Source organism: Chelmon rostratus, chromosome 7 (genome assembly GCF_017976325.1).
Source record: "Chelmon rostratus isolate fCheRos1 chromosome 7, fCheRos1.pri, whole genome shotgun sequence".
NCBI classification, from domain to species: Eukaryota; Metazoa; Chordata; class Actinopteri; order Chaetodontiformes; family Chaetodontidae; genus Chelmon; species Chelmon rostratus.
Genome location: NC_055664.1, coordinates 15576373 through 15855769, shown reverse-complemented (window position 1 = coordinate 15855769; position 279397 = coordinate 15576373). Strand labels below are relative to the sequence as shown.

The window sequence follows — 279397 nt, the reverse complement described above, 5'->3', positions numbered from 1 at the left end:
GCAAGTAGACAGTTTAACTGTCCACGTTCATATAACATACAGCTTACTATAAATTCACAACATTTAATATTCAAACATATATTCTGTTCCACTAAAAGTGTCATGGTTTTATTGGGTTTGGCTTCCTCTACACCCCTGGTTAAAGGTTGTTCCCACTGAGCACTATTTGATAGCAGTTTTTTCTTTCATCATCTGTACTTTTCCCCAATTTTCAGCAAAATAGCCACTCTGAACTTTATTGGCAACTGCGTAATAACCACCTGTTAGTGCTGCGCTGGGGACAGCTGATGCTAGCATTTCTGCAAGATCAAGTACTTTGTGTTTATCCCAAAATGAATAAATGCTGCATCCATAAACACAAACTGCTTTGCTGGCTGTCTCGTTATAAGTCAGATATTTGCTCTACAGAATCAATTTCATGTTCATAAGTTTATCTGCAGCTGGGCAATTCAAGTTCACGCAGCATTTGATGCCAAGTGCTACAGCCGACGCCTCGACAGCTTGACAGCTCAGTAATTGGGAATGATGATAATCTTGAATTGGCTAAATGCAATTATGAACTGGTTGCATATCAACACTTTTGTTCAGTCCAGCAGAGGTTTTGTTCCAAAACAGAGTGAGTTTTGAAAGTACCAGAATGTGGGGATTAGGATGACAAAATTAAGAACAATTCAGTATCACTGGACAAATGTTTACTCAAATTTCTGGTTGTTCTGCCGGATAGGTAAACAAACAAACAAACAAAAAAGTGTTAAAACTAGTTTTGTGAGATGATGATTGAGATGACAACATCATGACAACTGACCAAACTCCCTCCACCGATGAAGACCATGAGATGAGGATAAAAGCTCCATAAAAAGCTAGTAAATTGACCTTAAGCTAAGATAATTTTATCAAACAACCATTTCCATCGGCAGAACCTTTACTCTCCACATGTGTGAGAGTCCACTTTGTCTATTTATGTATCAGCTAATATGGAGCAAGTAAAGGCAGTTTCATCCATTCTGAAATGAATCAAGATCACTTCAGTGAATCATGTTATTGAACTGCTAAGGCTGATAATGAATATAAAATGTACAATCACCAAGGCTTGTGATTTAATTCTCTCTTCAATTTACTCCCTGTTTGTTATCTGAACTGACATAGATACAGGGGGTACTGTTTTGATAAGTGTAACCGTTTTTTCCGAGGTTCATGAACACGTCATTGTATTCTCCAGTTCAAGGGGAAAAAAGGCAACATTAAGGTATGTTAGCCTACTTCAGTTTCCCACTTGTGTTTATGTAAAAGAAGCTAATTGTGGATAGTGTACCTGCCAGTCACCTTCAGGCTGAAGGTAACCTACAGTTAATTTAGATAGTGGGTCTAGTGAACGTAGTTACATTTGTTATTTGACTCCAGAAATTTCTAAATATCGGTTCAAACATACACAAACAACACAGCGTCTATTTTATCTCAGTTAGCTTATACACGTTACAAGACAAACTAACACGCTCAGGTCGTTTGAGCTATTTATTGAAGATTTGACTTTCAGAGTTAATGTTATGTTAGCTAGCTAGCTAGCTAAAAAACGTTTAGTGTTGAATAATAGTGTTGTCATGAGCTGCTAGCTAGGTTGGACTTTGCCATAACAACGGTAGCTAAGATACTTGATATTCCAGTCAGAGCTATCAGTAGCTAAGTTCAGCACATAGCAACTATTTTTCTCGAAGGTAAGAAAGCAACAGGACAAATTAAAAAAACAACTTAATTTCTTTTTGTCCTGTTGAAACAAAAATGTTTATTGGGCTGAATGTAAAAGTTAATACTTGCTAAGGTTACCTTTTATTATGTAACAGCAGTCACTGTGGAACAAGACAGGGATGACATAAGCCAATACCAAACTAGACATTAACGTGGATAAATTAGAATGAATAAACCTACTTTAATAACTTAACGTAAATAAATTGTTATTTGAATGCAATTAACTATGTTATGCATTACATTATAAGTCTTATATGCCAAACAAAGTCTTTGTTTTCAATTACAGTTTGCTTGGAATCATTCATTTGAGCAACAGAAATTTCTAAAATTACCTCATATAACTATATGATTATGATAACTGAAAGGCAATAAACAATGATGTTTAGTTACTGCCAAGCCCTAAATAGACCTAACAAATAACACCATGTATTCCTACTGCTTTCTCATGAAAGCCCTTTGAGAATTATGATTTCTGATTTTGAGCTGTATAAATAAAATTGACTTGACTTTCTGCACATAGTGCCTACAATTGCCTTTAAATCAATTCTGTTGATGTTACTTTTAACAAATCATCCATCTATGACGGATGTTCCAAAATGTTTCATTTGCTTTTAATACAGTACTGTAAAAGAGTGGAAGGTGCAGCAGCTCAGCGCAGCTTGATGCGAGCCACTTCAGCATCAGGACAGCAGAGACAGGGCTAGTCCAAGTCCCAGACCAGCAGCAGACCTGTTCTCATCCAAGAAGGGGGGTTCAGTTAACAGGAGGGGCCTGCAGGTAAAGTCTGCCACAGATGTTTAAGCCATTTTCAGGCAAAATACCAGATTTCCATTTCTAAGGGCACCAGAAAGTCTTTATGTTTCTGTTTTTGTGCTCCACTTGGTGGAGGTGCAAATTCGGGTAGATTACCCAATGCCATTTTGTGCAAATGTAATTTTTTCTGTTCTCCTCTACCTGTTTGTGAATTTCATGGCTCAGTTTCATGGCTCCATTTCTGAAATGGGTGGAGTGATGGTGCTCACTCACTAGCTGATATTTTTTTGTGGGTGTGCTCCAGAGTTCACTCGTTTGCAGCGCTGTGAGTTACGAAACAGTTCCACTGTTTCAACAGAGCACAATGTGGCCTTGTTGACAGCTGGTGTACCTGGAGCAGTAGTTGGCAATTGGGTTCAACCAAAGGCCAGTTTTTCAGCACATTCGGGGAGAGTGCAGGTATATTGTGGCAACAGAGACACAGACCTTTATGTTTTTAATAATTTCTCTTTATTTTTAATTAATGTGTGGGCTATTTCCAGTCCAACTTAGATGTTTAGTCCCTGTTATATGCATAGATTGACAGCTAGGACAGGGGCCAGATTTGGCCCACAGGCTGCTATTTGCTGACTTCTCGAGTACCATAAATAAGAAACTGAAGGCAGATCAGGCTTTATACTTTATTATTTTATATTAAACTGAATATATAAACCAGTCATTCAAAAAAAAAACAAAAAAACAAAAACAAAAACAAAGCCTCAATTAGCCCCATCACTGATATTGCTGATTGGCTCTGAAAATCCAGAATTAATGATAAACAGAATTTTAATAATGATGATTATGCATGATTATGGTAATTCAAATGCCTTCGACCACGACTGTTTGTAAAGGTTTCGTGTTTACTATTTCAACAAATAATGATAATTAAGGTAATGGCACTTTAAAAGCAAGGGTGAACACCTCGATTGCAGAAACCCAAGCCCACTATTTATTCAACTGCTAACTGCTAACTAAACACATCCACATATATCTGAACCACAGCTCTATGGGAAATTATACTGATTGGATGGAGGAAAGGTCAGAAAGATGAAGCAAGTATTATATCTGATGAGAGATTTGAAATTCTCATAGAAATGTCATACACGGTGTATATTGTCTTGTGGTGTCCTCCAGCATTTCAGCTCTGACACTCTGGTCAGTCAGTCAATATGCATGGTTCACTGAACTTGTAATGGCAGTGTGGCAAAGTCTGACACTTGCTGAAATATTTTTCTCTTTTGTGACATTATTGGTTTGATTTAAGCATTTTGCTGTTTCTTTGGCATGAATACCAGAGAAACATTTCCTTTAATTTACAGGTGTGTTGCATGAGTAGATACATGACCCGGCTCTCAGGGTTTGTGTGACATTGCTTTCCGAGGTCTTGGCTGATTGTGTTGAAGGTTAATTATCATCAGCTGCTCTCTGCCTCACAGTGAGGGACAGAGTGACAATCACTAGTCCTTAACGAAGTCTCTTCTCCTGTGAGTGGGAAGGAACGGCGCTGCCGTGCTCTGCATCTGTCCTACTTCATTTAGCCAGCCGTCACTGCAGAATGCTCACACTCATGACTGAATGCTCACACACTCACTCACACACACACACACACACACACACACACACACACACACACACACACACACACACACTCAGCATACATTAGATATGGATTTTTTCAAAAAGTGGGGCTATTTTGTCCTTCTGCTCTAAGCTGGCTTCTTGTTTTCATCCTTGCTTGCATGTTTAACATATTCATTGTGCTTATATAGCTGGTGGAGTCGTTTGCTCAAGGTTACACTAACAATGTCCTTCACATGATAAACACAGCCTCCTAATGGGACTCAGGTATACCTCTCCAACCTCCTCATTCACGCTCATTCAAAACATTCTTTTACCTGTAGGTACTTTTTCTTGAATTCTTCTTAATGGGAGCTTTATCCTAGCCTGATAATTAAATTAAATTGATCTGTTGAACTTGGTCATTCAGGCTGACATTGTGTTCATGTTATATAAAGTATATCAGTATATACACACACACACACACTTATAGATGCCACATCGTGTTTTGGTCAGTGATACTGATCGCCAATTGTCTTTCAGCCATATCAGCTAATACACAGCCTGTAGCGATCAGTTTGACTGCTTTATTGGGATCTCCACCAGGCGGCAGTGTAACCCAGACAAGAAATGCTGCACAACTGTCGAGTGTGAAATGAAGAACCACAAAAAGTCAATCTTGTTCAGAGGTGTAGTGCTGTTAGTTTAAGTAGCAGAGTGTACCTGTGATGTATCCCTTCATACAAGCAAATTAAGACGCATTTGAAACATCCAGTCTGCGGAAAAGTTGCAAACTTTAGTTAATAGGCTTTGAAAACATAGCAAAGCAAGCTTTCATTTCCTCCAGGCATCTTGGGTGCTACACAAACTAGTCAAGTTTAACAGGTTGGCTTTGTACCATTTCTTTGCAAATGAGTCACAAATAAAGAGACCGTCAGAAGAGTGAATGATGAATGAAAGGATGTTTTGCTGCATTTCCATCTTCACTTGTTAACGTTAGCTAGCTAGAGATTGGAGAATAAAACGTTTATTTCACTGTGCCACTCAAAGGCTACCAGCAGCTTTTGAGGTTAATGTATTCTTGCATGTTACTCAATGTGTGGGTTGACATTGTGAATCAATCAATACACCTTAAATGTCAGTATGACCAGATTATGTGAGCTGCGAATAATAATTTTCCTCACTTGGAGTGGCGAAGTGCTGTACTGGTTCACTCCGGCAGCACCACAGCTCTGTTCTTGTTGGTTTCTTATTCTGTCTACAACATACTTTTACTTACTTTCCATTCAATCAACAGGGCAGTATAAAGAACTCCCAAGGAGCAATGCGACAAGTAACCCACGGTAAGTCCAGAAGGACAATTGAAATACGCAATGTACCATAATCTCTCTCCCCCTCCTCTTGTGCCATATGCAGGCAAGTCAGTGTGTGGATGTGTGCCGTGTGGAGGACAGAACGCCAGAGGAGGACGCCCCTTGCTGCAGGAGTGGCAGTTCAGTTGTAGTGAGGTATTAGCAAAACAGATTACCTAAAAACACATGAGAAAGCTGAGTAGTCACTGATTGGCTAGTTGCTAATGGCCAGGGCCTCCAATTACCTTTTAAATGCACTGTTAAGTTATAAATGCATGTTTTGCTTTGCCTGTTTAGTGGGCCAACTTAAGAAGAAAAGGTCACGTTAGAGGTGGCTAATTGATGATGTCATTGATCTCTGTCAGTTAACCAGTTGAACAAAGACAGCTTTCCAATCCAAATCATGCATCCAAAGTTGACCTGAATATACAATTACACGGTGGACCAAGAGGTCTAGTTATTCGTAAATCCAACTAAGGCTGAAGCCTTTCAAACTTTAACTTTAACTTTGTAATGTAGTTATCTGTTGTAGTTTGCCCACCCGTGGGATTGCCACAAGCAGTGGCATTAGTCTGCAAGAAGCTTTCCAAATATTTTTAAACTGAGCCTCAGACCTTCAGATTCACTTTTCACTGTGGAGCATATTGTTAGAGATGTTGTCTCTCACTGCCTCTGGCATTTTGCCTGCACAATATTTTGACTGAGGAGAATGAAAAGATATTACTTTGTCATCCAAGCTCCCATAGGTCAGCACTGATATAGTTACAGTAAAAGAAAATCCAGAAAGTCAGCATTGATTCACAATCAGCCAAACGGATTCACATTCAAACAGATTTGTGTGCAGACGAAACTGAATCCAGTTCACTGTTGGAATAGCAATGTGAGCTGTGTTTTGCAAAAATAAACTACAGTTGAGGAAAAATCTTGCTGCGAAGACGCTGTAGGAAAGCCCAATTTGTAGGTACCTCTGCAGGGATCAAAGTCGGTTCATACTGGGTGACATTCTGCAAGCATGTAATGTAGTATTCCTCTCTATTTGATTTCGAACTAAAGAAGTAGGAAAAAGCAATGAAACTTTTAATTGTGTGTCCGACAACATGCCGTGAATGGCCATGTCGGGGGATTTTACAGTGAAACAAGAATGACCACGTTAAAAGACATAAAAAAGAAGTAACAGTTTGTGAGTATGAATAAGCAAGCTCCTGTAATATCGTGGAATTTTACATTTCTCATCCAATACTTGAAATATATTATTCTTTATTCATTTTTACTCTGTAGAACTGTGTGGACTTGTAAAGAGTCCTAACTTTGTTGTTTTCTGTGCAGGCAGTAATGGTCTAGTTTTCTCTCATATCCTATCAAGATTTCTTCGTACAAATTTTCAAAGAATGTACAGTATACACTCTAAACACTTTTTTCGATGCACCCGTGGAATTGAATGCAATCCAACACAATCCAATACAACGCCTTAGTCATTAAGTCTACCTTCACAAAGATAATAATGTTCTGTTTATTATTGAGATTATAGTTTGCAGTGGTGTCGGAACTGGACTGCTTTATATTGAGACATGTTTCGAATTATTTGCCCACACGAAACACGAGGGGGAAGCATATAAGACATTTTGATATAATGCAGTCCAGTACAACACCAACAATAACTACAACCTCAGTAATGAACATATTTTGAATGAGCACCTCTCGGAAAGTTTAAATAATAGAAGTGTCCATTGTAAGTGTTGTAAAGGTAGAATAGGTGGCAGGGCTGTTGTACTGAACTGTGTGAAATTGTGTAGGTGTACCTAGTGAAGTAAAGTTTTCTGAACAAAATTTTAGGCACACATATATGCAAAAGTATCAAGTAAATAGTCATCAAGAATGAGCCAGTCTCTCTGTTGGTCTGGTTGTCTGCACCCATCCAATGGCAAGATTACTAGAAAGTTATAGAAGCGTAAAGCTAAAGGGAGTTTGACTCTATTTTGAATAAGTGCCTGCCTGAGCAAACATGATATTATGTCTGCAAGGGCCATTTGCAATGTGCTGACAAGAAAAGTGAAGTAAGATTCATGGTCTCATTGCACTCCTGATCAATTGATGGATTGGACATGGGAGCCCAACTCCCTAAAGTTGTGAAGGTTAACCAGCTACTGCATATCCATCCTTTGAAGCCTGCACACAGCAACCAACAACAATGCTAAGGAAAGACATGTCATTTGCCTGGATGCTGGTGTTCTTTAGGGAGCACTTGCTCAAAAATTTGACAACCATGAGTACACACAAGACAAATCCTCTTTCAGATACATGCAAGCAGTTTTCAAAATGTAACGGACGGAAAGAGAGTGACTACAGGGGCTCCAGTCTATAATCATATGAGATCCTTGGAGATAAGAGCTGAACAGCCCGCACAGAGTTGTCATTTTCACAGTAGTCGTCTGCTTTTGTCACATAACATCTTTGCAGCCCAGTTGCAAGCACAGCACAGACTAGTGCCAGGTCAAAGCCTGGTCGCGGAAAATCACTGACCTGCAGTATCTATGTGATTTGTCTTGGGTTTATTTCTTTGCTCATATTTCTTATGACAGTAAGCCTGTGTATGTGTGCACCGTGTGGTGTTGGCAATGCTTCATCTGACTGTCTCAGATGATCCATATCCACTGCACAACTTGTCAACTGTTTAGACAGTGATAAACGAGAGGGAGAATATGTGCAAGGCAGGCTGCCATAGATAAAGCACCTGCAGGGATTCTGACCTACCTGTGGTCAAGAGAAAAGAGAAAACCTAGATGGACACACCAATATGTGTTTCTTCCCTACAAGGCCAGTGAAGTAGCACCAGAGTCTCTGTTGGTATAAAGATACTTACAGGCCCATAGCAAGGTAACTATGCTCAGCTATATGGATGAGATTTGTACTTTTGAATTAAAATGTAGATTTAAAAGAGCCAGGATTTTAATTAGGCTATAGCTCTCAATGTCTTATGTTGAATGAGCTGAAATAATTATTCAGCGACCACTGATGACATACAGTAATCTATAGTTAATGACGACAGTTGGTGATAGTTGTGGCTATCAAATAAATGTGTCTGTGAGTTTTGCCAAACTGCAGAGTGAAAATCTTGGCTCTCTGGTTCGTTTGCTCTCAGCACGTCTGAGTCAGCATTTGTTACACTTGGCCACAGGTTGCATGGTTGAGAGACAAACACTGCTGTATATTTTTGATGTTTTTCAAAGGATAGGTTTCCTGATTGCGTGACGTTTTTTTTCAGATGAGTAGCTTTCTACTGGGTTGGTAGTTGTTGAGTGTAATATACTGACTGCCGGCTAATAGTGACCAGTATTTGAAAACTTATTGCATATTGGATGTTTTGAAGTTTGTCACCTCATGAGCTCCTTATTGGGATCTTTTTGAAGCTGTAACACAGCTTGTGCTGTTTGTTTGGCAAACAAACTTTGACATTGTAATGCATGACTTGACCAGAGTTGTTCATGTTTACCATTTGAGGACAACTATGCTATTATATATAAACATAATGTTACCTTTGAATGCTATTGTTGAATTAATTTAAGCTAAATTGGTCAATTTTTCCATAGAAAGGTCACTAAAATGTAGATCACCAATAACCTGGCCTGGAACCAACATATAGACAGTAATTCACAATAAATTACAATATTGGACAGAAAAACCTCAATAATAAATGCATTTTAAGTCACTCGACCTTGCTTCAGTGTCACTTTTGGACACGTGTTTTGAAGTGATCATTACATTACCAATGCTTTCTTCCTCTTAAGACAACATTTTTGTATATACAGTTACTTTGCCTACAAATAATAAATATTATGTAATACTATTAATCAGTGAAACCAGGTTCAATCTAAACCATGTCACTGATACACATAAAACACGTACAGTAATTTTTTTAACGGACATAACTTAAAATTAGGTTGAAGTAAAATTTAGTTTTGTGCACTCTGTCCTCAGTCTCCTACTTGTTTGCCACTTAGTGGCAAATAAGAGCGCATATTGATTGTTTTCTTCAAAGGTAAACTGAAGCTGGTACCTTGAGTCAGGCAGTTGGCAGCCGTTCATTCACGCAGACTCACAAAGCCCAGTGTAGTCAGTGTACATCAGAGTGAATTTCAAAGCTGGCCTTTATAATGGACTCTGAAATGGCCTGAGTCTCAGGATAAAGCGTAAGGAAGGGAGAGATGTGTAATTTCCCTTTGCACTATGTTGACACAGATAAATGGTCTGCTTGCTGTAGCCCTGCCCTCATTATTATGCGACGAGGGAGGTTACAGTTTCAATACTGCAAACAAATAACACATTAAAGTTGTAAACTAATGAAGGATATACAAGTGGACTGGACAGATCTTGGCCACTTTTTTCGATGTTATCATCCATGATTAACCTATGATTTCACAGATGTCTTGAGCTGCCAGGGATTTGCTTTTGAAATCGATACAGTGCAGTATTGCATGATGGAACTCTGCTTTTTGATATTCTGTCTCCCAAGTGTGCGTTTGGAGCGCACTTTGTAGTGTCGAAGGGGAGTGTAATTTAGTGTGCACAGGAAGGAACTTTCCATAGCTTTTATCTAGCTCTGTCATGTTGCCAGACTGTAGCCATTATTTAGTTAAATCAGGAAATAGTGCAAAAGGGTGGAAATATACTGTCATGATGTCCCAAAAACAAAGTACATCTTCTGCTATATGATTGTTTTTCCTCTAGGAAGAGTGAGTTATTTAAATGAGTTCATAGTCCCTTGTTAAACACAGTCTTTCTTCCAGCAGCATTATGCCAGGGCAGGATTCCCTTTAACATATAGAGGCGTGAATTTAGTCAGTTGGAGATAGACTGCAGAACTTTTATAATGAGACTCCGGTGGCTTCAAGATAATATGAGCTAACTCAGCAGCAGTCGTACAGGCTGTGTACGTTCAGCTGCTGTGAAATCAGACGCTTTTTAAAGAACATGCAGCAAGTAGCAGCATACAGAGATTTCCATCTTTCAGGCCTGGTGACTGAAAAAGTATTCAAAAATTTAAGATGGTGACAAATTATAGGAAAACCCAAATAAACAAGTAAAACATAACAAATGCAGATGCTTCCAAACAGGGCACTAGGGACCACTGAATACAGAGTATAGATGATGTGAATGATTGTTGCTATGGCCTTGGCAGTCACCAGATCCTTATCTCAACAGAAAAAATCATCTTCCAGGTCCCTCGAAACAAGCAAAAATATTCAGTTCAAGACTCAATATAACAGTTGGCCATTGAAAATACACCCAAGTGACATCTCTTGCATCTAATTGACAAGCTTAGTGATTCTCCAACAACCAGCCAGTGTGCTGCTGTCGGATCCAGGGAGTGGCCAGGAGACAAGCAGTTTGATGGTGGGTACATGAAGTAGAGACGATGCAGTTGGAAAATAGTTTTTTTCTGTAGAATGGGTGAACTGTGAATTACAGACTTTTTGCCTTGTTGTTGGCACTGTAATAGATGATTACTCTCAGGATGAACTTAGCCTCTTCTGCTCATGGGTGATGCTAGATAGACACATTTTCTGAATGAATTCATATTGCAGGAAGGATGTGGCCACAGACCAAGTCCAAGGAGATGTAAAGCTGTTTTGAACACTTGTTTAGGCCCAACACCTTACTGATACACTTTATGTTGATTTTTCCTTTTGTCACCCATAAGTATGTTAGCATGTGTGTATCCACACCTGATTAAGCAAATACATCAATTTTCTTCTCTGTTACATATTTGATAACATCATTGACTGGATAACAAACTCACTAACCAGATGTGATGTGAGAGACATGCTGTATTGTCAGTAAATGGTGAAATTCTGTATTACATGAATATTTATTCAACCCAGGCATCCTGCTCCAGCTATCAGCCCTGAAGACTATCATATTAATTTATCTGTGGTTGGCTACTTCTCCCATTGGTGCTTGCAAAAAAATGAACATTGTTAGACTTGATCCTGGTACATCACTCCTAAAGCCCCCCTTCTTGTGAACCTGCCCTCCGTGCCTTCCCAATTCCCCCTTGTTGGCCTGTATGCCAGCCAGCTCGGCTGGCAGCACTGCACGTCACTGTGATTTGTGAATGTGAATTTTATCAAGCATCAATATTCTCTTTTGAATCATATCCAAATGGGCATTTTATAGTGCTGCAGGCAAGAAACAAGCTCTCTGCTCAATATTGTGCCTTTCCTAGTATTGCCACATCTTATTTCATCTCCGGTTCTTTAAGATAAAACTTTGCTGCTCGTCAAGTCTGGGACTAGTAAACTGTGTATTTCTATAGATTAGAATTAGTTAGACAGCTTGTAAATACAACCTTGATGCCTAAGATCAGAACCCTCTCTCATTCAAGTCTTGAGAGCACTTCACAACAGAGTAAGATGCTTCATGCTGACTGAAGGAAACTTGTGATACACAATACGTTTTTCAGCCTCCAGGGTGTAATCCATAGCAGAAAAAATGCACTTATTTCTCATTTAGGTTTTAACAAATGCTGTGATTCATGTTATGTTGACAAAAGACACCAGTTGGTCAGGTCCCAAGGTACTGGAGCTAAGTGGTTGTCAGTGCACAGTGTCTTCCTTTACTTTCTCTTTCTTTGCAATACCTTTTTGTCCAGCAATTCTTCCTCTCTCCATTTTCTTCAAGCTCACATTCCCTTTTACCATTTTCCTTGCATGCTCATTCCTTGCCATGCTTCCCTTCCTGTCTCATTTTGCTTCCTCATTCTGATTCGCCACGGGAACGAACCAGTATCAATCCATTTTCACTCTGGGGTAGTTTCAGTGTCTATAGTCCTGCTTGTCTTGGTCCCACTTGGAGAAACACTCACTCCCTAGGCCTAGATGGCTTGCATGGCAGAGTCCACTGTACCTGGCTTTCTACTTTTGTAGCCAGCTTTCAAGTCCTTCCACCCTGCTTCTTCCATGTATTTTTTTTCTTCCTCCAGCTTCCTTCTTTCCGATCTCCTCTGCCTAATCTGTCTCTCTTTGTGAGAGATTTAAGTTTCAGTGATTTGCCCCAGAGGTCAGTTGTCACTGACTCTTCCGTTCTCCTTATCATCACTCAGTATTGAAGAGCTGCAGATCTGTCTCTTAGGATAGTCCTCATCAACATGCACTTGCAGCCGTATGAGACCCCAGTATTTATGCTATATATGCTATGTGGCTTTCCATTTATTCTAATTGGTTAGTGCAGGTCTGGAGTCAGTGCACATCTGCACCTCTCAGCTTGATTGACATGCGGCAGCAGGGGACTAGGCAAATCCCAGGTGCAGAGGCGGTATGTCCTGGCTACTTTTTAATCATGTTCTGCAGGCTGGGGCCGATAAGAGATGTAAGGGTGATTATGGTTCAAGGAGGACGTCCTTGTGCAGGGGCCTTGGGATTATGGCTCTTTGCTGTGTTCTGACTGGGAGAATGAATACATCAGTATTCAGATGGTAGCTTCCTCAGGGGTTAGAGTTACTGGAGAGATTTGGAATGGAGAAGAGAGACTTGAACTTGAATCGAACGCCCTAGGATTGTGTGTAATCTGTGAACTCATTCCATTCTGATGAGCGCAGCAGATGGACAGTATGGGTGTTAATAGCATTTTAGATATGATGAGCTCAGTTGACCTCAAAACTCTGTTCTCACTTCATTTTCAATATGTGAATTGCATAGATATGATCTGGGGCAATGCTCCTCTGTAAAAGGTGTGAAGAGAAGTCACTGTATGACCTTCTCTGATAGTTGCTAGGCTATCAGATTTCCAGAAAAAAATAGAATTAAATAGAGTGAGATCAAAAAGGCCCAAAAATAGCACAGGGCCATTTTTGCGTGGCAAGCCATGCACAAATTTACTGGCTGGAAAGGCAGAACTAGGGGGCGAAAGACCGAATTTAAGAGGACCTTGCACTTATACAAAATTCACAAACTAATCTATTTGAAAACATTTTGCACTGGTCATGCTACAGCTTGAAACATTTCAAGTACGTAACTTTATTGGTCATATGTAGACATAGATGGTAACGGTGCAATTAAACGTCTTCGCATTAAAGTCTTTATATTTTAGAACTCTGAAACACCAAGCTGGGCTGATACTTTTGCTCAGGCCACCTCATGTCTTCGGCTAGTAGTTCCACGTGAACACACTGCCATCAGGTTACTTGCACAAATGTTCTGTGCCGCTTGTGATGGCAAAGAAACTGTCTGTATTTGTACTTAATGTGAAGGGATGAACAAAACCAACTAGCCAGCCATTCTCATGCCACTGTGAATCTGATTGAACGGTCTGACTGTATACTTGGAATACAAATGAAAAAAGACTAGACTCTGTGTGTTTTGCTTGTGGAAGAAGACTGCAAGAGGCATGGGTGAAAATCAAGAAGAAAGAACACTTGGTTGAAATTACTGATTCATTACTTTGAAGGGCCAGTAAATCAAGCAGTAGTCAGACACACTTGACTTAACGGTGGCCAATGGCTGACTGACCCTTTTATGTGTGGGTGTAGGGGTCTCTTCTTTGTTTCTATAAATATGCTACCAGGGAGGTTATATTTCTGCTCTAGATTATTAGGAGATTTAATTACTTTGCATACATTTTCTAGTTGATGTATGTTTTGTATAGTGTATCATGAAATAAAACTGTGAATTAAGTAAGAATGAATGTATTCATGTCTTATGTAGTAGCTGCTATGCCTGCCATTGTATATCTGACTGATGTATGCACTCCAGAATGGGATGCTGCATGCTTTTGAAATTGCTTGTGTTTCAAAAACACGATGACAGGAAGAAGCAGCTTCTCCAGCTGCTGTGACAGTCATCTATTTGTGGTCAGTGAGTTTATAACGAGAAAACAAAAGGATTGGAGGTGGGTCAGGGGTAGGGTTGGAAATGACCACCTGCCAACCGCCAGATGATGGTATTTTTGTATAGTGTTGGATGAATTTGCTTGACCTATGAGCCATGGTGGCAAGTAAGTAAAAGTAGAGAGTAGATCAGAGCAGTTTGTGACATTCCACAATGCAGATTGAATCATGGTTGTGATTGTTTCACTCAGACACTTTGATGAGGAGACACAGGAAAAAAATATGCTGTTGCATCAAGAGAGTTAAGAGGTATGCAGTAAAAACCTCCCAGGAGGAGACACAGGCCAAAGAGGTGAAGTTCATAAAACATTTTTTTATTTTTTTTATGAGAAGTAGAGAAAAACAGACACTGAAGAGTCCCATGATTGGTTAGTTTGCGAGGAGATGAGACAGACAATGGCCTGTTCGGTATGTCTTCAACATGCTTCGGATGCCAATAAGAGAACTAATAGTTTCATTATTGGGACTAAAAACCTAAGATTGTGGCAGTGGCAGGTGGACAGAAGAGTTAATTTCCAACCCTGGTGAGGAGTGCATATGATTATCTCCAAAGACCCAGAAGCTTTCTGCTGGACATTTGACCCCTTTTCCTGCACAAGGACATGGGGATTGTGCTTTCATTAAGATCAGACAAATCTTGGTCTTAATATATCAACTTGCAAATGCTGTATAGTCATACAACTGAAAGGACCAGAGTCTCTCCCCTTTTATGGCATCAATAACTTATTAAAATAATCAGAAAAAATAATATTTTAACATACTGTTCTGTGATAAGAACTACCTAAAATGACAGAAACCATCTTTGGAAGAAATTTATTTGACATGTACTTTGATTCCTTGGTTTGGCCCATGTCTTTTACAAGCAGAGATGTGTCTAGAGATAAAATGGTGCAGAGCAGATTGCTAAAATTACCTGTATTCACATGCTGTTCACAGTATGTGACCTACAAGGGGAGGAGACTGGAAAATTGGAGTCTTGCTGCCTGAAGCTTCTCATTCAGCCTACAGTATGCAAGCCCAGTCCACACCTCCAGCCCACACCCTTAAACTCAGACACATGCACATTCTTTTTTCCTCCTCTGCTGCACAAGATCCTTCATCATTACAGAACCATCTTTTCTGACCTTTTCAAGCATGATATTCATGAATGCATGGATAATTTTTCTCTATAGCCCACATTAAGTCATCTCTCTTACATTAAGAATAGTTTCTTCTACACTGTGTACTTATCAGCTCAACTAATTGGACTCTCATTCATTTGTAAAATTACCTGAAGACAACATATTCACTGTATGATATGTGATTTACACAGTAAAGTTAAGCTTTACACATGGACATGATATATGTAGATGAGATATATGCGTATATCTATCGATCTATCGATCTGTACCACACACACACACACACACACACCTATCTATAGATATAGATATATATATAGATTGTAGATGTTGAATGTAGATATTGTGGAGACACCCCTTTATTTTATGGTTGTAGCCACTGGCTGTTGGTGGTTTGGTGGAGGGGCTGGCCCAGCTACGAGTGACAGAGAGCCACTACATTGAAAAGAAATACAGCAGTAAACAGGTGGATTGCTCACATAAAAGCAGCAGAGGACTGACGTTTTCAACTCCCTGTTGGTTATAAGTTCTGTTGAGTTTTGTGCGCGTCCTTTTGGTCTGTACGATTAATCCAAACACGATCACAGTCATGATTCTGGCCTCTATGCCATCTCATTTTTACTGTATGTATGTATGTGAAAGCGATTCTGCTGTGTTTGTATTAGCAATGCGTCAGTACAATCACACCCGATTTCTGCTGTGAAAGAAAAAGCTTTTCAGAGACAACAAAATACATCAGAGTCGCAGAATGGTGCGGAAGAACAAATTAATTTATCCACCCCCAGCTGTGACGAAAACGCTGTACTTCCAATGCAAAAGTTGTGCAGTTTGCTGTGCGGAACCAAATTCCAAGAAAATGATGGCAGTCAGAAGCCCCTACATTACCCTTCAAGCAAAAGCATCTGAAAGATCACAAAAGGGCCAGGAAAAACTTCTGTGGAAAGTACACGTCTGCCAATGTTATGAAAAGATTGTAGAGGCTACGACTTGTGAGCCAAAGATACAGCAGTGGTCACTGTGGCGAACAAATGCTACTCAATACCTTCTTGCAACTGGTCTTTATCTTGTGCTACCTGCTGCAATGCTATCTTCTGTGTCCAGAAATGAACCACTAACAGCAGACAGCTAGCCCTGGCCAGAAAATAACTCTGCTTCACTGTCAAAAGTGTGATCAGTTGTGTTCGCTGGTAGGCTTTTACTGTAAAAATGATTCCTCCCGACTCCTGTCCAATGCTGTGGGTTGGTTTTCTTGTCTTATACAAATCCTGATGACACAGCGTTGTAGTTCTCTCATCTCTTTTTAAATCCAGTGGACCCATCCCCTTTTCTAGCAAGACATAATAACTTGTAAGTGGGGCGGTCTGTGATAGAAGACTTGCACTGGTGGCCACAACTAAATTACACAAGTCGATAGTGATTTGGTATCGAAAAAAAATCCTCATGATGTCCCTCATATCAATGATGTCTGCCACATGTTGTTGGTTAATGCATTTTGATTTAATTTTGATGAAAACATCACAACGTTGGGTGGAATGATTTAAAGGAGATTAAAATGTAAAAGCTCAGGAGGCCCCACAAGATCAGGTATCAACCTGAAGAGTATTTAAACTGAACTCATTCATTTTAAGAATTGAATTCTTAATATGCAAGTTGGAAATTACTTGCTTAATTTCACCTCATCATGTTTCTCTGTTACACTGTGATAAATTAGTAAAAAACAACAACAACAGTTTAACAAACGTTTCACATATTTTCTTGTATCACGTTCCTCAGGGAATTTTAAAGCTACTGACTGATGGCTGATCTTTAGGTTAGTCTCGAAGCCACGGCATCCTGCCGTGCAGGACTTGAAAGGAAGTGTAGAGGAGAGAAAGATAGTCTTATAAAAAATTCAGGCGAATTATCATACCAAGACACAACATCCTTATCAGAGTAGACAGTTGGCAGGAGTTGTTGGAGCAGTGACTGAGTAAAAGGTTTTGGTTTTTTTTTTTTTAATTCCTAAGTTGAACAATCTAAAAGACGAGTGGATGGGATGAATTGACAGCTACAGTTCCAGGCCTGATCTTTTCCCAAACCACTAATTTCACCAAAGAACTTTCACAACTCTACTCACTGCTCACTGGGCTTCACACCTTGTTGACCGTGTACCACATTTCCATTGTCGGCACATAATTGTCCTAAGACCCAGTGACAGGAATTCCAGCCTCATCCATATATAGACTACTGTAAGTACTTCACAATTGAATGTGTGAGACACTTCACGAGATGCCTGCAGTGGTTTTCCAGTGGACAGTTAGCATTGCAGCCACATAACCTCTGGCCACGGATACAGAATCTGATACCTCTCTGCATTCTATGCCCCATGAGTCCAGTTCTGAGTTCTCTTCTGAGACAAGTTTACATAATGTTTTCCTCGTCAAAGTGTAGGTCTTTGTCACCATTTTCTGTAAACATGACATGTGTTCATGACGACATATCCAGGCAAAATAGAAAGTAATATACAGCTGGGCGTCATGAGAATGACTCAAGGGAGGCCAACTTTTTACAATGGTCAACTAGTTAAGATTATGCTTTGCTTATACAATACATCACATCATACGTCATTTTATCCCTCCAGTTTGTCTTGCCAGCAAAAATGTCAGTAATTATGTAATCACACCAATCTGCTGGTAGCGCTGCTGATATTTACCTAGATAACATAGCTGACCATCCAACACTTTAAAAGTAAATCCCTTCCAAAACTTGAGATGCCAATCTGATATGGTGACTCATTTGTAAAAAGCAGACAGGTGCAAGGTGGCAAGTGCAGAATTATATCTTGTTTTAGCTTCATTATACAGGTGCAGCTCCTTACTCTTGCTGATGGACAAATTATATCACTTTTCCTATGACTTGCTATCACAGCCTGGCCTTGGCTATATTCACATCTGCTTTGAGAAATACTCAGGTTTGATATCTGCCCTGTGTACAAGTTACAAGGCTACGTCTTTTACTGTCTTTATCACCCACAGAACACACCTGCTTCTTCTCCTTCAGAAATGCAAGTTGCTGCGACATTTTCTAATTCTAATTTTTCTCATTTTCACTGAGCGCTGGTTTGCCATCTGAAACACCTGTGGTAAATAAGCAGAGCCTGGGGGAGGCCTGAGTAACAGAGGGGAAACATAGGTAGCTGAGAGGAAAAGACATCTACAAACAGAGAGTGGCATATTGGAGGCTGAAGGGTGTGTGTGACAGAGAAAGATACTAACAAATGGTGTCCAGCGGCATTTTATCTGGACTTTCATGGGCACAGAGTAGCTGCTAGGTCTAGTTTCACTAGTCTTAGCAGGTTTCCTCAGATCTTCTCTTCTCCTTATTACCATCTTAATTAGTGTAATGAGTTTAGCCGGGAGAAAAACGTGTTAAAAGCTGACGAGTTTGTTGCAGGCAATTATGGTACTGTCCTTCCTGTATCAGCCTTATCTGCTGAAGGGCGTAGATTGGGATCAGTGGACTGGCAGCCTCTTCGAAGCCCGGTGTGTGCTGTGGACTCTGGTATTGATTAGAAGAGCAGAGGAAGAAGATGAGGAAGAGGCGGACAACTTAGTGAACCCCGATGTTTTTTTTGCTTGTGGGATGGTTGCAGCCACTGTTGTTGTTGTTGCTATACCAGGTGACTGCTTACATACAAGCAGTGGACTGGACTGGATATATTAAAGGCCTCATCACTGTTAGCCTGTTTTTGAGAGAATTTTGAGTGAATGTTTCTTTGTAAATGCATGCATTAAATGGCCTTAGTGTAGTAGTAGTCATGCTGTTTTATCTTTGCAAATTACCATGGTTACATCAAAGGCAAAAGCTGTACCAGTTTAATGTCAGTGCATGCACAACACCAAAGCTTTAGCTTGTTCTTCTGGAATTTTTGTATCTTAATTGATGTGTGGCAGTTGATTTAATGCCCGTCCTGGCACATGCTTCGCACTTAGATTAACTCAATGTTTCGTTCTCACACCCACCACCTACCCCCAGGCTCTAACCCATCCCCCAGACTATATTGCAATTTTTAATTCTAATAGAAATTCAATTCATAAATTGCCAATCCCATTCATGGCAGCAGTTCTCCTTCAGTGTCAGAAATGAATGAAACAAACATGAAATCAAAAAAACAGTAGAGGCTTTCATGATATTCTTGTTTGGTGCAACTTTGTCAAATAGGTGTCTGTGTCATGTGTCATGCCTCATGACGACCACTGAATGTAACAGCATCAATAAGCAGATACTGGCTCAGAGCTAACACTACCTACACAAATGTAATTCCACTGCATCTGCCTGCATATATACATATATTTTCCACAGTATAGCTAATAAGACACATGACAAGTGCAAATACTTTCACACCCACCAGTGGCAAGTTAACCATGCTGCTGAAAACCTGAACTTTGTATCCCACTTGCCAACTGTTGGAAGACTTGTTTGCCTCTAAAATGAGATTTCACTGGTGATCTTCCCAGTGAACCGTCCATGCCTGAAACACATATTTGTTCAATGGCAGACATGATTAAGGCTACTGTGAGTCCTGTAGTTTGTCTGCTGATGTGAGGTTCCAGTATCTAGGGCTTGAGAATTGAATGCTAACCAGAACTGCATTCAGGAGTGTCTTGTTCTTGCCGCATGTTGACTGTTTATAGTTACAAATACTTTCCTGACTTTTCCATCAATTTCCATTTGATGCTCTCTTGTAACTTGTCCACTGGAGGACCTGGTGTGAAATGTAGACTACACATATTTTATTTTTCAAGTCAATGATACACTGATATGATACCTCTGACTGGTGTCAGTGGCAATACTAACTTTTTTAAGCAGATAGGGTACTGAAAAATCCATAATAAATGCATTTCTTTGTCAATGCCATTATAAAATAATGGAAAGCTAGTTGACAATCACTCAGTTCCATTAAGCGTCCCAGTGAGCCAGCACGCAAAGTACCAGGACCCCGGACCTAGCTTATTTAAATGGAGGACAGTTGTTTTTAATGTTATCACTTATACTGACCAGTCAGAATGTCTCCTGTGAAAGGAGTCTGTATCTGTTTTTGTGAATACTGTGCCTGAAGCAGTCCTACTTTAACTAATTTATTATTCAGTCAAGGTTGAGAGTGCTCCGAATAATGAACTTTGTTTTCAGGACTATTGACCATTGTGTTTGCCAAACAACTGTGAGTGTCTTTTATTAGACAATGTTTGTCTAATTATTGACAAGTCAATAAACTTATCAGCCACACACACAGCCACGAGAAGGAGGAAGACAGTGAGGTAATTGATCAGAGACGGCAGTGTTTTAGAAGACAACAGCTAATAGAATTACACATTGGCAAATATCAAAGAAGCGCATGAGGCACGGTAAAACATGGAAACAAAAGGCTTGATGTGATCTGTGCAGGCAGGACAACAAACACGTGGCCAGATTAATCTCCTGCTTTAATGAACAAGAGGCAACACAATCCAAATAGCATTAGAATATGGTGAAATAATTAACACGCACACATAAGAATATAAACACTTCAACAGTTCATATTATCATGTTATCAATTCATAGTCATATTTTGAGGTCAGAAATCACTGTACTTGTCATGTGGCAAGTACATATGGACCTAGAACATGTGGGACATGAGGGTTTATTGTTAAGTCCACAGTTGTGAACTGCATGAAATCAAAATACACAACTTGTGTAGTTTAAGTTTCATTTTGTAAATAATAAAACACTGTTCTAAAAGTTCAAACAACTGCCAGTTGCCTGTTGCTCTTGCTCTACATGAAACATAATAGAAACAGTGGTTGTAGCGATTCAGCCTGCTTACAAAAATTGTTTTTTTTTATAATGACATTAACAAAGTTGTAATTAGTGCTCTGAACATCACTTCTTTTATTAGCAGTTAACAGAATGTATCCCAGTGTTTCATCTCTCCTAGCAACAGTAAAACTATCCAAATAATTTATAGTATCAAAGGGTATCCATAGCAACAAATGTCATTTGCTTCCTTAGTGAAATTGATTGATTTGGTGTATAGGACCATCCATACAAATGTTTAATCTGGCTCTTTGTGTCCTGTGAGGATAACCTCCTTTTACACTTAAAACTAAAACTCTACACTTTCTGTTTTTTTGTTTTTTTAAATCTGAGATTGATGTTTGCTGGTTATCTTTGCTGGCATTTGAATATAATCAAACGTCTATATCAGTAGATCTCAGATTTATATTGTCATGTGTTGCCTGAAGACTCTTTACACTCTGCTACTGATGTTTCTGAAGGGGTCCTGCCTCTGTTTTTCATTGCTGGCTTTTCATCACAGTACAGAGGTTTATTAGTAATGCCATAATGAATCACTTTTGAGTGTGATTACCTGAGGGCCTTCTGGGGAAGGTAGTGTGTTGTTAAGAGGGCATCTGGTCAAATTGTGCTCAAACAGAAAGCACAAAGCCAGAGTGCATTGGACAACTGCTCACCAGAGACACAGACCCATCACCAATAGACTTTTTAAGATTGCCCTTTGAGTCTCACATATGCACACACCAACACATAAATTCACATAAACATGTAGGTGTTCACACACTTACAAACATTTAACCTCTGCTCACATTTACAGCATTAAAAGTTCAGTACTTACTGATAAAAGTTCAGTACTTACTGATAAATACATTGAACATCTTGACATAATTAAGAGGGTTGATGATGAGGTTTGTCCATATGAAGTTTGACTTTTTATCAGCATAGCGCTTCGTTCGGTACTGGTATTGAGGCAAGTGTACACCCAGCGTCTTTGTCTGCTTCCTTTTGCTGACATCTCATTAGAGGCATGTCAAGTCTCCCTGCACAATGTTGCAATGATTATACTGCAGGGATGGCATTGTTTACCATGATTGAAGGAAAAGGGAGAGAAGCTCCTAGCTGCCCTCTGCTCTCATCATGAACAGCGATATGGCTGTGGGGTTAATTGTGGTGCCTGTGCAAGAAGTATCAAAAGGTTTATGAAGCCTGGAAAATAGCAATTGTCAAATGTAGTTCTCTACCAGTAAAGTCTTTTCAGCGTTAACAAAGGGCCTTATTTTGGTGTAGTTAGAGATGAATATCCCTATGCAATGAGGCGACACATTAAAACACTTCACTTTTTTTTTTTTTTTTGGGTACAATGTAGACGTATGCCCCCCTCATGTTACAATAGCTGAATGTTGACACACCTCTGTGGGATCAGTGCTACTTTCAAAGACCCCCCAGTAGTACTGGCCTTTAACATACCAATGAAAGCAGCACCCGTCTCACAGCCAGACCTTCTATTCCAGCTATCCTGTGAATACCCAGCAGCGAGGTAAAAATTCCTTTGCATCTCTTGGCCAGTGGACGACTTTGAGCAGTGGAGAACCAACTTTGATCTACCACCCCCCTGCAGTGAACCACCAGCACCTCAAACAATCCAAATCACCCCTTTTTATTCTGAGCTGTTCAGCTCACCATTACCTGATAAGCATCTGTTTACCATTTGTCGCCGAAGCCCTTCTAATTACAAGGGCGCCAGGGTATCATTTATGAAAACTGACTTGATCAATTTTGACTTAGGAGTATACGAGTATGAATTAAGCAGAAAACCACATATGTAATTATTTATTAAACCTAACTTTGATGTGGAAAATGATCTTGTGCAAAGCTTAGCCTTGATGTAAGTGATTTTCCTGCTCATTATGGAGGGATGTTGCTAGACTGATACTGAGGCATATGCATATGCGTCCAAGCCTTTAGGAGTCGCCTTTTTGGAGTCGCTGTATCAATTGATTTTTTTCATGCTGAATTCTCTACCAACTTTATCTCCCCTCCTTTGCGTGTTTTGTTCGTTCTTTTTTTTTTTTGTCCTTTTCACTCTTGTTTGTAAAACAGAAAAATGTTGTCTGCATTGAACCTCTGTAAAACTGAAAACCAATAAACACAATTATTGGCTTTTTGAAAACATTCACTGTTGGAGGTCGTGCCATTGTATGCGCTCTCTCCAATGATTGCCACGATGTATTTGTCCATTTGGGAGAGCACAGGTGCCAGCCCTCTCTTGTTGCCTTAAAGCAACAAAGTGCAACAGCTTGTCGAATGATGTTAAGATTCAGTTAAGTATAAATCATTATATTTAGACATTTTTTATAAATTATACCCCTGGTCAGCTGGCACCAGTATTGCAGGCAAAGAGAGGGAAAGACCCACATGCAAACTTGAGGCAGAGCTGTTGCAGTTCAATGATTTATTTACAAAAGTTGAAAATAAATATGGCTTACTGGATAGTGAGGAAGGCAAGGGTCAGGCAGCAGTCCAACATAGGCAAACAAATCCAGAAGGCGCAGGCAAGAATCCAAAGGCCAATAACCACACAAAATGTCAAAACAGGCAGGTAGAAACGGGTTTCAGAGAGCAGGTGAGCAGATACACAGAGGCTAGAGAGCTAGAATACGAAGCACATGTTAACAACCTCGCAGGAAACATAGGAAATTAACTAATATATGTACTGTAGTATGACTGATTGGGGAATGAGGTGCAGATGTGGAGATGGGAAGGACAGCTCAGGTAACTCTAGGACTGATGAGAAGTAGGAGCAGCTGTCTGGATGGGTGGGGCAGTCCGGTGATAGGGAAAGGAGGGAAAGCCCGAGGACATCTGGTGGACAGAAGGAAAAAAGGCAATGAAGGGGCCTGGGGAAAACAGAAATGTCACTGGAGAGGAGAGAAAGAAGACAGACTGTGACAATCCCTCACAAACCTTTCATGCAAGGACATGACCAATTTTGTTCGTTGGAACGTATAATCAAGGTTGTACTTTGTGTCACCATCCCCAGAAATGGTCAAACTTCAGATTGTCAAAGTGCATGTTATAATTATGTATGTACACTGAATGTATAATTTAGTGTATTCTATAACCCAACTGATTTGCGCTGTGGCTCAGGAGGTAGAGTGGGTCCTTCACTGGCAGAAGGTTGGTGGTTCAATCCACGGCTCCTCCAGTTCACGTTCAAGCGTCCTTGGGCAAGATTGTGAACCCCAAATTGCTCCCGATGCTGTGCCATCGCTGTGTGCATGAACGGGTGAATGTGGTGTGCACACCCAGCACTTAGAGCAGTCGGTAGACGAAAAGCAGTGTATAAATGCAGTCCATGTATGATGATACTGCATTTTAGATCCTGATGTTTGCTCATGATAGTGATATTTGAGAATTTTTATATTAAGGTTTTACTGTTTAAAACAACATTTTCATAGATAAACTCAGTGCTCTCTGAGGACAGACTATGTACACATGTGTGCGCCAGTGTAATACATCTGCAATAAGATTATATTGGCTATATCTGGGCCAGGCTACTATATGCTCTGTACTTGTAATGCATATGGTTAAGGTTTGACAAGGGTGTTATGTTGCTACCTCTTTCTTACTGCTGCACTGTAACACCCCAGACGGCAATTCAGATATAACTGGCTTAGGTACATTTATCTGCTGATGAATGTGCCGGTTCTAAAAGCTCAGGCTTTAAGGCCAAGTGTTTATGTTTCATAGCTTTCTTTGCACTGCTGTTTCTTAAAGCTGCTCTTTACTCGTTTACACTTCTGGAGGCTTCCAGCCAAATATAACAGAATGCCTTTAATTAGCAAGAGTCTCTGCGTGCAAAGATAATTGTGAATAGTGCAGTTGCAGTACCCAAGGGTGATTGAACACAGCATTTGGCTCATGCCTTGTCTTCCACATGGGGCGTTTTAGACCATTTTTTTTCTGAATTGAAGGTTAAATGTTATAAGGACGCTACACAGAGGTGAGAGAAGGCTGCCCGCTCATATTGACCCAATGATTCATCTTCCCTTCCCCTGATGTTTTGTGAATTGGGTTGGGTGTGCTGTAGCTTTGTTGTAAGTGGGTGGACAAGGTGACCTGTGCTGTAGATCAAACTGCTGAACAACTGCTTGGGGACAGGGTCCTGCCCGCCTGACTGGACATCATTTTTCTCCATTTAGCCCCATCTCACACCTGTAATAGGGTGGTCGTCCACATGAATGCTCACGGCTCCGCAGGGATAGAGCCATGTTTTCGCTGCCATTGCTCTGTCATTAACAACAGGACTCAACAGATTTACACCACTCCTCTGCTGGCTTGAAAGCACATTAACACTGTTCCATGTTAATAATCAGTTCCATGTTTTAGATTTTTTTGAGGACCCTGTTGGTTTTTGGGGATTTTTTGTTAGCTGAGACATTTAGCTTGATATTTAAATGCTTCAAGTTAAAAGAAGACCTATGTTCTGTTATTGCTCATTAGGTCTTGAATGCAGTGCTCCTGCTGTCATTTTAGACAGATGGTCCCCTGGTATTTCTGTCTCTTAGACACATTGATATCCTCTGAAGACCAGCACACACAAAAACACACAGACAGTAACGGACACACTGTACTGCAGGAAGGGAGTCGTGTTGATGGGGTTATGCTTACAGTTACTTGAAACATTCATGAGTCTGTCATCTTTTTATAGTAGACAACAAAAGGTACAAAGAAAATAAGTATATTAACTAATAAAGCAAAGTGAAGAACAATGAATGTATCTAAACATGAAATTACAAATATAATAATTTGTGTTAACAATGATAGACATTTGTGCAATTATTAATATTAGATGGAATGATTTGACAATATATACTGAAAGTGTGATACATTTAAAAGGATGTAAGAAACAGTGTGGGCTTGGGTGCTCCCTCCTCCCTTTTCTGACTTGGAGAATTTGAGACTAATTACTGTGTTGGGATTTGAAACAGATGAAACTGCAGACTACAAACAAACTACATGGTAGTTGGTAGATGAAACATGATAAAGTGCCTCCTATGGAGCACTTCATCACCTGTACAAGGAAACGTGTAGAAGTGTCCTCAAAGGTGTTCTTCCAGTGGAGAGAATATGATGTATGGCCCTGTAGAGTGCCCTTCCAGTGGAGAAATCGTGATGTATGGCCCTGTAGAGTGCCCTTCCAGTGGAGAAATCGTGATGTATGGTCCTGTAGAGTGCCCTTCCAGTGGAGAAAACGTGATGTATGGCCCTGTAGAGTGCCCTTCCATTGGAGAAATCGTGATGTATGGCCCTGTAGAGTGAGCTTCCAGTGGAGAAAACGTGATGTATGGCCCTGTAGAGTGAGCTTCCAGTGGAGAAAACGTGATGTATGGCCCTGTAGAGTGCCCTTCCAGTGGAGAAATCGTGATGTATGGCCCTGTAGAGTGAGCTTCCAGTGGAGAAAACGTGATGTATGGCCCTGTAGAGTGCCCTTCCAGTGGAGAAAACGTGATGTATGGCCCTGTAGAGAACCCTTCCAGTGGAGAACACACGATGTATAGCCTTGTACGGTACCTTTCCAGTGGAGAAAATGTGACGCATGGCTGTCTAGGGTGCCGTTCCAGGGGCAGAAACATATTGCAGCGCCGTATAGGATGACCTTCGTGTTCGGAAAGAATAAAGTTTGCTTTGTATTGAGTATTGAGTCACTTAGTGCATCACTTCTGTGTTACAGTATGATTGGTCTGGACTGGTTAGTCGATACTTACCATAACCACAACCACCACTTGTCTAACCCTTACCCTAACCTTGAAGTAAACCTATATAGGTCTGTCAAAATTGACTAAAAATTACATCTGATTGTTCTTTTGTACATTATGCCCATAAGAGGGCAAACAATACAATGGCAGACTAACTGCTATATTAGGTGTATTTATTTCAAAATGTCTTAAAACATGTATTCTAAAAAAATTTACATGCCTACAGATTACAAAATAAACAAATAAAAGAACGTTCTATACCGCATTGTTGAATTATTTGCTCACTTTCATCTTCAATCAGTAAAAGTGACGTGTGCAGAGTTTCCAGTTGGTGCCGTTCCTCATGTCCTGGAAGATTTCAATGTCCTGGACAAATGGGAGAAGTTCTGGGCAAATATTACCTGTGTTTATGGACCCTATTATCCCATGTTTTTGTGTCTAAGTGACTGATGGAGACAACAATTTTTGAAACTGGTCCAATATTGAGTGAGTATTGCAGCTGGCAGCCATGAAGTGGGCTGTAATGTAATCTCTGTGGATCTTCGCGCAAAGTCAATTACGTCCATTAAAAGTGTCTGCTTTTGGCACTGACAGGCTTAGATTGTTATTGTAAGTGATGACATTATGGAAAGCATCCCTACAGAGACAGACCTTATTGTTAATGAGTAAGATGCTTTTTGTTTAACCAGAAATAGCTGCTGCATCGCTCTCGCCAAAGCCACCAAACTCCATTTACAGAAACAGTAATTTAATCACTGTAAAATACACTTCATTCAAACTCAACAGAAGCAAAATAAAACTCACCAAAACCTTCTTGGTTGATCTTTTTCACTGTTGCATTCCCTAATTCATGGAATAGGGAGAGGAGCGAGACATCAGAGAATCAGTGGGGGAAACAGCGTGTGGAGCCAGATCACAATCGAATATTTATTTTCACAACAGACTTAGGGTCTGTTTTTTTGTGTTTTTTTTACTGGTCGATTTTTTATTTAAATTGATAATACTCTTGGCAGCCCTAAACCTAACCTTTCCCTAAACTTAACCCAAGTCCTCACCCTAAATATTAATGTTTTACTTTATGGGGACTTGCGTTTTGTCCCTGTAAGGAAGAGAAGTCCCCACAATGTGACACAAAATCACCACAACATGAGTAATACACGTCCAATGCTATGAGGACTGAATCATACCAGTTAATGTGTGGATAAGCAACATTAGGTTGTCCAAGTTCAAGAGCTGCAGGGCTTTTTAAAATGCTATTGAAGAGCATTTCACAATTGTCTAAGGAACCACTAATTAAAAAGATGAAAGCCAGATCCTGACAATGAAAGCTTTCATGACATGTCACTAAGGACCATGTAACCTGTGTTGACTCACATCCAACTATTTTTCTCTTGCTAATTGTTACTGTGATCAGCATCAATAAGTCATGAAAGCACTTTTGATCTAATCTACTGGTCTCTGATGAGACAAAATATGAGCTGACAAATATTACAGCTGGCAAGCTTATGTCTTTTTTTTCTCCTCACGTTGGTCATTTTTCTCGACTTACGGGTTTACTTAAAGGTGCCTCAAGAACAACAGCCCAGCTCCATTTTCTCCCTCATTTTTTTCTGTATATTTCTTCTATATATTCTATATATCATTACCTTTCAAAGTAACAATGAAAAATCACTTTATTCCACTCTGATCTACTTAAACTAAAAAAAATATCTTTGTTCTGAACTTCATACAAATAGAGAGTGTAGTTGAAACAAAGTGATAACATCAGTTTGATTAAGGTTTTTATGCTTGCACCAGTATCACTACCTGGCAGCATCTACAGCCTGGGGAGTTGGCAAATAGGATCCTCACAAGAAAGATAGCCCGTTCATTTCCCTGATAAAATTAAGTTCTGAATTAATTGCATTAGTTGCAGTGATTGTTCTTTTTGACAGAGCTCAGCAACAGCAATCTCTGACTGATGGTCAGAGACTTGTGTCGACCATGGGTGGAGATAAATTGATGGATGCTGATATTTCTTGCAGTTGAGGTCTTTTATCCAACTTAAAAAAATACAATGAATGTTTTGTCACCTTGTAACACTCCCAAAAATACCCTAAGGACATGTTACCAGGCGGAGGGGTTTTACTCGTTACTTTGTGATCCTGATGTGTAAACCAATATTTTTTCCCCCTTAATTCCATACAATAATGCAAGCGAACATGAACCAGCACCTCTGTGTGTGTGTACCAGACACAAAGAGCCCCGTTGTTAGGTCTTGATGCTTAGCAGTCCAGGGCATGTGCCTGGCCACGTGGGAGTATTGATTGAATTGACAATGAAGCCAGAGTTCCACTGAAACATATTGTGCACTCTCTCCTGAAACCATTTTTAAAAATGGCTTGCGTGTGCAGTGTCTGTGTGTGGGAGGGGGTGGGAGTGAGGTGGGGTGCTTACAGGTTTGTGTACATGTTCATTTGTACAGATTGCGACTTAAAAGGACATAGATGACAACAGACACAGCCTAATGGCGGCGGAAAATGCTACAGTGCCGCTGCCCTCCGCTTGAGTGACGTTTCTGAGTGATTGCGATGTATGCTCTATCAAAGGATCAAAGAGAGCTGTGGTTGCTCTGCCATTCAAGTCAAACAGTGACTTTGGTACATACTTGGTGTGATGTGATAGCTGATGATGATTGAAATTGCTTCTCTCTTCAGTGCCTGTTCTCTCTTCTTCTTTTTTTCCATCTATTACCCCTTCTGTGCTCCCTGCAGCTAGTCCCCTCCCTCTGTCACTCCCTCCACCACCACCTCCTCCCTCTCCCCACCCTTCTCCTCGCCCTCCCATGCCCTTCTCCCCGACTGAGTTGCTCTTCATTCACCACTTCCTTCTTCTCCCCTATCATTTCCCCGTGTTTTGGCTCCTGACTTGGAGCAGAATGTCAACGGTGCTCGGAAACTGTGTTTCAGACTCACACAGTGCGCCTTGTTTGAGCTCATAAGAGTAATTAGATGTTCCCTCACTGCTGTTCTTCCCTTAAAATGGAGGCTATCGTTTTTGTCTCTACTCCTCCCCTATCATTTGACATTCTGACGTCTGCATGGGCACAAAGAGTAGCAACAGGAGAGAGAGGCAGAGAGAGAGAGGATTACAGAAAAAGAGAGAAACATAGAGAGAGGGAAAGAGACCTGAAGGGAAGAGGCCACAGAACTTGGCTAGAGGGAAAGAAAATGGAAGCCTGATTGCTTCTGATATACAGTACACGTAATGATTTATTAAAGGACTCAGACAATAAACAGGCCCGCTGGTATATACAAGTAAATAGATATGTAGGAGCACAGCATGCTAGAGTGGCATATGTGTATACGCGTGTGTCTTTGTGCACACACAAACTGTCTGTCCCTCTTCTCAAGCAACATGTGAGCCTTTCTCAGACAAACACACACAGAGTGCATACATATGCATGTACAAATAAAAATGACAAATCCTTTATTCAGCGATCAAATATATCCTGATGTCTGTGTCATGTCCTTGTCAGTGTCTTTTCTCGTCAGCAAGACTTTACACCAACTTCAAGCTTTTCTACACTAGAAGAATTCTAATCCTTAAGAGTTGCTGGATCACGTTTGGCAAACAGACAACCAAAGCACAGCTTATGGCTCAAGGGGCTCAGAGTAAATTTGAAATCTGTCTGCTTTTTTCGGCTTTGATAATATAAGCCTTTGATAAAACAACTGCATTTAACTACGCAAACATGAGTGATCAAAATAGCATGTTTTCACTGCACCAAGAATTCTCAATTACGTATGTACTAAACGTAATGTTTTTAATCATATCTTCACTGCGGCACAAGAAGGTAGTAGTCACTGTGTGGTGGTCTTATTTTTCCAGTCAGTTTTAAATACATTTCAGTGCAAAATGTCCAACTGTAGATAAATCTAAACACTAACCAGCTTTCTGTGGCAAATCTCACAACAACAGTCATAATTAATCGTCTTTCCTGTGAGACTTTAATAGTGAATTTATGACACGAAGTCTCGACTTTGCATTTACAGCATCCTAAGCATACCAGAATACAGCATAGTAACATTTAAAAATGTCTTTCTTCTTTCCAGTGGCATTCTTCAGCAGCGCTTTGTCCCTGTAATGTGTCAGATTTGTAAATCAACCTGTTTTTAGTTAACTTTCTGCACTAATGTAAACCCTGAAGCAAGAGAATGGAAGAACAGGTACTCATTGGTATTAATTATCATCAAATCTCAGTTTGTACCGCCTTTGACTTCAAAGGTGGCACGGCGTGCATGTACTGTGTTTTTGTACCTACAATGACTGCTGTCAAAATCTGGACTCTGGGAAGTTTCTTTTTCTTTAACAACCAGATTACTTCAAGGCCGGGCCAAGTTAACCACAGCGGGTTTGGTGAAGTCACAAAGACAAGATAGAAGCTGCATTTTATGAATTTGGTGCTCTGTTGACTGTGTGGCCTCTGAAGGGATTCACCCTCACACCTGTCAGTCATTTATTCCAGCTTAGAGGTGCGCTGGCCTGGAACTGTCAGCCTGTGTATGTTTTATGTGTCTGTCTCCCTGGCTGGCGCGATACAATAGACAGACTTGTTCACCGAATCCTGGGCTATCCGTCAGTTGTTGGTAATGACTCTCAGTTCTAACTAGATATTAGAAATTGCAAAGAGAAGAAGATACCAGGTGGGATTAAAGCAAAGTTTTTGTCCTCTGTCTTTCTGTGCTTTATGTAGATCAGCTGTTGACTGTTTGAGTTTTTGGGCCAAACAGTCACAATTTGTATTCTTAAGTCCAAAACACACTGCCACCACAACACAGCTTGCATCATTTGACATCCCTAGTGCACACTGGAGCAGGACCACCACCATAAAGAATATATTTAGCATATTAAGTACATTTGGAGCACTGCCCTTGATTTAGGAGTTGTTTGTGTGGTATTTCATGTGATTTCTTACCAGAAGAGACATTATTTCCAGCTACTGTTCACCATGAAATGTCTTTTTTAGAATACCAAGACTGTCACAGAGGCCTGGATACTCAAAAATAAATTTCCACTCTTCCACTGTAATAGTTACAAGACCACAGACAAAGACTTGCTGTCTCTTGACAAGAGAAGAAATCAAAGTACACAGGCTAGGATATGCAACGCAAGGGAGAAACTGTGAAAACAATGCTGCTTTTCTGAACTGGTTACTCCATTCAGCACTGGGAAATAGTACGATGGTGTATTCTGTTATTCTGTATGTCTTGTGCTGCCTCTGCACAGCTAGCATTTGGATTTACATAGCAATAACAGGAGTAGCAATATCTATTGCTGTTGTATGTTGCAGGTCTGTTTTTCAAAATATACAACAGGGCCATTTCTTTTTATTTGAAATCCGTCTGGAATGTCTCCAACATGACAACATCATACATTTTTAACAATAGTGCTTGCTTTCCGCCAAACATGGGAACAGAGCTGTCATTTTATGTGAATTAAAGTTTACCCCATAAAACAGACTACGGTTGCAAGGGTTCCAACAACTATTTTCATAGTTGATTGATCTGTCAATTTTACCTTGATTAAGCGGCCATTAATTGGATACAAAGAAATAAGTAAATTGTATTATTTCCAGCAATTCTCTCTCATACAACTTGGCAAGGTGAGGCCACTACAACTAAAAAGAAAAAACAAAGAGTTAGGTAAATGGACATTGGGGAAAACAAAAGGGAAATGTAACCAATATATATTTGATCAGATATTGCTCAAGTTTCTGTTGCAAAGAAATAAAGGATTCACTTTGACACACTCTGACTCATGTAGGGCCCAGTGAAATCTGTTTGCGTTTTCTATTTTATTTGTTCTGAATTCTGTGTTTTCCAGTTAAAGCACATTTTGTCATCAGAGTGTTTAATCATGTGGTGGATGAATCAAACTTCAACAATTCAATAAGAAAATATTCAAAATGTAGTGCACATCAATCAATTTGATGTAACACAACAATGCACTTTTTTTTAATCAAATGCGTCTCTTGCAGGACAGCCTCTGTCTGCAGTATTTAATATTTTTCCCATCATTATTATCAAATTCTGCAATTCATTCATGTTTTCTGCATCCCAGAAGTCACAGGGCCTTTGGGGGAGCCTGGCCAGAGCAGCTGCGGAGGTTTTAGGAGGCACACTTGGAAACTACGTCCAGATTTAACGCAGGTGGTTTATTTACAAAGTGGCACCATGACATGTTTAACTAAGAAAAACAAGAACAAAACAAAAAGGAAATACATGAACAGTTAAACTGGCATAACTGAACAAAAGTCAAGTAGTAGTAGCGCAACTTAATTCAATCAAGTGCACACTGATGTCCAACCACCTGTAACAGCCAAAAACTGCTTCAGTAGCCCCTTCCACAGAAAGGGAACACAGAACTAAGCTTAACAAAACTTTTCCATGTTTTCATTAACCACAAATTATGGTATTTCAACTGTAACCAAACATAATGCAAAACACAAACAAACCCGGGACAGTATGTGTTTGCAAATTACGGATCAATGATGGAACTCTGACAACAATTAACAGGTATGGTTACATTTGTTCCACCATCATTGCCATATTGTTTAGATGGCAATGATGGTGATGATGGGGACACATGGCATGTTCTCACCCACCTTGTCACAGGGCCCCATAGCATAAAATATTCAGAAAACTGACCTAATTTCAGCTAATTAACAAAATCTTGTCTCAGATTTGTGTCTGTTTTGGCAGAGAAACATGATTAAAGGTTAATTTAAAAACAGACGTAACGGACAGGAATGCCTTCCATCAGTTTTATCTTCATTTGTGATGATTCAAGCTTTTATCAGGGGTCCACAATGGATAGAAAACAGAAGGAAGACATTTCTGTGCCTTATTTTGACCTGTAATCATTGTAATAGTTGTTGCAGCCCTAAAACAGACATTGTCTCAAAAGTGTGTGTAGGGTTTAAAAGACAGACAAACAGTTTGTTGCAGCTATAGTAAATTGCAAAACTAGGTTTTGAGGTGATTTAGACAGTGTCACCATCACATATGTATGTCCACCAAACACCACTGACAAGCTGATTTATTTAACAATAGCTACTTTGTAAATAGATATGTAGTGTAAAATTGTTTTATCTAATGCCTGGATTGCAGTATTTCTAGCATATTTGCCTTGATGCAAACTGTGTAGCATTCACAGCAAGTGTTATCTGTCTCAAACACGTGAGACTGAGAGACGTTTAGACCCATAAAACATAGTTCTAAATGTATGTTTCAAATTCTAGTACACCCCAATGGTTCATCACAAAAACACAACAGTAATAATAGACATTAGAGTAAAACAATACATCTTTAAATTACACTTGAGTACTAAATGCATAAGAAGAAAAGAAAATGTAATGATTGACTACACAGCAACAATACCCCTGAAACACAACAATGCAACAGTTTCTCTCATTGAATATGTTATAATTTGTTGTCAATGGTGTGTAAATGAACATGTGCATCTATTGAAAGACTTTTTAATGTATGTTCAGCTGCCACCAGCAGCCTCATGGCACGCTCTGTGGGCCACCAAAGGGTGGCCCACAGTTTATGCCCTAGGAGGCTGAAATTTGGCATCGAGGTCAATGTGTGTGTGTGTGTGTGTGTGTGTGTGTGTGTGTGTGTGTGTGTGTTTGCATTCCCGCAAATTGGTAAAAGGGGGCTGTTAAGAGCTCTTAAACTGCTGTCAACATGTTTCCTCTCAAAGTTAGATCATCTACAAATCCCAGATTTTCATTATAGATAAACAGCACATGTGAAAATAGTGTAAATACAGGCCTGTGAATATTCTCATTCATCCAGGTCATTGTAAACTTCATGGCATTCAATTGTTCGCAACTGGAGTGTAAAAACAGGGTTCTGCCACACTTGCTCCTTAACAAAGACTGACTTATTCTGGATGAGGCAGATTGATTAAAAACTGAAAGTAAGAGTGTATGATAGAGAGAAAAAGAGAGAGCTGAAACGAGCATTATATCGGGGTTTCAGACTGCCACTTCTAATTCCCCACAGTCAACGCTGCCAATCGGCGTAGCCCAGCTAGTTGCTGCTGATGGGGCTTGATGTGAATGTGGTGGGAGTGACGGTACACTCCCACGGAGAGTAAGAAGCAGCAGCAGCAGCAGCAGCCACTGATTAATCCTCATGCTGGAGCCAATAATGATTTATTTATTTGGAAATTACAGAGCCCTGGGAGAGCTGGGCACGATTGATAACGAAAGTCAAGAGCTGGGTGGGGGGTGGGGGGATTTAATACTTCCTCCCACCTCAGTTTTTGTCTATGTATGTGTATACTTATATGTATGTGTGCATGCCCCTACAGCCAGGGGCTGTATCAAAAGGCTAATTTTCGTATTGACATCAGTCAAAATCTTCTAGTAGAATATTGTCCTGATGTGAAATGCTACACGTTGTTTTTCTGCCGTAGGCAGGTAGTTAACCCGTGGCACAAGTCTCCTACTGTGAAAATGTTGATGTTCGATCACAGGGTGTCCTGCTCTAAACATGGGGATAGATTTTTTTGTTCAAGAAAGGCTGTTAATTCATTTCTTTGTTCATGTTTGGCTCACTTTGAAATTGAAGTCTTAATGCTGAAGTTAAGCAACAGTCTATTTAAGCATCTGCCAGCTGTCTTTGTCTGAAGCAGAATGTGGTTTTGGAGCCTGTGGTGGCAGATTCTGTTGAGACTCATTATTACACAGATTCTTTACATCCATGAAAGTGCAGACAAAAACGTACATCTTGAGTCCACACCAAATGAAATTAGTTATGATCTGCATTCGTGATGGCTTGTTATATAGTGAGCCATTATAGCGCAGTATTTGTCAATATGAACGGGGGAAAAGGCTGATTATAAGCTCTCTCTCCCTCAGTCTGTGTTAATGGCTCGAGTCAGTGAATCACCACCAGTGACTAACGTGATTCATTTTAGCTCATTAACGTTAATTGAAGTAGCTCTCTTCTTCTTACTGAACCTTATGTAACCACTGTTGGGATCATGAGGGCTGTAAGAAGGGCATAAAGATCTCACAGTAGCCTTGATGATGACTGAACCTACTAGCTGGAAGTCATGAACATGTTTCTTACCAGGAAGTACTGGCAGTCTGGCAGTGTAGACTCTAATATAAGTGAGAATCTAGAGATGAATTTTGGCGTTACTGGCTGTGCTCCTGTTTTAACACATTTTCAGTCTTATGGCCTGTCTGCAGAAAGAATTGAAAAGTGATGCTACCAAGTTGCCCCTTTTGTTTTATTATAAGTTATTAAATGTTATTTGTCCTTCAGGTCCTTATCCTGCAGGTGAAACTATGTATATCATCATCTTTAGTTCACTGATTTTATGGCTTTGTTAAAATGTTCAACTTCCAGGAGCAATGCAGCATTTGTCTACAGGTAGTGGCTCCTTTTTTTGAAGTTTTTTGTTTGTGAAGTATCACTAGCCTTTGCTAAAGCACTTTAATTTAGTTTCAACAGTCCAAAGAACGTGGGCATATTGTTACCATCATGCAATGTCTAGCAACCAAATTTACATATAACAGAAAGACACAAATATACCAACGGGGGTCCCAGGGCAGAGCAGTCCTCTATATAACAACAAAGCTAATGCTAGATGAGCTAGCTAGTGTTGTCATTATTTAGTTTAACGTATTTAATTAAGTTTAACGTTCACACAGTTTACAATCCCTCAATATTACGAAGTTGAGTCCTGGACAGCCGATCCATCCAGCCATCAGTTCAGCCTGCGTTGAGAAAAGCAGCTTAGGCTAAAAGGCGACCACAATGTCCAGTCATTGTGTGGACATTTCTGTCAAATTTCCATCAAAAATAAAGTTGATCCACTGGGTCTTGACATCCCCCATGGTAGGAGTACATAAAGACTTCTGAATGTAATAGTTCTTGCAGCCAACAACAGAGAAACGTTACTTTTGGACTTTGCAGACCTTTTACATGCACAAAAAAACCTGTAAAACACAACAGAAAGGGAAACCCCAAACAGCATAATATGACCTAATAAATACTTATTCTTTGCTGTAATTCCCTTAAAACTTAGTCTTTTTGAGTAATAAATGGTACACCTGCTGCGATAGATAATTATACCATAGTTCTGCCAGGAAGACTACTGTGGAGCTAATAAAAACTAATTGTGAAAAATGTACCAGCATCAACCCAGTGGCAATTATTCAGAGTCTCTTCACCACAATGGTTTCACATGTTCACAGTTTTTTTGCCTTTTTTTCTTTTTGCTTTTGTTGTTGTGGTCCCTTTCTGATAAACTTTTAATAATAGACAACCTGCACATGTATACAATACACAGGTATACATTTTTATATACTTATACAGTTTGGCTTTGAGAGCCAGTACCAGCATTGATGACCATCACATGCCGAGAGCACAGTTCAAGGTCTTGTGGTGTAAATCCAGGGCAGTGTTTTAAGAATGCTTTATTGTCAAAGAGGCATTGTGTAGCCTGAAGGAGGTTGTTTACTGTGCGATTGTGGAAGAAACTACAAAAAAGAGAGAGACAGAGAGGAACACTTAATTAGGCTTCTTGCTTCATAAACACAGCTTTAACTGCATGTGGAAGCTGAAGTTTAACATTTATAGCAACATGAATTAAACAAGACCATAAAATTAAAATTAGCATGGTAATTTTCACTTGCGATTATGCAGACCATGGCCAAACCCATGGAAAGTCGGCCTCATTTGTTCACAGTCAAAACATACAATTGTGTACACACCCGTGAGTTATATTACTGCTGTACCTCGTATGCCTTGTTAATGGTGTAAAAGATTTTTTTCTAAGCTGCAAAATGAAGCTACTAATTAATTAACATGAGATGACAAATTAGATGTAAATGAAGGAACCAGCATCCAAGTCCATTTTGTAAGCCTTCTGAGGTAATTGCAAGTTGATGTACTTGATTAGCCAGTATAGCAACACAGCATTGTATAGTACTGTCTTCGAAAATCTTGTCAATTTTGAAATATGCAAGCAGATTGTGCTTCTCATAAGGAGCACATTCTGGTGGAGACATTTTGCAGATTGCAATTAGGCTTTGGGGTGAATGTGAGTGGATCTCTTAGCCTGCTGGCGAGTGCAACAGTCTGAACAGGGCTAAACAGAGCAGATGCCCCCTGTGGCGCCATGACTCAGCCTGATTAATCCAGGGGCTTTGCTTATATTCAAAAACACAGAGAGCAGAATGTCTCTCTTTTCTTGTGCTACCATGTTTCTTTACCAGTGCACCTCCACTTCCCTCTATTTTTGTACTCTCGCTCTGTCTCTTCCTTTCCTCTCTCTGAGAATCTGCATTCCTTCCCTGCCTTACTCCCTCACATCCTGCTCCCACTCATCTGTCTCCCTGCTTCTCTCTCTCTCTTCCCTTTACTCTTTCTCTCCCAACCTTGCTCCTTCCCTCCTTTGCTTTCCTGCTGCTCTGCACAAGAGATAAGTATATATGTCTCAGGATTAAGGTGAATCTTCTCATATGTACTGTTTCTTGGTCCTTGGGAGGCTGACTGGAGGGCTGCAATCTGCTCAATGGGATGTGACAGCTCTTTTAATTAGAAGCAGCATGCCGAGCTGTAGGAGTACATAAGTGTTTGGTTAGGACTCTCTGTCTTAGTCCTGTCTCTGTCCCCACCTGCCTATTTGACTCTGTGCCTCACTCGTCTCTTGTTTTGCGAGATTCCACAGCAGACAGCAATTCCAAAAGCAACTTCAATCAAGTCAGCTTAGCTGTTTGCAATGATTGCCTTTGATCAGCCTGTTTTCTTCAGCAGATTCCTGTCTGAACGGGTATTATTATTAGAAGTAAATTGCTCTGTAGCAGTTTTCAATGTCTACAGAGCAATAATTTGCCATGCCTTTCTCAAGTTGTCTCTTCCTCTATCTCACACAGAATATTATCCTGATAGCCATTGTTCCTAGTCCTGTGTATTAAATGTGATTTGAATTTAAATTGGAATCATTTTCTTGAATTGTTGCCCCATAATCATGTATATCTAGCAAAAAAAACCAAAAAACAAACAGTGCAGACAGAGCCATTTAGCACTGAAGGCTAAAAGTAAACCCGAAAATAAAAGATATATATATTATTTTATCACACAGATTTGTGTGAAGAGAGATTTGGTGTTGTAGCTGATAAATGGTAAAAGATCAGAGTCTGGGTCATTGATAGAAGTAAAGTGAGATCATTAGTCACATCTCTGATATTTTCATTATCTTCTCCATGATAAATTCTTGGCCATGATAATTACTGTGGTGATCATTATGTGGGTGTGTTTTCATCAGACACATTTATATTAAAAAAACACAGGGAGGATGTTGATTGGGTTCAAGTCTCTGTCAGTGTCACATTCAATTGAGCGCTGTAGGGAATGAATAAGGAGAAATAAATTCTCTTCATTGATGGACGCGCGCGGACACACACACACACACACATTCATTACAAACACACCTTTATTACAAAACCTGGCTAGCTAATCACCATAATCTATTTTCAGAACAAAGGACAAATTGCACAAGATATTTAGTGGCAATGGTCCTCAAGGATTGAGACCCCAAAGTTGCACAGACCTGCTGCCACTGAGCCAGAGAGGGATAATGTTCAAGCAGCTGAACAATGAACCTAGAACGCTCATGTTACCAGGAGATAGTGAAATGTAAAGTAGGAAATCATCTGCATATTTATGACAACTGCTCTCGTGTTTGCTTCTGCGCAGCTTGTCAAACCCACCACATTGAAATCACCAAGAGACCAAGTTTTGAAGAGAGGATCAGAACATTTGAGCTTAATGACAGACAGGCGTACTCAGCTCTTGAGCCTATTAATTACACCGTCATAGTCCACAAAAATCAAGCTAAGATCAAATGAAACACGTACATCGAGATATTTGTCATTCATGAGCTGTTTCAATAGCCAGACTAGTATTTATCATATAAATTATTAGTAACACAGTACTGATGCAACTGATGATAAACAACTTTCTTAGTTTACTGAGGCTTGTACGGTTTGAAATTGCTCAATAGTTACTTTTTTGATAGGGGCCGACTAACAGACGTCTTTAATGAGTGAGGAAAAATGCCACTCTGGAGAGAACAGTTTACTTTGCTGAGCACAGTAATAGGTGTGGAAAGGCAAGGGCCACTGTGGAAGGGTGTACTTTGTAATCATATGAATATATAAAGCGTTTATTCGTGTTACTACATGTAACTCATAGCTGTACCACGTGAGCAAATACAGGACGACGTCCACGATTAAGTTCAGTTTGGATCTCATCTTGCTGTTCTGCTTCACCCTAAAAACAGAGCTATCCCTTTTCCAAAAGTTTGTTGAGTCTGCCAGCATATTGCATCTGTGTTGTTGCTGACCCAGAACACAAGTCACGCAGAGCAGACCATTATGGACAGTCAGAAGGTATGGACAGTCTCCTGCACCTAATGACTTAGACCGTGTCAAGTTGAATGCTTTCAAGAGTGTGCTTCATTTGGACTGCATGCAAGTTTTCATGCCTGTCAGATGATCAAATCCATCACTTGTCTGGCCTGTCACCAGACTGTCATGACCAGATATGCTGCTCGGAATCAGACGTGCTTACTGACTCTATTTTGAATCCAGCATGCATGGTGAGTTGGGGACTGAGAGGGTCACTGGGCATCAGACATGTGATCCCTATCTAATCATGCATTGATATGAGTAATGATCCTTAAATGTGAATTGAGCTCGCTTTGAAACAGTGTGCACCAATAAGCCGGTAAGAAGATCAGCCTGTTTTCTGCAGGCCGCTGGTTACCATGCCCTCTGTCTTTCCTGCTTTGACTGGCCCCATACAAGAAAACTAAAGAGAGCCAAGTTCTCATTTAGCTTTTGTGAGAGCCTGTAATCCTTTAGTGTTGTGTCCTTTTTGTCTTGCTTTATACCTTTACACCCCATGTGTCCTCACCCGTCTGGCTCATCCTGTGTGATGTGCTCTGCCGTCTCAGTCTTTGACATGACCTATCAACCCCCCCTACTGCTGTGGTCTCACCTTAATTACTTAAGTCCCATATTCCTCACTCACTCCTGTGTCATTTCAGCCTCAGTACCTCCCTCTGAATGGCACCACGCTGCACCCATGCTGCTGCCCTGCAGAGACACTGATCTTTCCAGCCTCACTGTCACCCTCACCCTATTTGATGCCCATCTTCTCCCTCTGACCTAATTAACAAAAGTTGCTGGGGTGTTGGAGAGGGGTGTAGAGATCAGTGCAGGGTGCAGGCAATGGAGCAAACTCATTAGGGCAGAATAATCATTACATTGATAATAAAACTGAAGAGACAAAGATGGCGCTTCATTTGATTACATCATTGTTATTAATAACAAAGTCTTGAGTGGCTTCCTTGTTCCACAGAGATGCTGCATGGGTGTTTGTGAGAAAAAGAGAAAAACACGGTGAAAAAGAGCAGAGGATGCAAAAAGATTTGTTCCATTTGACAAGAAAGGCTGTGAATAAAGATGACTGCCTCATCTATCTGCCTCCAAATAAAGAGCGCTGTTTTACTGTTTAATGGCCACTCCACTGTGCCTCTATCACCCAAATGAGTCCAGCTGACATTTCCTCCTAAATCCCATTTAACACAGAGGCTCGCCTTATCTCCATATGGGGATTGAAGCTAGTAATTCTTGTTTGCATGTTGTAACTACTCTGCAGAGAGAGGTGTCAAAAGCAGGTTGATCTTAATGAAACACCTGAGATTTACATGTAGAAATGCAATAAAATTTGCAAGCCTTTGCACACTGTTAATATTAGTTTTTTGGAGACCCAACTCATACCTTTTGTGTCTTTGGTAATGTATGGGCATTTCATGCGCAGTAGCATCATATGTGGGATCCTGCAAGGGATCCTGCAAATTCAAGCTTTTGTAGATCTACAAAAGCTTGGTTTTTAAGAATGAATTGGCAGGATCCCTCTAAGTTTACCGTTTTTAACGTCTTTAAGCTCCTGCTCATTGCAATGCTTTTTCTAAGTCTGATGAATGGAGTAATGACTAATACTGCACTGTGCCACTTTGTCTAGGAGTAAAAGTCCCCTCACTGGTTTAATTCTTTGGCCTTGACTTGTGTTGCGTAGACAACATACTACAAATTTATGTCAGAGCCAATAGTTTAGTATGTGGTTTGCAGACAAGGCTCATTTTTCAAAGGCCTTGTTACAATTAATTTTGCATGACTCTAGTTTTATAGTGTCTGTACTCTGGATCTTGGCCCAGGACAAGCAGATAATTTAAACCCACTGAACAACACAGGAATTCTTGTGCATTTTAATGAATACATCTTCTTGGCTTCTGTCTGACAGTGATCTCCATGACCCAAATTTAAAACATGGCTTCAGTGTCCTCTTTTGACGGAGAATGTATTGCCACCATCTCCTCTGGCAGAAATTGTGCTTATTCAGTTAAAAGCAAAAGCTTTTTTTAAATAAATAACCTTATCACACAACACTGTCTTTTTCTTTACATGTTACTACTCGGATCCCCATTTCACCTCTTATTAAGGCTTTGTTGACTTGAGGGAGTTTTCCATCTTTATGATACAAAACCATAAGAAGAACAATGAACAAATAGAACATGTGTTGTGTAGCAATAATTGTATTCAGTCGATGTTGGGGGTTCAAAAGTTGTTTTTTATAATACAAAATCTAAAATTGTTGTTCTAGCCTCATTATTTGACATTTGACATACTTCTAAATATATTCTTAAAAGATCAAAAAGCGAGTAGCTAACAATATCCTTTTTAAAGCAACTCTATTTTGCATTTCATGCGCACCACCATGAACACAACTGAAACGTTTCCATTCATTAGGAGTGGCATAATAAACAGACTGTGCATACGACTCTGAACTTGTGGGTCTGATCATATTCTCAAGTCTGTTGTCAAGAGATCAGGACAAACCATTTTCTCTTTCTACCTGATATTGGCAGCTGTATGGTATAAATGTATATTTTAATAAAAATGTGCAGAATTGTTAAGTTAAAACCAGCAATTTTGAGTGACAATATTACTTTGTTTTACATCTTCATCATTTACGTGGTTATTTCATCATACCCAATTTAATTGAGCTGTAATGTAAAAATAGACCATGTCAATTGTTTGAATTTTGTATTTTCTAAACTTTAAATTTAAATGACCAAGGCCAGTGAAGAAAATTGCTAAAACCTGCTAATGTAATAAATGAGATGTAATGTAGCCTAAACAACTATATTTGTTAAAGGACAAAACAGCTGAGATAAATTATGCATATAAATTCCCAAACTCCTCAAACATCGAGACATTTTATCTTCAATTACCATAATGGAGATAGAGAGTACACAGAGCTCATAGCTGTATAATCAGGCACCATTAAGGTAGCCTTCATCTGGAGATGAAGGGGAGAGGTGAATTTTCACTTTCATCTAAAAGTAGCACAGGGTTCACACACACACGCACACACACACACACACACACACACGTACACAAATGCATTCATACAATTTTATCTTATCCTCATCTGCCACAGTGGCACTATGCCAGCTGTTTATCAGTAAAATTAGTGTTGTAGTAGTGTTCAACGAGAAATTCTGGTGGGAAGAAACACATTTTTCCTGTGTAGATGTGTGAAATCTGGGCCTGTGTGGACATTAAACGTCAGTTTCAGATACTCAGAGAAGTGTTGACCCAAGAGAATGTAGAGTAATCAGATGAATGTGCTTTCTGAAAGGTCAGGCAAGATTTGCCCTGGATAAACAACGACTGAGGATGGTAGAGATTTCTTGTGGCATGTTAATTGAGATGTTGATCTTGTAAAACCCAAGAATAATCCACTAAGTGCTGTCTATGTGGAAAACCCGTATTATAGCAATATCACGCTTGTGTCTCATACAGATACTTTAAATATTCTGTTTGTTTGATTCTAGTATACATTTCACACGGAACTTTGTCATTCATTGAGTCGTTTGCCTTCAACACACATGTGCACTCAATCATACACACAAACACACACAATTAGAGTTTTGTGCTAATTGTTGCTGTAGAGCTTGTTGACATTCACACATTCATGTTAATCCAATTGAGATGTGACTATTCAACCAGGCGGATGTAGCTTCAAGCTTCAGGATATGAGATGTAGATATGGAAAATCGCAGAGCAGGGAAGGTTGTGTGTGTGTGTGTGTGTGTGTGTGTGTGTGTGTGTGTGTGTGTGTGTGTGTTTGTGTGTGTGTGTGTGTGTGTGTGTGACCATGTGTAAAATGGGCATCAGTACATTATCTCTACCCTTGTGTTGGCCTGCATTAATGAGCTAATTGCTCTTAGCATGTAATTGCATGTTGAGTACAGCCTAACAGCGGTGGCACTACATATCGATCGATTAAATGTAATACAGGTCCCCTGTCCTTATTAATGGCTGAAGCGACGCATCACTTCATGCATCTCATCCCATAAAAACAAGGATAACTGCAATGGACGTAGGAAGAACAGATTACAGGTTGTGATACAGTAACACTCTCACCTTACAACCCTGTCCTCTGCCTTAAGGGTTTGATTGCAGAAACCAGTTTTCTCACACTCAATCACAGAGGTAAGATCTGTGTTTTCACCTGCCATATTGGCTCTGCTAGCATTGATTACTGTTTGTGTGGGATAGACAGATTATTTTATAGACCCAGCAAAAATCCTATGTCCCCATCTTAATTGTTGTTTCAACTCTTCATTTATGACAATATTCATGTCAAAAAATCTCTATATTTTTTTATTTATTGGTTTATTTATTGCTATATTCCTCTCTTTAATTTTCCTGTGAACTGTAGAAATTTTTTGGATGACTGAATCTTTTTATATTTATTTTTTTATTGATGCATAAGCAAAACTGTGGTGACCTTACAGATACAGCAATAATAGAAACAGAGGTAAAATCTGCAAGGACACAGAGAAAAACATGGTGATGTACAGAACTTAACCTAATATATACATAAAACAAAGCAAATGTTAATGAAATGTAGTCATAATGATTCTAATAATTCCATCCAGTTACCATAATTTAAATGAGTGTAATGAGCAAATATTTCAGGGGAAATTGTTAATTATGACATATGCGTTTGTGTATGATTGTATGTGTATGGGAGAAAGAGGGAAAGTATAATATTCCAATAATAGTAATAATAATAATAACAATAACAAAATTTACCTGCTACTTTGCTGTATTTATTCTGCATGACCCTTTTTGTTATGTATACCACCATATAATGACCATCCAAAAAATGAAATAGGCAATGAAAGATAGCAATTAATAACAAATAGGCGATAATAAGGGAACAAAGTAATACAGCCTGTGGGGTGCATGCAAGGAGATGTCAGTTATTGTAGTGTAGGGGTCCTGGCAGGGCTTGAGAAATGTCTATTCCACAGTTGAAGTATGTGGGGGTGGATGACTGATGACTGAATCTCAACCTCGGAGGCGTAAACGCATATTTGTCCAAACAAATGTGGTTTGGGGCGACCAGCTAAGCCCTGCCATGAGATAAAACTGCCTTTGACCATTAGCTTGTGGGTCATATCATGGGTCAGGTGTGTTTTCTACAGTGCGTGGGTAGTCCACACAGTGTTATCAGTTTTTGTTTTTGTGTTTTATAGCTCAGTTCCATTCATCCATTTGTTCACCATATTATGTTTCATCTGTATTAATCACTTTACCCTGTTGCAGAAGTCAGATCACACAGATCACACTGTGTGATTTGACTTGTTTATGTGCAATACCTGCAATCCTGTGTCAAAAAAAATAGATCAAGCATATTATCTGTGTAGTCTCCAAAAAAACGGTTGTGGTTATGTTTCTGTGTAAATAGTAATCCTATGAGTTATTGGATGTCCAAATGGTCGGTGTTTGTGGATGAAGTGTGGAGTAATGGTTGGATTTATAAGTTCAGAGTATTAGGAAATGTGATATGATAGACTCCTGGTCCAAAGATTGGATTTGTTCTCACTTTTCCCAGTGGATTTTATCAAGTGCTCACAGACTCTGACAAAAAAATAGTATTTTGTGAGATAATTGTATGTCACTGGGCGGGCATCTAGATGAATGGGATATTATGATCAAGATTACCTAGCATTGTTGTCCAGTGCATGGCAGATACCAAAACAATTGTGCACGCATCATTTGCAGCAGCAGCATCCCTCCCCCAACGCTTACAAGATGGTAGCAGCAGGCCTGTACATGTCCCAGCGGTCCCAATCTCCAACAGTGCTGTAGCTCATTCATAACTCTTCTGCTGCAGTGACACTCTGATTAATGTGCCCAGACATCAGCAAGCTGCCAATGCAAGGCTGAAGCAACGCACAGAGTCTATTTAACAAACAGCAAGAACTGTCATATCACTGTCCATGTCACCCTGTATCAGCTCTCTTCTAGACCACAGGCTGCATTTCGCCAGGGATGGGGTTGCCCAGCAGCATTGTTATTTTTAAGGAAACTGCTCTTTTTGGACTCATTATGGATAGTTTGTACTCAATCTTATCAAGAGTGCTTTCTCACACTCAGAAGCCTCCTTCAGGCTCTTATTCTTACACAAATTTAATGAGAACGCACATTGGAACTGTGGAGCACATTTTCAGTTCGCCTTGATCTCACAGTCTTTTCTGACTGCTAATCATCACCCAAAACTCTCACTAAGCCACATTTGAAATTGAGTTTGTAAGGGCCAATGAAATTTGGTCCCTTTCTAGAATCTCTGAACACCATAATGTAGAACTAATGAGAATCTTTAGTCCCTAATGATATAATTGAATTCATCTCAAAGGTTTGAATGGCGTATTTGCCTGCTTTGAATGACTTTGGATGATCACTTTACTTTGTAGCCCAGTGGAGTGATCACCACTTGTTTTCTTTCTTTTTTTTCCCCAACACATTGCAGAGGCTCATTGAGCAACTGGCACACATGCACACTGCTCTCTTAACCGCCATTAACCACACACCTGGGGTGCTTGGCCACAGTAATGATGCTTGACTCCGGCACCCACAGACTACCTTCCAGTGTCAACCATCAATCTAGCCAACGAGAGTGCAGCTGTAGGCCTTGTAGACACACTGTTGAGCCCTCTACTCATCACCCTGGATCAGATAGCTCTTTTGTTAGATTATACCTTATTTGATGCTGTTTTTGAGACTATGTGCCTGTTATGTTTCTCTGCGTGTGTGAAATGGTTGTTGATTCGGCAAAGGCTTAGCTTACTCACCTCGCTGTTGGTAAACAGAGAGCGAGTGGGTGAGATTTATCACCGAAATGAGTTTGGTAACAAATGCTGATAATGGAAGCCCTTGGCAGTAAATAAGTGGAAAATGAAGAGACCAGCGGGGCTCACAAAGATCATTTATTCATCCCCTTGAAATTCTGCTCGGTTTCTGCTTAGTCATGTCCTCACCTCATTTACTTAGAGTTGATTGGATCACAGTGGTTGCGGTGGCTGTCAGCAGCTAACATGATTGAAAAGTAAAGCGTTGCTGCCATTTATACTGAACAAAGTAAATTGTGTTTAATAACTTCATTCCTTTGACTGCCAAACTTCACACATTCACTTCATCATTGTATTTTCACGGCTCTGTCAGTACCATTGCGTCGCTCCATTTTTTTTTTTTGACAGCAATGATCAATTTTATGTTATGTTTAAAAAGGAAGGGAGTTCTGTGTGAGGTAATAGACCCATTTTATCTTCCATCAATTGCCTCCTCTCTGCCTTCGCCACTCTGTTTCAGGTATATTCCGTAGCTGTGATCAATTTGCAGATCTGTTGTAAAGTGTTATAAAAACTGTGAGATATGATAATAATAATAAAGCCAGTGGCAGGAAATACATAAAACTCATAGTGAAATATTGAACATTACCTGTATTCATGGTGTTTACGTGTGAAATTTCACAGGCCCTGACGCTCTCTGTCCCTGTCAGAGAGTGAAAATTTATTCATCTCCCCAGCAATACAGTTCCAGCATGAATTCTTTTTATAGTGAAAGAGGCAAATGATGTGAATGTCGAGAGCAATGCCTTAGCATGAGATATTACATGTGGCAGGGCAATTTCCATCCTGAGCAGGAGCGGCCCTTCCAGTCCAGCGTTTAATTTTCACATGTGATTGCAAAAGATTTTTTCTGAGAGGCGGCTGGTGCTCAGACTCTGTCAGATTAGCTTCAGTAGAATTGGCACCCCTCCCATAAATAATCTGGTAAATATGGAACAGTCACCACAATCACACTTATGCTACATTTTATGCCTCCCTACATAATTTGAAGCCATCTCCACAACTACCACGTCTGACATGTCCCATGTGGATGGAAGACAAGTAGATAGACGCCTCGTAAGACATAAGTCCTGTCTGTTGTTGACTGCTTCAAGCACTCGTGTCGTGAGCGCTTGATTTTCGAGTGATGAGCGTTCTCTGAGCAGGTGAATGCTGGCGAGTAGATATCCTAACCACCTGTGCACTAACACCAGCAGCAGCCTCCATGCTGCAGCGCAGCTCTATTCTATCCTTTCCCTCCTACCTCCCCCCTTTCTTCTTCTCCGTGCTCTGAAGGAGACGGGAAACAAGTCTCTGGGAAGTGAAGCTGCACAAAACCCACGACAGCATCTCATTATCCACTAAATAGCACCAGATTAATTACAATGACAATGACAGATGGCTTGTTACTGGATCATTGAGATGGGACCCAGGGGAGGGACAGAAACATGCAGGTACAGAACATTGACTCTACAGCAGCCATACATGTAATATTTGCTGCTGTAACCTGTTTGATGGACACTTCATTTTTTATTGTACTCTGACACATATAATCTCTTAGCCTACCAACAAGATCCAATATACGTTTGAGGAGAGAAGCAACATTATTCTAGATGTTTTTTTGCACTGCATATGTGAGGAAGCAGTATCTGAGTCATTCAACATTCTGGATTACTCATAAGAAAATATAAAGTAAGGCTGGATCTCGTTATGTTTATTCAATTCTGTACTTTCACAGTGTTTTCTTTTTAATTACTCGGAGGGACTGTTCTGCAGCATAACCAGCAGCTCTTCAATGTTTCCTCTCAATTTTACTCTACTTTTGTTATTGGAAGCATATTCTGGGCTGTCCTTGCCCACAAGAGGATCCTGTGTACTCTAAACCAGCTGTGTCCTCTTGATGCAGGAAAACAAAACAACTTTTAGTTGCAAGGGGACATAAAATCCTGTCAAGATTTTCTCGCATTTCAGTGTTTGCTGTAAGGCTGTACTGTTTTATCACAGTGCCCTGCAAAGGTCAGCTCACTTGTCATGCTTGTCCTACACAAAGTGATGTTTTTTTTACATTTAATTTGTCACGTCATTCATCTGGAAACTCCTCAGCTCTCTTCATCCACTCTTGACGTGCCACTCCGTCCTGCTGAGCAGTTTACTACGGCAGCGTTAAATTACATGCTCATCAGCGTGCTCTACTACATGCCCCACATTTATTCACCTGCTGCACAGCACTTGATGGAGAGAGTAGTGGCTGATAAGAGAGAGAGAAGAGATTTTTTGTTTCACTTCAAAACATAAGTACACAGTGCTTTATAAAGAAGTGTCAAATTTAACATACCATATCTAATGTGTCCTTCATATATAAGGAAGACATTATCATAATGAACATAAACAACAAACATGTTATTGCTCACAGGTGTCAAGCTGGCATGTTAGTGGTGGGAGATTTTGGCCGCACTTTCTCTGCCATTCTTGTGGAACTAACTCTCAATAGCTTTAGCTATATATGTGCCTGGCTTTTTGAAGATTCCAGTCATGCGCAATGAGTGCTGGAGCAGTTATGAAGGTAGACAGACAGGTAGGCCATCCAATCATTTCATTCGGGCTGAACGAAATGATTGGATGAGCTTATTACCATTGGCCTGCAAAAAACACAGATACTGCATTTTCTTTCTTTGCCAGAGCATTTCATGGGATGTAAAGATAATTTTGACAAATATAACAATAAAAATGCTTCTACAGTACATTACCTAGTCTAGCTTTAATGTTTTACTTCATCAGCTTTATTGATTTTTATAAATATATGCTAATTCTGAATTTGATTCTAACAGCACATTTCATGCAAATTTAGACAGGAGCAACAAAAGACTGGGGGAGTTGAAGAATGCTCCAAAAACACCTGTAAACAAGTAAACAGGATCATTGGTAACTGGTGATAGTATCATAATTGGGTATCAAAGGGGCATCCTTAAAAAGGCTAAGCAAGGATGAAGCAAGGTTCTCCACTTTGTGAACACATGATTGTATGAAGGATGTTACTACATGGACTCAGGAGCACTTTGTAAAACTGTTGTTAGTAAACATGCATCCTGTTTATATTGATGTTTTACACAGCATCCCAACTTTTTTGGAATCAGGGTTGTAGATCCCCAGCTGCTTGCAGGCAGTGTTGGTGAACGATAATCCTGCAGAGGCTTTGACCTGAATGTAACCACGTTCAAAAGGAAGTTCCTTTGTTTACAGCGATAAGTCGAGGCAGTCAAGGCACCGGAAATGTATTTTACTGTTCCCTCATGACATGTTCACAATATCCAGTAATAATGCAGCAATTTGTCACTTTTGTTCATGAAATTACAGTTCTCACATAGCAACAGTTGTTTGACACATAGCAACTAGTTTCCCTTTCAACATGGAGGGAAAATAGACATTGAACAACATTATTTGTTGAAATTGTTTGGCATTTTATTACGACTTGTTTTTTCAGTGTAGTAGGTGTACAGAAACCCAGATGCATAGAAACGGTGCAGGGGAAGAAAGCGTTGCATTGTAAGAACCCTTCAGCATGTACGCAGGCAGGCATTGTGTGAATGTGGCTTTTGTAAGGACCAGACATTTCCACAATACAGACAAACACCACAGAGCAGCAGGCAGGACTGTGTCCAAGCTTAGTGATGAGACCTCGTCTTTGAGCTACATCACTGTACTTGTCCCACTGCTGGGCAGAGTCACACAATAACATTTGTACATGGCTGAAACTTGCACTTGATTTATTGTAATGTGGTTTTGGTGTTGTCGCTGTGAATGACATGGCCGAGGCTTGAATAGATTTCTGGAATCACGCTTTGTCGGAGCCGGTAATGAGCCCTGGGGCCTAAGGTGGAAGATGGATCTGGGGCTGTGGTGGGTGCTGTCATGAGCACAGTGAATGGGTAAAGGGACCTGTTTATGTTGTTGAAGATCCGAACACATGCAGTGATTGGCTGACTGAGAGGAAATCAGAGGTGGAGGAGAAAGGGGAAGCTGGGCAAGAGTGAATGGCAAATGAACCTGATCCAGACTCACCGCTGCGCTTCAGTAAACTTCCATTTGTCTTTTTACCTGAGGCTCTATTTCAGCATTTGTTTTTCTTAATCACAGTTTGTCTCTCCATGGAGTGAAAAGAGCCAGCGGTCAGTCACCTCTTACGCATTTAGTTCATTGACATCAAACTCTTATTGCTAATAATCAATACATTAAGTACTTTAATGAAATCCTGAATGTTCTTGTTTGGTTATGACAACAGTGGCATCCAAGCAAATAGCAAAACATTGGAAAGTACATAAAAAGACCATCAGTCTCTTGAAAAGTTTTATTTCAGTGGAAAAATACACAAAGCTACTGCAGCCTAACATCACATAATGTGTTTTAAACAAAGCAATGTTGCAAAGGATAATGTCGATACACTATGTATATTACCTATGTGCTAATGTTGTACTCGCAGCCAGGCCTTATTGCCTTTCTTCCAGTACCACAACTACACATGACTGCACCACAATGCTTTACTCATTACCAGCCATTATCAGTTCCCTGGGCAGCCACTGTTCTGAGTGCTGTAAATGAACACTTAAAATCGTCATAATACTTATTTTGCTGTGAGCGGTTATTGTGCTAGGGCTGTTGTAAAGTTTCATCTGAGTATGGAAACAAATAAAAGAAGTCACGCTTGAGATTAACTTCTCTCTATCTTCGGGGACTGTATTGTAAATATGTTTATGATGGTTTTGTTTTTTCGTAGTTGTTTTTTTTTAACTAAATCGTTCATTTTGCACAGACTCCATAGTATGTAGTAAACCTATAATGCTACACAAACATGGATAAGGGATTACTTGTTTACCATGATTGACCTGGCATGATTCAGTCATTCATACTTCATTGGTGCTTTTGTTTGGTAAATGAAAAATAAACACAGCATGGTAAACACACAGTGACCAAGATCTTAGTACTTGTTGGATCACTCGTTTATGGGTCTCTCTGTTATGTTTTCATCTCTGCAGCCCCCCCAGCTTGCTCTTTTAGTCTCCCTTTGTCTTTCTTTCTGTTACCTGCTGCTTTAAGATGAAAGCAGAGTTTAGTAGATGAAAGTGTTTATTGACTTTGACCAGTTCTAACAGTGGGAGCTTAGGCCCGTCCATTTAAATACTTCCTTTCTCATGGGATTGAGAGCATTTTCCACACCATAGGCGTTGTAAATCTCCATATACTGTAGATCTGGGGCTCACACTAAATCCAGTTGGATATAGATTCAGATTAGGCTACTGGAGATCCACTTAGCCGTGAAGTCAAGTCCTCAGCTGCCCCACAATATTTCGGAAAGCAGGTAGTAGTCATATTCTAAAGTCCAGACAAGCTTTCGGCATACAGCATGCTACCAAAAGGTCTGTCATCAAATTTAAAATTTGAAACTTTCTGCACATTCTGCAGCCATCTCTGTCAGCAGCAGGTGGTTGAAATGATGTTCAGACCAGATCGAGGAGATGCTAGAATTGCTGTAGAAGGTTGTATGGAAGCAAATAAACAGCTGTTATTTGATAAGGCCGCTGTGATACTACAGAGCGCCTGCTGTCAGTTTCATTGTGTTAAAACACAAACTTGGACTGAAACACATTGCTCCCAGTGTGCTCACTCTGTCTTGAAGAGCTATTCGGCAACGTCAATCCGGACAGGTGCAAATCAATAAGCACATCAACTTTTAGGAGAGTTTGGACAGCATCTCCAGCAGAGGTAACAGTGCTGGCTTTGTGTCGGTCGATAGCCCACTCCACAAATCGATCTATTAAAAATGTGTCAATTGAAAAATACTTGAAATACCACCTTTGACACGGTGAAGCTTAAAGAGAATTCTTCCTGTCCTGTTATTGCCATACTGTGTTGAGGAGGTAGATGCACATTTAGTTCGAATTACCTCTGGAGTTCATTACAACAACTAAAGCAATATGTTAAAGGGTGATGAGATAAAGTCATCTGTAATAGCATTTAAAGACGTTGCCTCAAAATAACATCCCTGAGATGTGTTTATCGTGTTGATTGTACTGTAGTTGTAGCTGAACTTCAGTTCATATTTGTAGATTTCTGTGTATTTAGTATAAGAGCTTCCTTCAAGATATGTCTGAAGCTGTTTGAATCTGACTGAGATTAGTCTGAAAGACTGAGATTAGTTTATTAACTGTCATTATTGCTCATTGGCAAACAAACATAGGCATGAATCAGAAGTGTTGTTCACACTGAAAACATTTTTGTTTATATAATTTTGCTACAACTATACATTGATTATAAAAAAACGTCTCTGTATGTTATGTGCATGTATCCGCCTACAACTAGACTGCTGGTGGTATACATTGGTCCCAAATATATGATGCAGAATGAGTCACAACACCTCTGACAGGAGCTTACAAGTAGATTTCTATTCAGCTCGGTGCGAAGCATCTGCATTAGAACACTCAATTTGGCTCCAAGGTCAGCTTTTACATTTCATGGTGGTAACTTTTGTGATTTCTACTGTACCGTTATCCTTCAGGCATCATCTTCTTTCCTTTCAAAGTCTGCATAATAGTCCTCCTTTCAAATAGTCATAGAAAAACATGCAGGATTGGCAAGGGCATATGAAACTGCAATGGAGGACTCTGGAGTGGAGAGGTTGTCAGGGAACGGCATAATATGAGAGTCAATGGTTTCAGGTGTATTAGAAGGTCATTCTGGTCTCAATAAGTGCATTCACAAATGGCTATAATTATACTGTTATTCACGGAATTAGATTGCAGTTACTGTATGCCTTCAGTTATTTTCTAGTCACTGTAAAGGTTTAGCAAGGCATTATTCATGCTTTATGAAAGGTTTATTGTTCAGAAGTGTATGTTGTTTGTTGTTTAGCATATATTGGCTTTCCCATTCAAATCTGTTTCCCTATTCAGTGTTTTTGTAGTTCTGTTTTTTTCCCCTCTGTAATTCACACAAACCACAGCAGCAGCGTGTAAGAGAATTACTGCTGCTGCAGTTTCACCTGCATTATAAGCCATCTTAGTTTTATTGTGACAGGCTGGACAGCTCCTCTGTTGTTCTCTCCACAGTGACGTCAGGTAATGGCTCTGCAAAGTGTAAGCAGCTCTTTGGGTAAACAAAACAAGACCTGAAATATGTCAAGACGAAATCCTGGAGGCATGTGGTGTTTGCTTCAGCTGCAGTTTGCTATTGAATGTTTTTTTGTTGTTGTATTTAGTCAGGTACACCTCGTGGTGAGGCCATTGCTGTGTTGAAATATTTAGTTTGGAGGCACATAGGGGTATAGGGATTGAGTGTATGGGAACATGTTTGTCCATGTAGGCCAGGGCTGCCCAGAGCGGGGCCCGCAGGCCAAAGTTGGCCTGTCATTAGGTTTAATTTGGCCTGCCAGATGTTCTACTGACAACAACAACAACAAAATCATTTTGAACATGGTGCGCAGAGTGACACTTGGTGCAGGAAGTCAGTCAGGGAACTGAGGATCCTAGTACCATTTTGCATCCTAACAATACAATAACTTTTAGTTTTGAAGCCCTTGCTTAGGTGCATCTGTGTGTATTCACTACATTTTCGACTGTGATGAACACCTGCGACTGTCTGCCTCTTAGTCAATATTACCTTCCTGCAGAATATTCATTACAGCTGGCGTTGGACCTGGAGGCACTTTCATTTACTTTCCCCTTAATCAACTTGTCACTCTGCTTTGCCGTTAACCTCCATTCATTTAGAAACAGGAACAGATCTTGTGTTATCAGTGCTGGTCATCTCCTCATTAACACTGTACAGAGTGTTTAATGCTTGTTTAGCGATGGATAAACTACCACTGCATCTACAGCAAGATAAAGGGAACTCTTTTTATGTTTTCTGTGGTTACACGAGAAAAACAAGATTTCTGCCCAAAGAAATCTAATGCATTATTAATTGTGACTAATTGAAAAGTAAGTCAGAAAGGGCACACAATTTCTCACTACGTGAAATACAGTGCAGTTTATATTGAAATACCACTTTATGTCACCCAGACAAACTCTCAGGGATGTGGTTTGGTATAAGATGATAATCAAGAAATCATTAGTTGGATTGAGTAACACTAAGACATAGCCAAGATATCGCACAAGCCTTGTTTATGATGCCGTAACTTTTAATCTCAAGATGGAAGCCAGGTCCTTTCTCGTAATGGAAAGTATTACTACATGCTCTCTGAATGAGCGCAGTGCTGCTGCAGTCTACAGATCCATCCTCTTCCAGCGACACCAGATTGGAGAGAGTCCAATGTTATAGATATTAATGGGCACTTTAAGTACAGAGAGACTATGAATGACACAATGCAAGTGAAGAGAGTGTAGGAGAGAGCCAAGTGTGTGTGTGTGTGTGTTTGTGTGTGTGAGACAGAAGGTCGTGATGACCGCTTTGAATGTAATTTCTGACCCGTCTCTGAACATTAAAGAGCTTAATGTTCAGACACCATGTAAATAAGGAAGAGAATTATGTCAAATGGCCACTTTTACATGTGACTGTGGATGCACTTCTTCCTCCCGACTTTTAGTTCTATATTTTAAGCTCCGCTAATGGATATTAGCCTTCAAAGGGGATGTACAATATTAATAAAAGGTCAACTAACTGCAGGTTTGTGCTGATGAAGTACAAGGACAAACATGGGGATTAATTTCATCTGCATGCTACTGCAAGTTCTGCTGTTATGAATCATTTATGTACATGTGAAGTGAGAAAAAAAAAAACAGTGATGTTTATACACTTTCTCACACACACACTGTGTCCACAATCTTTCTCATGTCAGATTTTCTCTTGATTCCTGATTATCTTGTATTGAATTGAATTGAGCCTGTAGTAATGCACCCATCAAACACAAATAATGTGTTCGGTGATGTTTTTCTCTGGGAATTAAAACTCAAAGATTGTGAATAGAACAGCTTATCCTATTTAAGATTGATTCGCCACACAGTGGGTCATCTCTGTAAATGAAATTGTGGTCCAATGCAGACATAGCTATTAGTCGAGTACGTTATCCTGCCTTTGTGAGCTCACCAAGAACAAGTGTGTTTGGGCATTGTATAGAGCTTATGGAACACAGTTGTGGCTGATCACAGCAAACTTTGCGAATGTATGCTGAAGAAAGATAAAAGTTAACATCCAATCTCATCCTCTGTTTTGATAGCGACCAGCTGTGATGGACCTATTTCAATAATGGCATCCATCTACTTGAGCTTATGCAAATGCGAGAAAATGAAACATAGGACATTTCAGGCAAAAGAATTATTTGTTCTGGAGAGCGGGACCATTTATCACATATAACGTGATGGAGTGGCTGTGAAAGACTTGGAGAGGTGGAGATTCCAATGAATTTCATTTGTGGGGCAGTCAGCAGAACGCCTCCACATCCGAGGTTGACAAATTTCAGAGATTCTACAGACTGTTTTTAAATTTCAAACAGGATGGAAAAGGCGGAGCGCCATTATCTCGTTCAATGCAATTACTGCGGTGGATTTGCTCAGGGAAGATTTTCTTTTATCATGTTTATTCAAATGTTTATGTTAATACTTTGGTTTAAGCGTGCAGGTTGTTCCCTTTTTATGGTGTGTGTGTGTATTGACGTTTGTCTGTGTGGGTGGATGGTTAAAGTCTGAAGACAAGTTGAAAAGGAAAATGCTATCTAATCAGCGCTGCCTTGAAAGTTGTAGGTTGTGATTGATTTTGAAAGCTTTCACATGAATTCCCATGCTTTTAATCTTCAGAAAAACATACATATAATATGCTTAACGATGACAGAGAGAAGTGAAATGTATTGTATATAAAAAATATGTACATTTAAAAAAGTGCTGTGAATGTGGCATTGGCCATTATGACGATTTCATGGCATTTCAGTGATTTTAATGCACAGCTTTTAACATGCACTCGTACATGCACTGTCACTGTCAATACACTGACATTGTCCTGCACACTGTACAGAGAATATCTAGATGTGTATACAGGGATAAACTATACATAATTATCCACTCCATGTAGCTACATGCATTCAGTAACTCTTTGCACTATTTGTGTGGTTTACATCTACAAAACACTTGACTTGCATATACTATATATTGCTTATATACATAGACTTTTTTTAATTAGTTGTTCGTTTTTTTATTTACGTATATATTTTATTTATTTTTTTATTTTTTATTTTTTTCCTTGTTCTTAGCTGTAAGTCTATTTGTGTGTTAGTACATTGAGAGCAATGAAAAAAACAAGTTTGTTGTATGTACACATACTTGGCCCACAAAGCAGATTGTGATTCATGAGAGGCTGAAGAGTTGAAATGAGACAGAAGGACTGTCTAGTGTTGCAAACACTCCAAAGTAATGAATATGATGGAGACTGATGCATTGATTTTCTTGTGTAAGCTGGGCAGTATGTTGTGTTTCAGCGTGAGATAACAGTCTGTTAAATGGGAGAGATAATAACAGTTCCAGTCACTTGGTTTGATTTCTTCCTTCATCGGCACACTTTGAAGTTAAGATGGACTGGCCTTCACCACACCCGGCTTGACAGTTTCTCCCATTCTCTCTCTCTCTCTCTCTTTCTCTCTGTCTCTCTCTGTCTCTCTCTCTCTCTCTCTCACACACACACACACACACACACACACCCTGCGTGAGGTTGACCATTACAACAATGTTAGCACTGTCTGTCTGGCCTTGCTTTCATAATTAGAAATCGGACCATGCTCCTCATTCACAAATTCCCCACTAAACCACTGTTGCTTTGGGCCACTTCTCTGTTTGGATGAAGGCTGATTAAATTCAAGTCACTGACCAGTTGCAACGGCTGTAACAGAGGAAAGGATGGAAGAGCAGAGGAGACGAGGGAGGGGGGGGTGCTGCTGTGAGAACAGGCTTGGGTGTCATCCCCTTTAATCACTAAAGTAGGGCTCTGAAGAGGCAAACACTGCTGTTTCAGTCAGCAGAGGAAGGACTTGATTCATGTTTTGTGGATTTGATTTTATGCTGTTTGTAAAGCGTATGGGGAAATCATCCCTGTTGGAAGACGTGACAAGTGATGCCCACAGGCTCTGTGCTGGGCATGTGTCCCTTGCTGTGTGTTAGAGTAAGAGCAGGTGCTTTCAGATGTCCTGCTGCAATGGGGACATGCAGTAGACGTCACAGCTTGTTACAGCTGCCATTGAGGTGAGCAGGAAAGACACCGCTGGCATATATACAGTGTTAACTGCTAATGTAGCTAGAATCTTTTGTTAACAAAGAAAATGCTCATGGGCACATGCATAATGAACAATGTGAGATGTACCAACAGTTAAATTTAAATTTCATGATGACCATACTGATGAACCTTAACATGATTTATGGATGTCAGTAGGTAGAAGGAGAGGGAATCTCTGTTTTGGTTGATCCAGCATTTGACATAGAGCACAGTAACCCGTGGTAAAGGTAAATGTCAACAAGGATCGTTAAAGAGATTATTGTAGTGCAGCTTAATGCAAAAGTATGAGGACAAAACTCTTAAACTGATGGGAAAAAAAGATGTTTTTGAATCCATGCAACCCTTTACAAAGTTGATACATAATAGCCATGCTAGTGGGCTGTACTTTAGGCTGAATGGTAACATCAGCATGCTGACATGCTCATAGAGACAATGCTAACATGCTTTTTGGCAAGTATAATATTTACCATGTTCACCCACTTAGTTGAGCATGCTAACATCTGCTTATTAGCACAAAAGAGGAAGTAAGAGGAAGTTTTGTGATTTTTTTATGAAGATCGTGGCAAGAAGATCGGCAAAGAAAACAGCTGGCCCCAATGACCCAGTGCAGACTAGGAGGGAATGTGACCACATTAAAGGCAAGTGGGTGAGAAACCCATGATGGTGAAATCACTGGGTGGCCCAGTATGTGGCTGCTCTGATTAGTCTCTTTCACACAAAGTTCCTGGTAAATTACTATGATAGAATTTCAGGCACCACTGAAGATTTCCGTCTTACGCCTTTTCACACAGGACCCCATGCAGGGAATGTTCCTGAGCATTTCAGGGACTGCATGTGCAGAAGGGCCCATTGAGACCTCAGATAAGCCATACCCTGAAACACAGAGCCAGGTGACTGGCTATTTCAGGGAGAAAGTGTTCAATGGAGACAGCAACTCTCTAACTTGGAAAGCAAATGAAAGTAATTTTCCTCTGATGTCAGAGTCATAGCTGTGCATACAAGCCACAAGCATGGCATCTGATAGTGCCTTGAGCATGGCTGTTTATATTGTTATCTGCTTATTTTTCTCTCTAGAATCCTGTTTTTGAAAAATAGAATAAAATGTAGTGCTGGCACAAGCTGCTATGTGGGCATTATCTAGGCTAGTAGCCAAATTTATTTAAGCAGAAATTTTGTAGGTCAGTTTTTGTTAATCTGCTTTGCTTGCGTCTACTTGGACAAAGAATGGCAAGACTCCCAAACTAATTAGTAAAATTAACCCATGAACAGTGCCTACTGCAGCTATAAACATGTGTTTTTACTTTCTGCATTTTCCTCTAATTTTATCATTTGAAACTATGTTTTTGTGTATGTCCACAAGCTTTAAAATTCAGTCCACATCTGTTATCACTTGTTGATGAAATTTGTCATTCAAGCCTGCTACCATGTTATTGATCTTTTTTTCTGTCAGCCTTTGTCAAAAGTCTGTTTGATTGTGGATATTAAACAGCTACTGCATTCTCGATTGAATCAGTTGTGTGCCTTTAAGAGATGTTAATAAGTTGCTGTTGTGTAAAAGGAAACATTAATCAACTTTGTGTTCTGTTTTATCCATTACTCCAACACTAATTTCCTGGTACATGGTTTGCCCATACAAATTTCCTGGCCCATAGTCCTCATTTGTATTTCTGGTGCGTCAATAAAAGGGTGTAATGAGTTACAAGTTGACAAAACAGGAAATAGGGCTCAGAAAATGTGTCTTTACACTTTCATTTTTGTTTGTGTCGTAGGCTTCAACATGCATTATGCCCAGTCTGAGCTGCACATAACGGGCTTCTCTTGTGAATTCAGACTTCATTTTCCAGGAGGTAAATCAATTACTGCCAGACAATACACAATTGAGATGATCAAATTAGTGGGGAGGCTGAGGGAGGATGGGAGTTAAGGTGTGGGCGGGATAGAAAGAGATCCATGAGACTATGAAACAGGATGCCTGGCCAGGGAGTGGAATTAGGAAGGGATACAGGTATACAGAAGAAAAAAGAAAGCCACAAGATGAGGAGGTCAGTCGCTCCTGCTCCGATTGGACAGAGTCCAAGACAATGGTAACCTGATGATCAGCCTGAACTCACCCTCACCTTCTTCATTAAGCCTGGTATCGTGTTGGTGTAAGTTGATTTCTTGTTTGGTCATCTGCTAATGATTAGTTAGCTTTGCCTTAACTAAGTATCTATTGGCAGAATATGGCAGAAATGGAACATCAGTCCATCATGTTGTACCGACATATTTCTACAGACACCCAGAATGGATAAACCAAACACTGGCTCTGGAGAAGGCCTTTTGCTTAGTTAGGGAGGGGCTAGATGAGAGGTATTCAGTTGGGTTGCAACCTGCAATCTCACTTCTGGATGCCACCAAATCCTACAAACTGATCCTTTAAGCTTCTGCTGGCAGTACAACAGCATGTTGTTAGCAGTGACTTTGATGGGACGGACCACACCAGCATCTACCTAGATTGATGTGACCTTTGCAGGTACGTTAAATGCTGTAAAATGTGCTGCAGCTGAGCAACTAATTAGTAATTTAGCATTGAAATTGACGTTAGCAGTGCATACCTATCCCTGGTGAGTGTTCGCTTTGTCAAAGGAGACTTTAGCAGAAAGCTAATCCGGATTGTTGTTCAAAGTTTGCGACTCTTGTGTTGTACAGCAGGCTGCTGTCTGACTCAGTGTGACTGTCAGCTTCGGCAGTGATAGAAAACTTACGTCACTGCCTTTTCTTCCATCTACGTAGATAGATACGGGCATGGTAGTGCATCCAATGAATGCACAATCATAAAACTGAGAATTATAAATATGTATTTCTCTCTTATTGCTTCTGATTTTTTTTCCCAAAGGAGAATATAGGACAAGTGACTTACAGAGCAGACACACTGTATACTCTGTAACAGACAGAAAAATGCAGTTTAGTGTCAGTGGGCTTTAAAACTAACCTGCTATGGCTGTGATACACAGAGAAAAATATATCTTAAAGAAGTCAAGACCTGATTTGACAATGAGTGAACATAAAAAAAATGAGCATTCCTGATATATACTGTAGTTCATACACGTATGCACCTAATTATACAGTATGCTGAGAGGCAATCAAGATCGAGTCACTGAGTAGTCCAGAAATAACTGGAAATAATAAGGGAAACTGCAGCTAGAGCAAGTGGAAATATCTTACCCCCACTGAGTCCACATGACTAGTTAGAATGGATGGTGTTTTTGCAGTGTTAAGCCTATACAGGAACCATCAGTCTGCCTCAATTTAGTGGGACCCTTCTTTTGAAGGACGTGTTTGATGTCTATTTGGAAAGGAAGCCTTGATCATCATAAGCAGAGCATACACTGACCTGCTTTTATATATTTGAAGGGTTCATTTGTAAAAACAGATATTTCCATCTGTTTGTTTGTTGTTGTTTTTTTTCCTTTGAATCCAGTTTTTTTGTGCACCCCAGTCAAATCAGTCAAAGTAGTGTTGATTTATTCATTTTAAGAATGGTGTTCATTGGTTTTCACAAATGACCTCTTCACGTTTATGCGTAGTATTTTATCATTTCTTACAAAGAGCTGAAGTTTATTATACAACACGGTGCACCACTTGCACATTGTAGATCAATAAGTTTGTGTGCTCCTGTGTGTCTGCTTGTTAAGAACATCATGTAGAGAGAAACAAGCCCTTTTTCTCTACTTTAGACCAAATCAAAATATCTCAAGGTCACGCAGAGAGCAAAACTGTTGACAGCCTGAAGTCTGAATCAGACAGATTCTTAATCTCTTGGGAGCACATGATCATAATGGATCAAAGGCATGGATATAGGATCATCAGTGGAACAAAACAACAGATGCATAATTGCATTTAAAAACACATTTTCATTAACACACTTCATCAACGCCATTGATTTTTAGCTAAGATTAGGCCATAAAATTTAAGCCTGCAGGTTCAAATCATAATTAAGATGATGGTTTGTGGTGGTAAGAAGACAATTTTACCAAAAAGATAAGGTTCATGAAAATTTAATGAAATGAAATGAATAGATGAAATATTGCACCCTAAAGCCTCTATGATATTGTCTTTCTTCACAGTGATCATTGATTTCTCTGCAAAGTTTCAAGAAAATGGAGGAAATATTTGATTTAACACTTCAAATGCCAGCCTGGTCTGAGTTTTTGTTCAAAATACAAATGTTTTCTTCACCATCCATCGCTCTGTTTCATAAGTGTGAAAATGATCATTTTAGACTGTCAAAATAGGCTGAATCTGTTTTTGCCATCATGCAAAAGTGGTTTATCAAGTTGATGAACACCTGTGCACTCAATGAACTCTTCACAACTTGAAAACTTGAACAAATATTTCACTGTTTCATTTGTTCACAAATGTACAAGCAAGCCCCCTTAAATAAAACACTTTTTTAAGTGTGAAGTGATGCATCTCATCTTGGAGCATTCAGACCCAAGCCTGGTCCTGGAGCTACCACATGCCGTGTGTCCATTGTGTGTGTGTACATGTGTGTGCATGTGTGTGCATGTGTGTGCGTGCGTGTGCAGGCAGGCTGCCACGCAGGCAAGCACATTCATGATTGTGTTGATTTGATTTGCAACCTCATGCCCAATAATTTATCTAGCCTTTTGACATTAAAATGTTTTATGTATTCATAAATTAAGCTCTGGCCCACACTCGGCCTGTCCTCAATGTTGGCTCGTCTTCATGGTCAAGCATCATCAAAGAGCCGTTGTGTGTGTGTTCTTGTCCGTGTGTCTGACTGCGGCTGGCTGTAGTAGGAAAACAGGTTGGGAAATAAACACTGCAACACTAAACTGGAAGCACCTGGAGCCTTGAATACGAGACAGGCTTGGATCAATCGAGGGGATGGATACTTTATGAAGCGCTGAGTCCGTGTGGCTCATAATCATCATAGGAGTGTGTAAATTAGCTTATGGCACACAAAGACTTTAATGAATCACTGCGTATGAGGAGAGAGATGAGGTTGGAAGGAAGAGAGGAGGAAGATAATGAAATATGTTCACCATAGGAATTGAAATGAACTCCACTAACAATTGAGCTATTTTTTTATCAATTCATATTTGACTATGAATAAATAATCTCTCAATATTAAAAACAAAATAAATCTAATATTTTCTAATTTCCAGAATGTCCGTGCAAACACTAATCCTTTTAATGTTTCGTGCCATGTTCTAGGTCACAAAATGGCAAATAAGGCACTACTGACTTTGTGAAAGTGTGAAATACTTAAATAGATGATAGAGAGTGAGCTCTATCATATATATATATATATATATATATGATGGATGCTGTGGTGTAGGATCTAGACCACAACATCCATCCGCGTGTCATTCAGCATGTCATCTGTAGCTGCTGAATGACATGCTGAATTCGCAGAGAAAAACTAAAACAACTGTCTGATTTCTCTTACTGGCACCATGAAGCTCGTGTTCGGCAGACATGTTGTCCCAGGGGAGATTCCAGAAATACAGTACATACACAGAGGTACGACACATTTTGTGTATAAAGGACAGTTAAAACTCTGTCAAGCTAAACCTTAAGCTGACATGACATGTTGATAGGAGAAAGATTGTCACTTCACTTCTTAAGGCAGAACCTGTGTGTAGCATACAGCATATAGGCCATTTTATGGTTTGTGAAAACAAGATTCGGTCATACCTTGGCTGTCTGTGTAGATATAAGGAGAGAATTTGAACGTGAAGAATTGTCACGTTGATATTTTTTCTATAAATCACTGAAATGCCTGTTGTCACCAACAGGATTTCCTTGCGATCACATTCCCCCGGAAGAAGTGCTGTCTGACGTCTGCTTCCGTGAAATCTGTGGTAAATTATGCATATTCCTGTGTTCCCTCAGGGAAGAACATTGTACTCTAGGTCATTCATTATAAATGAACGTGAACAACTGTAGGATACATGAACACCTGGCATCCTCAGGTAAGGTTAAAACCCCAGCAGGATTCGGAGTCATGTTGCTTTCGTAATTCTGCCCACCCAGGGGACAGAGGCAAGGACACGCCAGATGTGTGGGTGCCTGTCGTCGCTATTGCTCAATATTGCTCGCAGGCTGCTTCGATTGAACAAACCCTCCCCTTCTGGCAGGACAGTGCACCTCAGGCTCAACTCATCACTTCCTCGAATGTCCATAGCATTGCATCAGTTAGAGCTTTGTGAGAAACTCATCCTCAACGCTGTCATATCTGGATGCCTCTTTAGGGCTCCCCATTGACTGGCGCTTCTTCACGCTGCTCCAATGCCAAACCTGTTTTAGTATTTTTATTTATTTTTCCCTGTCTTGAATGTTGAAGTTCAAGGTCAATATTGTCCTCTTAAATCTCACCCTGGGGTCACAGTGAGCAAATGGGGCATCTCTGTTGGCCAAGAGAAAGAGAGAGAGAGGGAGAAACAGTGGGGGAGAGTGTGTGTGCAGCTGCTCGTTGGTGTGTCTAGTGCAGAACTGATTTAAGGCCCCAGGCCACAGGAAGAAGGCTACTCTACACTCCAGGCACGTCCCTGAAACCAGCAGCGGAGGAAGCACTATTGCCATTCAGACGCCTAAATGAGTCTGTTCTGTCCTGCAATGGCCAACATGGCAGTCCGCCACTTACTCAACTTCTCTAGCCCCTAATATGCCCCCCCCCCCCCCCCCACCCCCCCCCCCCCCCCGATGCTACTTCTCTATTCTCTCTTCCAGTTCACCATTTTCATTCTCTGCCTCTTTCCGTCTCACATCTCCGCCTTCAGACTCGAAGTGTTTCTCTCTCCCGCACTCTGCACGAGTGTCTCGTCACCCTGTGCATTTTATCTTTGTCACCTTTTCTTTACGTTCACAGTCCATCAAAGGCCGATAGAAGTGTAGCTCGTCACCAAAATGCGTAGCTTTCACAATGCCACACAGCTGTGACAGCAACAAGCATTAAACATGTTGGTGAAGTAGCTCTTCAGGTTTCCCTGTTCGCTTTGCACTTCAAGACTTCTTTGCAGTGGTGTAGTGGCGCTTGGAGGAGGGGGAAAACTCTTAAATCATAACCCTAATGGTGCCAATGTAGCATTGCAATTGGTAATTGTGAGATCATTTTTTGTTTGAGTAGTTTGCTTTATCTTTTCTATTAATTTCATGAATTAGATATTTCAAGGACCATGTGTTCTTTCATTATTGCTTGTAATAAGCCAACAGTGTCTGTTGGCAGGTGGTTGGATGAACCATCTCTCCGTCACAGGCTAACGTCAACCAGATCCAGATCCAGAATCAGATCAACAAAGAGTGAAAATCTTGCTGAAGGCAGTCAGGAGAAGAGGGAGAATATCTTTGTCGAAAAGCCGTCAGTGCTGTTCTTTGCTCTTCTTTTGATGGGAAATACTCTCCACTTGATATGAGATAGGTGGTATAGTACCATCTTTAGGAGATGAAACTAAGATCCATGCTGTCGTCACAAAACCACACCTGCCCATAGCTGCCTGCGTAACTTGAAGCCTCGCAAGATGGATGCTCACGTCGTGTAATCTTGTGATCTTTCGAATCCAGCTGCCTCGGAAGGTAAGGGCAGGTCCGCTCTCAGCTCATTAAGAATCTTTACACCATTGCGTGACTGTGACTTGACCCTGCAGTAAGGTCACATATGTCAGTCATAATATCTGCCACTGACGAGTCAAATTACAGAGGGGCATAACCCATAAAATGAAGCATAATGAAGTGCATCTTGCCTAAATGAAAGTATAGTGCTTGCAGTGTGTATGGTAGCTTAGCTAATCATGAAAACGACACAAACTAGTTTCTAGTCTAACCCAGTTTCCTCTAGACCATCTGAAAATGCTTCTATTTTTAGTTTTACTCAGTCTGTCACTCACTTTCCATTTGCAGCATCTGTTGCTGTTTGCTTTTTTTCTTACCTTACCTTTCCGTGATCTCTCTTTCTTTTTTTCTCTGTGCACTTTTTCTGTCTGTTGCAAATGTGGTTGTGACCATTTTTAGCAAAAGGTTTTTCTTATTGAGTGTTGGTTTTCAACAAGAACACTCAGATTTGCCAGTGGAAATGTTACCAAAAATGTTCCTGCAGCTAGAGTAGTACACAATAACAGGATTAGGGCTTTGTTTTGATTAAATCTGTTTTCGTGTATGGGAATCATATTTAATTTTCATTAACTTTTGTGTGGGTTGGTGGAGAAAGTGGTGAGGATTTGTTTTCTCATGCCTGTGTATTAGTGTCACTATACACAACTTTTCACCTAATGTCCCTTTCGCCACCTGGGGGTTGATGGAGGAGGAGCGAGGTGGGTTAGTATCAGGGAAGGTGTGATGACAGCTTGTGAATTCTAAAAGCTTTATCGGTCCCCTGCAGCCTGCCTGGGCAGCTCACTGCTGCCTCTCATCTTTCCTGTGTGTTGCATTGAATATGGCTCTCCAATTGGGGTCAAGGCACAGACTGATAGGAAGCTATATTCCTTCATAACTGGAGGCAAAGAGTTCAGCATTAGAAACAGCAGCATAGCGATGGCAGGTCTAAACACTAGCTGACTGACAGACCAATATGCCCTCACATATAAACATCAGAAAACAAGAAATGCAATGGTGAAATGTATCATTCTCCAAATTTTCTTCTGTAGATTCAGTCCACAGTGTGGTAGCTTCAGAGCGAAGCCCACTTGTGGAAAACGCTCTCGGCCAAATGGGCTGACGCTTTTACTTGAAAGTTATCAAAAAGCAGATTAGTGATCCGCTTCTCTTTTTGGGAATTTACAGCCTCAGTTTTAGTTTAACTCAGTATTTTTAATGCAACTGTGTGAGACGTTTTCTCCCGTTGACAAAACAATCTCATTCACTGAGTAGCTGGTGATCATATCACATCTTTCTAAGAAAAAAATATACAGATCACAAACACATAACATATACGTAACACACACGTGCATGTGTGTGCATGCGCCTCTGCCTCAGCAGCTCTTGTCCTGCTTCCTGAGCGTGATTAGATTGTTTTGTGAGCTTCTGTTCACCACAGTCAAGGATGAAAAATCAGCCCAAAAACAAGTAGAGCTGCATCATTATCGATTAATCTGACGTTTCACTTGTTTGTTCACTTAGTCTTTGTTAATTGTCTTGTCTTCATCTGCTTTGAATCAGTCGAGCGAGATGTAGTAAACACTAGACAATCATGGAACTACTAAATAGCAGTATGTGTGTGTTCTTTGATTCTTCTTTGGTTCTTTGCATTTACTGCAATGCTGGACAGTCCTGTGGCTGACATGAGAGTAACATGGTGATAATGATCTGTAGCTTCAAGGCTAGAATTGGTGGTAATGTGTGCCTGTCAAATGCAATGTATTTTGGTCACCTCGGAGGACACTGGATGAGTGAGTCTTCCAGTTAGATGTTTCACTTGCAGTTGCAAATATATTTCTTACTGAAAATGTATTGGAGTGGTGGCTTGCTGTACTGCGCTATAAAGGGCAAATAAATCAAAACCTTCCTTACGCGTCACCTTAGCTGCAGCAGCTCTTAGCATCTGTCTTGCTCTGTTCTCCCCCGTTTGTCCCTTTTTCCAGATTACCTGTAATGATTGATGGCCGTGCCAAAGCAAAAACAGAAAAATCCATACCACTCTCCTGCCCTTTCCATATCACATTGATTTCATGGTGAAATATCAATCTGCATATGTCATGTACTGTTGTAGTGCTCACAATACTACAACACATGTTTAGAAGTAAATCAACATAAAGCTACTTTCAGACAGCATTTTATCAGGTTGCTTTTAGGAGATGTTTTTTTTCCCCCGCACGCTCGCTTTTGCAGAGGCAAATGAGGAGGAGAGTCAAATGAAAAATCCATCCAATCTAAAAGCAGATGGATTTTATTCATGGAGTAAAAGCAAAATTTATGAGTGGGCTTTAATTTGCATGCACACATGTGCACAAGCACACACAAACTCATAAACTTAGCCCCTTAGTCCCTGCTGTGTTGACACAACACAACAGATGAAAAACAGCTATCATTAGTTCTCCATGTTTTTCACTGATAATCAAGGACTGTTTTTCGTTTTCAATGGAGGCATATTACTAATATACTGCATATAGTGGTTTGTCTTATACTGTTTTTTTTTTTTTCCCCTTCATCACTTTCCTGAATGGTTGGATGGCCTGAGGTGGTATCAGTGTCCTGGAGGGTATAATGTCAGATCAGCTTTAACACTTGTTGTTTGGGTTCTACTTTTTCTTCTTTCTAAATAACCTCTTTACCTAACGTGTTTTGTTCACTTATAACAGACGCTCATGCGTCTGGCCGGTTAGCGTGGTTTGTTTTGGGCTGTTGTGAAAGCTATCAATCGAACCCTGGTGCCGACCAAACAACCGGGCTGAGACCGGTCCCCAGTCATTTCTGGAGTTTGAGCAAAAATGGCTCCCGTTGCAAGGTGTGCTTTGCGTAGTGGGAATTTAACCTGGGCTGCTGCAATTTAGTACGTTGTCTTTGGCCAGTCGACCTCCTTCAGGACCTTCTCCCTGTGTTTACGTTCCTGCTCATGCCCCAGACACATCTGACCAATGAGAGAAGTGGACATTCTCACGTGCATTGCAGTGCTTCGTTTTAGCTTGTTTAGATTTTTCTCTGTATGAAAAGAAACCAATCCGTTCACCAACTCATCAAGTGATTCATACCAGAGCAAATAAATTCAAATATGCATCAGGTCCAGCCCTGCATCAAAATGATAGATAATCATTTTATAGTTTGCCTGATCCTTTAAAAATGGACTTAATGATGAGTGAATTAAAATGCATTGACTTTGGATTTTTCAGACGGAAGCTGGAGGCATTTTCTCTTTACTTTAACACACGCAGTGTCTTTTTTTTAGTTGAACTGCATCCTTTAGATACCCTCCCAGATTTTGATTTGTGAATTTCCACGTCCTTGCAGCTCAGTGACATTTCCATGTTCTTCACTATGAATTGTATTCAGATATCAGCAAGATATTTTTACATCGATCTTCCAATAATGATTAATGATATACACCTCTGAAGACTGAACTGTCAAGGGATAAAATCCATGGTTTTCAGTGCTTCAGTAAACACATTTTTATGCAAATTTATTTTACAAAGATAAAAGCGGTTTTTTTTTAACAAGATATGAGGAAATAATCGTGCTTGATTAGGGGTGAAAAAGGCTGTAATGAGAATGTACTACCATTCACTCAAGCACCATGTCATTAAATCATGGGTTTTCAAAATAGGCTCTGTGAAGGAAAACATCGCCTGTCAGTCAGCTCAGGTACCATCTGTAAGCTGCAGCGCTGCAATATGTGTGTTTCACATTACCATGCTGTGCAGCTTAACAACTCGCTTTGCAACAGCAGTAGCCGTGTGACAAAAATAAAGCCTTTTTTTCACAGCAGACATTTTGACTTGTCATCATGGGAAATGCACAAGCGTTAATAACAGCATCAACAATGACCTGAAACCGAAGCAGCTAAATGAAATTCAGCCATCGTTGATTTTATTAATTGCAAATATTGACTTTGATTGATTTCGTCATTCCTTGCATGAAGAGCTTGACATTTTAAAGCTTGTCTAATGCTGACAGTTATGCTGCTGTTTCAGTCTTGATTCATCACCCACTGAACTTGTTTGTTCTTCCAGTGACTAAAATGATGGGGAAAAATAATTTTGCTGCCTATTGTTATGTACAGTTGTGTCTTACATTGTTTATCATTGAGATTACTTGGATCAGGGAGGACAGAAGGGAGGGAGCAAGGAGGGTGTGTTTTTTTTATTGTGCTCTTTGAAAGTCTTTTCTCTTTCAGCAGCTATTTTGAATAGCATTGACTGATATTTACTTAATGGTTGTCCAGGAAGCTGTTTGCACAGCAGTTTGTATGGCCTTGTCTTAAGATCTGTGTTTATGATGCTCAGTAAAGAGTTAACACTCGCTTCTGAAACATGCATGAATATTATCTCGACACAAAGCTTCGTCTACCCAGTATTTTTACAATTGCTAAAAAAACAAATTGAAAAATTGAAGCCAAAAGGCAATAATTGCTTGGTGCAGATGGTCCAAAATACATGAGAATAATTTCATGAGGCCTTTTTTATAATGTAGCTTCTGCAGTGTGGTGGTTGTGTATACTTTAAAACGTGCCTTGCAGCTAGGCAGGACTGCTTTTTTTCACTTCATCACACGCATAGCGATAGCAAATCCATTATCCAAAACATAAAAGCTTATTTCTCAGCATACATGATTATATGCACATGTTGTGGCGTAGCTATTTGCAAACAGGTTCAGCGCGTAGGATTTTGTCAGTGGATTAATCGCCAGTTTGCTCATTTGTAAACCATCTTGAATGCAATGAACATACTGTTTATACATACAAAATGACGGCCCGAAGTACCATTTCTAGCATTTGTACCTTCATGTGTACAGTATTGAGAATATGATTCTTGTTCATTTTTTAACATCTTAAAGTCCCAGTCACAGCCTACATCAGGCAGGTCCAAACTATTCCATAAAGGGCCGTGTGGCTGCAGGCTTTCATTCCAACCAAGAAAGAGCACACGAGGCTGGACTCATTTAATCAGCTGATCTCAGTCTTTGACAGATAATTAGGTGACCCCTTGACTGGTTGGAACAAAAACGTGCAGCCACACGGGCCTTTATGGAATAGTTTGGACATGCCTGGTCTACATGATGGGAAATAGCTCCGCATGACGACGTTTAAGAGCAACAAACCAATTCTTCGATGTTTGGAACCTATAGTTTACCCTTGCCGTGTAATGACACTGCTCAGAAGATCTAAACGTTAGTTGTTGTTTTTTTAATGGCAAGAGCCGGCAGTACAATAGGGATTTTAGTCCTTTGGGCAGTCGTTGACAGGAAATAGAGTCTGTACCTTTGGTTTGTATACAGCAGCCTAAAGCTGTGAGGCACAGAAAAGAATAGAACGAGAGGGGAGGATGGAGGAAGAGGGAGGGGAAATGCGTTGGAGAGCAGAGCAGGCTGAAGGAACATTTCAGCAACAATATCCGTTCTCCTGAAACTTTACATATGTCAGCACTTCAAAAGTTTCCCCATTATTATTTATTCCACATCCCCTCCACGGTCTTCAAATATTCATTTGATCTAACCTTTTATTCTGTGCCTCCTGTAAATTGTCTCAAGATGGAGACATACATTTTTTAAAACTCATTGCAAGTAATTACAGACAAGTGGATTTCCCAGCTGAATGAAACAGTGCTTTGAATGCAACAGTTGATTCATCCCTGTAAATGTACTTGAGCCACTGGAGGACTTTCCAGACAAATCTGAGTTGGTGAAGTAGCAGCACCAGCAGTACCTCTGTCTTCCTGTCCTGTGTTTTACAAAGCAGCAGTTGTCACCTGTTTTATTTTCTGCAGACAGAGGAGTGAACAAAATGTAAGATCAGAACTGCTAAGATGAACCACCAGAACTAAACTGCAGTTTATTGACAGTGGTTTGCCCAAATGTGGTTTGCCCAAAAGTGGCCAAAAGTGCAACTTGAATAGCGATGAAAATGTGTTTTGTCTGATACAATGATGCTTTGCCTAAGAATTATTTATCAATTATTTTGCAGTCCCAAAGCACATTATTTATGCAGTTTCTTAAAGGACTTAAAGCTGCTGTGTGATTTATGTGATTAGAAAAGCAAATTCAAATGATTCTGACAGAACAAATTTTTGTTTCCATGAAAGTGAATCTTAGTGAAAAGTTTTGCAGTCTATTTGTTGTTTCAATCATTCTTATATGTTTGATTAGCTTCAGACTCATTCGTATGCAGTAACTGTCACAGGTTAATGTCTGGTTGTCGCCATTAGCAGAGACTCCAGTCTACAGTGTAGTTCAATACACTTCACTGCTAAATCAGCGAAAAGTAATCAGTTTCACCTCTTCGCCTTCATTAGTCACACGCATGCCCTCTCTCTCTCTCGCTTGCCCACACATGCATGCTGTCTATTACTCCCTCTCCCCCTTTTCTCTATCTTGTTCTCTTTATTCTTTCTTTCTTTCTTTCTTTCTTTCTTTCTTACTTGTTTTCTTGCTTTTTCTCTCTTTTTGGGGACTTAAATGATGTTTAAACATCAGTACCATTACATTAATTTCCATCCCTGAAATACCGGGTCCCAAGAACTGGGCAGCCAACAACCCACGTACAACCCTGGTTGAGAGTAGATCTGTGAGGAAAGTGCACAAAAAGAGCAAGTAGTGTCAGAAACAGTTTTGTAAAGAATGATGAAAGATAGCCTGAGAGAAAATTAATTCTTGGAAACACCTGTAAAATCGCTGTGTGAAGTGGGCGTGTGTGTTGGATTGTCGCTGTCGGACAATTACAGAAATTGTTCGAAATTGTTCCGACACGTGAGAGTCGTGAGGGGAGGGGGTTCAGAGGTTGCTGACCATCCGAGAATTGTTTTTGTTGGAGGATACCAATGCCGTTAGTGTCCCCAGAGGGGATCAGTGGAGAGCAGGGTACTGGCATGCATCGCTGCCGGTCAAATTGTCTTTTTTGATAAGACCACTGGATGATACTGAAGTCAGAACGTTTTCATAATATTCAATAAAGCCCAACCTGACCATGAAGCTCAGAGTTGTTAACTTTGATGGTGTAACAGTAGTTTAGGAGAACCTGCTTGGCACTGAAAAACTCATCAAGGTCACTTGTGTAAGTGTGTGCAAGTGCTTGCTTGTGTGGTTACGCAGACATACAGTGGGACTGCAATTCATATGTGGCAACAGTTTGCGACATGTCAGACTCTGCATCTGCTGTGACAAAGACAGGCGATTTCACCACGGAGCTAAGTGATTAGGTTGATCTCTGGGGAGAAGTTTAATTCTCCTCTGAGTAAGGGTACCATTAAAATGCAATGGCATGAGATTAATGTTCATCTTGTAAGTGACATTTACTTTCTCATTTACCGTGGAAATTGTCTCGCAATATTGTGTGCGAGGCCTTGTTTTGAATGCTGATGAGTTTCAGAAGAGGTTCAAAGTATTGTGCGGTGACAGTCTGAAAAATGTTGAATGTGCTATATAAAGAGGAAGGGTATCTAGCTGAGTAAGGGACAAACAGTAAAATAAGACCATCAGCAAAACAGGACTGTGAACTATGAAACTCTGGTGTACAGTGCAGATCCCAAACTTACTGTATGTGGAATAAATGGCTGTCCTCAGCATTAGTTATAGGACTGCTGAAGCTGATACCTGACCAGAAATATGATTTATAGTGCCATTGTTCAGAAGTTGCCTTTGAAATTGTGTAGTTTACTCTCAGGATAGGAAACAAGACAAGCCCTGCCTTTATGGATCTTTTGATTTCCTGTAAGCTCCCATAAGGGGATCTGCAACAGTAAAATGTCTTTATATCTCAGAATTACTAAAACCCTGCACAGTGTGAAATTGATTGCACTCCCTGATAATATGTCTGGGCCTCATAAAATCATATTCATCCTCTTTTGTGTTTCTGACTCAGATTTCTTATCTCTTTTTTTCTCTTACAGAGTGTCTGTACACGGCAGAGACCGAACTGTGCACGTGTATGTGTGTGTGTGTGGGTATTGTGCGTGCACATACACGCCTGTGCGAGAGCTGGGGGCAGACACTGTGCGTGTATGTGAGATGAGGAGAAGCTAAGTGGCTACCACAACCACCCAGATCAGACAGCCTCCTGTGCTACAAGATGGACTAGAGCCCCACACCTCAGGAGATCAAAGGTAGGAGAAGATGTCCGGTAATCAGCCACCACTCATCTGCACTACTCAACGACTGCATGAAGGAAGTGACAGAGAGAGGAAATAATGAATCACAAGGAGTTTAGGCCAAGGTCTTTTTGCCATGTGTGTGCTGAATGCTGGGATGTCCATAAACCTCATCATCTGTTGAAATAAGAGGGACGCAGTACTGCCAGTTATCATAGTTGTCAGACTTTCTGAATCCACCTTAAAAAACACTATCAATGTAAAAACCTTTAACCTTAATGCGTGGGCAGTTTCCCGCAGGATATGCACATTTTTTCATTTAATATGCTGCTACATAAATGGATTGCAGATTTGAATATTTCACTCAAAATAAGGAGCATATACATATATATATATTGGTAAAAAAAAATATTTTGCGATTTACTGCAACTGATGAGGAATATCTACCAGTGTCATTTTGTCATCAATTCCAAAAGTTCTGGTGTTGTTCTTGTGATTTGAAGAAACAACTCCAGATGAAATAACATGTTAAGAAACAACTTGTGATCAGTGTGCTGCTTTGCTCGCTCCATCTATAAATTAAAGCCCTGCTGAATGCAACAAGTCCAGGCGAGCGTCGACAGCAATTCTGGAAAATAGAGGAAAACGCCAACTGAATTCAAAGCAGATGAGGCAGGTTAAGGAAAAATAAGGACGTACCAAGAAGGGGAATTATTTTGACATCAGAAAATAACACATGCTGAACATTACTGGCTGATGATAACCTTAACTGTAGCTTTTTAACAGCCTCCAGTTCCAGGGTCAAGTTTTCCTTTAAGCTGCTTGAGAGATGCTTGCTGCTATAGAAATGATTGAAGTCGCAGTAATTAAACAGCTAAAAAGATATTTTTTTTGCAAGACCCTCATTGGGTCCATGTCCCCAGTTTGGAAACATTAATAAATAAAACAAACAGATAGCTTACTGCAAGCTAACGGTGATTCACTCTCCTTTCTGTGGGCACTGCAATGCAAAAAAAGGAAAAATGGACTCATTGCAATCATTGCAGAATGTTTTTACAGCACGTACTCGTGACAACAAAAGCTCCTTATTGGACTATAATTCAGCGATGTTTGCGTGAAAGGGGATTATTTTATTGCGATTTCTTTACCTGAGAGGTTTTTGTCCATCCATGTAAAATGGACCCATGAAAAATGAATTTTCTCTACATTTTACTAGTCTTCCCTCCTGAATGGTCTCAACAAGCCTGGCGGATGAACTTTTACCTTCAGCTATCTTCTCTCTTTTTCTGACCAACACAAGAAGACAAATTCTTTTTTAAAGAAGCACTTTTCCTGGATTTCTTCTCTATTTTTTGAGTGTCATCCCACAGTTTGCATAGTTCCTGTGCAAAATGCTCCTCTTTGACTCCTCCTAAGCACTATAGTTTTGAGAGAAATCTTATTTAATGCTCAAGGTTCTTCTGAACAAAAGAGACGGACTCATCTGTAGTCATAGTATAAAAAAAAGACATGCAGCAACTCTTTACCTTTTTTATCATCATATACCATATACATATACCTAAGGCATCTAATACAGCTGCTGAGTGCTGTTACTGCTTGGATTGGTTAGAACTGATGATATAATATACAGTATTTCCAAGGTTTTAGTATAAAAATGACTTTTTTATATATTGGCAAAGCTTGTTTGTATGAGTGTGTGTGTGTGTGTGTGTGTGTGTGTGTGTGTGTGTGTGTGTGTGTGTGTGTGTGTGCATGTGCATGCATGCATGTATGTGTTGTATAGCTGATCTGAACACAAAGCTATTATTTTAGGGCCATTCTTCCGCCTCCACCGACAGCTTTCATAAGGCCTTCACCACTGCATCTACACATAGCAATCGTCTATGACCAAATGCATCTACACAATGCTAACTTCATCACTTCAACAATACATTTAAAGCTGTACTTGATTCTATAGCACCTGCAAAAATCAGGTGAGTCAAAACAACTGGCAGCACACCTCTGCTAACTAATAACATGAGAGAAATAAAAAAAAGAACATGCACACAAGCAGAATTGCAAAAGCTGTCATAACCCCCGTGTCCTTTTCAAAACCATGGACTCTATAATTAACCATCCTGTTGTGAGCAGTTTCTTTCCTCCTTCACAGACAAAATGAATGAAATCAAGCTTCAGATCTGTCATGTCACCTGTAATCCTTCCATACGCTGCGACCCCTCTGCCTTGCTCAATTATTTTGAAGCCCTTTCACAATAACAGACACAGTTGACAAACTAAAGCCTTCATCATGTCCTTTAGATGTTATGGCTGCGAGATGTCTGAAGGAGTTTTGTAGCAGTGTTGGTCCAACTACTTTATCCTTTTCCAAATCACCATTTTTAATTGAAGAGTGTTATAGGTTGTGCTGTGATGTTGTGCTGACATGAATGTGTTGACTTGATCCTTCACTCCAGCAGAAGAAAACATGCAGAACATTTCAACATGCAATGCTTCCTGTCCTACTCCTCTCACTTTCCCCTTTGACCCTCCCTCACACGTATTTGTTTGTTTCTGACAAAACCAGCTCACAGAAGCTGCAAAAATGTTGTATTTTTGGATGAAAGTGCCAGACTGGACCCTATAGCAAGCGACTGAGTATGTCAGGTTTTTTTGCCGGTGTTGCTTTTTTAGAGGACAGGATATGTTGTCGTCTGGAGGCTTCCCTCCAACTGCTGCTACCTGCTGTGCTCTGTTAAGACAAAAATCAAAAAACGGCACAGGAGGCTTATAGGTGAATACTGAGGAGATCTGGATTTGCCCAAACCATCAACAATCAACTCAGCATGTTTTTTATAGAATCAAACAGGGTGTTAGAAGCACAGGGTAGCACACATATATCTCAGAGTGCAGATGTTCACTGTGAATTTATCTCTTTTCCACATCGGTGCAATATTCTTTAAATTTTTATTAGTTACATTTGAAAGTGTGCAGATTGCGCATGTGAGGGCTGGTTTATAGGTTCAGTATGTACAAAGAATGATGGATACCATAACATGTCACCACCAGAAACTTTTCAATCACTGTAACAAAACAACAAAAACACACACATGCACACTCACACACAATTTTATACACACACTCCTCAGGAAGTAATAGTACTTATTTAGCCTATGTTCCATTACAAACTCTTGAGTGTGCCAGTGACAGAAAAACCCAATTCATATTCATATGCAGGATAACACGTATTTTTTTAAGCCACCACATCCCGCCACAGGCAGCTCCAGTTTGATGTGAATACAAATGCCAGAACACACAGTGTGCTGTAAAGACATTGAATTTCTCTGAGGCACCAGTGCCCTGTGAAAGTTATACTGACAGAATTCGACTTTTTACTGACTTTGGCTCAAGGAAAGTGGTTTGAGTAGAATGTCATTGCCCACATGTGCAACCTTGCAAGAGATGCAAGTATTGAATATCACTTTGGTGCAGATGTTGTTTTATGGCCTCTCAGCATGTGACAGCCGTGTCAATAATGCCTCAGGGTAAATCCTTCTGCTCAGCCTAACAGGAACTCTTGAACTGGTTCTGGTATGACATGCTCTTTGTTTACTGCATCGTTCATGCTCTTGCCACGGCCTGTGGCAAATTCTTCTTTACCTGCTTAGCAGAAACACAGTGCAAGTCAGATGAACTCAGTTCCTTCTTTCCAGAATAGGCTTTAAGTGCTTTGGTGTGTGGGTAGCTTGAGGTTTGTGTGTATGCATGTGTTTAATGAGCTGTTTGCATTTGTGTGTTGACTGAATTCATGAGTCTGCCTCAGTCTGCTCCTGTCTGTATTGCCGCTGGGCCACCTGCCTTTTTCCTGCCTCCTTTCCTGGCTGCTCCTGAGAAGTAGAGATAAGGCCCACTGATGTTTGTCTGCTCCCTGGCAGATTACTGAGGCAGACAGGTACAAGGACTCTGGCAGACAGCTACAGTATACTGGAGGCCAAAGAAGAACTTGTATGGGATGCCTAAGCTGACCACAGCACCAATCCATCTTGCGTGCCGTCTGGCTTCTTTATATGTGTTGTTGTTGCTGAACTAATTACTGTTCAAAGAGAAACACATGAGTCATTGTGGGAAATATCTGGAAACTAGGAAATAGGAACTATTGAGTAGTAGCAAATGATCAAGCATAATGTCAGTGACTCTCCTTTGATTCGTGATGACTGAGATGTAATTGGTAAATCCTAATTATATATATGGAAGCTTTAGGGCATGGGTACGTCCTGGTGTGTCCCCAGGCTCTCAGGATAGAGGTGTAGCAATGCGTGTTCTCCCCAGCTTCCACCCCTTGTCCAAATGTGGTCTCAAGGCTCTAGGCTTCAAAATGCCACTCCACAAACCAATGGGTGAAGTTGGTTGACACGGTGGCTCCATCCACTCTTTATTATACAGCCCATGGAAGGAATAAATAATTGAGTAATGACAGAGATGAGCAAGCATTTCTTACAATGGCATGCTTTATTACGCTGTCAAATCAGTCTAAATAGGGCTTGCAGTTGTCATGTGTCTGTGTTGTGAAAGACTCAGTAGAAGCTATAATTTTGTTGCTAAAAACCACACTTGATGCTCATTTGTCTTGAGAAGTTGATAATGGCACGTTAATGGGGTTTCTCCCTGTGATCTCTTTCATTGCTTGTTATGAGTAGACAATTAGAAAAGTAAAGTATGTATTTTATGTTCATGTGGGTGGGTGATCAATTAGAAAAAGCTTTTGTAAGTGAGGACTTGAGGAAAAATTTTTGTGTGTGCGCGTCCCGCCTGTCATGCATGTGCGAGTATGTGTGTGCTTTTTGTATGTTTATCCCATGAGCACCAGGCTGTGAACACTTATGATTAAAGCACACAGTTAGGGCAGAACTGCTTAATGGGGTCTTTTATGCTTCTGTGAAAACATTTCACAGGCTTCTTGAACATAAAAATACTGAAGCTCTTACTTCATCCACGAGGTCAGGGCAGAGAGGGTAAAGAAGAGAAAGGATCTAAAATGGTGTTAGTGGGAGGTTTAGTCTAAGTGCTGAAGAGATAAGACTCAGCATCTTACCTTTTGGCCTCCTGACAATATAGAGACACATTTTCTTAAACACAAGTTGGAGCTCTCCCGCGTAAAGGTTCTGCTCAGAAAATAGTGGTTGAGAGAGTTGGGAAAGTATAACTTTTATATATCACAGAGAAAGCTATTACCATACTTAGTCCCTTTTATCAGACATTATGAGCTTATGTCACAACAAAGCTCCCTGCTTGTGTTATTTAAAACTCTGGCACTGGTAGATCGTTCTGTCTTGCCTAGCTGCCTGCATCTCTCTCATGCAGACACATTTTCACTCTTTGTGTTCATTGTCTCTATTTGATTGATGCTTGTTTGATCAGAGCTGTTTAAATAGTTGTCTCAATATTTATGTGGCCAATTGTGAAGATGCTGTGCGATTGTGGCCCAACTGGGGCAATATAAATTGTTCATTGCTCTCCACACCATGTGGTAGACGGGTCCTTCCACAAGCCTGACAGCTCTACTGGAAAATGAAATTAGAGGAAAGGAGAGACGTACGAGCAGGAGCAGAGGACAAGGGATAATACATGATTCACACGCAGTAAGCCTTGGCTGTGTAGCCCATCGAATATACATGGGGGAGAAAGCGTAGAAGGGATCTGAGGGTTTAGAAAGAGTTAAGAGGCAGACTTTTACAAGGTGAAGTACAGCTTATGAAGGGAGCTCTGGCTGAATTAGACAGTGTAACTGGAGACTCACTGACTGACAGATTAGCAGAATGACAAATGATTTATTTAAGAATGTGTCTGAAATAGCAGCACCACTCTCTATATTAGCATTTAAAAGTTGTAGCACACACTGTACATGAGAAGCAGCTCATTAACTCAGCCTTTAGACTAAAGCGTTCTCACAATCCAGTTTGCGTAAGCACATGCTGTATCGTCTAGCTGAAATACACGCTAGGTAAAAGTACCTTTTTGATTGTGTGATAAATTTACTGTAATTAACAGTGACCCATCCTAAATAGAAAAGGACAACATATGGAAGATGGCTGCTGTGGCTTGTGGTGCTTTTCAGCTTGCAGTCAGAGCCAGCATCTGGCCAGTGAATAGCGTGGTGAGTGCTTCAATGGATGTATTATGAAAAACTCTACTTCAGTGTATACTCAGATTTTTTTTTAATATAAGAGCAGATGCTGCTGCTGTATTTAAACTTGTGCCAAATTAGGTGAGTTTAATTTGGAATTTCATTTAGTTATTTCTATGTCACTGCAGGAAATGAACCATACGCAGCAGGTTGTTCTCGTTTGACCCTGTGATCAAAGAAGCTTCGCATAGCTTTCATTCACACATTATGCTATGTTAAAACGGACCAGGCAGCATTTCTTCAATGCCTCACCTTTGGCTGTTACACTGTATATCCTGTTGTGCAGCCTGTGAACATGGAGCAATGATTTTTGTCAGCATTATTAACTGCTGTTGGGCTTTATCGGGGCACAGCAGTGCATAATTGGAAAATCCAACCCCATGAAACATAACCATAAGGTGTTCTCCGCCTCTTGCCTCACTGTTATTTATGAACGTGTACTGTAATTTCTGCTATCTAGTCTTGGAAGTACATAAAAGATTCACAGTTTAACTCATGGCACAAATCTGCAGTCATAATTCATTGGTTTTGTTGGTTTTCTCCAGGTCGTATTTCTATAAGTTGAGCAAAAGGCCATGTTAGGGCTGGGCGATAAATCGATTTTATCGATTAATTCGAATTTGTACTTAATCTCGATTTGTTTTCATGAAAATCGATTTTCTTATCAACATCCGCCACCAACGCCTGCCTGCTGGACTCCCGTAGTTCAGAGTGCGCGCGCCCCCGCCCCCCGTGCTTGATACACAAACAACATGGCGGCGAGCGGTGCAGATCTCACCCCGAAGAAAGGAAAGATAACTTCTATGATTTGGAATTGGTTCGGCTTTGTGGCGTCAGACACTGAACAAACAGCACCTCGCTGCAAAGTCTGTTTAAAGGCTGTCGCTACAAAAGGTAGCAGTACGACCACTTTACTGCAGCACCACAAACAGAAGCATGCTGCCGAGTGGGAGAGGTGTTGCTCCATACGAATGGATCAAGACCGCGGCAGCCCAAGCACCGTCACCAAAATAACAAACTACCGTATTGGAAACATTGACAAACTGTATCCCGTATGATAAGAAAGGAGCCCGGTGGAAAGCTGTCACGGATGCAGTCGCGATGTATATTACGAGAGATATGGTGCCCATATACACCGTGGAAAAGCAGCGATTTATTCACCTGCTGAAGGTTTTGGACCCCAGGTACGTGCTACCAGGCCGCAAACATTTTTCTGAAGTTGCCTTGCCTCAGCTGTATAACAGTACATGCCAAAGGATCGCTACAGAGCTGGAAGAAGTTCCTTTCTACTCCGCGACAACCGATCTGCAGTCCAGCAGAGTGATGCAGTTTAACGGTGCACTTCATAAGCTGAGAGTTTTGTTTGCACTTTATTTTATGTTTTATTTTTTCAAGTTGGTTTTAGAGTGCATTGTGTCATTTTGAAACTAGATAAAGCTCACTGAAAAGTTACATTGTCACTGTTTACAATGGTAGGAGGGCTTGCCATCTCTTTATTGTGGCTTGTTTATGTAACTTAAACCCCAGAAGGGAGACTTTAAACAAAATAAAATTGAAACTTGTTTTGAACTATTTCTTTGTCATCTGCAAATTGATTTTAGGTAGGGGGTGAAAAAAAAATCGATTTAAATCGTGAATCGGGATTTTTTGTGAAAAAATCGGAGATTTTTTTTTTAGGCCATATCGCCCAGCCCTAGGCCATGTCTTGCTTTACTGTGAACTACCATACTGCCTGTTGAATGGCGATGAATATCCTCTACAGGTATTCTGTGTGAGATCAGAAACACAGAGAAGGACAGGGAGAGATGGAGGAGTTTCAAGGGGCTGTAAAATAAGAGATAGAGAAGAAAGGAAAGACCAAGTGAGGGGAATTAAAGACAGAGTGAGGCACAGCAGTAGAGAATAAGAGATAATAAGGAGTAGGGAGAAGGGTTCAGAGAGAGAGACAGAAGGAGACTGTCAGAGGATGCAGAGACATGATACCTCAGATACTAGAGACAGCATGAGAGGTAGAGAAGGAGTTTAATGAGTGACTGCACTGGGCAAAGTCACCACAGCATTTCCAGATGTTATCAGTGCAAGAATGGGGGGCAGTGACGGGTAGAGGCTAGACGGGACAGCTGGCTCCAGCGGCGTGCAGTGAGGGGTGGTATTGTTTCAGCCTTTGTAGACGCTCTCCAATCCCATTTACAAATTGGAAGGACGACCAGTCACAGTCGCACAGAAACTGGCTGCTGTCACTGGGTAAGCTGGCTGATGGATGGGACCACTTTGCTTGGTGGGTCTAATGATAATGGGGCAGAAGAGGTCAGAGTTGGATTATGACTGTCTGGTGGCATGAAGGCAGTGGTGCTGACAGTGCTCACTCTAGCTGATAAAACCAATGTCTTTCATTTGATTCTGCTGATTATTGACTGGTTATGGCTGGTTAGAGGTATTGATTGGGCCAAAAATTGGATACGTTTTCGGTCCAGATCTATTCTAAAATATCCAAAAGGTACAAAGAGCATGCTTTTTATGTGTAAAGTAATAATACCTCTTTAACACTGGGTTTAACTTATTCAATTTCTAGGCAGAAAATTGCTGCCTTGGTAAAAATACAGTCAGTTCTTGTCAGCAGCAAAACAAATTACAAGACAGGTGTGGTATTACTTATTGCTGCAAGATAGTTTTATAATAATTTGCCTAAATAACAAATTTGGAAGAAGTGCTTTTTGAAACAGTCTGTTTTATACGATGAGACAACTGTGAATAGGGGATTTCGGTCAGCTGTGCTTGCCTCAAGGGAAACAGAGCACATACGCAGAGTAGCCAGGCACAGCTTAGTGCACACAGAGCAGCGAGAGGATTTGTCTTGCAAATTTGGTTCTGTCACAGTCTGCCTGAGATGCATGCTGTTAAGACGAGAGCTAATCTCGAGCTATACATCTGATTCCTCTGGTATCTAAAGGAATGGGCACTCTACAGATCCTTAGTGTGGTGTAAAATGACAGAAAAAGTATCTGAAATCTGCTATTTTATGATGCAGAAGATGCACAAAAACTCCAACAAAATCACAGTTTGGTATGTATTGTACCTCAGTTTTGGGCTCACAGAAATACATGCAAAATTTGAACATTAAACAATGGCTAATTGGACAGATTTCATCTGTCAGTCATGCGCCAGTTTTCCCAAATGTGAAATGAATCCAACAAATGTCCATTAAGAGTGCAGCGTACTTAGGATCTACAGGCAGTTAGAGTCAGCAGTGCACTTTAAAGCTTTGACATGCAATTCAACAGTTTTGCATAGGTATTAATTTTATTCAACAGGGCGTACTGAACCAAAGAAAGTTGTGTATAGATCCAAACGTCATTTGCAGAACTGTTTGGGACAAATACTCCGACTCCGTTACAGCCTTTTTCAGTGCCTACAGAAAGGTTTATTTCTCTGTAGTTTTATTGTTGCTTTTGCTTTCAGTCGTTCTCTCATAAAGCTGTTTTCTCAAAGGCTCATGTCATTTCAAGACTAAATTAAACGCAATCCTTGCAGTGCCTTTGGAACTGCAAGCTAATGCTGTTACACATTAATTTTGCCCCCAGAAATCTCTCAACTCGTAGTAATCAAAGAGCACATTTGTATTCAACCCTGTCACAGTCCATGTTATAGTGAATGGAGAGTTGGGATGAATGAGCACAGCTCACGCGCCATATTTCCGCTCTCACTGGGCTTTTAGTTTTCACTGAGCCGTGAACAGCTCTCCCATGACACCACAGGTAGAGAGCATCAGCGAATGGCAAAGAGACAATTTGCCGTTGAATAACCCTGGTGTTTGCATGTGAGTGACAGGTCCTTATCAGAGCTCCCGCCAGCTGATCAAAGTTGAAAGGGGGTCAGGCTGAATTAAAGACTAGCTAATTAAAATGTCCAGGGAACATGCCAGCCCTCATTTCATTTATCTCCTCGAGCTCAGTTGGGCAGCGAAAGAGAGAGGCGAGATGTGGGAAAAGCGAGCGGAAAGAATAAAGGTGTGTAATCCCACTAGTTGAACTTCATCTGATACTGAAGGGTAGATTACTACACAGTCTCTGTGTGTGTTTTGCAATAGTTGGAGATGCTTGTTCTGTGATATCCTGGTTCGGAGGTTCCACCTGTGTGTGAGGTGATAGGCAGATGTGGCTTGAAGCAGGTGATTTTGGTAGGAGTTTGGTGAGAGTCTGCTCACCTGAAAGCAGAGTTCAGTGGATGGATAGATCCAGGCCCCAGGCAAAGAAGCAAAGCATGTAATGAGACATCCATAAAAAGCCTGTTCACATCTCAGCCTGCTCTCACTTTGTCTCTGTGGCTCAGCCTTTTTCAAATCTCCCATTTTCACAGCTTGTGTGCGCGTATGTTTGTTTAGGGCATTAGTGCTGTTTCTTGGGTGCTATAAAGGTCACTCTAAGATCTACTGTATAGATTCTACCCAGAGGCCAGGGTTTTCTCTCAGGAGGCAGTTGGGGTTTTGGACTTTTTAAACCAAATGATGCATTCACAGACAGATGAGAATAAAATTGAGGCTAAAGGGTATTGCTGACTCTGTTAGAACCAGATATGAAATATCTGTGTGTTCTGGGGCATATATCCCAGTTTCTTCTTGGAGGCACTCATAAGTGTTAAAAAATATTACAACTTTAAATGAAAATCTCTGCTGCCATACTAATTTTAGCAAGCACGATTGTATTTGTCTTGGAAAGAGGAGAAATGACAAGTCAATTAATTGACTAGTTGGCAGAAATTGTTTTCCGTCTTCTATGAATTGTTTAATTGGAAAATAATTGACTGACAATGATAATAGTAAGTTGCAACTGTTGTTTCTCAGAAATAAATCTCCAACTGTGAAATCCAGTACACTGATGAAGAAAGTTATATTCAGCATGTCAAACTTCAGTCAAATGCTGCTTGAAAATAGAAAATACACTTAATGCTTAATGCCAATGTACTGTAGGTGTGAGAGCCTCTGCCATCAGGTTGTCTAATAATCTAAGTGTGTGTGTTCTTTCACACCAGAGCTTTTGTTGTGAAGGTGTCTGAGGCTGACTGATACTGAGAGCGAATCAGCCTAATGAGATGCCATGTTTCTCTGTGGAAATGATTACCTCAGGAGGAGAGGCATTAGATTGATGAGGGCAATCTTTGGCTCTGTCCCTGAGCTGCACCAGCGCCCCCATCACACCGTTTAGACAGAGACAAGTCACTCCCTCTCAGCCCAAATGACCTGTAACGCTTCCATGGAGAGCTTAAAAAATTACAGATTTTGATGGATATTTGGGTCATATTCCTATACTTTGATACGTTTGATTACACATATATTCTGCTAATAGTTAGATTACATGCAAATGCTTACATTAATGATAGTTAAATATATAACATACATGTTGTTTTTAGAAATGTTACACATTGTGCATGTAACTAACAAAATCAATTCAACTATTGTGCCGTGTACGTTAAAGTACAATTTGTTTGGCCTAGCCTACATATGCATGGATATTGTTGAAAACAAGAATTATAAATGACGATGATCACCATGGTAACCTGACGACTGATGTTACCCCAGACGACTGGGGTAACATCACTATATATCTTCACTCTCTGAGCCCACCTAAAAATTGATTCAGAAGTCCTTTTTTTCTGAAAATGCAAGCAGGACATTTTAGATGTGCAATAAAGATGTGTCACACACCAACAATTAAAGTGTGTTTCTCCTCTAAAATTTTAATGCTGATTAATCGATAACCAAGGTTATTGATGCAATAAAGGATGATTGCTGAATGTTTCATTTGTTACCGTTTGGCCCCACCTTTTGAGCGTGATTGCCTCCAAGGAGGCTCAGAGGCCCATTAATCAGGACTATGGTTGATCGCTTTTCAGGTCAGCAGTGATCTGAGGGGGAAGCTCCTGAGGCGAATGCAGCAGCAGTTTAATAGCTCACAGTGGACAAGCGTGAAGACGGAAGCTTACAACAGTAGTAATAGTAGGAGTTGTGTGCTCCTCTGGAGTCTGTGTGCAGCCAGTAGGACACAGACTGTGAGATTTCTGATCTCACTCTTGTATTCTGCGGTACATATTTTGAACTGATTACCGGGGACGTCCCACTCACCACCGAAGCTGTTAATAAACAATGATCTTAAAATGTAGTGTAGAGTTTGTCGGTGCAGACATCAATTAGATTGATTATGGAGAAGGGTCTAATAATTGTCAGCAACATTACCCCCAAGACTAATCACCACTCTCATTGTGGATGGAGTCTGACATTGGTGGAGTGGGTGGTGGCTGGACGCTGGCATCACCTTCAGGAGGTGTAAGCAGAGCACAACAGAGCCGTAGCTGGATTGATAATAGGGGATTGTGATTGATGATTGCGAGGAGTGGTATCTTTAGGGTAAGGCGGGAAAGGCAGAGCCACTGCCTCCCTGTCATTTTGTCTTTCATGCTTGCGTTGAGCTCGACAGGAGTGAAGGGTAACGTTTCTGCGACGTTGTGCGTTTAATGTAAATCAGTGTCAGTTTCAGATTCGTATTAACTGTGATATAAAGCTGAATTCATATACAGCTCATTTGTGCAGCGGCAACCACAGGTGGGGCAGATTGTAGTGATAGTCTATCGTGTTCAGCTCACTCAGTGGTGTGTGGTGAAGCTGTAAGGAGTTGCCTTTTAGATTTTAGCACGATAGCCAAGAGGTGTGGCTGAGAGGAAGTAATGAATGAAGGTGCAGAGGAGAGTGAATGAAGTCGTCTTCCTGATTGAACTTTTGCTAAGCTCCATTTAGCAGCTGCTATACTTACCACTGGTATAGCATCAACAAAGCCATACACAGCTGTTACTGATGAGCAAAATGACCCCGTTACTCCAGAGTTTATTAAGTGGAATAAATTGCCATCCTGCTGCTTAACTTCACAAACAGTTTACACAATGAAAGCATTCATGCATACATGAAAATGGGACACATGAACTCCGCCCTCGCTCAGGGTAAAAAGGCTGTTGTACTGGGAATCGTTGAATTGTGAATATGCAAATGCATGAATTAAATAAGGTTCTTTAAAGAACCGACATGATTTGTTTAAATTGGTTTGTTATTTAAGTGTAATAATCAGTTAAATAGAATCATTAAATGCTGATTTTCTACAAATCAAACTCCTTGATTAGATTATACCTATTTTTTGGGGGGTTAGAAAATAATTTTAATAACTTATTAAATTCACAAATTGATTGATATTGTGTGACCCATTAGTGGCTGAGTACGATGTCAAACCCTGATGTTGACTATTCGCTGTCGAGTGGACACTTAAGCCATCTGTGTTCTAGTGGTTTCTATTCTGACTGTGCAGGATCTTACTTAGCATGCTGATCCAGATCTGGAATGGATCCTCGAGGAGGCAGTGCTCTGAGGCCAAGGCTTGCCTCTGGGATTTGATGCTTCACCTTCTCACAAGTGTGCCGGCTCTCTATTGATACTTCATACACTACTGTTTTGAGACATCCTGCTTGAGATGCTTATTAGTGTCAACATCGTTATCAAATAAATGTGCCAGCGTATCAGCCACAATCTTACTTCTTTATATCCAAATTTGATCAATGGCGTAGTAATCCTTAATAAACGCCTTAATCTTTCCATTTCCTACTGTATCTCATATTTATTATACTGTATTTGTATTTTATATTTAACTACTGTGATTTTTTTTAAGGTACTCTTTGATCTAGGTACCATCATACTTTGTATGGAAGCGTCAAGATTCAATTTTAAGGATCTTGCGTTATAACAATCATAGTTGAGCTTTATTCAAAGGAAATGTGCTTGTTTCAGCAGATCAGATTCATGCCATGAATCTGGACATTCAGGGTTTGTGATGTTTGGCAGGAAAAGTACTGCTACTGGATATGGGTATAGGATCGATAACCACAGTTGCTGTCTGTTCTAACTCACTTTGCTGCACACAGTGTACCATTAATAGGACCGCTTCATCCTTGCCTGCAACTAGTGGTTCTTATCAGTTAAGGCTTAATCAGTCTGCACATATTTTTTTAGCCACGCTAGCAGCACGACTCAGTGGACTGTCAATATTGGTCTGATGGTCGGTTGGTTTGTCCACCACTTGTGAAATGTCTCGACAAGTGTTGAATGGATTGTCCTGAGGATTAATCCTAACGACTTTGGTGATCCTATGACTTTCCCTCTAGTGCCACCGTGGGGTTTATTTGTGGGTTTTAAGTGAAATATCTCAAAAAATATTGGATGGATTACCGTGAAACTTGGTACACACATTCATGCCCCCCTCAGGATGCTTCGTAATAATTTTTGTGATTCTCTGACTTTTCACCTGGAGCCATCATCTGTTCAAATTTTCAGTTTCTCCACTTTTTTGTTTGGTAGTTTTAAAAGTTGCTGCTCAGTGAGAGACACAAATAATAAATATCCACCTTTTCCCAAATTTCTGGGGCTTCCATCAGCTTCATTTTGCACAAAATAGATGACAGGAGCCTTTTCACTCCAATTCTAAAATTGCATGAGTCAATCTAAGATGCTGTATTGTGACAGTCAGATTAGCGCTGGAGCCCATTTCATATTTTTCCTTTCAGATTTGAGTGTTTTCAGAAGAGAGACAAGTCATCTTTTAAAAGTATTTTTTTCATTCCCCTCAGTATGTTTCCTGCCAAACAACAGACACAATGTCCTTGAGCTCCAAAGTTTCTCAGGTGAACAAAGGCAAGAGAGATCTCTGTGATACATTAGCCTTTGTATCCCCTCTTCACTCTCTTTCTGACTCTTGTTGCTTTTCTCTCTCTCTGACACTCTTTCTTCCTTTGTTTCTCCCACGCAAACACATACACACAGTGCTCTGTTTCCAGTGCTATTTATAGAGATTATGTTCCCAAAAAGTTCCTCCAGTATGTTAAGCAGTGTTTAAAGGTTTCACTGTCACATAATACATATCTAGCTAATAAGCAACAGCACCGGCTCCCAACAGCTGATCGCTTTCTACAAATTTTAGCTGAGCTCCCAAGGTCATCTACAGCAAATCTATTCAGTAAAATGATTGTGTAATTTTAATCTACCTTGGTTGACAACATTTCATAAAGGGCTTATTAGCATTTATCAGCAATGTACTGTGTGTCAGCATTAAGCTGACAGAATGGATTAAGGCCATTACATTTGTCACGCCGCTTCTTTAGTGTTGAGTATCTAAACATAAGGGAATTGGCACTCTGACCACCACAGAGTACATTGGCACAAAGAACGGCCATTAATTCAGAGCACTGAGAGGGTTTCTAGTCCTCTATTGAGTATCTCCATTTGTTTAGTATCACACTTTAGCAACATATGAAAAGAGCATGCACTAAAACCACTTTTTGTTTTCATAATAAAATAAAGATGCACATTTGTCTATTTGTCTCCATAACAACCAAGACTCCTTTTGCTCCGCTGGTGATTTTTCATGTTGTTTTGTTTTGTTAACATTGCTTGATGAACGTACATAAAGATATATTGCTGTGCATGCATTAAACACTAATCTGGTAAAACGGTGCTGGCAGCTGATGTCAACTGCTCTGATAATGAACTTTTTCCAATTTTAGAGAGATCTAAAATACTAAAGAGATCTTTTCTGCCTAAAAATAGTAACTTTTGTCATATATCAGAAGAAAAGACGACCATGAGCTTTCGCTCCTCTGCCCTTAGATATCAAGAGTAAAATGTGTTTGTACAACACTGGTCTGATTTTTGTAGTTTTGCCCATCATCTCTGCTGGTTGTGATAACATGTCACCTATCCAGTATTATTGCAGAGATCTGAGGATGTGGTGACACCGCTAGACACAGCTTTAATTTTGGATTCCCCCAGGAGAGCAACACGAGCTGTCAGACAACCAGGCAGGTTTTAAACAGAGTCCCTGTTCAATCCAGTTATCACAGTCACTCATTTGTAAATGGAAAAAAGTGTACATATCCAAAGTCAGCAACTGCATTATAAAACTACATGCATGCCCTTACTACAGAGAGGAAATAAACTTTGAGACGGTAGATGTGCAAAGTGCCACGATGGACAGTTTGGGTAATAACTCGAAGTTGACCTTTGCTCTTTCAAAAAAGTAAGTTATATAATATGGTTAAAATATGGACTTGTCTTGTAAGCAAAATGTTATCATAGCAAACCAATGACTAATAGCCAAACCTATGAAGATAAGAATGTGTGTTGTAAAAATAAATGATCAGGTGGGAGTTGAAAAGCAAACTAAAATATTAAATAGTCCATTTATATCACTATCGCGTTAAATCTACAGTAAAGCCTTATTATTGACATGACTTTCCAAATGAATTAAAGCACCTTCCTGCCTTTTAATTTGTTGACATGACAGATTACAGACATGCCACTGACACCTCAACAACACTGTTTCTTTTAACCCTCAGTATGTTGAGCATTATTGCTCAGTTTCATTAATACAACCAAAGCTCCCAACAGACATTTTCAAGGACACCCAGTATAGTTAGAGATCCAGTAAGATGAATTTTACAGCGTTGGATAAATTGGAGCATCTGAATGATGGCATCCAGGGAGATGACATCTCCCGTGAACATTGCTCATGGCCATTAGCTCAAATTCGCTGAAATTGATTTGCCACGTTCAATATAGACCCAATGGAAAAATTGATTGCCTTTCCCTTCTCTATATGTGAATCTGCATTTGTCATCTGTTTCAGCCAGGCTATCTCTCCTCTGAGTGGATGTCAGGCTGCCACTGACCCTCAGACATAAAGATCTCTATGCAAGACTGGACAGAAGAGTTGCCATTAATAGGAGAAAAAAGGTGTCCTGAAAGAAATGAGGTCATAACAACCGAGTGTTGGGGGCATGTGGGGCCTCAGAGCGGAGGGGCATGTCGAGAGACGAGGGGACAAAAAGGGAGTGCGGTCTCTTTTCTCGTCAGCAAATAGATTCCATTCTCACTCTTGCTGAGCAATGGTGTCCATGCTGTTGCAAACAAACTGCCATCTCTTTGTCCCTCTGTCTCCGGGTAATTGCACCCCTGCCTCTTTTTCACACAGGCCAGATTTATCCCGGCTGTAAGTCTCACCACTGGTGTACAAGTATCCTCTGACATGGCTCGTTCCCCCATCAGTGTGACAGTGGCAGTCCACTGTGGGGGAACTGTCCTCCTACACACAGATGTAAATACATTTCACACATGCATCCGCGCACACACACACACGGTAGTTGCTTGAGGGTGGTATGTTTTGTGCATGCGTGCGTGTAGGATTGTGTGTTTTGCCAGTAATCACATAAGAGAGAGAAGTAAATCAGAGATCTGGGGCATTATTGGGATGGTGCTAGGGGATGTTTAGGACGGGATATTACTATTATGACTTGAGTGGCTGCTCTCTGGAGGGTATTAAGACTGTAGTTTGGACTGATGCTGATTGACTTAGAATGAGGCTCGATTGCAGAGATTCCCTGGGACTTGTGTAGGGTTGGATCAATGGCTGTGGTTGCACATGGGCATCCTGTGTGTGAGGGCCATGCTGGCTGCTGAGGGTGTAGTGAGGGAATGTGCTGGTCCCTGCAGTCTGGCTGTGTATGCTGCTGTTCTGTGGATTGGCTGAAGGAAACGATGAAGGAGTGCCATTTGACAGAGCTCTGTCATGCCTCAGCTGGCACTTTGGGAACCTAGCAGCCACTGCCCTGTAGCAGCCAGTGCACACTCGTTTTGAATTCTCTTATTTTAACATTATGCTAACACATTGCTTAAACTAAGGAAGGCTAATGTTGGTCCATCGGCCAGTCCACCACTTCACAACTATCCCAACATTTTATTGGATGGATTGTCACTGAATTTTGTACGGCTGGTCCCACTGATCCAGTGATCCCCTGACTCATCATGTAGCACCACTGTGAGGTTCACATGTAGTTTTATGTGAAATATCTCAATAACTGCAGTGTAGATTGAGTTGAAATTTCATACACATTTTTGACTGACAAACTGATTCTGGTGACTTTGGTAATCCCCTAACTTGTCGTAGCGAAATCATCAGGCCTAATTGCCTAAATACAGCCTCACAGGGACACTACTGTGGATGTAGTCTCTTGCCTTGTTTTAATTTAAAGCTTAAATTCTGGGTTTAATTCATAGTATAAATTCATACTTTACTTCCTCGGGATGATACAGTAGTCTGTCTGTTGGCCTTAGTAAGTTATTTGCTGGAAAGACCAACTACTGAACTCTAGCTATGACTTTACAAAATTTATATCATCAGTCAGAATGTCTCTTGGGGTGAAACCAGCCTGTATTATGCCATTACTGTAGTCCCTTTCCACATTACTTTACCTATTGGTTCTATACTTTATCTTTCTTTCTGACAGAACTACTTTACAGCTCCAATGCACCTAATTTATATAGTCAGTGGCATGGCATTCATACATTTTCCGTCTGAGTCTGTACCAATATTCCAAACTGATTTCCATGCTGCCCGGCAGAAACCTGTGCTACTCAGAAAGCACTGGCAGCTGTAGACCAAGGCGGTTTGAGAAAATGAGTGTTCCATTATTTATGCTCCCCTCACTAACTTTATGATGCCGTTAGGTGGTCATGCTGTTGTCCTCTGTCTCCTTTTATTAGCCTTGGTTCACCGCTGCATTTTAATGGATACGTCAAACAATGAAGTTTCCTTTTGGCAATGTAGCAAAGAGCCCGTTTCTCAGGCTCACTGAAACAAAAGGATAGATGGTGCACATCACAAGATGAGAGCACAGTTTCGGAGAGTTGGTTTGTCCAACACTGAATGCGTTGCATTTTACCAGCTGAGCACTTTTTACCAGTTTTGGTCTGAAAGTGGCATTGTCCTAAAATTTAGTGGCATTGACTATGTATGCATAGTGATTTTTACCGTAGTGGCCTTCTTTTATTTAATTTCAATATCCAATTTCCTCAAAAACTTGCTTTTATGATTATTTTTTATGGGTTCTCTGTTTACTCTGTGAAGTATTGATAGTTTCCTTCTCCAATATGCTTTTGCAGCTTTTAAACAAGTACAGTTTATGGCTTTAGTCTTAGTGAATACTGTTTATTAACTGGCCAGAGGGCCTAATGCACAGAATAGTTTGGTTCAAGTGTGACTGCCATTTAGCTTAGATTGCCTTGTTTGCGGTTCTGAGTTCCTGTCTGCAGGGGCTCGACCGGGACAGGGCTCACACAACACAAATCCAGCGCACTTTAACTCATCCACCCACTACACAACTAATATTACAGTCTGTGCTGTAAGCATAGACATATACATACACTACTTACACTTTAAAAAGCCAAAAAAAATAAAAGTAGACATGGGTAACTTGTTTCAAAAGCTTCATTCTGATGCTTTCCACAGCATGGGTTAAAATCCTTTTTAAGAAACCCCACTGTGTAGTATTTCTTACATTCAGTTCAGTTACATTTATGTAGCACCAAATCACAACAAAAGTTCCATGATACTTTCCAGATAGGGCAGGCCATACTAGACCATACACTTCAATGTACAATAATTACCAAACAATTCCCCCATGAAAAAGCACTTGGTGAAGACGGCAAGGAAAACTTCCTTTAACAGGCAGATGCCTCGAGCTGAACCAGGCTCTGCATGGGCGGCCATCTGCCTCCACTGGTTCTTACATAATTAGAATAGATAGCTATTTTTTATTATTAGCAAAATATGTTGACCCCTTGTATGTCAGTGTCCTATATGCAGAACTGACTTGCTTACTAAGGAACCACATAAAGGAATGTGAGGCCTGGTGTACTTTATGTCTGGCACACAAATGTACAGTAGTTAATAAAGAGGGGAAACACATGTCAGAATGAGAAATTGCATTGCCTCTCTGTGGCCTTTAACAATTAAATAAATATTTTTAACACTGAAAATCTCTCTTAAATCCTGTGCACTCTATACATTGATGCAATAATAAAATTGTGTGAATTATATCCATCCTTTTAAGGCTGTCTGCCCTGTCACATAAATTTGTACTTTAACTGGATGTGAAGACAATGTGTATGCTGTGCATGTTCAATACTGTATAGAGTCAACTACAGTGACATGGTTACTGCAGATATTTAAGATCATAGAACAATCAGTGGTGCAATTTTGACATAGTCTTACTCTTATCATCAAATAAAAACAAGAATCTCTCCTTGGTCCTTGGTAGATTATCTAACAGCTGCATGGAGATGAAGACTGACGTTCATTTTTACCAGTCATGGCAACAGTTCACTGAATCACTGTTGCAGTGAGTCCAGACTGGAAAATCTGTTGACAGAAATTTGCTTTCATTTTCAATCCATCTGCTCCGTGTCACGTGGCATGTATGAATATGAAACACCTGGAGTGGAAAGGCAGCAGAGTTTACAAGCCAGCTCTTGATATTTAAGTGGGATTATAGTGATATCATGCCCTGAACCCTTCAGCTTATTTTGCTAATAAGTTTCCGTCAAAGTGTGAAAGAGCGCCGACCCTTGCAGCAGCAGTGACTACTTGTCTCTGCTCCAACTCAAACATCAATATTGAATTTGTCCTAATCCTCGTGGCTCAAGCATGCCCATGGGTGGATCTCATGTTACTGTCTTTGGTTGTGAACAGGTACTGTGCATTAGTCACTGAAAACTGATCGACTTCCAGAATGAAGAAAAGGAAATACACATGCTAGGTAGTAATGGTGCTGAGAAAACTCTTCAGATATCTAAATGCCACGCCTGGGCACCGTTGACTCGGGCAAAATGCCATGGCTCTCTATTGACACTGTGAATAGAGTCATTCTCTACTTTTTCACAATTGTGTTTTTCTGTTGTAACACCATAAAGGCCAAGGTGGGAGTAGAATATAAAAGGATAGTACAAAGTGTCATATAGCTGCTTAAAGTGTAATCTTTACGTTTACGGTATTCCCCCGCTGGATTGTATCCACAGCTGCAGCTCAAGCTTAGGTGGCGCCCAAGGCAACATCTGAAAATGGCCACTCCATCCCACCTGTCTCGTCCCTGCCTATGAAATGGTGTTGAATGTACATTTCGGGAGAGAGTAAAACACCAGTTTTTTTTTCAGTTTCTGCATTTACAAATCTATCTACATCTAATAATATGTTTTCATTTGGCCTATTACTCTCCGTTGATTATGTTTTTAAATTACTTTAATTAAAAAGGTTGTATTAGGCATAGATGGATATACAATTGCACAACAGTGCCACGACTATAAATGCAAGGCAACCAGCAACTAACATAAACTGAAAATACCCTGACACAACGTAGCTCCATTGTCCAGAGGAAACAGGGTTTGCTTAATGTAAAAATTGAGGGTACTTTGCAAGCAATGTGAAATATGTGTAAAACTCGTAACCATGTAAAAATGCATAAATGATTAATTGTGCCCCTTCAGCACCTTGAACATTTGCTTATACTACCTATGCCAGCAGCCGGCTCTCTGTATACCCATATATATCCTATAACATATCATAGTTAGTTATCGGTAGTTGTACTTACTGGAGAGAGCATTTCTGTTTCTTTAGTATTAAAAAACTCCATAGCACAGTGTATCTGGACAGCTAACGAGCTAGCCAGCCACATGTTTTGCTAAGTTTTACAATAGGTTGATTGGCAGGTGAGGGACACTGTGTATTCAAACAGGTGAACATCTCAAAATGTAGGAAATGGTGCGCAGGATGGTGACTTCCCAGACTGTAGTGGGTATATCTTACTGTCAACACAGTCAGTGTTAGCCAGACAAGTCTTTGAATTCTAAGTCTGGCTTAGTAGCTTTTTTATTCAAGTGGCATTCAGGTGAGCATGAGTGCTTTGTGTATTTTTGTCTTTTAGACTTTTCTTAGTGTATTGCGAAACAGCTTCCACAACCTTCTTGGGGCCACACCATCCCTATCATTCTCTTCTCAGAGGCTTAGAGCTGATTGCAGGCTCTTCTTCCAGATAATGTCAGGTCAAGGATTGTTTACCACTCCGAGCTACCTTTCTCTCTGTCAACCAAATCCCAACTTTGAAAGCAGTCAGTTTTTGCTTGCCCTCTTCTATTCTCTCAGATGAAATGGGCTAGAAAATGTAGCAAACAAATAAATAGCTCCACATGCAGAGGAGTACATGTGCAAACACTCCCACATAATGTGGTAACATGGTGTTTGAAGTAGGACTTCAATTGGACACCCCTGAACAGTGTGCAACTCGGTATCCCACACAGCACATCCCTACTCCCTCAGATCAGCATTCAACCATTCTCCCATGTGGCCAAAGCTTGGATGAAATGCAGAACACTCATGTATCAACGCAGAGAGGGGCGAAGCTAACTGTTTGCTTGTCACAACACAATGGTTACAGAGAAGATAATGTGGTTAATCTCTCGGTATCTGTAAAACCTTAATGAATTTTTCCCAATTTATATGTCAAGCATAAAGTGTGACTTAATAGTATTATTTTGCGGTGTTCACACTTCATACCTTACACTTTTCTCCCCCCCGATAATCAAGTCTAACGTCCATGCACTTTACAAATTATCAGTCATGTTGTTCTAACAATGTTTTTCCTTTTTCATGTAGTAATATTGTTAATAAACAAATAATTGTCTCTGTAAGTTGCAGTCCAAGTGAAAAAGGCAAGTTTTAATGCAAATTGTATGCAAGCGTAAGAATCTTTCTAAATCCCTTATAAATATTTTCTTGTTGGAAGGTGTAGATTTTCACAACAACATAGAAAGATTGTCTGATATGTAATAAGGGCGTGTCTAATTAGAATTAGATGTAAGTGAAGAATGTGCAGCAAACAGAAATGCTGTTGATATGTTGGGTCATATGTCATTTAGTGTACAGTTTGTGATACTTATACGCATGGAGATGTCTGTAAAGTCTGGACATTCTTTCTGTAATAAAGCAAAATTTAGAACCACAGCTCACCATCAAAGAGACAGTTGCTATTTCCTGAACTCTAACTAATAATTCAAAGTGAAAGAATGGAAACAAGGAGGCGAATGGATGTTGACAACATCTCACTGAAATGGGCTTCAGTTTGATAAGCGGAGAGGATTTACAGGTCGTCACAGGCTCTTTCCTCTCCTCTATGGAGTGAAGAAAATGCCTGGTTGTTCAGTTAGTGTCAAACATATTTTGACTGGAAAGTGTTTGGGAGGAATGACAAGACGGAAATATAAGTGAGGGAGAAGAGACTGCTGTACATAATGAGATATTGAGGTTGATTTAATCCCAAGACCTGCATGTATGTCCACAATTGCTTTGCAGGTGCTGGCCAACAATTATGTATCATCAAAAAGGGAGAAGTGCCTCGATGGTCTTTTAATTCATGTTAAAATGTGTTTGGATCACATGGTCACCAAGCTCCAGAAAGCAAATCTGGCTTTTTAAGCAGTGGGGATGTCTTATGTGTCTGTAGTCAATATAGGGTCCTCACAAAGATAGCGGTACAAGAATATCTGAATGGGTGTGAGCATATATGTGCGTGTGTGTTTGTGTGGGTGAGAGAGACTGAGACAGAGATGCAGGGAGCGATGCAGGTCATTGAAATGTAGACAAGCATCCAGCCAGATGCTGCAAAAATCAATCCCAGTGTAACAGATGGCAAGATCACTAGGAGCATGATTCTCTCACCTCTTTGTGCTGCACTCCCCCATAGGATATTCAAGACGCCTGTCTTCTATAATGAGTGTAGCCTATAGTAGATGCACACATGCTTCTGCAGATGCTCTCACACCTAGAAATGAGATCTATGTTTTCAAATATGGAGGTTTTGGAAGTATATTTCAGCATTCAGTAAGAAGTTTGCTATAAAGGGCGTAAATCACCATAAAAGAAGAAAGACATCAAGGTGCATCTATCAGCACTATGGTCTACCACACTGAAATGATGGGATTTTGCCTAACCCTTTCTTGTGGTATTTGAGAAGAGCACATACTTTGCATTCAAGTCTATTTACAAAGGGATTGTGGCTGCTATTAAAAAGTCTCACCCTTGGTTGAAGTGCGTTGTGATGGCCTGAGATATTCATAAAATGCTGCAGCTGCATTTTTTTTTCATTTCAATAAAAAGAATATTCACAGGGTAGCCTTCTCCCAGCAGCTCACTGATTTTCATTTTGACTCAATCTGTAACTGAGCCAAGACTGGGTCTGGTTTCCCCCCGTCTCTGTGCAAACCTTTGCTTAAATTGATCATTTCCCATTCTAACAAAGACAATTGCACAGATGTATTCCCAGAAACACAGCTGTTTTTCTCTGTCGCTCTCTATCTCGCTCACACACGCTTTCACATGAACCTTTAGTGGTTGTTTGGGAGCTGAGCGACAGTTGGGGCCGCTCGCTGGCCAGTTGGCCTCAATATCGAGATCTCATTACCCAAGCTCTCTGTCTCTTTCTTGGCACAGCCGTTGATTTTGTCAAAATAACTGATAAATGTAATACACACAGTGGAACACGTTGCCAAAGTTTTTGTTATGAATGACCTCGCCTGATCACAATGATGAATTGGATTTTAATTGGTTTTCAAGTTTTTATTGTTATGACAATACAATAAATCATGCAGGACCCTATCCCACACACCAGGATGCCAATTTAGATTTCTGCGGACGCCAAGGCAACAAAACTGTATCCTGTGTGAACTCATATTCTCCTCCGGTACATGGTCTTTTCTATGTGACATGACATCCAAAGTCCCAGAGACAGTATAATGCAATCCATCCACCAATTCTGTAACACCAGTGTAAAAATGGCTTTCCTCTTCGGTCAGAACAAAGTGTCTTGTAGGGAGCTGTTATGTCACGTTGCTCCTCATTTTCTTCTCCGGAGTGATATCTAATAAAGGGGCTGCAGGTGCTGTGAATTCCCCCGGCGCCTCCTACGCTACACTGCTGCTGTACAGTATCTCTGGGGGAGAAGACGCTGGCAGACAAAGCAAGTTCACCTCCAGAGAGTTTGGGAACGGGGGAGAAAACAGGCAGATATACGTGCATGCGGACACACTGATACACACAGTGACACACACAGAAGCACAAATCCTACTTTGGTAAACACTATCTACAAAGAAACAGAGTTACGGTAATGGTAAAGATACGGAAGTTTTACACATGGCTACCTCTCATTGCACACAGGGGACAGAGAGATTAAATCAGCAGCTTAACTTGTTCTCAATTAAAATGTAGAGCACAGCAAGCTTCAACTTTCTGTCTCTTTTGCTGGTACAGTCACGCTTTAGTTTGTTCTCTAACTTTCACCTTACCCAGTCCTCCAGTGTCAGTGTAAACAAATTACTTTGACACACAGAAAATGGTTAGCTAATGAGCAAAAGGTTATGAGTCATGTTGCCGCAGAAAAAATGTTTTCACTCAAAGTATATAAATTAAAGTAATGCATTTTCTGATTTGCATATTTGCAATTGTTGAGCTAATGTAAAGCTAAATATCCTGAAACATAGTCACATTTTTCAGTGATGCAGTCACGTGATGCAGAATGCTGTGCGCTGTAAGCTAAAGTCTGAACATTATGAAGCCCACGCAGTGATCGCTCATTGCAAAGTGACCGCTCGTGCCTGCCCGCAGCCTCGGAAAAATTACCCACGCCAGCATCTGCTTTTGGTCTTAAGGGACTTGCACGCTGACGTCCTTTTGGGAGACTTGTTCTTCTCAGCAAGGTCACACCAGGAAAAATGATCCAATGACTAGCGAGACCACAATCTATTCCGCTAAAGCAAATCCTGAGTCATCTCTGGGAATGTTGATTAAATTGGCTTTTAAACATGGATATTTAAGAACTAGGGCTGTACCACATGCAATATTTTACATTGAAAGCTCCTGTTGAGGATTTCAAATGAAGCTTTTAACATTTATCATCATATTTTCTGACGTCATCACCAAAAAATAGGGAAAGAAAGAACGAAAAAGTCCTTGGGTTTAATTCATCTGATTAAATAAGCTAGTTGATTTAATAATGAATCTAGATGTCTATTAGAGCTGTCTCTCTCTGTCTGTAGACACCACTCTGTAGTCTCTGTGTCGCACCCACAGCGCTATCTGATTGGCTACACATCACCCGTAATAGCCTGTCAACACTGAAGACGACTGTGCTGTAGAGCGCATGCGCCGACTGAAGACGCTCTGGCGAGTGAGCAGAGCCGTGTTTCGAAGCTAAGTCAGCAGATATAGCTGAACTATCACAACCTCAATTTCATGAACTATTGAATGTTGGAATGTTGAAATGTTTGGAATTCGAATGTCAAGGTCATGCATGAAGTTTCAAACTATTTGGTACAGCCCTGTTAAGAACAGGAGGTCTTCTTGCCTCTGCAAAACTGATTGCAGGATCAAAAAAAAAGAAAACATGAAATTCCTCCCCTTAACTAAACACAAAGTCAAACAAACACAAAGACCCAGCATTCAAGCAATGCAGGAATAGTGACATATCCTGAGATGAGGGCGAGCACTTAGTTTTGGAAGCTGTGAGGAGGTGTGGAAGCGAGGCTGAAAGACGTAGAGACAGATTGCTGCAGTGTGTAGGTGGCACCCACACAGCTCAGCTTGGCTTAGCCGGCCCTGCATTAGCTAGAAGGCTAGGGCCTGTTTGTCTGAAATCTCTGAGGAAGGGACAGATCAAAGGCAGGGCAAGGGGCCACAGTACAGCTTACACACTCTCTGAGGCAGCATCACACATGTACATGTATGCGCGCAAACACAAAGAAACACAGAGAGCACACTTGCTCCCTTGGCTCCTATTGATTGCTTTCTATATCTCTCCTCTTCTCCTCCAGTTTCAGAGTCCCCACAATAAAGGCCTGTCTTCACTGGCAAAGCATTTAGCAGTTGGAAAAGTCAACTCCAGCCGGCAGCCAAATGCTGTGCACAATAAGCACAATACACAGTGTACAGGCTTTTATAACAAAGACATGTTTGTATGGAGAATATAGGGTTTTTTTTCTACAAATTGCAATGGTTTGATGCCCAAACTACAAACTTCCATCCTTGGAAGAAAATTAATGGAAAATTAATAGACAACTATGCAGACCATTATTGTAGTCGTGGAAGGAACCTGCCTGTGGTTGCATTACACAGCATCACATTTTAGTGTTGCTCATTCGCTCTGGCTTTCCACCACTGTTGAACGGACTCTCAACAGATTACTGGCTGGATTTGCCATGAAATCTTCCTCAGAAATGTATGGTCATGACTTTGGTAGTCCCCTGACTTTTCCTCCAACCCCATCACCAGGTCAAAAGTTCAATATCACAGAGCCGCCGGCGCAGCTGTAGACTCTTAGCCCTGTTTCACACGTCATGTCACCACCTGACACGTCTTGCACATTTTAACATGACACTCACTCCTGTCATTGGGTTTTTGATCTAGCCGCTGATTAAACAAAATGACAACCGACAAGGCGTCTGATTCGTATCATCCTCATCGAACCTCACCGGTGCGGTTCTCATTGCGTCATCTGCGTGGGTTCGTCCTTTGCTTCTGTGCGCCAATAAATGTCAAACGATTCATTTGTTCATGGTATTATGAACACATATACACAGTTCTTTGTTCGCTATTGCTCTTTGTCAGAGTTTTATAATTGCTGCATGATAAAAGACATACTTTGACAGCTGAGTTTTAGGGTCAAGACCATGTGGTATTAATTGCGGACAATAGCTCCAAGGGACTTGTGTAATTTGTACAGGCTTTTGTCTCAGTAGGATGTACTTGTTGTGCCACACATATGCATGCAGCATGTAATGATTCCTCTGTGTGTGTTTGTGTGCATGCAGGAGGCGAGGTCTGATGTAGACGTGATAGTTATTGTTGCGTTTCTGATTGTGCGTGTGTGTGTGTGCTTGCTCTGCCCACCTACGTGTGTCACATGTAACGACCCTCCCTGCCTTGTCATCTCCTCCAAACCCTGACAAACATTTGGCTGACAGGTGGTGACAAACATGTCAAATCCAGTGATTAATATTTTTCCTTCCCATCTTTCTCACTCTGTCCTTCCAGCCTCCAACCTGTCTTGTGTCAGGTCGGAGTGTGTGTGTTCGTGTTGTGCTGGGCGCATGTGTGGGTTGGAGCCCTGTCACTTAACTACTCTATAGGGGTCCTCGAAATGTCTATTGGTCAAATATGATTGGTGGGTAAGAGGATGAAAAGCAAATTGACCCGGAGAGGGAGTGTCTGTTTTCCTTTAGAAGAAAGCTACATGGACCCATCATTCAAACCTGATCCTGCTTCAGGGACATTCAGCACAGGATGCATTGACATTTAAATATGTTAAATTGAACACGACAGTCAATTTTCATCATCTGTTACTGTACCACAGGTAGAATAGCCTGGATGGGGTTGCAGCTTTGACTTTAATAGAACAAAAGTGAATTTAATATGAATGACAATTTCTGTTAAGCTAGCGGTCAATGATTTTTAAGGTTTAAAGATTTTTGATCTAGTTTCTATAGCTAGGCTGAGCTTTCTGTAGCTGAGGCTTGCGTAACCTTTTTTCATTCTGACACTTCCAGTCCCAAATGGAACTTTGTTATTTGCAGTAGGTATCTGCACTGCATTGAAGCCTTGGCTATAAGTGACATGAAACATCCTATATAGTATATATTTGCTGGCTTGTATACTTGTCTAGTGCTGTTTTCTGTTTGGTAAAATATTTTTGATGATGATGATAACGATTATTATTATTAATACTGATCTTTCTATTTCATCTTAATAATAGTGAGACAATTGACATCTGTTCTTTTGTAGATTTTATTCAGAAACCCTGCTGCAACCCTGCTCGCATACAAAGTGTTATGATAAAAAATACTAGTGGTTTTACGTTTAAAAGAAGAACTTATAACTTGTGGCTTATTCCTTATGTGAAGACTTTCCCCTCACATTGTAGTCTTGCAAGAAAAGTCAATGAGTTTGGGCATGAGCAGTTGCCTAGCAACTATTTTTGCTTTCCAGTGTTTTCCCTGAGAAAATGGTGTAACCTCCAATTACTTTAATGCTACAAGACTTTTCCCACTGTAACACCATCTCTAGCTACATATGAGGACTTTCTGTATGATGGAAGAAATGAATAATATACGTACGTGCCTTTTCGTTGTTCAATAAATGGAAGATGCAAATCATGGGCCTTGAAAATGTCATGGCATTAAAAGCACTATTACAAATGGAAAAGCACAGGAGAAATTTGTTAGCTGTGCCGTAACCCCACTAAAACAATCCCGATGCTCTGGTATTCTTGTGTTCCCTCTCTGTCAAAAGACAATTCACAGTCTGAATGACAGGCTTGTATTTGAAGGCATGGTAAAGAGCAATGTAAAGATTATTGTCTTTTGGTGTATGTGTTTCTTCTTTCACTCTCTGACGCATGTCACTTTCAAATTCCATCAAGCGCTCAGACCTGGTGTCTTCCGGCCTGAGAAATGTGGGGAAATAGGGAGCTCTGCTTGTTTTCTTTTTTGAACATATGAACACTGTAAGCTCCTACTTTATGAAGACACACACATACTGTGCAATGCATATTTTCAACACTGTAGTGACTTGAATCACCAGGCACAGCGTGTTTATTAACCAAAACCACTATCTTTCCTCAACCTGTTTTTTTGCCTAGGAGACAAAGTTTGGGGGGGAGTTAGCCTGTTGAGGTCATGCAAAGCACAGCAGGAGTCATTTTTAGTGATGTTTGCCAGTTCAAATCCTTTGACTCAAAGGTAAAGTTTAGACAGATTAAGTACCCAAACATTCCTCTCTCTTCTATTATTAACTGCTGTTGAGGATTGCACAAAGCACCTAACTCTGGACTGAAGCACTGGGAAGTTTCCCAGTTATGAATGTGTGAAACCACGTACAAAGTTAGTCATTGCTGTAGAATAGACTGCATGCCCAGTAAAGAGTAACATTCCTTGGAAAGAGAATAAGCAAGTGTTGAGAAACAGATGAAAGCACTATGTTAAGGCTTTGACAAGAAAAAACTGGACCATCAGTCCGTCTTTTTTCAACAGCTCAGTATGGGTCCGTTGTTCTTCTGTTATGTGTGTGTGTGTGTGTGTGTGTGTGTGTGTGTGTGTGTGTGTTTATCAGCTTGTGTATGTTCGCTCGCCTCATGTTTACAAGCTGTGGTCAAGATCATCTTCCAGACTGGCCCATGGCCATTGACCAGTGTTATCCTAACAGCTTGAAATTTTCTGCCGTTTGTAGGGTGTCGATATGAGCGACTCCACTGTGTTTGTAGGTGGGCAGCAGTGCTCAGACCAGTCACTGGCTTTTTCTTCGATTTGTGGTCAATCAAACAAATATGTTTTATGGTTTTCAGCGCTCAAGCATAAACACTGACTGTAAGACCTCTGGCTCAGAGAGAGCACAGACTGCTCTGCACTGACCACTGGCGGTCATTTAGAACACTTTGAGACCAAGTTGAAAAGCGGCGGAAAATGCAGCGCTAGTGAAAATGCTAACCTAATGTCAACCAAGTCAGTGATAAAAGCCCGAACCCTATCTCCAACGGCAACTATCTAACTAAATACCTCAAGATGCTGACAAAGTCATTGATTCATCACTTCAAGCTTCACCATCCATGAAAGGCTCAGTTTCTTTGGCGCTGGCTGCAGGCGTGGTAACATTAGCTGCGGCTGCGCGTATGTTGAATGTGTTTGGTTGTCAAAAACAAGGCAACAGCTGCAGGCCTTTCTGAAACGCTGGTGTGCTTGACACGCTGTTCGGAGTCGCTCTGCTTGTTACTAGCCCACTTCACATGGTAGGTCCTCCACCCTCTCGCCAACCGGGTACTCACGTGACCGTAGGTTAACAAATATACGCAGACAGCAACTAAACCAAAATGCTTTTACGATGAGGGTGATCATTTTTCATGATGATTCTCACCAAAAAGAATCACGTTATTACTGTCAAAACATGTATCTTAGGTGAAGGCCGGTCTTCTTAGGCATCAGCCAGTGCCCCTGGCTTCCAGTTGTAGTCCCTGGGTATCACACAGTGGTTTCCTACTGCTCCTCAAAGAAGTTTCACTACGTTGTACTAAATGTAATTGTACGTGACAATAAAGAATCTTTTTCTTGTGCTCATATCTCCTTCCTCCTCCTCTTCTCTCTCTTCTTGGCATCTGACAGGCTTAGATAAGGCCTGCCCTCTGGAATCTTGGCAGTGCTTCATATCAAAACACAACCGACAACTGGGTACTGTGACAATCGATTCATCTACAAAGTCTTTTTTATCATGAATCGATTAATCATGTAGTCCATAACACGTAAAAAAACCCCCCAAAAACTGGAAAATATAAAATAACAGTTTTCCCAGTGATGTCTTCGAATTGCTTCTTTTGTCTGACCAGTAGTCCAAAACCCAAACATATTTAATTTGTAATGAACAAAGAGAACAAAGAGAAAAGCTGAAAATCTGCACGTGTCAGAAGCAGAAATCAGAGAATGTTTGCCATTTTTGCTTGGCAACCGACAATTAGTCGATTAATCAATTAGTTGATAACCCACAACTTTGTTGTCTGGCATTCATAGATTAAATGATTAATTGAGAAAATAATTGTCAGATTAATCTATAATCAAAATATTTGTTATTTGCAGCCCTACTATCTGAGGAATTCAGTTAGTTCTCTAAAGACGTTATATAATGTACTGTGCATGTGCTGCTAAAGAAAGTGTCCATAGAAATATTCTGAGCCATAGTGTGAAAATCCTACGTGTTGCTGTCCAGTTCTTTGTGGAGACACACCAAGGCGCCATCTGTTATGCTGCTTTATAGCGCATGTAAAAGTGCTCTGTAGCCCATAGCAGGCTGTTGACCGGTGATGTTCTGTCATTGTAGTCGCTGAGTGGCGAGGATGTTGCAGTCTCCTCTCTGGGCTGTTGTCGGTCAGCCAGGCCAGGCAGCATGTCTTACGTGACGCCGCTATGCTAGTTAAGGGATGTGAAGGAGAGAAGCGAGGGGGAGAAGAAGAGATTCGCCGGAACAAAAGGACTGAGGGAAGGGAGAGATGGGGTGAGGTCGCGGGTGACGGAAAAAGAGAGGCAAGAAGCAAGAGATGGAGGGAGAGAAATAAAAGGGCATAGGTGGCATGCTTTGATATTCCCCTGGTGCCTGGTGGAACCAAGCATGTATCAGCGCTTCAGCTCTCCTGCCTGTTATTGGGTGATGAAACCCCAGTTGCAGTAAATGAAATTTAATCAGAAAAAATTTCCACACAGGCGAGCTGTGAAATTTCATAATAAGTCTTGGTGTGCGCGCACATGTATGAGTGTGTGTGTGGGTGTGTGTGTGTGTGGGTGTGCGTGCGTACGTACGTGTAAGCATTTGCATGTGTGCCTGCATACTCATGAATGCACATACGGAAAAATGATATGATCTTGGGCTCAAGTCAATAATAATATGCAAAGTAGCTGTGGCTTCGCAGCTTCGGGGTTAAGACATCACCATTGAAACCACTTATTATCCCCCATTTCCTCTGTGTTTATCCATTTTTCATAACCTTATTGAACAGTTTGAATTTCACTTAAAGCTGTACCTTTGACAGGCTTTAATTTCACACTGAGGAAATTGTCACCTGCAGGAAAGGATTTATTTTTTTCGCGTTAAGAATTTGGACACTTGACACACAAGCTTTACCTGTTGATAAAATGTTGCACGCCCTTGTGGTTAAATTGAAATTTGTTATGTTGGGAGAGGGGGTTGATTCAAGGTTCAAGAAATATCTACTTTATTCAGTGATATGGCTTGCTGCTTAGTTCACAGCCTCAGATGTATTGAACAGCAGGACGTCTTTGTTCTGGCCCATGTGTGAAATAATTAATGGCCTATTCCCACAAGACAGGAAAATAAGAGGTTATAGATTTCACGCTGATGGCAAATAAATGCAGGTTTGATTGAAGTACATCTGCAACAGTCTCTGGGGACTGATATGTTCCCTATGTTAAAGATGTGTGCATCTGCACTTGTCTGGAATTTATGTCATTATTTTAGAAATCTTAACTCTCCTTAAACGGGTAAAGCACTGATAAATCTGGGCAGGATTAAAGTCCTTCATCCTGTCTTTCAGGATTAAATTCCCTAATCCTGCCTTGCATTATCAATGCTCTTTAATCAAGATGAAGGTTTCTGCGTGTTGGATGAGTGTAAGTTTGAGCTCAAGTTTGCCTTATTGGCCAGTTACCCTTCCCCATTTAGAGCAAGACATGAGACTTGATCCACCCCCCTGAATAAAAATGCACATTCAGCCAAAAAAAAACCATAGCTCGAGGAACAAACCCAGAAATACATGAACTATTCTATGAATCTTATCAACCAGAGTACCCTGTACCCTTGATTCTTCTGCTCTGTCCATGAAAATCACAAACATAATTGGCGACAAGGGACAGTTCTAGCGCAGTCCAGCGCCCACTGAGAACACTCAGTGATGTGGGCATTGTGCTGGACTGTCATGGTGAGGAGCGAGATAGGCATGGGAGGCTCACAGTAGATGAGTCAGTCTTCATTTCAACCCACACCCATGATCATGCGAACACTGAAAGAAAGTTCAGTTATATTTTATGGCCATGTTTCATGTAAACATCTCGATCAGAATAAACTGTCCCCATGTCCAGATCATTTTATTCTCAGAGATGGTTTAAACCTTCTTAAAATCCATTCAGAGGATGAAAACACTCAGATTACTTTCTGTTCTCAGAATATTTTATGCTCTCTTTGTGTTCGCTTGTCATCTTAAGTTCCCCCGGGTAGATGCACTGCTCTCCTCCATTGTTTGTCATTTACACTCCACCTTCAAGTGGTGCATCTCTCTCAAGGGAGCCATCTTTAAAAGATGATGTTTGCTAATTTCAGGAGAGAACCGTCTTCAAAGCTTTAGTGCATTGTTGTCCACAAGGACACGCATATCAACTTTGCTTTTGTGGATTTGAATTTGATTTTGGTTGAAGAGAATGTGACCTAACATAATAATGAAAAACCATAGCATGGTTTGCACGAATATATGGTTGCTCTGGAAAAGATAAATGCGGAGGGGTTGAACTACTGTCGAGCCAAGTGCCTCATCATCATTTTTTGACAAAGGGCCGGGATTAGGTTGTAGAGAGTGATTGTACTTTCCATGTTAATGATCCTGTTCGCCTCAAGTGCTTGAATACTGTAAGATTGTGGAACACACAGATGTTTCTCTTGCATCCATAAACAGTTGCTGCAGGCGTAACAGTGCACATTTGTTAGCTTCTTTCTGTCTTCTCCCTTCTCACTCTGGAACGCAGGATGGATGTGTTGTGTTGAGATTTTTTTTTCACCCTGTGAACACATATTACTCAAGCATGCACGTAGTCACATAAATATCATTCCCAAATTAACTGTTTCCATCATGCCAATAGCGCATGTGGATAATTATCACCCAATTTGTGTTCCAATAGATAAACACCAAGCCTGTATAGATGAATTGCTGAGCTCACACCACACTTACACATCCTACATTTGCTCCCTAGTGATGACAGCGTGTCAGGCACACAGCTGTCACAGCTTCCACCACAATGAGACCTGAGATCACATCAGTATCCTGCATTTAATAGATAACCAGAAAGCAGGTTTAGCTAGATAACATCACAAACACTGTTAATTGACTCCTGCCAGATGATCGAACTCAGAAATTGATGTTGCTTTCACATCCATTATTGCTCATGAAGAGTTGTTTCATAATTCAGGGCACTACCAGAAAACATAGCTCCTCCATTCCTCCCCCATGTATGGTTCCTGTGGTTGCCATGGCCACACTGAAAGGTTGATTTATGAAGGATTTGCTGGCTGGGATTAGATGCTAACGAGACAGATTAGCATTTGTCCATATTTGCTATGGGCCACAAGATAACAGAAAGGTGGTCTCTACTCTGTTTGCGTTTCTATGTATGATAACTTAATTATTATATCAAGAACAGAGAGTGATGTGAAAAAATTGGATGAGTTGCACTAAATCCTTTAAATCAGGTTTTCTAGTCCAACAGCAGTAAATGTGACGCACGGTTCATGCAGACTGTGCTGCAATTTACATCAAGATCTCCTTCTCAGAGCTTTAACTCAGTTGAATCTGAACACACAGACAAGATACATATATTTTTAGATGTCAATGACATCTTTCAATGTCATTGACATCCTTTCAATTCAACCCTCTGAAAGTGTGAGTCACACAACAATGAACTTCTCCAATGTTCATTCCAAACTAATGTCCTTAAATCAGTTTAGAAATCGTAGAAAAAAACTCCTCCAGAGCTTTGCTAAGAATCGCCACTTTTTTAGTTTTTGTTTACTATTGGAGTAATGCAGTCATATTTGTCTGTACATCCATGGCTACATCACAAGCAGCTAATAGCTAATTCTGCACACCCAAGTTTCTGTGTGCCACACTCTAGTCTGAACAGTCAGGCAGCTTTCGCTCACTGATGACATCAACCACATATTCAGCACGTTCAATCAGCTGAATGGCTGCTGATAAGGGCTGACCTAGTGCCAACACTGCCCGACACACTGCAGAAAATACATGCAAGGACAACCCAATGGTGCCTGATAGCCCACTATTGTGTGCTGTGTCAAGGCCCTTAAATTACTATAGAATCAGGTCTTAATCAGGGCAGTGGGATAAAATGAACTAAACTCCATGGTTTTGATGCAACATTTTAAGCCTGAAAGCAGTTTGCAGAGTGTCCAGTCAGGCGGCAGCAGCAGAAAAACATGCACTTACGTGAGGCTGGAGCCGATGTCACTTTCCTTAATGCTCTGTCACCGCTCCCATTTTTGAAAGCACCTTCATAGATTCAATTATAACGGGTCACCCGTCTGAGCAAGACTGTACAGTCTGGCTCACCTAGATGTGGCTGGTGATGAAGGTACAGCAGAGGAAGAGCTGGAACAGAGCCTAGTAGGTGCCTGTCACAGCTTTTGTCTCCTGACAGGATCTGCACAGGCCTTCTTGTGTGTATGTGTGAGTGTGCATCTCTGAGTGTGTGTGTGTACTCTGGCAAAACCTTCCTGTGATCACCAAGGCTACGCAGTCTTCACCTCAATTCTCCAGGCTGTGTCAGGAGAAATCTCCCTCCTTCTGCCCTTCATCCTCTCCTTCCTCTCCTCTCCACCCTCCTCCATCTCCCTCAACACCTCATCCACCTTTATCTTCGCTTCTCCTCTCCCCCTGTCTTTTCTTGATCCATGCCCCCCTACCTCCTTCCTTCCTCTTTTGCCCCCCGCACACACAGCCTTGGACTCCTCCTGATCCATGTGGTGTCTTTACAAGCCCACACATTTTCTCCTCCCTTTTCCCTTTTCCCTCCCCCCTTTTCCCCTTCTCAACTGTTCAACTTCTCTGAACCCTGCTCAGCCCCACGGTATTTCCCCACACTCTTAACCCCCTGATTCATCAAGATGCCTCTGCCCTGTTGTTACTTACCCCCCAGCAGCTACAATTTATATATAACAGTCGTGGCCTTTCTTGCTTCTTCAAGAATAAGTGTGGTACAGGCATGTAGACCTTAACGTGGATTACGTCAGTGATAGAGGTAAAACACATGTTGGTGTCAGAGCAGCACAAGCAACAGCACTCCTTATTTAATACATAGTCATATTTGTCATTCATTTGGACCTGTTCCAGTGAGCATTTACCCTTTCCAAGTTATAACAGGAAAATGCTGATTTGGCGCAGTTAGACCACTTGAGACACATGATATCCATTTTCAGGCAAGTGCAGACAATCAGCCTTTTTTCCATGAAATTTAATCTACCGAATCACTTTTCAAGGATCCCACCGAAATGACAACTGTGGCTCGAAAAAAAAAAAAAAAACTGTAATGGTGAATGAACAAATCCAAGTGAGTGAAAAGTTAAATTGATTTGGTTGGAGGTTCAGGTTAAAACAAATACACACGACTATGCAAACCAATCCACATGTCCACACTTTTTTTATTGAATTTGCATGTGAGTGTGCAAGAGAGCAAACATGAGTCAGCATATAAAGTAACCCTTTTTTCCTGTGATTGGCCAATGCGAAGGATCAAAATGTTGTAGTATTGTTGGAGAGGTTGACAAAGGCCCCAAGTCATTTATACCTCTTTCATTAAATGGAAATAAGCCATTCACATGGCTGGATCAAGGTTGTGTGTGTGTGTGTGCCATAGTAGTGCATAGAATATATAACGTTTATATTCCAGAATGTTTTTTTCTTTTCTTTTTCTTGTCTTTTTTTTCACAGACAGTGCTAATCTCATTGAAAAAAAATGAAGTTATATTCCAAGGTTGGAGCGCAGCACATTGAATTGTCATAAAAGACGAAATGACAGTGGGTTCTGATTACTGTTATCTGCAGTCCTTCGCCATGCCCGCCTTTGTGGCAGCAGACTTCAAGTGTGTTTTTGTCCCTCAAATGCGACTATACATCTCTTAAAACGTGTGAGACAGAGGCAACCTTGAAAATCTCTCCTTTCTTTGTTTGGCGATACATAGACGCTGCCATTGCCCAGCATCATTGACTGGAGCACACACACACAAACACACACACACACGCACGGCTGTAATTAAGAGGAGTAATCCTGTTTTAGTAACAATAAACTATAGCAGCCATAGATCACATATCCTCATGAAATGAATCACTGTGAAAATTATTGTAACATCACCGGAGGGTTTGCAGAGGAGCGGTACACTGTAGCTGCACCATGATTATGTGCATAGCCTGCAGAATCTATGGCTGCTGTAAACTACATAGACACTTACAGAGGCACACTTCATTAATCAAAAAAATAATCTTCCTTGTGGCTAAATTGGGTGATAAAAGGAGTAAAACTGAAGTTTTATTTATATATATATATATCTTTGTCTCTCTGTGTGTGTGTGTGTTTGTGTATACATGTGTGTGCATTTGGATATTTCTGTGTGTTTCTTTGTGTTTGAAAGCTCAGGATGATGAGGTCAGTTTGCAGAGTAATAATCGTGCAGTCTTGACAGCAGGCAGTGGACTCTCTCTGCTCATCAGAAAACCCATTAGTTATCGTATCTCTTCCTCGGAGGAAGAGAAGGGGGGCGCTGTTTCTTTGTTAAACCAAGGCCAATGAAAGCTTTAAATTCTTTCATCATTTTAAGTGATGCTTAAAGCCACTGTACCAGCAGCACACACTGATACAGGTGTTTTCAGTTATGTCACCTGGTGAGATCTCTTCTCAGGGCTGTGGGCTTGTTTTTGTGCATTATGTCTGTAACAGGGAAAACCAATACAACAGGAGACCTGCAGCAGATGTATTATTTCAACATAAACTTTGTCTTTAAAATATCAACATACCTGCACATTACAAAATGTGCTCTTTTTAGGCAAACAGCTGTTTGTTTTTAAGCAGAAGCACATATTATATGGCTCTCGCCAAAGCCACCAGACCCCATTCACAGAAGGAGAAATTCATAATCGTAGAGCACATTCATTCAAATGCGACGAAAACAAAATAAAGTCATCACTAACTCTAGAGTGGTTGAAATCAACCCCTAATTCACCGGATTGGGAGAGGAACGAGAGAGATGGCGGACATCAGAGAAGCAGCGAAAATGGCGTACAAAAAGGGAATATTTTCAATCTAGGAATATGTACATATTCTACATTTCAAACTACAGCCTTAAAAAATCAAAATCTGCACATACATATTCTCCAGTGTGATGATCAAGCATCAAAGTGAGGCAATGATGAGAAAAACAAACTTTTGTGTAGAGATTGTGGAGTGTAGATATTGCAGGGACATCCCACCCAGTGTGCACCCTTAAGATTAAGCGAGGACAAAAAGTAACTTGGCGGTGAAAGCCCTCCTAATACCTAAAAGCAGTTTTCCCGCATTGGGACAATCTCCCTGACTTCTGCAATAAGTATTGAATGCACTTCTGCACACTGCCTGCTTTACTGTAGGACTGGGAATAACATCTAAGCTACACCAGAGATCACGGAAAACAAGAAACCCATGCTGCTGTTCTTTTCTCTCCATGCTCTCTGTCTGCCTAACATTCTGCTTAATTAGTGTGCTTGGAAGGCAGCATGAAGACGAGATGCAAAATGCCTCTCAAATTATAATTAATTTCAAAGGCTTGTTGATTGTTTGTTATTCCATCTTGCTGGATGTTTTTCATCCTGTCTTTTGTTTCTCAATCTTTTCTGAACTTCTTTGGCTACTTTTTTTTCATGACAGCACTGGTTGTCTGTTCAAACACTTAGACGACCTGTGTAGTCTGATGTTGTTATACCGCCACAAAACCACTGCATGCCTTTGCACTCTGTGATTGCTTTGCTCGTCGCAGGATTGGAAAAGAGTGTTAGACGTCGAGAGGATATTACTGTTGGATATAAAGAGCTTTGAGTGTTCGTAGTCTGTGTTCTACAGCACTGATCTGGATGGAGAGCAAGCAAGCTACCTTATTTAATCAGTGGTGCCTTTGCTTTTTGATTAGAGTGAAACATGTTTAATATCTGACGGTGGACGCTGAAAGGTTGACCATTTCAAGTGTTTGAATTCGTCAAAATATTAACATGATTCTTTTCATGTTTTTGCATATTGTTGAGCCTTATGCACCTTACTACGTGCATCTGTTTAATGAGTTTTGCACCTTCGGGCTACATTTATTTAGAACTGTTATTGTATAGAACTTCAGCTGAGCAGCTATTTCCATCCTACACGAGCTGTTTTCATCCGTCAATCATGCCTGACCGGCGGCTCCACAGGCTTTGGAAGGCAGATGGAACGAGATGATTTTCAGGTGAATTTAAAGCAGAAACATTCACATCCACCTTTTCTTGTTGACGTTAGCTCATAGTCACATTGGATTTTTACCACTTTATTTCATCATGTCACGTTTCACGACAGACTTATTGACACCAATGCCTGCCTCACCCTTCAGCCGAACACGTGCCCCTTGTGTTTTTTATCCTTGACTTACCGCTCTGCTCCTCTCAGACAGCTTCATTTTTCTACTTGGAAAACCTGTTAGTATGTGAGGTGAGCCATTTTTGTCATGTGCCGCTGTGATTGGCACAGCTGTTAAGAGAAAATGATTAATAACCATACCATCCAATTATTGTCCACTTCACCGAGCCATTTTAGAACTGTACTTTGTGCATATAGAAGAAAATATAAGGGTGCTTATAGAACCTCATTGTCCTTGTGCACATGACCTTGTGCTTTGTACCTGTTGTTGTAGAGCGCAGTGATTTCTATCTGAATAAAAAGCACCGCTCAGACCCACTTGAGCGGCTTCAGTATCTGAATCAAATAGTCTGCTTTCACATAGGTTTTATTGATCTGTCCAGGGTTCTTGAATAATTTCAGAGTTGGTTGGGTTCAAGACAGATACTGAGCTGCTGCTGAAGCACTGTTTGCTGTCTCTGATGCTCACTGCCATTACCCACCACCCTGCAGGTACAAGCCATTTCTCTCGCTGGCTGTGCACTGCCAAAGAGGCAGGTTAAATCTGTGATTGTTTCCAGCCAGGCTTCCATGATGGATGGCTAGCATGGCTGCTTAATATGATACCTACACAGCATAGATACCTCCAGGAACTGTGTGCAGATGCTCTGTAGTCACTGCTTGGCCTGGTTTCCATCTTCCATTAAGCCCAGCGATGGGTGGTGTACTGAGTGGGTTCAATTTAATGTTGGGCATTAAATTGACTGATATTGCTAGAGACACGAAACCTATGGTATATAGTCACACAACATGTCTAGATAATGGCTGTTCAGGCACATTCAGCAGACAGGGCTGCAGCAGCCTCTGTTGCTGTCTCATATTCCTTGCGGGTGTTGTTCTACTCTGCCAGCGCACATTCTACCACTGCTCAGTTCAACTCCTGATTGATTAATTGATGTAATTAGGATAACATCTGAGGCCTTTTAAGTAGATGAGTGTGTCATTTTTGCTAACAATCTAAGAACTAAACTTTCACCTTTCCCTCTCTCCCCAGCACATCATAAATGGTAGCTCTGAAACATGAACTCTCAGCAGGCATTAGTGTGGCAGTATCTTATAGGAAGAATCAGGCATTCTGCCGCTGACTCGTGTCATTATAGCTGCAGCTAAAGAGTAATTAGTTGTGGGTACAAGTGCCGAGATGAAAAGCATGTAGTTAATTACATAAGATACTTGACCCACATCGACATCATGGTTTAAACCTATCGAATTAATTAATGGACAACAAAATCTACATTCAAAACATTCTCAATCCCATAAGGGAGCTGACTGCAGCAATGACCACCATCCTTCTTTACTTTCATGCAAGAGTTAACAAATGGATTTCATGCATCTCTGTTCGTCGCTTCACGAGAGATTATGTGGCTGTGATGATAATAGCTTTCCTACTTTACTGTGCTCTACACCACATAAAACAGACAATGTCCACAAGTGTGATGAGTCATTTTGATTACAACATTAAGATATAGGAGAATATTTTAATGTTTAGGTCGTTTTGTAAGGCATAACAATAGTTTAAAATCAGTCAGGGACAAACAAAAGCCCCACATGCTGAATATGTACTAAATATTAGCAGTAGTTTAGCTACCCAGTGGTTGAGTGTGAGCAGGATGGCTTGTCAGCCGCCTGATATTAATGGGAGTAATTTTGATGTGCGTGTCATGGGAAAGTGCTTGGGTAAGCGCAGTGTGTCCTTTATGGCTGAGGCTTCACTCAGCAAAGAAAACAACCCAAGAGCTCATAGATATGCCTATAATTGTGGCATTAGAAAGAGTTCTGGCTTGTACCTCATTAGGAGAAGGGCACAGAGGACCTTGGGGCCTTTTAGGACAGGCAGGGGAAAGACAGACAGAGAGTGAGTGAGAGACTGACTGCTTTGTCGCAATGGGGATGAAGACACACTGCAGCTGTTTAACTACATAAGACACAAATATCACCATACCAAAGAGCACACATACAATAGAAACATGCATGTCTCTCCCACATGTGTAGCTATGATTGCATTGATGTTATTGATGATCAGTTTTGTATTTACTTCCAGGTGCAATTCAGTTAATGGGGCTCCTATTTAATTAACAGTAGCTGCATCCCAAAGTTCATCCTCAGGTAACACAGGTCTTGTTTTTTTTTAGTACTTCCTTTAATAGATAAGCAAAGGGGCCTTTGAGAAGTTTGTATTGTTACCTTTCACTATGCCTCCCTTCTGTTTGCAAGGACACATGCCTTCATTTTCTACTGGGAAAGGTGAGTACTAGAGTAACGGAGCTCATTTTTTAATCTTTGTTTTTCCAGGGGCTGTTAATTAGCACCACTTGCCCCTCCCTCGTTTTCACCAGAGGATGTGTCCTTGGGCAAGATATATAACTGTATTTAAGTGAGGAGAGCTTGCTAACAAAATGATCCATTCTCAGCAATAGATAAAGTAAATAAAGGTTTAAAAAAACAACTGTTTTTTTTATCAAAGCTCCTAAGATACATCTGCAGTGTTCAACTAAGCCTGTTTTCTGAATATGTTTTCATCAGCTGCCTTGTGTGTGGTAAAAAATCCCCTGGAGCAATACTGAACCACCTGCCTGCATAGTCCAGAATGAGACCATCCGCTAAATATTTGACATGTAAACACAATTAGCGCAAATATTGGATGATTATAAGGAGAAATACTCTGTATAAACTCCTCATTATTTCAGTTACATGGCCACTCCACGTGGTCCCTCTTAAGCAACAATGAATTAATGAATTAAAGTTGTCAGAAGAAATATTTTCTGCCAGTTTCCGCACACCTCGTTAGTTTTTTTTGCTCTGCATTTGTGTAGTTAAACGAAGCACAGACATAAAACACAACAAATGCACCTTGCAGTTTGACCCCTGCAGCTGTTTAACCAGAGTAACAAGCTGTTAAGATTTGGGGGGACATTGATTTTGAAATCAAGCTTGTTTCCCTCCAGTGCGTTTTGCCAACTGGGAGCCATAGCTGCCAGAGTCTGCCAAGGAACTGATTTTCAGGCTACGCTGTCTGTTTGCTTGGGACTTGTCTCTCTTCCTCACTTTCTGTTGCCCTTGGTGTTGCGGGGTTGTACTGTATGATTGAGTATATATCCCCCTGGAGCATCCTGTGGCTCTGGGTCGTTTAGTACAGAGTGTGAAGGGCATCATACACACAATACACACACAGGTTAGGGTCAAACACACACCAGTTTGACCTGTGCGCGTGCGTACATACACACTCATATACAGGTAACAGACAGAGAACTTGTGTTGTAGCAGCGGAGCACATTGGGAGTGGGAGACACTTGAGGAGAGATAGATCAGATGAGCATTTGTTCCACATCCATTCATCTTTGATTCAGCTCTGCCCTTTCCCTCTCATTCTCTTTTCTTTTCATTTCCCCTCTTACGCTTCAGGAAATAACACTGATTTGTGCCTCTCCACAGGCCTCTTGTGAGGTTACGCGGCCTGTGTGGTTCCACAGGGCACCTCCAGAAAATTCAAAATACTGCACCAATCAGGCACAATTGTAGGTGTCACTATAAGAATTCATTATAGCTGATTGGATATTGTGCTCTCTTAGTTTATTAAGCGCTTAAAGGTCCAGTGTGTAGGATTTAGTGGAATCTATCTGTGAGGTAACAGATTGCGATCAGCTGAATACCCCTCGCCTCACTCATCCCTACGGTGGCTGCTAAAAATACAAAAAATGTGTGTGTGTATATATATATATTTGTATGTGTGTGTATAGAGCTTGCTCTGAGGTAACGAAACACAACAATTCTAATTTTCAGGTGATTATATACCAATAAGAAAATTAAATATCAGTATTACATTCCATTTCTACCAATAGATCCTGCACACCGGACCTTTAAATACATACATGTTATGCTGTTAAATTTAGCAATATATGATTTTAAGACTGATTTTAATTGTGACTAAGTGCCTTATGTAAACACTTACTATGTGTGTGTTTCTATGTACATATACACAGACACACACATATACGTACATATATACGTAAATGTTTGTACAAATCTGTATGTGTGCACATATGTGTGTGTAAATATTTCACCCTGGGTGTTCGTTACTTGGGCAGAGTATGTGTGCTGTATCTGACGTCAGTGTCTCAAGTGTTTTTTTTTGTTTGTTTGTTTTACATCATACAAATGCTAAGCAGCCCAAAGTCATTGTCAGCAGCTTTAAATAAGGCACTTCAGCGTTTCATGAGCGTTGCATGAACACGCCTCAGAAAGGGCTCCTCTGCATTTCGTGTTGATTCCTACAGCTGGAGTCTTTTTTCAAAAATATTTTCAGCGTTTAAGCATAAGCATACCATTGTTTGAAGAGATTACATTATGAATATGAATAATCCCCAGAAAGGTTTTGGACCTCTTCCACCTCATGCTCAATGCAAGGAAAATTCCATTCACAAAAGCTTGACAGTCACAGTAAACAAAAGAACAAATGGACTTAACATGCTCTATTTGCTGTATACACACTTCCCAAAATTGTCACAATATTAATTAGATAATTCATTATACTTATTTAACGTGATTAATTATATATATGCTGTTAGAAATGATAAATGATCACATAGATGAGTCTGAATGAAGCTGACGGCAGATTTGATGGAGAGAGAGAGGGTCAGCGTTTCAGGTGCAAAACACCTCGGACGCTTTGGAAGGAAACACAACTTGGAAGATGGATAGCAATTAGTGAACGTAAAAATGAACTGATTTATATCAACACCGTCTAATCTAAATAAAATCTTCAATATTTTATATTCCTTTATTACGTTGGGCAGACATGCAATACAGCACATCAAAAATAGTTTTCGCATATACATATAATGGTATGTAAGCATGTAACATTCATTTATTTATGTGTGATTGGATTGGATTGGATAGGATTCTTTGGCACTTGGATCACTATCTTGATGATCAGCCAAATGTAGTTGTTTACTTCAGGCAGTGTTTTGTTTACCACTTTTGCATTCAGTATAGCAATCAAGCGGCTGAAATAAAATGTGGATATTGGGCAGAATGGGGTTACATCTGTATGTTTTCCCCCATTGAGATAGTTATCGATTAGCAATTTGTTATCTGCCCAAGTCACTCCCAACTGCCTGTGGTCTGACTGGCAATAAGCGAGTGAGGGAAAATGGGAGGATGCTCTTGATAGCCCGCTCCTGATGTCCTTGCCATCTCTCGTCTCATCTCGTTTCGTGTCCTCTCCTCTCCCCTTGTAAAATTGTCATGTACAGTAACTGACTGTACAAATAATGCACAAACCCACTGTTAGACAGAACCGGAGTAATATGACCATATGGTGCACAAGTGATAATGAAAAAGTATGCTCAGAACTGCATGACTGATGACCTGAGCCTGCAGTGTAATGTTGAGTTTCAAGACAATATTGGCAGGACAAAAGCTGCAGTCATTTGTCTGCTATGAGTAAAGCTGGCAATGTCTAAGTGGCCTGAGGGCAGCGCTCCTGTTGACACTTTATTTATGTGGGGAGATAATTGAAGCTGGGACTTTTCAACTTGCAGTAACACAAATATCTGAGATCATCATTTAATTAGAACTTCAAATTACTCTCCTCTCGGGGTGGCTCTACTTCACCCTCTTGTCATCATAATGTGGAGCCATTTATTGCTAAACCCCCTCCTATCTTCCAAACCGAATCTTTTTACACCTCCTATCAAAATGTTGTTAAATATTGATGGGCCGGGCCCACCTGAGATCAGCCTTGACACTGCCTTTTTCTGCGCTGCTGTCTTTCAACACGGTTGCATCAGTTTTGCTCATACTTTCAGTTTATCCGTCGTTCATTTGCAACTTTACTCCACATCTTACAGTATCACTGTCTGCATGCTGCTTCCAATAAACGTGTTTGTATATTTAATGTTGGCTCTTTGTTCAACATCTTGTAACTGGCACTGTAGTGCAACAGTCATAATTTGTAAATGAGAGCCTCATGCAGTGCAGCACTGTCAATGGCAGTTTTGGATGAGTTAATTATTGTGCATCTGAAAGTGTGTATGCCAACAACACATTAAATTTTGACATGGACATTGTTCTGTAGAACAAGAAGATCTGGGGGCTCCTCCCATTTGCCGCACACATTTAAAAGCATGCAAAATAGGTGAATTTGACACTGCGCAGAGTGTGTTTGTATATGTGTAGACTCACACCCAATCACCTGAGTCTCCCTGCCAGATGCATGCTGAGTAAGACTCCAGTTTGTTCATAATCATGAGTAAGTTGGCATGGAAAATGAATGAATAATACTTTCAGATTAGTCAATCAATCCCTTTTGCTACAGTATTAGCCTGTTCCGTCTCCTGGTAAGTCGGCAGTGCTGATATGAATGCAGCCGGTTTGCAGCTCAGAGCTGCAGGATGGCAAGGCTGATTCAGCTACTGTAACAAAGATAGCAAGTACAGTGACAGGCAGAACAATAGGTGCCTGTGCTTCAGATGAAGACACTGGGGACACACATTGCTATACAACATGTACAAGCCCAGTAAAGAAACGAAAGAGCAAACCATATTTTCAAAAACATGCCAGGTAACACTCGCTGCTATATTTTATTGAATTTTTTCCTTCCAGAATATCATATCTCTGCCACATCACTTGCCAGCTTGTTTCTCTTTTTCTAGACCCCCAAAGTGTGCTGTCTTTATAGATTCTCTCCCCAGGAATTATTTCAGTTACTCTCACCCTGTAGCCTTAAATGTTGGACAGAAAGTTTGTACTTCTGGGAGAGTGGGCAATTCAAAGGAGGGAACCATGTCTGATACAGTTATTCAGGGAAACGCTTTCAAAACCGCAGAACAATGTACAGTAGAAAAAGTCACAAAGCACATTTCAAGTCTTAGGTATACAAACACTTTTTATATATTCACTAAAATGTGGTTAAATGGACCACTGCAAGGTCTGCCAATGCCCTGGGCTCCCCACCAGTCAGCAGATTTGATGAGGCCTCTTAGATTAGAGTAAAGTAAGTACAGTTTTCTTAGATTTACTACTCATGGATGCCCTGATTCCATTTCATGAGCTGCTGCAGCATCAGACTGGTTTCCATCAGCCTTGTATTACCCCTGACAGGGAGACTGCTGAGATTTGGTGTTAATAAAATGTGTGTTTACTGCTGGGAGATGTTGGTAAGCGTCATGCAGGCTGTTACAGTCCAGTTCATTCCAGGTCTTTTCAGAGAACCAAACAATGGAGCTGCTAGTGATCTTTTCCATATACAAATACCTGTTATGTTCTCCTTTGTTGAGTTCATTGTTTATTCTCATGTCTAGACATTTCAAACAGACAGACGGACGTTCTCTTTGAACTCACTGCATATTTTCACCCGGGGAGTATACATACCACATGCAAATTAATTTTCTGCAGCTTGTGACAGTCTCTCAAACCTCCTTGAACATTGGTCACACATCACTTATTCCCATCTACAAGTTGCTTTTGTGCCAGTTCAGAGACTCCCAATGCAACAATGCATGAATATATGCAAATTTGTCAGTCTCATTATGCATCTGACTTGCCTTTCGTTCAAACTGTCAGTTTTAATGGTCCATTTGCGATTGAATTACACAACGTTTGATGCATGATTGGCAGGTTTGATATTTGGTTTGTGTAAACTGTTGCTCCAACAGGGAAGTCAAACATCTGTCAGACCATTGCCGTCTGTCAATCGTTGATCTTCGTGATCTTGATTGTCAAGCTGAGACCTCTTCCTGCAGTGTCTGACAGGAGTTCTTACTGCATGTGGAGTGGCTGATTCTGGGAATAGAAGAATCTGGATTAATACCAGACTGGTGTCCTGGAATGCTGAGCGAGTTGATGCTGTTGCCAGACAGTCAACGCAGTTAATATCTAAGGTCAACCTTGGTGCCACCGAGTCAGTCAGCGAGACATTGCCCCCCTCCATCAGTGTGTGTGTGAGGTGAGGGTCAGAGTAAACCTCCTGTATTTATAGCCTTATGCACCTCTCGGAAGTCAGAGCTGCTCTCCCTTTATATTTGTGTACTCTTGTGCTGATCTGGATGCCCCACCTGTAATAAAATGTAGCCACTATATTTCTACATCTTACGGCTCCAGTAGTGCATCACAATTCGATGCCAAAACTGTGCAGTTTTTAATAATGTGCCTGCAAGGTTTTAATCTCAAGGAATGTTGGTTTGTCTCTGCAGGAGTGTCATTTAAACACACAGCAGTTTGTTAAATAGGCATTGAATTTATTCTATAGGATTCGTGTACAGGGACATAAATTGTTACACTCGGGATGACTTTCAAAGTAAAGCGTTTCAATTGGAAGTGTCTTTTGTGCCCTCCTCATTCCATGGTGAAGTTAGCAATGATAAATATGCAATATCCGGTTATGCTTTTAAGATCAAGCTTGCATTGTTTTTCCTTTTTCAAGAAATTTAAAACTCATAGATAAATGCCAAATATACTGTTTACTGTACCTGCACAAATCACTTGGCTGCACACACTCAGAGACACACATTTTCACACAACACAGGAAGCAGTGGGTTGAGATTTGAGAATGAGATTGAGGAAAAATCGTTATATTGCTTCAGAGTGTCTGTTTTCCTCCCCGTGCTGTATAAATACAAAGGCCTATTTGTCAACTATGACACTGATGCTTAACAGCAGTATGTGCTGCAAGGCTGTCAGTGTCACCCTTTGGCTTTTACAAAAATGGGATTTTACCAAAAATGGATTGTGTGCGTGTGTGTATGCGCACACGCCTTTGCAAATGGCCGATTTTGTTGAACAAGCATGGACCGTACAGTAGAAAGAGCATATTAATAATTTGTCACGAGGAACAATCGCCATACCGTTCTTGAATGTGAACCTCTTTTATAATCCAGTCTTGCAGCTGAAAGAATTCATGCAAATTCAACCAATCCCCACATTATTCCCACATAATTATCACCATCTCTAACCTATTTATCTGAGTCTTTTGCATATTGTTCCAGTTCTTTATTTGTGACACTAGCTGCACTAAAACATGAATTGTAAAGATGCAGCAAGAGGTTTTGTCTCTCGCTGCAACTAATTACATGTTTTGAGTATTGCGAGTTCTTTAAATCAGCGTAAATTGAGTTTTGGCTTTGCTGGAAGATAAAATAAACAAAAAGACCCTATCCTATGGCTAATGTGTTCGCAAACAGCTGCCTACTTACACATCTAATGAACAAAGAGCAACATGACTGTCACATTTTCCAGTAAATACTGTCTTGGTTCTGCAGCACATCTGCATAATGTTCATTGGGGTTTGTTTTTTTTTTTGTCTTCATTCCTTCACTTCTCTGCCCGTCCACCATACTTTCTCAAAGGGAAATACAAACTTTAAAGGGAGTGACTAACTCTCCTTTTGAATGAACAAAATACAGTGCATGGTCTTTGTTATACTTTATTCTATATCGGAAACCCTCTCACTGTTTTTAAAACCTTGTTCAGAACGGCTATGATTACACTGCAGCCCACTTTTCTCTGATTTCATCTCACCATCTCAGCCCGCACTGGCTTTTCTGTGAGCAAAGAAACAAAAGCAGAGTTACAATAGCCGGCATTTTATTTGTCAGGATCCTCAGCCTATTCAGTATTCAGGGGAGGCTTACGCTGAAAATGCAATGGGTACAACTCTATACAGTATGATTGCCTGTCCGTCTACCTATTCATGCCAACTCACAGTAAAAGTAATCTGCGCTATTGTTCTCTTCATTCCTCCACAATCCAGTCTCTGCAGCGGGACTTTAAAGTTGTTGTCGATCCGGACGCTCAGGAAGAATCATCGCTGTGTTATATTGTCATGGGGTTTCTGTCTAATGTGTTAGTGTCATGAGGACTAAAGAAATCTATAAATACTGCAGCAGTGGCCAGTCCAAATCCAGCGTTTGACATTTATTTTGAATGATCTGTTTCCCAAACATAGCTTATCTTTTATGTTGCCACAGCACAGTAGAAGAGAATGAAATCAATCTGTGTTTGTGTTTCTCAGATCAGAAGCTGAACTCAGGTTGATGTCACAGATTCAGGAGTTTCAGAAAACAACGGCACTCAGTCAACTCAATTTCCATGTCACTGCTGTATTGAATGTGTTGGAATTTGTGTTGAGCTCTAACATGAACAATCTAACATGGATCTCACTGAGCAACCATTAGTGTTACAGATTGGATCGGCTACCAATCTGAAGCCTGCCGAGGCTTTTGTCTGTACTGAATGGTGATTTAGCCTGTGAACGCTGCTGCAACATATCTGAGCTACCATTGACATTGATTTGCCATAGTTGCTTTCAAGGGTATCGAATCAGCTCTGTGTGCCTGTATGTTTTTTTTTTCTTTCTTCACTTCCAGTTGCTCGAACAAATAGTGTCCTGTTTGTGGACATGGACAAGCTTTCAATTACTGTCTCAGAGTCGTGTAAGCTGAGTCCATCAAACATGATGCAGTTCTGTGTGTTGGGATTCAAGCTAGTTTCAAAAAATCTCTCTGATCTGGTCGAATCTTTCCTGTGCTGCTGCTCCAGGACTTGTACCCAAGGTTATCAGTTCTTGGCTCTAAGAAAGTATTTGTACACTGTTTAAGACAAACTTCTGTACAGTCAGGCTAATTGAACAATAAAGTGCAGTAATCCCCCTGTGTGCATAATGATAAAAGATGCGAGAAATTTTCAGTACTCAATTAATATCGGAACAGGCCTTTCATTTGATGCTGTTTTTCTGTTTTTCTCCTCTTCTCAGGACCTCAGGGAAAGACTTTTGACAGCTGTTATTTGCATAGTTTTCCTAGGAAAGGTCTGTGAAATCATCTTGATGTGTTGACAGTCCTATCCAACTGTTCCCCAGGGCTCTCCTGAGCAATAACTCAGTAAGGTAGTCTCAGAACTCACAGGATCTGTCGTATTGCCCATCAGAGGCAGTGAGGTGCCAAACACCACCTAAATCCCAACAAAATAAATGGAAGGAAGATGAGATTGAAGTAAACCTGCTGGAAACTCTTATCACTTTGCAGGTTGGAGGTTGGGGATTTAATTTCCTTTTGCAAGTGTGGGCCATTAATGCTGAAATATTTTTTTTTTTAAGGTTTTAGGTTTTATGTAATACTGTTCTGTTACTGAAAAGGAATCTTCTTTATTTCATTCCTTTTAGTCAAAAAGTTCAGTAAAAACATGTGCAGTTGCTGCCTGAGTCTGAATCTTTTCAGGGCCTCAGGAGGGTTGCAGACAGTTGTAATGAATGATAATCATGGACTTGCACTGTTGTCACTGGCTCATATGGTTTCACATTTACAGTACAGCCACTTTCCTGTGAGTTACTAAGCAAGAACAGGGTGCACATCTTTTCCATTCTGCAACTACAGATTTTAATTGATAGTTGTGAAATGAAAGGCAGAGTCTTGATGATGTTACTTTGTGTTAACAAAATATATCATCCAAAGGAGCTATTCATCAGTACATGGCAGACATTATCTGGAGCTATCCGTCACATGCTACTGTAGCTGTAGATCTATTTTCTGGTACATGAAGCACTTGGTCTGTGTATTCTGTGGCTTCTGCCTTCAATAGACTTGACTGACATGGAACATATTGTGCCCTGACAGACAAGTGACTCAAGAGACACAGAGAGATGGTCATTTTGTTCGTAACATAGAAACTTAAGCCAAAACAGAGATAGAAAGACAGATAACATTCGAATTTCCCCGGCTGGGGATTAATTAAGTCTTGTCTTATCTTATCTTATCTTATCTTATACTGCATTATATACAAATCAGCAGAAGTACAAACTAAAACTTGTGAGGACATATAAGAATGAAACAAAACCAAAAAGCCCCTGACAAAAAAGTCTTCCACCACCCATACAAAACCTCCACTGGGTGTTCAGACACTTCAGACGCTTTCCCAAACCCAGACCACACCTCGTACCTCAGGAGACAAATGTGTGCGTAATTTGGACTTCCTCCTGATGAAAATGGCATTGTGGCTACATTTGCACCTCTGCTGGCTTTGTGCCTGTACGAAAATAGAAGCTCTAGTTTGTTCAGTGTAGCTGCGCTAATCTTGCTGTCTGCCATGTTCGCAGGTGTACTGTCTGACATTTGGATGCTTTGTCCTCCGTGCATCTAACAGATCAAACTGGCTTACTATATTTGGAAGAGTGAGTCTAAAGAGACTTGTTGTTTGTCCTGTCCAAAGTAAAGTCCTTTATACCTCTCTCAGCTTCTTTAAAAACTGTCAAACCACTGCATAAACACTGACAAAAGAGAGGACACCGCCCTCTGTCTCTCCTTACCTGAACCACCCACTCCTTCACTGCCTAATATTAAAGCTTAACCTTGATCAAGAGTCTAAGAAATTTCTCAAGAAATGGTGATGAGTAAAATAAGACAAAAAATACCACAAATGGCATGACTGTTATACTCTGTCAGAATCGTGTTGTGAAAGAAATGTTGGTGTCCTGTGGGTTTTCTCTGTATTTCTAGTGTGCAGTCAACACATAATTTCAAGCAGCAAAAATGAAAAATTACAAGTAAAACAAATAATGAGTAATAATAAAAATTACAGTTTCTTGTCTTAAATCTTTACCTGTTCAGCCCATATGGCAAAGTCGCTTGCATCCACCTGCAGACGAGGAGCAACATTATCATTTATTTAAAGTTTGTAGTCTCCAATTCTCTCTTTTAGCCCTGTTTTGGTCACAACCACCTCTGGCTCTTTCAGCTGCTACAGGCTCCACCATGTTCACCAGCTAGTCGCTGACTGTGTCTTTTTGCTGTTTGGTGCTGAGCAGGTACTGTACAGTTGGTTTTTAGAGCGTTTTCCATGATGACAGAGAACTAAAACAGTAAAGTCAGCCAAACAATGAGCTGGAACTCACTATAAAGCTCCCGAAACCCGAGTGGAGCTGCAGATTCATGTGACCTTTCTTTGTAGGTTCATCACTGTAAGCAACCTCTTCATTATTTTCGTTTCATCATCATAAAAAAATTGATTATAGCCACTTTAAACCAGTTGAGTCTATTGTCTTACCAGTACATTTTCTGCGTTGCTGTATAAATGTAAATGTGCCTTAGCTATAGTAATAATTTGGATGATTGATCATCATTGGATCATAGACTCTGCTGTTGTTCTGCTCTAATGGTGGGGTACATCTGTATCTCATGCTATCACAATATCAAGGGTAACATTAACAAACAATGAATGTTGAATCTATTTTTTTTTCCTTTTGTGTAATTTTATCTACTTTATTTAATCTGCTGTAATCTATTTTAGAGCTGGAAAAACAATTGAATATGCATGGTGTTGGAGCTCTGAGGAGCAATAAATGCAATCACAGCTGCTATAAAATCTGCGCTTTTAAACTCTTATATCCGTGTTTGCAATTAAGCATGAAATGAAAGAACTCTGCGATGTGGGGCCAGGTTTATAGATGGAGCAATTATCCAGAACATTCACAAAATCCATCAAAATAAGTTGCAATTCAGTCTTTGTGCTTAAAGAAGCCTGTTATTCTAAATTAAATGTTTGTTATATTCCACCTGGAACGCGTGTGTGTGTTTGTCCTGTCATTGTCACCCTGCTGGGAACTCCTAATAGCTCTGCAGGCCTTCTAAATCCTGGAGGAGATAAGAGTAATTTCTCAGGTTTAGAAAGGTGATAAAATACCTAAGCCTAATAGTAGGACCAAATACTTGTATCCATCACAGGTTGAATTGTGGGTCAATTAGGAATGATTTGCCCCTCTGAAATCTTTGATAAATACGGGCCCAGTTTCTCCTGCACTTGAACTATTCCCAAGACTAAGATCATAATGTACCCCGGCCCCCCAAAGGCCCCAATGTGTACCTCATTATCCTCACTACTGTGGGTCTCTTGAAGGAGAACTACAACTTTTTTTCTGATTTATCACCTCTGCAACTACAGCTCCTCTCTATTTTCCCCTCCAACCGTTAATGTCTGAACACAGTTCTTGAACTCGTCATAGCGTGACTGAAGCGAATAAACAGAGGACGAATCACTGAGGACAGACAATGTTGAATTGACACATGGGGCATTTTAAGCCTTGGATGCCTTCTTGAAAGGAGTGACATGTATTTTATGCTGACCCTCTTTGTGTTCTTCAAAAGAGGAGACAGACCTCAACGCCAACAGTTGTCAGCTGCCTTTGGCGACCATCCTCGAGCCGCTATTAAGCATTTATGCAGTCTGTTTCCTCCTATTAGTCGACCGCTGTTACTACGATGGAAAGATGGAAACAGCAAACAGGTGAAATCAAGTGTGGGACCAAAAAAAAGACAAAAAGTGGCCCATCAACATGACTGAATGCCCTATGACGGAAGAGCAGATACTGAGACAGCCTGTGGAGAAGCAGAGGGCACAGAGGACACCATGCACACATCACACATGACAGACACATATGACAGGTTGTCATAGCCAGCCTGTGCCCTCGCAGTAATACAAATATTACAGCTTTAAAGCTTGTGAGAAGTGCATGAAAGGATTTTCTTTTTTCGTTTTTTTTTTTTTTCATCTTTTTTATGCTTTGGTAAAATGGAGGTCTAAAGGTTGGAGAAGCAGCTTGTGACTGGAAAGTGACCAGCCAGATCCCTGTACTGCCAGCATAAATCTAGGTAGAGGAAGTGAAAGAGCAATGCCTGCCATCTCAAATGTCCGGTGCTGAGGTGCCCTTAAGCAAGTTAAGTGAACAACAGACAAAGAGAAGACGGCTCTCGACACTGAAATCCAGTACAGGCATTTGGAAATATGGTTGAGCTTTTAGTCTTCAGACCATCATCAGAACAAGTGTTTGGCAAATGTATGGAATGCATTTCATAAGTCACCTTATTTGTGGATTATTTGAGGAGTTATTATTCGAGTAAGGTGCCTGTCTCTCCATCTCTGAAACAAACAACAAAAAACCCAAGCAGCAAACTCGCTCTAATCCAGTAATGCAGAAAAAAAAGCAGCGAAAAGAAAAGGAAGTGAAGTCGTCAAAACTCCTCTGGGCCTCAGATTCACTTAGCAGCAGTTTCACACTCTCCCTAACAGATTCCCAGCATGAAACAAGAGAGATGGATGGAGAGAAGAACAGAGAGAGGAAGTACTGTATGTTAGTAGATGCAGCAGTAAACCGCACAGCTTTGGATCGTATGTGTCCCTCTTGATGTTGGTTACCTTATAATATCTCTATGTGCTCTGTGTATATTTTCCAGGTGGCTGTGACAGGGGCACCCCCGGGGCAGGACCCATGAGGAGTCATAGAAGATGCTCACAGCCTGGGCGCTTCTGCTCTTCTTAGCCATGTGGGTGAGAAGCACCTCTGGTGGCCCGCTCTCCTTCAGAATAGGTAAGTCGTTCACACTGTTGTGAAACCTGAACTAGAGATTTCACTGACTTGTTGCAGAATTATAACATCCATTGTGATTTTAAGATGAGCATCGCCGCCGGACCATTTCAATTTCTGGCTAAATAAATGGCATTGTTACGCCAGCAGCTGGAACAGGTCAACACAATAACCCAAAGTCAAGCAGAAAAGAAAAATTCTGCTGCTAGACATAGTGGCAGATTGGTGGATCAGGGTTGAAACTGACTCGACTTTCCATCTGGCACCAGGGCATGGTTCAAAAGTCTCATAACCTGCCAGAGTGTGTTAGTAACCAATGGGAGTTGTTCCCTCTTGTTATTATTCTCCTACAGTCAGCAGGCCTCTGACACCCTGTCACTAGCCCCCTGTCTACCAAAAGTTTGACTGACTTTATTTATGTATTGAGCCCTTCCCCTCTCGTGGGGACGTGTGTGTGTGTGTGTATTGTATATAGACACTGATGGAAAGTGAGGTAAAGTTAGAGATTGAGAACTAGATTAATTTGACAGCTCACATACTGCGCTCCCATCATAGTCTCTCAATGCCTTTAAATTTGTAGCACGGTTGCCAACTTTCAGGAACAGCTGAGAGTGGGATTAGTTGTCAGGGGAGAATGGTAGAAATTTATAACAGAAAATCAGTAAAGAAATTGCCATGTAGTTATTGTAAGGCTATTGAAACATCAGATAAATGGTGGTGCAAATGGTGCATTTGTAATGTCAGCAAAAATGGATGAAATTATTGAAAACAAATAGTTTGCCTTTTTTAAAACGAGTCCCTGCTGGTGTCATGGATTCAGTTCTCAACATGATCTGAAGGAATGACTTTCTCAGTCTTAGTCAGTCCCAGTCTTATAGGCTCATAAATGCATGTTGGAACTGTAATGCAGCTTGTTTCTGACCTTTCCCTCCTCCCTTTTCTTCGCTTATTGTGTGTGAGAAACAGGTTTTTTTTAATCCTTCCAGTATTTTGAACCTTGACAAAATGGAGACAGTTCAGCTGTCATCTTTGAACAGCATCAACATTTCTTATTTTTGAAGACACTTTTTGGATCACTCTATGGTTTTCTCTCCCGTCTGCTCCCTGTCTCACAGGTTAGGCATATGATGCCCCAAACAAACAACAACACAGCTTCAAAGTTTACGATATCAACAAGACCAAGAACAAATTATTGCTTGTTCAGGAATACAAAAGCACCTCTGCAGCAATGGTGTTTTATGTTTATCTCAGTAATGTTGCCTAGTCGATGGATAATTAGGCAGTTAGCCTGTTTTTCCCTTTCTTCTAATGTCATCTGTGCTCAGCACTGGTCTCTTTGCCGGTGTACTGTTGGTATGTGTGTGTGTGTGTGTGTTAGTGCAGAATGTATAGATATGCACAAGTGCAGACACGCAGAGCCACACAAACATTTCAGAGCACACCAAGGTACGCAAACAAACACACTCCCCCCCAACACCACCACCAACTCCCTGCCATTTGCGCTCCAGGAGATGGTATTTAACATGGCTGTCCCTCGAGTCCTGCCTGGCTGGCATAATGTCACTGTCTGGCCTTCTCTGAATGTATCAGGGCCAAAAACAACCTCCCACCCCTGCCACATTCCCCGCCAGGACCAGTCAGCAGCCAGCAGCAAGCTCAGTTTAGGTGAACTGTGGAACTTATCTGCCTCTGCTTTGAGTTAGCGAATCCGGGGACTTTTCTTTGCAAAGTAGTTAGTCTTCATGTCCTCTGATACACCTTCTGATTGGGAACACGGGTACGAATGAAAGGCATTTTTTTTAAACTGCTGTGTTGCTGCAGCAGACCAATTTATACATGCAGCTTGCAGTGTTGTTGGAAGTTGAAAGCTTCACAGACAAGTGAAGCTTTAACAAACCATGAATTAGCATCATTTAATAGACAGTATGTTAGATAAAGTCAATTCACAAAATACTATCATGAAAGAACATTCTGGTTGACAAGACCCCTCATTAAATCAGATGTGGGGCTGCATGAGTAAAATGTTTAAACACGAAGCGATACTGCATAATATTACATGGAAAATGATAGATCCCTGTTAACTGCCATATGGTGCAGCTGGCTTTTTTTTTTTTTTGGTAGTATTCCCCCATTAGTTGCATAAAAGAGCGCCATTTAATTTCACCCAGCCAATGAGCCAGGCTTATGCTAACATGCACATGATTGGTTCTATTTGCTGGTGTCTGTTTTCCTTAAAACAGAGTGAAAATCTAGTAAAATAGTAAAAAGAGCACACGTGATCTTTCATTAGAGCTACGCTCATCAACACTGCAGAGCCCTCGCTCTCCACCCCATACGCTCCTTTTGGACACGCACACACACACACACACACACACACACACGCACACACACCAACTGCCTCTGTCCAGTTCAGTGTCGGAATATAAAAGCCAGTTATCTGCTATTTGTAAATCAACAGTTGGAGGTTTCATAGGAGATGGATTGCTTTTCCGTCTTATAGCCCCTGTTGGAATTAGCTTTACAAGAAGAGCAGTAGGAGCTGAGGGAAATGGTGTGAAGTGATCACCACAGTTTAGAATTTCACTGTCGTTACATTTCATTGCCTCCTTAGCACGATCAGCCACTCGCCCTTGAGAGACTCCAAGTAATTCTCGAGACACTTGTATTAATCAGTATTGATTTTGACAGACAGGTAGTAGATGTGTCTACTGTTTATTAAAAACTCCAGATAGGCACTGGCATCAGGTGCTCTTATCCCTCTGTTTCCCAGCATTGAGTTTCACCACAGGGAAGGCCTCCCCCCTATGAGACTAACACTAAATTTAGCTGTTGGCACCCACTGTGTCGGCTCACTCGAGCGCTGTGAAATTCCCGCAGCAGATATCCTTTACTCACCTTAAATGTGCTGTCTGTGTGCAAGAGAGCGGCCTGTGGATTTAATTTTTAGAGCATGTGTAGTCCCCCTTTAACCGGAGTAGTAAGGATTAATATTGATTGTTGTGGAAAAAATGTGTTGTAAGCTACACACAATATCTCCAGCACAAAGCAGTTTTTATTGTTCGTAATGGGCTCGGGGAGTCCAAATCTTCCATGGTCTTGTTTTGTATTGTGTTTGTATAATATGCAGGATTTCACATGAGCTTTTATAGAGAGGCAGCACATGCTCAAAAGCTCAGATCCAGGGCATAGGTCTGACTCACAAGCATGAAAGATAGATATTCCTTCATCTTTTAAACCTTTTAAAAAGTCGCTAAATATTTATGTATTGATTGACATAGTGTGCGCATGTTGGTCCACTGTTTAATCTATTAATATGTAGTTTGTGTCATTGATTATCATTGGATCTAATTTCAAGGCATGAATACATCGTGAGTGCGTCTGTTTACTTGGAGTGAGTTCAGCAAAGGGCGGCAGGGGAATGTATTAAAAAACTGATATTTTGCTGCCGGTGACATTTCATGAATAATCACTTTTCTTATTATTAGGTCCTCAGGGAAAACTCAAGAGCCAGACTGTCTGTGGTTGTTAGTTTTATTTGCTCATTTATTCATAATTTCTTTTAGCCTCTCACTCTAGTCAGGGTCACAATGGCTACAGCATGGGCGCAGAAACCCATGCATAATTTTCCCCAGCAACTTCCTCTAGCCCTCTGTCTGATCCCCAAGTGCTCGCCGGTCAGCTGGGAGAAGTAATCCCTCCAGCAAGTCCTGCGTCTGCCCCACAGTCTCAGTTGTGCACCTCCAGAGGGAGAGGCCCAGGGGCGTCCTCAACAGACGCCTGAAAGTCATCAACATGCTCCTGTCGATGCCCGGAAGGAATAGTTTGATATTGCGGCCATCCAAAATTGCTGAACCTGACACTGTACCACATAGAGTGAATTATATTATTTTGGCTTTCTCGATCCACGATGTCTTTCTTGCAGTCACTCCAAAAACTTGTGACCGTAGATATAGTGGATTAAGATGATTTAGATACTGGGCTCGATGGCCAATGTTTCAGGGCTTCCACTGTACTGGTCAATGTTTACAGTCCGATTAGCAACTTTCAGACTCATATATGTCTGCAGATAAATGTGAAGAAAAGTTAATAAAAAGCAAAATCCTCACTAGATAATAGCCAATGAGTTCTAAGATTGCGTTTTGGCCAATGTGCTCCACCTCTTTTCCTCCCCACATGGACCTCTTGCCTGCATGTAACTAAAACCTGCTCAAACGTGATGGTCAGAACAACCAAGACTACAAACGGACTACAAACGGAAGCCAGAACACTTCAGATGCCAAAGTCTTTTCCCTTGCCTACAGATTCTGCTTTCATATGCAAACGACTGTTTATAGAGCTTGCAGTGGAGTAAGTCCTACTTTACAACAGATGGTCCCATCTCTCGTGTGTATGCTCCATCAACTTTAAGTACACTTCAGTGAAAAACAACTGCTTAAAAAAAAGTGCTGCCTGTTTAGGTTGTTAAATCCTCTGACACGTTGATATGATAATGATACCTTTACTGCTATGTGCCATTGTTAAACTGTGGCCATATTTTATTTAATTTGTAAGAGACCACTTACAATATTAAACAGAAATGTTAGCATTTGATGTATTCCACCCAAGTTAGCTTGAAGCTAATTTTCATCTGCAGTGCCGTGGCACAATTAAAACATATGTGACAGAACATCACTGAACAAACGAGGCAACCAGGAGACATGATACACAATGACACACGGCAATACATCTCAGAAACACACACACAACATGTCAGCAACAAATTAAAAGCAAGGACATTTGTATACAAAGCAAACCCAGCAGGATGCAGAGGCAGGGGTAACCGAGTTTGTAGCTTTTTTAAAAAGTCTGGGAAAAAAATCACTTGGTTGGCCGTGGTTTTGTCTGCATAAAAGAAATACAATCCTGCCTTTTCGACTTCCATCAAATTTCTCTTACCTTTAAGCACACACAGAAATGTCAGCAGGCATACAGAAACTGCTTGATTTTTGGGTGAGGTGTTTCTAGTCATTATCCGTCGGTACAATACTCAGCAAAAAAAAAGGCCCAACAGCTAAAAATATAGAAACTGGTGTGATGGCTTCTGTACCAGCTTGGAATGCAAATATAAAGTATGATTGTCCTGGTTAAAGATTTTTTATTTCTGTTTTTACGAGGTTTTCAGATGTAAAATTGGGAGCACAGTAGTTTCAGTGTCACCATTTCATTTACATCCTCTGATACAGGTTTTATATATTGTTTTTTTCTGTCTGTGCAAAGTTCAGGCATGACACATAAGTCATGTCGTCAGCTGACAATCAAGCGATGTATATTATTAATCTCCAGTTTGACATCTTATTGAGACAGCTCGTAATGACATGCGAATGCAAAATAAGACTTGTATTATAACAAAACACTGGGGCACGCACGCTGTATGAATCCTGCTGCTGTACTCTCAAACACACACCACAAGAGATCCAGCCTGAGGCTTGTTGAGCACAAAATTATCATATTTCTTTACATTACTCTAAAAAAAACACTTACAGAGCATCGCTTGGTACTGAGGGAGTAGCAACCAGACAAGCTCCACAGGAAAAAGTCAGACAAATCTTTCTTTGCCTCTTTGCTCCCTTTTCCACACTCAGTGGGAGAACACGACAGAGGATCCTCAGTGGGCTAAATTCAATTGGCTCTGCTTTCTCAGCAGCAGAGGCTGAGCGTGCACCATTTTTACCCAGCCTCCCAAGACTGGGGCTGTTAGTCAGGGTGGGATGCAGTTGGTCGTGGGTTAGATATAAGGAAGGCAAAGTGTACTGAGTGTGGTGTAGGGATTGTCATTGATTGTTAAGTGGAACTGTATAAGAAGTCCTGATTATTACACAGTTGTGTGGGTTACCTGGAAACCCATGCAGTCAGAAATCACACACACAAACATCAAGTTGGATTTTGCAGTTATGTAAATTATGATTTTGTGTTGTTTCACTCAGACTTAACACCTAATTTTGCAAGACAAACATATTTCACATTCAACATTCAATTATGCAATTAATATCAGCATTTTTAAATGTGGTTTATTTCCAACAATATTCGTGCCTGGCAGCTACAGCATAGTTAAGGTATAGTAAAGCCTAAGCTAGTAACACACTTAATTAAGTTCAGGAGACATGATGGCTATGGTAATAAAGGCATATTATGTAACATTTAGAACTAAGTTATATATTTTTTGGAGTTATCCCAAATGATTCCAACAATGTTCAAAGGAAAATCTGTAATTTTATTCAAGGTGTGTTTCATTTGGTTGCCTTTCACCGGTGACACAGGAAACACCAGATGATTCGACACGAGTGAGGAAGGAAGTCAGCAAACACGACTAAACATAACATGAATAAAACTTTACTACACTACCTCATCTGTCAGCATTTCTGCCTCTGTATTTGTATCAGATTTTCTGCAGAGATCATGGTTGTTTAGCAGTAAAGACAAAGACTCGCAGCTACTTCACAAATGTCACCAAATAATGTCTTGTTTTCATTGAGAGACCCCTAGCAACCAGAATCACTAACTGTGCTTTTAAAAAGCATCCACTGTGTCAGACTTCCCCAGCATGACATGATGCATGCTCATATCTTCCACTTGTTGCTTTTCACTTTGCTACATGAGGGGCACATTACTTCCTGCACTGATACTGAATGCAGGAATTGGACATTCATCATATGTGTGAACAAAATGTCTAAGGAGCCAAGGCTACAGTTTCCCGAGACAGGGCTGTCTCTGGGGACACTGGTGTGTGTGCGTGTGTGTGTCTGTGTGAGTGCGAGTGTGTGCATGTGTGTAGGTGTAAGTCTTTGTTCATGTACTATATGTGTGCACACATGAACAGAACAGTAGTGTGTCCAGTCAGTAAGAGCTGTGTGGGGATCAGTGAAATTGAAGCCCACAGGTGTAGTCTAATAGCATAATTAGCCCTGCTGAGCTAATAGCCACAAGTCAGCTGCACCACACTGTCAATTCCCTCAGTTCAACCCCATGCACACTCACAGTGACTTATTAAAGCTGGCTGTTACAACCACCATGGCTGAGTCATTGTGCCCTTGCCTCCAGTCAGGTTCATTTTGCCCTCGTACACTCTTGACTTCAGTTGGCATCCGTGAACTCATTTAACTCACTGTTACTGGAAGAGCAGGGAAGATAGCATGTTGGGAGGGAAGGAGAGTAAATAGCTTTGAGGGAAGCACCCTGCGTTGCTTTGAAATATCCTTTGAATTGCAGCCTTAGTTCCTCTGAAGTGAAACTTTCACCCGTTTCTTATGAACTGAGCCTAAAACAGAGACTAATGTCTAGCCGCTGAACAATGTGAGGAGACTTTATGATTAATCTCCCTGCTTTTAATTACTCGGCCATGTGCTGTGCGAGTCATTAGGTTAATGACACTCAGACACATGTACTCACAGACCTGAAGCTACAGGGCACATTGGAACTAAACCCCCTTTTTTGGTGACCACCTGTCACCAAGAGCCAACTGTCCAATTCTCTGTGTTTCACTGAGATGCCAGCAAAGGCAATGAGGACATATCAGAAAGAAAAGGGAGTTTAATTACAGAACAGTGTGCGTGCGTGTGCGCCTGGAGGCACCAATAAATACATTTCCTCAAAAGTCAGTCACCCATTTTTGAAATTGTTTGTTAGGCCTGTTTTGAAGAACTGTTTTTTGAGTAGAATGGAGCGAGTGTACACGCAGAGACAAATCTTAACTTCTGTAGTCAATTGAAAGAGGAAGAGTTTATGATTAATCTCTAAGGTTTTAATTACCAGGGCAGGTGCTGGGACCAATCGTTAAGTTAATGGCACAAATGGCAGATAGGAGTGATGTTATGCAATTATGAACACTACTTTGCTCCTGAGCTTACCACATAAACTATTCAGTAAGTCTGATAAAGTCACAGTGCACACGCATGTGGAGTGTGTGTGAGTGTGAGTGTGAGTGTGTGTGCTTGTTTGTGTCTGGTTTCAATCATACACCCCAACACACACACACACAAAACACACCCTCCTGAATGAATGTATCCTCACTGGCATTGATAAAGGCGAATTCAAATGAATGTTTGCATATGCGCACACAATCTGTATAAACGTACAGAAAATGCTACGCACGGCATGAAAACAGCGGCACTGTACGCACAAAATATTAACAAACCAACAAGAAGCTGCAGCGTGATGTTTGTGGTTGTGTAATGGAGCTTCCCATTTGCTCAGATGGAAGGCATGAGTTTCGGTCATATAAAATAGCGTGAGAGCACGCACAGTGTTACTGCATGCTTTGCATTCGTGTGCCGGTGTAGACTGGAGGTTATAACCATGACATTGTACAGCAATCTCATGGCTGAAGTAAATGGTATGAATAAATGCTTGTATTGAGATGACACATTACTCACATAATGCATCACTCATTAAATATTACGTTTGGCTGCTGGTTAATTACTTACACCGAATGGTTGGAGGAATGTGATATATACACAGGTGCATTAACACGGTTGCACTCTTACAGTAAATTGCTTTACCATTCTGTTTGCCTTTCCATAATCAGCTGTCAAACCAGTTTATTTACAGTAGATGTGAAAAGTGCAAAATTAAATACCATCATGCACAATAGCACTACAACAAAATACTACCTTTGTGAAAGTTAGGACAGTACCTATTACCGTAATGTAATGCAGAAATCTAACCTTGTTCATCCAGATTTTCTCATTTATCATTTATTTATCTATTTATCTGGGAGAAAACCTTAATGCCAGCCTATATGACTAGCAATGAACCATTATCTGTAACCCTCTGGATCGTAGTGAAAACATTGAGATAGCACCTAGTCATGTTGTTAAAGCCTTAAGAAATAGGTTGACATTTTTCAGGAATGATTACAGTAAGTAAAACCTGTTTCAATGTTTCACAATTGCATGAAATTTAGTATGTATTATGACTTTGATGGAAGAATTTCTTTCAGCTAAAATCAGTAAAATTGAAGTCATTACATTTGCCCCAGTCAGCCATCATCTCGTCCCAAAGATGACGGAAGGTGACGGATCGGCTCTCTGTCATCATCGGTCAGATCATACTTCAGAAATGTTTGCCCAGCATGTCAGAACGTTTGATTCATTCCTGTTTGTCTAGATGAAGAGCACTGATAACACATTACATCTGAGCCTGAGATGGACATGACCACTCATTTGTTTCACACAGTTTAGACTAGATTTGTCTTCACTTGCTTTGCAACACATTCCTGGAGAGCTTTAATTGGTCCAAAATGCTGCCACAATGCCCAGTACTCTTTTTCTAGATCCCTGTAAAAGTCAGTTAGACATCCTTATGATTACTTCCACCTACATCAGTGAGCTTTCGAGTTCTTTTTCTTCTGCATGTTGCATGTGTAATGCACAGCTGCACAAAAACTATTACTTAATACTTTCCTACAGGAAAACGTAGAAAAGGTTTTCCACTGTTTATTTTTATTCATCCCACATTTGCACCGTACAACACTGCATCTCCCAGACAAGGACATTCATTTTCTCTAAGCTGTGGCTGCTTTTGTGCAGCAGATCTTGACTCTCCTCATCCATTACAGTCAGTGCATTGTAGAGAGCGCACTGTTTTTAAATGGAATTAGCAGAGATGATTTGATTAGCCATGATTGATGCCAACCAAACAATTTGTCCTGTAATTTATTTTCCCTTCTCTAAACCATTTTACACCTGCGGCACGTGTGCGCCACTGCTGTGCTAACACCTTTGGTCTCAAAAAACGGTAACCAAATATGTGTTGTCATGCCCAACTGTGCAAGCTCCATGAACTCGAATGAACCGGTGCTTGCACTTACGTATGCATCTGAAATGGCTATAAATGCTGAAAATGCTCTGCGTTTCCTCCTGTGGAGACCCATTATCTCCTGGCAGTCAGTTGGGAAAAACCTTTTGTTCACTAGGTTTTGATTAGGGCAGAACAACACCACATCAATGCAGGTACATACGCATGCATATTCTGGCTCATGCATATACAGTACTTAAGCATCAACAGGCACAGACATTTTCTCTCTTTCTCTTGCTCTCTCCCTGTGGATATTTTTAACTGCGCTGCCAGTAAACCTTAACTTTCCTGATACCCTCTCATTTAGCTGCTTGTTACTCTGATGCAGTGATAAGATCTGTATGCTCAGTTGGCTGCAGCAGTGTAGGCAGTGAAAATGTGTATCTATATCCCTTGACCGCAGCATTGCTTATTAAAAAGCAGAACCTCACCTCTGTATTGTTATATATTGCAGGGGTTGAAGAAAGCCACAGTGGTACAAGTTAATTTTAAACTCAATGTCACTGCAGTAAAGAATCACCCTTCCCATAGTAATGTGTTCTGTAGGTAATGAGTGAACATTTTTGTATGAAATAGATGATGAGTACATTGATCTCACAGTGTGTGCTTATTTCCAATACAGAAATGTATTGTCCCACCAGTAACAACTAGAAAGAAGTTTTTCTAAATAACAGTATGTAGTTTTTTCTAATTGGCTAAATGAGCCATTTTAAAATATTTTCCACACATCACATGTGCCTTAAGATGTCATAGCTTTGTCCTGGACACCTGCAATAAATAGCCAAGTTTAAAGCACAGTGAAGGGCATCTAAAAAATGGGAAGTAATTACTGCAGGTAATGTTCAAAGATGATTGTGTGTGATTGTGATCATCATTTTGACTCATATACTATAAATACAGGTACTGCATGCACACACACACACACACACACACACACACACACGCACAGCCAAAACCATATCTTTTTCTTTGTCTTTCTTACAGCACTGTTAGTAGGGGGTAAAGAAGATCACAAATAGCTGCCATTACAGGGAACTGACCCTGTCCAATTCATTCCAGATAAGGAGCTTCACTCACACACACACACGCACACACACACTTACTTGCAGCACATCTTCTCATGGGCCTTGCAATACAAGAGAGAACGTAGTCTTTCTCACAGGCAGAGATGCATGTAAGTTGATGAAGCTGCTGGGGTTGGCTCATCGCAGTCAGTTTGTATGGGATTTGCTCGATTGCTTCAGAAAAGCACCAGTATGGCTGAGATTAGAACACTGATCAAATCCAGCCCAGTGCTTTGGGCAGGCTGTTTCATTGACCTTTTATAGGAGTTGTTTTTTCTCTCCTGTTTTCTGTCTCACTTCGGTCTCTGAGGGCTGTGAGATGGTGCAGCATACAGTATTTTTTTTTCTTTTTTACCCCCTTTCTCTCTCCCAATTTACCTACTCTTGAAAGCTGCGGTGCTTGTTACTGTTGACCTGCAGATGGTAAAGACAGTCAAATGTCTCTTCTACTAAACCAGTACCAGCTGCTGGATTTCACCAGACAGCATGGAGCTTCACAGAGGTTTCCCTCTATCCCTCTGAGCTTGAGCCCCTTCAATACAGCACCGTGACCAAGTATCAAGAATCACTAGTGCACCAACAGTGACATAATCCCTCTCTGGGTGTTATGAAGGTGGGCGAGTGCTTTAATCCCTGGGTCACCTGGCTGTCTGGGGTCATGTAAAAACATCTTGGGTCAATGTCCAGTACTTCCTGCTGGTGCAACTTAGATACCATTGAAAAGTATTAATCCTTGACCCCATCAGTCAACACAGATGGTGTTTTTTTATGTTTTAAAAAGATAAACATAAAATACATATAACATATTGAAACAAAAAACCTAAATACAACAATTTGAGTCAACAGCCTTAATAAGATAAGGCTTCATATTTAAGAATTGCACGGTGAATTCAATTATTTAAAAGGAAAGACAGTTTTTTTTAATGTTTTACAGTAGCTTCAGGCTAGCCTAGAGCTTCAGAGATTGGTGATGGCCCAACATCATGACACAAAACAGCAAAACAGACCTCTGGGGCATCCTGTTTAATGCGTTAGTACTGTTGAAAAGGAAGCATATTAGCAACCTCTCAAGTCATCCTGTCACTCCATCTCTATAAACAGATATCTGAATATGATCAGTAGGCAAAGGACAAGATTTTGGTATTGAAAGTGTTCTGGTTTCTGTTTGTGGTCTGAGCATAATTGACCAATCACAATTGAGCAAGCTTTGGTTGCATGCTGGTCCAGTCCACAGTCCACTTGGAGGGCAAAAGCGACAGAACGCTTGGCCAAATTGCAATCTTGGAACCCATGAGCTATCATCTGACAACGGTTGAGCTTTTAATTATCTTTTTTATTAATTTAATATGCATTCATATGCATTTATCTGACATTGATCCAATCACTAGTATGGTAGCTGAGTATTGAATAGAATAGTAAAGATATACATCTTACAGTGTGTCAGTCCTAGTCGTCTTTTTATGTACCGACCTCTCATATAACCAGGTGGTGAATTTGCACACTGATTTGGTTCCTGTGCCCCAGTGTCAAATGCCTCTCTTATCTCATCCATCCATTTTATACCTGCATGAGCAAATTACCCACGCGAACGCACACACATGCACATGCACATATGGATACCGCTCTCCCACGGCAGATATACACACTCCTCCCTTGACACCCCATTCTGCCAGTCCCACACCATTATGCCACATCTTTGATCATGGCTCACAGTGAAGAGTTTGGCGAGTCCTCACAGCCCCCCCCCTCCCAGCTGTTGCCAGGCCTTCTGCCATTACAATCGCTTGGCACAGCCATCGGCAGCTGCCACCCTCGCATTGAGCACCACCTCTGGCAACACAGATGCCTGATGTGCGTATGTCTGTGTGCACCTCGGTGCAACTGTCTGCTAACACGTATGTGTGCGCCTACCTGCACACACAAGGCGTGTGTCATCCAGCCTCTTATCTCGGTGTGCATCTGTGGTATTGCCTGCTGTTTTATTTGAAATTCATTGCCATGTGTTAATGGTTAATTTACCAGGCCCTTCTCCAGGAGGCAAGGGATGGCTGCTTGCTTAATGTCTAACTATCCCTGGGAGGGACTTGTAGCTGGCTTGTTTCCAGCTCCAGGTAGGCTTTTTGCCATATGTGTGTCTGTTCATGAGGGTACACGCTGCAAAATCTCAGCTCTTAAAAACAGGAAAACAAATAGTAAAATGGAAGAAACGGCATTTAAAATAAGCAAAATTTCATCTACCAAGATTTTTCAAACAAGTAAAATATCTAGTGTCAAATATCCAAAGTATTCTGAAAAGTAGTGCAACCTGACTAAAGGTAAGAACTTAAAGAAATTCTGACTTCGACAAAGTTGTCAGCTTTGATCAAACTGCTTTAAAATTTTTGAAAATACTACTTTCATGCATTAAGTTACTCAGAGCCAGTAAGAGTAAGAAGTTAAAATATCTCATTAAGATAATAAAGGACAAAAGATAGCTGCCTGGTGAGAAGTTATATTCTGTCAGACAAAAAAGCAAGCCCATATTGCCTTGATTCAGGCTATTTTATCTTAACTTTTGCATGTTGCAGAGCAGCAACACCAGTTACAATGTGGTCACAGAAAACAGGTTGCTTTTTCACATTGATGTTCACATGATGCTTTTTGTTTGTTTGTGTTTCTCTAATGAACCATCTTTAGCAACCCTGTTACAGTATAAATGGTCCTCAGTTAATCATGCTTCTGTGAATCCTGCCTGGTTACAACATTCAGGTCTCTCTGAGTCTATGTAGTGTTTATATTGCACCAGAGTAACAAAGGAAAATGAATGTAAGACTAAATAACGATGAAAGAAGTCTCTTTTAAAACATACTGATGTTGAAAGCAGATTTGAAGGTTAGAAGAGAGGAAAAAATGGAGATATAGATAATGGAACTGATAAAAAGGAGGCAGGGTTTGTTTTATGTAAAGCAGTTTGAACATTAAAATATAGCAAGAGCAAAGAAAACATGAATGTGGGCATAGATGGTTTGATAGCAGCCTGAAAAACAATGTTTCTGTCAAGCACAACCGTCAAAGGAAGGATAAGACATTGATTCTGTTTTCAGTCTCACAACTTAAATTCTTGATATTTTCAGATGACGCACAGATGCGCTTTCAAAGCCTTATTTTTTTCGCATCTGATTGTTTGGACTGCAAGCAGTATTGTAGAGTGATTGATTGTCGTTGTTGCCATTACAGTAAATCAAAGTAAAACAAGTTAACATGACAATGTACTTACTTAAGGATAAAGCTGAGGGAAAAAATGTTTTTATGTAGAAAAACATGAATTCTCATATGTTGTTTATGACTTCTATTTTTTTTTAGGTCATGCATTTTACTGTACAACCATATGGACACTAAAAATGAAACAAGGCATAGAAGCAATGATTAAACATATGGTGTAACAGCACAGAGGAAAATATCATTCATGTAAATTTAGATTTGCTAAATCTGCAGATTTTAAATGGGCCAATGCATAGCACTTTTACTCATAACGTGATCCAGTCTTCAAACACCAAGTGAGGAAATAAGTGCAAGAGTAGAAGCAGGGAGCTCGGACCTGTAAACACCAGAGGATCAGATGGATTAGCACGGTACAGGAAGGGGAGAAATGACAAATTTCCCAGCAGGACATCATGGACACTGTTGATAAGATAAGCACAGGCACAATTAAACACACACACGCATATGACTGGGACTCTTGGGCAGCGTGGTAGTCTATTAACTGTGTACAGACAGGTGGGCTATTTTCACTGCGCAGTCAACTGTGTTATTAACTCGCTCTGCACTGAATCAATTGACGGGTCTCCAGGTGTCAGTGTGCTTTAGTGTGTGTTTGCGTGGCTTTTCTCTTTTGCCTCCCCGGCCTCCATCACCGGCTCCCTGGCTGTTCAGGGTCAGTGGATGATTGTCCCTCTTGTATTTCTCCTATCTCCTTACCTCAGATTACACAGAGTGCAGTCCTGTAGGGAAGCGCCATGGATTACCGTCCACTCACGCTCACCTGCGTCCTGTCCTGTCCTGTCCCCGGATCCCTCACCTTATCAGCTACATACACACTCCAGTTTGGTCTCCCATGTGGGTGCTCCATCCACTGGTTCTATTACAACCCCAATGACAAAAGCATACTGACCTTCTTGTCTCTGACTCGCATAAACTGAAGAGGTGCACCCACCCACTCACAAACAGATGGTGTTTTCAGCATTGGGCTTAAGCACACAGTGTTTACCCTGGCAGATCCCAAGGGGTCTACCAGTTACATTGTTAACCCGCCTATTCTGCTCAGGAGGGGAACCTCTATCCTCCATGCATGCATGATAACATCCCGCACCTTTTCAGCATTCAGGTCTCATTTATGGAGCCGCACGTCTGCATGTGTGTATGTGAACAATCCAGAGGTGCCGTGCTGCTGTTAGGTGGCCTCCTGGGCCCCAACTAGCCATCTGGGTCCCATCGGCTGTTTAGGTGCAGGTATAATGAGGCAGAAGTGGCCCTGTAGTTGGAGTACCAGATAGTAGAAACAGCAAGGGAGAGGCAGAAACACTGCCTATATGGTGCTGTGGTTGTAGAAGCAGAGAGCATGAGCTCCCTGGTGGTACAGCGGCGGCTGTGAGAGGATGATGACGACACACATGTCTGCAGGCACAGACCGACACACTGTACTTGTCCCCGGGTCCATGTTTGTTCTCCCTGGAGCTTTATTAGGCAAGGCTGTGGGGACTCTGGATATCCTCAGATTCATCCTGCCCCTGCTCAACACCCCAACACTCACAAATGACTAGTCTCGCTCTTCCTCCCCCTGGACATCTCTCTATGCGTTTTCTCAATACATCTCCGTGTTCCCTTCCTCGTTCTTATCTCTGTAGTCTTTCAAATAGTGCTTTACATCTCATATGGAGAGCCTAGTTTCCCTGAAGCCCAGTCTCATACCATCAGTGAAGAGATAAACGCAGCCTCGCCAGCATCAGTCTCAGACCACACTTAATCCAATCTAAGTGATACTTCTTAATGCAGAATAATATATATAATAATAATAATATAGATTTATAGTCAAATCCTTGCTCTACTTTTTGTATTTTTCATTTGATTCTTGTTTTCTTTTTATTTGCATTTTAGTGGATTAAACCGCTACATTGATCTCTTGTGACTCCGGAAGTATGTATCTGTTAATTTCTCCTGCTTCATGCAAGCCATGCAGAGTCCTAGTGCAACCCTGGCCTCTTCCAAATCTTCAAATCTTTCATGATCTTTCAAAATGTTGTGAATAATATCTGTCCTCATTTTCATCCAAAAACTTTCACTTAATCACTTAGAGCATATTGGTTGGATCAGATTCAGAGCAACGAATGGCTGTGAATCATACCGTGTTTTGTTTTTTTTTTTTTTTGTCCCCTTGAAAGTGTAAAAGTCAAACGAGAGCAGGAGGGAGGGAGAGGAGAAAAGAAATATGACTCTGAGCTTGTATCAGGGGATATCCAGTACATATCAATGCTGATACCCCCCAAAGGAGCTTTGGTTTTGTCTCTGCGGGTGATGGATACTCGCTGAGTCCACGACTTTAGCAGTGTCCCTGCCTGCCCTGTTGAGATGGTGATAAAAAGTCGATACCTCATGTGCAGTGGCCATCACTCAGAGTGGGAGCCCATGACTACATACCAGTGTGTAAGAGAGGGAGAAAGAAATAAAGAAGAGAATGAGGCAGACCAGTGGGGAGAGAGAGATGAGTGATTGAGAGCAAGGTTACTAATAACCTTTTCATGTGGTGGATTATACTGTAGTATTGCCCTAAAGGGACAGGATGAGTGTTGGTCCCTTTGGGTGCTCCCAACCCATTTGAGTGGCTGAATGTCTGTCCATTTCCCCAGACTGTCACATCAAAGGCTGTCACAGATACGGGAAACAGCTACGTGGTCATAACGAATAGCAGGAGAGTGATCCAATGTGTTCTTTCCCTTTGAAACTTTTGATTCACCAGAGGCTGTGTGTGTCCATATGCTTCGAATCTGTCCCCTCTATGGAGAAGCATCTTTAATTAATCTCACACAAGCCTTCATTGGCATTTTATGCATGGAGTCACTCTACAGTTTGTTTTTTAACCATGATATTATTGTTGTACTGTCTGATTATTAGCAGTAGCGTCCTTTGCTTGTGGTCTGCCACTGGGGACTTTCCGGTCTGTCAAAATGTCCCATTGTAGCTCCTTCATGCAACTATAGCACCATATGTGTAGTAAGTTTGTAGTGAGACTCAGCAGAGACTATAGTAAGTTGAAAAACAAGAGACTTTTTCTCTTCCAGTTACAGTCTCACTAATCAGGCCAGTTACTAAATGTGTTTAATGAGACAACGCTGTGCCAAAATTATTCATCGTTTCAAGTTTTAATCAAATGCCAGCAGGTTCTGGCATACGTTTGAGTTCAAATTTACCTTTAATATTAGTTTACTGATTAGGCCAATCAGAAGCACAGGAAGACGCATCACAGAGCAAAAATGCTCCGTCGATCCATGAGGTCTAAAATGTCATCAAGTACAAAACGGATGGACAGAGGATGGATGGAGTGTAAACTGTAACATAAAGTATTACACATGATTGTTTTTAATCACTTTCCTTCACCGGTGAATATGCTGCTACCAGATTGCTCAATTTGAACAGCTGTTTACTTTTATGAATAGAGTAAACAGCTGTTGACATCTTGGTAACTAAATGTAAATATTATGGCACCTGTTTCATGGATCTTTTAGCATCCTTAGGCTCACTGTCCTCTGCATTGACCTTTGCATGAGAGAGGTTTGTCTGAGGTCTGTCTGTCAGACTGGTTGGAAAGAACTGATCCTGTCATCCACCATAAGGCATGTTCTCCTCCTTTCTTTCCATCAATACCATCGCTTTGTTCTTCCCTTTGTCCCTCTCAACCCTTCCACTCATCAAACTGTCCGCTGTTCTCCCTCGAACTACTAGACAATTACATGCCAATGGATCTATCTGTAGGCGCGACCTGCTGAGGGAGATATGCTGACTGACAGCTAATGACGCCAACCGAGAGCTGGAATTCCCCCAGGACTCACTGTCTGCTTGCCAGCCCACCTGCCCACCCACCTGTCTCCCATCCCTTAGTTCCAAAAGTCAAACTACAACTGCCACATCGTTGCTTTCATCAAAATAATCATAATTGTTGTCCTCCTCATCATGATCATCATCATCATCCTGATCGTCAAGGTCTTCCTTGCGCCACAGACATCATTCCCCAACAGTGTGTCAGCCATCTCACTGTCTGTCACAAGCTGTCAGACTGTTCCCAGGTTTTCCCAGGGTTTTCCCTCTGTCGCCATCTCTTCCTGTCACTTTCCCTTTCTTTTTCTATTTCTTTTAGTCTGTAACTATCCCTTTAAATCTCTTTCCTCCAGCCGCACCTGTCACTCTGACTCTCTCCGGCTCAGTGCAAACCATCATTCATTTTCACTCATTTAGACTGAAAGGGTGAAAATGAACTTTTGGCATTCATTTCTAGCTCTCCTCCTCCCATCCCTTTTATTTTAGTCAGAAGGGCTTATTACTTTGACTTTAATTCCTCTTGTGGCACCAGGACTGAGGAGGTTCTGGTGGTGGTTATAAAGGAAAAGAAAGTAAATGTCTGTGTGGATGTCTGAGCATGTGTGTGTGAGAGACGGAGGAAGGAGGCTGTGTCATAATTCACTGAAGTTGTCCTGAGAATTGATGGGAAGTTGAACCACAGGCTGTGCACCAGGTGCTGCCATTTTCTCTCAAGTGATGGAGTTAAAGTTTTTCTCTGCCCCCATCAGAGAACCACATAGACACATTCAGTTGTATAATATGAGTTAGAGCTGTGAAGGGACTGAATAAATGTCAGAGTGGGCTCTTCAGCAGGTGCTGAAGAAGAGGAAACTTTGCTTTTTTATTCACAAATAGTCCTTTAATTTCCACTGTTTCTCATGCTCAGTTAGCATTTATTTATTTATTTTTTACTGTGACCTGTTATCCATATACAACTGCTGCCGCGTCAGCATTTTTATTAGTTCCATCAAATGTTTAATAGCATATGATGAAAAACAACAAAAAAAATGTATGAATTTCTGTGTATTGTCACAGTTATTTTCTTAATTTACATATCCAAGAATCCTTAAAGCAGTGGAGCTGGGATCCGTCTGGGCTGTCGGCTTGTGTTACTGACTCTTCTCATAGCCCTCCAGAAACTTTACAGCCTGTAAAGAATGATCTCCTCCGCCATGTCCGGCTTTGACAGAAGCAGGCAACACACCACGCAATGCATATTTCTATTTCTGTCGTCATGTTTGACCCAGGGGGATTCATCCTTCCATGAAGGAATGAACATCCTTTTTCCCTTTTTTCTCATCACTTTCTTCCTCTACTGCCTCTTCCATTTTTCCTAAATCCTGATTCCTGAATAAAATAGGAGCGTCACAGTCATGGCGGTGACAGAGCTGTCAACCGGCTCTGTCCAGGGGAGTCAGGTGTTATGAGCAGGCTGGAGGCAGCAAAGGCTAACTGCTGTATGTTTTTTGTTTTTTTGTCAGTGTTTTCAGGACTGACTCCATCAAGACGGAGAGCTCGTAAATTTACTACCACAGTGTGACTTTCTGTAGGCCCGTGGCCATCAGGCAGCTGTTACTGTTAATGTCCACAATCCACTCACGTAATCCCCAGTGAGTAATTGGCCATCATCTTGTCAATTAAATCTCTGCTGCGAATGTCACACCTACAGTTATCAGGACGGACACCAAATGTCATAAGCCTGCACAGCCTGCTCATTCACTGAGACCACTGCGTTGCCAGAGTGGGCTCTGCAGACACAGGAGACTCTGGCAAAAATAGGCAGTGTCATCCAAAAGACCTGGCCTTTGTCATAACACAGTGCTATGTCATACGCCAAGGTGCTGCGTTCAAATCAAATATGTGCAAGCACACGTTCCTGCTAGATTTGCTAGACAGGAGCTGTGTAATTCTTTTAAATACCGTACCATTGTTGCAACAGAGGGTATGTTCAACTGCAGCGTCTTGGCATCTTACTTCTTACTCAAATCAGCCTCATATTTCATTGTATCACCGGTACTTACATCACCGCGCCCCCACCAGCTCAGCCCCTTGTATACTGTGTTTTCAGTCTGAGCGCCCAGTAAACCACTAGCGTGAATTTTAAAAAGTGCACCGTCCTGAGGCATTCTGCAAACATGTAAAATGCTGTGTGGGGCCTAGCAGAAAGTCAGTCTGTCTAATTAAATGAAGCTTGAATGTAATTTGTGCTGAATGACTGGAAAGATGTAGAGTGCTGGCCTTCATTTTCAATTAATACAATATGATGTGCTAAAGTTGCAAATTTCCCCCACTCTGCCACTCTTAAAATGCCAATGCCAACAGTACGACTGTGAGGCAGCAGCCCCCCCTCAGTGCAAAGCAAGCTCTTGTGAACTTGAGATTCTTGTTGAATAGACACCCAGTGTCCCCTTGCTGTTGGAGACAAGCCCACGCCAGTGTGGCCTGTGTACAATGAATCATACTCCCTGCTGTCTTTCCATGACAACCGTTGCTCATTCTCTATCACCACGTTGTCAGAAATAACCCAGTCTTTCTAAAGCTGAAATGTTTGCCAACAGCTACTGAGAATGGATGGCCATTAGTCGCCATGAAGACATCAGGACTGGGAGTGTTGGCTCAGCTGATTCAAGAGAAATAGAAGTAGGCGGCCTACTTTGCACTGATGAATTGCTTTCAGACTTTTCCAACCCAGTGGGAGTTGAATTGAACAGATAGCAGCATCAGTCTGTCAGCGGATAAAATAAAAGATGAGTGTGTGCTGTCTGCATGCAAGGAGATGAACTCATGGGCCAACATGTTAATGCCAAGCCAGCCGTTCAAACTGCTGGTTTTTGTGGTTATCCACCCTCATTTTCCTCATTTGGCATCCGCCACTCCCTAACCCAGCTAACCATGTCCGTTTTCATCAATCTGAGTGCTCCCGTGACAGGTTCTCCACTGACTCTATTTAATGCTTTGTGGTTGTTCTGTAATCATGCCGACATTGGCAGGGTCCCATAGGTGGACTGTATTCTGTGAACAACTCCTGTGCTTTCAGTTTATCTGAAGTCATTGTGCAGCCACTGGCAACACTCTGTTGGTGCTAATGTATCAACAATGGCAGGCAGGAAAGGCTGTGGTACATCCATTTGGATCTGTAGTGCTTCATGTCAACATCTGCAGCATTTCAACCATCTGCAGTCCCTATATGTTTGCCAAATATTTGTTTTTTTCTTTTCTTCCTTTCTGTTAGTATACAAGCTCCAGCCTGTCTCACATGGCATCTACTTGCTTGTCAAATGAATTATCGCTGCTCTTCAAATTACATATTTTGCAGCTGTTTTCATCGCAAACAAGAAAGATGAAACGCATGAACAAAAAGCATTTTGTTTATCGTGCATTGTTTTGAGTTGTTGTGTTGCGTGTGATCTTGGGTTTGATTGGGTTTTGGGTTGAATATTGTGTCAGTAAAAGAGGCTGTTAAAAGTTACAGCTACCATCCCTCAGTGTTTCTGCATAAAACTCAGCAGACAGCTGAGCTACAGCTCCTAAAGCCTCTGTGGTGCATCAGCTAGCTGTGTGTCTGCATGGGTCTGCAGTGGTGCCAGGTAATAAGATAATTTGGAGCAGAAATTAAATAGAGAGTGGTATTATCTAAACAATTATTCCCAAGACTCAAATTCATACAATGCACACGCAACCTCAAACAGTAACACACATGCACCCACCTTCCCAAGAGTCCCGTCTCACAGACATGCTGGATAAGATGCTCTGCTTGTTATTCCCATGAGTGAAGCCTCCAGCCATAACTCGGACTGTAAATGTATACTGTGTACTTGATATACAAACACACAGTGTGTACAAGACAACATGTAAAGTGCACACAAGAGAACACAGAATGTGGCAACTCTTGCAAATTGCACACGCAACCAGTAAGAGACTGCTGCCGTCACCCTGTCTCATCATTCATAGCCTCGGTGCAGCGTATTCTTTGAGAAGCTGTAAACAGAGCAGACAGGCCACGGGTCCTGTTGAGCTCGTATTATGTTCCACGGTGGAGTATGTGCTTCATTTTGCAGTTCATTTCCCAGCCGCATTGATCGGTTTCATAGGGTGACATTAGTGCATGAAAAATCCATCTACTGTAATGTTTACCAACCTTCATTACCATGTCGCTGATACTGCTGTGATGGCGTGGGTATGCGATAATTACTTGACCTGGCTACTGTGAGAGCAGCATCAGAAGCTTTATTCTCTTGTCTCAGCCAATATGGCGAACGGTGGCCTGTGGAGAAATGCTGTCAGAAACCATGAAGAAGAGCTGCAAGATTACAGCTTTGTAATTATCGTCTCTTTATCTCAGTGTTGCCATTCAGCTTTTGTCATCAGCCCTCGCAGGTTTTTTGTACGAGGAAGTTGCAAGACAAAGGCGGCGCTCCCTCTTGCGCTTTGCTGTTAATGGCGTTTACATTTACAGGCCCACAGGGACCCTATTAAACGTTTCCTTTTAATCACAAAATTGGTGATTTAAACACCAATTATCATACTTATTGACTGTGTCCCATTGATAGCTACGTTTATGGTTCTAACTCTTTCCCAACTGACTACCAGTGACAGCAGAAGATGTAAGAACTCCAGGGTAAATATGCATTAATTGAAATGACTGTCAGAAGTCTTACAGGCCAGTGGAGTCGGCGTTGGTGTTCAGCCTCAGACTAACGAGACTCAACACATCAGTCCACTCACACACATTATGACAGGTGTGTGTGGGCTATAATTACATTATGTGACACCACGAAATCAGTTCCTTGTCGCCAGGTCTTCCGTGAGCGAGATTCTCTAATTATGTAAGATAGCACCTCCGCTTCCGTCTGTGGCGCACACCACAGGGCTTGCGGATGAGATTGATTAAAGTGTGGAACCAGCAATTCCATTTGCCATGCAGTCAGACAAGCAGATTGGCTGTGGTAGAGTTCACAGTCATGCTGCTCCGAGTGAATAAAACAGCTATTAGACAAGCATGACGCACGGCATTTTCATCTGCTGACATGCACAAGTGCATGGGTATTTAGGCACGTACAGGTACAGGCGCACGCATCCACACACACAGAAACTGGGAAAATCTGACTCTGAAAAGTCTGTGATAGCTGTCTGCTGTCTCTGCTAATTAGTGTCAAAGCAACCATCAAATAGATGAGAGATGCTGTATATGGAATGTTGAAATTACCAAATTAGTTGAGTTTTTGATTTACTGTTGTTGTTTACATCAATAAAAAAAAAGAAAATTCCACTAGGAACAAGCCCCTCTAATGATGTCTTTGAAATGAGAGGGGAGGAAGAAGCTCTCTCAATCTGCATGATTTCAAACAACACATCGTCATACCTAGAGGACTGAATGGGTCTATTACCAGTGACTAAACCAAAACGTCATACATCAGAATACCAGCAACAGGCTGTCATCTTCATGTTGTTACGGTTGCAAAACACAGTTAACGTGAGCTCAGACACAAAAAGTACTTTTAGGTTTACGCAACAAAAAGTTCAGGAAAACATCATGGGTTAAAATAAGTGTGTTACTGTTACATATGTGACCTAACTTAAGTACCGTATTTTCTGTACTATAAGGCGCAACCAAAAGCCTTTGATTTTCTCAAAAACCGACAGTGCGCCTTATAATCTGATGCGCCTTTTATATGGATCAATATTGGTTAATTATGGCTATTGTAGTCAGGGGGCGTGGCTGAAGTAACAGCGGTAAATGTGTAAAGGGCGTTCCACTCTCTGCGTGCCGTCATCCTTTTACTGGCGCGTGCAGTCAGCTGTCAACCAGAATAATAAAATGACTATTTCACTGAACAATGAAAAAATATGGATAAATGCCAAATAATAGGCAATTGAAATATTAATCAAACGTGGTTAATGTGATTTCTGCTCCTGAACCTCAGCGCACAGGGTCTGCACATCAGCGCTGTGCGCCGTCACCTTCATCTTTACGCAGGATAAGCTGTCATCTGTGAGCGCGCGCAGCGTTTGTTTCAAAATTAAGGAACTAAAATAAAATACATTTTAAATAAGTGCTCATTAATTATTTTCAGGAGCCAAATCAGAGGGATGAAAGAGCCGCATGCGGCTCCGGAGCCGCGGGTTGCCGACCCCTGATCTAGTGGATGCATGACACAACCTCAGACACCACACTACGGTAGTTTCTGTGTATGCGCCTTATAATGCGGTGCGCCTATATGAAAAAAGTTTTAAAATAGGCCATTCATTGAAGGTGCGCCCTATAATCCGGTGCGCCTTATAGTGCGGAAAATATGGTATGTCATATACGTTAGTTATATAGTAAGTCAGCGTTGGTTTCACACAGGACACGTCACCTGACTTCCTCCTTTGCTACTGTGTTAATTACTACAACCAATAGAGGTTGCCGCATAACAATAAGCGTAAATTTGGGTTGTATTAACGTGCTTGCACAGTCGACCCCCACAGCTATTTTTCTGGTGAGGACGGGCTTCAAATGTTTTCTAACAGCATGCAGTGTGTAAACGTACGTGTGTGTCTCGCCCTCTTTGATGAAAGTTGAGACTGACCTTTCATTTAAAAATAAAATATGAAGATATATGATATATGAAGAAGATATGAAGTACTATTAACTGACTGTAAACTTAAAATGCTTTGCATGGAAAGGGAAAAAATATATATTATTTTAACCAACCTTCTCTGTCCCTTTGGTCTCCCTCGGTTAAAAGAGGGCAGAGTACAAACCCATTAAACTGAAAGGCAGTAGAGTGGAGGTGCTGAGAGAGGACAGCCCTTTGTATTTTCCTGCTGTGAGGTCCCCGACCTTCACATTTACTGTTCCCTGGGTCTCATATAAAGTGAGGTCTTTTAATTACAGCCATTGGTTGAGTGTTATGTTCCAGTTGAAATCAGAGACAGGTTGTTCAAGTAGTATCCGTAGGATTTAGTTTTGAATTTTCCAATCATTTATACGTGAACCAGTGAATAAAATATGGCACATTAAATTAAAATCAGAGGAAGGATGGGAGTGACAATGATAAGGGGACAGCTAAAAACAAGTTTTTATCAGCCAATGAGCTGTGCATGGTCCAGTCCGTAGTGGCTTCTTGGTTGATGCTGTTATTAAGCCCAACGCAAACCTGCATTAGCACACAGCTCTGTTTCTGTGTGTTGGCATGATTTCAGGAAAAACAAATGTGATCCCTCCTGAACACGATAGGGTGGACTAATCAGCCAGCTTCAACACAAGCAGGCCTCTAATGAAGTTGCTGGAGTAGAAGAGGATGCCAAAATATGGGGAAAGGAACATTTGCAATGAATAATCTAAAGGGCCGATTCGCAGCTTGCTGAAAAAAGAGCACTTGAGGTGATCAATTTGTGTCTTCGCTTCACTTTTTCCAAATTCAAATTCAGTCTGCTGCTTGTCCAGTGTTCACTGTGTTCCAGTCAGATTCCAGACTCCACATAAATTATACAGAGTCACTCAGAATGAAATCTGTAAACTCTGTAATTATTTAAGTCTTTCATGGGACTCTGGAAAGATGCTTTTAAACAGACTGTCTAGTCTCCTCGTCACAAGCTTGTGTGCATCACACACGGTGGACTTATTTTTAAGGGATAATCAACGATGAAAATACTACCACCGTGTGAGAATGGCACCACGAGATCTTAAAAATGTTTGACAAACCACTGACAAGTGCGTCCGTGCCTTACATGTATATTGGGCATCAGTAACATTTCCGTGAGCAACTCAAGGGGAAGGTAGTTATTTGATTTGACTTGACTTCTAATGATTACAAAGCTAAAAATAAAACCAGTGGCAGCCCTCCACTGCAATTTTTCTTTGCAAGACATTTAAGAGCACTATCAGAGCAAAAAGACAAGACAAGTGAAAGTCTGGATTTCTCCACCAGAAGAACAAAGAGGCTAATGTCTTGAATAAAACATAAGCTCAGTCTTAGGCGTGGCAAAAATCCTTGACATATACTTTAAGCAGATAGATGGATGAGTTGTTTCACCAGAGGAAGCCTGAAAAAAGTCTGAATAGAAACAGGTCAAACATGCAGATATCTGTCCTGTTAAAGGATAACTTTTCGTTTTTTGGATTTGGAGTCGTTTTGAAGAAATTAGTCCCAGAGGGGCGACGCGTATATCCGTATAATGCGAGTACTCGGGGCATCCATGCGCAGCCTCTGTGTAACGCATAATCTGCGGCGAAACTCGTTCATATTCCAATATTTTGTTATGATATGCTTGTGCTATTCCCCTCTGAGCCGGCGGTCGGCTAGTTTAGCTGTAGTTTGGCACAGCTATGGTTCGTTATTGCGTATTCGTAGCCGCAGAGTTAGCCTGCTGCTGGCAGCGGGCGGCGTTTGGTAATGACATCATCCACGTCAGAGGTAGTTGTCTAGAGACGCCAGATGTTGATAACATGCCACCACGGGCTCAGAGGGGAATAGCACCAGCATATCAGAACAAAATATTGGAATATGAACGAGTTTCGCTGCAGATTATGAGTTATATAGAGGCTGCGCATGGATGCCCTGAGTACTCGCATTATACAGATATACGCGCCGCTCTTCTGGGGCTAATTTCTTCAAAACGACTCCAAATGCCACCAAAGTTGTCTGGCTGAGTAAATGGGCGTATTTAATGCTAGAAATAAGGTCCAGGTTGTAAAAAACGAAAGTTATCCTTTAATAACTTCACTGTTTACCATAAAATAGTTTTGCCACTTCAGTTTCTTGACATGCTGGCCAAATAAGCATTACTTGATGTCAGTACGCAAACAATTCATCACATTTGCTTCCGTGAAAAGTGGCATGTTCTGCATTGGTGAGTTCACTCCTCTGTCTGAATTGATTCTTGCTTCTCATTTACCCAAGGCATTAATAACTACTGAGAGCACATGTGTGTGCAGTGGTACCTGGGAATATCCTTTGAATAGAAACCATTGAATTCAAATGATAACCATGTTGAATCACTTTATAGTATCCATAACTGTATTCTTTAAAAGCATTTATTTCATCAAAGGCCAGGTCCATCTGAACTCTTCCCTACACCCCTATCAGGTAATGGCTTTTCCCCCAAGCAGAGCCCACGACTTGGAGAACGCATTACCATTAATTACCTCGTACAGTTGGTCAAGAGCTAGCTCATCTGATCTGCATTTAGCACTTGGTCTGATAGAAAGAGAGATGCAGCCATTGAGTTAATAGAGAAGCCAGCAGATCCTTCAAAAGGATAATGAGTTTTTTACCCTTGACTGCCACTTTCCAGAGACACTTCAAGCTGCTCTATGCTTGTATCACAAAAATCATTGTTCCTTAGGCGGTGCAAGCCTGTCTTTGGACCTTCCTTTTATGTACCACAATAGGCCCAAATGCCTTGATTCTGACTTAGATTGATTAGCGGTTCTTTGGTTCTCCCTGAAAACACGCGCTTCACAGACCCACCAGTCTCCTGTGATTTGTATATTTAGAAGAAATACACAGAACGAAGGATAGAAAACTGCAGGACGTTGTACATTTTTAGTGTTGCTTCTTTGTTGTAAATACCTTGTAAAGGTATTTAGGTAGGTAGGTAAGGAATGCATTTCAGACTGTGAACATGGGACTCAAATGTCAGTGTGTCTACATGTGTACAGTACAAGTGTCTATGTAGATCTGCAGGAGGAGGTGCATTATTGTGTTTCTAACCAAAGTGACAATATTGCATTGCTCCGTGCAATAAGTGCTCCCAATTTTTTTGGTGCTGTTTGTCTTAAAGGATAACTTTCGTTTTTTACAACCTGGACTTTATTTGTAGCATTAAATACGACCATATAGACACCCCGACAACTTTGGTGGCATTTGGAGTCGTTTTGAAGAAATTAGCCACAGAAGAGGAGGATGTGTCAATAAACGTCTGTATCACAACACTGGAGGATGTCCGCGCAATGATAAACCCGGGCTGTGGTGGAGACGTTTTTTCGTGTCCCTAAAGTGAACTTGAAAACCAGCCAAAGCCTGCAGGACCAAGTGGGCAACTTCCGATTGAGTAAGTAGCTTACACACGTATAGATTGTTTATTTGCCTTGGTTTTGTTTGCCAGAAGTTTATCATTGTGCGGAAATCCTCCAGTGTTGTGACACAGACATTTATTGACACATCCAGACGCGTATCTCCTGGCCGCAAGTCCTACTCTGAGCAACAGAGGCATTCCTCCTCTGTTGTCAACGATGAACATTGTCCACAAGAACACCACCAGTTACCGTCTACTCGTGGACGCGCAGCCGTTTGTTGTTGTTTGACCAGCTGTTCCTCTCTCTGCCTCCTCGTCCTCCTTTCAACGAGCTCCTCGTCCGTGTACTCGGGCTCAAACGGTAAGGACGTCCATCGTAAACAAAGTCATCGTCCACCACCTCAGAGTCGGAAAAATATTCATCCATTTTGTGAAAAATAACAGTCGCAAACTACAGCTAAACTAGCCGACCGCCGCAGAGTTAGCCGTGTTGTGGCTGGTTGCTCGCAGCGCACGGCACTGGAAAATGACGGCATCCACGTCAGAAGTAGTTGTCTAGAGACACTGGATGTTGATAACATGCCACCACGGGCTCAGAGGGGAATAGCGCCAGCATATCATAACAAAATATTGGAATATGGTACGGTATGGTATGGAATATGGCTACGCACGGGTGCCCCAATTACTCGCATTATACGGATATACGCGCCGCTCTTCTGTGGCTAATTTCTTCAAAACGACTCCAAATGCCACCAAAGTTGTCTGGGTGTCTAAATGGTCGTATTTAATGCTACAAATAAAGTCAATTCAAGATTCAAGATTCAATAGTCTTTATTGTCATTGCACATGTCAATGAAATTTTCATTGCAACCCCCATGTTAGATGGTAAGAAAGATAAGACTAGAAAGAGTGAATAAAATTAAGATAACTACAATAAAATAAAATAAACCAACATGCAATAAAAAAAAATATTCGTGAAGCAATTAGTAATATAACAGAATGAAAATATACTTAGGCAATAAAATATACTAAACAGTAAACAATAAAATATGGAAGTGAAATGTGCAAACAGAATAAAATATACAAACAGAATAAAATATAAAATATACACAGTGAAATGTACCGACAGAATAAAATATGCCAATGAAACTGAAATGTGCTGATATACTAAAATGTATATAATTATAGTATATGTGTGTACATAAAAGTCAAGTACACAGAAGGTGCAGGTGGAGGTAGAGGTGTAGGTGTAGGTGTAAAGTGCGGTGTGCAGTGTTCACAGTTCACACAGTCTCTCACTGCAGTGAGGGGCTGCTGGGGGTGATAGCTCTAACAGCTCTGGGGAAGAAGCTGTCCCTCAGTCTGTTAGTGGTGGTGCGGATGTTCCTGTACCGCTTTCCTGATGGAAGCGGTACAAACAGTCTGTGGCCCGGGTGGCTGGGGTCCGTGGCGATGGATCTCGCCCTCTTTCTGACCCGACCTTCATATATAGAGTCTAGGTCAGGGAGGGGGCAGCCCACGATGCCCTGTGCAGTTTTAACCACCCGTGCCAGTTGTTTCCTCTCCTGTGCCGTGCAGCTGCCATACCACACTGTCACACTGAGGCAGAGGATGCTTTCAATTGTGGCCCTGTAGAAGTTAACGAGTAACCGAGAGGAGAGTCCAGCCCGTTTCAGCTTCCTGAGGAAGAAGAGCCTTTGTTGTGCCTTCTTCACCAGGCGGGAGGTGTTCATGGACCAGGAGAGGTCAGATGTGATGTGGAGGCCCAGGAACCTGATGTTGTCCACACGCTCCACCACTTCTCCGTCCATGAGGAGGGGGGCGTGATCCGTCTTCCTGGACCTCCTGAAGTCCACAATGACCTCCTTGGTTTTCCCTGTGTTCAGCACCAGGTTGTTGGCTGAACACCACTGGGTGAGCTGGTGTATCTCCTCTCTGTAGTGGGTCTCGTTGTTATCTGAGATGAGACCCACTACTGTAGTGTCGTCCGCAAACTTCACGACTGTGTTGGTGGGGTGGATGGCAGCACAGTCGTGAGTAAACAGGGTGAAGAGGGCTGGGCTGAGCACACAACCCTGTGGCGTGCCCGTGCTGAGGACCAGAGGGGATGATGTGATGTTCCCTATTCTCACCACCTGAGGCCTGTTGGTGAGAAAGTCTCTGATCCAGTGGCACAGAGACGCAGGCAGACCCACCGTGTGTAGCTTCAGCGCCAGCTTGTCTGGGATGACGGTGTTAAAAGCTGAGCTAAAGTCTACAAATAGCATCCTGACGTAGGTGTTGGGCTGCTGCAGGTGGGTCAGGGCTGTGTGCAGGGTGATGGAGACAGCATCCTCTGTGGACCGATTCCCTCTGTAAGCAAACTGAAGGCTGTCTAGGTCCGAGGGGATGAAGTCTCTGATGTACCTGAGAATAATCCGCTCAAAGCACTTCATGATTACCGGGGTCAGTGCAACAGGCCGGTAGTCATTCAGGCAGGTGATGGATGTCTTCTTCGGTACCGGAATGATGGTGGAGGACTTGAGGCACTCAGGAACCGTGGACAGCTGCAGGGACAGGTTGAAAATGTCCAGGAACACTCCTGCTAGCTGGTCAGCGCATGTCCTCAAAGTCTTGCCTGACACCTTATCCGGTCCTGCAGCTCTGCGGGTGTTGATCCTCCTCAGGGTGGATGACACCTGGTGCTGCTGCAGGACGAGGGGCTGGTGCTGCTCCTCCAGCCGGGGTAGGTGTGTGACTTCTCTGCTGCCTGATGTGTCGAAGCGGGCAAAGAAGCTGTTCAAGGTGTCAGGCAGGGCGGGGTCGTGGCTGGTGAGCTGAGTGTTCGGCTTGTAGTCCGTTATGGTTCTGATGCCTCTCCACATGCTCTGTGGGTTGTTGTTCTTGAAGTGATCTTCAATTTTGTTTTTGTACTGGAGCTTGGCCTGCTTGATTCCTTTCTTCAGCTCTGCTCGAGCCCTGCTATAAGCCAGCCTGTCTCCAGATCTGTAGGCAGTATCCCGGGCTTTCAGCAGGGACCGCACTGTGCTGTCCAGCCATGGTTTCTGGTTGGGAAACACTGTGATGGTCTTAACAGGGAGGACAGCATCAGTGCAGAACTGAACATAAGACAATGCAGATGATGTGTACTCCTCAAGGTCTGCCTCTTCTCTGAACACAGTCCAGTCTGTCAGTTCGAAGCAGTCCTGAAGTGCAGAGGAGGCCTCCTCAGTCCATATCTGTACTGTCCTGGTGGTCGGCTTTGTTCTGCAGGCCAGAGGCTTGTAGGCAGGAATGAGTTTCACGGAGATGTGGTCTGACATGCCCAGGTGTGGAGCTGCTACAGCCTTGTAAGCAGCAGGGATGTTGCAGTAAACTTGATCCAAAATGTTACTGTCTCTGGTAGGAAACTTTATGTACTTATGAAATTTGGGAAACACCGCCTTCAGTTCAACGTGATTAAAGTCCCCCGCCACAATCACGGCCGCCTCCGGGTTGTCGTTCATCTGCCCGCTGATCAGGCAGTACAGCTCCTCTAATGCTAACTTAGCATTAGCCCGCGGTGGGATGTAAGCGGCCACAATAACAATAGACGAGAGTTCTCTAACCAGGTTGTAAAAAACGAAAGTTATCCTTTAAGGGTGTTACAATTACAATGCACCTGAGGTTGACATGTTGACAAAAGGATCACATCTGCGAGAGATCATGTTCCTGTGCTACGCATCTTTATCTCTGAGGAATTTTCATTTCACACCTACTTTTTACTGAGCCTCTCTTCCACAGTACGCAGCACGCAACGCCTCACTTCACCTCCAGGCTACTCATTGATTGGTTTCGATGGCTCGTGGGGCAACTCATGTTTTCCCTGTGTGAAAACAGGCGTGCTTGTTTGCCAGCTGTCATTTATTGATCACTCCCAAATGTCAACCACTGTGAGACCAAGACGGGAGTTTCATTCAGTGACACCTACAGTACTTCTGTGGCTAGATTTACACTGTGCACGAAGACATTTGACTTATGATCCACTACATTTTATTGATATTTGTATTTTTGATGGAGACCTGTAAAAGGAGATGATATTACTCAATGTGTCTCTTGTCTGGGAAAAATGTCTCAAACGAAATTAATGAGAGAAACAGAAGATAAAACATTGTAGCGGACAGAAGAGACACGACATGTCAACACAAGAGTAATGAGAGGCATTTTAAGAAAGACAGGAAAAGAGAGATAAAAAGTTGTATTGAAAGACAGTCAAGTGTCCTCAAAGAGACAGACTGTATAAGAAACATTATACAATTTATGACAGCATAGACAAAACTTGTAATAATATGTTTGTTCTGCTCATCAATGACTCATTAGTGCAGACTGATGCTGGGACCTGGTAGGAGCTGGTTTGGTTATTAGCAGGTATTAAGTATAGTTATTGATACCAATAAATATCAACAGAATTGTTAATATAAAATGTGTCTGGTGAACAGAACCAGTCTGTTACTCTCCTTTAAGTTGCTGGATGATTTAAAGGCTAATTAAAGTACAAATGTTTGATTGGAAAGGATACACCTCCTGTAGCAACTTCACACATTTTTTGGCCACTTGAAGCAGTGAAAACAAGTTGCAAACACAGCATTGATATTACACCTTTTAAGTTGACATGGAAAACTTGTGGCTTGCTTGAACATCCAGGAGAAACGTGGCAACATTAACATTTATTCGGAGTGGTTGAATCTGCCCACCTGTCAAGTCCAATATTCACTCATTTAGCTCGTTTGCTTTCCACCAGCTCCTGAGGGAAATATGTGGCTCTTTTGCTGCTAAGTGCTCCACTGTGTTCACCCGCTCGCCCCTAACTTTGTCTGTGCGCTGTGTGGTGTTGGACGGGTGGCATATCATGATGTTTTTAGACACGTTTTTCTAAAATAAAGCCGCCTGCTGCATCTGAAAACAATGCTGATAAGAGCGGTGAGAGGGAACCAAAATAGTGAAGCTGTGGGCCATAAAACCACAATGAGCTGAAAGGTACTGAAGTGCTCCAGAGAGCTGCTCTATGGGTTTGTCACAACTGGCAACCCCTTTTTTAGACAGTACATGTAGTCATTTGATCTATTATTAATGTGAAGGTATTGATTATAGCAGCTTTTAAAGTCCAAGGATGTAACGCCACTGTGTTTGGATGTAAGACATGGCAATGAAATTACACTCCAGAGAGGCGTAATGTTTTCAATCATGATCTTGACAAGAAATCGTAGTGAAACCGTTCAGTTTAAACGTAGCTGAACATAAATCTCCATTACAGAGTTTTCTTCAGGAATTGAAGTGTGGATCCTCAGACACAGAGGAGTCCAGAGAGCTGAATAATGAATCGCTGAAGCTGGGTTTTACTTTTGAGTTTTAAAAAATCTTAAACTTCCCCAACATAAGGCTGTGCCTGCTTTGAGGGAGTCTCTGTGGGAACCATGCTTAATGATGATTGTATTGAATGCTGGAGCCAATTATGGTATAAGTGTGATCAGATAGGATGGAATGAAGCCATGAGGAACAGTCTTATATAATCTGAAAATGTCAGACTGTACGGAGTGCTTTGCTTACCTTACATTACCTGCTTTTCCTCAAAAAATTGTTTTACACTCTTAACAAATCGCACTATTTGTACAACACATTAACTACAAGTCAGGTTCATTGCTCAGTGCAGAAAAATCTACCTCGCCTCCCTGCACATAAAATTTTAATTGAATGTGTGCCTTTGATTTTATTAAACTATCCAAATAATACCCCAGAGATCATATTAAGCTGTTGTTAGCTATACGTGATCAAGAGGGAGCCCGTTAAGTGCATAAAGAAATGAATACGTCCTTTGTCCGAGCTTGTCAAACAGACAGAGAGGAGGACAACCTCGGGTGACCTTTCACTGCTACTCTCTGCTTCTTAGCAAAGCATTTTCATTTGGTTGTGGGTATTGGCTTGCTGTGAGTTTGCCCCCGTGATGATACCAGATGAGTGGATATGTCTCCTCGTTTCAAGACAGAGCTGTTTGTTCAACTGTGTGATCAGCGGGGAAAAGGTCACTTCGAATGCGTCCCAGTCCTGTATGCAGCTCTGCGTGCCTAAATCTGACATGATTAGGCTTGAAGTCACAACCAGCAGGTTTTCTCTATAATGGATAGTCTACAGCACATTTACCTTTCAGCCGAGTTGTGTTTAATTGTATTCATGTGTCACACTTTTTCAGTGAAGTTACTTTTATCTCCTTCCTCTGCTTTCACTATAAATGTAATCTATTTAAGTGGAGAATTTTTGTGCAAACACAGTATAATTGCATTAATTACAAAGCCTGCTTTCAGACATCTGCTGCTCATTTCATTGTGTTTTTCTTTCTACCCTGAGAGTAGACCTGTAGTGGTTTGTTCCATTTTGTACAAACGTTGGATGTGTAGTTGGGCTGAAACATAAAAAATACACATAAAATGGTCGATGTGAAATGTTTAAATTATTATATTTCAGTAATGGACAGGCTCTTCAGTGATGTGGCCAAGATGATTGCTGATGCCGCGTACAGTTGTTGGATCCAAGCATCAAGCCTTGATGGTTAGACTGATCATCAAAAGTATTAGTTAGGCAATTTGTTGAGTACCTGTACAGCACATATGTCATGTAATGTCTTATAGTAGAGTGAACTGATGATGTTTACTGTGCCTTCTTAATTCCCATGATGACAATTTGTGTGCTGGTAAAGGTCACAGAATAAATACACTTATCCTTCAACATGCAGAGCCCATTCTAACAAAAAAAAAACGAAAAACGGCCCAATAGGTTGACTGTGCAAGCAGGCTAACACGGCTCATATTTACCTGTGTTGTTAGGCGGTGACCTCTAGTGGCTGTGTAATTACGACTGGAGCAAAGGAGGAAGTCAAGGTGATGCAGTATAAAGAGCAAGAAAGTCTGCGTGTGGAGGAAGGTGGGGTGGATGGATGAGTCAAACAAACACAGGACTTTCACCCAGCAGACCGTTGTTTGAATCCTGTGTGAAACCGAAAGTCAACACTGACCTTTTTTAACTTGCATAACTTGCAGATACGTAACAGTAACTTCCTTTTTTTAACCCATAACCTTTTCCTAACCAAGTACCCAGTGCCTAAACCTGAGCAAAATGTGACCACTTCACAATGTTAACCACATGATGACGAAGATCTATTCCACCCGTTGCAGGTACTCTCCAACGGTTATAGACCGTTTAGTCTCGACAAACTCAGCCAGAGGATATGTTACAGCCCAGTTACATCGTGAAATATTGTCTAAAAGATGTTATGCAGTGGAATCTACTTTCTGAATGCCTTTCATTATCGCTGCAGTCTATTCAGGGAGTGCATGCAAATATACTATTCAGTTATGGTGTAGTATGGAATAATTAAACCTTTTTAATTACCAGGCTCTGTAGTCTTTTTGTGGTGGAACTGCATTTTTTTCTGCATAAAAATGAGAAGAGTGAATTATCTGAATCCAGTCCTTTTATAATTGCCTTAGCTGAGCCATGTAAAAAAAACAGGCTTCATTTTTTCTGATCACTGTATCTCAATACAACAAATGCATTATTGCACACAGAATATAAATCATTTCTGAGGACAACAGGTTGTCTTATCATTCTTTAATGCTCCTGTGGCAAACTGATTTAATTTTGTAGTAGACTTGCACAGTGTAGCATCTCTGAAAAGCTCCTGCGGTGACTGGAGTGTTAAGTCTCTACACACCTCTGTAAAAGCCACACAACTGACAGATGTTTTGATGTGTTTTTGCGTCAGTAAACACTATGTTATGAGTTTATATTCGTGCAGTGTTCTTGAAAATATTTTGGAGGCGAACAGGTGCAAGATTTTAAAGCTTTTAAGCTTTCAAGCTTTTCAGATATTTACATTAAATAGCACTTACCCTTTCAGAGCAAAAGCAGATTCCACACACTAAAAGCTGCTCCCAAAGTGTATGGATTTATTAAGAACAATACTGTAGCATTGTAGGCACTCTGGATTAATGGAGAACAGTGTGCACAAAATGTCAGCTAAGTATTGGTGCTAATAAATCCATGCACCTTGGGAGCAGCTTTCAGCGGATTGGACTTTTATTGTAGATCTGAAAGGAAAAAAAAGGTTTTAAATACACGACCTGTCTTCACAGGTTCTCAGGTTGAATGATCATTGGCCATATGGGCAGCCTCGGTTCTCATTAATTTTGAAAAACAGCACTTACCAGTGGGGATAATTATTTCTTGTTGTTTTTTCTCTCTCTCTCAACCCATTGCTCTTTCCCTTCCCTACTTCTCAGCTGCCATCCTTGACGACCCTATGGAGTGCAGCAGAGGGGAGCGTTTGGCCATTACGCTGGCAAAAGACAGCATCAACAGGAGCAGTAACCGCTCGACCACTGGCAAGCTGGAGGTGGACATCTTTGAACTGCTGAGAGACAGTGAATATGAGATGGGGGAAACAAGTAAGTAACATGGGGGAGAGATGCCAATTAATTGGCGAGGAAAAGAAAGTGTGGTTGTGAGTCTGACGGTCAATATATGTGTACGCATTGAGAAAAACATGGAGAAAGTAATGAGTGTGAGGCGCTGCTCAGTCCAGTCAGCAATCACACCAGCAAAAAAAATAAAAGGAGTCTCTTATTTCGATATAAGCAAACCTGTCATTTCAATTCAGGCATTCTGTCTTCTTTCTCTTTCTCTCTCTTTTAACCTTCTCCCAAGTACACAGAGATATGGTCTGTATGGTTTAACAATATTTTGGTCAAACAGAAGCAAGCAATTTATTGAAAATAGATGACAGACTGGTGTGATACAGGAACACAAACTGAGCCGTCATATTTTGGTAGCTGCACGACTCAAACACTGTGTTCGTATCTGTTTTTGTTCTCTTGTGTATTGGCAGCCTTCACACTGCTGTGGCAGAGCAAGAAAAAAAGGAATGGGTGTGGGTGTCATGTAAAAATGGCTTAATCTATGTCAAAGCACTGCTGACCTTCAACACAAAGGCTTATGGATCTTTTTAAATGGGCCATTATGAGATTCACAGTAATTTGTCACACATATATGACAAATGCAGCACTGATGGCGACTCCATTAACACAAGCTGGAGTACCTATTTGGAATCAATTGTATCAATGCTTTTCTGCGTGGACCGCTTGGTGACTCGCTGCACGCCTCAGTGTTTATTGGTTATGGGTTTTTTTTTTAATTTTTAATGAAAACCATCCAAAATCAATACAGCGCAGTATGTTTCTGAAGAAAACAACCGATATACAACTATGGCAAGAAGTGTGGGGATTGATTTTCAATATGACACGTTCTCACTTTCACAAACCCAAAAGCTTCAGTGGCGCCGCTTAATCCAGGGATACACTGCTTCACTTACCACAACAACAAGAAACTGTATCACTTTCTCTGCCTGGTTTACCACAAACACCTCCTAAATGTGGTTCCCTCTGTGTGTTCCGGTGTGTGTGTGTGTGTGAGTAAGGTTTGTGCACGCTGGAATGTGTGTATAATGTGCAAATGTTTTTTGTGTGATAGTGTGTGTGTGTGTGTGTGTTAGTGTGTGTAATTAGAGGCAGGAATTGGATTAGGGACGGATCAGTGGCCGCAGTTAGATGGAAATATCACAGAGGGAGCGCTACCTGCCCAGAATAGTCCCACCCCCCACCTTTCAAGCGGTATACAGCGCCTAAATGGATGCCTCCTTGGACTGGTTGCTGCTTTTAAAGGCAGAAAACACCACATGACAAGACTCCAGTTCACAAACAGCCATGCTTTCACAGTTATATGTTGCGTATTGTGCTTCATAAAACATATAAATGGTTTGCGTTTGTGCTGCCATGTGTGCACCTGAGGAGACAGGGAATGATACAATCCCAAAAAAATGTAATTCATTAAAGTGGAGGTGAAATGAAATATGCCTTTTCCCTTTTAGATCCCTGGTCATATGGTGCGCCTATTTAACAATATATTGTTAAATATATAATCTATTTCTTTCTATTCTTATATCAAAATTGTATTTCTCAATGTGTTATGACATGCCCAGTTTTCACTGTTTAAATCTATGCTGTGTCACCCGGATACAGAAGCTAGATACTCTGAAAATGCCTCATTTGGTCTTAGAGATCTGAAAGGAAAATAAAGCAATATTTCAACTTGCAGACACAAACACCTGCAGCCGGATGAGTTTTGCTTGTGGCATTTTGTGTGTGTTTTTGAGTGAACGCATGCATGTTGTGTGGCTGCCTTTCAGCCTTTCTTGCTCCTCTGTATCTTCCTGTACGTCCGTCCTTCTTCTTGCAACCAGCAAATTTGTCAAGCGTTTCTCAAGTCAAACTCATTAGACCTCTGCAATCAGTCGGAGGTTCCAATAGCTTGTATTGATCAGAGAAAATCAATGTTAAGCAGAGAGAATGGACATCAGCCGACCTATTGACCTTCTGACCATAGTTTGACCGGCCTGAGTGGTACAGTACAATTCTGAAAATTGGCAGCACTAATGGGAACCTTGACACGGACGTCAATGTCCAGGAGGTCGTGACTAACCTGTGGTACGGAGGTAGAGTTTTGACACAGACTTTTCATGCACATCATCTGTCTCTCACACATACGCTCACAATGCAAGCTGTGCAGAGACGGGCCAAATCAAAGTGTCACGGGGGCCGGGAGCACATTTGTTGGCCGTCAAATCATTCAGCTTTATAATTTGGTGAAGCCAAGCAGACAGGTGCAAACGTGGGCGTGTGCGTGTGCGTACTGTAAATGCATGCATACATGTGTATGGGGTGTTTGTGAAAGGTGTCAGTGTGTTCATGTCTTGCAGGACCCATGGGTGACTAAGGGATTACTTATTAATCATTCGATTCACTGCCTCTGGATCCACCGCACGGACCAAAAAATGGTTTCCCCCTTTGCCTCTTTCACACACATAGCTGGTTAATGCTCTGCATTTGCCCCAATAACTGACACCAAATTACCATCAGACACACTTACTTTGTGCACACATGAATAGTACATAGTGTCTGTACTTGTGTCTGCCTCACATCATTGACTGTAGCAGTTTAATTAGAAACCAGGGATTATAAACTCACAAGAAATGGCATTCTGTTTTCCAGTATGGGAGATTAAAGCATATGGCCCGTGTACATCAGAGAGGAGTAAAATTCACATTCGAGAAAATGTTTCCGTCTAAAGATGTGTTTTCATCCCCAAAGGTAGAGCCTTTAAATCGGTCCTTTTAAATGTAGAATGTGGAAAAACAAGATGAGATGCGTGTGTCACGTTTGGGGATATTGTGGCATTCATGTGCAAATGTTCAAATACCAGATTTTGTGTTTTAAGCCTCCAGATATCGCTGCCTGTCACTATTTCTGTCTCTCTGCCTTTCTCGCTGTCTGTCACTCTGTTTATCTGTCTGTGTCTCTTCCCATTTTGATATCTTTCTGTCTCCATATGTGAAAGTCTGTTATATTAGTATCAGTTTCTCCCTGGAGCTTCCAACCTCTCATGGGCAGGGTCTATAGGAGTTTTCTGTATGTGCATCACATATAGTAAACATGGTCATGTGCATTTGGCCTTGCACACATTTTGCTAACACATCTAGGCTCAGGTTCCCTTGAGACAGGAGAAGCGCTGGCTCAGGCCGCTCTCTGTTTAGAGGCTAAGATTGTCAGCATGTGCATCCATTAGCATCTGGCTGAAGAAGACCTTTTTTAAATGGCTGTACTTGACTTTCCTGGCTAGCACTGACTGACTTGCTTCCTCTCTTGCTGTCTCTGTCCATTCTTCCCCCTCCACCCCAACTCTGTTTTCTCCCAGTGTGCCAGATCATGTCTAAAGGGGTGGTGGCAGTCCTAGGTCCCTCTGCCAGCCCGGCCTCCAACTCCATCATCAGCAATATCTGCGGAGAGAAGGAGGTGAGTTTATGCACCCAACTGGCCTGCAGCCGCTGGGCCACAGTGCAACCAGAAATCCAGAGTTTGGAACAATGATGCTTGTTAGCCATTGTGCCATTTTTGCAGGAGATTGAGGGGGAATGAAATCCTTGTTAGTGAAAATGATGAAATACCTCAACAGTGTCATAACTCTCCATTCCAGTCCCACTCAAATCAAAGCACCGCTGGGCATTTTATTTCCTCTATTCCCCTCATTAGCTTGGAGCAGCTTGGCCCGCTGAGGTTTGCTCATCACTGTTTTCAGATTTTCATAAAAACAAACACAAACAAACAAAAAGAGCAAATTTTGTTGTTTTGAACAGATTACGTGTGTTGACATCAACCAACCCTTGCTGTCTTACATCTGGTGTTTGGAATTAGGATATTTACACAGTAGGTGATTATAACAGATGATGGTTTCATTGATAGTATTTTGACAAAACCAGTTAACAGACATACTCTCTTATCTGAACAGGGGAAAAAAGCATGTTTTCCACAATTCGAACATGACTGAGTGGATTTGGCTTCAGACCCTGGCAGCATGCAAACAGATCCCAGCTGGATGCTAATTGGCTTGTCTGAACTCTGACATGGTGGGTTTTGCTGCCTGATGTCAAGAGACAGAGGTGCTTTTGAATTATACAAAACCTTGATCAAAATCAATTATAAATAACAACGAATAAGATATCTATGTTCAGAGCTTTATCTGTGATGGTTTTACTGCCATGCTGTGGCAGCTTGATTTCTGAATTTAATGCACTTTGTTTTACACCATTTGTAGAGAACTACAGTACTTCGATTACCAAAGTGAATACACCAATATTGATAGCGTCTTTATTATCTATGCCAACTTGGCAATACACGTTAGTTTTCTTTCAGTTCATCAATCAGTTTTCACTAGTGTGCTCTGGTGTACTACCCACCATAATTGGATTTTGTCCACAGAGAAGCCGCCTTTATAACTGCATGAATTTGATCAGCATGACTATTAAAAGACAGCCCATTACCATCCCAGTCTCTATAATGTCCTCTGATACAGTATGGCCCGTCTTCCTAATGAGACATCAGTCTGTTACAGTGGTAGACAGACCAGGACTCCCTGCTGTTCAAATCTCTGGTGGCATTGACTTGCGGGGCTGACTGCTTTGAACCACTGACTGTGATAATACCCCTGTATGAATATTAAAGCTCCCATAAAGTCGTTAAGTGATACATACAGTGTAGTTGTAAATTTCTCAAAGGAGTTGGTACTGATCCTAAAGATTCACAGTTTTGCGACACCGGCTCAAGTTTCTTCTTTATTTATCCCTTCTAATGGTACATGTGTAGGAGCAAGACAATCATTTTCATCACAAGAGCACTTTGAAGCTTAGCCAGTCTTATGTTTTTGTCACAGAAAGTAGGATTATAAGATCTGCTCTCGTCATTTTGGATTAACACTTTATTAACACAATAACACTTCCTTATGCAGTAATTTCCACTGGGCCTTGCCAATTATATTTACTGTTTACGTGAACTCCCAGTAATCCAGTACAGCTACAGAACCTAGGGAAAAACATACGCAACATACACATACACAACATACCACTTACAACTAGACAGCTTCATAGAAACTGGCGTTTTGACCTGCCGTTTGTGTGTCCATCTTCATCAGCTCCCTAAATGAATTGTCTTCTTCCAGCTATTCTCGGTGGATTGAGGTTCAATTCAAGACGAGGACTACTTAGTTTTTTGTCAGGGGTATGCATCCACTGTTAAGTGCAGATACCCTGCTCAGTAACTCTATCCCTACACTTACTCTTATTCTTGTATTCTAATCCTTAACACTGAATGCAACCTATTTCAATAGTATCAAAGCATTGTCATCATTTTAACAATAACAACATTTATGTGATACTAGTGATACCACAGTTTTATTCACCTCCGGGTCACATTTTCCTATAATACCCTTTCAGCAGGGCCACATTATGTGTCCAACATTTAGCTTTGGATTGGTGGCAACGCATTAAACAAAGTGATGCTCAAAATTCTGCCAAGCATGCAGTAAGTATTACAAGCTGACGGAGGATCCCTTTTATTCTTTTCACCAGTGGCCGAGAAAATATTCAGATCCTTTACTTGAGTATAAGCACATAGCAATTCTGCACTATGAATGCACAATAAATGGAGCATTGAAATGCCACTTAACTACAATTGCCAAAGTATTATTAGTAAAATTTCCCTTACATATCAAAAGAAGCCATAATGCGGAATATTGGCCCCTGGGAGATATTTTACTCATGCATAATAAAATATAGAGTAGTTCATCTTAAACTCTACACAAAATTGTGTTTGGAGGAAAACCATTCCTGCACCGACCTCCGCGAGTTAAATTTACAAGCCTGTCACCATCCTCAGCTTTGGCACATTGTTGCTCGATCGTGCATTGTGAAGTGTTGCACTTCACAGAACTGCAGCTGCTAGACAGCACTGAGCAGGTATCTGAGCTTGTATGTAGCTTCTTTTTTTTATCTTTGCAGGTTCTGTGAAATGTGAGATAGTAAAATGGTTTGAAGTGTTTCTTCTCTGACACGATTTAGTGGGTAGTGCATAGTTTGATGTGCTGTGGCATGTTTCTCACCTTACAGTAACATCAAGAGGAACTTGATTTTTGAGTTCAAAAGGTAGCCACAGAGGACCGCTCGCTTCGTCTTTCACCACCAACATGAGAACATATCCAATGTTTGAGCCTTTGGAAGTGGAGAGAACATAGAGTGATGTTGGCAATGTTTAAAATCTGACACCCAAATCCACTCCAACACTGTTAAAGCTCCTAATGTTAGTTTACTAGATCTGCAGCTTTTATATAGAAAAAGAGAGTTGGTGGCGATGCCTCATAATTTATAATCACATGTTATTAGATGTAATTTTGTGCCCACTCTCAGTGCTGGATGAGTCATGCCAGTTGACAGGAGGAGATGAGGGATTTTAATGAATTCACATAAATGCATTTTGGACACATTGTTATCACAATAGACAACAGATTAATCCTCCCCGGAGAAAGCATGTTTCATAGGCAGTACTTTGATCCTCTCTGTGTCATATTAAATGCATTAATGACTATTTTTAGGTTGTCAGGCAATTAACGGTATAATCAAGTCCAATGGTTCTCGGTAGTGGTCATCAGGACCCTGCTGCTGGTTTTCATTGTAGTCATCAAATGAAAGACTACTGCATACCTGCAATGCACAGCTGGAAAACCAGCATTTGTAGCAGTTTGGTTCCCGAGGATCAGGATTAACTCAGTGGTCCTCATCCGGATGCTATCAAGAGCCAAAAGTGTGCAGATTTTCATTCCAACCAAACACTACACCAGCTGATTTCACTGATTAGGTTTCCCATCTCAGACTTGAGGTGTGCAAATCAGCGAAGTCAGATGCTGTGTGTGTGTGTGTGCGTGCGTGTGTGTGTGTGCGCGCGCGTGTGCGTGATCCTTGTCCAGCAGAAAAGGTCACATTGCATTTGTCATGATCACTCTGAAGGGGATACCTGGCTAATGGCCTCCGTCAGCATGGCCTTATATCGATGATAAGGTGTCGTAACTACCAATACAGTACTATCACAACACATTACCCACAGTAACTGTGCTATTAATGTACAGAATATAAGCTCAATTTGCATGAAACACACATATCTATAAAAATTGGGGTAAAACATGCCCAAAAGAAGAGGTTGATATTAATTATGTAGTCTATTCATTTACTGCATTATAAAGTGCTTTTAGTTTAAAAATTGCTGACCTTTGGCAAGCTGTGGTGGAATTCAAGATTAAGAATAGAGGCAACCTCTGCTATTACCAGTCACAGATGACCCCAGGTAATATTACTCCTGCATGAATAGACCTATAGTAGCTCACATCTTTTCAGTTCTGAACACATTAAAGATCCATTACAGCGGAAATTTTTCTGCAATTGAGCTGAAGCCGAACTTGTATGAAACCAAAGTTGTCCATGATGAAATGAGAAGCACGAATCTTACACATATACACACAGTGGAGAAACCAGAAATCCTTCCAGCCAAATGGTCTGCAGTGTACCTCTGAGATCTGCTCAGCAGGGGATCAGCAGATTGGTTGGTGGATACAAGCAGTTGTGCCTAATGTTACCTTTAGACTCAGGCATCCCACTGCCTGCCCCCCCCCCAAAAAAAAAAAAAATCCTCCAAAGCAGCAGAATAAACCCTGAGGGAGCCCAGGTGTCATCTGAAACGATTAGCAGCTTTATGAGACAAACAGATATGTGTTTTTACACACAACGCCACTTCATAACACGACCGTAGATGATCCTCTTTCATCTGATTTGACATTTACATGAACAGGCAATATCGTTTCTGCGTGCGTGTTTGTGTGTCTGCTATATTATATATGTCTATAAAATGTGAAAAGAGGTCACCCTGAACCGCGACAGCTGGAGAAAGGAAGATCTGCGTGTGTGTCTGTCAGCTTGTGTGTGTGTGTCGACGGCTGCCACCGTGCACACATTACTCTGACCACCTAATCCCTCACTGTGAGCGTAAGGCCACAGATGCCGGCGCTCTAGCGGCCGGTTGCCTGGGACTCTGGCAGCAATATTGCAGCTGACAGACCCCACTAGGCGATCAGCTCGTCATCTACCAGACCCGATCAATCACTCCCCAGGTTCCGCTGCTGCTGCGGAGGCTACTTCCACCAGGGCCACAGAGGAGTGCGACTGAGCCCATCTGGGTTTCACACTAATAGTGACTAATAGAAAAACATCTACTGCGGAGAAAGGGGTGACTGTGTGCATCATGTTTGTAGTTTGTTTCCATCTTATGCGGCATGGAAGGCAAACCTTGGGGTCAGGATTTGGAGAAAGGGCAGATTAATATCGACTAATGAGAAACATTAGCAGGGGCTCTGGATGAGAGGCTCCTGCTGCTTTACAGGTGCTTATCTGCTGGCTGCTGCAGCCAGCCAGAAGAGCTGGAGTGTGCAGTGCAGTGGTCTTGTTGCCTTGGTTCCTGTGAGTCTCAAGGATAAAGAATTATGATTCTCATTTATAAGTGGTGACTTGGATATTGTGGACCAGACCAATAACTTTTCATCCATCATTCAGATTTGCACAAGGCTCCATTTACAATCCACATCTTGTTATTTTCTTACAAAGCCTTGGACTAAGGTTGTTTTGCCATGAGCCATAGGGAGCTTTTAAAGTGAACTGAGTTAATGTCAAGATATTTATATCTAAATTCGGGTTTTATTTATTCCTCTTAGCCACCTTTCCTGAGTTCAAATGGCTTTACTCCCTGTTTTTACCCTTAGCTTCCTCTCCTCTACCGCACAGGATGAAATGTGCAATATACCCTGTGTCTGCTAAGCATATTCCTCTATGATTCAAACATGTGTCAGAAGTGGTCATGAATATTAATGTCCATGTCCAGGGCTGCTTTGGGCTCGCAGAGCCATCTGGTTGCAGGAGTACAGAGAGATTACACTAAAGCATTTTGGTTGGGTGGTGCACAGGTTGGATTCAGAGGTGAACCTGAGGTCCTCTGGGCAAACAGAGAGTATGCTGGATTGAGACTGGGGGTCAGTGGTATAGCTAAAGCCCTGCAGCTGGCAATGAGAAGAGATTTGTGCCTTCATATCCACACAGAAACCCACAAATCCATTTCTGACTCACCATTATTCAACCAAACAAAAAATGCTTCAAATTATCTGAAAATTTCTTGTCACCATCATTATTTTTGCTTTTAAGTTCTCTGTGCCCCCCCCTCGCTCTGTCGCAGACGCTCTCTATGCCTCATTTTCTGCCTCTTTTTCTCCTGTCTCCTGTGATACAGCGTTTTGCTGCATTGTGAGCATCGGTGTTGAGGTAACACCGAAAAACTCATTCAGTCCCAGTAAAAATGAATCTGTTCCTTGTCTTTCTGAGTCTAATTCCAGGATAGTTTGGAGTCAAACGAATTTCTTGAGATTACTTTATTAGTAGGCAAATGAACTCTGTAGGATTCCTGCACATGGCCAGATGGGAGCAATTGGTGAGAAGGACCATCAAACAAAGCTGAGGCACAGTTGATTGCTCTTGAATGGATATTGAACAAATTTGAAAACCTTTCTGCGTGTTCTCAGAGGGAGCTATTCTGCAGGTCCAATGCTTCATTTGTGTCCTTATTGTGAGGCATTCATAAGAAACTCACTCAGCGAACATTTGCCACAGATCGTAGCGCGCGTGTTCATTAACTTGTTCGTTCACATAGCCAGAGACTCATCCTGCTGTGTTTGCGCTCAGTGTGTGTAGAGCTGTCCAAACTGATTTAGATGGGTGAGTTGTCCAGCAGCTCAGTGCTACACACTGTGTGGAATTGCTTTTTTTTGACTTGAAAAGCCGGCTGGCCAACCCAGCAAATCCTCTCTGGCCAGAGACCATTTACACGGTAGCTGTTCTCACTTTAGACTGTCTCCCTGCCAGACACTGAACCACGGCTGGTCATAGCAAAGCCAGCACGCCACATCTCCTGTTCATGTACAGCCAACGTCTGCTTTGCTCTCACACATGTGAACACCGGTATCATCCAGATACTGTACCTGCTCTGAAATACCAACTTAAAGGAGAGTACACAAAGGCTGTGACTTTATTTTTTACTTTGGTGCTGCTTTGTTCTTATTGTGTTTTGCATTATAGAAAAAAAAAAACCCTGCCTGCTTAGAATGAGTGAAATAAGTTGAAACATAGCAGAAATGCTCAAAACTAAACATGTTGATAACTGGCGATGCATTTATGTGCAGTTTTCGTGCTAATATGGTAATATGAACAGCCATAGTTAAACACAACACTGCACCTATATTGTGATGAAAATGATGAAATAATAATTGGCTGTGATTGGATGAATCCTTTGATTTTAGAGCAGCTGATAATGTCATTAGCTACGAATTTCATGCACTGTTACACATCGTTGCATAATATACTGTAGTTTTCTTTTAATCATAGCAGTGATTGTGTTTAATTTTTTATCAGCTTCAGAGTTTTAGAGCAGCTTTATTTTTGCTGTAGGCGCCGCAAATCTCCAACAATTAGAGATAAAGTCACTGTGTTTAACAGAACCAGAAATACTGTTTAACCCTGCCCCTCCCGCTGTGTCTACATGTAAACAGAGTGCTACTTTTCTGCCTCAAGCGCTCAAGCAAAGTTCATTCTTGACCTTGGGATAAAATCTCAAACTTGAGGTCCAGCTATTTGCTTTTTCCGCAGCTTTCAACCTCATCTCAAGTTCTTCATCAGCAGATGTAGTTCATGTGATTAGATTGATGTCAACAGATGTCTCCATGACAACTGAGCAACTATGAGATGTGGTTGACAGGTCAAGCAAGACAAACTGCGTAATATAGAACGGCAAACAATTAGCATTAACTAAGCATTAATTGTCATTACATTGGACATCATGTAAAAACACCTTCTTATAGTCTGCAGCTATGCAAATAACTTCTTCATCTGATTACATTGTCACAAAATTGCATTGATTAAATTTGGCTATGGTTGGGTTGTGATGGGGGAGTTGAGAAGTCTTCCTGCAATTTGCCAAGATCTGCCAAGCACCAGCAAGTTGGCTGTGTTGCCTGATTGTTTTTATTTTCCATGCTGAAAATGCTGCTAGCCCATTTTTATTTCACAGATTCAGTGAACGCCCTTCATTTATCTGTCGATATTACGAACACCTCTGTCCTTTTCTGCTCTTACTCGTCTCTCTGTTTCTCTTTTTTTCCTTATATCCTTTCACCTTACCATGGTTTTAACCAATTTTCACCTGTGTACCTCTTTCCCTCCTCTAATATCTGCCATTACTGCTCTTACACAAGCCTCAGCTCTCATCACTCTCGTGTCCTTATTGTCACCTCTTTCTTTCTTTTTCTCTCCTGTCTCCTCTTGTTCCATATTTTCTCATTCCGTCTCTTCCACTCGCCTCTTTCCTGACATTTCCATTCTGCCTAAGTCCTTCTCAGACACCAGCTGCAGGTGACTACAGGTCAAGATCCACCGTTCTCAAGAAAACTAATAGAAAGAGGGTGAAGATGGTATTCAAAAGCCTGCTCTCTTTCTCTCTGCCTCTCCCTAATCACCCTCCATCAGTCTCATGCTGAATCTCTATGTCTGAGTGCGTAGCGGTATTAGTTCTGCTGTGTCAGTCTTGTTCTGCTCGGGGGGTCAGCTTATGGTTCAGTTCTCCACTGTAATTGGGCTTTAAAACCACTATATGTAAAATCAAACGCTCTGCAGCCAAAAGCAACGTTGCTTTGGCAGCATGTGACACATTATTGGTCACAACCAGTTATCAGATGTGATTAAGCATAGCAGCTCTGCATCTTTCTCATGTGGAATGACCAGCCTGTGCAGGTGCCCACGTCACTGTGATGTATGTAGTATGAATTGGAAGATTTAAGCTGCGGCTTGCTTATTCACAGAAGTGCAGGAGCAGGAAGGTGCCTGTTGAATCTCAATGGGATTTCTGCAGCTCTTAGACCCTCGAAGCTTAATATTCTTTCAGATTTTTAAAAAGACAAAATGCACTGAAATGTAATACAAATTGTCTTTTCTTTGCTGCTTTCAACACAGTGTTTCAACACTTACGTTTTCTTTATTTGGATAACTTTTTTTAGGCTCTCCACTCGACATTTGTTATCATCATCAGGATTCAGGATCCAAAGAAAGAAATTTGCTCTCCAGTGTTTTATAAAAGGTGCATCAAGAAGTGACTTCTTCTGTTTAGATTCAGTTGATGTTTTACTTTTGTGTATTTGTGTCCAGCTGTCTGTGTCTTAGAAATTGAAATCGTAGACTCTGGGGCAAAAGTTGAAAAGGTTTAAAGACCGAAGAAGCTGCAGAAGTCTCAGAAGTGGAGCTGCACCATCCCTCACACATTTATTTCCCTTTTGGGCCTCGAAAGAGCTTTACCCTTTGCCTCAAACTGGAGTTTATAAACTCCAAGTGCTACTTAATAACAGGTCAGTAGATAGTAGTCGTCTATGGCTCTTCTCTTTAGTGTAATTCAAGAAATTCTCAATGTAATTGTTGATTTTATTAGATTAATTATGCCAGAGTGCCATCTGAGAATTAGATATATGGAGTGCACTATGAAAGTGTCGAGGATGCTTGGGATGGTAAACTGATAAATGCTCATGGGAGGCACTGCTCGGTATGATGAGGATCACATGGAGACTGGAGGACAGGGCTAGATTATTTTATCTTTATAGTATGTACAGTACCTGCATATTCATATTCAGGGTCACAGTGACAGACAACATCCACATCTTCCGCCTTATTTTATCCCAAATCTTCATAGCATACTGTGTGTACATGAACTCAAACAGCAGGTGCTTTTGGATGCATTTAGAGATGCAACAATTAGTGTATTAATCAGTCGATTGAAAGACAATCAATCGGCAACTTTTTTGACAAGCAGTTAATTGTTTTGGTCATTTTTCAATCAAAAATGTCCAACGTTTGCTGGAGGCAGCTTCTAAAATGTGATGATTTGCTGGTTTTCTTCCTCATTTATGTTAATAAATAAAGAGTCTTTTGGTTTGGACTGTTGGTTGGACAAAAAAGCAAGCTAAAGAGCTCACTTTCAGCATTTTTCACAAGTTATCTTTACCTGTTATAGACTAAATAATTACTGGATTAATCGTGAAAATAATTGAATCATTAATTGATAATGAAAATAATAGATACATTGCCCATAATTTTCACACGAGACCTAGCCCTTTGCATTGGCCATTACTATGTTTGAGATGGTTTATGTGATGCATCCCACTAGTCACAGTTTGTGTAACTATACGTATAAATAGTGTTTTCTTTATCTTTTTTGTTAGCATTGTTTTCAGTACATACTATTTAGATAAAGTAATGCTAGATACTCTAATAGCGATATTTGATTTAAAGTCCAATGACCCATCCTAACCCTTTTTTCACTGAATCAGATAACATACGGTAAACAATAACTGACAAAAACTCTGAATCATTGAGGCATTTCACAGCGACTGCAATACAGTAAATGGCAACATTTATTTAGAGATATACATGATCTTTTACAGTAACTAATATAACAGTATGCACAGTGTATTGTACATCGATCAAATGCAGTGCATTGGAGCAAAACATTGTGCTTTGTCTTTGTCTTTTGTAGTTGCTCAAGCTACAGCCAGCACAGCGTCGGGCACGTAGTGGCACAATTGATTAATGACAAACTTTAATTTAATTCAAATGATGAATAGTAGATAACGACACCATAATTACATTTGCTACGTTTTGTATGCGCATGTGGATACAACTGAATGAATCTGTAAGTACATATCATTAAAAGAATGCGGATGCTAAGCCGGGTGTCACTCTGTTCCGGGTTCCTCTGTTCAGGCTGCTTGCAAACGAAACACAGGTGCATCTTCTGTCTCTGCCTGATCATAATTAGAGGAGCACAGCTGTCGTCTGCACCTCTGCTGACCCTTTTCTCACAACACTATTGATCTGTCTTGTCAAGGCTGCACTGGCAGAACCGCCATGTGCATATCCAAATCCACTATCTTGTCACCAGGAAGCAGTCTCTTGATTTGATCCCTGAGATGAAAGCGGGGAAAAACACAGCGACTCCCAGGTGAACGGCACGCAAAATGGATTTCAATTTAGAAGATTGTTGTCATCAAGGGTATGACAAGGAACTCCGCTCCATGGTACAGCGTTGCTTTTGTTTTGTCTTAGTCAGCTGTGTCAAGCAGCAGAGTTTTGTCTTGTCTGGAAGGAGACAGTACTCAGCAGATATTGCTCAGTTTTCAACCAGCTGCTCACTGAATTAACTGAAACTCATCAAGGACGTTCAAGTCTTTTGTCTCATTATCAATATGTTTGTGTTCTGCTCAAAGGCCAGGTTCTCTGAGATTTGTTGGCCAACTGTTTGCCAGTTTTGTTGTGAAAAGTTGAGCTGTGCCTTGTTTGGGTGCTGTAAATCAAATGTTTGGCTAGATTCCCAGAACTGGATTAAGCCCACTGTTAGATTGTAAAAAATCCCCCCCTAAAGAAAATTTTGATTCAACAATCCGAACGTGTTTTTTCATGCTTGATAAACATCGTAGTGGGCATATAGGACCGCATTTACTTGGAAATGTTACTGAATTGAATCAGGTAGGTGGTTTGTGACAGTTCTCCACATCAAATTAGATCTCACAGCTCATAACAATACCAACACAGCTGGTAAAAATCAGGGGAGTTAAAAAACATTTCTTTCTGTTTTCACAAAGACATTTGCTCTGAAATAGAGCAGTGGAGTGGGGAACAAGACTCTCTGGAGGAAAAGAACTTTTTTCTCTCTGAACTGGCTGATCAATGAGATAGAGATCTCGTGGTCAATGTTCCACTCGGCTAAAAGGCACCATGGGATCCGCAGCCCACTTCATCTTTATCACTGGTCTGCTTCTGCTCTGACCGCAGGGACCTGATGCAGGATCATTACTACCACAAATACAGATCTGGTTGCCTGGGCTGAGAGGGGGATGAGCTGGGGATGGAGATTGTTGGTAGGGCGGAGTTGATGCTCTGCTATCGCCCGTGCCTTGTCTCCTCCCTTTCTCTCCCAGGAGATTTTTCTTTCTGCCTTTTCTGAATGCCAACAGCTGGTGTCCCAAATCCCCCATAAACCGTCTGGTTCGAAAGGGGATCAGGTAGACATAATAGACTACCACCTGCCCTCCTCCATCTCCTGCCACACCTGCAAACGCCATCCTTGCCAGCTCCACTCTGGCATTCCAGCCTTGGCTTTACACTTGCTGACTGATGGACAATGTCTCCACCAGCATCTGTTCTCTAATGCTCAGTGGCCAGCATAATTCTCTGGCTTGCAGGAGGCTACATAAAGCCAGGATTCACACTCTGTGATCTGCTGTTGGTTGGTTTTCTGCAACTGGTGATTTCCAAACTGATTAGCTATGTCCAGTTTTTGACGGTAAACGAACTGTCCTCCCGGCTGGCTTCAGCTGACCTTGTATCGAGCTCACTGATACTGAATGGCTGCTGTCCACTTGGCTGCAGTGCTAAGTGTTTTCAAGGACAGTTCAGTCTTTCTGCCAAGCATGTGTTGTATGCTAATTGATAGCCAGGTCAACATGCTGTAATGTAAATGAGTCACTTCAAACGCCGATGAGCTGTGCAAGTGTTAACTTTCCTGCAGCCGTGCCTGACATGTTCCAAGATCCATAAAAGTGCAGCGATACTTTATTAAACAGAGTTTTGTTCTGCTGCCCCTCTGAGTCCGAGCCAACAGATGTAGATGCTCATTATATCTCTGCTCTCCATATGGCACTACTGCACATCCGCCTCACCTCACTCGGACCCCCTCCCAGCAGGCACCCGTTTGGTTCGCAGCTGACAGGTAGCAGAATGACTTGGGTGCTTGTCAGCTCAACAACCGAAGCAACCCAGAGCTTGTTGGAGTGGACAGAAGGGAAATTAGCTTTCACCTTTACTCCAGCTCAGAGCAGCGGTCTCCTCACTAATGCACAGTCACATTTGAAGACTACCCTTCTCGAATGTAACCTCGAATTTTCCATTGAAGAGGGGTTATCAGAGGTTATTGGTAAGCCTGTACAAAGCAATGAAAAACCTGCCAGTTTCCAGCAAGCAGCCAACAGAGCATCATTGACTTGGCTGTTTGAAAATGTGCTGGTTGATTTTATTACTCGTTTTATAAGATAATCTGAGCGGATCAGAGTGCAATCTAAGCGTAATTAAGGCAAGTATATTGTGAGCACATTGTAATTGGGTTGAGGTATTTTGGCTGCCAAACTAAGGTGCCTCCTTTTCCCCCACTGCTCACTGTGTGTGCAAGAGTGCATGATTGTGTGTGTGTTACTTGTGCAAAGCCTGTGTCCTGTGAGAGCTCCCTCATTAAACGCCTGTCAAAGCTCTGTCTGCAGACCTGCCAGCCTCTCTGTCACACTGCAGGAAACACACACACACACACACATACACATATATACAGACAAGAGGACACATACAAGCCAGAGTGAGCAGGACTCTGTTTCTCAGCTTCAGGACACACACACACACACACACACACACACACACACACACACACACAGAAAATGCCAGGGACAGAGCTGTACCTTTTGTTGTTGGGCTGACGTCCGGTAAGGTGCTGCTTTGACCAGTCGAATGCATGCAGCATGCACACCTTCCTGATTCCTGATTATTTTGCAATGTAAATATCAGTTTTCTGCTATTTACTTTCTGATCATAGCGACAGAAGATGAAGTGATTTCTGCCCTGATAACTGTCCAGCTGCGCAGCGTTTTAACTCTATTACTCAAACTGGACTTCCCGGATTGTATTTCATTTTCTAAGATGTACCAGTACGGCCACTTTATTAATCTGATCTGATATTCAACGAAAACTTCCCGTACTGAACAGTTTTTGATACCTGGTGCTGGAGACATATTTCCAATAGCATCCAAGAAGTGTTAAAAGCCAATACTCATTATAAGCGATTGCATAATGAATACAGCATACACAACTTTTATGACTTGCAGTTCTAATAGCAAATACTGCATGTCCTAAATAATAAATGAGAGCCATGATACTCTGCTTTAACTTGAAATGTATTTGTAGCCCACAGAGACCAAACAATAACAAAGCTAAACGCTGATGTTGTTATTGAATCCCCTGAAACTGTATATCTTGAGAAATGAGCCAATAAAAGGGGAGAACGTGAGATAGATTGCCTTTGACAGCAGAATCAAATTTCACACGGCTAAATTCAATGAGACCACTTAATGAGTGCTGATTGCAGGCTCTCTGTCATTCCTCACTCGCTGCTTATGTCTATTATGTGTGTTTATGTTTGCTTGTTTTACTGTCCTGTACACCGTCACCCCCCGTCTCAGTCTGTATGCCGCTCACTTCATCGCCCTCTTCCTCAGTCACTCAGACTGTCAGTTTTCTGCAATCCTTCCCTCCGCTCTCTCCCTTTTTCTGCCTTTCACATGCACTCTGTGTCCCTCTCCTCACCCACCCGTCATTCCCCTGGCACTCGCCTGTGTTTCTACATAGCAGTCGCCATGGTATTTAGTTCTATTTACAGTAGAGCTACCAGATTATTAAAAGCGGCGTGGTTACCTTGGGCTTTATTGTTTGCCTGAGATTTTCTTCCCCTCACAATTTTCAGATGTAATTAGTTTCACTCCCACACCTAAGTGCCACAGCCCTGAACAGAGGCTTTTATAAGTCACTTCCTTCTAATTTTGAGTTACAGCATGTTTTCTAGTATCTTCTTGTGATTTACATTGACTCTAATAATTATCTTTACCTTTGCTAAACATTTTGACATTAGCAAAACCTACTTGAATTTAACTGCTGTCTCTGCTTACAGTAATGAAATAAGTTCAAAATAAATTGTCAAGAAAACTTGTTAACCACATAATGGAGATAATGTTTTATTAAAGTGAATTCAGTATCTCTTTGTGAAATATAATGAAATAGAACCATGAGCTATTGCCTTTTGATTATGTTGAAAATAAATGACTTTAACTCCTCATTCTCTGACAACTGCCGTCATTAGAGAGTCCTCTTGGACTAAATCTGAGGTTATCCCAGATTCAGATCTGACATCAACAAGTCGACAAAAGCTTGAAAACTGATTGACGCCTTCATGTCAAGCTGATTCGATTGCTGTTACTGAGAGATTTCGGCTCATTCAAAACTGGGCAGCTCGGCTATTAACCTGAACCAAGAGGGGAGAGAGCACATTAGTCCAGCTTTAGCTGCTCTGCATTTGCTTCCTGTAACATTTAGAATTGATTTTAAGGTCCTCCCCCATGTATACAAAGCCTTTAATGGACTAGGACCAAGTTACATTCCTAAATCCCATGTTTACTCTTGGTCTTCAAGAACACTGTGACCAGCAGCTTGTGGTTTATTGGAGGTTCCTTGCAAACGTCTAAAGAAAATCAGGGATGCAGCCACTGTCCATTACACCCCAAAGCTCTAGATCGCATGACCTACAGATATCAAACAGCATCTTACTTTCACTTTTATTATTATAAGTGGATTTTATTCTCCATCTTGTTTTACATTCATTTTCTAACCTTTTTTATGTGAAGCACTTGTTGTATGCATTTCTTTGCTGTAAAGCACTTTGAGCTGCATTTATTGTATGAAAGGTGCTGTGCAAATAAAGTTTATTATTATTAGCTGACCCTTAGCATGCTGACAGGTCCTGTCAGAAAGAGCTGCTACTGTCAAAGCGTTTGCCACTTGCCGATGGCTCAGGCTAACAACAGTCCTGACAATGACACATTGATTGATTGATGCACACACAGACAGGTGTGTGGGGCATTTATGTTTTTATCTTGGGTAATAATGAGTGGGACAGAGCATGATGAAAACCAGGACAACTGGGTAGAGAATGTTGAAAACGGGGATGTTTTGGTGTTGTATAGATGTTTGTCGTGACCCGGGACACCCAGCTTGAAACCAGGACAATCCCGGATGAGCCGGGCTACCTTGTCCCCATAGGCATGAAGCCATTATAAACAGAACCTTAAAGCAGCATTAAGTATTTAGGGGTTTTTTTTTCACCCACTTGGGGGAAGGTGAAACAAAACATTGACATATCAACTAAAGATTTGCTAGGATGAATATGTTATCAAACAGACACTTTTTACATCAAGCAGACACGGAGCTGCATTGATTTGATCGATTTTGAAGGCAAAAGCAATGACACAAAGGACACCGGGGGGAACAACAGAGCTGGGTGATATTTCTCTGGAGGTTCGTCAGGTATTTCACATAATGCACATTCATTTGATCCGTTGTTATTAAGAAGTGATGATTAGCACAGCTTTAACAAGTACCACAAACCCAAACAAAGACTGGTATTACAGTAAATCAACAAGTCATAATTTGTGCCAGTTTGGCACTAAATTGACTCCAAGTAGATTAGTACCCAGGATTGCTGGCATGGCAGACTTGTGAGTTTCCTGCGGAGCTACACTGAAAGTGACGCAGCTGTTCGGTTCATAGAGCTTTTCCAGCTGTGCCCTGCGAAGACACATGTTGGAAAGATTTTTCTGTTTTTATTTTCGGGATTAATCGACCAGCAGAGTGACTGATACTAGCTGTTGGTTGCAGATAAGAAGTCTGGCAAGCGACTTTGATGCAGCTGACAACTTGCTGTTAGTAATGTGAAGATTGATTTTCTGTGCTTGAAGTATCCTGTTTTAAGACTTGATTCCAAACACTGTGTCACTCCACACGAGGAGGATAGTGACTCCTTCTGTTTTAACAACCAATTAATCATATTGCTCTAACCAAGGGGAAATGTACTGAGGCATGATGTACAGATAAGGTCTAGTCTTGCTAGGCTTTGCTGTAAGCTACATTTAGCCCTCTTGTGAATTCTAGAATTATTGCAGATTAAGTGAATTTTCACTAGGAAAAAAATGCATGTTAATGAAATGTTTTCAGAAACGGATGTCTAGTTAGATGTTTTCCATGTGAGTCGTGGCTGCATGCTGTGGAATTTGATGATGAATCAACACTCCAGCCAAGTAATTCCCCGAAGATGCCAGCATTTCTAGCAATAGGGTCCAACGGGCCAATAAGACGGAAAAGGACAAAGTGTGTGTGTATCTCTGTGTGTGTGTGCGCATGTGAATATGTGTGTGTTTGTGAAAGCTGCTTTCTAAGCCCCCCTGCTGCTTCTGATACAGCCTATCGAAGCGTGTCAGGTTTCTAAGTGAAAGGGGTCGGGTAGGACCATTCTGCAGTGCTGAAAAGGAAGGAGAGAACGCACGGGAGAAGGGGACAAGAGGGAAAAACAGCAAACAATCTGGGGTATGCAGAGAAAGAGGAGGGGAAGAGACAGAAATAAAAGGTGAAAAAAAAGGTGTGAGAAATTGTAGAAATACAACAGGGAAGATGAAGGACACACGTGAAAAAGGGGAACATTTCCCCAGTGTACGGTGTACAGCTATTACCCAGGTTTTAGGACTCCTTGAGAGGAATGAATGGCAGTCCAGCAGGGGCTGTCAGTAACAGGGGCACCTCCATCCATCCAGTCACCCGGGGACTCCATTATGCCCTGATGGGCAGGGATGGAAAACCAATTGAGGGGATATGGGGACTATGGGGGAAGCAATGTATGGGGCGCTGGGAACCACACAGACAGGCAATCTGCCATGATGAAGAGGCTCTCCTCCCTGTTCCTCCTCTCGGACCCAGCATGTCCTCCTGCATCCCCTTCAAGCCCCACTGCGTGGTACTGCAGTGCCCGGCCAGGTGACCAACCTGACACCCGCCGCACTCTTTACCGCCGCTACTTTGAGCCTGCTGATCTGTTCACATCGTCATGTTGACAACAGACGCAGAGATGGATTTGGTTGGAGGGAAATTGGAGCCGTGCTTGAATAGGGGTGGAATGTAATTTATGGTTTTCCTGAGGTTCGGCAGAGTTGTTGGTGACTCCAGTCCGGGTTTGTTGCCATGCTTCGGCAACGTTGATGCCTCCAACGTTAGCAGCAGCGTACTTAACTCTCTTCTGACAAAAAATGAGACGAGCCTGTGTCAGACATACCTGTTAGTACAGCGGGGGTGGTATGATAAATTCATTAGGACCAGCTAGGGAATAGAGATATTTATATAGCTACAGCAAATCAGCTGTGTGAAAACACAGCAATCAATCTTACTGAAGATTGTACGCCTCACAATGAGACTGGGATAGAAGGATTGTGCATTTATTGATTCTTACTGAAGGCTTGCCTGGCTTTCTTTTACTCACCCCTTGTCTGAATTTCTCTCTGGCAAAACACATGAGCCTAATCGCATATTTTTATGCCTTTTGACGCATTATAATTCCCATTTAGATAGTTTGAACATTATTCACTTTAACTAAATAAAACAAGTGCATTTTTTATTATTTAGCATGTAAGGGGCTTTCAGATAGACAGGGTAAGTTTTTTGAATTGTGAAAGATTTTCTGTAGCCTTGACTAGTCCAGCAGCACATTAGATGGTGACTGTGAGGTCAAGATGCTGACTTACTGCTTCAAGGTTGTTTGAGGCCGTTTACATCCATTTTTAGTGAATTGTGTAGTAAGAACCCTAAGTTTTAGATGGTTTAGACCATCTGAACCTGATCTAAACTAACCACTGAGCTAGAAAAAAACTAGCTCAGAAGAAGAGTAAATACTATTAAGTATTAACATCACTATTGATGATCTTGTGTAATAATTGTGCAAAATCCAACAGTTAAACAGCACATATTCATCACAAACATGTCATCACATTACTCCTTTTTTGGTAAAAAAAAGAAAAAAAAAAAAACTTATATCATATTTTCTCTGTGTGCATGTGTGTATGTCACCTGAAACACAGAGTTGAGTTGGCTCCACAGTGAGCCAGTTAAATGAATGTTTTGTATCAGTGGATGAGGGGGTGTTATACTGAGGATTCCTCTAACAAAGCCTTGTTTGTGTAGGTGGAACAAAAATAAGTTTTTAGAACCATACTTGTTCTTTACATGAGCAACATGACATTCAGTGCCTCAGTCACTGAGAATATCGTGCGTATTCTGAACATGCACATTACCACAGACCCCTGGGTTATATTTGCTTGCAGTTTATCATAACAGATTAAACCAATTTCTACAGAGCTATTTTTTTCTTCTGGCTGTCTGCTGGCATCATACTATTTTTATTCTGCAGTTCACAAACACATTTCCTCTTGTTTTTATCTCCTTTACGGTTGTCCTGTCTGCAGATGTCAGCTGCATTTTTAAACACGAACATGAATTCGAAATGTCAAATTCAACTGCGGATGTTAAAAATGCAAGAGATAGCCTAACATCAGCGTCTCTGTGCAGGTGCCCTATGTCAAGGTGGCTCCAGAGGACATTCTGAAGGTTCAGTTCCCCCGGTTCACCACTCTGGATCTGAGGCCAACCAACACAGACATCAGCCTGGCCGTGGCCGGCCTCCTCACCTTCTTTAACAGCACCACCGCCTGCCTCATCTGTGCACAGGCTGACTGTGAGTACAGCATTCACACCCTCACGTCAAAACACACATTGATACACACCTGGGAAGAATGGTCACACCCCTTCCCGACGTCTGCCAACAAAGTGCAAACATTTTTGTTTAATGTCTGGCATCCTTTAACACGTGTTAGCACACAAAAGCTCCTTGCACGCACCCGACTGTGTTCTGACAACAGATGCAGTGCTTATCAACATCTCACCCTGTGACACGCTGTTTCTGAAGCAGCTGCTGCACTCCACAGCTAAAACTCCCTCACAGGAGCGTGCCCGACGCCTGCATCCCAAAATAAATGACGTTTACCCTGAAATCGTTTCTCTTTTTCAAAGTCATCATCATCCTTAAATGATGATGATGCTATAGCACGTTACACTGTGCCATATATAATTTGTCTTCAACCTTCAATCTCAGTGTGATGTCTGCACGACGCTCATACATTTTCAGAACACCGCCTGTTGAGGATCAAAGCACATCTTTAAAACCGACAAAAGAGAATGAGGATGGAGTTTGCAGCTGTGTCCACCAGTGATCTGACCGCCTCCTTGTCAAAGGCACTTGTTAGATGCTAAAGATACTAAACTGAATGACCTTAAAAAAGCTTGAAAATCTCCTCGAGGGAAGTTATTTTCGTAAACAGAGAGGAAGATTAAATCATGGCCTGTTCCCACCCTCTTGTAGTCCAGCAAGCAGTAATTACAACTCCCTAGACAAAGGCACCATGACCCTGAATGGCACCCGCTAACCTTTTTCCTAATCAGCACAAGGCTTTGAAGAAAGGAAATAGACTTGAGACATCAGCCAGGTGTCAGACAGCCCAGAGATGGCAATGAGCCATGAACCGCCCACCCTGCCTATCTCAATTCTCAGTTCTTCTACCTTTCAACTTTCTCTTTGACTGTCTCTTGGACTTTTCTCTTCAGTCTCCTTTCTTTCATAACCTTAGAGATGAGATTAATCCCCTAAAGCGCCATGTTTTATGTATTAAACCAAAATTTACGTGTCTGCAAATTCAGTTACAGTAAATTAATGCAAATATGACTTTTTTTCCCTCTTTTATGCAGCTTCCCAAAGATTGCATGTGACTATGCAGAAATTGGAAAATGTAGCCGGGAAGAATTAATTAAAATTATTAATGGAAATACTGTGTAACTAATTGTCGTTTAACCCAACCCCGCTACACGACCCATTACAACTGCAGGGGTCAGAAATATATTAATTGTAGTAGTTGTTTTTCCCGTACCTGCCAGTCAGTCTTCCAGTTCAGTTCTCAGATCCTGTTTCTGTGACCCTTATTCCACACAGGGTTGATTACTACAGCACTGGCGAGAGCAGTGATAACAAGTCACCCTTTTGGGCACCGTCTGACTTTAATATTGGCGAGTTTGTAGAAAAGAAACTCATTTTAACACTACTTTTCATCCTCCCTCTGGTTGTGTGTGGGTGTGCGGGTCGGTGGGGAGGTTCTTTTTCTGTGTCAGTGGGCTAAGAGAGGACTGGAAAGGAAATTAAATGAAATGAAATGAGGAGAGAGGTAGATAGAAGATACCAAGGTGAGTCTGAAATGAGAGAGGAGGGGAGAGGAGACAAGAGGAGAGAAGAGGAGAGGACGCTATTTGGCAGATGTGGGAGAGGTGAAATGTAGTGATTGGGGTGAGGGAAGGGGAGGAGGTAACCACACTGAAATTATACATTTGCTACAAGAGGGAGACAGTCCAGGAAATGACGTGGCTGTATTGATTGCACCCTCTCAGGTGACCCCCATTCATTCAATAGAAAATGCAGCAAATGGCAGCATGCCTGGATTTGTGTGTGTTTCTGTGTGTGGGTGTGTGTAAATGTCTGTGTTCAGCAATAGCATTAACTGAAACCCGCTGGACTTTGGCTCCAGCTCGCCCAGCGCCGCCCCTCCTCTGCCGGCTCGCGCAGTCAGTTGGTCGGTTGGCAGCCTGCTGTCGGTGGCTCGTCCACATGTGCCGGCCTCATTAATCACCCAAGCCAGTGACAGCCTAATAGAGCGTGGCCAATTCATGAATATTTTCCTGCCATGGTTGAGGAGGCAGGAGTGGAGGTGGAGCTGTGCCCAAAGGCATGGTGCACAACAGGACAGGCATTAATCTAGCTAACCTCCAGTATCAGTGGCAGCATGCGCAGCAGCAGCCGCAGTACTGTAACATCTGTCCAGAGTTCTGTCCTCGTGGTTGAATTTTCGGACCTGGCGGGTGGCCTCGCGTGTTACGTGGCTGTGACCTTTGATAATGTGACGAGACACACGTGAAAATACATGCAGAGAATTCGCCTGCATGCTTACGCGTTCACTGTGCAATCCACACACATACACACGCATGCTGTTCCCACACTCCCTGGCACTGTGCTACAGCAGTGCACTTCCATTAGTGAGGTGATTGGTGCAGCTGTCAGTAAGCTGAAGGAGAACATCCAGTAAGCTCTGAAATCTAACCGGAGCTGCAGTGCAGGTACAGGATTTCCAGCTTCAACAAAACAGTAGGCCTCAAATGCTTGCAGAGCATTTTTTTTTTTGCACCTTTGATAGGCACAGTTGGAGAGCAGGGTTTGCCATTTTAGCTCACTGCATTGTTCCACTGCAGCTACAGAAGAAAACAACACTTCCACTACTTGTTGCATGAGGTTTCCACTATAATCTTCTCATTTGTACAGAGTGCCTCATGCTATGTAATTGATCTTTTTTCTGATGATTGCTTGCCCATGTCATCTAATAAATCATGCTTCTCCATTATTCAGTTTTCAGGGCTGATCGTCTGTCTCTTCATGTTTCACACGTTATGTGGCAATGCTATCACTTACCTTTAGTCAGCGTTAGTCAGGTGTTCAATGATTTGTGGACTGGAATGTATACAAAGTAGTAAGAATGACAGAAACACAGTAATTGCAGAGGGTGGCCTCTATGACTTTGATAATAGTAATTACACCGTGGCTACTCATGATCCTGATGTGGAAGACAGCCATGTCAGTAGTCATGGTGATAGCGGTGGTGCTGGTAGTAGCGGCACTTTGTAGTTTTGAAAATAATTCTCATCGAAAAGATGGAAGGCAGTTGGCTTTAAACACTCTAAAGAATTAGTTAAATCATTTTAATGTGATTTTGGATTTGTGCAAATAGAATGGGATTTAGGCTGATTTCTCACCTGCATCGGACATGACGATGGAAAAAATACATCAAAAGGCACGTTCTGACAGCCATGTGGTCCATACGGGTTTGTCATGTGACTGTGACATTCTGGGTTTATATCCAGCAGGGAGCTTTTGTGCATTTCATCCCCTCTGTTCACCTCCTGTAATTGATTTCACTTTTTATACATTTATATTTATTTACATTTATACAACAAAAGGGCATCTTTACATTCTTGCCACTTTCTCAAGGCATCTGTCTTGGTCCCTTTTTTTTTTTTTTTAACAAACAGCTCTTCCACTCCTCATGCAGTAAGATTGCACTCGAGCAGAGAAACCGACAAATGAAGCTCTCTGCAAGATAAGTAATTTGCGGCTTCTATTGTGTCATATGAAGAGGGAATATGTATGCCGTTTGCAGAGAGTACAGGAATGATCAGCAGGAGCACATCAGATCAGCACCACTGCCGTGTGACAGGTGGATCATAGTCAGTATTTATGGCTCTACGTTCATGGTTATTTGGGTTAATGGGAAAGGGAATATGCTCAGGCATACTTTGAATGTTTTGACACACGATCTTGTCTACAGCGCTTTAAAGTGATGGCCTCAACAGTGGCAAAGTCATAAAACTAGGCCTTACTCTCTGCTCAAGGCTAAATGATGAGTCATCATAATGTATATCTGTCATCAGGGCTTTTTGGTCTGTGAATAAAGCCCCTTCTGTGAATGAAGGTTTCATTATGTATTATTCACCTACACCTGTCAAGGAATTCATACTGAGCTGCTGTGTTATATTAACAGGTTAATGTTTTTACACTGCCGGTGCCTCTGTGTGTTGGCAGTATTTGCTTTGGTGTGTGTGTGTGTGTGTGTGTGTGTGTGTGTGTGTGTGTGTGTGTGCGCGTGTGTGTGTAATCTTGAGGGGCACCCTGTGGTGACAGTATGTGAAAGGTAAATGAGTAGTTGCCTGGCTTGAATGTCAGCCCTCACCTCTATCTGTGCGCCTGAGAGAGACTTAAAGCCATGTGTCGTCCATGCCAATGAGGGCGCAGGGTCTCGCTAACACACGAGTTTGTACTTCTATACTTATGAGGACCCTCTTTGACATAATGCATTCCCCAGAACTTCAGTCTTCACGACTACGTGCCAAATCACAACTCTTAAAAGTATGATCACTAAAGAGTGGGTGTGGTTGGATGTGGTCAGAAGTGTGCTTTGTTGCACCTGTAAATACACCCAACAGTGATGTGACAGGGCTTGGAGTGCACCTGTACATTACCAAAGGTGAGAAGGTGAGAGACCACAGGATTTTCAGGGGTGTTAAAGGTTCCCTGTGGAGTTTTTGACTGCCAGTAGTGCTGTATTTTTTATGACTGGCTCTGTTTTGCTTGTCCTGTTCCGCGTTCACGTGACTGCTTTCAGACTGTTACACATAATATTTCTGTGGCAGTAATGCACCAAGAAATGTAGCAATGCGCCAGCCGAGTTAGAAAAGAAGCAGACAGGAAGCAACATTAATCTATACAATGAAGGATTTAAAATACTTAAAAAATTGGCTTTCCAAATGATTTATGAGGAAGGAGATGCATTCACCGTGTTTGCTGGACCTCAAGGATACACAAATTGCGTTTTGGTGAGTAACACTGAATGTAAACATAACTTTGACTTCTTTGCAAGTAAATCATACAGGGCACCTTTAAGATTTCATTCCAGATTGATTTGCCGATGCCTGAGGTTGCTGGTAAAAACATTTGGTTTAACTTATCACAGCTCTCGTAGAGCTATGGAGGAGCCATCAGTTTACTGTCAGGCTGATTTGGCAGAGTACATGCATGGATTGTTTCCTGTCAATCTCTTGTGCGTGTGTGGTAAATGTTGTATCAATTAGTAGGCACTATATCAGGAGGTAAGTACAGTGGGTATTAAATGGGTATTGCTGAAAAATGTTGAAAAACTTTAACCTCAACCTAATTCGAATCTTAAATATATAACATAAGACAAAGTTTGACCAGCCAAAATATCCTCACTTTTCAAGAGTGTCCTGGCACTCAAGGTCTTAAACTTGGTCCTCAAAAACACAGTGGAACAAACACACACACATACACACACATGCCTGAAAACCTTTGGAAAAGAAGAGAGGCATACAGGACAACACACACACACACACACACACAAACACAATCCCACAGAACTTGCTTTCTCTGTAGAAGGACCTATACAAGTCTAACTAAAGAAGAGATGTGTTTTTTTTTTCAGTCAGCTGCATGTTTTCCATTTGATTGAAACTGGTTCACTAAGCAAACAGTGAGGCAGCAACATGGCTGCTGTGAAAAAAAGACTCCCCTTTGAATCCTGTGCAGCCAGAACACTAAAGGGAATATGAGCTTTTCTTCTGCGTGTGACTCTATTTGTGTGTGAATGTCTGTGTGCTCTTTAGCCAGCCACATCTACTACAGTGCACCGTCTAATGTCATGAACTTGATGTGAAATTGTATTTGATGCCCTGCGCGGAGCTATAGAGACTGGATACAGGAGGCAAGGAGGGCGGTTTAGCAGAAGCTATTTCAAGCTCATCAAATTTATTCTGCGTTATACCACAGAGGAAGCTGATCTGACAGGTTCGAGACACAGGCAAGCGAGCAAGCGGCAGAGACACAGTTAGCCAGGTACAGGTAGACGAACACACACAGTGATGTACTGCCGTACAGACAGGCTGAAAGACGGGCGGACGCCGAAACATAATTGCAGAAGCTATTAGACATGATGCTGGTGACTGGGGCAGTGCTGTAGCTTTCGTTAATGTGCTGTGGAGAAGCTAAAGGAGTCAGCTTGATAACTTAAAATTGCCACATCAAAATTGGTCTCAGTGTGACAGATGAACTACTCTGCTGTTACCGTGGCAAAAATCACATAAAATATCTGTTGACACCAAACTCTGGAGTGCTGTTTTATTATTACTTTGTAATGGAAAAAGCAAGCGGAGGCTCAGCTAATGCAAGTCCGTCTCCACAAAGGTACGTCCTTTCCATATGACTCTCCTTGCCGATATCAGGAAATGTTATATGAGTGCGATGAGATCGGCCAAATTGCCAAGGTGAAGCCAATGTAACTGTCACGGCAACGTGTCGTGGTGCACTACTCTGGCTCTCTCAGGTTGTATTTTTCTCAGTATGATACACCACACAAATTAGTTTATACTCCTATATGGAAGAATTAGCTCATAACCTCTCCAGGTCCAGGTCTATGCAAAGTGACTGGTGAAATGCTGCCAAGAGCATTTTGATTAAGTCAGCTGCTTTAAATCCCACTTACCTCAGTGGAGTCAAACGCTCTGTTACCATGGCATGGAATACAAGAGAAGCTGCTGGAACATCCCTTTGCGTTTGATGGCTTTACAATAATTTTAATTAAAGGTGATCAGTCCACTTGTTCTGCATGGAAAAGTTTTTTATGGATTCATTGTTGTTAAATGTGGCAGAAAAACAAACAAGAGGCTCATTTGTTTGTACTTCAGGTCACTGTGTGCATATTAATTTCACACTGTATTACAATATCAATCATCACTCCCAAATGTGCTTGACTTTCCTTAACTTTTTGGCTATGTATTTCCTTAACTTTTGTTAAAAAAAAAAACTATTACTATAAAGCTCTATTTCCTTAGGAGAGTCTTCCCTTCATTACAAGTAACCCTCTTATGTGTTTTTTCTTGTGTGTGTGTGTGCGTGTCTTACCGTCAGGCTTATTGAACCTGGAGCAGCTCCTCAGGCAGTTCCTCATCTCCAAGGAGACTCTGTCTGTGCGCATGCTTGATGACAGCCAGGATCCGACCCCGCTCCTAAAGGAGATACGAGATGACAAGACCGCCACTATTATAGTGGATGCCAACGCCACCATGTCACATATCATTTTGGAACGGGTTAGTATGGTTTGCACGATAGCTGTTACAGGTGCAATGATGACTTGTCTTGATTCTATCATCTTAGCTTTACACTGAGAAAAAAATTCCCAAGATCCACACTTATATAATTCTCATACAACTCAAAAAGGAAAAGTGACTGGAAAATGCAGATGGCAAGAAGTGTTCAAGGCTAAAAGTGATTATATATGTGGAGAAGACGAAGAAGAAGAAGAAGTTGGTTATTCTTCAGTTTTGACCTGCAGAGATAGAGGTTGTATTTCCCACACGGCTCAACATATATTGTACAGAACACATAAAAAGGAAAGCATCATCTTTACTGCCATGATACATTTGCCGTCTTGAATCACAAGACATATTACATGAGTTTATGCCCTGTTGGCAGTGGGCACAGCTTTCAGAAGACAGGGTGACGTAGTTCCAAAATAAAAGGCAAATGCACTGAGGCAATTTTATTTAACAAACCTGTTACATCAAATTATATGGATGAGAGCAATAAATCAAGTTGTATTCCAATGATTCATCTTCCATAAGTGAGAATTCTGCACAGTTAACGTGGATTAGTGTGAAAGCTTTCTGATACACTGCATGTTACAGATAAAAACAAGCTGCTCTGAAAGTCAGTGAAACACATGAAGTGGACTGATTCTTTATCGTCCCTCTTATCTGTTATCCATCTGTTCCTTCTCTAAAAACACGGTTTAATAAATATAACTACCAATGCAACATGCAAAGTTCATCGTGTGAGAAAAACAACTTTCTGTGGATAGAAGTGAGCTCTATTTCTGTCTATAACATAACAGTATGACCCTTATGTGTTTTTCTCGCTAACGTGCCAATAATTAATGCCTCAGAACATTATTAAGAGCCGGGGCACTTTGACTCCAACATAAGGCCGAAGCTTCTACTGATTGGAGACTCGTGTTTGTAAAGAGCCTTGATGGCATCAATAAAGGTGATTGTGGAAGCTGGGGAAGCGAGGGTGTTTGGCAGCAGCATATGGCCTCTTAGTAATTAATACACACCTCATTATTTCTGGAAGACGATGGATGGATGGCTAGAGTGGAGGTGACAATAGCCGGAGACAGAAGGGAGCTGGGAGGAGAGGGAAGGACGAGGAGGGATGCTTTTCTTCCTCATGCTCCTCTTCTTCCTCCCTCATTCTCTCGATTAACATCTCTATCTCACAGTAGTCTCAATCTCTCACCTCAATCAAGTGTTCAGACTGCCATCAGTGGTCATCCAGTCGCCATGGCAACCCTGGCAACCCTGGGCCACAGAGCAGCGGGAGCCCGCAGTGGGATGTCTCTCTTTTTCTGTTCCCCGTCTTCCTCCATCTGCCTCTTCAGTTGCTCCCTTTGTCTCGCTCTCACTTCTTTGCCCAAAATGCAGAAAAGACAGCTTCACTTTGTTTCTCCACACCTCCCTCCTCGAGTGGTCTTGTGTACCCATCCCTCTATCTCTCGCTCTTTTGTCTCCTTCATGTGTCACGCTGTCTGTCTCTCTCTGTCCGTCAAGAGACAATCCTGCAGGAGGGTGGTGGAAAGTTGGCAGTCCCGTCTCTCATGTGGAGTGCCTAGTTGCCAAACATATCAAAGCTGTGCGCCGGCATATTTGCCAGTCTCAGATGGTGATAAGAGTGCCCGGCTTGTCTAAAGGGACAGACTCATCCTTTGTCATGCAAGACATCCCCCCCTTATTTGTCTGTTTACATCTTGCATCAAACCCTCGTCAGACAAAGGTCCCACTCTCTGAGGTTTTAGCATTCAGAGGGGTTTAGGTCAGCAGTGTGAGCGTTCTGAATGTAATCTTTTTCATTCAGGCCTCCACTGGTGTGAGCAGCTGTACAGAACCAGAGTGGGACAGATAGTGAGCCCACTTTATAGCGGCAGTGCAAACCATGCGCGCTCTGACCGAAAGCTGCGGTAGAACAACAAGGAAATCAAAAAGCTGGAAAGCTTATTTTGAATGCTGGTAAAGGAGACCAAAGGGATATTTTTCATCAGCTGCTTGGTTGTACTGTCGTCTGAATTGGAAAGTGGGCAGCAACCAAAGGTTATAAAGTCAGTTTCTCTTTGGTGAGATATTATAGGCACAGGTCACCCACAGAAATGATGCAGTGTTTCGAAATATTACTTCCTGCATGAAGGTACTGTTAAAGGCAAAGAAATCTCAACCACCTTGTGCCGCGAGCCGGCTTCATTTACTGTGTATAAATCCAGAGCAGGTGCTAACATGCAGCTTCTCTAATGCATAATAATAGTACCCTTACATAGTCATCGTCATGTTTATAGTGTCAGAGTAATAGTGCGCTAAATATAATCAAAGGAGGAATCTTTATGAAGACATCTTGAGAGGTCATTCAGAGTTTAATAATGAAAGTTGTGTTTGGATGTTTTTGCTATAATAATTGGCGCCTTTCTACTTCTCACTCTTTTATTATTTATGCTGCTGTAGAACACTTCAATTGAATATTCAACAGCTGAGTGACATACACTCCTAATGGCACACAAACACCCACACAGATGTAACATACTGTGCAGGCAGCTAAATGTCTGTTATTAAAGTCTTTCTGGTGATATACAATCTTAGATGTTAGTGTGGAAGCTATTTATTATGGAAATGTGTCAGTTTCAGTCGGTCCAGGTGTGGAAATGGGACTCTCTGAGTAGCGTCTCAGAGGGGGCCTGAGGGTTAATTCATGCTCAGGAAGTATTTCTGTTAAACAATTATTTTTACGAAAGAAAAAGTCTGTTCTTTGAAACAGTTTAGTTTAATACATATGGTTTGATATTTATTGATTGTAATCATAATGTGCATTGCAGCGTGATTAAACAGAAGCCTATAGCTTGATGATTTTCTTTTTTGCTAGTGACTTTAATGAAATGAAGCCATGAAAAGTTCACCCTGTCCTTCACAACTGATCCTCACTGTGACTTTGATTTAATCAAATTGTAAGACAGAGTGACGAGCGGCATACTAATGCACCTCAGAAATTAATTGCTCCATTGAGGGCCACTGTCAGATAAGAATGTGTCTCGTCTTATCAAGATGTGGATTTGATCTGTCTGCTGCAGACTGGAGCTTGAGTTACACTGAATCGCTGACCTCTCAACTTCCCTCCCCGACCCTCTATTCCTGACTCTCTCTGCTGTCTGTGTCGTTCTCCCCCTCCTGCCTCTGTTTCTCTGACCTCCATCTTGACATCTTTTTGTTCAAATTTCTGTTTTGTACCTTCTGTCTCTTACGTTTCTCTTTATCTTTCCCTTCTGCCCCTCTTGTCTTTTGCTCTGCAGGCATCAGAGCTGGGAATGCTGTCAGTCTACTACACTTACATCTTCACCTCTCTGGTAAGGAAATGGGAAATGGGAAATGGGAGATGGATGTGGGCATTTAGACGCAATGTACATTTCACACCTACAGGAGCACACCAGTACTCTGATGCTGTGCTTTTTCACTGTATTAAAATAGGGCATTTTAATTGGTTGTCTTCACTTGAATGAGTGATTGAATAGATAGAGTAGAGCAGACAAGAGCTAAGACAGAGGAATTATAGCATATCTTCATTATAGCATAATCGATTTTCCCCCTCGCTGCATGTGACTGCAGATTAGCGACATGCTGAGTGTGGAGCCTCTAGTGGCTCCAGTCACTACTCATTTGCCCTCGTTGGTTGAAGTGCACTTCTGGACCACACCAAAAAATGATTATGATTGTTGTAATTACTACTTATTTCTGTTGCTGTTGTTGCTGCTGCAGCTTTTCTTATAATGATGATTGTGGAAAGCCTGCCAAGCTGCCATTGAGTGAGCAATGAAGTCATCGTCTTCAGTCAACATTCATTTCTGTCAGTCTGTCAGTTCTTTCTTTCTTTCTTGACTGTGTAACATTTCATTCTTAATTGGTTCTCATTTGAAGGTGCAGTAAGCGGTTCTGGAAAGAAATAGTTGATTGTTGAGTCTCATTGGAGCATCAGTGTCTGACGACCTGGGAATCAGACTCAGCAATCATCTATCTGCAATGACCTGTGATTGGCTAGATTTTCTAAAGCCTGAAAAAAGAGCCAAGAGGAGGCGTAGAACTCAGGTTTTTTTTGTCAGACCACTTGAATTACAATATGCTGAAAGGCTATTATGGGATTTTTGCTCAATGAAGCCAAAGCACGGAGCACACCACATGTTGTCTGGGTTTGTGATCAGTTTCTTGAAGCCTTTCCAACTCTCTATGCGCACAAACTCTTTTATACAGATTTTCATCACAGTGCATTACATATCGTGGAGAAAGCGGCTTGTTAGCTATAACCTAAACTTAATGTAGCTTCATAAAGGATGCTCCATGCTGGATGTTGCTAACAATGACAATGTCCTTAAGAGGTGACAGAGGCCAATAGAGAGAGAGAGCTGAGAAAGGCAGCTTCAGAAAGTGCTTCTTTGCAAAGTTGCTTTCAAAGCAGTAGCAGACCAACAGCTAAATCATTTTGACTGAAGTATTAAATAGCCACTTTTTAAATGCTTCATCTCCAGTAGGTGTACAAACACGTTCCCTCTGCAGCTTTTCAAGTTCATTGTGTTTTTTATGGCCTGTAAAGATTTTGTCAATTTACAGTTTTTTACATATGGTTTCATATGATCTGCTGTGCCAACATTAGGATGAGGATTGGGGACAGAGCAGTTGGGGAGGGGCTGAGTCACAGCCCCTCAAAATGTCTCTGCACGTCCTTGCTGGAAATAAAAGGGACTGACCCCAAATTTGAGAGTAATGGAGAGGCTAAGGGATCTGTGAGAGTTATTGTAAGATCATAAAGATAGTGGCTTGTAGAAAATTTGATGCTATAGTAAACTCACCAGATAGCTTCTCCCTAATGGAAATTAATGAGGTTCGAAACACTTTGCTCTAATAGCGCTGTAGAGATGATTCATATCAAGCTGATTTATGACTCATTAAGAGTGGGCTGCTGTCATCTTCATGTTTTGCTCCACAGCCCTTGACATCGTCACTTCTGCTGTTGTAGCTCCCTTCTCCCTTCCTTTAACCTGCTTGTCTTTGCTCTCCTTTGTGTCTGCACCTAAATAAACTCCCTCATCACTCTCCTCTGGTGTTGCAGTGCAGGTCTGCTGGAGGGCACACAGATTCATGGTTGATGCTAGATGATGACCCCACATCCCCCTTCCCGCTACCATCAACACTATTTCCTTAAAATCAAGCCATTTCTCAGTGACGGAATTGTTAATAGCTTCGGCTAACATCATTAAAATGGTCAGTGGTGCGCCCCCGGCAGCCTGGGACATAATGCAGAAGCTGTGAGTGGAAAAATAGGCGCGCTGTTGTCTCCTTTGTTGTTGTAATAAGTGATTCATCCTATTTATTGTGTTTATAAATGGCTCCGCTGCTTTGCTTCGTACATTGTGCTCAACACACACACACACATATGCATATACACACCATGCCACAAAAGAGGATAGGAACAAGTTTCATTATGCTATCTCATAGTTCAGTTCATTGTTCACCCATTTTCCAAACTCACTGTGATAGTTCATCTCTGAAAATGGCAACAATACACCGAACGCTTGGGTCACTTTTTGATCCTCTTATTAAAGCACACCATGCCATTTCATAAAAATGTCCTGTCCAGAGAAATGACAGCATCAGTCATTTGTTCAAAGAGCTTGAAACTACTTAGACCGCTGAGTGTTACTGTAGGAAGTAATGTGATGTTCTCTGTGAAAAGTAAAGGTATGTAGGTCATGGTGGTGAGTGGGCGTTCAAAGAGTATGATCTTGACAGTTTACTTGAGACTGGAGTTCACAGTCAAAGTGGCTTTCCTTTAACTACAACAGTGATCATCCTATAATCTTCCCCAAATTGCCTAACCTCTACCATACCTTAACAACAAAGGACTGCGTTGTACTTGCTGAGCTACCTCCTTGGTTACTGTTGCTACGTCTGTCTACAGCGTCTACAGCGATAATGAGGACAGCTATTCTTAACAATTTCTGAAACGATGGGCCTATGATTTCAGGTAGACAAAAGCAGATGTCTCATTTGTGGCCGGCAACTGTCAGTTTTCCATCTGAAATAGTTGCTGTCACATTTTATCAGATGTAGCTAGCTAGATAATTAAGCTAACGTGAGATTGTGCTAAAAAGGTGAAAATAGAGCTGTATATCCCAGGCAAACTCTGCACCAGTTCCACGTTTAAGACATGGAAATACAGAAACAGCATTATTCTTGTACAATACAGTGTTAGAAAAATAGATGTGCAGACTGTTATTTTGTTCTAACGTAACCCTGTTTGGCTGCTTAGCTTACACACTTGGAAAAGCAAGGCTGAGGTCAGATTTATGCTAAATTGTTTGGATTTTCCAACAGTATGTTTCACTTTGATAAGAAAAAAGGCTTTGAGGGATGAGGACTAACCAGCGTGTTTGGTGAATTAAGCAGTATCTCGGGTAGCATTAGCTAAGGTTGCTAGGGTGTAAACTTCCCCAAATCTAATTAGGAACAGGACACAGTCACTAACATTAGCCTACAGTCTGATACAGCAACATCCAGGTCTGACTTCCAGACTGTGGAAAATACTACACGGTGGATGTCCTTTGGTTGTTTTTTTTTTTTTTTTTAATGTAACCTGTAAACACACAAAATAATGTAGTACGAAATGTTCCATGGCCTTGAAAGTCACACTCGGTTACTACTGTTGGTCGCAAGTTAGTTAGCTGGACATGCTAAGGTTTCCAGTTGTTTTAGTAAACAAACATCTGTTTCATCCATTTCTTATGCTTTTGCTCTTATGTTTTTGTTTTTGTTTTTGCTGAAACCATCCTCCAAACTTGCTGAAAACCAATTATCACTCTTGCTGAAGTCATACACACATATGTTTATATAAGGTTGTTAGTTTTTTTTTTATAATGATTTCATTTCATTGTTTATTCAATATTCATGCTTATAGCGGTCCTCAAGGAATGCCAAATCCAATAAGCCCTTGATGTTCACAAGCTAAACTTCGTGGCTTGGCAAAAGAAGCGAGTCCGTGGGCGAGTCAACGGGTCATGGTCAGTTCAGACGCGTTGTCTGCAATAACAGCAGGACAGAGAGAAGCAAATGGTGTATGTTTAAAGTTTTTAGATGAAAGAGTTGGAAAAGTGACTGCAGAAGACAGCTTTGTTGACTTCTCTGAATATGGTCAAAACCAAGTTACTATGACGCAAGTGCCCACACTGTCACACTTGTAGTTTTTTTCTGTGCTCTCAAAGAAAATGCTGTTTCAATCACAAAGGTTTGAGCTTCTTTTCGCAAATGTTACAGTGGATGCCAACTGGTCTTGATTATGGAAACTAAACCTAAGAAATACGCTTCATTTTCTTTTTTTTTTTTTGAGAAAGACAGATGAAAGATGAAAGAAGTGATTAAAGAGAGATGCATTGAGTAACAGAAACTCGTGGCAGAGATGCTAGCCCGGACATCACATCATTACTTTGGCTCTATAACTGCAGTCTATATTTAGCTGCCTAAATATTACCTAGGAGCAGCAGATTACAAAAAAGGTCCTTTTCCATTTTTGGAAAGCTTATATGAAGGCTTTATTTGAATGCACTGACAAATGACCTGTTTCTTCATTTAGGACTTGTTGGATATCATTCAAGTTTGGGATATAATTTGATCGAAGTAATCATTTTTTTCAGAAATCTCAACACATTTCCTCTGCCTCCAGGCTGAGAGCCCTCTCTCTGGTAGAACGTTTCTTGAGCCAGGAAGCAAAACAGATGATAAAGATGATTGCACGGTCACAGATCGTTTTGTGTGTGAGTGTGTGTGCGTGTGCGTGTGTGTGTGTGAGTGTGAGTGTGAGTGTGTGTGCGTATGTGTGTGTGTGGGTTCATGGGTGCGTTAATGCATGTGTGCCCTCTAAATGGTAGCGGGTGTTCCATATCTCAGCAAGCAAATAACATTTCTGAAGTCTTTTCAAAGGTTATGCTTATCACTCACCTTCAGACCTGAAAAAGCTTTTACATTAGGTGACCTGTGACCAGATACGTTTACTTCTTCCTACCAGTGTTTTTAATGAATGCGATTAGATCGACTTTTTTGAAAAATACTGTGGGGGGAAAAGAATACTGCAGCAATTAAAAAGAAATGTGGCTTTAAATATGTCTGTGATGTTCAGATGAATGCAGATACATGTGAAATGAGCAACTAAGTACTCTTGTTTATCTTGCTTTTAAAATACCAGAGCCTATATTAAGAAAGGCAGCAGTAATTCGTGTAATTGCCTGATGCGCTCTCTCAGTGTGGTGTCTGTGTGAGCCAGTGCTGAGGTTCTGCTGTAAGATGATTGTTCGTGCTTTGACATCAGTTTGACGTTATTAAGCTTCACAGTGTTTCTGTATGGAGGCAGCTCTCCATTGCCATGGAGAATTATAATGTTTTTCAGGTACACAGCAAATTTAGGATCCGGGAATAAACTCTCTGTGAGTTAAAATCAACTCAATCTGAGTGTACATGTGAGACCATCGAATAAACTCTTGGGCTGTGTTAAAGTAACTCTTTTCTGAGAGTTGATCTATTGACTCCTATCAGGAGTTAAAACTGAACATGTACAGGAGTTAAAATATGACTCCCATTCAGAGTACAATTAACTCTTATATTTAGTTAAATTTATGTTAACTCTTTTTCAGTGTTAACAGTCAACTATTAATATGTGTTGTATTTTACACTAATGGAGTTAATATTTCAAGACACTAAAATGCTTTTTTTAGGTAAAATAAATATGAAATACACCAAATAAATTACTTTAATTCTTCTCTTTATTTAAAACATTGAGACATTAGGTTAGCAACACTTCGCTGCATGAATACATACTTGTGAACCAAGTTATACTTTGGTAAATCATTTATCTAACAATAAGCTTTGTTAAATAACATTGTTCTTCAAGTAGAAAATAAGGTAAAACCTCAAATCAAAAGACACTGTTATAATGGCAGCTTAAAGGTTGCAAAACAATGTTATAAAATGTAAGTCAAACAAAAAAAAAAAAAGGGTTATACAAAAGCATTTTTCATTGTTTCAACAAATAATCTCAACTAGATTTCTACGAATTCTTTGGAGAAAATACATCCAGTGCAAACTTTGTCAAAAACCTTTGACATATTGAACACATTTAACAAATGTGACTTACTTGTAATGCAGGATTACAGACATAATGTAAACAGTTCAACTCATCATTAAGCATTGACCACATTTTAATCTTAAATTTTTCCCTGGATACAGTCCATGAATTAGTTTGAGGTGCCTGAACAACAGCAGAGCTGTACCAAAGGATGACGCACAGAGGAAACATCTCAGCATTTTAGCGAGCTGAACGCACTACTGCTTGTTCAACAACTTTGCTCTTAACTCTTTGACTCTTGGAGTTTCTTCTGTGGTGTCAATATCAATGTTGTACAGTGTAGTCTGTAAAAATGTGTACAGGCTGGAGAGAGCATCATCATATTTCAGACTGAAAACAAAATGAGACTTGAACAGCTCATCAAATGCAACCAAAGATGTACTTGACTGACATGGAAGAAGCTTCCTATCCAAGACTATGTAGAAGCTGAAAACCTGTGCTCGTGAGGTTCCTGTGGCCAAAAGATATGGCTGGGGGTTTCGCTCTGCGGTAAGGTGATCCTCCAAGCTCTGGCACGCCTGAAACACAAAGAAGCATTGTCACATAAGCAGTTAACTACAAAAAAATGTTACAAAATACTGGAAAAGATCATGTGGCTTTTACAAACCTTCCGAAATAGCACTAAATGATCTGCAGCCTCTGCAACACTGATCTTTTTTGGCCGCTTACGTCCAGCTGGTTGAGGTGTAAGCAGATGCATCAAGACAAGAAGGGAGGCCATGTCGCTGTCCCACTCTGCAGACAAAAATCAACATATTTTACCTAAGAATATCTTTCTCTACATTTTTACCCTGTACACAACATAGTAGCCTCTCCTAATTGCTTGTTATTTAAAAGATAAACAGGAGGCAGTAATAATCAGATATACTCCCATTTGCTTAAAAAGTTATGGCAACTTATGATATCGCAAACAAATCCTTAACAATATAATACCTGGCTCCTCATCAGCAGTGTCAGACTCTTCATTTAGGGCAGAGTTGAGGTGTTTTTTCAGAAGAGGTGTCTCTCTCAGGCTCCTGGCCTCTCGGATGATCTTGTCTTTAAAGCAGGTGGTCCACTTTTCCAGGAACCTGGATGAAGTCTCTGATCCAAACATCAGCAAGAAATCCTGCAAAATCTAATGTAAAGTGGAAGGAACTACCATTACAATCATATCAATTGAATAAAATTTATTTTAAGAAATATTATTCAAATGTTTCCTACCAGTTTAGTGTCCAAGAAACGAGGGAACATTTGGAGAATGTCTGCTGACTGCTGTGGATCATGGATCATCTGTTGGCGATAGAGGAATGTTTCTCTCATCTTCTGCAAGACTAAGTCATGGTCGGTTGTGTGGTGAAGAAGAGACATTGCTTCCATGCAGCCATCTCCTGATTGCTGGTCATTGGTGGGGCCAACTGTCCTTGAAGATGTGGGACCTCCTTTACGCACCACTTTGTTGTGGGAAGTTGATGCAGTTTTAGACTGACGTTGAACTGTCTTCACCCTCCACTCAAGAAAACCTTTGTTGCTCTGGATGTCATAGAAATGTTCCTGGAAATAATAATATCTGTGGTTAGAGTTCTGACACTTTAAAGTTTCAAAGGAAAGCAAATAGTAAAATTCTGAAAAAGATCAGTATTTCACACTGTATTTACAATGCAAACTCACATATCCCTTTTTTGAGTATGGATCCTTCAAAGATGGGAAGAGTGACACAATCCCAAGAGCATGAAACTCCTTGGTTGTTTTGGCTACTGCTCTCCTAAAATATATAAAAACTGTTTGTGAAAAGGTTCTTTCCTTCACTGAAAAAAAAGAAAATTTAGGTACTAGCATCAAGCTTCTTACCCTTCCTTTTCACGCATGTGAGCCACAATGATGTTCACCATTAATCGCCGAGTTGAATCTTTCAAACTCCCTGTGTCTTCATACTCCTTGATCACGGTCATCCCTGCTGGCTTTGAGGTCAGAATCTGCTCCACCACCTAATTGGAATAGATTTTTAAAAAGATCATAGCAGCCAAAAGTACTGATTATTTAAGGAAACATCAATCTGTCACAAAAAAATATCAATTACGATTAGGCTTTCAATATCTGTAGTCCCTGAGTTTAATCTGCATCCTAAATTACGCTAACCAACTGGCAAACTGTCAAGAATGTAAATTATTACACTTACACTTCTTGCACGGGTGCTGTCCATATCAGGTTGAGCAAGTTGATATCCGGCATCACTTGTTTCACTTCTTGGGCTGCTTAAGCTCGAGATGGACAGTGTATCTGTTAGACTTGAGGAGGAGGATCCTTCACCTGGCTGCAGAAGTGCAAAATCTGAGGATAAAAAAAAAACATCAGTGTATAAGGCATAACCCTGACCACCAAAATCAACATTACTACTTGCTATCAACAGAGAATAGTTACTTAGTATTTTCATTCTGAACACAATAACATTCCCTACCACATGGTGTGAGTGTTATATACTCGGCCAGGTCTGCACTGTCAGCGTTGTCCTTGGAAAGGTCTGGTGGTTGGAGGTCTGAAAAGCAGACATTTGGTTGTACTTTTTTTTTAAATATTAAATTATTTTGATTAAAAAAAAATTAAACACTGACACATTTCTTTCAAAGGGAACATTTTTCTCAAGAATATCATCACTTAATAATAATAAAACAAACTGACACCACTTTACCACCATCAGTGTAGATGACAAAACAGACATCTTTAACCGTCGCAAGCTCCGGAAAGACATCCTCATCCACCTCTATTCCCTGGTCATCTGTGATTTTCAGCATTGTATCTTCTGGTATCAGAAATTTCTGATGAACTGAAGCATGACAAGCAATACTCCATTAACACATTATCATTACAGCCCCATGAATTACTTAATTCAAAATTAATGTAACTTAACCCAAACCGATAAAATCGGAGAAGCTGATTTCATCCAGTTTAACATATTTCCTTGTCCCTTTGTATTTCACCTTTATCAGCATCTTGAGCACTTAAGGGAAAAAGGAGTTTTAATATAAACATGAATAGCAAAGAATGGATTGTAACTGTAACAATCTGTCTGTGTTGGGGCTGTTACAGTATATAATGCATTATTTTTAACCATTTTTAAAGTAAAGGAGGCCCAGTGTGGTGTAGGCAAAAATTATATTTTGAGAAAAAATTGGGTGGGCTCTCTTTTCCCATTTAAAACCATTTGCCAGTAGAAAAAAGTTACTGGCAGACTGAAAAACAGCAACAGTTTGTGTAAAAAATATGCTTATGCTCAGCATAGCCAATTTACAGAGCTTGCAATCTAATGTCTGCACACAACAGCACTCTAAACAATGAACTGTTATCACTGGTGTTCTCTATTAGCTTAGTCTGCATTTAATCACATTATTTAGCACTACTAGCCGACCGTGTTTCCACCATTTGATTCACAATTACAGTAGTCACGGTCGCGTTGCTTGTCAAAGTTTTTCGTGGTAAATGTGAAGCATTACTGTTACCTGTCAGTGTTCCTCTCGTGAAGGCCCCGGTGTCCTGTCATGCAGCCTTAAGCCGCGGCGTGTCCAGTCCGATGTTGTTACAGAAGTTAGTCTAAAAACGACACGCGCAGTAAATACACAGTAAAACATAGAAACAACCTAACGCGAAGCTAGCAAAACTACTTTTTAACGACACCAGACGTAATGAGAAGAGCCAGTGTTCATTTAATACATGAAATATGAGCGCGACTGGAAGAAGCTAGCTTACCCAGTTGTCTCACTGATAGCAACGTTCAAACACGTTCTGCAAGAGTTGGAAAATTGACGTTCTTACTTACAAGTCAGTTAGTCCTGGCCAGTATTCAGTTTTATATTACATAAACCGAAACATATCAACATTAACAACGGTTTAAGAAGTAAAACTGGTCACGTACCTGTCTCTGTATAAGTAGGAGCGAGAGAAACGTTGTGAATGAACTCTCAGGTGGAGGTGATTGACTGCCCTGAACACCCAGTGAATGTACTACTTTTTTCCACACTGCTTAAGAGTAACAGTTAACACGAGCTGGAGTCTCAATGTGTGAATAAACTCCAAAAATTTTACTCCTTCACTGCTTTTTGTCCAACTCCTGATTTTTTCACTCTAGAAATTTGCTGTGTAGCAGCCTGTTTTTCAGGCTAGCAATCACACAAGTTTCCTCCCACAACACTTAAATTATTTTCTTGTACAGTACTTTTAAGAGACAGCAGGCAGTATTTAGAATTATTGCATTTTTGTATCTATTTATAGACATTGTGAAAATAGAGAGGGAGCACATGAGGCTCAGAGGTGCAGATCTTTACTCTTCACTCTCTCTGGGAACATTTTCAGAGATTTATTTGCCACAAGTTCATGGCTTATGATGTTTTCTTGTTAGCTTACATAAATCTAAATTCTGCTGCCTGTTATTTAAATTTTGCATATGCAGCCTCTCATTGACTAGAATAGATACAGAATTGGTACCAGCATGCAGAGAAGTCACTCACAGATGTCTGTTTTCATGACAGAACTGTTACTTGTAACTATTAAAATACATTATGTCTGTGTGGGTGGAAAGATTGACCTTCTGACGGCACCTAATTAAATTTATACAGTTATTAAAAACTCCAGTTTGAGGTCCAGCTCAGAGTCAGTGACCATCTGAAACTGTGAGTCCATCTGAAGTGAGAACATTCATAGTTTATTTTGATCAAAAGAGCACCTAATCCATCTTAATTGCTGTCAAGAGTTTTCAGTTTGGACATGGTTTTAATTAGATGATGGAACAAGTGAGCGTCAACCGGAGGGTTTGCTGTTTTATGTTGATTTAGGGGAAAGTAGATGCTTTGGTTAATGCTGATATGGGATCAACATCTGCTAGCATGTATGATATTGTGGCTAAACTGACCTCACGACCGTGTTCATTAGTGTTTTGAAGAGGGGATGAATTCTATCGAATGTACCTCCAAAAGAAACGAAACATCGGCTACTGAGGTTAGTCACTGTTTATCTAACGGTGGAGAAACTATATGTCAGCAACTCTCATATCACTACATACATATTGTTGAATTTTTTTGGTTGAAATGTGTCTTTATATCCCCATTGCTGTGCCAGTAATGAACTTTGTGAATTAAGCACCATTATTCTCACTGTGTTGAAATCTCCTTCATCCTAAGTTACTGTCTTCCAAGAAGGATTTTTCTTAAATTACAGTAGATTTAATATAAATACAGTGACATGTCATCCCTCTCTCTCAGTCTCACCCAGCTTCTCTCTTCTGAAGGAAAAAAATGAATATCATTTTTAAATATATAGTCCGAATATAATTGCTGTCTGAATTGCACTTTCACGAAAGCTTAGAAAGACTTCACACAAGGGAAAACTTGTCAGACACCTATTTGCTTCACAAACGATGACACATAGTTGTACTAAGTACACAGTTTCTGTTCACATCAAAGGCTTCAAAAACAGTTAAGAGGATCAACTAAAATGCTGTCATATTTATAACACATTACAGCTCCACACAGTGTCCTTCTTTAATTAATTTCTGAAGAATTGCAGCTTCAACTAGTAATAATCAATTATGCTGCATTATTAAAAGTCATGATAAATACATGGGTTTCTTGAGAAGGGCATGTAAGATTAATTATGCATGTATATACATAAAATGACATACTTGTGATTCAATAATGAATCAAACAGAAACCTTTAACTAATGTGGCGCTTTTATTGTACAATCTGAGTTTATGGCTAAGAAATTCCACAATTACTTTGTAATTTAAGGCTTATAAACATTGATTTTACTTCTATATTCCATCCTTTCTGCATCCTTCACCGTCTCCCCCTTCTTCTTTCCCCTGTCTCCCCCTGTTTTCTTCAACCGTTCCCTCCTTCAGTCTGCGTCCTCTGCTGACACTTCATTTATCTCTGGTCCTGACGTCCCTGACTAACGATCTGCCAGACCGCTCCCCTGCCTAATCTGTTTCCCCTGAATCATCTCAAGGCGCTCATCAACGTCCTCACGCAGCTACCCCTCTCGAGTCAGGGTTTTTGTCATGCCCACTCATGGATTTGACTGCTTTCAGTCTACATCTTGGTCCTGTTTGTTTAGTCTCTTCTGTGTTGATGTTATTAATCTGGTGTGAGAAATTAAGGAAGGGAGGAAAGGTAGAGACCCTCCTTTTCTCCCATCATAACCAGGCAGTTCTTTTGAACGCAGCCTGATCACTATATCGTAGCTTGTTGCGAGTTGTTTATAACCTCTCTCTCATGCTCCCCTTGCTTTATACATTTTGTGAGTGCGTGCGTGCGTGTGTGCGCGCGCGCGTCTGTATGTGTTTGTTTCTTATATATGGCGACAGTCCATTTATTACTAAGGTCTCTATGGAGACGATGAATGTGAAAGAACAGCCAGTCATTGACCATCATTAGACCTAATGATCTTCATTAGAAGCTGCCTGAGAGAAATGAGAGAAAAGAGAAATGCTTTTTTTGTTTTTATTTTTTTGTTTGATCGTCCTTTTCATTATAAACCATACGATAAAGATAGTTGGATCTCTGGACTCTAGAACATGCTTCTTGTGTTCCTCACTGCGGTCATTCTGCTTCATGGTGTCCGAGGCACCGGTCCTGGGTAATGTACTGCTTAATGTAGAAACACGTATTCCCTTTAGTTGATGTTACAGATCAGAATTAGACACCCAGGAGGTGATGGTGAGGAATAGGAGCGCACAGGCATCACTCAGATTCTAGCAAACATTGTTTCTTTTATTCTGAGTGATAAAGCTCTCAGCGCTCTTCCCATTAAGTCCACTTAATGTCAGCCGTTAATATCGTGGGCTTTAATTGTGAGATCTAATAGAAATCTTGGCCCCTGGGTGAGAGTCAACAGAGAGATTAAAACAGAAACAGGCTTCATGGAAGAGCTGGGAAACCGAACGGCTCCACAGGGCTTTTACAGCTTCTCTCTGCGCACTTTGTTTTTGGGAATGTGAGGAGCCGACATCACGCAGCTTCCTCAGCTTTAACTTCTGCCTAGTCCACACATACACAGGTGTTCTTTGAAACTTTTTCGATGCATTTTGCCTTTTGTCCCCACACAAACTGCGTTTAAGCCACTGAACATGGATCTTTTGGAAAACTCCTCTCAGGGTGACGGTATTCAGAAGCTCCATCTGCAGTGTTGGTGGACAAGGATAACTGGATGTGCGTCGTTTTCTTTTTTGTTTATGTGAGGCGATTTTATGCAGTGGCTGGTTATTAACAGGACTTTTTACAAGTTTGTACATAACTGTACAAACATGTATGGTCACTGCAACATAATCCAGCCCTCTGACGACAAAGAGCGCGCAACCAACATCACCAGTTTTGGACGGGACAGGTTGGACCTCTAGTTGCTATAGGTAATAGCTTTTTTTCAGGCTTCTGATTGGTCAAAATGGTTTGAGTGTTATATCGTCACATGTTGTTTGCAGCGCTTCAGTTTTCTGCATTTCATTTGCCTTTTTTGAGAACAAAGGAGAACCCACAAATATATGCTCCTCTAATGGATGCAGGCACGCAAACAATAAAAAAAAAAAACACATGCCCACATTGGCACGCTCACGTTTGCAGACACGCGCGCTCCGTGCACATGGCTTCTAAGTGATTTGAACCCAGCGATCCAAGCTACTCGGCAGGATTGAATAAATCACATCAGGTTGGCAGTGACTCATCACATGTTGACGGGATGCCTAATGTCATTTGAAGGTTAGGTGAGAACAGGATTGGGCCTAGCAGCGCTTCGCTTTGTGATGTCTTTTTGAGTCTTGATGAAAGTGTGCAGGCTCTCTCTCTTTCACACACACACACACGGAAAACAGTCAAAATCACGCTCTGACACACAGTGCCGGCTGACATATTATCCCCTCTCTGCAAAGCGGGGGCCATCAGCTCAACCCCCCACACAACCCTCCGCCTGTTTGTTTTGTTCTTCATGTTCCATTTCCCCTCCACACACCCATGATCCCTCTTGTCACTGCAGTCATTGTCATGCATCCGTGCCTGAAGAGCTGCCAGCGCTTCCTGACTGTCGCACGCATATACACACACGTGAACGATAAAACTCAAATAAATAAACTCGTGAACATGCTCACACACACACATGCGTGCGGCCGTAACATCCTGGCCCCCTTATCTACCTGCCTGTCTGTCTGCCTCCCGGAAATTCGCTGCATATTTTTTGTCTCCTGGTGTCACAAACCAGAAGAAACGATGATACAGAAACAGGCTGCGTACTGTACTCGCATTTCAACACAGTACAAGTCCTCACGCAAACGCACACATTAATTTCAGCTCATCTTTCATTTTCTCCATTCATATTTGTTCGAGCTGATTGGCAGGTTTGTATAAAAGGGTGATGAGGGGAGTTAGGTTTTACTTCTGAAGCATGGCTGATGCTGTTATTCACTAGTTAATCCCTATTCTTTCCGAGACACCGCTGTGCTCCCCACCATTTGTTCTTGGCCAGTTGGGGTTCTGGGCTCGACATGCTCCATGCTTCTAATTATTCCTCCCAACACTGTCAAATGATAAAATGTTTTATAATTGAATGTGCCACTGAAGAACGGATGAAATGTATGCCTGCCTCCCAGACCTGCACAAACATCATTTTCTAATTTTTCTGCCTCTTATTCCAAATATTTTTTTCTTGAGGAGGTTGCTTCACCCTCTGTCACTCAGTGCTATTCAGGGATAGTTAATGGTTGTTGTCTGCCCTTGTCCTTGTCATTTCACCTCTTTCTTACTGCTACTGCTTTCTTTATACTGCCAGAACCTGCATCCTGTTCGCTCTCTCTGCGTCTCTCTTACTCTGTACTCCTCTCTGGGTGTGCCTGGCATTGATAGCAATATTGTCTAGGTGATACAGAATTCAATTTCACAAGTTTATTGTTCTGGTAAAATTTCATGTCCCATATCTGTGAATGCAAATGAATGGAGGGAACATCCCTTAAAAAAAAAAAAAAAAAAAAAAAGAGGGGAGGGAGGAAACACTCCAACCTGGCCCTCCATCTCCGGTGTGCACTGTGGTACAGAAGATTTATAAATCCCAAAAAAAAAGTCTTGTCAGTCAAACTGCTTTAGAGGGCAGCCACTGTGACTGTGAAAATGATTGGGATTTAATTAATTCCCCTCCACGGCTTATGTAAAGTTCATATTTCCCTGTTTAGACACAGAGTTTGAGAATCAATCAACTGAGTAATAGAAAAGGTAATAGACTACGTGGACGGTGACAACAGAGAGCCGCATCCAGCCAGAATATAAACTATGTCAATATTATCTTGCAACAAGTGTGTTTCGCCAAATAAAGTGCGCTAGCTACTCATTTGTAGTGCAAAGATGCCGACTTACTTCGCTGAGAACCACATTTATTGTTCTGGTGCTGTAAGAGAGCAGTATAAATACTTGTTGCCATAAATGCAGCTAGTCCTCAAGTAGAAGGACAAATTCTTTTGAGGCTGTAAATTGATGCCTTCTCACTATGCACCAAATGTTACTGTCTGATTGAACCATTTTAAAGTACTTTCGAGGTTGAGAGAAACTTCGATCCTGTTGTTATCTCAGTCATCTCAAACTGGGATATATAGTTGACACAAAAGCCAGTCCAATCTACAGCTAGGTTTGGATTGATAGCTCCGTGTCTCATTAGGCTGTATTCTGCTTAATTACATTATGGTTACATTCCTCAGTGGACCACTAACGCACTGGGATGCTAACGACTTGCATTTTGCCTTGTCTAATCACCAGAATAGGATAACAGCAGACTACTGGTGTGCCGTGGCCGAGTTTACGCTGTTTTTATCCACTGTGATGAAGCACGCCAATCAGCGGAAGCAGTGTAAATGCCTTTGTTAGATGTGTCAACGCTAGATTTATGTCACTAAAAAATAAAGAATACTGAGTCTAATTCACTAACGTTGTCTTCATTATTAGCATTATTCAACCACCTCAGAAACATAAGCAGCCCAAGGTGACCAAATCGTAGGTCACAGTCATGTACCTCCACATTCTTGGGGAGGTATATGCCAGTTATGACATAGTTGGGCTTTGTGCATAGGCTCTGCAGCTGTGCTGCAAATCCTTAATGCAGAACTATAAATCCAACTTTACAGTGGGAAAAAGCCAGGGCCCTCCTGTTGGCCTGCTTTGATAAGGTGTGCATCCTTTCCCCTGCTGAAAGACGGGTGCTCGGCTCTGCTGGTGACCCTGTGCTTCAGGCTAAGATGTACAGCATATTGGGCAGTATATTTCCTGCCCGTCCTCATCAGAAAATCGTCGGCATAGGTGGTTTCACAACGTTACCCACATGACGAAGGTCTGGTAAGACCAAGGTCTGGCACACCTGTTGCTGGTACTCTTCAACAGCCACATAGTATGTCATTTCGGAGTCACTGGCAGTGGTTTAGGTGTGAGGATGTGTTATATATTTCTGGATTTGAAAAAGATCATCTAGATTTTGGAGACTATCAAACCAAGAACATTTTTAGATATTAAAAAAAGCACACATTTAAAATCATGTGGACTGTCTGAATTAGAATTCAGAATAATGAAAATTTGCAAAATAAGGAAAGAAACAAATGAGGTGTGTAATAGTGATATTAAACTGGCCAGATATGATAAAGGATTCAAACAGTGGGTGACCAAGGCAGTCACAGCATGGTGCACTTTAGAGAAGGATGGGGAGCTGGAGAGTTTCCAGAATAAGATAAATATGATTTTGTTAGATGTGAATTCTATAGATACCAAGAGACAAGTATAAGAGGGAAATCAAATTGACCCCACCATGGAATACAAAAGAACAAGCAATTACACCAACACTATATCAAAAATTGAACAAGCATTAAACTAAATATATGAAAGAAAAATGGGAGTCTGAGTTCAATAAAAAAAAAAAACTATAAAAATTGTAGATGCTGATTTGCAAAACAGTGGAAAGCACATCAAATTGATGACGGGAATGGGAATTTCAATTTTTACCACACCCAAAATCAAGAGTTATGTTATGGAGTAAAGCAACAGATGCAAATCACTCACATATGTTTCGGTAAAGACATAAGTTATTAATGTTTTTGTGTACAATATTTTGTTACAGCTACTGGGATATGATATCCCGATGAGCTACATGGTACTCTATCTGTATAATTTTAATTCTACCAGAGATGATGTATGAATAAATGATAGGTATCTTGTCAAAATATTGTTAATAGCTTGTTAAAAGAAAAAAAAGTTATCACAAGGAAATAGAGCAAAATGAATCCCTCTACCCAGGAACAATGTATGGAGATAGTAGAGGAAATCCAGATAATGGAAGAACTGACACATCATTTGAGATTGCAAGAAGCACAGATGGAAGAAAAGTGGGGAAATTATTCAGGACCCAAAACAATGACAAAGACTACAGAAAGAACTACTGATTTAGTCGATGAAACTGTGAGAATGGATGGACGGCTAAGAATGCAGCTCCCAAACAAGCTTGAATTGCAAAAGCTGATGTTTTTCCATATAAGAGTTGGAGTTTTCCCAGTAATGCTGCAGTTTGCATGTGTGGAAAGAGCTTGAAACTACGGTGATGGGAGAATGTGTGTATTTCTTTGATGTGGAGGCTAAATAAAATGCTCCATTGACACTTCCAATCAGTTCATTATGGCCCATATCAGATTGCACATACCCATTGATAATATGAGTCTCATTCATGTCTTAATTGTTCATCTATTTCAAATAAGCAACTATTGAATGTGAAAACCTTATGTAAGGGCTTGCAGTTATGATGCATTATGGCTGGTTTTGTGGAAGCCAACCTCAGACATCTGCTTCAGCCACTTTTTTGGTCACCTACCTGGTCGACCACCTCACAAAGAGGGAAGTGTCTTCTTTAAGTCTTGCCCTCTGACATTGCCATTTTCTCCCACAAAGAGAGTGGAATGACAAACGCTTGACGTGCACATCAGTATTCATGAAGGGCATTCATTAATCATTTATGGCTAATTTGGATGGTTAACAGGTTGGGGCATGAGGTCTGTTCATGTTCAAAAAATTGTATATTGATTGGGATTCATGAAGAGACCTTGTGTGATAGATAGCATTTTGATTTTTAATGAGTTCTGACAATAATGGAAATCAAACCTAATCATGCATTTTTTTAAAAAACGGTATGCAGTGAAAAATGTTTTTGCCTCACGATAGCGGAGATAGTGGAGTCTGCGTGAGAGTACCCATCGCCACAAGTTTAATATGTGAGTCAGGCCTCCTTGCCTTATCACCCTAAACATAACTTTCAGACGAAATGAAAACACACTCTTAGAGACTTGTTTACCATAAAATTATAAGACTTGAAGTTCCTCGGCCTCGTTTTATCTTTGCAGATTAGCCAAACAGCGGCTGAATGTTTGTGTAAATGAAGGAAAACCATTTAGTGTTGTGTTCCACCTCTCAGACTCACACCTTTGTATGTGTTCCGGCGTATTGATTACTCTGTGTCAGCCCTATTACCACCAGCTCTCCCTCTGAGCCCCATGTCTAGATGACTCACTGTTGACAATTGCATTACAGCCTATTATCTTCCAAATCCCAGGGCCTGAGTCACAGCTTACTGTAGGTTCTTCTCTGGAAAGTTGAAATTGCCTGCTGACTTTGTACCAGGCTTCCTTTCTCTGCTCTATAACTTTCCTCCAGCCTTCATCCCACTATCCCACGTCCACCTGGCTGACACTATCCCTTTCCTCACCTCTGTGCTGCTCACCTACTTCCCTTCCACTTCTTCCTCTTTCTACTCCTGCTCTTTTTTCTCATTCACCTCATTCACCCATCTTGAACCTGCCATGCGCCATATAATAAACTGCTGAACAGCCAACACAAAGTTACCACAAGTCAGGAATCATTTTTCTTTTCACACCGCTTCATGTGAAATTTATCAAAGACCTGCATGCTTTGGTGAGGGTACTTCTGTTAAGTGGGAGTTTCCCAAGATTACACTTGTAAAATAGCAGCATCTCTGTGACTTCAAGGACATGCGTTCTGCACTATAATGAGTTTGTTAATTGCTAATTAAGTTGAAAAAGTCACATTTTTATAAACTGTTAGCATCTTTCTTCCCTTAATACTTAAACACAGCCTATAATGCTGCTGGTCGGTGACCCCACTTGCCCTGTAGTCACACCTCAACTACCCGCCAAACTGTGCTTACTTGAAGCGTGTATGTTCCTATGCTTTTAAATCCACGCGTGACTTTGGTTGTGCCACTGATTTTGTGTTCTAACACATTTAGAAAGAAGAATTTAGAAAGTCATTAGTGATGTTTGGACCAAACATCATGTCCAGCTCTTTGCTGTTTTAATCAGCCTGATGGAGCTGCTATTTTGATGAAGGGCATAACTGTTATTGTATTCTGATTATCAGTTGGACAATGAAATCCAGACAGGAAGTTCAATACACGATGAAGCTGAGCTGATCTTGTCCAATCAGGATTAGTGAGGGACTATGAGACAAGTTATTTGCCTCTATTTCTCTTTGATGTTCCGTCATACAGGCAGCTGAGGTCTATTATTGAGTCGTAATAGTTTAATTAGGTCATAATGAATCTTTGGACACTGTGACCTCAATTAACTTTGCATTAGGTTAATGGAGATTCACCTGAAAGTGACGCTTCTGAGGAGAAGTTCTTCTTAAGTTTCTGTGCCGCAGATGATTTGGGAATTTAACTTTGTCTTTGCTATCACAATATGAGTGTGATTTCCTCAACCAGATGGCTTTAATGTTAGTTTTTCAAGCTGTTTATAATGCCTGTGTATACTTTATGCTTAACAGCTTTCATTCCCATCACAATGTCTAACACCCTGCTGATCCAATTAAATTGGTTGCAGGATTGGCCACATTTTTTGACTGGGCTGGGAGTCGCACAAAAAATTTATAGGAAAACACTCACATTTGCATTCCCTCCAAAACAAAATGGGGCAAATGAAGATAAAGAGGGAAGCTCACTGACACAATAGAGCAAGTAGATCAAAAGCATTTGAAGATATCCTGCTCTGAAGCCTGGGACGTTATAATGACAAAGCAGAAAAAAGAAACAAAATGCAAAACGAAATTTGGATTAGGAAGCAAAATCTCCCTCTTTCTGGTACAAAAAAGTACAGTGAGCCCGTCACCCTCAATTCACCAGCTATAGAGCTTGGCCAGTCTGCATAGATTAAATATGGCTTGAATATATTAAAATTATAGCAAAAAATGTGAAGCAAATCTCAACATGATCGTGTGGTGTGTTCTTTAGCTTTCAACACAGACGGAATGTCTAGTCTCAAAGCTGAGAGGTTACTTGGTCTTGATGAGAAACACTCTGGTGATCGATGTGAAACACTCAGGGCTTCACTGAGATGAGCCGAGTTTGGATGGAGTCTCATCTCCATTATCCACTGCTTCTCTCTCCGCTTTTTCTTTCCTGCCTCAGTATTTCTGCCACATGCTTCTCCACCCCGCTGCCGACTCTACAGCCTGAGAGGTCCAGGAACCGTTCTCTGCTTCCAAACAAAATAATCTGCTCTGTGGATGCAAAGCTTTTCAATTAAAGGAAGCATTCAGAAGTAATTTGAAGACATTTCTTGACTTTGAAGGCTTTTCTTCTTCAGAATTTCATTTGCTTTACGTGGTTTCAGCTGGTTTGTTCCCCCATAAAATTCTGCTGGGATTTGAATGAATAGCTTATTGGAAAAGATGGACTGTTTCAGATTCCAAACATATGCTAGTGTCTGCAATATTCATGGTGTTTTTGGCCTCCACCAGCCTCAAGATTATTCTGGGCATAAGGTCTGTGCCTCACAAATAGGCTGTTACTGTTGCAGGTCAGACATAATTCCATGAATAATGGAATAAAATTGGTCATTTGTTTCCAACACTCTGCAGGAATGCTGCCAGATTGTTTTGATGTATGCGGCTATTAAAGGCTTTCAAACAAAGCTAATGTATCAACCCCAGCACGCTGCGCTAAGATGTATGGTATGTTGATTTCATGGTCATCTCGCAGAGAGTAAAACTAGGTGGCCACTGGGAATGATGTAAGTGACACGTTAGCGATCGCCGCAAGAGGGATGACTTTGTGCACAATCCATGTGCATGCAGTTCAGTGAAGTGTCCAGACAGCAACTGTATGAACACAGCCAAGTGAGAAACTGGAGGAGGTGCAATTACAAACTTCATGTCCAGCTGCAGTAAACCACTGTGTCGATTTTCATGAACAGAAAATTCAGTGAATCGTTTATTCAATTTTGCTATTACATCCCAGGTTCATAACAAGTCTGGAGGCATGACATTTGGTAATGCTTCCTCTCTCCTCCTCCTCTCCTCCCATCCCACGCTCACATCGTAATTAAGAGGCTGCAGGAGGCTTTAGAGCTCAGCCTGAATTTGCGCAATTGATACAAGCATGAAATGACTTATTGCCAAAAACACTGCATGAACATTCCAGCTATTAGAGAATAATCAGTGTGCCACTAAAAGTGGATTTCATTACAGAGTGAAGACCAGACTGAGGCCTAAAGGTTTTAGCCTGTTATACCCTTCCCCCAGTAAAACAGGAGCGATGCCATCAATTAGTACTTTATCATGAGGAAAGTCAATATACCATTTCCAGATACGTCACTCAATCATAGGCCGCTGGAGTCTGTCTGTTCATTCACAGGGCTGCCGTGCTAGATAAGGGGTGGAGATGCTTTTTTTCAAATCGTCAATTGTGATTATCATGACTGACGGCTCTGTCTTTATGTGGGGCACATTTTACAGAACAGAAAATAATGTCTTTACTATTTAAGGATACAGCAACCCAAAGACGTGACGCATGACTACGTCTGTTTAAAGCTGCTCTAATCAACGTTTTCATATGAACAACGGATCAAATGACAGCATGCAGTTGCCCTCAAATCTCCTTACCGTCTTTCAGCTTATTTTTTCGCTTTCATAAATCACAGCTTTACTGTCTGGTTCATTCTCAGTGCTGTCATCAGCCTCACTTCCAGCAGCAGCATTGAAACCCCTGATAGAACCACTGTACACTACCTGCCCAGCACAGGCAAAGTTGCCTAGACAAGTCTACTAACTCCTGAAGAAGTTAGTAGACTCATGTCAAACCAAAACAGAGCTAGAAATATAGTGAAGATTTGACTTACATTCATCAGGTGGACGTCAAAGGCAGTTGTTTTGTAACCCATTCGGCACAACTATTTTATGTGATGAGATGACGAGGTGTCTGTGTTGTGTTTACAGCTTGCAGTGTGACTCCCAAGTTGCCAAAAAATCGACTATTGTTCCTTAAACTGTACAAGCAGAAAACACAAAACATTGTAATTGTGCAACTGTCCTTAACACCCCTTTAATTTATGTAAAAATTATGCTCATGAGTCACTGAATGTGCAACTTCAATTCGTTGTTCTGACTCATTTGGCATTGTTGAAGCATTCCTTTACACCACTGACCGGAAGTTATCAACTTCAGCAAACTTCATTTTAATGCCACTGTAACTCTTCAAACAGACAAAATGACTGACAGTGTGAAGCAGCACTAAGAGAGCCTGCTCAGCATGTTTACATATCACAAATCTAACTTACATGAAATGTTTGAACAATCAACAGAACATTTGTGGCAAAGATCTCAGAGTATCAGTTACAAGACGTTGTAACATTCATGCAGCAGAGATGCAGCCTAATTCAGTGGATGTCCTTGGAGCTAAGAGAATCACTATAATCTCAGCATTTCTATCCTATTTAGGGAGATGAGATCAATGGACAAAGATAAGAGCTGAAAGAGGCTGGCTGATCTAAAGAGGTTTCTGCTTCCTTTTGGATATCCTGTTTAGGATGGTGGATTTATCGTGGCTTACACCGCTGCAAAGAAATGTGTGTGTGTGTCTGTGTTTGTGTGGAGGGGTTAGGTTCATGGCAGGGTATCCCACTATCAGTAACATCAGTCCTCCTGGGATCTCATTATTCACTGCTCAAGCTGACTACATCATAACAAACACCGAGCGGTCACACATTCAGGCATTCCTGTTGGTGTGTGTACATGTGTGAAAGGTCCAATATGTGAAAAGTAAGAGAAATCATTGAAAGCTAAAGGATAAAAATCCCTAGAAATTTAAAAAAGAAAAAAAGAAGGAGACAAAAGCAAAGAATTGATAAGACAGAGACTTCCAGGTTGTGAGGTTTTCAGAAGGGGAAGAACTGAGGAGGTGAAGCAACAGTTTTTGGTTGGTTGGCTCGAGTTCTGGCTGCTGATTGATCTGCAGGTGACAGCCGGTGTCGGGGGCCCTCGGCCAGGCTGTCAGTCCCTCGTGCTCTCCCACCCTCCCTCCCCTCTCATTTTCACTCTGTCGCTCTCTCTTTCTCCCCCACTGCTTTTTAAACTCTTCAGCAGTGCCAACTAATCTCTCACCTTCTTCTCTCACCATTGATTCAACTTCTCTCTTTTTCTCCCCCAGTCCTCCTCATCATCATTCTGCTCCTCCACCCTCCTCACCCCTTGAATGGTGACAGTTGATTCCTGCTGTCTTCTACCCACCAGCTCTGCCTTTTTCGTTCTCCCGCTGCTGGGAACCAACTGTCCTCTACTAGGCACTGTCCATTTCACACCACCTATTTAGTATGCAAGAGCATAATTGCTCAAGTGCAGGGATTTAGTCTGTTTGTGTCCGACCTCGTGTGTGTGTGTGTGTGTGTGTGTGTGTGTGTGTGTGTGTGTGTGTGTGTGTGTGTGTGTGTGTGTGTGTGTGCGCCCTGAAAGCCTACAAACGCGGCACATTAGCTTTCTTCAGACATAGCCTCAGGATATTTTGGTGACCTTGGTCTTCAGTGAGTATATGCATGCGTTGCTCAATTATAGGGATTTCTTTTTCCTGCACGTGGGTGTGCACATGCACTCTGTAGTTGTGTCTGTGCGTGTGCACGCATGCGTATGCACATGCATACGTACAGGCACCCTTGAGGGGCATGCGTAATGATAGGCTCGTTTGCACAGCTCTGCCTCTAATGATCTATTAAAGTACACTTAACCAGTAATTATATGGCCAGTCCCAAAAGGCTTATGAGGCCCCATGAGGGATAGCAAGGGATACAAGAAGACTATAGAAAAGCCGATGCATTTTATGTAATGCGCAGGAATCAATGATATTATGGCCTTATACTTTGCTTTCGGGTTATGATGAATAAATGAAGTAGATTGTCAAATTACAATTTTTTCCTGGTGTGTTCAAAGAGGAAGTTTAATTTAAGATAGAGATTAAGTGTTCCTCAATCTTTGCTGAGAAACACTTAATTTCCATTTTAGCTCTCCTCTTCTGGACTTCTTCGTCGTCTTTAAAATGTCTATATTCAAAAGTGCAAAATCAAGAGAGCCAGACAGTCAGTTTCACTGTATTATGTTTTCAAAATTCAGCTTTCAAATTCATAACAGATGGCTCCTCCTCTAACAGAACTATTAGACCATTATTCCAGTCATTAACAAGGATTCTCTCCTACAGTTCAAGAGCAGCTAGCAGCCCGTCAGTTCTTTTCCTGCCTCAAATGATGATTAACTTATCTCTTAAAAGTATTCACTTTGCACTCCATCCTTACAAAACTTGCATTCTCACACATTTTAGTATTTTGTTTTCATTTGTTTTGTAGTTTAAAATAACTCTTTAGGTTTTATCATTGTGAGACTGGATGCAAGCACAAAAACAGTATAAGAGCAGGATGAATAACAGACCATAGACCAGTGACTGTCAACTGGAGGTCCACGGGCCACATCCGGCCCACCAAAGTTTCCCATCTGGCCTGCAGTATGAATAAAAATGCACACATAAACGTCCACAATTCATAGTTCACCCATTCTACAGAGTCGGCCTATTCTCCAACTCCATCTTGTCTTCTTCATGGACCCACCATCAAACCACTCCCAGGCTACAGCAGCACGCTGGCCAGACTACACGAGGGAACTCCAGAGTTGTCGAAGAGTCACAAAGCTTGTCTATTAGATGCAAGAGACACTCGAGTTTGTTTTCATTTTCCAACTGTCGAATCGAGTATTTTCTTTTGCTTCCTGGGATCCTGAAAATCTTTTGTTGAGATAAGGACTCATTCATTAGTCACTGAACTGTGTGCTTGTGCTGAGGACTGACTGCCTCCTTGCCAGAGGTCTGTGAAAGCATTTTCTCATCAAGGATCTTTTTATCATCATGGAGTCTGTTCGCTGATACAGACTCATAAAAATAACATTTATTTTGTCAGAAAGTCTTAAACAGTAATAAACTAATTAAACCTAAATACATTTTTTAGTTATTATTATTTGAAAGTCCAGCCCCCACAGTGTCTGCCTAGAAAAATGCTTGCTTTTGAATAAATGTAGTTAAGGAACCCTGCCATAGGCTGTATGATAAATAGTGGACAAAGTCACTGTGACATCACCCATTGGTTTGTCATTATGGCCATCTATGAGTCTGAATTTCTGCAGGTGAAATTTATGTACTAGCACGGCTAGTGTGCTAACAACAGCATCAAACTTATATATTCCACAGCGTCTTCTCAGTATTACTAATGACACTTGACGTAAACTTCTGTCATGTCAGCCATGCTGCAGCCCTCTGCTCTCTCTGCTGCTTCTAACATTTATTGAAACAATCAGTATTTCTTGAACAAGAGGTCAGAGTTTCCAGCATTCCCTACTCAAAATTAATAGGCTGTGACTGCTCCTTTAGTCAGAGGAAAGCATCATCAGCAGGTGGAGTTGGGGTAGTAATATCGACTCATCAGATGTCGACCCCCTGTCATCCTCTTCAAAGGCCACAGATGGGTCAGGAAGGGAATGAAGGACTGTTTCTTATCAGGGAAGACATTTTTTGCAGAGTGCAGAGTCCCTAAGCACAAATGTATATTTTTTGCGTTCTTTATAGCTCCAGTCTCCCCTCCTTTATAGCTGCACATTGCTTGCAGATAGACCATACACATCATCCCTGCTGAAGAGTGTGCCCTGCTGCCTGGACAGGTATCAGCCACATATCTTGCACATATCATTCCACTGCTTTTGCAACTCCCTAACCCTCTCTATCGCCGCTCTCATGATGTCCTTGGAGCTCATCTAGAGCCCTGTGTAGATCTTCTCCGCATTTACTTGGAATATATTTGTTACCAGAGCTTGATTTTAAATGCAGCCGAGGTGCCGTGTTGCACACTAACATAGCTAAACAGTTGGGATTTCCTGGTTTCTGGGAGGTTGGCACAGGGAATAATAGGCCTCCCACTCAAAGTCAATATCCACTGCTTCCTCCTGCCCTGCTCTGCTCTGAGTCTGTATCTGTGCAGTCACCCACTAGTGTCTTCACAGCGGAGTGACTCATGCTCAGTCTCCTCATGGTCTGAGAGCTTTTTTTCTACCTACCTGCTTATCAGTTATTTAATTCACTGACCTATTCACCCTTTTTGTCTGAGCGTCCATTATCTGATTTGCCTAATCCCCTCTCATCCATTTTCCTTTTACAGATGAAAAAAGCCATTTCTGTCTTTCATTTTGGTGTTGCTGCATAGCCGTGACTTGGACTTTGTATGCTTTGATATCTCCAGGAGCCAGTCAAGAGTTCCCTTTGGCTTACCGAAATAAGTTTTTGCTTGTTTTTATAACTAAGATTTTGACCTAATCCTTAAAGCCAGTTCCACACATGAGGAGGGTTTGTAGGTGGCAGGAGGTCTGAAGGAAGTGTAGCAGTTTTCAGCTTTGATCATTGTTTTCAGTTGAAAGATAATTTTATATGCACCTCCAACTTCTCTTCTACTTGTCTTTCCAACCTGTTGACCAGTGTAACCAACATACATGCACATGTGCATGGTTCCCATTTGTTCTGCCTGCTCTGCCTACTGGCCTTACAACATCCCAGTGTCACCCCCTTCCTCCCACGCCGCGCCTTTTTGTTCTTTACTTCAGTCTCCCCTCTACCACTCACCACTTTCAGAGTTCCTGGCCTTGGTGGCAAACAGACAGACAGACAGCTAGACTGGGCTCGGTCAGGCTGTGATAAGCTAGATGACACAATGGGCTGCCAGGCGAAGGCTGCCACCTGAGGGCAGACTAGGCTCTGACACCTCCATTAACCTTCAGGAGATGTCCACCCCCTGTCACACCCCCGCCTCTTCTCCTTCTTGCTGTTCCTCATCTCTATCTCCACCCGTCCCCTGTCTGCTGTTCCCCTGGCGGAGAAAAACGTGCTTGTCCCTAGAGCAAAAGAGCCAAATAACAAATACCTGTATTTTCCTCACCTCCCAACCTGGAGCATTTCAATACGCCATGGATGTCTATCTCGCTTTCTCAATTATCCATCTGTCCTGGGGTTTTTTTTCCCATTTCCTGTCTCCAGTCTGCCTCGGGCTCCTTCTGTCTGTCTCTCTCTCTTTCTAACCCCTTAGCATTGTAATCCAGTATTCATACAATGACCTGTATGTCAGGGTATGCATATGGACGGTGGCAGAATGCATGGTTTTGTGCAGTGATGCATAGCTAAACGGTTGGAATGAACAAACTGCCGCAGCTTTCTCATGTCAATCATCTGGAATAATGGGAGTTAATGAAAACTAAATGAGACAGATATCAAATCGGATGTAAACATGTTTGATTAACACATGCCCTTTTTGCTTTGACAATAATTCAATACTTAATTTGGTGTTATTTAAAGTAGAAAATGGATCATGACAGAATATGACAGCTCCCATCTAAATCAGCTGCTTTCAGCCAATAATCTGCTTCTGTTTTTCTGTCTCTCTCATTTTTGCCCCGCAGGAATTCTCTTTGCTCCGACTGGACGACGTGGCGAACCAGCGAGTCAACATCGTCGGTTTTTCAGTCTTCAACAAAACTCATCCCTTCTTCCAGGACTTTGTGCTAAGCCTCAACCGCTCCTGGCAAGAGAACTGTGACCATGCACCCTTTGCTGGCACCCCTGTTAGTACACACGATCTCTCACACACACGATCACACACAGTGAAGACCAAGATTACCAATCTGAGAATAATGGATGAACCCTTTTTATTTATTTCCTTAGCAAGGAAATAAGTCCTTCGTTGCTCCATTACATCCTAGGCATTACTCTTCCACTCCTCTTCTGAAGCTCACCCTAACCCTAAAAACACTGAAGTCACTTAGACACAAAAATGCCTCTGAAATATACAGGGATGACATTTATGCAGTTAGCAGTTATAATTGCAGGTGTTGCTGTAGGCAGTTGTTGTTTCCCAGACAGCTCATTAGCAGCGTTTGGCTCTCTCCTTATTACATTTATAATGGCATCTTCCTTGTTAAATTTGCTTCAGAGGAAATGCAAAGCAAAATAGCGGCTTACGTTCTCAGCATCCCCCCTAAATCATCCACTGTTCTCATGTAAACATTGTCTGTGGTTCAGCATTCGACAGCCTGTGCTCTGCATATATGAATGAGTGTCTTCAAAACAGCCTCAAATCACCAAGCTACTGTTTACATATGAATGACTGAAGACTGTTTTGCAGGTTTTTCTTGTAAACTGAACTTTGAGCCAACCCTGCCAGACAGAGAAATTAAGATAAGATAAGATAAGATCAAACTTTTATTTATCCCCAGCCGGGGAAATTTGGGCATTACAGCAGCATGTGATAGCAGTGGGAAGAAAAATAGCAGCAGAGGTAGAGAACATTCGAAAAAAGCAAAGTACAAAATAAAAAGTAGACTATATGTATATACATATTATACAAGCAAACTGGCCCTCATGCTTGAACATTTTGTGTTCTCAGCACAACACTCTCACTTATTTTATGACATCAGAGTTATCAGATTTTTCTTCGTCAGATTCAGCAAATAGAATGCCATAAATGACCTGCATAAATGTGACAAGGGCCAACTATTAGTAATTGGCCGCTTTTTTATGAGACCAAAATTTATGAGATTATTATCGGACTCCACATTAATCCCTCTCAAGGCAAGCTCTCTCACCCACTTGTGCATGTCAGTCATAAAAAACGACATCTGAGCGTAACAAGAACTTCATCAACTGCTATATTGAATTCCTACTGTCAGAGAGCAGTAAAAAGAAGTTTACTGTAATATTTATTAACTTTTTCTTCACACATTCCATGTTAAACTACTCTGTCCCATCATTTATTAGTCTTGACAAAGCAAAAAAATAAAAAAGCAAATCCTTAATGTCATACTAAAAAATATATAATATCAATGACGTTGAATTGGTGGAAACTAATGATTAGTGAATAAAACAGTCAAAAGGTAATATATAGATATGTGTGAAATTGAAATTTATGTTCACACTTTATAAGGCACATGTTCACCATTAACTAGGGGCTTGTCAGCATGCATATTAGTAGTATATTGGCTCTTTGTTAGTCATCATTAAGCCCCTTTTTAATACGTCATTCTTGGGGTTAGAGTTAGGTTATTGAGATCATAGTTCAGGTACTTCCTTACTCACTATCAATAAGCAGTAATTTGGAGGTCATTGAGGGAAAATTCTTAGTTCATGTGCTTTACAATGACTAGCAGAGAGCCATTATGCTGTCAATATGCATGCCAATAAGCAATTAGTTCATGTGAATATGTGTATCTTAATATAAAGTGATGTATGTTTGAGCTAAACTTAAAATGTCTTATTTTTTCAAAACATGCTGTGAATAATTAGAAATAGATGCTAACAAATACAACAAGAACCAAGAACAACAACACATCTGGCTGCAAAAACTGTGTTTGCAAATCTTCTTTTTCTTAAGGGTGTTTATTAGGAACCAGGAATTCAGTCAAGTCAATTAATGAATGAATCTCTCTTGCTGTTTGAAGTTAAAAGAAAGAAAAAAAATGAAAAAAAAGAAAAGAAACAGACACGCTCGTACATGCACCCATCACCCCTTCCTGCTTCACACAAGCTGGGTGGTGAAGCAGGTGAAGAATAATTTGAACACAGCATAAAAAAATATTGTGTTTTGTGCACAGCAGGTCATTCGGATACTTCTGTGCCTGCAGCAATTAAGACTTGTGACTAATTAGCTAATAACTAGAGAGAATAAAGGCTGAGGAAGGCAGAGCAAGAAAGTGATTAACTCATTTAGACATGCACATAGATAATTTGCTGTCTTTTCATTAACAGTAATTAGGTCTGGAGGAAATGTAACTGTGGGGCTCGTGCATGCAAAAATTGCGTACAAGTGACCTCTTTAGATGTGCTGAAACATTTAATGCCCTCAAAGATAAAGACTTGCACTATGCCAGCTGGCCATAAAAGTTCATTGGAGAAAATGCAGGCAGCTGCATTTTAGGTGCACAGTTTACAGGAGTTATTGTAGGACAAATTATGCTGCCTTTCAATCTTGCAAAAACTAGATGTGACTGTATTTGTAGACCTTTGAAAGAATAGAAGCTGCTGTGCCGAGTTAATATTTCTACAAGTCTCTTTCAGTATGTTTGTGAAAAATTCTAAAAATAGCATCTGCGAGGTAGACTAAGACGACAAGTTTTCCCTTGAATATTTGCAGATTTGGACTGTGAGACCTACTACATTATCTTGTAACAAGAACCTGCTGATTTCAACAACTTGGCCTAACTGAGCAAATTTGAGCTCCTATCCAGAAGTTATTCTTAGACACGACCAAGATACACGAAAGGTCCAGACCTGTTGTACGAGTCATGTAATATTAAGTCTCTGATCCCAGCCACTCTGTGTGCTACAGAGAGATAGAGAGCAAAGAGACAACTAACATGAAAGACAGACTTCCAGAGTGAAAGAAAGATGAGCAAATGCCACAACGTTATTAGCTTCACATAGATAGATATTATTAGAGTTGAGCAGAGTATAATTGCTTTTGTAACATTTTGCCGTTCACTTTTTATTGCTGACCTAACGATTTGACTTTATGTGTTGCCACCACCAAGACATTACTCCCATATTTCAAACCTATAATGCATCGACTTGTGGTTGTAATATCATCACAGGCTGTTTGCGTACACCATATTGCTCTTAAAGTGCGGTCCACCAATTAGACTAGCCAATTCAAGGTTGTAATACATCTCAGTTTTGGAGTTTAATGGCCTATTGCAGTTCTCTTTGGTCTCCAATATTTACTGCACATCACAGTCCCTCACAGCCCTGTATCGATATCCACCAAACATCAGGGCCATTTCATCTCTAGTTCCATTACACAGATGTATAGCCGTGAAGCCCAGACTCTCCCCCAGCTTCTACTGCAAGGCATCGTGCATTTTAATCGAATGTACATAGCAGGATGCAGCGGTAGTGACGATGAGGCTGTTTGTACAGGGGAGATGAGAGGAAAAGTTGCCTCTCCCACTGTTTTTTGGCCCTCGCTGAGAGAGGCAGACGGTAATTGGAATGGTCAGGGTGTGCCAGCTTCATTGGGGATAAGAGTAGGAAGGACGGAGTCTCTCCCAGAGAGAGAGAGGGAGAAAGAGAGGGAGAGAGAGAGGGAGAGAGAGAGAGAGCTGCTGTCAGCAGATCAGAGTCTTTCTAATGATCTAATGGAATAATCTCACTGCCACTCCAGGGATGGGTTAACCCTTCACTGACCGCTAACCACTGACATGTTACACGTGCAGTTTGTAGGCTTTGACTTTTTGCAGCTTTGTGTGTGTGTGTGTGAGAGAGAGAGACAGAGAGAGAGAGAGACTCTGTGAATGCATAATGTATTCACCTTCTTCCTCTCGCTCTCCCTCTGCAGCTCTCCTCAGCTCTGCTCTTTGATGCGGTATACGCTGTGGTGGCGGCGGTCCAGGAGTTGAACCGTAGCCAGAATGTTGGTGCCACTCAGCTCTCCTGCAAGTCCTCCAAGATCTGGGAGCACGGCACCAGCCTCATGAATTACCTGAGGATGGTAAAATTGCCTCAGCTGAATGCTTTTTGCCATAGAGGAATAGTTTGCCATTTTGGGAAATGTGTTTATTTGCTTACTTGAGTTAAGTGAGAACATGGATCTCATGTCTGCGCAGCCAGCAGTCATTTATCTTAGCTTAGCATAAAGACTGTAAAAAGGGATACACAGCTAGCCGGGCTACATCTAATGATAACAAACTCTGCCAACCATTATCCCTAAAGCTCACTAATTAGTATGTTATATCTCACATTATTATCTGCTGTCAGGGAAAATATTGAGGCTCTAAAAACTACAGTCACAGCAGCCAGTTTGCCTAACTAAGCATAAACACTGGAAACACTGGGAATCAGCTAGCCAAGGACTTCTAAAGTGTTATCTCTTGTTTCTTTAATACTTACAAGAAGACATTTCTTGGCCCAGTTGCCTCCTGGTCTTGTTGCTGTGAGGTTTCCAGGAAACCAGCAGACACTCCAGGAAGTCACTGCACAAAAAATAGCCTGGCATGTAACGCCCAGTAAAACCACAAATTGGAATTTCTGCACTTTGTTTTTTGTATCGATGTGATGTAGCATGTTAACTGTGAGCTGTAAAGCTGTTGGTGGATTTGGACAAAGCCAAGCTAGCTGTTTCCCCCTGTTTTCAGTCTTTATGCTAAGCTAAGCTGACTAGTTGGCTCTTATTTACACACACTAATGTCAGTAGTAATAATTAATAATCTTCACATCTGACTCCCAGCAAGACATTGAATAAACACATTTCCTAAAATGTTAAATGGTTTTTAATTTTTGACTCTTTTTGTTTGTTTGTTTGTAGGTTTTTTTTTTGTGATTTTTTTTGTCTGTTTTCTGACTCTCCAATTTGCAATACCAAGAATGGCAGGAATTTGCATAAATTTGATGCCAAATAGCCAGACTTGCTTAGATCAAGCAGCAGCCTCTGGGCCTGAAAAATGAAGCCAGTGGGATGTAGAAAACTGTTGTTCTTCAAATGGCAACTTGAGGCTGGATCCAAAGGCGAGTCAATCCCCACAGACCCCCACAGCAGAAATAAACATGTTATCAGCCTGGTACAAAAAATGTTTTGGTTTTTTTTGTCTCTATAGCTAATTTCCCTGTTCATTACATCTGTAACTCAAATATTTATATTATATAAAGGCTTAAAATTATGCATAATTACGGGCATCGCCACTTTGGATGACAGCTAACCACTAGGTTTTATCAACCAGGCTTCTGCCCATTTTTGCGTTAATTATTGCCTCACTTTCTCCATATTAATTGGTTATTTTAGAGCCGAGATATTTTCGCTGACAGCGGAAAATAATGTGCCACCTTCTTTAAAGATAAACGCCCCATCCCGTGGGTAAGTTTACCTCGTCTCTACATCATACTGACAGACAGTAGAGCAGGAAGATAAGGATGAGCTGTCAGAGAATAAAATGTGTTTTCCTATTAGGGAGAAATGGCTCTAAGTTATTGGGCTATCGAAATGCTTAAATGTGACATATATTCGACATCAGACTGTTTGTCTTTCTCTCTCAGAGAAGGAAGACTTGAATAATGGCTCTTCTATTTTCCTGTAAATTGAAGATATTAGAGCCCGTCTCCATATTTTTGTTAAAAATTTGACATGGTTCATGTGTCACTGAGCCAGTAGTGCTAACGTAGCTTCCAGTCTTATCCATAAGTGGTGATGCTGAGAGGGAAGCAGGCAGGATTTCTTGACAAGGTCTTTTAACGTGCTGCTGTCTCTGTGTTGGATAGGTAGAATTGGAAGGTCTAACAGGCCACATTGAATTCAACAGCAAAGGCCAGCGGTCTAACTACGCCCTGAGGATCATGCAGAACAGCAAGGATGGCCTAAGGCAGGTAAAGTAACTCCCCAGTCCTACAAATCTGATGTTGGTATTGTCTGTCTTCAAAGTAAACACATGCATTGGCTTCGGATAAAGTTCATGTGATTGGTTCCAAATAGTTTATGCATGAATAGTGTGGGTGACTCTTGCTTCCATTTTCATTGGCCATAATATACCTGTTACTGCTGAACACATAGGTCCCCAGCACAGTCCTGATCTCCACAGCACGCTGCTTCTGGCAAATGTTATAGTTTTCTTTATGGCAGTGATGTAACTCCAGCTGGATCGTACAGCGGGGAGCCCTGAAAACACTTGCTCAGCTGACATCTTCAGGTGCAAACAATCCCCATTATCCTGCTAGCATGAATGTTATGGTGCCAGAGGACAAAGGCTGCCTCTTTGAAGGTGAAGAAAGGCATATGTTTTTACAGAAAATAGATGAAGGTTAAACCAGAAGGTGTTGGCTTTGCTGCTGCCTCTATTATTGCTTTTAAATATTTGTCTGTAGGATACATATGTGTTAGATGCATATTTGATGTTCTGATTCTTAATGATTAAAAGAACAATTATTAATATTTTACTCTCTTGTCTCCCAAATGACTATAATATATCAGCAGGGATCTGTGGGTGGTGTTGATCAAACCCAATCACTCCAGTATTACCTCAGTGGATACTGGGATTTCATGCTTCCTACACCAGCAACCTTGTTGTGCCCTTTCCTTTAGTGAAAATACACGATATGCACCACCAGGCATTCCAGCCCTGAACCACTCTGCACAAGCGCTAAAACTGGTCTCCCCTGACACCTCTTTGCCTCAGTTCCACACCAGGGAACAGTGTTTCACATACTTTACACTTTCTTTTCGATTGAACGCAGTGACCAGGATTACAGAGACTGAAAGTAGTCAGTAATGAAATGTAAGTGACGAGAGGCTTCGAGCAGTTTCGAGTACTGTTTGCTAATGAATGGATGGCAGAACAGCTGCTGCTCTTGTGTTATGTACTGTATCAGTTGCTGAGGAGTTGGTGATATTTTAGCAGGAGTTCCAATGCTTCATATCAAGGAACCTCAAATCAAAACGCATTAGATCCACAAATCTCTGATATCTGACTGAAAAGTTCAGTTCTTTTTTTTTTTTTTTTTGGCTACGATAGATTTAAACCCATCACCACAAAGATCATCCTAGACTGACTGTAACAATAAATATTAAAATAGAACACCCTCTGATGGAGAGCTGAGATTTCCTGGACCCCGCTTTGGGAACCGGTGACCAGTAGTTTAACGGGGCCGGCAGAGACAAGAACATTGCTTCAAATTCAAGACTGGCTGGGGAAAATCACTCTGCCATCCATCAACAGCCTCTCTAAACGCTCCAGTGGAGCTGAGCCATCACTGGCAGTAAAACTCTGTGGTTGATCTCCCAGGTAAAAAATATAGGTTGTATATGAGTAACGGGATCGAAGGTAAACATCAGCACAAAAGTAGCAGAAGCCTTGAGATGAGCGACAGATTTGTGGACCAAGATGAAGAATCTGACTTTTATGGTTAAAAGTCAGGTAACTGTGGATTCCAGAATAATTGGAACGAGTCACAAAACAGCTGAAGTTTCCACTTTGTGCACTGATGTGCTCTGACAGATGTTGCAGTGTGTGTTATAACTCTGTACTCTGGATAACTAAAAATATTGCATTAAATATTATTATATTATTTATGAATGAGTTGTATAAGTTAAGATATATATTTTCAGTTTCATCTGCCAGCCCTGTTTAAAGAAGTAGCGAGATTTCCTTGGCAACAACATTTCAAAATCCTACATTTACATAACAGTGACAGCTGTGCCTCATGTTTTTTTCTGTCTTTTTTGCCAAAAGACAACATTTGAGAGTGTTGAGTGACCAAGCATAAATTAAGCTTTACTGTGACCTTGAGTCTTAGACCAGATACATCCAGAACCATGAGCATGAAGCGCTTTGGACAGACCATAAATGTAAAGTAGGTATATTATGACGTACTTCATAAATGCTTCATTTTGTAATCTGGTAGGTCAGAGACATAGAAAGTGGCACACAGCACCGTGTAAAATGATGGTCTTTACTGTTAACCAGGCATTCATACATTGTAGGTCAGTCCAGAACAAGCAAACAAATCCTGACAGGGAGTCAGGAAAATCCGGAAGCCAGGGAACAGAGTGAAGTCCAAGCAGCCGTAAATACTGAGCTATTAACACATGAAGCAGAGCGAAGACAATCTGGCAAGTAACAAAGAAAACAGACGAGTATAAAGACATGGGGTTGACCAAAGGTGAAGCACAGGTGTGGTTAATGAGGACCGGGAAAAAACAGGAAGCAGGAAACACAATAGGCAAGGTCAATGGGATGTTACATACCCAGTTTAGAGATAAATCACCACTTTCATCTTGCAAAATGCGAGCGATGACTAGAAACCACATCAACCTTTAGTGATTTTCTCATTGATGTCAGTGCACAAGTGGAGTATGTAAGAAAAACAACACTAAGACTACTGGTGGGTTCAGGATTAAATACATGTACCTCTATGGTCAATTTCAGTGTATTTGTTTCATGCATTTCAATATCTTTGTTCACATGCCGAAGTGTAGGGAGCACTCTGCACCTGAGTTTTTGTGAACTCATCTATAAACATCCATAAACACATAATCAAGCAAACATCTGCTCCTCTGCATTTGTCTTTTGAATGCAGCAGTTATTCCTCTTTTTCTCAGCCCCCCTCGTTGTCTCTGCTCCCATCCAGTCCACACAATGAAAGGATTACACTTTCATGAAGGAATTGACTATGTGCTCGCATTCTCACTTGTTATCTGTGTTCTATTATGAGTAAATAGTGCTGAATATTTTCAGTACCATTATTTTTATGTACAGTAGCAGGAGCTGACTGCTACTTTTATACTGCTTGCTCTTAAAACCATGTTTTCTATAAATGTCAGGACCCAATATTTCACATTTCATCTTAAGGCCTGATGCTTGATGTAAAGTGATGACTGTAATCCCTTAAAGTTTATGCCTTTTCATGGTGTTGTACCAACCAATGCATAGTATATTTCCCCTGGAAATACCTGTCTCTCACCCTGACAGCTATAGCCTGCTTTTCCCCTGCTGCCCTGACTATTGTGTTTCCTGTCAATGCTGCATTATGTATGATGGTTATTAACTTATCCATAATCCAACAAACTGTCACCACTCTGCTGCAGCAGATAGCTGTATCTGTGCTTCCTTATCTACGGCATTTTAAGTAGCTGTTGTTATACTATTATGACACAGACGAGACACACACAGTTTGACAGTACAGAGAGGAAAAACTCTCAGCTTCACACTTTTTAAAACATTTGACCCTCTCTGTTGGGATGATCACCATGAAGGAGGGGATTGAGCTGCTGCCTGAATGTGAGAAAAATCTTACCTAAGCAACCCGTAAAAGAGTCAGACAGTGGCCCATCTGCCTTTATTAACCTTGTCTGTGTCTCCCCATGTCCCCTCCTTATACTGGCACTGGGCCAGTCAAGCAGAAGGATAATGCTATCAGGCCTAATGTGATGATTTCAACCAGAAGTATTATAAAGCAGCCCTGCCAGTTATGTTAATGGGGAGAGGCAAGGTGTTAGACGGGGGGACGGGATGGGGGTGTTGTTTGTTTTGTTGACTAACACCACCCACATGCTGTTGGGTTGGGGCTGCTTCAGCCAGGCAGACACTGGAGGTGCCAGGGCCTTGGCAGTGATAAGGAATGTGGCTGACTGCCTACACACACACACATACACAGAGTTTAAGCAGAATATTTGCAAATCAGCACATGACAAGTTGAGGTTTCAGGTCTTTTGTTTTGTTAAATAGAGTAGTAGCATCATAGTCTGCGACGCCCACACCGTGTCTGGCCAGTAAATGCACATTAAAACGAGGGCTTTCATTCAAAATGCAGCCTGAAAAGGCTTCCATCGACACTCTCTGGAGACAGGCAGCAATGAGGCTCGTCGCACACAGCCTCCATTTCTCAACCCCACTTCCTCTCTCTTTGTGGTAGCACCCACCCTCCCCTGATCCAGGGCCCTATAGATCACCTCACATGTGTGATCATCACCTTCTCCTCGGGGGGCGGGAGGGTTCTAAACCCTACAGCCAATCACCCTCACAAATTGAATTTCTCTGGCAGGCATTTTCACACATTAGAGCAGTTTCCTGCTGCTCTGCTTGTTCCACCTTGCTCTGTTTAATCTATCTAGCCGTCTATCTACCTCTATCTGTCTGTCTGTTTGTCTGCCTGTCTGTCCATTTATTTAGTCACTGTCACAGGTTGTTTTCTGCATCACTTTACAATCTATTGAATAATGAGGCATTGGGTGTGCTGTGCATTTGCATCTGCAATGCAACGATCAGCTCTGACTAGAGTATTAATCACTGACTGTGTTTGAACACAAGGGATTCGGAGAAAGTCATTCATGCTTTATTTTTACGACGAACCTCCACATCTGTAATGCTGAGTAACAGCGAGTCTGTGCTGTTTCTGTTCCTGGTAGTTCATTAATCTGCAGCAAGGATCTTATAAAAAGTAAACAAAGGGCCTCACGCAAGTTCTACATCAACATTAGGATTGATTCAGTGTAAAAGTCAGACATAGAAGGTGTTAACCTGGTGAAGCTCCAAAGTAATATTGCAATTGTGGCTGCTCAAATTTATCGTTAATGCTTTTCATTCAGTCCTTTAAACCAGAAAATTAGATAATGTTCTTTTATTTCGTTTCTTTGAATTATTCATTATCGAATTCTCGAAGAGAGTGCATTTTGACCAAGCGTGGTCTGATGCAAAATTCATCACAGTGAGAGGTATGCCATAATATCATCTGAAAATGACCCATCTGGAGGACCATAACCAAAGAGGCAAAACTAATCGCTTTAAGTTTGAGAGCAACCATTTCATGTGGCACTTCAGTCCCTTATTTCCAGAGTATGATGTGGCTGCGTTACCCAATACTTTTTTTATTTGCTGTGTTTTGGCAGGCAAAGTAAATTTCCCAGCTGCTCCTGTGTTGGCAGCCAGGTAGGCCAATGATGATGGTGTAAGAAGTTGGCATTGCGTTGTCCGTGCTCTGGCCGAAGCACAGCTGGCACCTGTAACCAACAACAATCCACAGAGGAGGAAAGAGAGGCAGGTGGAGGGAGCGAGAGGGAGCGAGAAGACAGATGAGGAAAGAGGACAAGAGGATGACAGGCAGAAAGTAAATGAGACATAAAGGGCATGCAAGAGAAAAATAGGACAGAAAGAAAAGAGGCAAAGGCGAAGCTATAAAACTAGAGATAGTCAGACAATATTTCTGTATGTCAAATAACAGCTGGGGCAATTTTTTTTTGCAGCACTTTCACTACTTTATCTGTCACCACACCTACTACTAAAGTCAACAACGCTGACCTTCACTCCTATTTCCCGTTGGAGTGACTAATCGTATTACATTAAAGGAATAGACTGTAATCCTCTATATCCTTTTGCTACGTCTTTTCACAAACCAGTGTAATGAGCTCGATAAAAGAGTCTAATACGAAAAAGTATCTTGGCTTGTGCAAGTGTGAACGTGTTTCTGAGTGTATATACTCCAGATGGTGCGAACACCAGGGGTATGCTGTAAAACAGTATCATTCCGGATAGATACACATGGCTAATGTAACTCAACCTGTTCCTGTGAACGCACGGACTGCTCCCTCCTCTCCAGGAACATCAAAAGATGGAGCAGTTTCCTAACTCACACCTTTGTTGCTCGAACAGATTACAGCATTTTCTGTTCTGTGGGCTCAGAAGTGTGAGAGCTGTTGTCACTGTGTTGTGATACTCGGCTGCAGGTCAGCTGATGTATCTGACATCGGTTCAGAGTGCGTACGTGCTGCCACGTGCCAACGCAGTCTCATCTGCACGCGCGCCATTTATGTTTATACGAAGTGTGTCAGCGCTTATGTGTGAGCAATGATGGGGTCAGTGCCAGCCCCCGCACGCTGCCTACTTCTTGGCTCGGCACACAATCGAGCACGTCGAGACCACTGCCATCTATGCATGTTTAGCAGAGACACAAGTCTTTTTTTCCAAAACAAACACACTGCAGGCTGCCAGCCAGCAGCACACACCATACTGACAGAGCGGTCCAGCCTCTCTGCAGCCCCCTGGTCTCAGTAGACTGGCCCTCATTTTCTGCATGGAGCTCATTGACAGCAGCACGCCTGTTAATTGGGGGAAGCTGTAAAATGAGTAATTATTGCAGTTTGGGGTAGGCAAGCTGTTGCCTGTTACATCGCTAGGCTCTGTTGTGTGAGAGTGTGAGAGAGTGCAGAAGAAAGGGTGCTATGTAAGCTGCTACCATGTGTCCCTTTTTCAAGTATATTTGCGTGTGCGCGTTTGCACATACTGCATGCACACGTGTGCATCTCTGTGCATTGCAGGGGGTTGGTGAGCTGCACAACACTCTTGGCCAATGCCTAGAGAAAGAGGAGAATCGCTAATTACGTTTTGTAATGGAGGCACTTAATCACAGCTTTGGTACAGAAGTCACCTGAGAGGGAGAAGAGAGAGAAACAATAGAGAAATATTTTCAGTGAAAGTGTCATTTGGAGAGACTGGAAGAGGCTGCAGAGCAGGAAGAAGGTTACAGCAGGACGTGCTGGCCAGAATTGGAAAAGGGCAAAGGCCGACTCCGGCATGACTCAGAGCAAATTGTTCTAATTATCGAGTCCACAGGTGCTTTGCAAAATTCAATGCTCAGGAATAGATTTTGCTCTGACATTGTAACACAATCATAATCTCGTGCAAGGTTGATGGCTACCAGGCTTCAAACTGAGCTGGACTGGTGTAGGAAGCATGAGAGATTTTAAGGCATTCCTTCAGTGACTGGGACTTACCATGGTTACACCAGTTGTCCCTGAAGCTGCACATTTTTTTCTCACTTTGTTTTATGCCATCTTCAAATCAAATTGAAAATTTGTTTTTTACCAACACTTCCGCTGAAGTAATAAAAATCCCTCCCTGGGCGAGTGTGCAAGCTGCCCAAACAGCCACTGACAGATTAGCTGAAATAGAAAGAAAGAGTCCCAGCTCATTCCCTTTTATCAGTGTAGATTACATTTGCTGCAGCATTAAGAGTGAATTACCTAAATACATGATTAGGTTTCCACCTCAAGTGGAGAATACTCTTGCCACGTTGGACACTGCAGTCAAATTCGTTTTGATTATTTTGCCTCCTGAATAGATTCTACATTTGTTCAGCAGCAGCAGCCGCAGCACAAACCTTTTGTTCATGTCATGTCGATAACAGGTTGGTTGCAAAACGCTTCTTTAACCTTGGATATGTTTTTTTTTTTCATGGTGTCTTCCTCCTATACATTTTGTCCCATGTTTTCATTCCTGTGCATTTCTCCACATAGTGAATCTTTTTCTGAAGAGATCATCAATAAATTGTTAAATCATTCAAGCCCACCCCAGTACATCCTGTCCAATTTCCTGAAATATCATTTTTGCATTTACAGATTGCTTTTTTTAATAAACTTAACTCCCCAGGTGTCCTTGTGTCAAGGTCTTTAGAGGTGGAGCCAAGGAACGGAGGTGGAGAAGTATGAGGGGACTCTTTTTATCCGCATCTGCTTCCCTGTATCTGAGGGAACGCCGAGTGCCTGAAATATGCACATGCTCTCGGACACACACACACACACACACACACACATACATACTGCACGGGCACCACTTCAATTTGCAAGAAATGATTTGAGCTGTGTTATTTACACAAGACTTCCTCCAGTTAAAGGGTGAATGTGCTCGTTCAATTTCTTTCTCTTTTCTATTGGATTTATTTATTTCCTGTCAGCTCTGCTCCTGTGTTTATTACGGCAATCTGCCTTTTTCCTCCCCTCCCCTTTTCTATGCTTCCACCCCGTCTCTGAGAACGCTATTACTCTAGCTGCCCCCGCTGCTGCGGATGCAGATGCACTCAATTCAATTTCTCGCCGCCGCTGCAATGTGAGGGAGGGAGGGAAGCAGGAAGGGGGGGGGAAAGGTACAGGTACAGCGAAGTAGAGAGGGGGAGAGAAAATGTAAGGGGATGAGAGGTGTGGTTGGTGCACAGCAGGTGGACAGATTCAAGACTGCCGCCACCCTTTTTTTCCTTCCCTTGAAGGACATTATCATAGGAGCCTGGTGTAGCTCAGCGCACCACGACACGGCTTGGATCTCTTTTTCTGCCTCAGGCTCCAGCAGAGAGGAGTACATCTTAACCAGGTCTGATAGATATACAGGGTCTAATACACAAGAGCTGGAGCTTGAGCTACTGCCATTGAGCTTAGAGTAAGTTTAGAGACCGAGGCGTCCCTCTGATCTCCTCCAGCTGTGCAGTTTAAACACATTTCAATGTATCGACTGTGTGTTTGTGTGACTGAAAGAGCCAGACAGAGAGAGAGAGAGAGACTATTAGAGAGCAAGTCGGTGTCTGTGTTACAGCTGTGTAATTGCAAACAATAATTACAGCTGGTTTTACATTGCAAGATGTGACCGTTGTAATCAGATGTAAAGGTGCTCCAGATGGCCTCCTAAAACAAGGTGTGCTGGTGTTGCACATAAATTCCTGGTCTGCAAATTGAGTTTTGCCATGAATCGTTTTATATGTGTCTTTATCAGGGTCAGGATTTAACAGGCGCTCGTGGTAAAAACACCCTGCAAAATTCATAAAATGCCAGTGAAGTTAAAATCTGTGAGGACAATGCTGCTGATACGACCCCATCTGGTAGACAACAAAGGTGTGTACATTATCAACTATTTGGGGACAAAGAATAGATTGGAAAACTGTTATTTGCCCAGCAGGGCAAGAGAGACAGTGTTGGTATAAATTAGTGTTTATTTGCCAGAATATGCAGCTGCATTATTTCACTGTTAAATAAAATTGTCCCTGAAAAGTTACACAGCATCTCTTAGGATCAGATCAAGGGACTTTAAAGCCTGCTGGGAAAAGACTTCTTCTCTTCACTGGGTCTTAATATAGTGATTTATCCATATTCTGACAACAACATTCAAAAGCTTATCAGGACTGGGCGTTCTGGTTTTGTTGTCAGTATTATACTTCAGTAGACTGTGTGTGTTTAAATGTATATTTTTATTGGTGTGTGTAGTTTGTTTGGCATTTTGCTGCACATAAGCTTCTGAGGACTATCCATTATTCTATCTCACCTTGTTAATGTGCCATCTTTTTTCCCATTTGAGCTCATTTCATTGAGGAGACTGAAGGTGCTCTGTGCCGTTCCAGCAGGGAATTTAGACTTAGGAGTCATCTGCCTGGAAGCTGAAATTAAAAGTGTGAATTCTGTATCGTCTTTTCTATCACTCCCTCAAACAACCTTTCGCACGCTCGCTTCATTTTTATGTTCAGTCCTCCCTGGGGGAGCTCCTTCTTTTATGTTGCTTTAATCTCGTCTGCTGTTAGTGATGCTCCCTGCTCAGTGTACGCTGATTTCAATCTTTATCACAACGCCATGTAAACCTTGTTTAGAAAAAGTGGCCTGATGCAGGAAACTGTTCTGTAAAGCGTCAAAGCCACACGCCCTCCTGCTAATGTTCAGCGTTCTGATGCTCAGTCACAGAGCCATGGATCAGTTTATGAGCGGCTTTGTCTCCTCCAGTTTATTGCATGTTATGAATTAAATGTCCCCGGTCCTGGGGGTCAGAGAGGCTATGAATTTTGAGAAGAAAGAACTCATCTCCTGGCAAAAGACTCAAGTCACTTTTATTAAATTTCTCCTCGTTTAATTTTCTCAAATGCGGATGGATACTAATTACAAGCCATAAATGTAATGTATTGTATAGCTTTTGAAGTGTAATTAGAATGTCTGCCCTAACATGGAGGGGTTTAATTCTGAGATCTCGTGTGCATTTATATACTGTGTGAGACTCACACACATGGACACACGCAGTCATTTTCAGCAGGGATGCAGCAGCGGTGGAGACTGAGTCATCTGCACGATACAGCTGTTGATTTAAATGTATGGGACTGGGGGAGAGCTGGGCAGCATTTTTTAGAAGTCGTATTAGTTTTCTTTTGACACATTCTCCCTCAAGACCTCTCTGCATTTCACTTTTCTTTTTCTTTTTTTTTCTCGGCTCTTGACCGAGATTCAGTCAAAACCTTGGAGTAAAATCTTAAGTTGGTCAGAGACAAGGTTTGATGCTATTTCCCTCCCAAAACACAGACGTGTTTAGACAAAACACATGAGTGTATTAGAGGCAGTTATGGGTATGTCACACACATTTTGTGGCACCAGTCAAAGCACATTGAATTGTTGCTAATAACACTGTATGAGATCAAATAAGGAATTAATAAAGTCATACTGAATATTCATTCTGCTCAAAGTTATCTTTGACTACATATTGAGAGTCATATTGAATTTGTCGAAGCAGAGACTCACATCACTAGTCGACACACACCGGCATCCTCTGTGTGTCTCTACTGCTCTCCTTTGTTTGGTCTCTCGGAGACGTACAGCAGTCCCCTTTCCTCTTTTGTTTTTCTCAGTTTGCACTTTGCAGGCTGGAGATGGGGAATAGATCAAAAGCAGAATGGATGAGCTGTTTTGCAAGATCCCCCAGTCTTAACGGATTTCAAGGCTGGGTGAGACTGCGTATGCGTTGCTTGGCTGGGCGTGTGTGTGTGTGTGTGTGTGTGCAAGTATTTGAGTGTGTGTATGTGTGTAATATGCATGTACATGCAAATTTATGTGTGTGTGCCTGAGTGCCTCTGTGCCTGTGTGCCTGCAAGTTTGCCTCTGTGTCTCTGTTTTTATCAGCCTGAGAAGTGCACCCTTGAATTCCTACTAAGACTCTTGATATAATGTAGCTACAGAGGAACCTTCGCCTTATAGATATTGTTTCATGTGTTCTCTCTTCTGGGTACAGTCAGGTTCACGCTCACAGTCTGTTCTCCAAGTAGTCTTGTCCCTGAGGCATTCCCATTTGATATCACACTCATTGTGATCATCCATCCATCCGTTATCTATAACCGCTTATCTTACCGCTTAGCCACTTCATCACAGGGCCGACATATAGAGACAAACAACCACTCACATCCACGTTCATAACAATGGGAAATTCTGAGTAGCCAATTAACCTAACTTGCACGTCTTCGGACTGTGAGAGGAAACCGACTTTTGCCTGTTCTCCCCATGCCACCTTCATTGTCATCATTGTTTTTTATTTATTAATTTATAAAGCACTTACATTTGATCTGTTGTGCACTCTGTACAGTATGCACCTTAGTCTGCCTCGAACTTATGCAGGGCAGCAAAGTAACAAAAACAACATAACGTAAAGACACATTTTAAAAAGATAAAAAATAAAGCAAATTTTTCTATTGTCTATTGTCTATTGCAAAAATTAATTCTTCTAGCCCACCCCGCTCACAGCCTGCCCATCCCACCCCAGATGAATGCAAGAATGTGATTACACATATGATCTCATCTTTATTAACGCAGCCTCCTCGAACTCTGTGTAGGAGGTTTTAGCACTATATAGTGTATTCCTGCTGTGGAGCCTTGGAGATGTAATGGATGCATAAATGAAAGCAGGTATTCATGCATGGACACTCCAGTGGTGTCTTTCTGCAGTCATATTTTTATCTGCCATAAATGTCGCATAATCATGTCAGACAATCAAACATTTTCGTACTGAACTTTCAGAAGAGTGAAGAGCTGAAATAGAGTAGGACTGCACCAAGGTAATGAGCTCTGAGGACCGGAACACACCTAAAAGTCTTGCTCCGTCCCCAGTGGCAGAGTATGTCTCTACTAATATGGCTGCTTGGGACGAAGACATTTGGATAGTCAGTGTTGTTGGGGTGCAAAGGCTGAGCTGGGACTGTGGCTGCGAGGGCATCCATTGTTTGCTGTGTGCTCTACAGGGAACGCAGCGCTCGGAGAACATGATGCGCCGCTTTGAAGATCTGCTCTGACAGCCGAAAGTCCTTCTCTTCAACCCGCAGTTTGTGTCTCATTTCGGCGCTTGAACAAGCAACGCCGTTATCCGCCATAATGCTAAATAATGAGTGTGATGGCTAGCTTTGGGATGAATTACCACATCTAAAATAACACTGTGCATTTGCGTGTGCTCAGATGTAACAAAACAACAGATTTTAAAAGTGTAGCCAGGTCAGCTTTAGCCACATTTGCTTTTCTCAACATCCAGGAGGAAATAATAGCAGGAGAATTGCGAAAAAAATGGAGCTCCTTTTCTTCAATCAGCTCTGGAGTCATGACTGTGTGCTTTGCCCAATCCTCTCTTTCCTGTATGGCAGTGAAAGCCACCTACACCAACACCTGTGTTTGTCTAGCACCTGAAGTTTGCCTACGGCACCACCCTGATTAGTCTCATTCCTGTTGATGATGAGTCATACCAGAGAGAGCTTCTACAAAAAGATAGCCCGTTTTTCCCACTCACTGTTCTGTAGAGAAAACATCCATAACAGCTACACACACTAATACAAAGCCGTTGCACGTCATTTGAACAATGTGGTCATTGTGAGGCGGAGTGTGTGCACTCTAAATATAACTGCCCTCTGTTTTGTTTTAACCGGGACGCTAGCTGCTGATTCAACTGGTGGTAATGTCCGCCGATGGGTAAAAACTGCATCCTCTTCAGCATATTTTCATCAAGCTGAGATAGCATAATGTTGCTATAAGAGCAATAAAAGTCAATCCTCAGAGGCCCATGAGGATATTATGTTTCTGCGACACACACAGCCACAAACAGGCATGCACATATACAAGCACAATGCCAGAAACACACACAGACACACACACACTTCTGTCCTCGACTCATTTGCGCGGCCGTGACACCTGAATGCTTTAGCCTCGGTGTAAGTGGGCTGTATGACATTATGCTTGATAATGGTAGCTATTGCTTCTCTCATATATGATGGATGCGTCTGTCACGCCGCAGTCTCGCCACACCCTATTGGATACAGCATTTTTCTGACAGGGAAATCAGCCAATCCTGACGCTTCAGTGAGCAGCCCCCCTAATCTTTTCCTCGTGCTGTAATTCCAGGTTGCAGAACGAACCCCGGGTAATCCGTCGCTGGGCGCATCGTTCCACTTGTTGTCACTTTCTTCATCTCGGTCTCTTTCTCCTCGCTCTCTCTCTCTTTATTTTGCACTCACATAAACTCTCTCTCTTTCCTGGTGCGTCTCTTTTCTGTCTCTCAGTTGCTGTCTCTTTCTCTTGTTCTCCCCACCTTATGTTCTGGCTCCCTGGCTGACTGCTTCTCATACTTTCTCATTGATTTTCCTTCAATTCGCCAGCCTCGCCGCACCTATTCAGTGAGTGATTGACATTCGCCTGCATCTTTCTATTTCCCTCCCAGTCTCTTCCTTTTACTCCTCTCCTATTCCCCTCTCTCTTATTATACCCTCTTCTTCCTCCCACCTCCCTGATACTCAGTAAAATAAATAGTGCACAGCACTCGTCAACAGTCTAAACTTTGTCTGAATTTACTTCCAAGATTCACTGGTTGTGCTGCGCAGTACTTATTTTTTGTAATTGCAGTGTAAATACCAAATTAATGACACTGCAAATGAGAAACATCAAGTTACAGCTATTTATATTGTTGTACACAAACACAGTCTGGTGTATAGCAATATGCAGCTCCCTCTCTGTATGATAAAAGCTTATGAGTCTAATAGATTCTCGGGCTGTGCTGCCTGTATAATGAGGTTTTATGCAATGGTTCAATGCTGTTGCTTCACAAGGATTAATGCGATGGTTAGGGTTCCCTTCACTTTAGAGTTTGCCCAACCTACAGAATTATTATAGAATGAGCGCCAAGGGAAATGACATGTAAGATTACTGATGCTCTTTCCTGGCTGTGATATTAATGGCAACTGTGTGGCGCCCTGGTTAATACTTAATCAATTTAATTAGTTGTGTATTGGTGTCTCTCCAAATTTTAGACACTGTTGTCGTCTTTTCATCCTATTTGTGCTATATAATGAGTAGCCTCCCATTTTTGCTGCACAAATCAATAATAAAAAGTGTAATTTATTGCATGAAGTCTCAGAAAGAATAATTACAACATTAAAGGTTTTCAGTCTGTTTGATAAATGTCACGGTGTGTTTTCTCCTGAGCGTGCGCTCCTGCTCACTTCAGCTGGTGTATATGTCTTCCGTCCTGTTAGCTGGAGTGACTCACAGACAGTACAGCTCTATTTCCTCCCTCTCTCAGCTCAAAGAGAGTTGACGGCCGGGCCACCGAAGGGCCAGTTCCTCCCCTGCCGGCATATGCTTCTTCTCCCTTCCTCTTCACAGCTCCTTCATCTCCCTCTCCCTTCTCTCTCCACCTCCTGTTCCTGGTGCCACCCCTTCCCATTACCCTCTCAGTCACCCCCGTGGTCAGACCTTTGGTGACCCCTGCTGAGCCCAGCCAAGCCACAGACCGCCACCTCCACCGGCTCTGAGAACTGATTGTGTACGTTGATTGCTGAACACCATATTTCGCGGGTCCCTTTTTTGGTCGTGCTACAGTATGTTCACATTTCCTCCCTCTCTTTCTTGAGGCCATCAGCAGCAGAGTGCGGCGTGTGTTGTTCGGGGGGCTTGGGTAGGGCTGGTCTATTTGTGTGAGCAAGGTGCTGTTTCTCCCAACAAGTACACCAGAGGAAATGGAAGGAAAGATCTTTTTGATCATACACTCTCAAAGGAAATCTTTGATTCCGGGAGCTCTCTCTTCCTTTTTTCTCCTTTTTTTAGATCTTGCATCAGAATTCATCACCAGCGTTAGGAGGATGGTTAAACGGCTTCCAAATGTAGGCACTGATCAACATGAATGGGTTGAAGTCTCTTGAGAATTTTGTCAATTTAGCCTTGAAACAATCTGTGACCAAGCTGGGAGAGCTTTGTTTACTGTAACTTTTTATTTTTTCTTTTTCAAATCAGCCCTCAATCACTGATCCTATCCAGTCTGACTCCATCCATCGAGAACATTCCCAAAGGTGTTCTAGCATGTGATTACAGAGCTCATTCCAGTGACATGGACTGACTCACCCCAGCATTGTATCAAGGCTAAATTAGGTGCCATATTTTCTCATTTACTCCTCCTATATAATATTCATAATGGAGGCAGGTTGATTATTATGATAAGGGATACTGTTTCTCTACAGTATGGCAATGTTTATATAATGAGGTAGATTACAGAGTTTGAATGTAAATGACCAAAAACAGAGTGTTTTCAATTGTCATCATTTTAGTTCTCAATGAGTCTCGCGGTTTGTTTTTAGGAATACTTTGTACATTTTTTCCAACCAGTTCATAACAATAGGATAATAGGAGTAACCTTAAAATATTCCTCATATATTATATGTACATAGCAGATAAGTTACATCAATGAAACTTGCACAAACTCATAAAAAGACATATTTTGTACATTATCTGTGCCAACACATGGTGCTCCTCTTATTATCAACATTAAGTTTGTGCGTTTTTGCGTCAGCCACGTAAATGAAATGATAGCTTGTGAAGCTACAAGATAAGGAAAGGAAAATTGTTTTGCCAATAGTTCTGCTCGTGTGGTGTCGCCAGTGTCTGAACTTGCACCATATAATCACCGACAGATGATAATAATAATAGTAGTAATGATAGAAGATCTGATACAGCACACTGCAGCACAGGTAGAGAGTAAATTGGAAAGTCAAAAGCTCCTCAAAATGTAGTTTTTAGTTTTACTGGACAACCTTACCTTTTTTCACTTTATCCAATTCTTGTGCAGCTTTTAATAAGCTCCAGGGCTGCAGCATTTTCCCAGCCATTAGAGGAGCAATGTAAATCCTTCAAGGTCAGAGCACACAAATCACCAAGGTCTGACAAATCACCAGTGAGACAAAATAGATTCACAAAATGCTCATGTTTGCACAGAATGTCATCGTCTAGTTGGCGACTGAGAAACATGGATCGAGCAAATAAATGAACGATGCAGGAGATGGCCGAAACAGATTGAAAGGGGATTGCGAGGAAAGACACCATGTGAGGTGGAGGTGTGAATACCCACTCGAGCTGTAATGAAAATGAGAATGTGGCTCTGCGCCACAGGATTTGCCGGTAATTGGTTTAATGAATGCATTCTGTTGCCTCTGATTGAACACATGCCCCGTGTTCGCTCCTCAAGGAGCCACACACATGTTGTCTTTGTTTCCTCTTGCAGTCCCGCTAACTTTTCACCTTCTCTCACAAACGTGGTGATCTGTCCACTGCTGTCTATCCGTCTTTGGCTGTCTTCTGTGAAGGTCATACTGATTCTCCTTCAGAGAACAGGGAGGCAATTAAGCACAGATTGTTTCTATTGGCCTTTTCCAGCTGACTTAGTGACTGATCAGTTTGTGTGTGTGTCTGTGTGCGCGCACTGTCTTCACAGATTGGCCTGTGGCACTCAGAAGATGGACTGTCCATGGAGAGAAAGCTTCCATCAATCAATGTGACAGACACCCTCTTCAACACAACTCTTACCATCACGACAATATTAGTAAGTACCACTGTATGTGCGCTGATAGGCACACATCAGCAGTCGTTTTATTAGCTCAACTCCTGGTCTGATCTGCATGTGGCTGACATTCAGTGGTTGACAGACAATTACCATATCAAAAGCCCATTTTGTATTTTCAGATCCAAACTCGGTCCTCTCGGGATCAGAGGAACTGATGCTGTGCAATTGTTTTGCCCTGAGTACTTCAGATGAGGCTATATCACAGTGCATCAGCAGGAGCTAATAATTCACCATGTCAGCCATTCTTTGCCTCTGTTGTGAATATAGATCCTGTGAGTTCTCTCTGTGCTACCTGTTACAAGGGATGCATTTTTTAAGAAATGTCCTCAATCGCCAAATAGTAATCTTACGAGCTTTTCCTTGATGACAACGTTTTTTTAGCTGGTTTTAGTCATTTTTTTACTCGCTCAGAATTGCTGCTCCGCTTGTGGTTATTTAACAAGTTCAAAAGGGTTAAGTGTAATATCTCAACGCAATTTATAGGCTTGATTGGAGGGCAAATTGCCTGACACTGAACATGCAGGGCGCTTAAAACATCTCATTTTTGTATTAATGAAAAGCAAAACTGTTAATAGCTGTTCCAAATGGCCACAGCTGCCGCCTCCGCAACCTCTCTCCAAACCTCCTGTTTCTTTTGCATGTTTTTTGCAGTCTAAGTGCATTGAATCGTAAATACAGTGTGTGCACTTTTGCAAAGCATCACAGAGAGCTTGAGAGGTAAGTTCACATATTTTCTCACCTACAGACTTTTTTCAGCATCGGAAAGGTGTGCATGGAGGGGGCTGTAGCTGCTATTTGACAGTCTGTAGAGCACTTCGTCTGAAGCATATTGACCCTCATAGCCTCCAGATGCCTGCAGATATATGAGCTAGAACTCCTGGTTATTATTTATTAGCATATCAACATAGTCAGTGGTGAGTCATAAGCTGTTCGCATATCTGTAACTTTCTTAATAAAAAAAACTAGAAACTAAGCCACCTAAACACACACTGAACTAATGTCTAAGCAATTCACAAATGGTGCTGGAACTTTGCACGGTTAATATATTCCTGACTGATCCGGTTCTTAACAGTGATTAATTGCTCATCAATTAATAAATTACCTGTTTTAATTAGCACAACAGATGTGTTAGGAATTTCCAACCCGTGTGAGAAGAGTATACTGCTGCCTTCTCTGTTTTACAGTAGCTTTGATGGGGCTTCTGTGCGATTTTCTGCAGTGAAACATCAGCGGTGATGAATGGATACATGTTGGGATGGCATGAGACCATTCAGATTTCCAGTCAGTTGCATGTGTTTCAAGTCCTCCCTCGTCTCTTGATACACGCACAAACACACCGACAGTCACACACACAAACAGACTGTCACTCGCCCAGCTCCTCCTCCTCACTGATGGATCAGACGATAAAACACAAAGTAGCTTGTAAGCAGAGGCAATTGGCCCAATGTGTTATTCTGAGTGGCTGGCTTATCAGCCGCTGAGCCGTGGGAATGAAGGGAGGACATATTGCCATATTTTGCCACTGAGCAACTCTGCTCAGTCTCAACTGGTCTCATTGAGACTGATTGGGATTTAGATGGAATGGTTCATTTCACACGGGAGGGGAAGGGCACAGGGGAGGGTAGAGATGTGTGTGTGCGCGTGTGTGCATATGCGCTTTGGGTGAGGGGGAGTACAAATTAGACAATGTTTTCACAACAGAAAGAAGGTGTGAAAGAAAGAATTGGCCGAGCACAGAGCTTTGATTTCACTTTGGAGATATAGAGTCCCTGGACCAAACTTCGGAAGCCACCAAGGAGCAATTTTCAGTGCCTATCACAGCTCATTCATCATGGTGTGATTGCTGTGTCGCTGTTATCTCTTGTGGGCGGCAGACGAGCCATAGCTGAAAGCCTCCATAAGAATTCCTTACCTGTAGCAACAGCCTGCGAGTCTGTGTGTGCTCGTGTGTGCTCGCGCTGGCCCTTACAGTGTTTATGGATGCTCTCCTGCAGGCGTTTGTGTGCGTGCGTGCGTGCGTTCGCTATTAGTGCGTTCATGTGCACTCTTGACACGTTCACCCGGCCATTGCAGGGAAGTTTCATTACACCTACGCATGGCCGTCACCTTCCCACTTCCATTTCACAAACAGCTTTCGGAAGAAAAAAAAAAAGACGCAGTCGCAGAATTGATTATCACTTTACTGCTGGGCCACAAGCCATGTGTTTGTAGTCATTGATTGAGTTTGTTACAGGCTCTGTTTAGGTGAAATAGCGTCTTCATACCCTCAGTAGCCTCACTGGTGTAATAGAAATAGTCCATTTTATCCTCCAGATAAAACTCTGTGGTTGTGTTGTTCTAAATCGTGCGTGCTTTCACCCTGTTCTGAAATACAGTAGCATGTCAAGCAGTAGAAAGAATAATCTGTTTTCTTTTCAACATTTTCAGTTCTTTCATCCCGGGTGATTTGCGCTGCGACTGCATAACTGCTGGATATTCAGAGCTGCAGGTTGTCATCTTTTCAAGTGGAGCTAGTTGACTTCTCTATAACTTTTTGAACAGACCTCTCAACAAATGTGTGAATCCAAGGTTAAACTGGAATCAAGGAGCATCAGTGATAAGAGCTACGCTTGCAGAGTGCATAACGGGGTCCGAGCTCCCCATGCAACCCAGAACCGAAGGCTGTGATTCCGAGAGCATCGCTGAGCGGGGCTCAAACAAGCAGTGTTTGTTTGTGTTTGGCTTTGCACTCTCCTGCAGTGCGCACAAATGAATCCCATTCGCACACCTTGAGTCTTTTTTTCTTTACCTTCGACTCAAGTTTCAGTCCGCGTGTCAGGGCGAGCCTCATCATGTGTGCCCCTTCTGCAAAAGCCGATCACCATCAAGCCTCTCTCTCCCACCATGCACACAAACAAACATTAATCATTCATTCTCTATGAAGCTGCAACAGCGCAGAGGGTAGATCGTAAGAAAATACTCATCCCAGCATAAAGCCACCAATATGTGAAATGCCTTTAGCGAATCATTAAACACCCTCAGATGTTAATATATCACTCATTTAATTAGGGTCTTAAATACCACTCATGCTCAGCGCTCACAGAATGCAGGACTCTTTGTTATTCCTCCTCTGTGAGAGAAATCAAATGGCGCTTTACCTGTACGAACATCTGTCTTTGGTGCCAGCTTTACACCACTGTTTAGGCAATCATTCCGCCTCAGTATTTAAATCCCGACCTATTTTTCTTGTTAGTGCCAGAAACCTGCAGTCACTGCTGTGACATTTCTGTCTTAGTCCACCACAGCGCTCTCGGTCACTCCCTCAGTTCTCCTGCAGCCTGCCCTCGTGTCGCTGAGTGCTCTCGTGTCCTCTCCCGTACATATCGCTGAGACTCCAACAGTGCACTGTAAATGCAACGGTGCTGACTGATAAAAGCAGACACAGAGGCAGATTTTCGGGATCGGTGGCACTGAGGCACATGCACGGATCTGTTCCCATTTCTTCAAGTTTGTACTCCTTCTCTCTCTGTGTTCATCTCATTTGTATTTGTGTTAGCTTTTATTGTTTTCCCGTCAAGCACAAAACATTTTGTTGAAATCTGCTGCATAGAAAATTAACGTGACCCAGCCCGTTCCCTATTGACCCAGTCTTGTCAGAGCTTCTGTGGCTCCTCCTCAAACAGGACTACAAGCCCCTGTGAGAGAATTATATCTCAGCTGGCAGTCTGCTGGGCTCTGGAGAGCAACTTTTTAAGGATAAGAAAAGCGTTGAGGAAAGCGAGAAGGGTTGTGTGAAGACATCTTGAACACCCTGAGGTTTTAAAAGGGGAAACTCCACCGTGGTGTGCGAAGCTGAACGCGAACAACACCCACCGGTGCACCTGGCGCTCTGTGTCTCTATGTGTGTGTATGTGCACTCGCTTCTTCCTCCAGAGTTATCAGTCCGCAACCAGACTCCTCGTGGCCTGGGAATAAGAGGCTGCTTTAAAAGTCTGCATTTCTTTATAGCTTCAAATCCACAGCTTTATTGCTGTTTTGCTGTGGTGTGGAAAAGGAGGTAGATGGAATTTCCTTGTGATTTTGCCTTCACAGAAGACAGCACTTTCATGCCCCTGCACAGACTTTTGATACCTTCTGTATAGTTATTTTTATATGATTTTGTTCTCAATTTCACAAAGGCTTTTAGCGGAAGTCATTCTTTCAGTGATTTGTGTTTGGTGGAAGTTTTTGGATGAGTATGAACTGCAGCAGGTATGTGAACTTTTAATAGCAGTTTCCATTTCTGCAGCCCCACATAGATCCGGTTAATAGACGTTTTTGACTCGTCGTTCTTATAAGAGCAACTGGAGCTCAGAGAAAGAGAGGCAAATTGAAACAAGACACAGGAGTAAAAGGGAAAAAGGGGAAAACACATATTGGCTTAATATCACTGTGTTATTGAATGCTGTTGGGTTTTTACTCGTGTGATTGATGGATGTTTGCCAGGTCTGATTTTATTAGTCTGCACTTAACCAGGTCAACAACGAGGGATGGAGGGAAGATACCAAGGCAATATTTCCTAGCTCGAGGAGATCTGGCATCCGGATGACGACGGCCATTTGCTCTAAATATAGAATGCTTTTACTGTTCTTCACACACATAAATCAACAAGAAGCTGGAGATTGAATTACGGCTTTTGCTTAATTAAAGTGTTGTAGTGGGGCACAAACATGCATTCATCCAGGCACATTATTGGTCCCCTGGTCTGTCGGTGTGAGGGGCTGTTAAGTGGCTGCAACAGACTATAGACGTGTTCTTTCATTTCTTGCCTGTCCGGCTCGCGTTATGTACAAAATGTCTATGAAAGCCAACCTCTGTAATAATGTTGCGGAAATTGGAAGGAGAGTGAAAACGTTAGAGTCGGTCTGGCTTGACTGCAAGTCGGTGCCTGAAACGCTTCAGCTGTCTGTGAGCTGTGAAATTAGCATTTATATTGTGTTGTATGGTGAAACATGAGCATGGAGGTGTCACATTAGGGCAGTGAGGTGACGTGTTTCATCTGTTTTAAGGAGTTAATATACAGACGGACAGATTTACTTGTATAGATTGGTGTCACTAACTGGCTGAAAACTTGACTGATGTCTGAACGTGAGAAGCTTTTTGTTTTCTTTTACCTTCTGAAAGAACAAGCTGATTATTTGCTGTTGTGTTGTTATTGTGAGTAAATCCAATGAAACAATTCTTTAGTCCGCCTTTCAGTATTTTCGGACTTCTCCGGCCTCTTTTTGGCCCCAAGTCTAAGTCCAGGTGTTCCCGCTGACAACACATGCCTTTAAAAAAACTGCTTGTGAATATATAGTATTTGAAAAAGGTAAAAAAGCAAAAACAATGAATCTGTTGGTGTTATTTCAGCCACAGATGCATCCTCGTCTCCTAGAAATCTCATTGACTGTATATGCCACTAATCTGCAACAGCAAATATGTTGTGAAGGGAAACATAATGGTGCCTTGATTACATTTTTTATCAGCATAATGAGAAATTACTGTTACATGGCAAGTCAAAAAAATTAACATGTGATTAATGTGTTTGCAATAAGATGTCATAGCAACTGCAGCATAATAAACCTTTTCAGTGGATTGTTTATGCGCTTACACGTCTATAGTCTTTTTTAATATTGATGAGTAACGACTTAAGCACAAGACCTGATGTGGTAGCTGTATTAGCATTTAACCCAAAAAAAATCATTTTTTCCAAACCTTAAGAGAAGCACAAACGGGCCTCTCATGAATCCCAATGTCACAGCCTTGAGCTTTGGACACTCGCCATCCCGCCCGACTTGAGTGCGATGCAAAAATGTCGTTCACTTGAAAAATGTTGCTTGTGAACATAATCCAGGCGCCAATTATGTTCCCCAGCACGCCGTAATTAGGAAGACAAATCAGTATTATATGAATGTAATTTGAAGGAGGCAGGTCAGTGTGTATTTCCAGCAGCAGGTTGCTTTACGTGTATGTGTGTGTGTGTGTGTTTGTGTGTGTGTGTGTGTGTGTATGTCAACTCAAAATAAGCTATTGTGTTAAGATGAGAGAACACCCAGTGCAACAGGGTGGCTCACTGAGGTGTTTTTAATGATTTTTTGGACAAGAGTGCGCAGGAGAATAACCTGTATCTGGCTTTGGCGAGGTGACAAACGTTAGCGTTGACAACAAGGGAATAATCGCTGATCCTTACCATTTACACATGTCACATTACTGTATCTTGTAATACGTTCTCTGTCATCCTCCTCTCTCTGTAAGACTGCAGGTTATTGTTGCGACACAGCGTGAACTATGAGCCTGGTTAGATCATTTGAATCCGTATGCAGATTCGAGGAGCAGGCGGAGCAAGTCCATCAGTAGATACTCCGCACTCATTCTTATCACAGCGGAGCAGCAGGCTGTGGGTCCTGCCGTCCGTCGATGCAGCGAGAAAGAGGCGAAGCGGGCCAATCCCGTGTCATCCGTGCGGCGCCACAGGTGGAACCAAGCGGTTGCCATGACAACAGGGAAGGTCACAGTAACAGCTGTGCCACCCAGTGTGCAGCAAGTTCTCAAGTAATCTCAATTTCAGTGTAACTGCTATTTCTGTGGCTTTTCGGTGTGAGGCAGCCGGCTACCACACAGCCCTCAGAATACATCACCGCAACACGACTGCTTATGCTTAACCCTCCTGAGAGCTGTCACAGTGGCTTTGAATGGCTTACGCACATGACTCTGTGGTGAATTACAAACACCGCACCGGAGGCATTTATGTAACACAAGTAGCCACCAACCTAACAAGACCACAGTTCAATTGATTTCTGTGCACTAGTGTAATTTTTTGCATAAGCACACGAGCCTTTGTTGTTAAAAGAACAACATCCAATAAGGCTCCTGTCCCCAATGATAAAGGAAACAAAGCTTTGTTTTCCTCAGTTTATTTTTTTTTTTAAATGGGGAGTGTTGGCATGGGAAAACACTTAGACGTGTTAATCATTGTTATCTGATGTCATGTTGCCAAAGTAAGTTACTTTTAGCTGGATTCAGGGGCTGAGTGCAGGGATAGAGCAACAGCAAAGTGGTACATAACGCTGTCTTTTTTTATGATGTAGTGCAGCCTGAGCGGAGCAGTTTGACAGTTGCATTATATGAAAAATAGCACAATAAGGGTGGCTCCAAAATACACCACTGTGGGGCTCTTTAAATCTTCCTACAACATCAACTAAATGACAAAACAAGCCATAAATAAACAGACCGCCGAACAGAGAGTTGCTTCTCTAAAAGACAGGTTGTAAATACGTGTGTGTGTATGCATGTGTGTGTGTGCGTGTGTGTGGTGGGAGGAAAACTACTTTTGTTTCTTATCCACTTTTTGCTGGATATAACAGATTAGCACTCGCCTGCCTCCTCCTGATTTTAGTGCCTGGCTGTGCTTCAAATCCTCACATCTCACTTTTCATTGAAGGCAGTAAACCTGACGTGATCTCTGACCTCCAGAGGACATATGGGACGCTTCCACCTTTCGTTGTGACTGTAAATTGTTTTGTTCTGTAAAACAGTCATATTAGACATTAAAGAGGCACTCTAGCAATTTGGTTGTACGCTTACATAAAGCTGTGGGGCCTCTCAGGAGATAGATTTTAAGAAGAACTGGCAAAGTTAAAGCAACAGAGTCGAATATATCCTGATGTTTAGTCTCAAGTATAGGTCAAGCCATCAAAAACACTAAATTCTACATGTCCCATAGTAATACCAGCCTTCTGCTGAAAAGATGGTTTAAAAAAGTTATAAAATCTATCTTCTCTATTCTCCATCTTGCTTTGTCTTGCTACCTTTTATAGACAGTCAGTTGGAGATGTCTTCAATGCAAACCATGTGTTTTTTCAGGAGAACCCATATGTGATGCTGCGGCCAAACCACCAGGAACTGGAGGGAAACGACCGCTACGAAGGCTTCTGTGTGGACATGCTGAAGGAGCTGGCAGATATTCTCAAGTTCAAGTATCGCATCCGGCTGGTGGGGGATGGACTGTACGGCGTTCCTGGAGCCAACGGAACTTGGACCGGCATGGTCGGAGAGCTCATCTCGAGGGTATGTAAATACATACACGTGCACAGACTGAGGTGTGGCCAGAAAACAAGCCTTACAAGCATAAATTAGCATATTTATCACATCATATATTCATGTAAGTACACCAGTGTCCAAAGCTTGGCCTAGAAGCACTCACACACACACACACAATTGTATCGCTCAGCTCTCATATAGTTCACAGCTAGCAGCTTTCCTTCATGTCATACACTCTTTTTTCATTCAGCAGTTGGCCTTTTCAGCTTAAGCATTGTATTTTCCAAAACAGTCATGGCTTGTTGGTGGCTTGTTCCCTGTCAGCTCCTTTCCTTAAGCCTTCTGAACTGACCTTAACAGACTTTCCTCCGGATTCACTCTATGTTGTTGCTGTGAAATCTCTAAGTGAGGTCTTATGCTCTTGCAGCTACGCTGCATGTAGCTGTTAACAGGCAGATAAGGTTATATAAGGGAGCTGAGGGGTGAAGATAGGGAGGAGAAGAAGTGAAGCAGGCGTGGAAAAGTGAGGAGGAAGACTAGGGCGAGGAAGAGAGAAAGAGGAATGAAGTAGGCAGCGACTGAGCCGATCCTAAGAGGTGATCTGTCTCAATTCTGTGGGCTAATGGAGGGCAAAGCCATTAAGTATGTAAAGCAAAGGAGTGCCTGCTCTCGTTATTGTCACAGCCTGCCACCGCCCTCGTCCCCTGTAAGTTGCCTGTGGAGGACTGACCTTCAGAACAGTCAACATGTGTCTCTGACAGCAGCTCGAGCTGTGGAGTGGCAAGGCGGAGGGCGGACAAAACGTATGGAAGCGTGCTTGAGAGGGATTTGTCATGGGATGGGGCACATCTGGAGGGATGTTCCACAGTGGACATAAAGGCTTGGGCTTGTTTGGTGAAAGGCTTAGAAAGGCACGGGAAGATGGCACAGTGAAAAAGATTATGAGAGAAAATAAAGGGTTGGAAGGATGAAAGTTGAAAAGTTGAAAGGATGTGAAATCTACTCCTTGGTAGCAGCAAAGGAGGAGGAGAGCCTGAGGTTACTCTGGAGAACAGATACCTGTGTCCCTGCCTCTGCCGCTCAGACTAAACAATATTTCACAGTATGAGGGTGATTAGTTTGACGGGTGTCAGACAGCCTGAGCTAACAATGAGACATGCCTGGTACAATCCTGACCAACGAGTAAGGACAGTATGTCCTGGTTCTTTAATCCACAGGGCTGCAGCTAGAGAGGACAGGCATGCAGCATCGCCACAGACTAAACTCTTGGAGTGAAATACTACATCCTGGAGGGCAATGTTTAATTCATCCCTCGCATTCACAGGTTTTATTTTGTCCTCTTTTTCCGGTATGGCGTGATATGACTGAACGCAAGTGGAAACAGGTGTGATGAAGTACAGAACAGCCGATATTACATTGTAGGTTTTTTTTTTCACTTCTACTAGAAGGCATAACAACAGGCAGGCAGAGGAATCCAGTAATCAACATTAATATTCTATCATCACATGAATATTTCAGTGGCTGTTACGCCGTACGTGTGTGTTCATTTTTCAAAGGATCATTGTCTTTCTTTGTTGAAATTGCCTGGATGGCTCCCTGTGTGTGGCTTCCTTCCGGCGCTGGGAGCAGGCGATCAGGTTTTCAAACGCCGGAGAGAGAAAAGGGATGAGGCGGACGCCGGGACAGCCAATGATGGAGGGTCAAAGCCTGCGGGCTGAGGATAGGGCAGCAGGAGTGCCGGCTGGGGCGAGGTTACGGAGGCGGAAATTTTAAGCATAATGCGCTAATTGGAGCTCAGACATAGCGGGACTGGGGCTTTTAGGTGAAGTGCCAAATGTCCTCTGGTGGCGTTTTGAGCCTGTTCTAAAGGTTAGAATAATTATGGAAAGAAAATATTTTCTCAGCTCTTTAAAATGGATTTTTGTGGCAAAAACACTCCCACTCGTGTCTCAGGCGCCCCTCTTTCGTGAAGATGCAAACAGTGTGCTGTGGATTTTGAGTGGCGTCTGCAGTGCTGCTGCCGCTGCAGCAGAGCTCCTCTCTCCTCACTCTCATCCTCCCATTCCACTCCGTCTCCCCAATCCTCTTAGTTCTCCTGCAGCGGACAAAGAGCACTGCGTTGCTGCTTTCACTCTTTGCTCCTGGGGGAGATGAAAAATCCCTTGCAGTTGCACTTTGCTGGCCTGTATTATTAGTAGGGAGCCATCCGGTGTTCAGCATACATTGACCATTTCTGTGTGAGTGTGTGTGTGTGTGTTTTACCAGCCACTGCTTTGTCAAGTGATTTGTCTTGACAGCGTTCCCACTGGTTACCCTGATCTCTCTTGTGCCCTACACACACACACGCGCTCACACACACACACACTCACACACAGTGCCAATGCTGGATTACCCTCACCAAAGATAGTGCTGTTGGCGGACAAAGAGGCTATGGGATACAAAAGGGCATTATAAGAGAATTAGCATCTAGTTGCCCACTTCTTATGTCATCCACGTCTTCTTTTCAAGCGCTGAAGTTGGTTATGTCATTAACTTGAGTTACGGCCGTGTGTCTTTGTTTCAGAAAGCTGACTTGGCAGTCGCGGGCCTCACCATCACTGCAGAGCGTGAAAAGGTCATTGACTTCTCCAAGCCCTTCATGACCCTCGGCATCAGCATCATGTACCGCGTCCACCTGGTGAGTAAGCTCCCACCATCCTCCCCCACACGCACCCACACTCTAACCATCAAACCGACTCTCATAAAGCTTGTGGACATACCGCAGCAGGCTGTCGAGCCTTGTCTAACGGCTGGAAAAGAAACACTCTCCCTTTTGGCCTGTGGAGTTTATCACTCATAGTTTGTCTAAATCCCTCCACAAACTCTCCCCCTTTGCACCTCATCGACTCCTTTACCTCTCGGCTACTCTCTTCCCCCTGCATCTGTGTGTTTTCGAAACAATGCCTTCCTCTCCTCCAACCCTAGTCCTGCTTTTTCGCTTCTTCTCTATCTCCTCAGCATCCTCTCCCTTCTGTCCTTGCAGCCTCAACTTTTTAATAGTGTCCAGTTCTTTTCACTTCTCCTGTGTTAGCCCATTTCCTCCTTCTGTTGCTGTGGCCCCCCATCTTGCCAGCACCAGATGGCGCGTTTTACTGTGCGAACTTCCTGATGAATGTAGCAGTTTCACAGTTGTTGTTTTTTTTGCTTGCCCTCGGAATGAGTTTGGCCATCTTATTCACACGCGCAACGCCCTCCATCCTCCGCAGAGAGCAAACCCAAGCAAGAAACAGTGAAGCAACAGCCGTGCAGGTGGAAATGAGCCAGTGTCTGCAGAGTCAGTGGCCCATTAATCATCAGTCCACCCCCAAAACCCAAGGTGACACAGCGAGGCCTGGTATGGCACTGGCCACAGGTCGAATTGAGGTGTTGTGGCACGTGCGGTAGCTAACATTAGTGTAGCATCCCAGAGGGACGTTTACTTGCCTTTCCTCCTGCTCGTGTACACCTCCCTCCTTCTCACCTCCCCATAGTCAGCACACAGCGCTAATGGGTGTAGCAGTGAGAGACTCAATTGAGCGCCAACAGTTGGGGAGAATCAATCGATGTCTGCAGCAGATGCAGCGTTAAACGGGCTGCTGGGTCGCACGTCACCTCTGAAGTGGGAGGCAGCATGAGGGGGTGATATGGAGCTGATGTCCCTCGGGGCTGACACACACGGAGTCACAGAGTTGAATTAGCTCAGACTTAACGCAGCTGACGCCCAAATTCCAGATTAAGAGGTCAATAAGAGAGAAGTGTAGAAAGTTATTAAGGTTTAAGCATTAGCGTATGTAGTTTTTTTAAAGGATAGAAACAAGAAAGGTGCAAGACAAGAGGTGTCCCTTGTCTTTCTCTCTCTCTCCCGCCATCATTTCCTCATGGTCTTTTTACTCTCACATCGTCTCCTGGCATCTTCTCGGATCTTACTCATGGCGGTCCCCCTGTGTGCCTCTAAAATTCGATATTTGAATTTCTGTGACTGCACTTGTTTAGTTCTAATCCACTGACTATTGATCTGAGGCACAGTGATTTCTACAAGAGGGTTTGCTGCTTATTTCAAACTTTAAATGAAAATTTGGTCTGATCAATAAGAATAGCGAATGCAATAAAATAAAGGGGCCTGTTGAGTATTAATTACCCTCAGGCTATATTGGCCATTTAATCTCCATCTCTCCTCTTTGTCAGTATGCATGTATTGGATGTCTGTCTGTCTCTCTCTCTCTTTCCCACACACACACACACACAGTTTTTCCCTTCTATTGTGCATCATTGTTGTCTTGTCATTAATTTCTATATGTAAAGGCTGTGACACACGCTCTGAGCCAATCAATATGGACAATATTTTTCTCAATAACAATCTATAACAATCTAATCCCGTTTTGGCAAAATGACTCATGTGCATTTTAAAGCGATCTCTAACTGTTTCAGACCAAAGGCAGCAAAAGTCAATAAATTAATTTCCTGTATGAAAAGAGGCAGCAAACCTGGACTCTAACTCTGTGGGTTCATCCACTCTAAAAACTGTCACAGTCAGCTTTTCCCTGGAGCACTCAGAACAGCAGCAAATCACAGCACTTAATTACCTGTCACATGATTTTCTGTCACTGTTTTATGTTGCACAAAAAGACAGGGGATCTGTATTTCTGGAGGGATCACTGTTGCTTCGTACACTCTTTCTGTTGTGTGATTTCTGGGGCGCCACATTGAAATGAAAAAAATACAGCAAGAAACCTCAGACAGCTTGCAGCTTGTCTGCAGAAGATGGGCTGTAGCTGTCTGGGTTGTCCACCTGTCTTGCCTGACTCTTTTGTGGCAGGCTGGGGATAGTAATGTTTTATATACAGTCATGTAATAGTGTATATTATATGGTGTGTGTCCTTGGAGTCATGCATGTAGTTTGAGGCCATAAAAATAAATTCGATTTGCTTTTCCACACAAATCAAATAGCATACATTTACCTCAGCAGCCAGCGCAATATGCGAATTGGACATCACAGTTATGTACCGAGATGTAACCCAGAGCTACTGTCCACCCCTTCTCATAAAAACCATCCCTCCCATTGCATTCATCATCTGTACAACACAAAGCCGTATCCTGTAACCCCAAGATCCCAGCACTCTGTGGTACTATATATCAGACCATTTAAACATTTCCTCCTCCAAATGTGTGTGTGTGTGTAAGAGAAAGAGAGAGCGGCGTTTGATTAGACATAGGAGTTAATTAGAGATGTGTGGACACCATGTCAGATTCAGCAGCTGCCCTGTGGGTAGATCGCGGCATATGGAGCTTTATTGACTCTCTGGCTGGTGGCCACACACGACCTCAGAAAGAATTACACAAAAAACACCCACATAATTCCACAGACATAACAGCACAAAGGCACACACTGTGTCTCATGCGTGTACAAAACACACAGACATAAAGCCAGACAACCTGGCGCGCTCAAGAGGCAGCAGGATGTTGTGAATATGACCCTGTGACCTCTGCCAAATCAAGCTGCTCTCCGCCGATTGCCCCTGTGGCTATCTCAACAACCGTAACAGCTGACAGCTTCTGCTCTGACACAATTAGAAATGCGCACACTATCAAAGTCCCCCGGAAAGAAAAGGACAGAAGGTTGGGGAGACACAGGGAGGGAGAGGAAGAAAGACGACATAAAAGAGACTGAGCAAGAAATAGGTAGAAAGAGAGGCAGAAGGGGTGGAGAGACGATGTGGGGAAATGAGAGCAGAGAAGCGAGCAGGAGAGTGAGAGCTGAAATGACAATGGGAAGTCTCCTTCAGTGAGTCAGTATGCAGGCAGGCAGCCTCAGGGGGCAACAGTGTGGTATGAATACCAAGAGGCAGGATGACTAGGTGAAATCCTTGACTGGATAACCTCACCAGCTCCTTCAGCCACCCTCCTGGCATGCAGGCAATCCCTCGAGAGAGACGGCGGGAGGGGGGCTGGTGAAGGTGGGACAGTGGGAAGTTGAGAGAAGAACAAGGGCAGCGCAAGGTAAAATGAATGAGCTCTTTATCTGTGTGTTAAGAGCGAGAAGGGATATATACATACTATAATAGGCAGCAATTCCTTGCTGTTCTATTTGTTGAGACGTACTCATAAAAACAGGTCGTAAAGGATGTTTCACCCTCTGTAGCACGTCTGCAGTCTCTTCCACCCTTTGATTTGCCTTTCGCCCTCTTATCATCTTAACGTGACAATAACCTCTATAAAATGATTCCCCTGCCTCTAATAAAAATAATTTAAACACGGCAGCGAATAGCCAGGGTAACTTGTGGCTATAATGCATACTCATATACTCACATTTAGTGCTTGTGTATTGCATCAGGTTTAATATCTAACTCAGGCACCAAGGCTGCTGCTGCTAGTTTGTTAGGTCATTTTGTCATATTTTCGGGAAGCCTCTTTCCAAGTGTAAACAGTAACTACCAGATTAGGTGTGGTTGCTGTGTTTTCCCCAGCCAGAAGTCACCTACCCGCCGCCTCTGTGCTCAGCCCTGGTGCTCGCCTTGCCCTTTGTTGCCCAAGCGCGTACTGTATCTGCCCTTCTGTGGATAACTGACAGCATAGACAGCTGCTGACAAGCTCAAAAACACAAGCACACACACACACACACACATACACACACACACACACAGACACACACACAGCTGCTGACAGTCTGTCCTGCATACACAGACTCACCTTCCAAAATGGACAGAGAGAGCGGACCACCCATGCGAGCTCACTGCTAGAGCAATAATCCTCAGCCATTTGGATGGACTGTACTTTCTTTCTTGAATTGTCTGTATGTATCACAGATAACTTATGAATTGCTAAATACACTTGATATTTGCGTACGTAAGTTATTTATAAGTGTGCTAACGTCAGTGAGACTTAGCCCTCAACTGTTCAGATGAATCAAAGGTACAGTAGTGTGAGAGACAGATGTGCTGTTTCATCATTTCCTTACATCAAAAGAAACAGGAGTCAGTCAGCCTGTCCTATGGGCCACCTCCTCTCAAACAAGCATTCAGTGGTGCACTTACTGTAATGTGAACTCAGGAAGCAGTGGCAATGCAAATTTAAACCTGCATGATCTTTGTGCTGTAAACCCTGGAACACCTTTACAAAACTATTATGGCTAACATGTTAGAAAAAGGTTGCTTACAGCATTTCAACATCCAACAGACAAGGAGCAACATTAGCATTCGTTTGGATCTGTGTTTCCAGCAATCTGGTCAATTTAAGCCAATATCTGCGCTCCTTTTAGCTCTGCTTTTGGTCTCCACCCACTCCTGAGGGAAATGTCTGGCCTTCCAGCTAGTCGCTAACTTTGTCTGACCGCTGCTTGGTGCTGGGCAGGTAGTGTGCAGCAGGTTTATCAGAGCAGGAGTGGAAACGAGGCTGATAAGAGCGCTGAGAGTGAACCAAAACAATAAAGCTGCTGCAGTTAAAGCAAAACAATGAAAGGCACTAATTAATGTGTATAATCTGTTGGTTTGTCAATATGGGTGACCCTTTTCACATTACACATTGCCACTTGATCCATTGTTAATGTAAAAATATTGATTAGAGCAGCTTTACAGTCATGTGCTTTGTTGCTCCAGGTGATCATTAAAGGGAGATTAATTAGCCTGCTCGTTCTAGGACTCAGTTAACAAGACTTGAAATGTTTCCTTCCATATTTCCTGACGTTTTTCGAAAAGTGCACACAGATTTTTAACGCATTTAATACACAAATTTGTGTGAGCTCATTAGTGTGTCTCTTGCAGCCTCACTGTGGATAATTTCCCCTCCAACTCCTGAAAACATAACTTTATCCGTGAGTCTTAAAGCAGGCATATGACAGCACCAGAGTCAGGATTTCTCAGCAGCTCCTGCTGTGTTCCTGTTGTCTTTGTGATCTCTGCATCTCCCTATCTTTCACTCTGCCTCTATTTCTGATCTGCTCTTCTGCACCTCCACTTCTCCACCATCTGTTTGCATGGGAGTCTCCGCAGCTCTCTTCATCTTAGTAATAGCACCTTGGTGGGAGCTTAAGATGTGGACAAGCGGGGCAAGCAGTTAACAAAACGCTGGTTCAGCATGCACCAAACTGGACCAGCAAACAGGAGGACTCATGTCAGCACATACTGCTGTTACCCTAATAATCCCAGCGCCAACAAAAGGCAGCTTGGCAGTGATACTCACTTTACTACTGTAGTATCTCAGGACCTCTGAGACGGCCACTGTGTGTTTCACCACTCCACTGTTCTATTTCCAGGCAGCGATCATCATCATCATAAGCATTACACTCCATAGACAGACAGACACACATTAAGACTTGGCAGGCCGATTTGAATCTTGCTAAAAATGACACCGAATCTCACTCTCCTCTCCTGCTCTCTGCACCACTAATATGCAAGTGATTACAGACACATTAATGAACTTTCGCCTCTGCGCAAGTCTAAATGGGGGTTCGTTTATCATAACAAATGCCCACCAAAATAATTTCACCCTCTTGCTGCAAATTTAATTTTGGAGGGCCTCCCAAATGTATTGCTGCCCTGTTTTGGCCTGAGTGATGTCCTCTAGGAGTACCTTAATGAGGATTTTTTTGTATGAATGCGGTTTGGGATGCACAGTGCTGCCTGTTGACACACAAATAGAAGATAAGGAATGTCTACAATCCTGATTCAAAAAAAAATTGGGACGCTGTGTAAAACGTAATGAAAAACAGAATGAAATCATATAAACATGAACTGTTTACTGACAACGGTTTCACGAAGTGTTCCTGAGTCCATGTAGTAACATCCTCTATACAATCATGTGTTCACAAAGTGGTGAACCTCGCTCCATCCTAGCGTGTGAACAACTGAGCCATGATCATGATACTATCACCTGTTACCAATGAACCTGTTTACCTGTGGAATGATCCAAACAGGTGTTGCTCCTGTCCCGACTTGTTTGAAATGTGTTGATGCACCAAATTCAGAATAAGTATATATTTACAAAATCATCCAAGCTGTTTGTCTGTTTTATTTATGTTTTACACAATGTTGCAACTTTTTTCGACTTCATACGTGATTAATTGCGTTCCTCTCACAACACCACCTGGACAGTTGGTTGTTTGATCACCTCCACTGTCTTGCTGGCCCTGACAACCACCTCCATTTCATAGTCATTAACAGATGGTGTGCGTGTGTCTCCGTGTAAATGGCTAATATTCCCTTGCTGATGTTTGGTCAGCCAGGCTATACGCTAACATCCACATAAAAAATACGAGCATTCACAAACACACACACACACAAATAAGCACACATAGTCACTCTCATACTTGGCACTGGTTCATCAGTAATTGGCTTCATTTAGAGGACAATAGCTGTTGGTGCTGAATAACAAACATTAGGAATTAGCCCCTATATTCCCATTGGTCTGCAAGCTGCCAACCCTATTTCTGCCACTTTATCTCCCCTACCACTGGTTACCAGCCCTAACCGATACATAGCAGCTCATAGCCGCTTCGGCACAGCTAGCCTTTCAGTCCAAGCCAAAGCTATTAATCTCTTTTTTTCCTCCCCGAGCTGGGACACCATGCACTCCCAGCCATACAGGAAGTCAACGATAGGTCACAGACATGAATTTCTGTTAAACGTAGCTGTAATGGTTTAGATGATTATTTGACCTTTCTCTCTACACTGCATGCAACCTTGTGGAGGGCGCAAATGGTGACTGTTGCTAGTAATTATGACCTCTAGTTGGACCTCTCTACTGTAATTTCATGTGAAAGCATGCTATATACCAATTAACAGGACTTTGCTAGGAAATAGTTAGTTAATTCAGTTGTTTTCGTTTTTTTCAGTGCCAGAACCCCTGAAATAAAACCTCTTATCTGTGATGTTGTATCAATATCCAGCCCTGTGCCACTCTGTTGACAGTTCATGGGAGACTGAGTTTGTGCTTTCATACAATGTTGATTTGAATGTTTACATGCAAATGAGATTCATATAATTATAGTGCTATCAGTTTAGGACAGGAAAATCTATGTTTATCACATGGAAATCCCTTTATTTACTGTCCCAGTCACCTTTTTCATCTTTTCCAAATTACACAGGCGGCAGTAAATGTTGTTCAACACCGACCAAATTTGGCTTGCAGCACAAAGGATCAACACTGAAATTCAGCAGCATTTCTTTTTAATTAATCTTGCCGCTTACTGCACGGAGGTGATGTAAGAGACTGTGATGTTTTTCACATGCTAATTAGCTCAGCTTCACCTTTTACAGGTAAGGATTTAACCTCTCACGTCCGAGCTCCGCTAAAGCCCATGTTGCATTGGCTTGTGTGATTTGAACATGTCACATGATCTGTGCAGGGTGTAGTGATAAAATAACCCTCTACTTAACCCTGTACTATGTGTGTGTGTGTGTGTGTGTGTGTGTGTGTGTGTGTGTTCGTGTGTGTGTGTGCGTTTCAGGGCCGTAGGCCAGGCTACTTCTCCTTCCTGGATCCCTTCTCCCCTGGAGTCTGGCTTTTCATGCTTCTGGCCTACTTGGCTGTCAGCTGCGTTCTCTTTCTGGTAGCCAGGTAAGAAGCTCACCAGTGAAACAGACTCTGTACAGATGAGAGACAGAAAACACTGAGGCAAACGAAGGGGGTCGAGTACAAACAGTAAGAACACAAAAAGGTTTGTTTGGGTGTTATACGGAGGAGGAAACAGGTGTCTGTTCCCTTGCTTCTCTTCAGTCTCTCCAGTTGATCTTCCACATCATTGTGACAGAGGTTCTCCTGACAGTGGTGAGTCCTCAGCGTCATACTGACACCTGCTGGTCAGGGAGGGAACTGGCATGACTGCTGCTGCAGATTATAGTTGCTTATACAACGGAAACATTATTAAATTACATTGTATCTTATGAAGACACTCTATGTACTTATGCAACGCCATCTGGAATCTGCTTATCATTCCCCAGACAGGTAAATGTATAACCTCTCTAAAGAGACTTTATAGGTGATATACTGTAATTGCCATATGAACAACAACAATTATTATTTCTCTATATGAGTCAAAAAGAGATCCCTCACTAATGCATTTCCAATTCCATTTCCATTTCCAAAAGTGACAGAAACAAAATCCAAAGTTGAGTTTTCGGTGCAAAAAACCATTGCAAAGTTCAGCCGGGAAACTGATATGGGTGTCGACTAAAGTTGCAGTCTTTGAATTTCCTTCTTTGTGTTACTATTCCTCCACCGCTGCTCAGCAAGTAAACACAGTTTGGGGAAACATAAAGAGAGAACTGTGGAGGATACCCATTTGTTTTTTGAATGGACCTTTCATAGCCGGTGTGAACAGGAGGGATGATTAATATTTCAATGTACATTTGGGGATGGAAGTGTTGTATTAAGGCAGACCTTGTAAATGTGAAGTTGTCCTTCAAATTTCTTTTCCTTGCTTACTGTTTTCTTTGTCATTTTTTTTCATTAATGTCAGCAGATCGGAAGGAAATCATACAAAGGAAATCATTTTAAGACCATTTTTCGCACGTCACAGAGTTGTCACCTAACCTTAGCTTCATGCGGCACCATTTGAACATACCAATTACATTTCCTTCACCCCTGCTGTTAAAGTAGGCAGCACATGGGTAAAGAAAAGCAGGTCGGTTCTCTCTTCAGAGAGCCAAGGTGACTTTGCACTCACTTGACTGTTTGAGCTGTTTTGCTCCTTGTCTATCTCTGCCTTTCTTTCTCCAGTCACTCACTCTCTGTCTCCTGAGTTTTGCTCTTGTCAGAATACTTATTCCAACTTTCATTCCGGCTGTTGGTTTATGAGGCCTCCTGTGATTCTCTCTGTTGTCTAACTCCATTGTCTCGTTCTCCCTAGATTGACACCTTATGAGTGGTACAATCCGCACCCCTGTCTAAAGGGTCGCTGTAACCTGCTGATCAACCAGTACTCCCTTGGTAACAGCTTCTGGTTCCCTGTTGGAGGCTTCATGCAGCAAGGATCCACCATTGCTCCCAGAGCTCTGTCCACACGTTGTGTCAGCGGAGTGTGGTTAGTATTGACTGCAGAGACACACAAACATGAGTGAATTTGTGTGTTTTCAGCTTTCAGATCCACACATTCAGTTCTGTGCTGTTTTAATTTGATGCATATTGCTCCATCATGGAATGCATTTCATCTTTGATGTGATCTTTAAGCTTCATTCCAGATTTGCGGGACATCAGGGCCAAAGATGAGATAGTGATGGCAGTTGTGCATGTGCATACGTGAGACATTATCTGTGTATGTCTGCCTTTGCAGCTAAAACTTCACTTCCTTTCACCCAAACTGAGCATTGTCACCTTTGTCCTTACACACCCACGCATTCATCCATCCACTGAAAACCCTGCAGTGTCTTCTCCTCTCAGGTGCGCAGTTATTTTAATCCTCCCACGTTTCACCCAGACAATCTATCTTCATACACCAGCCTGTCCATTTACATAGTTTTAAAGGTGAATACATGTGTTTTCATCCCCTGACTTTCCTCCACAGGTGGGCCTTCACATTAATCATCATCTCATCCTACACCGCCAACTTGGCTGCTTTCCTAACAGTCCAGAGGATGGAGGTGCCGATAGAATCGGTAGACGACCTGGCAGATCAGACGGCGATAGAGTACGGCACCATGCACGGAGGATCCACAATGACTTTCTTCCAGGTCAGAGGTTGCACAAATCATTGCATGTGGTGGATTGTGTATACACTTAAATCACAGCCACACACATACAGCCAGACCCACCTAAGAGCCTGCAGTGATCAATGGGCCATCATTGATGTTATCCTCCTCGTCACCTCCCTGTCCATCCTGTCTCCCTCCTCTAAACACAGGTTTTATCTGTTTCCTGTCTGTTCCTCCCCACAACCAATATCCCTCTCCTCATGGAGATGGGTCACTGTCCGAGGCCCTAAGACAGGCACACACTATCCTCTTTCCCCCTCTCCAGAGTTGACCTTAGAGAGGAAGAGAGAGAAAGAGGTAGAGAGTGAGAAACAGAGTGTGTTACAGGGAGACAGTGAAGGATGATATGGAGGGAGGGAAAGAGAGACATTATCCTTCTCTTTCCTCGCACTCTCACGTCCACTGGACCTTGAATAAGTCAGGGAAGACAGGCCGAGAGAAAGTAGAGGACAGGTGGAGATGTTAAGTGAAGATTCTCTTTTTAACGCTTAAACTGCTCAAGTGGAAAAAGATTTGCCAAAGAAAAAACACTCACATTTAGCCGCAGCGCACCTTGTGGAGAATCACAGCGTTTAAATAAATCCATCAGTCAAGAAAACGAAAAAGAAAAACAAATGAAAATCTCCACCTCTGCGAAACTGGAAAAATACATATCTGCAACTGACTCTTGTTTACTGTCTACCACATTTCTCCCGGTCGCCTCCCGATCTGCAGAATTCTCGCTACCAGACCTACCAGCGTATGTGGAACTTCATGCACTCAAAGCAGCCCAGTGTGTTTGTGAAGAGCACGGAGGAAGGCATCGCCCGTGTCCTCAACTCCAACTATGCCTACTTGCTGGAGAGCACCATGAACGAGTACTACCGCCAGAGGAACTGCAACCTGACTCAGATCGGAGGACTGCTGGACACCAAGGGCTACGGCATCGGCATGCCGCTGGGTGAGTGGGGTGGAGGTGACGAGGCAAAGAACAATTAAAGTCAGGAAAGAGAAAAGGAAACTGTTAACTCACACAGGTTGGAGACCTGACGGATATCAGCTGCTGAGACAAAAGCCAGTTTACTGGAGAAGTAGAGAGGAAGTTCAGCTAAAATGAAGGCTAAAGTTGGTGATTTTGCTTAAAAACACTGTTAATTTATATTGAAGCTGAGGATACACTGTGAACGCCACTTTGGAGAGTGTAATTGAAAGCCTCAGAAAAGCCATCGGCTGCCATCATTGGGGAAAATAATGCAAAAAGTGAGAAACTTAAAGAGACTCACTGCTAGACCTTAATAGAGCGGCTGTCTCCACGGGCTGGTGGGTGAGGTGGAGAGGCGAATTTGAAATATTGTTCATGTTTGAATGTGGAACTGTTGATGTGTGAAACTCTCACCGCTCCGAAAGTGTAAACACAGGGTTTACTCACGCTTTGATCTGAGGTTGAGTCAAACTGCAGGCAGGGGGGAAAAATCACACCTAAAAGTAAACAAGATTAATTTCAATTCCTTTGATCTTTAAGAGATAGATAAGCCCAGTCTTTAGTGGATGGTGTTCCATACTGCACAGCGTGATGTGACCTGAAGAACACTGCAAAATCATAGCAAGCCCTTAATCTTATATTTGAAATCTTAATTATTTGTTGAAAGAAAGTCTTCTAATGAAGTGGCATAATTTCGCATTTACGGCTGCATGGTACGGCTCGGCTCAACCCAGCATGCTTTTGGCACCAGGCTCTTTTCTTGATTTTGTTTTCCACTGCAGCTGGTACCCCCTCAGCGTAGGAGGGATCCTTCAGCCAATCGTCATAGTGACCACACGGGGTGAATCTGCTGTGACATCATTTTCAACGTGACACAAACACACAGAAAAAATGGCCTTTCATCTGCAAACAAAAAGACGAATGTCTGCTCTCAGGCAGTTGACCATGACATGGTTTGCGGACTTCCATTATTCAAAATCAGGGTCAAGTGGATAAAGTGCTGGATGCCTGTATCGCACAAGTGACAACTGTAGTCACAGTTCTCGCTGACCTGTAAGTGGTCTGCAGTGATTTCACTCCGCCGTCTAGCATCGACTGAAATTGCTTGAGCCCAGACCGAGATGATACCAAAAGACGTGTCAGGTATTATTCACAACTTTCAGCGGTAGAAAACCCAAAAAGAGCGAGTAGGGTCAAGTCGTGCAGTGGAAACATGGCATTAGTTAAGAGATTTTGTGTGCAGCTGTGAGCTTTGCTCCTCTCTCCCCTGCAGGGTCAGTGTACCGTGATGAATTTGACCTGGCCATCCTCAAAATGCAGGAGGACAATCGTTTGGAGATCCTCAAGAGGAAGTGGTGGGATGGTGGCAAGTGTCCAAAGGAGGAGGACCACCGTGCCAAAGGTTTGTCTCCGGTTAATCCTCATCCGCTTGTTCTTCAGCTCCATTTCAGCTTGTCCTTTGTCTCCTTTAGCTGCTGCTACAAATCCCTCTTCCCACCATCCCACTCTCACTTCTCCCGCCGTGTCCTGTTGTCTCCAGGTCTGGGCATGGAGAACATCGGCGGTATCTTCGTGGTGCTGGTGTGTGGCCTGCTGGTGGCCATCTTCATGGCAGTGCTGGAATTTGTCTGGATGTTAAGGCAGACACCAGGAAATGAGGTGAGAGAGGGCTATCTAACCTGCATCTGCTTTGTCTCCCTCTCCCCTCCCTGGTATACTCCCCCTCGCGGAGCTGCTAGGCTTTCCAGCTTCCAGCTTTGACAGGAAGTGTTGCAGGCGCCTTCTTCTTCTTCCTCCTCTGGTTCCCACTTGCCTGCGTCCAGCCTATGCGACATAATCAGCACAAAACCAAAGATATACCTCACTTATACCTCACTCAGAGTACATACATAAAACAATTATTTTCTATTTCTGGCAGTAGAAGACTATATAGATATAATATCTGACATAATATTGAATGTAGTTTGATCTCATTGGTGGAGAATACGTGCTTACAGGGTTCTCTTCTTATACTCTTAAGAATAATTGTGATTGTTTTATCTTAGCCTTAATCCAATCATCCTTTACTTCAAAGATGTCTGGCATTGTGTGCACATCTTCACTCAGAAGACCGCTTAATAGCAGGCCGTCAGTACGACCAGATACAGGAAGTAAAAGGGGGGGATCGCTTTTTAAATGTAATTCCTCCTCAGAAAAAAAGCAAGTTAAGGTATTTGTCATTGTGAAAAGTTTAAAGTAGTTTACACAGATAGTGTTTGATTATTTTAATCCTAAGGACTGTGCAAATGATCAGAATGATATATATAATCAAATACATGTAGCTTCATCTGTAGTGAGGGCTAGAAAGCAATATGTGTCCAGTCTTGTGACAGAGCTCCTGCTGTATGAGGAGGAATTTTCATCAGGACAGAGGCCAGTTTAACTTTCCAGAGAATGATCAGTTCTGTCAGTGAGGGAGCTCTACTGAGCTATTCTTGAGGTGAGGATGACAGTAATGAAAGAAAAAATGGCCGAGCAGTGCATCAGAGACAGGTGTGCATGCAGATGCAGTGTTCTAATTATTTCTGCTGTGATTCCTTTAAAACTTGATAACTGTCTTTTCAAATGAACTCCGCACTGTGATTTTAAGTCAATAAACTTTCAGAATGTGAAAGTCAAAAACCAACTCATGTGATTTCTTCCTTTTGAGCAGCACAGATCGATGTTTCGCTCTAATTTGTAAACCCTGTGTGTGTGTGTGTGTGTGTGTGTGTGTGTGTGTGTGTGTGTGCGCGTGTGTGGTGTGTGTGGCTCATGTGCAGCTTGTGTGGATTGATAATTAGCCTCTCCTGTCGTGCACCTGAGCTGCAGTGTCATGTCTGTCATTGTACTTGTCTGCGTTTACATGCTGTACAGACCCAGTGGAGCACTCCACCATCAGTCCTGGAGATAAAATGTGTGTCACGTGTCTGTATGTGTCTGAAAAGTATGTTTAAAATTGCACATGTACTCCTGTGTATGTTATTTTCACTGCTGGTTATCTCTCTGTTGTTCTCACTATATAAATATAGATGAACTGTATGTTATGTGTCTGTGACGTCCGTCAGTCTGTCCTGATCCAGTCAGTCAGTCAGTGAGTCGTCTGGCCTCTCTCCCTCTCTCTCCCTCTCTTATCCCCCTCTCCCCGATCTTTTTCTCTCTGTGTGTGTGCCTGCAGCAGTCGATGTGCGAGGAGATGCTGCGGGAGCTCCAGGGGATCGTCCTGTGTCGCGACAGCCTGCAGGTGAGGCGCCGGCGGGCGGCTTCAATGATGCGGCCGCGGCCCTTACCCCTGGAGGAGCGTCGGGCGCGAGCCGCGGCCGTCAGCCTCAGCAACGGCAAGCTGTGCGGGGGCACGGGATTGCCTGAACCCCTCTCCCACAGACTGGCACAGGAGGCTGCCCTGGTTGCGAGAGGGTGCAGCCACATCCGCATTTGCCCCGAGTGCCGGCGCTTCCAGGGACTGAGGATGCGTCCTGCGGGGGCCACTGGGGCCCTCCCTTCTCCCACGCACAGTGAGGAGAGCATAGAGTGGGACAAGACCACAAATAGCAGTGAACCTGAATAACGCCCGGCAATTCCAATAGGACTGACTTTCCCAGAAGCCACCTCTCTAATTTCCAGGGATCAGAGATCACATGGTTTTTTTGATTCGGCCATTTGGAGTTTGATCTTAAAGGGCAGGACAATGCTGCGACCTTTGTTTTGCCCTACAGGCAACAGCCAGTAGTCAGTTTTGGAATCTCCTTGGGTGAATTTTCTCCTTGGTCATAGGAGAAACTGATGAGTCTGTCTCGTTGTGGTCTGTCCCTGTTGGCCCTTTGTACCGTTTGAAACAGGACAGACAAAAACAGCTACGGGGCATTTGTACTATGCAGTATTTTCAGTCATTTATCATTGTGCTGGTTTTTTTTCTTTTTAAATTATTTCTGTCCTCTGTTGGATTATCAGTACTGAATATTGTTATTCTATCGTTCTTTAAAAAAAAACTTTAAACAAGTTCCTTTTTTATCTGACAATTTACTGTATGAACGTATATTGCCTCTGAAGAGCTGCAAAGACGAACAGACTAATGCAAGGTCACCCTTCAAATCCTTTTACTTTGAAAGTGCCAAAAACCATAAGTATTATCTTGTGGCTGAAGAAAGCACCACAGCCTTGAGAAGACAACAAACTCAACTGAACCTAAACAAACAGAGACATACAGACACATGGACTTCTTTTATAGTAGTGATATTCTATTAAAAAATGTTTTAACTGTTGGTATCTCTGAAAGACAGCGATGCATGTCCGGAGGTGTTTGCAGGTGCTCACTGAATGATTAATGGCTAAAGTGGAGGCCAAAAGAATGATTTCCTGTTTTGAAGGTCTGCTAAAAAACACGATGGCTCCATCTGTTCTGTATCTTTGACACCATGACACATTTATTGTCTCATCACCTGTTCGCTTCATGATCTCTCACTTAAAAATACACACACAGTATATGTACGGGGGGTTTTGTCCAGCTCACATATTTGAGAAAGATTCAGGTTTGGGGTCCAGCCAGTGAAACCGAATGAAACCCAGCATATATCAGAACCAACCAAAAGTCCCTGGTAAAGAAGGGCTTTTATATCACCAGCTGACTTGAGTTCTTTGAAATGTCAAGGCAGTTAAACTTTTATTGAATGTGATGTTTTACACACTGCTTTTGAAGCGTGTTACAGCTCAGATCAGCCGAGATGCTCCCTGACATTTTCATACTCTTGTTTTCAAAAAACAAAATAGAAGGTATTAATCAGAGAGGGATTTCTTATGCACGTAAAGAACGTAACTGAAAGGGTATTCAGTCAGCTGCTTTCAGAGGTGGTAAAATCATGTTGACTCACTCACAGTTTTGGTTGCCTTTATATTGCATTGTATCATAACACACCACCAGAACTGAAACAAGGAGAACAGACCACCTGCAACACAATCCTTAGCTTGCTTTCTGCATAGACTGTGACGCGTAGTGTTTTCCCACTGAACCGACTGCTCTGGGGGTGTTATGGGGCTGATGCACAGTGGGAAACAGCGGTCATCCACCTGTCTACACTGCTCCTTGTTTATCTCTGATGTGTCCATCATTTTAAATCTGCCCATCAGGTTCAATCGCCATCCCTCCAAACCACACCACCAACTCGACACAGCTTGAAGTGTCTCTCTTGTACTCTCATTGGCCATGTTCACTTTCTATCTTCGTCATTTTTGACCTGCAGGTTGTCCCGGATAGAAGCTGTCTGTATACGTTCTTTTAAAGTAGACACCGGGAAAAGGAGTGACTGTTACATCGAGGTGTCTGATCTGTTGATCATTCACCATGGTTTTTTTTGTTTGTTTTTTTTTGCTTTACTGTATATAGGTCAGACCTCTTCTTCACTTGTCACAAAATCAAAATATATTGCAGTACCTACACACGAATAAAAACACACAAATACACTCACCAAAAAATCTAAACAAAACGAGGCAGCAGCATCTCTCTTTGACACATGAAGAAGCCAACATACATCTCAGCAAGTTCACGAAAGACAGAAGAAACCAGTAACAATCAAAAAAACGAGGGTGAAAATCCATAGAAGTGAGGCGGCTACAAAGAACTGCTGTTGAAAAGAGTACAAAACAGCAGACAATAAGTTAACCCGAGAGCAACATCTGCCAAACAATTCAGCATCCCCAACAATGTTGAAGCAGATTATTTTTTCCAAATACGAAAGAAAAGCTACCCAAAACTTAACCCACAGTTTTGCCTCCCAGGTACCATTTCTCCAATGGTAAATATTGTGATAAATGCTGGAGGAATAACCTAAATATTATATATAACAAAATACATTTCTTCTCAAAGTAATGAGAATCATCATGCTGCATTTTCTGTGACCATTCGCCGTGTTTTACTATATTCACATTGATGCACAATCATGATCTCAGACGCATCAGTCACCTTGTTGTTGAATCATTCCATCGTCTGTTTCATCATTTCATGTGCACACTAACGTCTCCCACATGTGACTTCACCCACACTGCCTCTATATCTTTTGAAGCACCTGTTATGAACGGCCACGGCTGGTTTGCTGTTCCAGAAGCTGGTGAACGTGTGACACTGTGGTGGATCAACCTGCTGATAGACCTGGAGTGAGCTGCAGCATTAACACAGTTGTGCTAATCCAGAGTTTTCAGTGAGCCGATGTTTCTGAACATTTGGGTGACTGGAATCACAAATGAGTGGAAATTCTATTCGAGGGGGCTTTTTTTTTTTTCTCCCACTTTCTCGATGCCAGTTGCTGAAAAAAGTGTTTCAGGCGGCATTTCAACTCAGGTCTGCAGTGAGTGTGAAATCCCACAAGAACGCGCCAGCGTTTGAAACAGCATTGAATCTGCTTGATTCTGCATAGAAATGAATGGGAGTCGCAGAGGCTTTATGTTATCATCTGCTGAAGCGCCAGTAGTGCCGATGCACCTAATCCTCAAGTAATGAACTATTATTGTCCTGCAGAGGGTGTGTAAATACAGTATGATCCACTGGGTTCCTCAGTAATGGTCCAAAGTGTTGTAGTCATTTGAGGCTGAGTATGTTAATAGACCAGAGAGATGCAGACCTACATGTGTATAGTGTTTATATGGACACATTATGCCATTTAGACACATATGGACACAGATTGTGAGCATAATGGTGAAAAAGAACTCCTCACAGACAGTTCATGTTAACTTTCTATATTTCTTTATATAATAACTTGTTAGAGGCAAATTGTCGAGCAAATAGCAAAGAAGAAGAAAAAAAAACACATTTCATTACCAGTTTTATAAAAGAAGTTTCTATCCATTTGCTGAATGTCACTGAGAAACTCGTGAGAGTAAAGAAGGCTCTCGCTGCACCCGATGCTAACTTCTTAAACACTAAAAAACATTTACAGGGGTGCTAAATCAAGCGTAGTTGGAATGAGATTGGCAATTACCTTGAAGGCACGAGGAGCAGTTGAGTAGGAATTAAAACAAATCCCACTGAAACACTGGACGACCCTCGCTGGGAGACCACTGAGAGAGGTGGCAGGGTTTGGCTGCTATATTTTATATGCTTTATTTTCCTATGTTGACATTTTTATTCCATTATAAATACATTTCTTAAAACAAGCTCCGCTCCGTGGGGTTCTGGTTTTGTCTCTTCTTTGCTCTGATGTATTTGACCTTCTGAGCTGCTCAGATCTGTCGTGCTAAATAGCGTCTGAGTGCACTTTGTCTTTCAAGTTTTTTTTATTATTCGCCGGGAGAAATATTCAGATGGTGCACCTGTTTTGTTGTGACATATGCGCATGCTGAGAGGCATAATGAGGATGTATGGCTTTCTGGCTGAGTAAACATGACGATTGCTGAGCAAACCAGAAGGAGCTGATGCATCTACCTCTCGTTCCTCTCCCATAACTGAATTAACGTCTGCACTCTTGTGAATCAGTTCAACAGCTGAGAATTTGCGTGGGTGGGAAGTCTTAACGGAGGCTAATGAGTTTAACAACTCACTCATGTGCAATATACGCATCCACTCACCCGTAGTCCATATATCACTGTGATTTTACACTGGATATTTCTCTCTCTTCAGGGTAGCGCAACACGACACCCTGCGTCTGATTTACGTTTTAATTCAGTCTGCCTCTCTCCCTCTCTCTCCTCTCTGAGTGCCTGCCTCACAATCTCTCCACTGCAGCATTAGAGATGACAAGTTTTGTCACCAGCCCGCATGTCACGGTGCATATCAGCAGCACACACACCCACACCCACATAACTCTTACAAGAGCAACACGCGCGCGTAAACACTCGCCGCCACCTGTATGTCAATGCTGTGTCAAAATTTATTTCATCGTGCTCCTGCTTCCCTTTCTGCCTCTGGTGCTCCAGGTCCATAAATCCAGTGCACCTCTACCCACCGCTGCCTAGCTGCTGTTGGATTTATGGAGCCGATGATGAGCAATGAGTGCCTGCAGAGGTGTGTGAAAGTCTACGTCAGTCCTCATGCTTACCCAGTTGTAGCACATAGCAATACCAATCCCCCTGTAGTCGATTGTTATTCTGCAAGGATTTAGGAGCTACAGCGTGCTGAGTCTGAGGCATTTTGCCACGCTAACAGCTCACATCCCATATACTTGAAGAGAGATTTTCTTATCAGCCCATTCCATGTCAATAAATTGGGCTTTTTTTTTTTTGCCGTTTCTCTCACATGAATTTCAGATTTTTTTGCGTCCGGTTCCAGGAAGCCAAAACATTAAAGCTGGGATATCTAAAAATGTTTAGAATATTGTGGGTCTGTAACTGCATTCAGTATTTCATTGCTTTCTAAAAGCAATTGTTAAATCTATTCCCACTGCCAAGATTGCATCCCTT

General features: G+C 41.6%; 1 protein-coding gene across 1 annotated transcript; it reads left to right on the top strand.

The window, feature by feature from the left end:
• Window positions 1-129704: 129704 nt before the first annotated feature.
• Window positions 129705-274580, top strand: grik4 (glutamate receptor, ionotropic, kainate 4). The gene is made up of 19 exons (XM_041940181.1): window positions 129705-129786; window positions 166061-166225; window positions 169587-169684; window positions 188599-188764; window positions 195656-195834; window positions 199131-199184; window positions 226796-226957; window positions 230722-230874; window positions 232635-232739; window positions 249164-249271; window positions 257156-257359; window positions 259896-260009; window positions 267792-267901; window positions 269193-269366; window positions 269847-270012; window positions 270748-270973; window positions 272268-272396; window positions 272535-272653; window positions 274191-274580. The coding sequence occupies exons 1-19, from the start codon at window positions 129705-129707 to the stop codon at window positions 274578-274580; spliced, it is 2904 nt and encodes a 967-aa protein (XP_041796115.1).
• Window positions 274581-279397: the final 4817 nt, after the last annotated feature.

Bases quoted from the DNA above. Each gene is read 5' to 3' on its own strand.
- grik4 (XM_041940181.1), top strand. From the start codon at position 129,705: ATGCTCACAGCCTGGGCGCTTCTGCTCTTCTTAGCCATGTGGGTGAGA. The intron at 199,185-226,795 runs GTAAGGAAATGG...TTTGCCCCGCAG, and splicing joins CTTACATCTTCACCTCTCTG to GAATTCTCTTTGCTCCGACT. The intron at 270,974-272,267 runs GTGAGTGGGGTG...TCTCCCCTGCAG, and splicing joins CGGCATCGGCATGCCGCTGG to GGTCAGTGTACCGTGATGAA.